The sequence below is a fragment of the Dromaius novaehollandiae genome, chromosome 1 (genome assembly GCF_036370855.1).
Source record: "Dromaius novaehollandiae isolate bDroNov1 chromosome 1, bDroNov1.hap1, whole genome shotgun sequence".
Classification (NCBI taxonomy): Eukaryota; Metazoa; Chordata; class Aves; order Casuariiformes; family Dromaiidae; genus Dromaius; species Dromaius novaehollandiae.
Genome location: NC_088098.1, coordinates 191,472,848 through 191,761,205, shown reverse-complemented (window position 1 = coordinate 191,761,205; position 288,358 = coordinate 191,472,848). Strand labels below are relative to the sequence as shown.

The 288,358-nt window shown below is 38.4% G+C and overlaps 2 protein-coding genes and 1 pseudogene across 13 annotated transcripts; all 3 read right to left on the bottom strand.

Annotated features, from left to right (window-relative positions):
• Nucleotides 1-12,991: 12,991 nt before the first annotated feature.
• POSTN (periostin) lies at nucleotides 12,992-50,947 on the bottom strand. 12 transcript variants are annotated; one of them, XM_026108435.2, is made up of 24 exons: nucleotides 50,752-50,947; nucleotides 49,145-49,243; nucleotides 42,185-42,249; nucleotides 40,971-41,128; nucleotides 40,147-40,311; nucleotides 39,455-39,601; nucleotides 36,671-36,812; nucleotides 33,627-33,839; nucleotides 33,327-33,461; nucleotides 32,282-32,430; nucleotides 31,670-31,806; nucleotides 30,702-30,832; nucleotides 27,718-27,848; nucleotides 27,445-27,547; nucleotides 26,995-27,062; nucleotides 26,372-26,417; nucleotides 24,861-24,908; nucleotides 21,504-21,599; nucleotides 20,801-20,890; nucleotides 19,151-19,228; nucleotides 18,667-18,747; nucleotides 17,021-17,107; nucleotides 14,704-14,803; nucleotides 12,992-14,227 (listed from the first exon to the last, which is right to left on the bottom strand). In XM_026108435.2, exons 1-23 carry the CDS (start codon nucleotides 50,871-50,873, stop codon nucleotides 14,730-14,732), a joined length of 2,565 nt encoding a protein of 854 aa, XP_025964220.2. In that variant the 5' UTR covers nucleotides 50,874-50,947; the 3' UTR covers nucleotides 12,992-14,227; nucleotides 14,704-14,729. The 12 variants fall into 12 exon arrangements, with proteins under 12 accessions (XP_025964220.2, XP_025964219.2, XP_064360980.1 ...); XM_026108434.2 differs by having other exon boundaries at nucleotides 14,762-14,803; XM_064504910.1 differs by lacking the exon at nucleotides 17,021-17,107.
• Nucleotides 50,948-86,742: 35,795 nt separating this feature from the next.
• TRPC4 (transient receptor potential cation channel subfamily C member 4) lies at nucleotides 86,743-230,893 on the bottom strand. Its single transcript, XM_026108354.2, has 11 exons — nucleotides 230,198-230,893; nucleotides 173,040-173,444; nucleotides 158,240-158,758; nucleotides 128,271-128,607; nucleotides 111,902-112,041; nucleotides 104,855-105,168; nucleotides 102,610-102,805; nucleotides 100,389-100,583; nucleotides 92,600-92,641; nucleotides 90,671-90,760; nucleotides 86,743-89,426 (listed from the first exon to the last, which is right to left on the bottom strand). Exons 2-11 carry the CDS (start codon nucleotides 173,415-173,417, stop codon nucleotides 88,710-88,712), a joined length of 2,928 nt encoding a protein of 975 aa, XP_025964139.1. The 5' UTR covers nucleotides 173,418-173,444; nucleotides 230,198-230,893; the 3' UTR covers nucleotides 86,743-88,709.
• Nucleotides 164,527-165,310, bottom strand: LOC135327222 (uncharacterized; annotated as a pseudogene).
• Nucleotides 230,894-288,358: the final 57,465 nt, after the last annotated feature.

The window sequence follows — 288,358 nt, the reverse complement described above, 5'->3', positions numbered from 1 at the left end:
CTTCTGAGGTGCTGGGCATGAGTACGCCATGCAGTCACCCCCATGTTGCGGTGACACTGGGGCATACATTGATTTCCTCCCCCATGCTGTGGTTTCCATGTGTACCCAGGGGTGAGGGAGGAGACAGGTCAGGTTTCTTATAGTGCCTCATCACCCATGAATGAATGAAAAGCATCCAGGAACAGAAGAGAGACAAAAAGTCTGTTTTGTGTCTTCAGCATTTGTCATTCCTTACGTGGTAATTTTCCACTGCAAAAATGTTTTTAATAGTGTTCACACAGAAAATGCAAAGAGATCATAATTTCACAGCTGGATTGGATGGCAGTGTGTCAGCAGTACTAGAGGGAGAGTCATAAATGTCACCAGCTGAGACATGCCACAATCCTTTTTATTTACTTGGAATTCCTGGGTAGGGAGAAAACCAAAGATCCAAAAGAGCTGTTTAGCTCTGGCTCGAGGATCTTAGTAGTGAAGGTGTCATTGTTGTCAGTGTAGTGTTTTAACTTTTGCAACAGAATCTACCCTTCAAAACTAACTTGCACCCTTGATTAAAAAAAAAAAAAAAAAAAAAAAAAAAAAAAAAAAAAAAAGAGGGCTTGTCTGGATTTTCCAGTATTTCTAAACCACAGGCACATAGGTAGCATCTGACTCTGCTTTGATACAATTTAAAGGACTTAGCACTGCAGAGTGTCTGGCTGCTGTCCTAAGCTCATTTAAATCATGCTGTCTAGATATGCTGTAAATTTTGACAATTGCTGTTGAGTACAGTCATAAAATGCATAAAAAAATCCATGTGAAAAATTCACTGTGCATGGTCAGTATGGATAGATAAGGCAGACATGCTCTAAAGATTCCTGATGGATAAACTGTGGATGCATTTATCTGCAGTTATTCTGTGTCAGTGGCACATGCAAGCTATAACACTCTTTGGTGACTGTTAGGTTTTGGTTAGAGAGCATTGGCCCACTCCAGCTGTTTAAGCCCAGATCCCAAAGAGGATTTAGTCCTAACTGAAGTTTCTATCTATGCACTTTCCCCATTCAAAGGCCACTTCTTACTGAAGCATTTTGGACTTCTATGATCGTCCTGAAAAATTTCTGTACATTCTGCATCAATCTAAGAGGAACAATCTCTAATACCCTAGCTAATTAGAAATGCACAGAGAATCTCTGAAACATACTGACAGACCTGGCACCTCAAAAAAGGAACCTTTTCTTTTGGAGTGGGTAGTGACAGAATTACTGACTGTTGATTTAATTGTCTGGTAATTAGAGGTCTTGCCCAGGAAGTGGAAAATGTGAGTTCCAGGCTTCCCATCAGGCTGAGGGATTTCAGCCTCTACTCTGTTATGAGGCTGCCCTTTCTACAGGGATAGATCTGAGCAGTGTCCACTCCTAATGAATAGGGTCACTGCTGTGCCACGTGTTAAAGACACACAGTGTTCAGAGAAAGATGAACAGGAAGGGCTAGGATACTGTAGGTTATGGCTGAGGTAGCCACTTAGAAGGATTTAATTTTGGATTCTGCTGCTGACAAAAAAAGGAACCTTTTCTTTTGGAGTGGGTAGTGACAGAATTACTGACTGTTGATTTAATTGTCTGGTAATTAGAGGTCTTGCCCAGGAAGTGGAAAATGTGAGTTCCAGGCTTCCCATCAGGCTGAGGGATTTCAGCCTCTACTCTGTTATGAGGCTGCCCTTTCTACAGGGATAGATCTGAGCAGTGTCCACTCCTAATGAATAGGGTCACTGCTGTGCCACGTGTTAAAGACACACAGTGTTCAGAGAAAGATGAACAGGAAGGGCTAGGATACTGTAGGTTATGGCTGAGGTAGCCACTTAGAAGGATTTAATTTTGGATTCTGCTGCTGACATTTATCGTAAACAGCACTGGTTTAAAAGAGAAGAAGAAAATCCTTCAGGACAGCTGGACAGCAGGGTCCAAAACAAAAGTTTCACCTCCTGTAATCTTAGCATCGTAGAAGCAGAAGATGCTTCTTGGCAACTACATCCTGACCCCTGCTTTGGAAAGCTCCATTTTTTGGTGATTAAAACCCTTCTAATGTCCCCCACAACAGTATTCTTGCCCAACTCTTCCACCAGGAATACCATTTATTTCCCATAGGTCTTCAGCCTTCTTTGTGTATGAGGAGAGAACGATAATGTTTCTCTTACCCTTCAATTTTACAAGGCTAAACAAACAAAACTGAGCTGGTCCAACTTTCACTGGAGTGATGACAGTTGCATGAAGTGTGCACCATCAGTATCCTTGGCAATGGTGTTAAATACCTTGTTCTATTGGGGAGTAGCTTGCTTGACACATGCTGAGACTGCACATATGGCTCATCATCTATCTATGTTCAGCTAATACATCCAGATTTTCTCTTGTTATTTCAGTCAACTCTGCTCTCCCTTACAGGAAATTGTGGCTTTGAAACCAGGGGGCTAGAGGGTTTCTGAACTTTGATTCTCAGTGCTGTGATGCCAAGAGCCAAATGCCTTTGAAATGGGTTTCTGCTGCCTGCCTCTTGGGGGCTGCCCAGGCATTCCAGCTGCCAGAGGAATAGGACTCTAGGACTTTCAGGCTAATAATTTTTTCTTTTTATGACAAAGATAGGAAGGATGCTGAATTCTATAATCAGCAGTTACCGCACTTCTCCTGCTGTAATTCTTTTTGATTCATCAGGATTGCCGACAACTACATGGTGTCATTCCTTTTTGCATGTGTTTGAAAAATGCACTTTATCTGGGGAGAGTAATGGAAATACACAGGGATCTTTCCAGCTCATAAGACTTTTTTCACCAATGCAACCAAGTCTTGAAGGAATTTTGCATGAACCACAGATCCTGAACTCTTATGGCACCATTCAGAAAAATAAGTGGCAACCTATATGGCTATCCACAAACTAAATCAAAGTCAATAGTCTGTTCAGCACCATGATGGCTCTCCAATTGTAAATGTATTCCTGTACTGAAAGCTGTGTGAAGAAGACCTTTTCCATGTATCATGCTGGAGCCTGGAGTTATGGATGTTACAGGAAAGTATGAGCAAGCCCGTTATTGAGTTATTAGCAGGGATGTTAATCCTTTTTATGACTAAAACAGCTGTCCTTTCTGCTGAAGAAGTGCTTTATAGAATATTTCTGCCTAGTGTGATGGCAGCTAAGCCAGAAAGGGAGAAAACTTTAGGAAAGTGGCTTTGAGGAGACTGTGAGATAATGACTGTGGTAAGTTACCTCTAGCCTGGGTAAAGAATTATTGACTGTAACAGTGGAGAACAATCCTTCCTTGGCAAGGAGATTGACAACATGATCTAATATTTTAATTTCCATCTGTAATGTCTCTGATGTTCTGATCTGCAGCTGCAGAAATAATAAAAAACCATTCCATGTACAGCTGTATTCTTCCAGACTCGCTTCTGTTTGGATTGTGGCATGACATCTGTCTGGCTCATGTTTTCAGAAGTCCTTTCCAAGGAAACCAGGAGACAGTGACACTATGCAGTCGGGTGTCATCCCAAAACAGAGGGCAAGGCTAAAACATACACCAAGACCCAAGATCCTGGAAATGCTCCTGGGGCTTCTGCAGACTTATGCAGGAGATGTATGCCTTGAAGTGGCCCCACACCCTTCTGCAGAGGCCTTGGCAAGACAGAATAAGCCTTCCCAAAGGCAGTGCAACCTCATCCACATCTAATTTCATATGAAAATGCAAAAGAAACAAAAAAATAACAACATACAGATCTTGTTTTCAAATGATCTTAGCCAAGATTCCCATTTAAAAATTATACTAATTGTATTTCCTGTCTCTGACCAGCTGGGATCCAGAAAGGAGATATCCCTCTGCCTGTTCCCTGTAAGGAACAGTTATTTCCAACCAAAATGTAGCCGGTCCCTTCAGAAGTGGAGCAAGGTGGTTGGGAGTCACATTGAAGGTGTAAGATCCCACTGAGGAACTGGACCTCACCACTCCTCCACATCTTCCACTGCTGTATGGGCACTTTGTACCATTAGTCTTTATAAAAGACAGAAGTAAATCCTGCTCAGTCCTTCAGACACATGAATCTAGGTGTCTGTGGACAAATAGATTGCTGCCTGCTATACACAGCTGGGGGTTTTGTATTGCACTATAGATCATGGTGTCAGACTGACAGTGACATGCAGACACCTGAGCTCTGGAAGACTGCAGGGAGCCTGAAGACCTTAGGAGCTCTCAGGCCTCCCCTGCAGCAGAGACAATAGCCTTAAGGGCCTGAGGTAAGTTGCTGCAAACCATACCTCAAGCTATTCCTGTCTGTGCCCCTGAAAATGTTGCTATCTCTTGCCAGTAGTTTTTGCATTATTGTGTTTTTCTGCCTTAATAAACATGCTTTTTTTAATTCATGGCTTCAATGTGATTCAGGGTTAATTTCACTGCTGGAAAAAGAGTTTTTGAAAAAACTATAAAATATTTTAGTGAGAAAAAAATATATAATTAGATTAGCAATTAAAGGGCTAACTGACTGTGATTCAATCCAGAAAAAAAGTAAAATAACTCTAAAAAGAGCCAAAAAGAGTTTTAATGAAATGTATGATTATAAAGTGGATATGCAGTAAACAGTGTTCCTCACAGCTTAAACATCCTATGCCCTGTGACCTGTAGTATCTTCCATTTCATAGCGGTGTCCCTGGGTTATTAGTACCGGAGCCAATACTATCTGACATCTTCATTAATAACATGGACAATGGGACATTGTGCACCCTCAGGAAGTTTGATAGGTGATACAAAATCGGCAGGAATGGTTGATATACGAGGTGGTTGTGCATTCAGAGAGACCCTAACAGGCCGGAGAAATGGGCCAACAAGGATACCCTAAGTTCAACAAAAGAAAATGCCAAGTCCTGCAGCTGGGGAGGAATAACCACATGCACCAGTACAAGCTGTGAGTCAACTAGCTGGAAAGCGGCTTTGCTGAGAGGAGCTTGGAACTCCTGTTGGATGACAAGTTGACCACGGGCCAGCAATGTGCCCTTGTGGCAAAGAAGGCCAATGGTATCCTGGGCTGCATTAGGAAGAGCATTGCCAGCAGGTCAAGGGAGGTGATCCTTCACCTCTGTTGAGCACTGGTGAAGCCACACCTGGAGTGCTGGGTCCAGTACTGGGGTCCCCAATACAAGAGAGACACGGACATACTGGAGCCTTCAGGTCCACTGAAGGGCCACAAAGATGATTAAGGGACTGGAGCATCTGTCTTATGAAGAGAGGCTGAGAGAGCTCAGACTGTTCAGCTTGGAGAAGAGAACGACCTCGGGGGATCTTATCAATGTGTATAAATTTCTGATGGGAAGGTTTACAGAAGATGTAACCAGATTCTTCTCAGTGGTGTCCAGTGACAGGACAAGAGGGTTTTGACCCATGCCAGATCACAATTTCTGAGCCAATCCCATGCATAAAACTGTGAATAACACATTCTAGAAAACATTCCCAAAGAAAATATAGACAAGACTGCGTAGTTTGGTTTTCTTTATTCCTTCAACACTGTTGCAGCAGGCTTTGCACTCTCAGTTACCCCTGTATACTTTACCACAGTGCATATAATACAAAGCTTCAGTATCATGTTAAAACATCACCCTCAAAGCACCATGTTCTATCAGATGCTCTAAAGTAGGGAGGAAAAAAAATCCAGAAAAATAATTAAACCACAAAGGCATCAGCTGTTAAAAGAAGTTGAGGGCAAAATGCTGTGTAGTGTGGGTGCAGACCAGGTGGGCCACAGGGCCTAGAGTGAGAGAGAAGTCTCTAGTTCCTTTTTTATTCAGCAGTACAAATGTAGCAAGTATAATCAAAAGGAAGGAAATCAGGCAAGGTAAGAGATGCATCAGATAAGAATGTAAGACAAGAATACAAAAAATATCTAAAGTTGTGTTGTAAAAGCAGAGAAATTGTGTGCTGCCATAGCACGTGGTGCTACACAGCTGTGAAATACGATGGGCTAGATCTTCATCTGCTCTGTGCCCCTACTGTATGAAGATGAAGAGATGCCAGAACTGGGGGGATGGACCTTAAATTACCTGTTTATTGCTGTGTAAGGGCCAGACAAACTCCACACATAACTGAGAGCATTGTGATGGGCAGTGCTGTGATTCAGCTGATGTGTATCCTCTTTATCCACTAACGTTAGGCTCCTCCTTGAGGGCAACTTCCAAGTTGCCTTGCTTCATGGAAAATAATCGGCATCTAGAGTAAGAATTTGATTCATCTACTAGAAAATAAAATGTCAAAAAACAGTGGCAAACAACCTCAAATATCCATCCTACCTCAGTCACAGCCTTTTTGCAGCACTTACTCTCCCAGTCCAGACTGTGTTACTCCCTCAGTGCTACTGTGATTTCCTCTTGGCCTCCCCTTCCTCCTACCAAGTCTCAGGCACAACATGCTCTTAAAAATCCACTCTGAATGCAGTGGACAGTTCCTGAGGCTGCTATTTTGACCATGGTACCCTTCCCAATATCCTTCCACTGGCTTCTTGTTTTCTAACACATCAAACATAAGTAGTTTCTTCACTTTGTCTATCAGCTCAGGACCCAAACACTGGACCCTGCTCCCCTTTAACCAAAGATGTCATTATTTTTTGCCCATTTGTTTGGCATCTGTGTTCTTTCTCTGTTCTTCGTGATTGAGATGAACATTTGCCAACCCACTCCTTGTTTTCCTTCAGAATTCTCTTTGTATTTATGCTTTACTTTCAGCCAGAGGGGGAAAAAAAAGAAATCCAAAACCTGAGATTTTTTTCATTTGCTGTTGTATTGCCATTGCAACATGAATGTGCTCTTAGGCTCACATATCTACCCAGTCCTTTCACTGTCTCTTGTATCACACTTTTCAAGGGTGTAAGTTACTCCCCTTCAGTGGCATTTCAGTGTGTAGCCAGCTCTTGGCCTTTTGAATAGCAGAGCATTCACTTACATCAACAGGAAGATTAGCTGAAACTTGATCTAAGTAGCCTTCTTTGGTAAAAATGCCATGTTTTACTCTGCAAATGCAGCTGCCTAAGGTCATGCATGCAATTAGTTACCATAGCCTAGATGACGGACAAGATCTTATAGTATCGTAATACCCTTGCTTCAAAATAACTGCCTGTCTCTTTAGATTTTAATCCCCTGAGACCTGGACGATTTTTTGTGCCATATTGGTACACTACAGCAAAGCACAATTCTTGTTCCTTCTAAGAACACTGGTGTTACAAATATAAGATGATAATTACCTATTCATATGTCTTGTTTATGTAAGTGGATGATTCAAATGAAGGCATCCTACTCAAGTTCTCTGTAAACTTTATATCATATTATGTTATAGCACCATTCATGACGCCAGCTGTCAAGATCAGTTTATGCAACACATGAGGATGGGTAGACTTTATGATCTGTAGTGTTAGTGCTGATGTCATTCCTTTGAGTTATTCCATCATTAATGTTACTTTTGTTTAATAATGAACAAATCCATAAAACAAAGCTTGAGCTCTGTGGTATTTAAAGGATGCCAGCTAAAGCAATGAGAAAAGAAACATTTTCATCTAGCATGACATTAGGAATAAATTACAATGTCTCTAAAGGAGACTAGAATAACTAAATAAAAAATACTTTTAGCTTTCAATCATTAATGTGCTGGGTTCTTCATGATATAGTACCATCTGGATGTTCTTTTACTAATTACCTGTGCCATGAGGAATTATTCTCTTTCCCATTTAAAATCTGTACCTAAAATTTCCTTTTCTGTGCTAGCAATTAAACAGAAAACTGTTATATTGCTGAATTTCTCATTAGTACTGGCTAAAAAGAAGGCAAAATACTGCTGTGAACGTTTTTGTGTATGGCAAAAATGGATTCCTCTTGTTACACTGAAGAGACAACCCTTGACAAATATTGGCAAACTTTCAGACTTTCGTACTTCACTTTCTCGAAATGCTATGAAAACATACATTTGGACAAAGGTGACATATAAGAGAAGGCAAGCTTTTGAAATTTTGTAACTTGTGACTTATGCAGAAGAGAAAGGGAGGCAAACTGTCACTTAATAATTTGCAATGAGATACTGGACAAATAGTTTAGGCCAAAGCAAGAATTAGAACCACATGAGCTGAGTCACAACCAGCCTTGACTATTCCAAATGAAGCTCTGTGCCCTAATGAAATTCAAAGAAACTTTCTACAGCACATAAACAACAACAAAGACCAGGCCCTGAGCAGTTGATGCTACCAATGGGAATGCTGACAACATAACGTTCAAAGGAATCAGGTCTTCTTTTATTTGGGATTTGCCTGGACATTGGTGTCCCTACTCATGCCCTGTCTTTGGGATTGGCATTTAGCAAACTCTGAGCTTCAAGCAGTAAAATATCAGTGGTGATACACACATCTCTCAGGACTGCTGTGCACACCAATTATCTTAATAAAATGTTTTGTGGCCCAAAACTGCAATTCATTCATTCAGTGTTACTATTCTATATATTTTGCCAGATGAATGGCATGAAACATAGATACTGGGCTTCCACTGAAGATGTTCACTTGCGTAGTGTGGTTCCATTTGTCAAAGTGGAAATGGTAAAAAAAATCCTTCTTGCTATTATTTAAGATTTCACACCATTGTTTTTATAAAGGAATCAAATAATGTATTTTATTTTACTTTTTAAGGTTGTTTTATATCTATTTCTGTGAGAGAAACAATCTTGCATTTAAGAAACTGGATATGCAGATTTAAAACACATTGGACAGGATTCATCCAACTGAGATTTTCTGCATTGTAGGGGTAGTCTATATCTGAGCTTGTCAGCACCCCCTGAAAAGGGGTGACCTTAACAGCCCTTTTTATGTAATGGATGTCTAGACAGTCTGGGATACAAATCATCTTGTCTTAAAGGAGATGCTTACTCTTGCCCACGTGAACCCAAATTACTAAATTTTTTTGACCTTACTGGAGTGGCCATTGACACTAAAGAGTATTGGTGGTGATTACCTCAAATGCAAAAACGTACCTTGTAGATATCTCAGATGAGGTGAGAAGAACCACACCTAATCTCCATTTTCAGCATGTAGAGGTGAAGAACTTTATTTTTTTGAATATATTATCACTCTTTTCTCAAGACTCAGTCTCAAGACTCAAGACTTCACCTCCATGAAGCAGCAACCCTGCTCAACTCCTGTACTTGGCTGAGGAGAGTGAAGAGCACTTAACATTTCAGGAGAAGGAAACATGAACAGGGTCTTTTTACAGCCTCTCTCTCTCTTTAAGGCAAAAAGGCTAATCGGGTTCCAAATGGATAAAACACTGAAAATAGGAATTTAAGGAGACAAACAGAGAGAGTATAATGGACCTAGGAGAGTGCAAATTCAGGCCAGTTGGCTCAGAATAGGTCACAAGTCTGGTGTTATAGTCACCTTTTATACTAGCCAATAAAACAGGTGATGGCCTGACTGTGAGGAAAAGTGGCACTTTATTGCTCTCCATGGGACTAAATACTTTCCCCCTCAAATCAAAATGGCCTTGTCTGCACCCCTTCTCGGCACTGGTTCCTTTTCGTCAGCATGCTCAGGTGTTGCCTGGGAAAGTCTTGGTTGTCACAACCCAAATTCCAGTCCAAGGAGCATACTATCAACTAAATAGCAGGAATCAGCAAATGTCAGTGCCCCAGCTAGTTTCACCTCTCTGTTTAGGTTACTGGTATAGACATAACCATAAATATTAGCCTGGCACTGCCCCTTTACATGCAGTAGTATTCTGTACCTTTAGCATTCTAACAGTACTGTGGTATCTCCCTTCTCCACTTTATATATATAGCTGCATTCCTCATTCTGAATAGCACATACAGGTATCTATTATTTATCTGACATCCACTGGCAAAAAAAAAAAAAAAAGAAAGAAAAAAGAGGAAATAAAAGTTGCTGGCTGTATTTACTTAAGCAAGTGGGACTCTGCTCTGGACAACCTCAAGACCAAAATACATACATAAGACCAAAATCAGTGGCTTCACACTTTCCAAATGCAGCCTACGGATAGTTACATATGCCATGAGAACAGGGTACTTTGCACAACTGGGCATATCTGATGAAGAAGTGTTAAGCTAAAGGACATACCCTGCTGCCATATACACCAGGACAGGCAATCTACACATTGTCCATGAGCATCCAAAGAGACAAAAGGCAGAAGATCAAGGGGCATGTCAGCACTGTAGATATTCATAGTAGTGTAGTTGTTCTCATAAAACTGCAAAATGTCAATTTTTTAAATTTTCAACTTTCTTCTCCCCTGACTTATTTGTTGCTTATCTATTGGCCTTCACCTTATCTTTCACTTTATCTGAAAAAAAATTGCTTTGGTAAAATCTTCACTCACTACTCTCAGCCCTAGCAATACTTTTTTACTGTTTAGGACTGGCTTCATTCATGCTTTTTGTTTTTGTGGATTAATCATCTCAGTGAAATGAAAGAATGGTCTATTGCTATGACAAGTCTGTGGTCTTTCTACATCAACCCAGTCGCTGTTATTATGATGATATCTATTTTGTGGACTGCCACAATTTGAAGCTGCTCTGTTCTAGTGGCCTATTGATGAACCCTATATTATCAGCCTCAGGGAATTGACTTATTCGTGTTTTCCTGGAACACTATGATTGTTTTTTTTTTCTCATGAGTATCAGTGCAGATATACCTCAACGTATTCTACTCTTCCTCCCCTGCTATATCGTAGCTTACACTGCATAGCTGAAATGAAAGGTGATGGGAGCATTATTATGAATCCGACAAATATAGTCAATGAGGGCCTTGATAACAAAGAACACAGCTGAAGAATTAAGCATATGGTGACATTAGTGTGTGATGTATTATTAGTTCCAGGACAGTTTTGTCATGCACCTGTAATGTCTTGCACCTTTCACTAATCCAACAAATGAAAAGCATTTTCCACATTCTTCTCTGTATGATCTTTGTCAAAGTATGAACGTTCTTAATATTTATTATTTCTATTTATATATTAATATAAACCCAGTTTATATTAACTGGATTGCTGTTAACTACATCAGCATTTGTAACAGGTGAAAGTTTCATTGCAAGGTATTACAGCAAAGGGACTTTAAAAGGTCTTACAGGAACTGTTGTGGGTAAGTTTTAAGGTGAGTATCTGCATAGACCTTCATCTGTCTAGTGTATCTGGTCCAGTATCTGTCTTATAATATTTACTGTTGTTTCTTAAAGCTTCAACTCCTGGATTCATTGGACTGTAGAAACATCCAAGGTTTCATTTTCTAAGGTAAGTTTCTTGCCCTCCTAGGTGACATAGAAAAGCATGTATACATGAATCCTAAAGTTTCAGAAAAAAACACAAGTCAACTATTAAGTGTGTAATTCTAAAATGTCAGCGAACATGAATTTTTAGTGATATTATAGATCATTTTTGTGCACCTATTACTGGCAAAACTGACACACTTGGAAGCACTGCCTATTACTAATTCTTTGGCATAAGTTTTTTATATAGGATACCAAAAGAAGCAGAGAAAGTGCTTTGAGAGTTCCATCACCAACTTGACCAGGCACTTCTGCTTGTAAATCCCCAAGAAACATCAGAGAAAACAGTAGCTATTCTACCTTTACTAATCATTCGGAGTTGGTAGTATGCTAATCCCTTGTTTAGTCAAATTACTTTAGTTTAAATGACTACAAGGTGAGATACAATGGATGGTAGAGGGGTTTTATTTCTTTAGGGAAATTCTCTAAAATTGCTTTTTGGTAAAAGCCTGCCCATGCTGAAGTCATAAATGACTAATGATATGGAAAGCAATTTAGCAAAGATTTAGCAAATCCTTTAGCAAAGGATTTTTTTCTTAGGTGTGTTGTGGGTGGAAGGACTCTTGTTCAGAAAAATGGAAAAAGACGAATGGCATCAAAAGGGATGGCAGTGTACAGTGCAGCTGGGCAGACATCTCCTATGGTCAAGGAAGGACTCAGAAGGATGGAATGTATCAGAGAAACAGATGTTCACAGAAGAGTGCCCTTCACATAATGCAGGTGAAATATATCAACACATTAGTGAATGTTGAAGCACAGACAATATTTTTTAGTGACTATCAGAGGCATCTCTTTAAAATGCATTGAGAGAAATATTTTAAAGGTATAAAAATATAACAAAATTATCATGCTACAATTTTTTTCCCACTTGAAAATTTAGAAATGATAAAGAAAGCTGGCAGTCACACAGCACAGTTTTTGGTCCATTTTCTTGTCTTCCTCTGCCTCCTCCCAAGTTCCATTATATACTTTATTTCTGTTTGTCAGCTCCTGGCCAGTTCCATTTCCTTATCCAACTTCTTCTTCCTTATCCACTCTTCTTTTGGGAGACAAAAGCGCAGACACTTCCCTCCCTCAACATAATTCTTTTCCTTCAGAAATATCACTTCATAGCTCATTGTGACACAGCAGTGAAAAAAAAACAAATTAGATTTCATGATCTAATGACAGTCAAAGACCCTGAGGAATGGTGACAGCTTCAATTCATGCTCTAGGCAGCCCTAAGAGCTCTATTAACTCACTCTCATCTGAAAACTATCTATCTGGCTCTTATTAGGGCTCAAAGCTGTTCTTCAACCAAAGCATTATGACAATACATAGTGAGGTTGCTTTATTGTGGTACTCTCTGAGTCCACTAAGGCCAGGAAATGTATCAGTTTGATGCTCAGGTAGCTTTACCACTCATTATGAAACTGAAATAGTGTTCATGGTGTACATTTATTGAAAGAGTGGAGATTTTTAGTTATCTTCAAGAAGCTGTGGATCTGGCACTTATTGCTTAACAGGGTGATGCAGTTTAGGTTCATTAACTTTAGCACAAGCTTCATGTACTAAGTGAGAAAGGGAAAAATCTGCTTGTTTCTGTGAAAGCATATTTTTATCTAAAAACTACCCTAACAAGTTTAAGAATATTTAGAATTTAATTAAATTTAAAAGGTTTATTTACAAATAAGAGCAAGTACAGTTCAGCCAAATTATTTATTGAGTATTTGTTTCAAAACAGAAGTATAAAAGCACATCAGATAACTCCTCTTAAACTTTGGTCTGCAGAATTAAGGCACTTTGAAAATGTTTTTTTCTTACTCCATGAGTAATTGCTTTCCAACTTTTGTTAATAAAGGCAAATGACTTTTATGAGTATAAAACTAGAGTTATAAAAATAACATAATTTACAAACAACCCACAGAAGTATCAGACATTAGCAAAGCATGTTTTGATATAAAAGCCATCAGACCTAGCTTCATTTTGTAACACCTTTTTCCATGCAGAGTGAACTGTGTGCATGCATTTTATGTATCCCTTACACTTTAAAAATCAAAAGACACATTCAGGGAAATGTAGGAAAATAAGAATCTCAGTATATGTGTTGGTAAAGGATTCCTATCATGAGAATGATTTTTCATATAAATAGATAAAAAGTCAACATGATCCCAAATACATTTCAAGAAGCTCATTTCTAACTTTTTCCTTTTTTCTTTTTAAGGGCTTCCATTAGCCGTGTTACCAGAAGGCATTTGGATATGTGATGTAGAACAAAAAGATATATTTAATATAAGGCATATTTGTTTGTTTAGAAAAGGTAATGTTGTTGGAGTCATCATGACAAACTTTGATGTACAAAAAGCATATAAGACTACTAAACCAAAAATGCTATGTTTACAGCTCATATTTCCTTAGATTACTCATCCTAAAAGTCACTTGAAGTGATTTGTTTTCTAGAAATGCTCTAATTTCACTTATATTTCTGATTTAGTGGAAATAATAATAATAAAAAAATACATTCTGTATTGTTCCCTGCTCTTTTTGAGCCCAATCCTGCAAACACTTACTACCCAGCCTGAGTGGGAATCCTGGTTCTACTGAAGTCAATGGAAGTTTTGCTTGTGCCTTCAGCAGTGCCAGGATCCCACTCAGCATTGTGCTTATTAACAAGAGTAGTTGCACCAGCTCCAATGGACAACTCCTGCTAGTAAGCACTGTGCCAGAAGTGAGCATCTGCATCTTCACCTCTTTTGTGTGGACTCATAGTTCAGTTTATATTATGTTATCAACACTATGCTGTTTTCTTATGTTCTCTTTTTCAAAAGAATTTCTCTTCCTCTTAATGGCCATGCTGTTAATTTGTTATTCTGTAGCTTCTATCTTGGAAAACTTTTAGGGACGAACTAGTCTTGTCCTCCTTCTTGCTGCTCCTCCTGGGAAAAAATCAATTATTAGCTATAATTATAGATAATACAATTATGCTATATACTGTATTTACTATTGAAACAGACATGTGAGAAGGAAAGAATGCAGCCTGATGATGAATATTCCACTGCTGTGTTGACATCAAGGAAATTATAATAATCTCTCAGCTTTTCAACTGATCAAAATTATATGGAATCATAGTGAGTTCCAAATGTGGCATCACATAGCACCTTTTTGACAGTAAGATTCCAGAGTCAGACCTCAGTTCAATGCTCTTATTCTAATCTGAAACAGTGTTTGATCAAAATATATAATCTGAGTGGTTTTCAGATAGCAAAATATAAAATAAATAACCTATTATAATTAACACCCTGTAATAACAATTATTTCGTTAAAGAATCTTTAAAGCATAAATGCAATTCTTTCCTTTGGAATTCTTTTTTCTTAAGACTGTAGGGTTTTTTATTTTTGACGGTCATCATACCTGTGGAAAAAAATTTTTGATGTCTGTTAAAGCGTTTTAATATATGTTCTTCTTTTACCTTGTGTCCTTCTGGTTGCTTGTATTTTCCGTACAGGTGCTTCTACAAAATAGAAATGTTGCAGTCAGAAGTTATTTTTAAGAGCATTTGAGTTAAAACTCATGAGAAATGTTGGAACCCCATAGCTGACTTGAAAAAGTCTGCACTCTTTTTTTTTAAGGTTTTTAGTAAATTAAAGATTTCCTCCTATTACCTTGTTGACTCAATAACCTGAAACATGAACCGTAATAATAAATACAGTCCACAGATATCCATCACGTGCATTCATCAAATCTTGTCATCATTTCAATAATATCTTTACTTTTTAACAGTTCAAATTAACCCATTATTCACACTGGTCTCATGAGATGGTTACATGACACATTGTAAGCAGGCGCCAAGGCATTTTTCCCATGCTCTTCACTCAGCAAAAGTCATCTGATGTGTAAGCCCAGGCTAATGTATTGCCCAGTACTCAATCTTTCAGCTTTTTTAGCTTGATACTGCCCTCATTAGCAAATATATCTGTTTTCCAAAATACCCACTCTGTGAAAAGTAACAGACACTTTTTCCTCTTTCTCTTCAAATTGTTAGACATTTTCTAGATGTGGTATCCCTTAATCAGGAGGAAAAAAAATCCATAAACTTAAGAGAAAATTTTTCTGTCATTGTCAAAGAAATGTGACGCCCATAGAAATAAGACTCAGTATTTTTCATTTTTCATAACCATGGAGCACCCTAGTACTAAGGAGGAACAACGATCACTGTGGGCCCCAAGGTAGAGATGCATTTTTCCAATTCTCCGTTATGAAACTTTGTGAAATAAGAGTTGTGTTTACAAAGACATGCAATTAGACATATTTGTATCTTCACTTAACTAACTGCTCTTAACTGTCTTTTCATCCTGAGGTACAAGGTATGTAAATGCATTGCCCTGAGACATAGGCTGCACCTCATTACAGGTGAGGCTAAGCACTGGTTATTTGCACTGAGGTGAAAGCAAATTTCAAGCTCTGCACCGTCCTGATGAGGGCAGACCATGTCCATCTGAATGTGTTCACTTTCGAAGGGTGCAGCCCTATGGTAGAAGATCACACTTGCTGTTAAACATCTTTCCTTGATATTCAGGCAATATTTGATTTCCCTGCAAACCTTGCACTGTTCAGTGTTGAAGTTATACAAACAGTATGATATAGGTTCAGAATGTAGCGTCAACATCAAAATTTAGTTGGCTCTTTATAGCTTACTCTGTATGTGTATATATATATTTATATTTGCATATGTACATACATATACACACACTTCTACACTGCATTGTTTTATATATACAAATATGTAGCATATTATATCAAATCACCTACATGAAATTATGATTGTAGGAAAAAAAAGTCAACTCATGTATTTTACCAATGACCCTTGTGAATCTTTCATATTTGTAAAGTTTACTTAAACATATGCTAGAAACAGATTCATTTCTGTAACCTAATTTCCCATGAGACATTTCTTTCTGTGAATCTGTAGTTCAAAGGCTGAAGGAATAAATAACTCCTTATTCTGCCTTACTAGAATTAGAACTGAAAATGGAAATACATTCAAATACAGAAGAAATTCAAATCAAACCACTTTTTTAACTTCCAGTGAAAATCATTAAAAAGAAAAATCTTTGAACTTGCAAAACTAATTCCTAGCATATACCTGGGCTGAATTTTACTTGTCTCCTTTAAGAATTTCATTTTGAACCTCAGCACTATTAAACTTTTTTGATCCTAGGAGTTTCCCTCATTTAATAATAGGAGAATGGTAGAAAAAATCCAAGGCCCTGTGAGATATCTACTCAGAGGTTATACTTCCTTCCCCCTTTTTTCCCCAAGTTGAGAACCTCCCACATCAGCAGATCACATTAATACTGACACAAAAAGTACACTCAAGTTGAAAACAACTCACGTGGTCTTCTCCTGGATGTGCTGCTTAAAGAAAAGACAATTCTTACGGTGTGTGTTCCTTCAAACATTTTACCTAAGCTTTGTGGGTAGACATTTCCTCTTGTCTACTACACCTGCCAAACCTTTTATTTACTTTGAAACTCAAGATAAGCCTCAACATTTTTCTCTGCAATATCAGTGAAACAATTCCTTTCCAAAACAATTATAAAACCCTGCTTGCTGAAACTGCAGCTTCAGACCTAAGAAATTTTCATGAACAGATGCTATAAGCCCCACCTGGAATGATCCCTTCAGACAAAGGAGGTCTTGGTGCTATTGGATTTTTAGGCAAACTAACCTTCCAGATGGAATTTCTTGATTTCTCTCTCGAAAATCTGTGGCTCTCCCTCAATTACTTTAGTAACCTTGGTGTACTCAGTTCCAGCTATGATAAGCATTAAAAACAAATGAGTTAAATCTGGGATAGCATTTTTCCGTATGTAAGGAACCTTCAGCGGAAACAATGTAATTTGGGGGTATAGGTGTATGCAGGCCACCATGTTATACGTGCTGTAAAGTCCTGCGGATTTCCTTGGCCTTGACACAAAAGGAATCAGCTTCTCTAGGACTGACAGTCACTCATTGCAAGCTTGGCTTGAAGTTTTGTTTCAGCGAAGACTTCCAATTGTAATAGGTACTGCTGGATATTATATGAGGTGAATTACAGCCCATGTGAAATCATTCTTTTACATTAGACAATGGGAATACATCCATTTGTGACTGGTCTCAGGTTTAAGGGCTTAGGAAATTTTCTGTAAAAAAGAAGTGATTTGATGTAGGCAAGGGGGCCATAAAGCACAACTCTATTATCACCAACAGCCATAAAGCAGCATGTGTATCTGCTTTTTTGGCTAGAAGGATGGTTTTGTCATAAGAGCCAAGGGTAGCCGACTGGATAAATCATGGAAAAGATTAGGGAAGATCAGATAAAACCGAGACAGAAATCTGCCCATTTAGCCCATTCTGTAAAGCAAGATGCTTATACAAACTATCTTAGAATAGCAAGGAGAAGAAAAGAATTCAAGAGACAATGCTGTCTTTTCCAAATTTACTAAAAAGAATCTATTTATCTCTATTCTACACAACTATAGGATGAAGTGAATTCACCTAGTCTAAATCAGGAGGTCTACTGTATGCCAAGAGAAACATCCATACACATTTTCTTGAGTTTCTGACTCAGGTTTATGCTAATCTTCACTAAAAAAAAAAAAAAAAGAAAAAAAAAAAAGAAAAGCAACACTTGAATTCTCTTTTTGATATTCCGTTGCTATTATAGATAGTTGTTCTAATCTATGCATTAAGCAGAAAACATTCCAGATTTATAGATAAAGATTAATTTCAAAAGCACACATTCTTTTACCAGTTTTCTACAACTACTGGTTATTTATTGCCAAAACTGTTAGCATTAAGAGAGCGAGAAGGAAAGAAAACCATTCCTTGGGATGCTAAAAGAGAATTAAAGTTAATGCCTCGATACCCATCACCTGTAGCATTTAAAAAGAGATGCTAAACATGCCTTTCATTATTAACTTGAGGGCAATGAATATTCATTTCTGCAGAACTGAAAAGTAAGTTGAATTTAGCCTATTACAATACTTTCTACTTCATAAGCATTTTCCACAGATTTAAATTTGCTTGGAAAAAAGGGTTCACAGCTAGTGGAATAAATCTTCATTGCTCCCCTGGGTTATAATTAGATAACTTTTTAAAGACTGAAAAAACAAATAAACTTGTATTTATCTTGGTCAATGGATTAATCAGACTTTGACATTTAAATGCATTCCACTGACATCTGGCACTTTATACATGACATTCTAATTTTTTTCCATTAAAATTACACTTCAACTAGATCAGTCTTTAAAATGTTGAGATCAATATATCTGAGAGAGGTTCCGGTTACCATAACCTGTTGCAAAAAAGGTTAGTTGCAATACACTGAATTACCTCCCTGCAGAAGTCTTTTGATTTCTTCATCTTCAAGTAAATGACCATCACCTTCAATGAATTTGGTCACCTTGGTAACCTCTGACAGGATACAGGTTTATGGCAAAAAAATGATTTACAGAAAACATTTGAAAATCCTGTAACAGAATATTACTGAATTAATCCTATCACAGCATTTTGTTGAATTACAAAATCCACCTATTATGATAGTGAGTGCCATGCTAAACACTGAAAACACCATACTGCATGACAAGCATAGCTTAATATATAGTAGATCCAAAAAGTCTCAGCACTAGACACAAAGCTCAGAGGTTCAAAACAGATCCCTGGATCTGAACATTTCTCAGATTCTGAAGTTCAATCTCTGGATCTGATTTTGCAGGATGAGCAACTTGGCTGAAAACAGAGTATCCATTCAGTAATTAAACACCTAAGTAATCTCGAAGAACTTTTATTTTTAAAGGAAGAAAATAATGATACTAACCTTCTTCAAGCAATTTCTTTAACTGTTCTTCATCGTCTGAACCACCTGCAGTAATTCGGGTATATTTTATTTCAGGACCTGGAACAAAGATATTTAAGAAAGAGACCTGAATCAAATACAATGGTATTGTCTTTTGCTTTTTTTTTTCTGATTTAATATTTAGGATGCTTCTATCTTTAACATGCTTTAATCTGCTTTATGATGGTTTTATCTCTTGCTGCGTTCAAAACTGAGCTGTGAGATGACTCCAAATAGTGTTTAGTACTATTTGGCAAAGTATGTAGAAAAAGTTAACATATTTAATGTAAATATCTGCACAAATTCTTAAACTGAGATGCATTCTTAATCACTTTTTTGTATTAGGTCATAGACCAGATATTTCCTCAGTGAAAAAGGGTTTGGATCTACTGTTGTAAATAAATGCTACTGCTCTTATTACTGCTATGAGTCATTTGATAGTTTAGTACACTGATTCTTCACTAGTTTCTATGAGGGGGTAAGAGAAGGAAACATCAGTTCTAGAATCCTAGCATTATGTGGGATGTAAACATTCTACACGATAATGACCATTTAAAAAGGGATATTAATAAAACTTGCATTTCAGCAATGAGAAAACAGTATTTTCCTTTCTCTCACATAAATTTTCTGTGTTGAAGAATAGTCCCTGATTTATTCAGAAATAACCATTCTTTTTCAGCCAGTGATTTTCAGTGGAGTAAATACTTCTATGAGAATAAATTCTCGTTTCTTACTTATTTCTTGCTCGCGCAACTTCTTAAATTGAATTTTAAGATCTTCTAAATAAACTGAATATTAAGACTTTCTGACAAGTCATTATGCTCCTAGAACACTGCCTTTCCCTTGTAACTATTATTGCAGACAGTATTTTAGCTGCAGCATTCAGACTGAGATATGTAACCAAGAGGATCAAAATGTATTAGCAGATAATCTGTTAATGTTCGAATACCCCCCCTCTTCACTTTCTAGGTTTCTTAAACATAAAAATCTCTATCACAGGTCAAACATGATGGAAATTGGCCAAAGAGTTTAAAACTTATGGTTGGAGAAGATGGAGGGACACAAATACACTTTAATTTTATTTAATGTTAGCTCAAATGGATTTCTACCCTGTGGATGTCAGAGCAACCTAGGCCTCTCTTACAGAGAAATAGAGAGAACTTTTCTTCCTGAAAGGAATGTCAAGGGAGCCTGGAAATTACATGTAGAAGTAGGTAGCTGCACACTGAAGGTCTACCTTTGGTGAGATGAAGCCTACCTAGAGATATACAAACAACCCGAAAGTTTGCAAACGTCTTTTTTTTATAGCAAACCAGACTAAAAATGAAATAAAAACAGTCTTATCCTGAAGTGGTACCAAGAACATTGAAAAAGTAGACATTTTTCAAATACAGGGAAAAAAAAGATGAATTCTAATGTTTCCGCATTCTGTTAAAACATTGTTTCCATTTCTGTATATACGTATGTGTCTCACACAGCCAGAATTTGAACCACATATAGGAAGTGGGAAGGATTTGGAGGACAATCCACCTCTCTAAGAAAGGCCAGTTTAGGCATTAAGATGGGACTTGAGTGTCACTTTTGTATATAATGGTGAACTTCACTAAGTATGAGTAACTCCATGTGACATACCTTGAATAATTCTTTCTTCTGTTACTTTTTTCTCTGTCACTTCCACTGGTCGCCCATCAATGATTTTGGTGTATGTTTTAATAATTGGTTCTACAGAGATTTTTAAATCGGAGACATTAATCAAGTGATGAACACTGTTTCAGGTGCTGTTTTGAGACTCCCTTCCACATTGAAATATAAGGAAGCACACAGGAACTACCATAGCATATTTTATGAAAAATGATCAGAGTAGACCAGAAACTAAGTTCTTCCCAAATTTAGGATGGCCAAATTCAATTTTTCCTTTGAAACGACCCTGGATATAAACTCCTCGGTGGTCGTAGCAAAGTAGGAGACAAAGCTTATTTCTTTGGTTGATACTGTTGCCTTTCTGTCACAGCCACCAACTGCATTTCTGATTGCAACAGCCAGCAAATAATTCTTAACTGAAACAGACAGCATGCACAGCATTTCTAACACTGTCTTGAATGTAGCTATGGGATACAGCTAGGCAAAAAAAATAAAAAAATAAAAAAATGTATGTATGAGAAGTGAGAATGAAATGATAAAAATGAAATTACAACACTTCCAGAAGGACCTGTTAAAAACAGATCAGTTATCTAATATATCACACAAATCATCTACATTAAAGTAAAACCTGACTGCGAAGAGTGAATGTTTCAAATTTCAACTAAGAAAATATAGCTGCTGAAAGCATACCAACCTCCATGAATCACTTTAGTTATTGTCTCTCCTTCCCTGACTATTTTGAACTCAGGTTCTCCTTCAATTAATTTAGTCAGCTGTGTAATAGATGGGTCTGCAATATAAGAAAAAACCTGTATGTTACAAATATGCATGAAAATATTCCACGGGGCCAAGGCAAAGCTGGTATTACCCTCCTACCTCAAATAAACCACATTACCACAACAGTGGATTTTTAAAATCTCAGAATCCATCTGCAGTAGGGGGTGTACAACCTTGTACTTCCTCCCATGCTATTTTAAACTTACATCCTGTTGCACACTTACTATTTAAACATTTGTTGACTACTATATATCCAGGTATTTTTGATATCTGTCGTCAAGCTGAGGCAAAAACAGATACCCAGTAGATGAAAGGAAGCCTTCCTGGATATATAATGATAAGATGACTGTTCTGTTGCATTGCTAGAATCTTACAGATATTGCTCTGCTAGTGATCAGCATGCAAAGTACTGTGTGAAAACTTAGAAGAGAGATGGAGAAAGAAATGTTTGTCATACTTTTCCTACTAACTGTACAGATATCCATGATGAAATTAGATCTTTTAACCAGAATTCCCTTCAGATTTCTTTTTAAGCTATGAACACTCAGCCAGTGGTCACTTAGCTTAAAAGAAAAAAAAATAATCCAGATGTCAACAGGATGGTTGTAAGGATATGTGTCAGCATTAATGACAATCATCCTTGTATTTGCATGAGAAAAGCCATCTTGTTTTCCATGGCCAAAACAAATCATTCTGTAACCTCTTAATCTTGTGCACTCCCCACAGACCGCACTGATCCAAAAATATCTCTGGCTGGCAGTTTGTTGCAGCAGATACTGAATAAATTAGGAACATACCATTGATGCAGTTACTTAACAGGAATAACATGACACTCTACTTAAGATGTTTCTGCAAACTTTGCCTTATTCCCTGCTCAGAGTTAGAAACATGACACTATTTCTATTATTTTATTGTCGACCCTTAAAAATCTTTCTTTAAATGACTTCCCATAGAAGTTGCTTCTGAATAAGATTTTATTTAATTACTAACCAGGATTTAACATAAGTGTTTGAACAAATATGCCTGGCATTGAGTTGTTGAAAACTGTACAATTCAGGCTTCCTAGTGTCCTTCAATAGTAACAAATCCAAGCATATGTTTTTGTTTGCTTTTCTGGCAGAAGGCAATTTTATAGGTTAGATCTTAGAGCCAAATAATTCACTTATTTGTTGCAGATGAGATCATATGATGGAATCATAATGGTGCCCAGGATCACAGAGCTCTGTTGATCTACTCAGACTTTGAACGGCTGAACATCCCATTACTATTTTTTTAATTATTTTCTAACAGGTCTGTCTCATAAACTTTCATAAATATTGTAAAGAAGGAATCTAACAAGTTGCACTCACTTACTTCTGTTCTAAATTCAGAGGTATTTTTGTATTTTGAGAGTCTGTTAAATAATATACACTGGTACACCTGATCGATATTAATGAAAAGATATCAAAGGTATTTTTATTAACATTTATATTTGTAAACCCTCTTTTTAGCTTCTAAGTTACTTTATTCTCCTACGTAATCAATACAGCAGATGTATGTGGAGCAGAAGGTAAAACTACAGTTTGCTGTCAAGTCTGGGATCAACCCTTTGAACATGTAATCCATTAAGAGTTCAGTTTCAATCAGATTTAACTCTTCACATGTCTGAACTTGCCTCTGCGTGGACAATGGAAGCACAACTCAGGTAGAAAACATTGAGACAGGAGGGGCAGACATAACCCTCTAAAATCACTTAGAACATTATTTTAATTATTTTTTTACTGAAATCTCTCTTGCATTATGATCTGATGGAACTTCCTGGTATACTTTGCAAAAATTAACATGCAGCTTTCCTAGATTATTATACAGACACTCGTGTGCATGTGTGGTTTTGAAGGGAGCTGCAACTGCTGTTGCTACTAAGAAGCTCAGAAGGGCCTAAATTAGCTTTATTGGGATTGTTTCTGAGTTATCAGCAGGAAGGCTATGCTTGCCAGAGATCATTCCCTGGAGTATGTCCCAAAGCAGAGATACTGTGCTGGCAGTGGGACAGAATGACTATTCAGTGTTCACTAATTTATACAATTATTTTTTCTCTCTTTGGTGAATAGCACTTATTTGTACATTTGATTATAGCAGTAAGCAGACATTTTGGTTTTTCTTTAAAGGAGGTTTTTGTCTCACCTAACTTTCAACTTCTAAATGTTACATAAATAGCCTAAACTATCTACCCTGCCTCTGGACTTAACGGATAAGCATAGATACCTCCAAAGAGTGATTCACTCCTTCACAATGAAATCACAAAGAGTGATTTCATCCCAATGAAAGTTTCCAAAATATCTTGGTTGAATTGCCATATGGAGGAATCTATTCATTTATACTGCTCTGTAGCGCTCTCTATAATTTAATAATGGAAACCAGACACAGGTCCTGGTGTCTAACGCTAGGTGGGATGAAGCACACACAAGCTTCAGGACAAGCAATCTCATGTCACTTCTACTGGGAGGAAGTCCTTCCAGAAACAGTGATTAATAAATCTGGACAAAAACTTTGCAAGACATTTTTAACTCCCTTTCTGTTTAGTTGGTCTCCATCAGATTCCCTTTGAGCATTGTCACTTCCGTGGGAAACAGGAGCTCATTCCAGTGGTACTGGTCTAGCGAAACCAAAGGGTGTTTTACCTAAGCCATTAACTACAAGTACATTTGACAGTCCCAGCCCCACTTTTTCTTCTCTTTAGTCCCACCAACAATCTTACGGTCATAATTTTCCTTGAGAAAATAAAAAAGAATAAAGTTTGTCTAACTGTCCTTTCCAGGCATGTGACAGATATTGGTGTTTAGAACTGGTTGGAAACTATAGAAAAAAGAACTGAAGTTTTTAAATTCAAAGCATAAGGAACAAGCCTACTTCATTTTAAAAAATAATTTACTTAATACAAAATATTGGAAATAGTCAATCTTTCACTTATTGGAATTATACTTGGGGCATTTAGAAGAAATGCTTTGAAAAAGGGTAATTTTTTTTGAAAAAATTGCATTAAAATGCCAATATAAAAAGGAGATCCATTTGGTGAGAACAGCTCTAGGACATTTTTTCATATAAAATCTTTCAGCCAGTTCTAATTGCAATATTTGTATCTTTGCTTTTCAGGCAAAGTGCTGAACATCCTGGAGTTATTATGTAGAAAATGCATCCTGTTACAGAAATAAGTAAAATAGTATCTATTCTGTATATGTATATGTATATATACATAGATACAGAAATATATAGAATTAATAAAGGCCCCATTTACCTTCCTTTCTGACGATGGGCTGGACATTGCTTTCAATTATGTTAATCTCTGAAAGTATAGAAATTGGAATATAAAATACATTCCATTCTTACAGTTTCTTTATAACCAGGCCAAATCTAACTGATCACTACCATAAAGATTTAGATAAAATCACAGTGATTAATGGATGGAAAGTAATTTGAAAGGATTTACAGTATGGATCTCAATTCTAATTATTAAATAATATATAAGGCATTGTATATAAGTCATATGCAGATGACATCTACTTGCATGCTATTTGCCTTTATCTGTGCCTCATGAAACCACTGCTTTTGTGATGATGTAAGATACAGAATAATAAAAGTCTGTACAATTCCCCAGTGTATCTTAAACTAGAATCTTGCCCTATTCTTTTTGTTAGGGAGCTCACCTGGTAAACAGAAAAAACCCTCCGACTTTCAGAATTACTTCTACATTTAACAGAAAATCACAGGACAGCGGCACTATGGTGGCCTTGGGAATCAATTCCAATTATTAGGTTCAATTATTCCAAAAAAATTTCTGACAGATCCTTATCCAACTCTTATCCATTCCTAGAAGCTTAACTGGCAGAGCTTCCAGCCTTTCCTGTTGAAGTGTTTGACTAAATCACATTGCATCAGTCAGACATTAAGATAATTGCTCTCTCTTGCTCCAGTTTACACATTGCTTCTTGTGCTGCCCTCACTGTCTGTGGAAGATAGTTTATCCCCTTCTTTATTCCACAAGTCTTGACTTCAGCAAATCCCTTCTGAATTTTCAAAAGCCTAATGCAATATTCTCCATTTCTGTTGAGAAGTGTGGGTAAAATCCCATAGAAATGTAATCATCTGCCTAATTTCACTTTTTGACCCAGGCCTAAGCCTCAGCAGGATCTGTGCCTTCTAACAATTTGGTTCAACAGACTCTGCTTTGTATTCAGATACTAAATGCAATTCCTAAGAAAGGCCGCAAGAGATCAGAAAAGGTTCTTCTTTTACATCTGCTCCCTATAAGAGGAAATGGTCATAGCAACTGCCGCTCCTACAAGCCTGCACTTGCATGTATGGGAAAGAGGTGGAACAGATAAACTCTCTGTTCCTCTAGAGGGATTTGTGAAGAAGAAAGCTCATCAGGATAGAGTTTGGTCAATGGTACGACTTGGAGAATCTGTGAGGTAGTACAACTCAGCTGTGCACCAAGCACTGAACTGTGGTAAAACCTGAAAAAATATATTTTCCATGTGTATTTTGCCTATCCCAATGGAATCGAACAGCTTACTTCAGGGACACTTCCCTGTCACACATCTGGAAAGGGAAAAAATACATACAGTAACACAACAATCAGAAACATTCTACTTAGCATCTTTCTCTACCCATGCTTCATTGGCCAGTATTTCTGCTCTAGAAATCACTTTTGTTTTAATTGAAAAAAGATTTATAATTCAAAATTTGAATTGGCAACACTTAAAAAGAAATATTAAACCCATTTGGAAATATTCAAAATGAACTTACTGTAAAATGTCAGCGGAATCTCTTTGAAGGTACTGTCACGAACAAACTATAATAAAGAAAAGTCATTTTAAAATTAAAAAAAGAACACTCGCCTTTTAGCTTTCTAAGCAGTGTTGGTACAATTCATAGCTTCATTGATCTAAAAGCTAGACTATGCTATTTGCCCAGGTCCTCTCATTTATCCATTCAGAGACAAAATAATCTCAAGAGGATGTCTGAGATAGATGGGGATACCTATTTTTCTCCACAGGCTATTGAGACTGAAGTGTCTAATGGCTTAACAACTTAGCTACTCGACATTTCTTTCAGAGAGGGATTTCCTCAAGCACTGAGAAGTGACATATGTTGCTGATGTGATAAAGTGTACCTGGAGCAAAGAGCAAGTCCAGGCCAGTTCACACTGGAGTTATCCACATGCAAATATTCTATGATCATTTGCAGTTGAAAACCGTAAATTCTAACTATTCAGCGCAGTGTATCGGTCACCATTACTCTTGGGTAATTAGCAGTTGTTAGCAAGAGTTGCCCACTGAAGAAACATAGGGACCAGAGAATCATTTTTGAATGTGTACATGCCTTTACAGATCCTGATGAAGGACAAACTGTTCATTATTTAAGAGTACCTTAATTTGAATGTACTTAATCAATTTCTTCAGGATTGTGAGCAGCTGATCATTTCCAACAGGCAGATCTGACAAAAGAAATAGGTATGTAAGAGGAAGCACATGCATCTGCAACTGATCATTTTACTTCCATTTACAGTGATCAGGAGAAGTATTCACTCTCACTCACACAATATACTTTCTCCTTTATTAGTGGGAAATATATCCCAAACCATCTTGTCTTCCATATACTGAACTTACATAAAATTTCAAAGAGTTACCATGGTTTTAGGCAAGGGTCTTCCATAAAATGAGTCGTGAAGTAACTTTTCTGTTTCCTACTCCACAAAGGTATTGCCTTTTAAAGGAATTAACCTTCTAAAGTTACTGCACTTATGCAAGGTGTAGAAAGATTCAGAAGTTCTGTGTACAAATTCTATACATTTTCCTCTAAAATTAACTAATACTCACCTGCTGGATACAGGAGTTTATCAATAACATGAATGACACCATTGGTTGCCATGAGATCAGATTCTCTGGATTTCAGTTCATTAACCAGAAGTGTATCATTCACCTGGGAAAGGATGAAAAGAGAACACAAGTTATCAGAGACATTAAAAATGAAACAAACCCTTTAATGTCACTTTCAAAGAAATGTGCTGTATTCTCTAAGGTGGATAGGCAAGGAGTGTCAAACTCCTGTTACAAGGTTGTATCAGGAAGACTTTTTTTTCAACACTTAACTGTTTTCAAGTACAGTTTGCCTCCTTGGATAGTTTTAAGAATGTTTGTCACACCAGGTTCAAAGCCACTTCCAATGAAAACTCCTTGTGTCAGGTGGTAAAGGATAATGTTCCTGAGAGCATTTTTGTCCCCTATTAAAAAAAAAAAGAAAAAGAAAAAGAAAAAAGGAAAAAAATAAATGGTACTGGCTAGTTCCTTTTGGGAAATACTGAGGATTCAAACAGGCTTGAGCTGTACCTAAGCACAGTATGAATGAAACTACCACAAACACTTAATTTTAGCTAGCCTGGTAAAATGATGATAAAGCGATAAAACAATCATATGACTGAAAGGACTCAGAAGACAATCACAAAAATGCTATGAGAACTCCTAAATGGAAGAGCAGAAAAGTGGTCAATATTTTCCTATTATTCTCTATTATTTTCTCTTATTTGCTTACTACTCTGATCAGATTTTTTAATCTCTTCCTAATCAACCTCCAAAAAACATTCACAAACACAGTAAGTTTTCAGGACCACTAAGCATACTGCGCTATGAAATTTCACAAAGCTACTAGATAAACTCTAGCCTTAATTCCCTTGCAATTAAGGAGAACTATAGCTGAGAGAGTTGGTATTTAAATGAATGTAATTATCCTTTTCCAGCAACAGTTTTCTAAAATGGTTGGGGATAATTGACAGCTCTCTAAATGCACACATATTTTCCCATCTAGGGCAGGATAAAGTCACTATTTCATTCAGGGGGAGCAGAAGGAGGCCATCTGGAGTTCTGATTTTGCCTGTTCCTATAAAGAACATAGGTAGTGTAGAGGAAAAATTGAGGAAGGGGAGACAACCTTATTTTGTGGAAGATTTCCACATTTCAAAGTTTGGTTTCATTCCTATCTGGGAAGAAAAAAAAAAAAAAAAAAAGGCCAACATTGTCAAGATTGTCTAAGAAAGGAAATGGATTCTGGAGCCCAGATTAGTGTCCTGGCAGGGCTCCCTGGAGCTCAGGGTCTGCAGAGGTTCAGAGTCACAGGATGGGCTGCTCCAGAGCTGCAGCATTACCCACAACCAGCCCAGGAGACAAGGTACAAGCAGAGCAGTTGCAAAACACATCTGCTTTACATTACATGGAATATTGATCCTTTCTATTACTTCTTGCATATTAACATTACATGCTGATATTTATTGTTCTTACTAGGAGTTTCAACCTTGATAAAACTGTAATGGAAATACTGTCTGCTTATATTTTTTTCCTGGTGTTTCCTTCAGTGAACATTTTTCCTTTTCTGCTTCTTTCTTTGATCACTGATCTTGCAATTGGCTTCACTACTGAAATGCAATTAAATGTTCTTTTCTCTTTGTCAGATTTCCTTTGTTCTATGCAACATTGCTTACTCCATTATAAATAATCACATTTTTTTGTCCTGAAAGACAGAGTATTTTTCTATATTTCTTCAAAAATTATATATTTTAGAGTTAAATTTATTCAAAGAAAACAACATAATGTCTTGAAAGAAAGCCAGGATAGAGTTATAGAAAGTAATCCGACACGAAAAATGGACTTTCAACTGCAAAAATCAATGAGGCAGTTTAAGATCTCAGACAGCTGCCAAGGAAAGTAAGTAGAAACTAGGCTACAGTGATAAGAAAAGCTACATAAAACCCTTGAAAACCAGAATGGGAAATATTTTTGTATTCTCAAGTGTAGAAGTAATCCAAAATGACACAGACCTTGGATACAAAGTCAAGCGGTGAACTGAAGACACAGTATAACAGACATGAAAAATTCAATTTCTTTCGCTTGTTAAGAAAATCTAATCTTAAAGATAAAAACTGAACTGTGGTACATCTATCCAGTTACTTCTGTTCAAAACCTTGAGAAAGCTTCATCTCACTTTACGGCTATCTACTGTTAGTCAGTTAGGCTACCTGTTAATTTACTGTTAGTCAGCAGAGAGACTAGAAGCTAATTTAGACCAGAGATATAACTTTAAATGGCTGAAGAGATGATTTACATTCAGTGTGCCTCATTAGTGAGTTAAAGGCTATAAAGAGCTGGGTTATGCTAGGGCAGCTGCTCATCAGTGCTCTGAGCTGGACCCTTTGAAGTCATTAAGGATTCATGAGATTTGGCCTCATGTCTACGAACTTTGATCTGAAAAGTGCAGGAGTGGAAACTGTGACTGACCTGTGGGATTCAAAGCAACCACTCTTCTCACACTTGCACATAGGCCAGATTCACATTAACCAAACATAATCTAAAATTGTTTGTAGTGCTGTGGCCACAGTCTACCCCTCTAGTCGGAAATACTGCAAGATAGTTTGAAGCAATCACTGTGCATTCCTTCTCTTACTCAGATGAAGCATGACATTAAAGGAGCTGCTTCAAATGCTGTGATAATCTGCATAATTCAGAGTTTAAAGGTGTAAATTGGAAAGAAATATCATAAATTAGGGTCTAGCAATATATATCCATTAAATATCTTTCTTACAGCATGGATGATGTCAGAGATTGCTGGGTAGAGACAGGAGGGAAAGGAAAAGAAATGGGAAAGGCAGGAAAGGCAAAAAAGCCACAATGCATATCCTTTAATGCAATGATCACAGTTAGTAACTATATTAAGAATTGGAATTGGATAGAATAGGTGACTCTACAGCTTAATAAGTCTATAACAAGGCTGAATGATTAAAAGCTGACGCTAAAATGAAATACATATTTTAACTTGGAAGATATTTATGCTTTGGAACAACATATCAAGAAATGAGACTAATGGGCAAATTTAAATTAAAGTTGGATGCTTTTCTTCCAAAAATATATTTTCTCTGCCAGCCAGGGATTACTTTATGTAATTCATATGCCCTGCTGTATGTAAAAGGTAAACTAGGTTATCAGATGTCCTTTGTGTAAAAATTATACTCGACACCTTTCCCATTGATTTTAACAGGCCAGGATTTTACCCTTCTTGGTTACATTTCTAATTTTCTTATGCTACTTACTTATCAATACATCCTTGTCATCGTCAGTCAAACCTTTAAAGGCATCATTAGTTGGAACAAACAGAGTCCATTCTCCAGGCTGTGACAGAACATCATCTAAGTCAGCAGCTTTCACCAGACTGAGGAAAATGCTGTTTAAATCAAACAAACAAATCATAAATGCATTTCGCTGAAGTCTAGTACCTATTCTTTGGTCCAGTTACTTAACCACCTCATTTGTTCTAATACTGCATTGGTCTTCAAACACTCCCACTGTTTTCCAGGCATAAAGACGGAGGAGGAGGAGGAAAATGAGAGGAAATGAAAAAATCTGTCTTAAAAGTAGTAGACTGAAGAAGAAAGGATTTGAGAAAAAAATTATTGGCAACCTTGATCACAGCCAAATTCACTGAATAAAAATCCCACAGGTCACAAAGAGGAAGGGAGGACTCCAAGAGTGATTACTCTCTTGATGAGGATCAAGATACTTACAGTCAGGGGAGGAGAAATATATACTGTGGGGCATAGGCCTGCTATTACTCTGCACTGTTAAGGAATTGTACTTTCGGTTAATTAAACCTTCAGACTCTGCTGCCTTTATAGCTCTGGATGTGTCACCTAATCCTTTCGGCCTCTTGCTCCTCTCTTATCTGTTTAGCAGAGAGGAACAGTATCAGGTGAAAAATCATTGCTAAATTGCTCAGAAAAGCTTTCCTAATAAAGGCAAGTAGGACAAGCTCCTGGTGTCATATTGACACTTGAGTGTCATAAACAACCGTCCTTGTATAAGGCCTAGGAGCTCTTTCAGCATATAGCTGGGGAAAAACATATCTTCTCTTCTTTTTTCTCTCTTTTTGCGGGAAGGAATGCCCCTCTCCTCTCCACCCCAAAAAACCCACAGTCCACAACTATTCCTCAGATCAGCTGTACTATATATATAAATACTAACTATCTAGGAAAACCTCAGAGTTGTCAGACTTGCTACTCACCTAAAGCGCTTATCATTTTTCAGCATTTCATGCAGTGTCTTTTCTGCTGGCTTGATGATCTGTCTGAAGACATGAATAAAACCATTCCTTCCTTCTTTACTTCCTCTTATCATGCATGAATTTTCAATGCATACAGCCTAATTAAGAGAAAGACAAGACACCCAAGTGTAGCCATTTACAGTGTGTTGTGCATTTAAACGTATTTGAGAAAATGAGATGAATGTGTACTCCCCACCAGACTCCTAGGTTTAAAAAGAATACTAATGTGGATTTCTTACAGTCAAATTGTGTGTTCTTTCCAGGAAACATGATCTAACTTGAGAAAGTGAAAGTAAAAAATCTGGAGTAAAGTAGTATGGTATACATATTTCCAAACTTTATTATTTTTTCCTGTTTAGTTTTCCCAGACAGTCTTCCATGCAAAGGTCCCACAGATAAAGATTTGATTTTCATTTTTTCTCACTTCAGAACTTCAGAACAGATTTTTGCTAGATAGTGGTAATGAATGGTACATTAAAGGTTTAATTCAGCTTTGTCTTTTATTCATTCATGCTGCTCCCTTTTCTTAGTTATATTGTCTGTCATAAGATTTAGAGAGTCCCATTCACTTACCGTGCGGTACACAAAGACTCTGAGCAGTTTTCCTCCAATTGTCTCCAATTCCTGTCCATTGTACAGTTCATTGAGCCCAATTTTAAATTTTATAATGTGATTCTGCAGGATTGTTCTTAGAAGACGTTGGTCCATCCTTAAGGTATCATCTACAAAACCATTTAGTTATTAATATAGAGTGATTTATACAGTAAACTTTCATTCAAGTAAGGTTAATTGTGGACGTTGTATTAAAAAACTACATAAATACTGGATCTTTCTTTGAAATGCTTAAGTTAAGACTTGAAAAAAATTGGGTAAATAGAAAATGAATTGTTACATAGCTTTTGCAAATTGTCCTTTCTTACATTTAGAAAGGATCGATTGACACAGTTCTGATTAATTACTAGAAACTATATAGCAGATGATTTATATGTGGGCCAGCTCCATCTTCTAAATTATTCCTGAATTTCTTATTACAACTTCTGTTTTCTGTGTTTGCATCTGAAATCCTTTCCAAATTTGCTTCTGTGGTAGTGAATGGATGCAAATCCTTGGGGGAGAGCAGGATGCCCATGCTGTCACTTCTTCTGCAGATATGCAAACACATATTTTATGTAAACACATATTTTATAGCATATTTGTACCAATCTCTCTCTGTTTCAGTGGGCTGGCAAACATCAATCTCCTTGCACAAAGTTGAAAATAAATAATGCAGTAATGAATCTAATATGTGACAAAAAGATTAACTGAACTGGCAGTTCAAGAATATATTTTTCCCTTCCTCACGACCTGTCAGTCCCTGTTTGGTAGCTTATTTTAGTGATCATATTTCCATTAGCAAAAGATACCACTATAAATATTCTGTGCAAGCTGGTGCTTGGGCTTCTCTTGTCTCTCTGCACAGTGTGCATTTTGAAGGGATAAAGTGTCTCTTATTCTCAGCTGCTTTCTTTCCTTGGGACTTGGAACAAGGACTGGGGATTATTTTAAAAAACTGTCAGGGTGGTATATATTCTTTTTGTTTAATCTGATGTTCAAAGCATAATCTTTTAAGGCTACTAACCTGAAAAAGCACCATTCAGAGGAGCCAGGAGAGTGTATTGGTGTTCTGGTCTCAGAGAAGATGCCAGTCCTAGCTGTGCCATCAAGTCCGTAAAGGTAGTCTGCTGAGCACCCCCAAGCTCAATGACTTGCTTGGCTGCATTAAATTAGGAGATAAGATCTTTTAACATATTGATTTGTTCTCTTGATTTGGATTGTCCATACTCACATGTTCTTTTTCATGACAATACACATGAGGGAATCTACGTAAGATTGTAGAAAACATCTTCAGTGTAAGAAACTTGTCACACACATCACTCACCAGAATCAGGAATTAGCACTTGATCAATGAGATGGATAACACCATTGCTAGTCACAATATCTTTGCGTTTCACCATCCTCACTCCATTCACAGTCAGGCTTTCACCATCACAACCGACTTCAACTGTGTTTCCTTCCAAGGTTTCATACACTGCTCCACCCATGATAGCTTCAGAGCACTGAAGAGTATTTAAAATATGGAACTTCATGAGAGCTGGAAGGAAAAGAGCAGAAAGTCCAGGGGAAGGTGTTTGGATACAAGCAGAAAAAATTAATACATTGTTTAAATAACTTTCACTTAACACTTCAATTTCTAATATCTAATTTCAATTTCTAATAGTTTATTAGATAATTTGACATACCACTTGCTTATTTACTGACATCTTCTTTACTGAAAGTTGCTTGTAAGAAAATTGATAGTATAGACCTTTAAATAGTACCTATGGTTAGAAATCTTTGGCATATCTTATATTATGAAAACTAGGGCTACTGTGTTGAGATATGTGTATATGAGAGAAAATACTCTAGTGGCTGCAGATGATTTGCTTCAAATGGACCTCAGAGTACAAAACTCTATTGGCTATTCAGAGTCAAGCTCAAGATTTATTTCTTGTTATGCGTTATCATATAACATTGAGATTCAATGTACTATCCCCTATGGAGACCAAGAAAATCAGCTGAAATTCCTGAAGGCAAACTGAAGAAAAAAAAACCCAATCTATTTCAGGGTTCCATTTTTGGCCCTTCTTTTACATTAAAATTAGCTCAGATCCCTCTTTCCACTGGTCTCCACTGAGATATTGCACAATGACCTAATCTGGCCATAACAAATTGATGGAAAATTTACTTAGTGCTATGGAACTCATAACTGAGGAAAGAAACTTAACCTCAACAGCTCAATGTAGGAAGCTCCTAGTATAGAGTCATTTCAGGGGTGGACAGCAACACACATATGTGATGCCAGTTTTCAGAGAACATTTGGTTCCAGTGAAGATGATGGGCTCCAGGATTAAACACATTTACCATTGAATTAACCACAGAATTAAGTAGCTAGTTCCAACTTTAAGATTGCCTTTGAAGTTCCAGCTGCTCTCTGTTCTACCTGGAGAATTTATCTGAAGGCAGCACAAATAATACCAAGAAAACATGTTTTTATGAAAGAATCAGTAGCAGCTCTGCTTTTACTTTTCCCTTTCAATATGTAGATGAGAAACAGACTGTTGATTTCAGTCCTTCACCTCTTGGTTTGGGAGGGAGGAACATCTTGGAACTGTTCAGCCTATGTGAAGGAGGACTAAATGGAATAAGCCAAGCAACCATCCCTTGCATATCTAACCCACCTCTAAGAGGATTCTCTAATGGTGTCTCTAAACACCTAAAATAGTTACTACACCATGGTTGTACACTACAATCTCAGACTTCATTCCATTGTTTCCACATAATGTTTCCAGATATCCTGCTTGTATGTGCATCTTGAATCAATTGGTCTCTTTGTGTGTAATTTAAAGCAAGAGGAAAATGTAGTCCTACATGGCACAGTAACTGCCTTTTCCTTAATGAGAGAGACAGATGTTTGGTATAATTCCAACTGTAATGATTCTAATGGGACTTCATTTTTTGTTTTATGGAAAGTAATTTTTTGAGGTACAAATGCAGCTAGTCAATGTTGATTAAATGTAGATGCTTACTTTTCATTGGTTGACTTGGTTATTGTAGTATTCTTAGCTCTAAATGTGACATAATTACAGGTAAATGTATTAAGGAGAACTGTAATTAGTTGTTATTTAGCTTTCTAAAGGAATAAAACTTAGGCCTGAATTTATGTCATCTAACTCTAGGCAGCTAGTTGGGGCACTTCAGTCAGAAACCAAAGCTTGTCATGTAGAAAGAAAGATGTGCTTCCAGAGAGTGATATATCTCAAAGGTCTGAATTATCCCTTGGAGATGCACTTTTTTTGTCTGTTACCTCTAGATGGTCAAGTATGCTACCTTAAATCTGTTTGGTTGAATCTGAACTTTATTGCTCAGTTGTATTTTTTAAGAATATATTCTAATCTTCAGTCTCTCTGCTCACATATGGAGTCAACATCACCTCTTTTCTTGACCTTTTCTGTAAACTTCTTCAGCATGGATAAGAGGAAAACTGCTATCTTCTCTAATGTCAAAACTGCATGATGAAATAAGCTGCTCATCCATCATCACATAGCACTCCATAAGGAATTGCTTCAAATGAGCATGTCTGATGTAGTTAGTGAAGTTCTTGGGATTATCTTGGGATTTCTCTGACATATTCTTATTTGATCCTCAATAAAAGGCTTGATACTGCAGTTCTACTGCAGGCATTGCTTCTGTGGAAGTCAACAAGGACACTGCTCCAGTAACACCATAAGTATCCAAAGTATTCAAGTCTGAAGAACCTGATTCCTGGTAGGAGTAGTTTGGAGTTGTCTGTGTTTTTGTTAAAGAGGTTAAAAATAGATTATCTAAGATTCACTTCACATTAACAGTAACATAGCCTTCCATTTATTAGCGGTTCATTCCATTACTATTCACCTAACAGACTGTTTCAGTTATTATTTATTTGTATTGTAGCTCCCAGAAGGATAGATGAGCTGCCTGTTGTAGTCTGTTAGAATATATAGTATAATGGCACCTCCATTTACATGGCAGAATTTGACGTTTAAAAGAACACATCCTTTTCATATGGAAAAGCAGTTTATGTTTCCCTCAGTCTTATGAGGGAAACTCCAAATTCAGATATCCCTCCATTAGGGAGGTAGGAATCTGTATCTGATCTATGCAGCCAAACTATTTAAAACATCCAAGTGCCTTTATTTCCACATAAAGTTTTTTTAAAAAAGTTCTAGAAACTAAGTTTTCAGTTAATTTGAATCCTTAGGTAACTGGAAAAAACAAGAGACAGAGCAGATGACACCCGACTTATGACAGTTCAGTTGCTTAATTTCAGAGCTACAAGGATAATACAGTTTCTACCTCCTGATCCATTTACCTGTATTTGTCATTTGCAAAAAACTTTCAACATACCTTCAGATGCCACCTTGTCACCCATGATCCTTTCTAAGACTCCCCTTGGAAGTCTCTCAAAAGCTTCATTAGTAGGAGCAAAGAGTGTGTAATGACCAGGCTTTCCAAGGGTATCCAAGACATCTGATGTGATGGCAGCAGCCTAGAAAATAAATTGGGTTATTAAAGTATTGCCCAAATACCTTAGCCTTTTAGGCACAGGAAAACAAAACACAAACAAAAAACCTCACACCCTTTGCGCCCTAATTTAGAATCCTGAAACAGCTGAATCTTGCTCTTCAACACTAATGTTAAATTCATGCTGAAAGCTATGCGAGTTGTCCATAGCAGGACAACTGCTATGAAGGCAGCATTTATCACAGAATTTCTCCTGCGCTTTCATAAAATGCCCACAAGCATTTTAATGCTAGATTGAAATCACTGCTAAGTAGAAAGATGTGTTAAAAAGCAAAATGACAAAAATTAATAGAAAATAGAATTTTGTGGGAAAAATATTTCTTGATATGCTGAGTTACCTCTTTAATTTAGCTAATACTAATCATAACATACTGAAAAAGCTGACAACAGGGCAGAAATTCTTATTATCATTGTCTGAATTTTTATCTGGAAAATGTGAATGTAGGTTTTGCCATATTCAATGGCAATTTCTGCTAAAGATCAAAGCACAGATTTATCAAAGCCACTAATTTGCCCCCGGAATAATGGAAGATTTTTTTATAGAGCTATATACTAATTTCATTAAATACATCTCAAGCTTTGAGGCCAGAAAAAGTTATCTCCAGGATTTTAATCACTAAAATGTTATTCGGATTTGGAAATAAAAACATAAACAATTCTGATAAAAGCCCACCTCTACTTTCTGGTAATAAAGCAGAGGGAAGTGGTCTGAATGAAATAAAACCAAACTAAGTATTTTTCCAAAAATTATAATTTCCCTCTTATTCTTTAAATAACTCTTCTTAATTTGTCTATAAATCTCCTCTGCATAACTTTGCAATTCATGAGTTTCCATCATTGGATAAATCTTAAACCAGAACAGTGGGACAATATTCATTTGCTTGGTGGCTGTAGCCTGTCCTCAGTAGAATCAGAGAGTGAAAAAAGAAAGAAAAATGCAGGAAAAAGTAGTTAAAGATATTGTGAGAATATATGATGGATTAAAATGTAATGTGATAGATTATGCCAGCATAAATTGAGAAGAGATTTTCTAGAAAAAGATCATATGTAAAACTGAATGTATCTGGACTTTAGTAATTTGCTCAGTTCAAAATGAAATTAGCTCAACATAAGATGGAAAGATAAAGTGGGTAAGAAACTGACCAACTATAAGATGGGTCTAATCATCCTAAGAGAAGAAATATGCTGGAGAGAGACTACCACTAGAATTTTTCAAGCAGTCTCAGGGCTGATTTTGTTTAATATTTCCCTTAGCACCCATGCTTTTGGAGCAAAAGTCATTAGTGACATTTGCTGTTGACACATACTTGTTAGCTATAGTGAATGCCCAGAAAGATCTTGGCTACAGTGTAGGAAGAACTGAAGGAAACTGTGAAATGTAGCAGTGTGAAGTGCAGAGGCTTGCACATCAGAATTAGCAGGTGTGTGCGCTATAAACTGGGAGCTCATCTTTCAAAAAGTCAGAAGAGGAGAGTGCAAAGTGATGCACCTGAAAGAAAAACAAGCACGATGCTAGCATGTACCTGAAAAAACAGTAAGTTTTTTCAAGCAGAGTTAGGGAGGTATGTAAGTTAATATAAAAGGAATAGGTAAGACCTTATCTGGGATTATGTGGAAAAGATCCACTTATAGTTCAAGAAAGTTAAACTCAAATGGGGGGGGGGGGGGGGGAAGCAAGAAAAAATGCACAGAAAAGAAAGATTAAATGAATAGAGAGCTTCTTTTTCAAGTGGAAACTAGAAAGGGTTGGCTCGTACCTTCAATTTTATAAAGGGATTAAATGATGTGGTTGTCTGTAAGAGCAAGGGACTGGATTTGGGGAATTCAGAGGGTCTTTTTCAACTCTGTGCCTCTGTATTTGAAATATTGTTTGTATTTATCATGGAGACAAAGGAGGGAAGAGGACAACAACTATTTACAAAACCACGGCATATTTTGCTAAACATGTGCAGTACAAAATCCCATTAGGCTAAGCAGATAGCTGAAACTGCTTAACAGGGATGCTGAAATAAAAAAAAATGAAATTCACATATCAGAAATGCATCTAAAAAGGCCCTCTTAATCTTTCCTCATCACCATCATACAAGAGAAGCTTGCATTTCCTAATTTTTCTCGTGAAGGATAAGGTGATGGAAAAGAAAGATTTACGAAATAATCCTTCACTTCTGGAAGAAGGGGAAATTAATTTCTCTACTACTGTTCTAAGACTTGCTATGAATCAGGTTCTGGAAAAAAATAGCTTACCACTTTATACTGTCCATTTTGAAATAATATTTATCTAGCGCAAGATACTGCAGCTTATGTTCAGGAATTGCATTACCTCAGTACTTTAAGAAAAGGCACAACTTGTTATGAGAAAGGGCACATTCTGTCACATTGATGTGCGGTGCAATCTTCACAAAAGAGCAGAACCAGACTCCTTATGCAAAATATACATTGTCTTTTTACACAGTTGACTTCGCAGTATTACCTGGAGGAGTCCTTAGTTTACTTTATTTCTGTCCTCTATTGAATTAACCCTTGTTACATTTAGGCATCATACACAAATAGAAAAAAAGAAGGAAGAACTACAAGACCAGAGAAGATTTTTTATTTTTGTCCACTTACCCTGAGAGATGAAAGATCATCCTCGGCTTCAATGAAGTCTTGAATGGTAGTTCCAACAGGGGTCAGGACGCGGTCAATCACATGAACAACACCATTGGTAGCAATTTGATTGCCGTGGATGATCCTGGCACAGTTAACAGTAACAACCTATGTTTGAAGAATTGAGCAGTAGAAGATTAAGCATTCATTTGATCATATACTTGGAATCTCATTCTTATGGAATGGCAATGTAGATACTGTGCTTCATGTGTTTACTGTTATTCTTTCAAATTTTATTTTAAAGTTTAAGCAAAACCTTGTCAGACTTGAAAGACTGAGTGAACTCTGAACCTTGTAAGATTTGAAAGGCTGAGTAAACTCTTCTGGAAAACATTCAGCTAGCAATGGATTTTTGTAAGCTGCATTGATTTCATATTCGTGTTTTGTTATTGCAATTCTTCAGATTTGTTTTCTGTATCTGGTTAGCATCGTCACTGTATATATTTTCTGCTTATGTAATCTGTAGTCTAACATAAACATTTCCATGCATTTAAGGCAAAAAAGATGAGTGACTTAACTGGAAAATTTCTAATGTTTCAAAAATAAAATTCAGCCCAGGTAAATAATCAATGTGTATCCGCTACAACCCTAATTGCTTCTACCATGCATTCTAATTCAAAGAAAAGGAAAAAAAATGATGAGAATGGACTTACCCCATTAGGATAATGGTTAATAAACAGTTTCTGGTCATTATACATGGACACCAGTTTCATGCCATTCTTAAGATCTTTTGTCAACATGCGCTTGTTTACCATGTGGTGGTGAAGAGCATTATACAGTTCAATATTTACATTGTCAACCAAATTCCTGTGAATTTCCTAAAGAAGAAAGGAGTTTAATTAATTAGAAGCTTCAAGGACATTCTTCCAGTCAGATAGATGTACATACTGTTTTACCTTAACATCTGCTTTCAATGCGTTTGATAATGGATACTTGCTGTTAGTAGTCACATGGCTTCCAGCACCTGTTGACCTGGCATTACTTACATGGTGCTTTAATCTGATTTTGCTTACAAATGGAAAACAAGAGGTCTCATCACAGACAAGTCACCGAAGGTGCTTTGATTCAGTACTAATTTTAAGTAAAAGCATTAATGAAAGGAGGACCCCGAGTCATTGACAAAGCAAAACAACTGTAATTTACTTCCTGGCATTGCTAGTATTCCTGTTAATTTTCCCAAAACTATGTTAACAGCATTAACAATTTTAATATTTGTCATGCTAGTGCTTAAATAAGAACTGTTTACAGCTGCTTAGTGCTACTGAAGTAAATTCAGACTCTAGCTTTGGTAATGGATCTGCTAAGCATGTACGTTCATTTATTGTAACTTTTGAAATGTCCATTTATATCTAAAATCTCACTGTTGTTTCTAGTCTAATTTATAATAGTCTAGCTGTTGCAGCTAACAGAAGAACATTAGCTGAAAGAGAAATATGCTTACACACACACACACACACACACACACACACACTCTTACTGAATTTAATTGCTCCCAGGCTTCGTTGCTTGGTGCAAAGAACGTGAATGATCCTCGCCCTTCAATCTCTTCTCTCAGCTTTGACATGTCAGAATACTGCTGGGTGGAGGTAGCTCCCACAATACCAAGGGTTCCATATACATGATCGATAGGAGCAACTAAAACAGATACGAGACAAGAATACTGTAAAATCTTCATTCAGTTTCTCACAATCAAATCTAGTTTGACTCTTTTGTTGGACAATAGAATTGGCTTTATGAAACTGTTTAAATCAATATTAAAACACTGCACTTGGATTAAAATCGCATTGTCAATATCCATTCAAACATTTTTATTTGTTTAATGAGCTGAAAAATTAGCTGGATCTAACAAAAACAAATATTGTAATATTTTCCTTAGAAAAATGTTTTGCTTTGTGCCAAATCCAACTTGAAATGGGAGTTTGTCCTTTTGGGACCTTTGGAGAAGGAGCAGAGTAAATGCCATCCATAATCACAAAACCTGCAAAGAAGTGGGTGGCATTTGGGCATGGTAGACTGGAATTCTTCCTCTGAGGACTCTTGCTATTCTTCCAGTGCGTGACTTGTGCATATACTAATTCAGCCATAGAATAAAAATGGCTGTAGTCTCATTGTTGAAACACTGCTACATGAGAATAGGAGTGATGTCTCCTAATTCTAGGCATCTATAAGTAAGACAACTGCATGTGAACTAGTTACCCTTGGCTCTTTTTACGGTCATGGAGAAGAACAGGCAATTTTAGAGTGTAACTAACCTCATCCTAAAGCAAACATCTGAAGTTAGATGAATTCATCTAAACAAGATTAACTCTGCCCTGGATATGCCTAATTCTATTATATATTCTATTATATTGACTATAAAATGATGGTTCAGACATAGGGATCTAAAGTTAGGAAATATATCCTACTTCAGATGACTCTTCCCTGTTGCAATTATGTTTATTTATGCAAAATATAATAGCACCAGTAAGAGAAATTAAAAACTCCTGTCTTCATTTCCACTCCTTCCACCATGATCAAATTCAATGCAGGCTGATTTTTAACTGTGTTGGCTATATGGAAACACAGTTGCATATTCTTAAGCAACTCTTCTTAAAAAGAGGTGCTCATGTCTCAAACTGGCCACCTTTTAAAATCTCCTGTGTTGTAATGCTTCTCATATATTGACTCAACCATATGAAAACAAGCTTGTACCTGCAGGACATCCTCTCATACCATCCATCTTCATATAGCCAGGACAACATTCATATAAGACAGTTCTGTGGAAAACAGATAAAGGCTCAGTTAAATAATATCCAGGAAAAATGTATATCAAATTTGGCTCATATTGCCATTTTTATTTTTTTTATTACTGATCTTGTATTGCTATGTAAACACTCTCCAGATCTTCATTTCTTCTTAACCATTCAACCTTTTTTGATACTGACTACTAATTGGTTGTTGTGTACTGTGTACTAACTGCAGGACTTTTGAATTTACAATATGACTGCAGTCATTAAGTTTAGACTAAATGCTAGGAAGGAGCATGAGAGGTGATGTGGAACTCATGTAGAGTTACTAAAAGTTGATGTGACTACAAGAGCAGCTGAAAAAAATTAATTTGATGAGTCTATTCCAAAAAGATTAGTTGAGATTGAGGAAAGGCAGAAATAAAGATGGTGGGGATAATGAGTGGAAGCCATGGCAGCAGGGCTGTAAAGGGGAAAAAAGGTTTAAATAAACTGAACAGAAATTAAAATGACAGAACTATGTGAGGTCATCTACATACTGGGTATAGGAACAGAACAAGAGAAGGTCCTACAGATAGATGCTGACAGAAAATGGGATGGCAGAGCCTTAGGGTACCAAGGAATACTTTGAAGAAGCTCAAGAATAAGGGAGAGAACTAATTACAAACCAACATAAAGCAGTCCATGAAGAAGGAAGTAGGAAATCAATAAAGACAGGATGCCTGGAGACAAGGGGAAGTTCACTGGTAAATTTAGGTAAATTTCAGGATGAAAACCAGACTGCAACAATTCAAGAAGAGAGTTAGAAGAGTAGGTCATCATAGCATGTATGAGAATTTAGCAATACAGGGGACCAGGAACTGTTATATGATGATATTAACAAGATAGCTCCATTTTTGAGTATGCATAAATTACACATAACAGCAAACTAGGGCTAACAGTCGTAATTTCACAGTGTAACACTCAACTTAACATTGAATGTCCTATAAGGTATAATGTCTTATTAATTAATATGACATAAATAAAAGCTTTAAAATAGACATGGTTGACAAATTCTGCTCTCCTATAAGAAAGCACAACTTCACTAAAGCCCACAGAGTTATTGCAGAGTTGATTTTGGCCTCTTTAGGAGAAAGAATGCCAAAAAATTATACCATCTTACCAAAATTTAAAAGGAAATTTACACCTTCAGACCTTAGACTTCAGTTCTTTCTTTTCAAATTATGGCACACTGTGAATTACAAGGACAACTGGCAATCCTGGTTTTACTTAACAGATTTATTCTTATATGTGTGGCTGATGTTGGCAGTACTAGAGCTCTAAACAGTAACTTCTTGAAGATTTTTGCTGAAGCTTTACTATTACGTTCCAGATTTTAAACTGGAGACTCTCAGTGGCAGCTGTGTAGGGTTCTCTCATTTTTTATAAGCTAAAGCTGGCAAAACATTAGCCGCAAACACATTAAACTGAAAAGCTTACTCAAATGAAAAGCTGGACTTCAACTGCACTATCTAAACTATTTGAAGAGACTAAAAGATGAAAGCAGACTGGAACAGCAAGAGAATTACAAAGTGTGTTTTTAAAATTGAGGATCATAATTCCATAATTTACAGCAAATTGATAGAGCTGGCGAAGAATAAAGTTAAAAAAACCCTCCATTTCTCTGTGCTATGAAAATATGTTGTCTCTTGTCTTTGTTTTCTCATATACACATACACACGACATATTCACCTTTCTGGCATGTGTATCTTTTCAGGCGACAAGACATATACCAAAAGTGTTTGTGTAGCTCTTTTAAAAACATGTCTTTCTGTATGGCCATTTAATGAATGGCTGTCTCATGGGAAGGCAAGATGAGTATACAGCTTGGGCTATAGAGTCTCTAACTAACAAGGAAATTAACCTTGCACCCTTCCTCCTAGTGACATCCCTGCCAGAAGTTAATAAAAAAAGAAGTCTGACTAAAGGAAACTGTACAGCAGAATAGCAGTTAGAATGTTCTCTCAACTGTGTGAACTGCTTTTTCATGAGAAAATATTTTCTTCTTCTGCTCGCCAGGACTCTGCCTCCCACCCTCTGGCAACGATGGAAGATTGCAGTCTTAATTAGCTTTCAGAAAAAGGAAAGAGGAAGCTGAGTTATAAGCAGAGCATAACATATGGCAAGTTTACTCTTTTTACGATATCCAGCAATGACACAAGTAATGAAATGCAGAAAATTGGCTAAAGAACATAGTTAACCAAGATAATGCTCCTCCAGCCAAGCATTACAAGATCAGTGCCTTTTTTATCATATTACTTGTAATGTAAAGTACAGTATTTTTCAATCATCCAAATTTGAATTACTGTAACTTCCTACTTACAGTATTCATGGTCTTTCATGTTTGATTACAATTAAAAAGTTCATGTACAGTTGTGCTCAAAATGTAGTGAGGAGGATGAAATGGGAGAAGGGGGGTCTGTTAGGCAGATCACAAGATAAAGTTAGAACCAGTTAAAATGTGATGCAAGATGCAGTTCCTCAGCACCACTCATGTACAGACACAGTACACAGGGGAAGTACCATCTCACACTATAATTTATCCTCATCTGTATCATCCTGCTCGTTCAGTATAAGATGATGGCCAAGTGAAGAGAGCAGTTACTCAGATAATGCATAATACTGCATTCTTAAGCTTTTTTTTTTTTTTTAAGAACTTAAGCTATTCCCACCTCATCCTCATGTGCAAAGTATATTCTATAGGAAAAGGGGGCAGAGCTAGACTATCTTATGTCCTCTTTGTCCTTCCTTAACAGAGCAGTTGGCAGTTTATTCAGATCAGCTCTGGGACTCATTTGTTTCTTCTCCTTGCTGGCATGGTGATAAAATGTTCTCTACAACACAGTGGACAGCTTTCTGGTCCAACAGACTTCTATTTTAGTAAATCTTTAGATTGTATCCCACTTGGAAATTTACAGCAGTGGATGGGAAATGTAAATGATAAAACAATCTTAAATTAACATTCTATAGATCATATATATAAGTTAGAAAGGAATACTTAACTGATATTAACAATGAGAAGAAACATTGCCCTTTGGATTAGTGTTCTTTTTCTTAAAGTAACCTCTCTAGTAATGCCTGCTGGCTTTTTTTATTTTTTGCATACGCAGATTATAAAAATTTCCATTAACAGCTAAGACTAAGTTATACCAGATGCTCTATTAGAGCAATAAAAATACCAGAAGTTCTATAATTTAATTTAGTCTCATAAACATTGTTTTTCCCCTTTAGCCTCTCTTTTAGAGCTTGTGCAACTATAAGAGTGTTAAAAGAGGAGGGAGAACACAGGTGATATTTTTGTGGAGCCTCACATGTTCAAATTGCACCTGAGCCTCACTGCTCAGTGTCTTCCACTGGTTGGCTAGCAGGTTTCTTCTTTAGGGCCTGATGTGGGCTCTAGAAAATGCTTTTCAGCCTACCTTCCTCTAAATTCTTATCAGTGAGGCAAACAAAATCACCATCTAACAATGGTTCATTGTGTCCAAACTGTCTAGTGCTTCAAACTATTTTTTCTGACACATCAAGGTATCTCTCTTTGCATAACTCATGTTACTGTTGTAGCTCAGTAAAGTAATGGATTCCCTCTCAGCTTCGTGCCAAGAGCAGACTTTTGCTTATGGGAAGACATGACATCTATCTAGGAATAAAACCACAGCAATAAGTTGTTCTCCAAAATCAGCTTTAAGAATATCCAAATTTCAGTCTAAATCATTTTCAGGAAATATCCTTCTTGCTAATGTGTCTGTAGTGGAATGAAATGTAGTGCCAAAGAAGTCAGTGGTATGGCAGGCTTTACTGAAAGGTGAAATATTTTGGACTGTTTACAATATCTGTACCGATGAAAAAGGGAAGTCAGTATTGTAACGGCCCCTGGAGGGGAAGGAAAGATTCTGATAAAGACTATAAAACTGTAGAGCCTGACAAACCGAAGGTAAAGGTGGGACAAATGACCAGACACAGTCTAGTTTCACTGGAAACTGATCTCTAGTATCATCCTCCAATCCCCAAACCTTATGCGCAATTTGTATGAAAAAAAGGTTCTAACCTGGCTGGAATTGCTTATAAAAACATAGTCAAAATCAAAATGGGGGTGACTGACTGGTTAGAATTCTAGATAGCAAACTGCACTCCAAAGACAATTCTGGGGATTTAGAATAACCACTTCACTTGTTTGATTAGGAAGTTCAGTATTACTTACGCTACTGCTGCTCTAGCTTAGCACTGTTGCTTTCTTCCATCTCCTTAAGTAAGTAATGAGTAATCCAATAAAGTTTGTAATAGCAGAAAGCTTAGGCTGAAAATTTGGCCGATGAAAGTCAAGTCTTTTTGGGCTCTGATGGGACCATGATATCATTCCTCATGTCTAGACTGTCTTTAGAGTTTAGACTTCAAAGCCATGGCAGTACTTGAAAGGCCAGGCAGTGTGTTGGGATCTGTGCCTCATTGTATTGGAAATATAGCTCAACTCCATCAACTTCTGGTATGCTGGCAGAGTAGCGAAAACATTTTCTCAGAAAGCAAATAGGAGACAACTTCCTCCTGCTACATATTTCCTCAGTCTTTTCCCTAAGGATCCTTTCCAACACTGTGTCATGATATACAGCGTCCTTCAGGAATCTCAGAAAACACAAAGTCTCTGATACCTGCCAGGAGTAGTAGAAAGTACCACAGTACAAGCCCACTTCAGGTCTTTGCCTGACTGCTATCTGCAAATTCACATGATTGATTTTAGCAGTGCAAAAATCATTACTGCAGGCATCTCTCTCTTGTACATAGTCATGATTTGGAAGCCTTAATCAGTTTTACCTTAATAAGTGTAGGGATCATGCCCAAGAAGAACTATAAAATTGTTTTTTTTTAGCCAGGACAGCTGAATCAAGTGAAAAATGAAATAAAAAGGAAAATTGACTTTGAAGCAAAATGACAATTTTAAATAGGAAATGACATTTTATCATTAAGAAATTGTCATATATGTAGATGCACTGAGGAGAGCAGGAGGAATGTAGTGCACTTCCCATATTAGCACTGCTAGTGAGACGTGCATATTCTGGGTCATATCACATAGTTAGAGTCATACAATTGCATCGTGTTTGTGCCCTCTATCCCCCAGCACAAACCAGATTGTGGCTGCACCTACTTCTTTGTCAAAATAAACTTCTTTAAGTTTCTGAAAAGAACCATTCAATGAATTTCACATAAATTCACAAAATCTTACATTTTCAGTTGACAAGTATTTTGTCTGAAAAAGTCCACCTGGATTCAATGTGAGTTATGTGTAATTTTTAAAAGTCAAATTGATCTATTTTACCTTTTTTCTTCTTCCAGAATCTCTGCCTTTTGGATATACTTAGAAACACTGTTTTAAACTTGAAGGATGGGCTAGAAAATGTGCATCCTATTTATTCTTGATTTTGACAATCGGGATATTAATAACACAAGTCCAATTAACTGTAAAATGTCAGCCACTTCTTGTTCAAGAACATTCAAATTTATTTACCTCCATTCAAATTCATTTAGGAATTCATTGTTGATCAGCAAAACATTTTCAAGAATCTAAGAGCTTGTTTACAAAAGGAGTCATCCTTGACTGGCTTCTGTGATTAATACTTTCAGTGGACACTCCTATTCCAAATTAACTTCCTGTAAGGAAGACTTGAGTATGGAAAGAGAAATCTCTATTCCATGTTACATTAACATCTAAACCAGAAGCTGATATTAACTGAGAATTTTTTTAATTCAAAATTTAATTTAATCTGAACTAATTTCATCATGCATATAATTGGTACCTTGTATCGACATAAATTAACAACTTTATGTCTCAGGGTAGACAAGTCAGGGTGACTTTTTGAATTGTGTATTTAAAAGTTACTTGGGCATGTGGAAGTGTGCAATTAACTTTTACTAAGAGACTACCAATGGACTGAGTCACTGTAGCAAATGAAGCCTGGATTCCCTATTCACTTAAATATTTCTGAAAATGTCACCCTAGATCTATTTGGATGCTGTGAAAGGCTAATGGAAAATGAATGTAAAGATTTCCTGTGACAACTGCTGAAAAAGTTGTCCAAGTAATTGCATAACAACAAGAGAAAAATGTGGTGCACTAGAAAAATATTAGTTTATTCTATTGAGTAAAAAAAATCCCTCTGTGATAAATTACTGAATTATAAGTGAGAGATGTGGGGTGGATTTCTGGTTTGGGTTTTTCTGTGTGTCCATACCCTGAAGCTACTCTATGGGTGAAGTGGAAGTAGTGACTCTAGTGCTATTGACTCTTCATCACAGAGAAAGCAAAGACTTGCACTGAGAGAAGTGGTGACAATTAAAATAGAACTGTACACAGATTTCAACAGAATGCCAAACTCACCCAAACGATGCAGACTGAAGATGCCTATTCTGTGTCCACAAGCATGCTCCGATTTTTGTATTTGTGGAAAGGTATGGTCTGAGCACACAACTCTGCCATGTAGTGCTGAGTTCCTTTGACAGCTTGCCTGTTAGGTCCCTCTGTATTTTTGGGCAGGTCACTTATCCTCGTATCTCATGTTAAAAATAGAACTACTAAATACTTCATTCAGATAAGGATTGCTGCAAATAATGTTTTAAAGGCCTTTGAACTTAGAAAAGCACTTCACATTGTGCTGTCATTTTCAGACTTTCCACTCCTTTTGTAATTATTTTTTGGCAACAGTTATTGAGTCAGCTATCCAGCTGGTTTTAGAGCAGCTAAAGAGAAGCTGAAATGCTGTAAACTTATGAAGCGAATTTTTCCTGCCCCTGTACTTGATACAAAAAGGTAGTTTGCCCCGACAAAAGGAGGGTTTTCTAATAGTACATTATACTATCTCTGTGAGTGGGGAATAGTTTTCAAACAGAGGATACTTACGCTTTCTTACCGCAGATGGCTCCCTGGTACCAGTTTCTGCAGGTGCTAAAATACTTCTTTTTCGTTCCCATAACTTGCTGAAGGGCACAGACATTTGGGCTATGGGGGGAATGGGAAAAATTTTTAAAAAGAGTTTTTTGTACACCTCTGGAAAGTTCACATGTAAAATAGCAGCAAATGCAGCCTCTAATGGGCAAGGGTGAGAAATGGACAAGTGGCTTCTTTCCTCAGGGCAAGTGTGATTTCAGGCAAGCACAGCGCAAGCTGCTGGGACTGCCTAGCTGGGTTCCCAGGTGGGCAGCCCACCTTTCCTGGGGGAGGGGCAATTCCCCTCTGCTCTGGCTTGGCCCTCTGCCTCTGATGGACAGTGACTGCCAGCTGTGTCAAGCTTCAATATGCTTTACATTTCACCCCCTCCCCCCCCAAAAGTGAATTACCAGCTACCAGGGACTCAGCTGGGAATGCCATCAGGCTCTGTTCACTAAAGGTTTCGTTTTGTGCACATCTGTGCTTCTGAGGGTCCTGGCGAACTGGGGTAGAAGGAAACCCTGTCTTCTGTAAGTCAATCCGCTATTTTGATTACCAACCGTTTGGCATACTGCAGGCACCTAACTAAACATTCTGGGAATTACTGGGAACCGAAGGGTAAAATGCCATGTAAATAAAAGGAGTCGGGCATGTGAAATGAGGAGAACTTTTCCTTAGCATGGTAGTGTACAGAAGAGGAATTACTTACGAGCAAATCCAAAGAAGCAAAAGCATTTTGTCTCTAATTAGTACACTTTTACAGTACAAAAGTTCAGCAGTTCAAAAGTTAGAATGTGTGCTTCGCAATGGTGGGAAAACAGTCAACTATTTCAAAAAACGTGTGTGAGTGCGTGAGTGTGCAAGGGTGTGTGGAGGGGGGGCAATGCAACTAAGGAAGACAGGATAGTAAATAATCCTTTTCCACAGCCTCTCTCTTACAATTGAAAGAAAACGTGTTTAGACCCATTTGTTTCCCTGATGCCACTTGTTCAAATTAGTTCCATTTCCCTGGGCAGATTGGCTTGTAAGCATCGCCTTTCGAGCGCCCTGCCAAGAAGTTTACCCCATTGTTCTACCGGGAACTGACGTCTCACAAAGGCGTCCCAATGTATAATCCCATGTCAGAAAGGACTCGAGTAGAGTTCATGGTTTTCATTAGGACAGCATAAAGAGAACAAATGTCGTGGATTAGGTGTCAATTCCATTAAAACATTTGATAATAAATATTAAACATATCTGATGTCCCATTATATTAACTGTGAACTGTAATTAACTTCAGTGATAGTAAAATGCATTTTATTTATTGCTAAGTGTTTTTTTTAGATTTTTCCAGATTTTATGAAGTTCAACAGTATCCTGTCTTTGAAACTCCCCAGAAAGTTTTTTATTTAGGCACTGGTCCTGTGAAATAGTTAATATAATAATTAATTTAAAAAGAAAGCTTTATTTGAATCATACTCAGTAAGAATTCACAGTGCACAAATCAGATTTAATACAATACAGGAATAAGAAAGATTAAGAAGTCCCCTTTAAAAAATATATACATATATATACATAAAAAAGAAAAAACATGTACTTACCCTTGGTCACGTGCCCTTATTCGACTATGGGTTAAAATCTTGTCATAGTGAGCAGAAGCATTTGTTTGTTCAAAAGCAGACAATAAAAAAGTGGAAAACGCGAATAAGGAAAGGATCTTCATCTTTAGTTCTCTATTGCGCCTGCCAACACTAGAAGAGAGAACTGACAAAGGGTCTGGAGAGCTGACAATTTATATACGTGCTGGAAGGTGGTGGGAGGGAACGGCAGGATCAACCTGAAACTTTGTACCACCCTCCTTGGAACAGCAGCGTTAGCTGCCAGCTTCCATGAGCTAAATTAATACCATACATTAACCGTACAAACTATGCTTTTTTTTCCACCCCGTTTTGACTAATTTCTTCCTCATTACAGAAGGCTTAGCATTTTATTCTGCTGACACAACAGCAGAAAACGTTTGAGAAGTTTAGACTTTGACTTATGATTTGGCATTTATAGCACAGAAGCATTCAGAAGTTGGGATCATTTTGTGTGGTTTTGTTTAAACCCAGAGGAAGATGCTGTCTCTTCCCATAAGAATTGTACTGCTATATTTTGCTTTCCCGTGTCTTCGTAGTTATTAACTACAAGTTGTTTATTTAGTGAAGTTGATGAAAGTTCCAAACAGCGCTGTTGTCAATAAACTGGAATAGCATTTGTGTGTTGAGGAAAAAAAACCTTTATGAGCACACATTCTATTTATGAATTAGCAACCTCACCAAATGCAGTATTAGCCTAATATTCATATTAATTCTAAAAATAACACATGCTGTTATAGAATGCTTTTATTCAGAGCTTTATGTAGACATATACAAATCACAGACTACCTGAAAGTTTGAATAATATACTTGGTTATGTACAGAACTTAGTCTTCTTGTGAAGCAGATAGAAAATGTAATTCTGAGCTGTAAATGAGGGAACTGAAGCAGAAAGGTGAAGTTACAGGCACAAGGCTACAGGGACAGTTGGTGTGCGGATTGCAATCCATGAGTTTGTAATTTTCACATCAAGGAAAAATTTCTGCCACTCATAGAAAAATGTTTGTATATGCATACAATATTCTATAATTCATTTCAGATCTTTATGAAAATAGGTCAGTCTGTAATGGCAATACTTTGGCAATACTGTAGTTGCTGTCTCCAAACCAGAAAGAATAATTATGTGAATAACTGGAAATGGATGCAATATTGGACTGACTCATCTAGGATTGACCTTTCTTATTTTAGGGCAGAGACAAATGGGGCAGACAGCACTTCCCAGAGACAGTGGGAATTTCCCAGATACAATTATAGGTAAAGATTACAACTAGACATATTACGTATATGTACATAGGCATTTAGTAATTTACATAACTATAGCACTTCATGGTTGCTAAGGTTAAGAACAGGGACATTTGGTTAAATGGCAGAGGGACCTTTTTCTGCAGCCTGTATTCATCCTACCTGGAAATGACTGGGGAGAGCTTTACACAGCAGTATCAGCATTTCTAGACTGTGTGTGAATTCAGCAAACTCCGTATCTGAAATCACCACTGTCAGATCAGCTCATGGAGGTGATGGGTCAACTAGAATATATGCAAGTCCTAAAGGAATGCCACTGCTATGCTCCTTCTGTTCCTCTCAGAGCTTTTCTCTTTCTCTGATCTTTGCAGCAAGAGAGCCTCTGAAAAATATCACCATTTTGATGTCTATTTATGGCCTTTAGAGCTGCTTGTTAGCCTCAATTAATTGCTCTTATTTTTCTGTTCCCATTTTATGGATGGGAACACTGGAAGATAGTACATTAAAGTAATTTACCAATGAAGTCTCAGAATTTCAAATGTGTTTCAGTACTAAATTTCCAAGTGACTATCTATCTGACAAACAAGAATTAAGATTCAGGACTTCTTGGCTTCTTTATGCCCATTCTGCTTTGTTCAAATCAAACAACCCCCAAGTCTGCTATTTTAGGCTATTTAGGGCTACAGATGATGTTTGTAAATACTGTGGTATAGCTATTTGTCCAGCGGGTACTAAAATAACTGTATCCACTTAGCCGTGGACTGGAAACCCTTTCGGTCAGTGCTCTATTAAATGCACATGAATTTGCTTTTTCACCTGTTGTTCAGTATCTATTCTGCAATGATATGGTAATTTTGAAACTGTAATATATGTTGTCATGACACCACAGTGTATTTTTCCCTTGTCAATTGAACTAAAAGCTAAAACAAGGTGAAAAATCAGTGATAACATACACTTTTTTTTTTAAAGAAACAACGATATGAGAGCCTTCATTCATGAGAAGGTTCATTCATTTCATTCATGTTCTGTCAAAAGAACATCTGGGAATATGTAATGAGATGAAAATAATAATTCTGGGTTAGGCATCCCTCCCATGACATAAGGTGGACAGAAATGCTTTTAGATGCTTGAGGGAGCCATCCTTTAGAGAATATACTGTATTGCAAAAGAAGCACAAAACATTATGGAAGGCTCAAAGTGCAGAAAATATTGGGCAAATCTAGCTCCATCCCAGCAACCTGTCTTCTCAGAGGTGCTTCCTTCCTGATTCTCTCATGTCTCAGTATATAGCTCATGTTCTTCTCTTCCACACTTACCATGCGGCATCCAAAAATGAGTAGAAATTAATGCTGCCCCATGCACTGAGCTCATGTCATGTAAAGATCTAGCCACCACAGTTCCAGAAGGAACAACCTGGACAGAGCAAGTATTCCGATTTTTTTTCAGCTTTCTGATTAAAGACCCAGTCTCTAATTGCAGAGAACTCTAGCTGTTAATGTAAGTCTGTCTGAGGGTTTGGGTTGGGTGAAGAGGTACAGGAGGTCTCAACTCTTAAACTGGTAGCTCTTATTAATACTATTCTCTTCTCCGTGCCACTTGTCTTTGATTCTTATAGGAGCTTTACAGAATGGGAACTAATAAAACTCCCATTTCCAGAGGTATAGAAGAAAAAGTCTAAAGAATTACTGTATATTAAGCTTAATATCCTACATGGTGGCAGATGCGTTAAGACAGTACAGAAAATGCTGATGAAGAAATATCCAAATACTGTGTCATTAATTGATCGAATTAAAAGAAAATCAATGTTAATTTGTAGTATCCTTGGTGACATCATTATATTTAATGAAAAAAATTCAGTAAAAGATGAATCAATTCTGATACAAAAGTCCATTGAAATAAAATAGTTTGAAGAAAAAAATAATAACCATAAGCTTGACTTTCTGTAAACTTTCTAAACCACTGGATGAGTTGCTTTGCTAAGCAGTGTAAAAAAGCACACAGATCCTAACATGGATAAAGATGATTTTTAGCTGGAAATGACTGTTTTGAAACTCATCAACCAAATGGAGATTGTATAACCTTATAATTTAAAAACATAAAGTTAAAAAAAAAAGAAAGCATCAAGAAGAAAAAGCACTCCAGCTACATGAGTTCTATTCCTCATTTATGTTTATGTCAACTCAAATACAAACAATGATATCAGCCTCTGTTTTGCCTGTGATATAATGGTTTGATGAATAGCACATCAGAATAATCATTTTCTAATTTGCAAGCCAAAATACTGTCCTGGTGAACCAATGTTTGATTCATTTGGGATCACTACCACTTTACTTGTTCTAATATGGTCTTTAGTTATTTCACAAGGTGGTTACCCCACCATCTTTTTTTCTTTCTTTGGCTAATTACTTTGTGCAATATTGTACTTCCTAAAGTGAAAATCTCATTATAAAATTCATTAACACTGTGCAAGTATTTTAATGATTATTGTAATGATAGGACTTTTTACTATGCACAGCAGAATAAACATATCCAAGGAAATACCTGAGAGTAGTATAGGACAAGTATGGATTTTTATTTTCAACAAAATCTGAATAGTGTCAATAAGAAAAGGCTAACATATCTGTACTAACTTTTGAGTGGTGCTACTTGTATTTCTCTAGAGACCTCTAGTGGAGAAATTCCTGTAAATCTTGTTTTCTCAAAGCCATGTTAAATGTTTACAGTAAGAATTCATTGTATGATAAAGTAATTTATTACTTCTAACACGTTTTAATTTTATTATATGGTGCAAGAATCCTTGCATTCAAATATTTAGGTGTCTGAATGAGTATATTTTCGTTAGATTGAAGTAACAGGAGTATGTATGCATATATTAACCTGTCTATGGCTAATTCTACTGATGACTGCCACAGAAATTTAGCACGAGAGACAAAAGAAGGTTTGCTTATAGGGATGCCAATGACATGTAGTGAAAGAACCCAAACAATCCTTGCCCTTTTGTCAAAAAAAAACAAAAAACAAAACAAAAAAAAAAAACTTAAGAGGTTGGGTGTAACAGATGCATAAGAAATTAAATGTTGGCAACTGCAAGGTGATATACCTTTTAAATAAAGGGTTTAGAAGAAAGAGAGTTCTGAGCTAGTCACAGCTAGGGTACAGGACTTCTCCACCTCTCTGCCTTAGACGAATGTTGTAAGGGAGGTGCAGTCTGGAAATAATTTATTTAATATCTGGTGGTTTAGTGCAGCACCACGTAAGAACCCAGTCAAGTAAAGCACGAGAAAGCTTATGTTTAAAAAAAAAAAAATCTTCCTGCTTCCTTAACAATTAATATCTAGCAGAGAATCACTAGGGATAAATATGTAGTTGAATCCAGTAAGAATCTGTACCTTCTGGAAGTTCATCAGAGAGTTCAAAAATGAGTGCACAGAGCATGGTGAGCCAGGCTCTAAAAAACAAACTACCAAGGGAAGGGGGATCCCCACGTGTAGTGAAAGGCCCAGCAATGCTTGAACCAGATGCAGCTTGGTTTCCACACAAAGCTTTAGAGTCTGCTGGGCTTCTGAAAATCAAAGAGGGGCTGGGGGAGGGCTGATATTGCATGGAAACACAGCAGCCCAAAGCTATAAAGTAAATATTAAAATAGACTTCAAAGGAAAGTTTGCAAAGGAATAAAGTCAAGCTTGGTTTGACTGAAGCCAAGATTCAGTCCACTATAGGTCAGTATATTATGTGTTTCCAAGGGGATGTATTATCCAAAAACATGCAGGATTTCTGATATAAGTGCCTGGCAAAGGTTTGCTGCTGTCAGTTATCTCTTTCCTTTCCATATGTATTTTAGTCAAGAGGGACACATATATAACTATCACCACAAACACAAAAATGGAAATAAACCTCAAGGGAGTAACTAGGAAAGACTTGATGGTGGGTCCTGTAGCAAGGAAGATCATGAAGGCATGGGTAGATAACCATAGTCAGACTTCCTGGGAAATGAAGTACCAAATGTTCTAAAATAAAACAGATGAGGAAGGCTTCTGATTATTTTCTTCCATTGTCATGAGTATTTAGACACTATTAAACCTGCTTAAATTGCTTGCCTATTTTCTGTCACAGCAGGGTTTTACTTTAAGGTATCCTGACTTATTTCTGAAACATCATGATCCTGCTTAATTGATAATTTTTCATGTGATCACTTTTCAAAGTAATACTGGGTCATATTTTGGGTAAGATTCATACCATATCATCTCAATTTAGTGATTTCAAAGTCAAAGCTAATCATCTCAGCTCCCCTTATATTCTAGATGGAGAGAGGGCAATTCAGATTTTAGGTGTGGATGAGTCGTCTTCTGTAAGCACCTCTCACCTTTAACAGTAGAGGAGATTTGGATGACTAGTTTAGGCTGGATTCCTAATGTTTAGATAGCCCAATGTCATGTCAGAAGAATCCCAACCTTTGCATCCTCTCTTGGTTGGTTTGATTTTCAGGGGTTAGAGACTTAGATATGTACTCTGTTGAATAAGATTACTTTATGCTATCATATGTTTTCTAGTGATGAGCTGGGATATTACCTTTTCTCTCTGCTGTCTATTCCACAACCTAATGACTAGCTCCAAAGGGCCTTTTTTCTGGTATTCTGCCTAAATTTTCCCTTTTATTAAGGTCATCCTTAATCACAGCTACACCACACCGGCAGGAGCTTTATTAATTTCCCTCCTACTATTGGGTTTATTTAGTCAAATAGTTTTAGATTGTTCTCATAGATCTCATCAGGTTTTTCACTGCCAAGCTATACAGTTTGAATTTTCTAATCTTTCCCCATTACCCAATTCTTCCAAACATTTCTGTTGCTCTTGTCTGAACTTAGTCTCCCTCGTCAACATCTTTCAGCCAGTAAGATATACAGAAGTGAAAACAAATTCTCAACATGATTGTACAATGGTTCAAAAGAAACCGGTACTAATTCTGAATCCATTTCTCTCTGTTCACCTACCACAAGAATTAGACAAATGGCTGTGCTCCTAATTATTGAATATTTTTGTTTTTACATTTAAATTCCATTTGGCACATCTCTGCAAATGGCTTTTTTCCCCCATCTTTCTTCTGTTTGCATTAACATTTAAAGCTTATTTTATATATTACTGTCTTCGAGAGCTTTATTAATAAGTAAAGTGTTTAGCAAAGTCATTTCTTATGACATGTCAATGACTGCGTGACATAGCATGCGTACATATACAGGGATTACACTGCAGAAAGCACTGCTTGGTGGAGAAACACGTACACAGCTATGAGCTATCTGAATTTAGAGGGGAAGTGAAGGAGAAAGGAAGACTCAGAGCTGTAGATATTGTGACTCAGAGTTAGAGATGCCAATACCTTGGCTCTTGCAATATCTAAGGAAATACTCTTGGAAGCTATAGGTATCTAATTTCCATGAAGGAGACAGGACTTGCAAAAACAGTCTGATCCTTTAGAAAATGATATTTTATAGTCTTATTTTGATGAAGAAGAGATTTTCCTAAATTTTAAAACATCATGTGCATATTAGAGTTTTTGTTTATTAAAAAAAAATTCTATGATGTTTATGTATGATTATTAAACTTAAAAATACTGTTCTTAGATGTGATTCTAAGCCAAGATTTACAGTATTTCATATGCCAAAAAAACCCCTTTTTCTAAATCATCAGTAATGTTGATTTACAAACCCAAAGAAGGATTAATTCTAGTAAGTAGCTCACAAGTATGGACTGAGACTTCTTCTGTATTTTGGAAAAAAATCTACAGTCCCAAACATCAAAATAGTCAGCTTTCTCTGTGCAAAGATGATACCAGAGATCCCAACATATGTTGTGATAAAGCCATGTGCATATTTCAGTCTTATGTGAGACAGGAAAATGACTATCTTTCTAATGTTTATATGCCAGCATATGGTAATCTTTTATTAAAAAAGAAAAAAAAAACCAGTTCAGAATGAGTTAGCTGATCTTCTTCTCAATCTTGATCTGCACATTCAGCTGAGTTATCCTCAGCTGGCGAAAAATAAAATAAGCATTTAGTAAACTCCTCAGGAAGTGAGAATGTTTATTCCTCATCCAACAGCAGGTGATGCTCTTGCCATAGGCAAATGGTTTTCTTCTTCAAAGAATGAGCACATCATTTGATAATGCAGCTTGAGATAAGATCTACAATATTACCAAGTCTTGTGCTTATAAAGCACATGGTAAGCATCATTGTAACACTGAGATAAGAGCAGAGTGAACCAATTAATAGGAGTTAATAGGCAATTCAGGCAGGCAGCAGTGGAATGTAGTACATGGTCCTCAAGAAGCGGCAAAAGCTTTCATTAAGGATGCTTGTGTTCTCTCCCACTAATATTTCAAGGCTACCCTGGTATTAGACTGTAGGATAGTGAACTACACTGTGTGCCTAGTCTCTATACTTCAATCCCTAAAGGAAAAAAAAAAAACCAAAAACCACAAGTGAGACAGTACCATACAGTTTATTTATTTATTTTGCTAACATATCTCCTTGCAAGTAATTTTTTTTTTAATCGAGGTTCAAATGACAGCAAATTGTCAATAACAGCATTCTAAATGCCCGAATTAAATGCTTATTTACTCTGAGGAAAAGCTTTTACTGATTTCAAAGGTCATTTAATCCACTCCAGTGCAGGTAAGTTACCATGCTTATAGTTAACCAAAAGGCATACAGATTGGAGAATACTGTTCAGCTGAACCTGTGCAATTTAAACCTACTTTATTTTAAAGACAGCTTCCCTTTTTATTTCTTTAAATCTAGTGGTTAGTAATATATAGTATCCCTTTTTGCATTGGACACCCTTCTATTACCATCACTGCTGGTATTATAAGAATTTGTCTTTTCTGTTCTCCCAAGTAGGTTTATTGCTTACTTGGTAATATTGTTATATTTTACTTTATGTCTTTGTTCTTGGGCATCATCTCCCAAAGACTTTATTAATATGTGTCTATATTCTACACTTCCCATTTATTGTAGTGACTCTGTTGTCAGGGACACTAAGGAGGGGTTCCCAGGACATGTATTACGAAAATGGTAGCTGTTCAGTCTGATGTGATGTACATTTCTGATGGTTACTTCCAACAAGTGGAATTCTAAGTTTCTTGTTACTTATGGATTAAATGATCTTGACTGCTCCGAGTTCTTCCTGTTACAGCCTGGTTTTGTGACCCAGAATGTTTAACTTATAGGGAATGAATGAAAACTGTAAGAAAGATATTGGAATTAAAGGGGGGGGGGGAAGGGAAAGAGCGGTCACGGAGAAAGCTTTCCATAAGAAATCAAGAAAAAAAAATAAGCTGAATCAGACCTTTCAAATCAGACTTTCGATCCCATCAATAGGACTGGTATTGCTTTCCAGTGAGAACAATGTAGGGAACTATATGTGGCTCCAAATTAAATGAATACTTGCTTTAAGCTTTTATAAGGTAGTGGTGCTAAGCACAAAGAAAAGTGGTATTGTAGTGGAAATGAAGAAGTGAAAACAAGAATTGACAAAATTGAGGTGGGGTAAGACTTAAAGGTTTAACTTGCTCAAGTTGAGCTGGTGGTGGTGAAATGTATAGAAGGAGAATTGATTTGACATATTAAAATACAGGTTCATTAATGAACGTTCTCCTCAAGTTTCAAGTGCATACGCCAAAGCAAAATAAATGTAGTACTACTGGTAAGTATAGTATGGATGGGGGTCAAATGAATGTGGGAAAAGTGGTCTAGACACATAGATGCATTTTTTGAGAATTACTGGCAGATTTTCAGTCATAGATTTCAAAAAATAGATAATGTTAGCAAGATTTAAAAGCAGCTCTAATTTGGAATATCTTTTTGGATTGGAAGCAATGAGGCTTGGTTTCAGAAGTCACTGCACAAACTGAATACAAGATTGTTCACAGATAATGCATTGATAAATACTAAAAATAGGCTAAAATATTTATGGATACAGAACATACATTGTTCTCAAATTAATGAGATGTATAACTCCATTTCAAACCTGAAAATCAAATATAAAATAGATCAAAACCTCAAATTTCAAGTGTTACTGGATTTCACTGAAACTATGGAGGAAGGGATTGGACCCTGGGTTCTCATGCAGTGTGAAATGTCAGACATCTCTACTTGCTTCACATTCAAGTTCGTGTTCACTGCCCAGAGCTGAAATTAAATTCAGCGGACCAATTCCAGATGTGAAGAGATACATTCCTCCTTCTTTACATTGCCACCTAGACTATTGGGGCCCTATGATTTCGGGAGTCAGGGCAATTTTTTGGTGTTCCTTCCTTACCAGCTACTGTAGGATGTGGCACAGATTTCAGGGATTTCTCAGTGCATGATTAGGCAACCATACTGTAAGCATAGAATAAACAAATTGGGTTCTGAATCTGTGTTTATTCCTACAAACATTCACTTCAAGACGTAGTTTGTTTGAGCCTTGAAGAAGCTTAAGATGTGTAAGTTTTTCTAAGAAACAAACTACCTTTTTCATAATTGCAGTAAGAATTTAGGTTTTCAACTTTTAACAGTCATGGGTTCACCAAATAAACTCAATAAAGATTTCTGCTAGTAAGAACTCAGTACGTAGGCATTGTTTCATACCAGTGAGACCCTTCACTGGGTTCATATTTGTGTCCAAAACAAAGCGCAACCAAAAAGACAGCAAAAATCTATTTCCAGTCTCTCTCTGTGGCCTGACTGTAGTTTCTTTATACAATGTGATAAACTTAGTCAAAGTATAAATACTCTTTTTTACAAAAATCATGAGATTGTTTTCCCTGAAAATATCTTAAATACACAAGGTAGCTTCTGAGGAGCTAAGTTAGCATTAAATGTGAGTACTGACACCCTTCTAAAGCAAATCATATAAACGGGCTTCAAGGAAATCAAACTTCTGCTTTTAATTGGATTCCATATTGGTTCAGTAGAAAGCATTTACAGAAAAAAAAGTTTTGTTCTTGGCAGAATATGTGAGTTTCAGATTTAGATTTCAATTAAGTAAATCATATGAGCACATACATTTATTTTATTTCAGAATTTCTGGAGCATGCACAGTCAGATTTGATCCACACTACATGTGTCCAGATGTAGTTCACCATTCACACATCAATTTTATTTTCGGTCCTCTTGAGAACGTGTGACTTCTCTTAGGTGATATCTACTGTAACTTTTGCTATGTTCTGTTTTCAGATCATGACTTTTAAGGTGAAATTACACAAACAAAACCATACAGAGTATAATCTACCTTGACAAATAAGTAGATACAATGTTGCAAGGTTAAAGAAAACTAATTTTTTCCTTGATGTGGGGAAAGAATGAAGGAAAAGATTAAGTATATCGGTATTGTATTTTGGAGGGAAAATGAAATCTTTATGCATAATGTCAGGCACACAATTACTATTTCAGTGGTTCACTGGGTTACCATAGCAATACAACCCAGTGGCTTCTGAAATTCTTTATTTAGCTTAATCATTGAGGAGAGGGTTTATTGTATTCAGAATCAAGTTTAATGAAAATGACAGAATCATTTCTTCCCATAGCTACAGTAAGCAGCCCATAGATTCTTAAAATATTCTTATTGCTTCTTTACAGATTCATCAAAATTCTAGTTTCATTCTCCCTTATACAATTTAATGAATCGACATATTGGTCCAGAGTAAATTGCTCAAGTGGTCACTGTCTATCAAAAATCTGTCATTTTGTGTGAGTCGCACCTATTTTGTGGTGCTTGCAGAAGACCAAGAGGTACGGTTATGTGACACAGCTCAGTGCTGTGCACTGGCATGGACACTGGTTCAAAACAGTGCCCTCGTGAAAGGCATTTGCAATAGGGGAAGTTGGTGCCTGTCTAATGCATCTTTAGCTGCCACAGCTTAAAGTAGGCAGTATTCTCTGCAAGCAAGCATTTCAATAACCAGATAATTCCTGGTTCCAGGAAAGCTGAATTAATAGGAATTAAACTATAATATTTGGTTTGGGGAGTAAAGGCCATGAAACAAAACAAGCTTCCACATCCATAGAAGATCAAAAGTGTAAGTAACTAAAAATGAGATTCTTGAAAGTTCATGCAAAGATCTTTGTATAAAAGTACAGAATTGTTATGCTGATGAATACAATTGTAGTTTGATTCTTCTGGCTCTGAAAAGGAAAGTTTTATAATTTCTTATGTCAGCTAATGCTACTTTCCAGGATAATGAAGGGCAAGTCCAAAGTAGTATATATCTTAGATGCCAGAAAAGATAACTATTGCAAAAGGAGATGCATTTTTTGAGTGAGGGATAGTTTTTCTTTTTCAACAATGCATAAAAGTTTATACCAGATTGTTTGAGAGATTGTGTACATTTATACATTTTGCAGTACAGCTGATGTATATATAGTGCTAAAAATGTATTACAGATGGCACAGATCTGGCTGATCACTAAATAAATTTAAATTCCACTGAATATGTTGAATTTTAACGAAATGATAGCTAATAAACTATGATTAGACACATGGCAGCCACCTCTTTAAATAACCAGCCTGTGACTTTCTCACTTCAATGCTGCTCCGACTGCTGTGGAGTATTGATATCAGAAAGTTTGTATTATGCGACACACTCAGACTATCCAAGTAAATAATCGGCAGCTGCAGCTCATATAAAATTCAGCAGTCTGATTGATTAGTGTTACCAGTGTGAAAAGGACAAGCTTCTTAGAAGCTACCAACACAAACAGAAATAAGTTGATGAACCCAGTTATAGCTGATAAGACAGAAAGTAAAACTGAGTACTTCCAACTGACGTTCAACGGATGGCAGACTTATAAGTCACTGAATGAGAAACCTTTTACAGTTATTTAGCAACTTAGAAGATGCATGTCCACAAATAAAAACTCCACCTAAAATTTCGTGCAATTTTAAATTCTTTTAAAAGTCTGTCTACAAGACACCTTTGAAAATCTGACCTGTTTCAAAGACAGCATTTGAGCTCCTGACCCTATACATGATGAACTTCTCACCTTCAGAGATCTGAAGAAAACTTTTGGAATGTGGGATACCCCAATATGGGCTTAAACCTTTGTCCCAATAGTACAGGAAGCCAAGCAAACAACACAGAACTAGCTTTTTTAAGAAAGTCTCCTTCAAGAGAAAGTTCTCTTAGATTCAATTTCTGCCTTGTTTTTCTCAGTTCGGGGGAAAAGGCTCTACTGAGATACAGTACCTTGATGTAGCCTGGGTAGTGTACTGACAACTTTTATCCAAGGCAAGATGTGATACATGCCATGCCCCCAATTTGTGGTGGAAGCCCCACCCCTACTGGCTGTCACATGTCCTGCTTGACCCAGAAGTCAACAGGGTCTTGTATTCCACCTCTTTCTGCCCCGGGGATCACTGTTTTGTAAAACACCATACCCCATGTGTTCACAGACTGCCCTATGATTGGCTTGCAGGACCAGCTTCCCTTTTCAATTTATGCAGAAGTACATCAGAACAGGAAGCCCCTTCCCACTATATACATGGGGACTGCCATTTTGGTTCAGCCACTATTTTATGACAGGTAGCTGTCACTTTGTAAAACATCGTTAATCCACATTTTTTTCATATGTTCTCTGGCTGGCTGGCAGAAATTGCCTATTTTTGCTGGAAGGGCATCAGAGCAGGAAGTCCATTCCTCCCAAATACACAGGGGCTGCCATGTTAATTCAGGAAGGCAGAAGGGAAGGCAATATTTGAGGAAAAAAGGGAAGATGAAGGAGAACCTTGACCAGCAACCAATACCCCTCATTCCCTGTTAAGTTTCTGGTGTAGACACTCCTGGGGAGGTGAGAAGCTTTAGGAGTATAAAGCCCCTTTTCGAAGATGCTAAAAAGTGAATCGCTAGTCTGAACAGAAGCCAGGTGGACCTGGCTTGCAAACCAGGACGCTTACAGCTCATGCAAGGTGGCAAAAAAAGCTTCATGGTGTGCCTTCCCACTTTTTCATCCTTTATTATTCACCTTTCATTATCCGTTTTTATCCAAGACAAACAAGAAACAAATTTGCGGGGAAGGGGAAAAAAGTCTGGTCATTGATAGGAGGGATAGAAAGAAATCTGTTGAGTAATGGAAAAAAAAAGTATTCTTTCACTTTTAACTTATGTTCTAAATACCCTTTCTGTGCATTATCATAATGCGCTTTAATTGACTATCCTGCTACATATTAACCAAGGGCTACCTCATTGGCTTGTTAGAACTGTATTAATTAAAATAAAGATGCTACTTGACATCTGACGAGGTTCTATTTGCAACATTTATAGTTGGGAGCAACAGTTGTCTCTCTCCTGAGATAAGCAGCATAGTGATCAATGCCAGATAGTTCACATGAAGTTCAGTTCTACAAATCCCTGTTATGGTGAAGTCAAGATGTTCAGAGGGAAACTTAGCTGTGCAAGAATCAGGCAGACATTTTTAAGTACATACTGTTAAGAAGCAACTTATTTTCTGCACTTGATTCCATCACAGAGCATGTTTCATAAAATGTTAAACATTGAAACAACTTCAAAAAATATACAAGGTTTGCATCTTCAGTTTTATATTCTGTTAGTAACAGCTGGAGAAAAATATTTCATAAAAGGAAAAAAAAGGAAACTATTCAAATACTTTATCATCAGACCATTAAAATAATTGGAAAGTTGTTGCAGAACCAATAGAATGCTCATGAAAATTTGCTGATAAAAGTGAAAGAATGTAAGCCTTCAATGACAGATTAAATCACTGAAGAGCAACCTCTTTAGGCCTTTGTATTGGTGAGGACTGCTGTCTTCTGTAACATCCCTGGCTTAACATCCCGTTCCAGATACTATGATTCACACAAAGGTAAAATAAATAAATAGTTAAAATGTGTTCCATATAATTCTGCATGTCTCTAGTACATCTCTTGTATCCTTTCAGCCTAGAAGAAAGCTTTAGAACAGTTATCTGCTAAAACAATAAAAACAAAATCCATTTTGCAGAATTGTTGCATCTTAATAGAATCTTATGAATCAAGTACACAGATAAAGAAAAACATTGTCCAAAGGCAGACACACCAATGTGACAAAAGTAATTTAAAGTTTCTTATTTCCACCCTTACCTTTTAGGGCCTCCTCACCCTCTTGAGCTCCTCCCCAACCCAGGCAGATTGGGGCTTGTTCTGCAGCCCTGTAAAGGGGGGGGGGGGGGGGGGGGGGGGAGGGGGGGGGGCCTGAACCTGCCTCTTCCTTTCATTTAATTATTTTCTATACACATTTAAACCTTAATTATTCATTTCATTACCTCTTATTAAAGAATGTTTTCTACATTATATACCTACACTTTTAAGCATATATATGTCCTTATATCTGTATAGATATATGTGATATATATGTAAATATAAATAGATATATATATATTATTAAGGTAACTAACTATATAAAATGCATATTTATGCATATTCACACACTTCTCTCTCTCTCTCTAAACATATATATATTTAAAAAGTCTGCTTTTTTATATATGTGAACTTGCCAGTCCAAAGGAAACAGGCAGCCAGTCAGAAGTGGCTGATCATGCAGGTATGATGGTTTCAAAAAATGGCAACCACTCAACGATGGAGCAGTATGAGAACACACTGGATCTGACACCACTGGCAATGGCACCGGAATCAGCATGGCGGCCCCTTGGCACCTAGTGGGAGGGGACTTCCTGCTCCGATGCCCTTCCGCATAGAGCGGAGGGGTGGCCGGTCCTGCCAGCCAATCACAGGGCAGCCTGTGAACACGTGGGGTAGGAGTTTACAAAATGGCAGCCCGAGGGGCAGAAAGAGGTGGAGCACACAGATCCTGGGATGGGGAGTGTGGTGGGACCTCCAGGGAAGAGGGACATGTGGCACCTGCCACCTCTCATCTTAGATAACCATTGCCTCTACATTACTGGCCTGTTGCGAAGGACATCTGGTGTCCAGTCTGCCTCTGACCCGGACACCAAAGTAGGAGTCATTTCCCCTGACTGTAACTGCGCTGAAGTTAGGTGTCTATCTACACGGCTTACCTCATGCCCAGCTAACTCTGGGGGGAAAGGGAGGCCCAAGCTGATCCTATCAGCAATAAATGGAAAATTGAGAGGGAATCACATGTTTCTTGACAAGCATTAACTGAAAGTGGACAGCAAATACTGTTAATAATTACATTATCTAAAGATTATTTTTCATTCTTCCTTTTTGGATGAAACGGTACTGTGTGAAGCAGTTGTATCTGGATTTGAAAAACTTGATTTGAGTAACCATTCTACTTCAAAAGATTTTTTCATGTTAATTATATTGCAAGGCAGAGAGCAAAGAACATGGGTATTTTGCCTTCCTGCAGCTGTTATTTTTCAGTTGATAATCATTTGCTTGTCTGGGCAATTACTAATAATGTCTGATACTCCTATTGGGGCTTTTTCAACTTAGTGAGCTCCTGCACTTCTTTCATTGACTCGGCTGGTAACTTAGATCATAGCTGCCTTAGTATGCAGAGACAGCGAAGGAAAATATTCATTGACAGATTAACTATAAAACGTATAGTAAATTTATAATTTAGATTGTAAAGATAAATGTTTCTTACTACTAACTGATCTTGACTCCTTTGTGTGTGTGTGCATGTTTTATTCTGCTGGTTGATTTTGGCTCTTTTACATGTGTGTGTTTTGATTTTTAGCAGGTTGGGTGTATTAGCAGCAGGGAAAGAGGTCTGGTTTTGAAGATGCCCACAGTTTCTCTGAGAAGATGTGAATAACACTCCAGCAGCAAGGGTACAAACAGTTTAGGTTCTTTTTTGTGGAAATGGTATAGTTAAATAATTATCCTGCACTTAAAGTAGCCTTGGGATTTCTTCTTCAAACAGAAGTAGGAAAATCCAACAAGGATTTTGAAGTCTGTTACTTCTGAATCAACATATAAAAGGTCATAATTTGATTTGATTTTATCTGTCATGAATGTATTCCAAATTTGAGATAGAAAAACACTTTATCAGCAAAGGGATGAAAATGATGAATAGATAAGACAAGAACATAAAATAATTATTATCAGAGCAGTTGATGGACTATTGAAAAAAGTGTGGAGAAATATGTGTGGAACAAGAAAATAAATTTTTTGAAAGCTTGAAACCTTAGACAAATTTGGTGACTTAATGGTCTGATATGAAAAGATGATACTTGGTTATTTTTAGAAAAAAGTGCAGCATTAATCTCATCGAGTTTTAGATATTTAGAAGTTAGATACCTACATTCCCCCCCCCCTTTTTTTTTTCCTTTAATGGAGAGAAACAAATGCCTCCAAAGAGCCTAATCTACCTTGAAAAGGATCCCCCTCTAATATTACCTTTCTTCTTTCCACTAAGTCCAAAAGAAGCCTAAGGCGACATTTAACTTTTAACCACTTAAGTTGGGTCTGATGAGCATATACTTCAAATATTCCACAATAAAATAAACAATGGTGAGAACATTGAATGGAGAATATAGGAAAACTAATATTATAAAGCATGTGGTAATAGGAAATCCAAAACTGAGATTTTGGAATTAAAAATAAAGAAATACCTTGGGAAGAGAACTTGAATATTTTTGACATTTGGGGTTCTTTTTTGAAATAAGAAAGAATAAGTGCTACCATGCTTCTGCTCCTTGTCAGCCAGCTAATGGTTCAATTTACACCCCAATGAAAATTCAGGTCCTTTTGCACTATCAGCCAGCAAAGTTTACCAAGCAAGGTATATAGTGCAAAATGTACTCTGATGATTACTTCATGTCAGCCGTAAAACTGCAGGAAAACACTTTTTTTCTAATTAGCAGAAAATAGGACTTAAGTATTTAACACCTGATCCAGTTCTAACTCAAAATAATGGCAATGCCTGATCTTCCAGCAAATCCTGGATTGCTCTCTTAAACATTGTTAACAATACAGTTTGCCTAGATTTTAAGGTTATAGCAAACACTCTTCCATTGGGCTGAGAGGAAGAGGAAGAGGGAGGACGTGAATGTCTGATGGCTTTCCATCTGCAACTGGTTTTTACAGTTGCCACTTTTCAGAAGTCAGATGTATTTGTTACATAGGTGTGGCTGTCATAAAAAATTAATATAGAAGTATTCATCAAATTCTGCTGCAACGAATGTTGCCACTTATGTGATTCAGACAGCCTATACAAGAAATTACCATAATGATAGATTGAAGAAAGGAGGGAGATGCAAAATTTAAGCCACTAAACCACTGCTTTCACAGTGGCACTATGAGTTACAAAGCACATGCTTCCATCATCCAAGGTATATTATTATTTTCTATGATATGCATCACACAAAAAGTGTACTGCAGCTGGTAGATGTTTATCAAGACAGTTCTTGCCCTGTACAATTTGTATTACAGAAGGCTGACTATGTAAGAATAACATGGTGTTCAGACACTTTAGTAAAAATTTTTCCTGAGCTGAGCACCCAGCGCTCCTGGGAGTGGATCTTGATGCATGTTTCAGGCTCCTGTATTTAATCAGTTTGACACATACTGTGTTTGATGTGAACATACCATCAGTTAAAGTTGTATAGAACAGTACTTGGTCAATATTTTGTCTTATATTACTTCTAACTGAATAATGTTTTCCAATTCTAGTTTGAGAAATACTAAATAATTCCAGCATGAGTAATGATCAGTTGCAAGTTTTTTTTTTTTTTTTTTATATGAGGTTATGTGTCTAAATTAATTTGGAGTTTCGCCCCATATTCTGCTCACACAGGCCTTAATTTGGATATGATAATCCTCCCATCTGTAATTAAAACCTGGAGTCAAATAGGATAGAGAGCAAAACTGGAAGAACAGCAGCCCTGAAGATATTAAGATTGGTTGCTGTTTGTAACAAGCATAGTAATTAATAAAAATGCTCTGCTGTGTCATTTTTAGCAGTACTTCCAAGTGCTTTGTACATCCTACACAACTGCTTAAAAACACTTAAAGTCTCTGCCTAATTCACGCAGCTCTCTCTGGCAGTATAAGGATGGCTAAAGTGTAAATGAAATAAACCTCCACACACTTTAAGCAGGCCCGTAAGACTTCCAGAGTAATTTAAAATGAAAGAAGTGTAAATGAGAATCAGACTGTCAAAATAAATTATGGTCGATCCAAATTGGGTATAAAGTTCACACCATAATTTTAAACACACTGCTGACATTTAATGAGATGTAACTGCGTGTGGGTTTTGTTTCATTACAGAGGAACTGCACATTTTTGCTGACGCCTTACTCAGAATTTCCTTAAAGCTCACGTTGCTACTGGCAAAACTGAAGAAAAAAACCTCCAACTCTTGGACTTTTGAAGTGAGTATAGATATGAGATGTGCAACAATGGGCACTACCCAGCTTCTGAAGCCCTATTATCTGGGAAGCTGGGTACATACAGAGTTTAGTAAACTGCCCTTTACTTACAATACCATAATAAATGGAACTGTATTTTTGGTCTGGTTCTCAGAAGTTCAGAAATAGAAGCTTTTGAAATGTCTAATTTCTGTCTGCAGTTCTCTACTCCACAGTTAAGGACTCAGACGGAGATTTAGGAGAAAGAGAAGATGAGAAACTGGCCTCTGATGCAGTGCATGGCTGCTCTTTATCTCCAGTAGGAAAGCCTTGGAGCATCCTGACCAGATGTTGTTAAATGACAGCATGCAGCCAGACATGTCTCTCTGCATTATCAGGTGCTAGCAGTAGCAAGCTAGAATATTTGGCTGTGTTTTTTAAGGAAATGACAGTGGTCTTGGTCTGTCCAGGAGTCTAGCAGTCAAACAACATGGAGCTGCTGCAGATCTTATGTGAAACTCCATGCAGTTGCACTTACATGGCTATCTGGACGCAAGTTAGCTAGTTCAAAGCCAGGGCAGGAGTACCTACAGAAATGGTGGGATCTGCAGTTTAGATGATCTCTGATACTTAGTTATCTGAGTGCCTCTTTGAGTCACTTCAGTGGAGTGGAGTATTTTACTTTTTCTTTGATACCCCCTTACTTGAAGAACAAAGAGGTCTCAGAGAACATTAGAACCAGGCCATGAGGGGTTTTTTGTTTGTTTTTCGGGTTGCCCAGGACTATGTCCAGTTGGGTCAAATAGCTGGGTTGTCCGGCTGAATATCTCCAAAGATGGAGACTCCACAACTTCTCTGGGAAACCTGTTCCAGTGTTCGACCACACTCATGGTAAAAAAAGTGCTTTCTTACATTTAAATGGAATTTCCTGTGTTTCAGCTTGTGCCCGTTGCCTCTCATCCTGTCATTGAGCACCACTGAGAAGAATCTGGCTTCGTCCTCTTTTCACTCTTCCATCAGATATTTACGCACATTGATAAGTCCCCCCCTCAGCCTTCTGTTCTCCAGGCTGAACAGTCCCAGCTCTCTCGGCCTTTCCTCATACGATAGATGCTCTAGTGCCTTGATCATCTTCACAGCCCTTTACTGGACTCACTGCAGTAAATCCAGCCCATACTTCATCAGCTTGTCTATGAGGGTGTTATGGGAGACAGTGTTGAAAGTCTTGCTGAAGTCAAGATAAATAATCTCCACTGTTGTCCCCTCATCCACTGAGCTTGTCATCTCATTATGGAAAGCTATCAGGTTGGCTAAACATGTACTGGGGAGCCCAGCACTGCACTCCAGATGTGGTCTCACCAGGGCTGAGTAGAGGGGAAAGATCACCTCTCTTGACATGCTAGCAACACTCTGCCTAATGGAGCCCAGGATACTGTTGTACTTTGCCACAAGGGCACATTTCTGCCTCATGGTCCACTTGTTGTCCATGAGGACTCCCAAGTCCTTCTCTGCAAGCTGCTCTCCAGCTGATCAGCCCCCAGACTGTATTGGTGCGTGGGGTTATTCCTCCCCAGGTGCAGGACTTGACACTTCCATTTGTTGAACTCAATGAGATGCCTGTTGGCCCGTTTCTCCAGTCTGTCGAGGTCCCTCTGAGTAGTAGTGCAACTATCTAGTGTATCAGCCCCTCCTCCCAGTTTTGTATCATCTGAAAACTTGCTGAAGGTGCATTTGATCCCATCATCCGCATCATTAATGAGGTTGTTAAACAGTTTTGGCTCCATTACCGACCACGAGGGTACACCGCTGCTGACTTCTTGCCACTGATCACAGCCCTCTGAGCCCATCAGTCCAGCTAGTTTTCAGTCCACCTCACTTTCCACTTATCTATCTAGCCCATACTCCGTGAGCTTGTCTATGAGGATGTTATGGGAGACAGTGTCAAAAGCCTTGCTGAAGTCAAGATAAACAATCTCCATTGTTGTCCCCCCATCCACCGAGTTGGTCATCCCATCATAGAAGGCTATCAGGTTGATTAAACATGGTTTCTCCTTCATAAATCCATTCTGACTACTCTCAGTCACCTTCTTGTTCTTTGTGTGTCTGGAAAGAGTATCCATGATTAGTTGCTCCATCACCTTTCCTTTTTTTGTGTTCTTTCTTAATTCTGTTTAGCATGACCTTCCTTATGAGTGCAAACAGCATTGAAGTTTCTTCATTGATAATGTAAATTTAAACACACCTCCAAATCCTCTAGACTATTCTTAAATTCTGATTTCACATTTCATATAAAAGTTTTAATGTGCCCGACACAAAGCAGTGCAAAATAGAGAAAAACACAGAAAATACATGCAGTACTGTCAGAATATTCCTATATTTAAAAGAAAAGTGCAGCTAAGAAAAGTGCAGCTAATTGCTATTATTATTACTGTTTGTACAATAGCAGCATAGAGAATTTCATAATCTAGAATACCTCAGAGATGTACAGGAATGTGTGACTTTTTATTTTAATTACGTTAAATCCCAGTTTCTGTGATACATTGTGACAATGGGAGGTGTTAATTGTGCTTAACCAAAACAATTTCATTCTAATAGTTGTAATTTTGCTGCCCTCAAGTTTCACTCAACATCCTTTTTTTCTTCTCAGTATTCATGGAGAATTGTCTATTTCTCACATCCAAGACATGTATAGTATTAAAAGATCTGATTCTCCTGATAAGATTTTTAGCCCTTTTTTTTTAATTATTTGTGTTTGAAGCCAAGAATGCATTTGTTTGGATTTAAATTCCAAGATGTCATGAGGGCTTTTCTTCTCCGCAAGACCTTATTTAATACAACTGTCTAAGCACAGAGGTTCTCACTAGGTATCTCTTTTCAGCAGCTACTCTGGAGCTGTATAGTTTATGAAATGAAAAATTAAATTTATGCATATATTTTATCAAAGAAATCAAGCAAGCTATGGCTTATATTTAGTTCCCAAGCATTGCCTTATATATTTTGCCATGCAATTCAAGGCTAATGCTTGCCAATCATTATAGGTCCTGAATATCTATGGACATAAGATTTTGTGCCAGCTTGTAATGGCTATGTGATTATTTCTTCAGGCAAGGTTCCTTGCAGAAACAGATTCTAGAGATGGCTTATACTAACTGGGTGGATTTCAGAGTATGATTATTGAAAGTAAATTGGTACACTTGTGCTGATGAACTTTGTTCTTGTCCTGGGTTGTAATGACATTTTTGGCACTTTTTACAGAGGTGGGATGCATGGATTACTGTGTGTTGTGGGTGTTAGGTTTGTCTGCAGACCACAGAGAAGCTTGCTCCAGCTTCAGTTGCAGAGTGAAACTTTTTAATGCATGCTGCACAATTCAAGCTTCCAGTTTTGGAATTTCTCCTTTCTGTCACCTGTCAGCCATCAAAACAGAAGTTGTGAGGTGGGAAGAGCATGTCTGCATGGATGTCATTGCTGGACTGGTGACCAAACTTGTAAATATGAAGATTTGCATGGCTCTTCATACGTCAAGCCTGTCAATGCCATCCTTAAGGGACTGTTAGACTCTTCAGCTGAGAAAGCCTATGGGTACACTAAATAATCCCTAAAATGTGAAGACATTTGGCAATAAAATAAATAGGAAATTTAAGATTATTTGCAATATTCTTACTATTCATGAGTAACCATAGTTTGTCTGGCACAAAAAGAAAACTAACGAGTTTTTCTATTCAATAAGAAATGTGAGTGTGGTTATAACAGTACATTCATCTCTTTGTGTGATTAAAACCTATTTTTCTTATACTAGACATGGGATTGGATCTGCTAACTGAAGCTCACTGTCTGAGTTCAAAGTCAGTTCTTTCATTAAGGGCAGAGCATTCCTGTCCTATGAAGCATCAAGGGCCTGTGAAGAGCAGCAACCAAGCAGATCTGCTGCCACTGCTCTTGCTGCCCTCAGAGCAAAAGCTGTGGCTGAGGAGGTATGGCTGTAGAGTGCTGCATTCTTGTTATGTTGCTCAGACAGCGGTTGGGATTACTACGAATCATTGGAGCTGCCCTTCCTTGAGTCTGGGCCAGTGCTGTGGCTTGGGATCAGCAAATTATAAATGGAAACTGAATGCAACAGTTCATTTCAATCCAATGTCTTGCATTTACCCTTTCTCTAACTACTGTAGTTCATAAGTGCTTTTAAGTGTCACAGACAAGGGCATAAAAATCTGCAGATTGAATTTACTACACAAACCAAACGGAATTGAGAGGAGTTTCATGTATAGTTAACAAAAGTTAAGTTTAGCAGCAGTTTAATATGAGATAAATGGAAAAGAGGAAACCTCATGGTTAAACATTTTATAGTTGAGTATTTTAAAATTATTTTCAGAGAAACACCCCTAAATTTAGCAGTTTTTTTTTTAAATAAACTAATCCCTTTTGCTCTTCAGCTTTATAGCTGACCTGTAGTTGGTTCAGATTAAAAATAGGTGACCGCACATAAACAACAAGAAAAAGGAATTCAAAGGCACCTACTCTACTAAAGAAGTTTATATTCCAGGACAGAATGTGTACCCTCATTTGTTTTGTACATTATAGCCTTCTCGGGTTACTGATTGGTGAAGTAAACATTTCTCTAAGGACTGAATGCTGGAATAATAGTAATGACTCAAAGAAAAGTTATAGTTATCTTTGGCAGGGGTCCTGTAGGAAGTGACTAAGTATGCTCTGACATAACGAATGGCAAGAGTTTGAAATGAGCCATTACAATCTATCAAGTCAATAATAGTTGCTTTAAAAAAGCCTGCTGTTATATCATTGTCCATAGCAATGATTACAGACTACCTGGTAAATAAAGTCTGCTGCAATAGAAATAGCATGGAGTTCAAAGCATTTATGTGTAGCTTAATCTCTGCAGATGCACAAAACTCTTCTGATGACCACCTATTAATAAAGGGAAAGCACATGTCATTCTAAAAGAGAATTACGCAGGCAGGAGCAATCAGGTTCTCTGCTACCACCCCTCTGATCCCCTGCATGGAGAGCTTGTCTTCCTCATGGAGGGGGAACTGATCGTACTGAATGGAGATCCCTCTCAGGGATGGATGGGTTTCAGCCTGTGGAGAAGCTTGGGACTAGATAGCTTGTTTCCCTGACCTCAGGGCATAACAGAAAGACCTCAAGGGAGTGATCCCGAGGTCATCTACAAGGAAATGAGTGAGAGAAGGACTGTGATGGCAGTCTGAATTTGACAGGACCTTTTGACACTGCTCTTGAGATTAAACTTCCTTCTTGTTCTCCAATCTTGTTAATAAATTGAGGAAAATCCTTAGAGAAAATAAGCATAGCTTTAAGTAGAGGAAAACACATCTGTAAAACAATGCACAAATGAAGAATAAAATGCAATGCAGTACAATCATATTGGCAGTCAGCTGCTTTCCTTCTGTGAAAAGGTGCTATACACCAATTCCACAGACTATACCACTTAACTTTTTTGCTAATCCCACACGGGATTTTCATTGGAAAATGCAAGTAGCGCAACTGTTGCTTTGGTTATCTATATCCAGTCTGAACAGAGCTATCTGTCTGATCCTGATTAGTGGCATTCCTATATAAAAAAGGTAAACCACTAAATGGTTGAGTGGCACAAGGCAGGCTTTGCTCCCTTGTGTTATTTACTGCAAAGTAGCCTGCATTGCCAGGCTCTGCACATTGCTTGTGGCAAGTGGGCAAAGGGAGTGAGAGAACTTAACTCCTGGGCTGCTTATAAGCAAACTTTTCAAATTTTCGATGTTTTCCCTCTTGCAGGCTTCCAGGAACTCAGTGCAAATCTAAAGATTCAACAGTGGAATTGTCAGTAGAGAGCACATGTTCATAGGAGATAAAAAACAATAAGCCTTTACTTAGGATAATTGTTCCATATTGTTTTCCTATAATTGTTTGATTTCAAGTGATATAATTTGGCCTTTCATTATTTCGTACTCCAACTTCTTACATACAATGCTTCTGAATATAATCAATGTGTTGTTTATACCATACTACAAACAGTAGACCAAATTGAAAGTGTGTTTCAAAAAAGTTTAATTTGCCATGGCATATTTTTCTTTTACTTCTACACATTTTTTTCTAAGCCCAAAGAGTAAGCATGAATCTTAAGCTAAAACAAAATACTTTTCAATATATAAGTGCTATAATTCTGTGAATTCTATTAAGAACCCACAAACTTAAAAGACTTTTTTTTTTCCAATGAAATATCTAAAGCATGCTTACTAAAAATACTTTGTGGATATGACCAATCTTTAAAAGCTACCCAGAACATTTAGACTTATACCATAGGTGAAAGCTTAGCAGGATCAGCCACTATGAAACTTGTGTAACTCATCAGAGTTAAGCAAGACCAGATAGCTCAGTTTTTGATACTGAGTACACAAAAGAAAGTGCTTATACACAGTCTGCAGACCAAAGTGTATTCAACAGATTTATTCACCTGGATAATTTTGAATAATGAACCAGTCACAATCAGCCCACAGAAGATGCATGACCTGAGCAATAAGGGAAATAGTCATATAATTATTTGTTACAAATCATAATTACAAAGTAAATTAATACACCCCTGTTTAAAAGCTGCATGTGAAGTGGCAAGAGTTCAGTGCCGTGTAATGTTTTGAAAAAAGACTCAAATCCTTAGGAGTCATCTAAAACTGTCTTTCTTCTCAACTCAGTACATTTAAAGGTTATATATTTAAACTAGGAGTCCGCCTGCTCTAGCTTTCTAGGGCACTGATATCTTGAATACTTTTCTTATATCATTTCAGACAGTGTCTGATGAAAGGAGAATAACATTTTAATTATGTGACTCCTCAAAAGCACTATACACTCTTTTTTCCCCCCCCTTACCTCAGTTATACAGAGGAACTGAGAATTTAGTAAGTTTCTTTAAAAATGCCCTGAATTCATTTTCCTGGCTGTAAAGTGAAAGATTTTTTCCACACCTATGTGATGTAACAAGTGGTATGGAAATATTATGGCAGCAATGTCTTCTTGTTCTTTGGTTAATTGAAACTTAAGTCCTATAAGTAAATTTACATTGTCCCTCTTTGCTCTACTCCCACTGTTAACAGTAGGATCAGGTTGTGGAATGCCCTACATTTGCTACTTATAGCGTTGCACTCTTGTTTTGACTCACAGTGGGAAGCAGATATAATTAAGTTGTTCAGGGGTGATTATCTGGTCTGCATAGTACCATGTGGCTACCTCTGGAATCAATGATGCAAAACTGAATCAGGGACAAGAAGAAACCCTCAAAATGAATGTAGCTGAGAAATTTAACCAACTTGCTTCTCCCACAGGTAACCAAAGCTTTAAATGTTATGACAACATCTGAGAAATAATCAAAAATACTTATCCAGAAGAGGAGGTAGAGGCTGAGCTCAAATCTAGGATCATCCTGAATATTGTCCCAACAATGGTGTCCCAGATAATTCACCCATAAACTGAGAGGGGTGTATAGACAGGGAAGAAAGAGATGGATAAGAGAAGTATTGTTACAAGCTGAAATAGTGCATCTACGTATTGGCAACAGGCAGCAGTACAAGGCATTCACACTGTTGATATTTGGGATATACAACATATTGGATCTAAAGATGGATTCCCAGCAAGGCCTGTGGACAAATTTTGCTAGGCCCTGAAAGAAGGAGGAGAATTCTATGTGGTGCAACATAAATACAAAAATGAGCCCTGATCACTGTCAAGTTAGACTCCTATATGACCCTAGGGATGTAAGACCTAATAATTTTTGCGGGATTTCATTACAAAGGTAGAAATGAGTCTTGCTGGTAGTGTATGCTTACCTCTGAAGGTAGATAATGAACAATGGTCAGGAATTTCTGGAGCCTCTTCTGTGAAGAAGAATTATATCTCACAATTATGGTATTCCTCGGACGCTTGTGGAGCTGTCTGTGCTAAGGGAAAGAAAAATCTCAGAAGCATCAGAACAAACTATTTAGCACAAATCCTCAACAGCCTCCAAGTGTCACAGCAGAAGCCTCTAGCTTTCTATCAAAACTCTAGGCAAATTTTGAGGGGAAATACTTCCTTTGAGTTTGATAAAGCAAAGTATTTTTGAGATTTAAAATATTCTGTATTCAATTACATGAGGCTAAATCATACTGATCTTTTGACATGAGAAACTAATAGTAATTCACTGCCTTTTTCCTGAAGACTCCAGTGTTTATAAATCCAGACAACTGAGTAGTTGATAAGATCCTGCATTAGAGTCCAGAGAGACTTCCGTTGCTTCATTGACCAGTTAGCATCAACTTAGCAATATAAAAATGAAATAAGCGTGGTTGTCTTGCAAGGAGAAGCCGCATGTATACATTCAATCCAGTTCCGTAGTTCAATCCAGTTTCAATTTCACTGGGAGTACTTATGTGTGCAAAGCTAAGCACAGTGGTGCTTGTAGCTAAGAAGCTGTTTGCTCTTGGTGATAATTCCTCCTTTCAAGAGCAGAAGGAAAACTTTTTTACTAAAAGTTTTCTGAAATAAATGAGTCAATAAGATCAGAATTTACAAATTATTAAAATAAATTATTGGAATAAACTGAAGTCATGTTTTTCAGACTAATTTATTCCAAGACTTAGAATAAAAAGTCAAACTGATTTTTCTGTTTCTGTCCTAAAACTGTTTTGCAAATAGGCCTTAGACTTCCAAGTGCCTTTGGGCTCAGACCTATAAAGTTACTCAAATGCCTCATTTATTTTTCTGTTCTGCACCCTGTAGGTGTGTATGAAACACTTATTTTGATCTATAATCTTTTTTATCCTATCAATTTTTAAATGTACTGTTTTGTGAAAGTATTCAAGATTGTTAGATGTTCTGGAATGCTGCTTATTATACATAATGTTACCTGGGGTCTGTGTATAAAGGTATGAAAATTCTATTTGAGGTTTTACAACACTGAAGTGATAAAAATAGGTAAGAAGTCATTCTTGGTGAGCATCAAGACTTTATGAGCTTCCATCAAAAACTAATGAAGAATTTAAAAATGGAGAGGCAGCAAAAACTAATCATCAAATACTCTTCATAAATTCATTTTTTTAAAGTCAAGGTTAAACCAAATAGGTATTTCTGATATAACGCTGCAGACACCATGTCATGTGTTTGGAACACCGTGTCCTGTGTCCAACTCCTTCTGCAGTCATGGGACATTACACATAAACACCCTGAATCTTTGTTCAAAGCAGAAGTAAGGACAGAGGATAGATAACTTTAAGCTTTGTCTTAGTTTTTTTGCTACATGATTTGAATGAATGCTCAGCATCTAATATATTTGTATACCCAGTGATTTAATGGGTGGGACTGGGAGGCTTCAAGAATTACTTTTGTGGTCAAGTTCATAGCGGAGATGCTGCTGACATAGTTACCACAACCGCTCAATGGATGCCTAAGTTAGCTCTTTGCAGGTGAAGAACCCTCCATCAAGTGTTGACTTCATGCCTGGGCTAAGGTGCTGCTTCAGGTCTGTTACACCAGAGGGACAGGATCTCTTGCCCAGCTAGGTATTTCCCCAGCTACGTCTGGGTTATACTTGTGTCTTTCATAGCAGAATAGGTTGATGTTGAGAAAACGCTGGTAATCTGGGGAGAAATAGCTGCTTGCTGATGATGATACCATAAGATCCCATCATGGTCCCTAGTCTGCAAAGTCTTATCTTAATATTACCTGCGAAGAAAGGCAAAGTGACCAGACTATTTGATGTTAATGAACATCTTTCTCAGGTTCTCCTGATAGAGCTTGTCTGCATTGTAAAATGTCTTTTTTTGTATGAGAAGAAATGGAGAAATTGTTGAGGGTGCTTACCTGGGATTTGGGACATCTAGGCTTCTGTTACAGTATATCTGAGAGTGAGAAGCTTACCCCAGAGTAACCGAGGTCAGTTGATACTCAAAGGAGTGCTTGAGATTTAATTTCTTTCTAACTCTCCCTATATGCTGTGAAGGAAGCTTAAGTGCTAAACAGAAAGGTAATGGAGTGTCTACATGTTTTTAATGGAAATGCCTAATTCTGCTTGAAGATACAGTGATGAAATTTTTTATTTTCAATATTTTATTTAGTTAACAGAGTCATAGACAGTGCAGTAAAGCAAGAATTAATTTATCTTTTGTGATCACTTCAAGAAACTACATAAAAAGATGGTATGGGTATTAGGCAGCATCTTTAGATATAGAGAATATATGCTGGTTCACTGCCTTTATTCCAAATCAAAAAGCACATCCTAAACAAGCCCAAGTCATTTACTGGAAAAATACAAAGATCACAAGGTCAAGATCAGCAAACAAAACATGAATAACAGCAGAAAATACACTACCAAAATACAGCATATTTCTGTTCCCATGTATAACCTCTATTCCCAGGGAGTGGAAGGAGAAAGTATTTATGGGAAAGAGCTGAAAAATGAAAACTTTGTTTCATAGCCAATAAACAAAGTACGAAACTAAAAAAAAAAAAAGTGGGCTATTTCAATTTATTTTTAAAGATTCATTTGTATCTAAAAGCGCTAACAAAGAAACAAAGATCAGTTAACAGATTTTCCTAAAAATGATGGGAACACATTACTCATTTTCATGTTCACTTCCTCTTTCCATTAGCTGAAATGGTTCTCAAAGCATCAGTATGAAGCTGAGATAGAAAAGTGTAAAACACAAAACACATCCCAAGCTGTAAATTACAATGATGAAATATAATTCCAAATCATGATTGCTTGTCATCATTAAGAAACAGATGGCCCTATTGTGTAAGTAGGTGTATTAGACTGAAGGTCTTAACCAAACTGCATTCGAGGTAAATTCCAACTGCTGTTTCAGCTGGATATGGTTTTGTTCACTTTCAGCTTAAGATTTTCCAGTACTCTTAATGTTTGTAGTGTCTGTTTAATACATTATCCAAATTCAGTTGACACCAGGGTCACATAATATTATGACCTTCTGACAGAAGGAAAAAAGTAGATTTAAGGTGGAAGAAAGGATTCTTTGCACCAGTTCAAGATGCAGAAAATCCCATTATCTTGTGCTGATTCAAAGAAGGCTGTGGGCATGGGAGATGCAGTGTTTTCCCACCAGCTGCAACTGATTTGTCAGCACTACAAGATAAAAGTGAAGTGGAAAAAGTGCTTTTTGGTGTTCTGCTTTGGGCTTATCAGCAAGGCAACAAGAGGAAATGATTAAAAATTGCCTCTTTTGGACACAGCACATGAGATGAAGAACAGATTAATCAGGTTGAAAGAACTTGCATTTTTGGTGTTACCAAAAGAATGAAGAGGAAATAGACTACTACTGACTACTACTGTGTGGAGGAATGACTTGACTGAATGAACATGGAAGACAGGCAGAAAAGAAAGTATGGAAAGAGACAAGGAGATGTGAGATGAGATACTGAAGGACTGAGTATAGAAGGAGGGAAAGAGTCATTAATGAGTACGTATATGAAACATACGGAAAGTGAAATACCAGAGAGAATCCAAAAAAAGAAATGAACACAGAGGTATGTATGGTGTTCATCTATGTCATTTAATGATTGGATTAATTTCAAAGAACTTTTGCTAAATGATTTCATTTGGTCCACCAAACAGGTGTGGAAGAGATGACTTCGCAACCTAGTATTTTTCACGTAAGTTCTGCTCATTATGATGTATTACCACTCACATGATAGGGGAACTGCTGTATAGCTTTCCTATTCACACGATGCAGTTCAGGCTGCACGCAGCCTTGCATCCAACTGCATTAGCTGAAAACATAAATATTTCCAATAAGCAGCAGTCTCAGCCTGTAGATGTAGCAATAATACATAGTAATAGCATTGTAATTTACTTCCAAAGTTTCCAGCACAGCTATTTAAACAGATATACAGAGACGAGTTACTCTATCTTGCTGTGAAAATGTTCCTACTTCTAGGATGAATTTATCTCATTTTTAATAGACTAGCTAGTTACTCTAGTCTGTAACATTAGGACTTGAAGTCTTTCCTCCAATTGTATTCCTTCTCTGTTTTTCACATTTGGAAAGAAACATGGGCCACGGAGGAAAATAAACCAAAATAAGAGTCATTTTGATATGGTCCAGAAATAACATAAGTCAATGGTACTATGTTTTCTTTGACACTGAGGACTGTCACAGAAAATCAGAAAATCCAAAGTGTGATATCAGTACATGATTTATGAGAATACTTCACATGAGATTTTAATACTGCCTTAATGTGGAAAATCCATTTCCCAGGGAAATTGTAATATATTTTTCCCAGGTTCTTGTAAAAACTTTTGTCTTTTGCAGTATTAATGGCTAGTTTCAAGTTACTAATTTGCCTTCACTCAATCTTCTTTCATCACTTACTTATCCTGACCATGCTGGATAAATCTTGGCTGAGTATCATACATCTGGTTCTCTCTTCATCAGCTTCAGGGTGTGTGTGTGTTGGAATACTTCAGGTTTCAGAGGTTATTTGTGTTAATCAGAAACAGAAAACGAACAAACAAACAAAGCAATAGTTCCCAAAGTGAAAAGCTCATTCCCCATTATACATAGTCCTTAATGAATAAACTTTTTCAATATTCTTTTCCCTATGGAAATTGGGGCCAAATTTGAGTTTGAATGTGACTTTGTAAAAGTCTAGATGTCTGGGCTGATGTTTTGGATTGGTCCATTTGAGGTAGAAATCTATTGCTTCAGTACTGAAACATGGATTTTTTTCCCCCAACTTGTTATGTTTATCTTTTTTTTGCATTGTTGCTATTATTTAGCCACTACTATTAAATGACAACAAGTTATCCTAAATAGGCCTCTCTCCTGAAAGGAAATCATTAGTCTAGACTCTTAAAATGAATACAACACATTTCTCTGGGGCTGAAATCCTGATATCTGCTCCATGTGGATCTGATTTTTGATCTGAGCCAAATAATGCAAGAACTGTAAATGCATTTGGAAAATTGACAAGGAGTTTTTATATCATGCGGGGTTACAATCTTATAAAAATAAAATCAGTAGAACCACTCCTCAGATGAGGTTTCCCCAGATGGTCTCTTGATTTATAGTCTCACAATCAAATTTTTATTAGATATTAAATACAATGTTTCATTGTACCTCAAAGCAAACAAATAAAACAACTGTAAAATTAAAAAAAAGGATGCTGAATAATCAGAAACCTTAATTTTACTCTAGTAAGAATAGAGGGAACTGAGGATACTAATGAACACCAGGTCTGATTTTATAAAGAAAATCTCATTTTTTTTCCTTTCTGCTTACTTCTTTTTCTTGGAGTAGAGCTGCATTCAGTTAAATTAGTCATGAAGGAAGATGATTTCCAGGCTCTGGTATCTGGCTGTGAGTATTCATGTTTATCTTATGGCTGAATGTTATATCTCAATATTACATGTAATTCATCCAAACAAAACTGCTTGAGGTATTTCCTAGTAAACTGCCCTGTAATCATATGGACAGAAGGTCCCAGGTTATACTGCAGATGATGTAACATAAAACATTGCATTATTGGGCCTTATCATCTACTTTTAGAAACATATAGTGGAAAAATGTAAGGTATCTATCTTTACTGGTGTAGGGACAGGTTCTCTGTATAAAAAAATTATCAGGTATGGGAGGAAGAAAAAGGAATGAAAGTTATTGCAGAAGTGAGCATTTGTGTAAGACTTTGTGAATCTGTCTGAATGTGCATGAATACTTGCTGTATTTATTTAAATTCACATTTGACACTTTCAGAGAATGATGCATGCATCTCCCTTGTAAACTGCATTTTGCGTACTAAAACCATTAGTCATTAACTAGAATGAGTTATTTTGCAGTTATTATTCTCACTTGGCCACATTTAAGGAGCAATCTATGCTGTCCATTAAATTCATGAAAGGTTAGCTGAATGTTTTCAGACATGCTAAGGGTATTAATTATACTGAGGAAAAACCCTAAAGCTCTGAAGTCTGCAAACTGTTTTGTTTTGTTTTGTTTTGTTTTGTTTTAATGGTGGCTGGAGCTTTAGGATACAATATTTCAATCTGTAAAGGTTTTCTCTTACAGGTCTGTGAGGAGAAAAAGTCTTTTCACCAAGCTGCTAAAATGGAACATTTGGGTTTCTAGAAGGTTATTTTATCTTCATCAGTAACCGTGGACTTCTATTGCTTGTTTCAACATTCATGAAATAATTTTATTGTAATTCCTATTATTTGTTAAAATTTTAGCGTATGAAACAAATATAGATGGTGCTATTCTTACTTTTTTTCTATTTTATTTAATAAAAAGTATGCAAGCCATTATGAACTAACTCTTGCACTCATTCAGTAATATTCCATGAGTTCTGCTTGTGTGAGGTTATATTACCAATTTCCGGACTGGAGAATGTTAGTAATGGTAACCTCTTCAGAGGCACCGTCTTTCTGGAAGCTGAAATGTTACATCTTGAACACTCCATCTGTTCCTATTTGCAAGCACAGCTCTGATATAAAATACAGTAGTGAATTTATTTCCTTAAAGAAACTGTATTACCAGCAAGCTAGAAAAAAAGAAGAGAGGAGAGAGAAAAGACAGTTAAGAAGCACATTGTGGAACTACTATTCTTTTCATCTAACATCAGCTATTGGAAAGTTAGATGTCTAGAGATAGCCAGCTATCTAAGCTCATTCTAAAATGTGTGGAGGGGGCAAGGATCTTTTCTAAAGACTATCCTAAGGCAGGCGTTTGAAATGGTAAGACGTGTTGGCCTCTGAATGTACCAATCTTTTTGCACAGTGGAAGGATATTAGATAACAAAGGGCTAAAGGCATGATCAGTAGGGCCATAGCAATGCTGAGCACTGCAACACATAATGTTATACAGCACTCGATTGTAACTGAAATGCACAGCTAAAGAGAACTGAAAGTACCAGAGAAAATGAAAATAGCGTATTTTACTTAGACTAAACCCAAAGAAACCCCAGGCTGAGGGAAGAGAGTGCAGTCAGAAGAACAACTTAGTCAGAGAAAAACTATAAATTTAAAAGACAATGGTGGCCCTAAGAGTATGACTTTAAGTAGTAAAAATGATTTATGAATATAAACATTTCATAACTGTATTTAAAAACAGCAGAGGATTGAAATTCCTTCCAAAAGGAGGATTTGATTGATTTAGAAAGAGACTTATGTGATGGAATTGCCAGCGATAAAACTGAAGTATAGTGTGTGACTGAAGTCTCTTACAGTCCTATGCTCATGAAGGTATAAGGCTGCGACTTTTTTTCAGTTGTTTTAATGTGAAGAGGAGCCATCTCTGCTCCATTCTTTCACACTTATCTAAATAAGGTGACTTCTTAAATACTAAATCTAGTGATTAGTGAGCTTGGTTTGATGTTGGAGGCACAGGTTCAATTCCTTTTCATATTTTGAGGATTCAAACTCATCCCCAGCAATTTATTTTGGAGCACGCCTAGCTACTTAACCATAAACTGTCCTGGAAGACTGCTAATCTGCACCTGCTGCAGTGGTTCTAGGTTTCATAAATAAAGTTTCAACTGGTAAAAGAAGTGAAACATGAGGAAGTACATTTTTAATCAAGAGATTAGAGCACTTGTGTGGGAGACAGAAATCCTGAGTTGCAGTTCGTGCCCCAAAGACAGCTTACAGGTGCTATCAAATGACTGATCAACATAGAATACACAGGCAATCTCTGGAGTAGGGATTAGAACTGAGGAGTTCTGCTTCCCAGGCAAATGCCCAAGATTGTTGTTATTATTGTTATTATTACTACTATTATTACTACTGTTATTACTATTATTTATTTGAGGTTGCCCTAGTTACTAAAGCTGTTGGTATCTCTCAAAACACATTAAAATGGAGATAGTTTATGTTTTCATCCAATTTGTATCTCTACATTCCTATTATAAAACTTGATACTATGGAAATGTTTTGAATTGCATGCAAAAATGAATTGCCTCATCACCATCTTTAAACATTCATTGAGACTCAGTTCCTTCCTCTGTCATACTCCTGCCCATGCTACCCTCCCTACATATCCTTTACAGAATCTCATTCAGCTGGGATATAGAGAGGAAATGGGATGTTTTAGCCTGAAATCAAAACATAGCAGAATTTGATGCAGATATATAATGGTTTCTTTGTGTCTTGTGTCTGTATTATATCGATGTGAGGAAACTGAAGAAATTCCCTCCCTGAAAGATCGGTCCAAGGATGCTGTTAAGACTTTTTTTTTTTGGAACATTCTATTTAAGAACTTTGTGGTGTCCAAATATCAGAATTTCTACACTTTTTGCAGCTCTCAACAGTTAAAGCTATCATGAAGATTTACGTTCTCCTAGAACTGCACACTCTTTGCTTGTATATAACCTTAGAATAGGGCAGTTTTCGTGGGATTTCTCATTATATCCTGACATATCCAAAACAAAGAAAATGAAGAGATTCTGTGTGCCATATGCCTCATATGAACAGTATGTGTGAGACATTTGGCACATACCAAATGTATGTCAAAATGTAAAGGCCTCACTTTGTGGACCAAGAAAACAAGATTAAACCCAGCTGCAAAGCCATGGTTCCTATTTGAAAGTCACCTGGCTCTCCTGCTGGTGGTATCGTACCACACAGATTGCACGGTGGCCAGCTGCCTGCTCCCCGAGCCCTGCAATCCAGACTCCACTCACGCACGTACAGGAGCCGCACCGCTGTGGTGTCGCTGAGGACCACCCTGGTGGCGCCGTGAAGCACGTGAAGCGCTTCCCAGGGGGAAGCAGTGTAAGAAGCAGTTCTTGAAGTTTCCTGTTGAAGACATAGCACAGTGCTGGTGTCACTGACCTCTGACTGCAAAACAATGTGTGGCTTCGAGAGAGTAGAAGTCCAACCAGCTTGGGTAAAGATACCTACTTCCATGGATTTTGGCTCAGACCCACTGTGCTTGGGAGGACTGAGGTGCCAGAATTCAAGCCAGCAATGCCAAGGTAGCACAGTCCTTCTGTGCTGTCTACACTCTGTTTGCCTCCCCAGTAGCTGATGAAAATGCAAAGGGCAGTCATTTTTTTCTATACTAGAAAAACAAAAGTTATCATTGTAAAAAATGTTTTTTGAACATTCTGAACAGCCTAATATTGGGATTAAACCACTTGGAATTTGGACAACATTCTAACACCTGCGTAACTGGAAGTGGTATTTCATAAGACTGTCCTTTTTGGGTGGTTTATAAAATGTAATGTGAATGTTTCATGAAATCAGTAATGGGGAAGGACAGTTAATTGGAATATGGAGAGCTTTGTGGCAAAATTTGCATGTGGCACATTGACTTTATGTCATTCTTAGCACAAATGTTACCATATAAAAGTGAATCATCCCCTTTTACTCTTTAAAAGAGCTGACCTAGTAAAAATGATATGAATGTATTCCACCATTATTATTATTATTTATTTCTTATTATGCTTATAATAAGCCAGGTGCTTTCCAAACAGAAAAGCCACAGTCCCTGCCCCAAGGAGCTCACAATCTAAAGATGGACAAGTAGAGAGAAGTGAAGGAGAGGGGATCCACAGAGATGTCAAGAAGTTAAGGTGGAAATCAACCATATCTTAGTAATCAGATGCAGTGTGAACACATTGTTGCAAAGCTATACAAACTGTTTCCCAGTTACCTCTCACACTTTCCATCGTGGTTCAACTAATTCACTCATAGATGCCATGGTACAGGCAGACGTAAAGGAAAGAAGCTCTTGGTATGTAAGCTTAAAAGGAATACAGCATGTGTAAAGTAGAGCAGGAAAACTCATCCAAAAGTATAGAGATAGGAGGGGTTTATTTGTGTTTTCAAAACTCAGTTCAGTACCAGGATAGATTAGATCCAGAATACTATGGCTTCAGATCAGCTCTTACAAGGTGAGAGTTACCTGTCAAGTATTCCACCTGGTTTGTCCTCGTGTCATGCTTGTTTTATAGTGCTAGGGATTTAGGATGTAAGAGTACTCTATGCATCTGGAGGACTTTTACTATAGGCTAATATGAACTATAAGATATATCATAACAAGGCTACAGAAGTTAAGAATGAAATGACCACACTGGTATATATATTCATATATGTGAATATTCATATATTCACGTGTTTTCATGGGAAGAGAAAGAAGCTGAATGGTGGTGGGAGTTGGAGGGTGGCCTTTCTTAGGTCAGTTGTGAACTTACATTTTAATAATGTAGGACACCAGTCACAGATTAAAAAGAAACAGACTGTTTAATTTTAAAAATACTGTTTTTGACTAAGACAATAAGTCACTCATCAGTTATGAAAAATACTATTAGGTTGTCTTTATACATTTAAATGTCTAAGTATTTGTTATAAAAGCTCCAATCAGGTTCCCCCAAACTCTGAAACTATCCAATAAACTCTTTTAAGGTTTGCCTTTAAAAACTTCTCAGCAAATTACCATATTTTTCCAAGTACTCTGGGGGTCATTGTCTATTTATTCCCCAAACCTCTTGCTCTTAGCAAATACAGGTGTATTGTGAAGGCAGAAGCTAATAAGCAGTTGAACATTAAAGTGCATAGGTTGTCCACATTTGGAAAAATAAATGATCGAACAGGCAGTAGTTGTTCTGATTACGGATTCCTGGGGAATAATCCATCATAAATTTTTAGCAAGCCACGAATATTTCTTTTACTATAAGGAAAGAAACATTTTTTTACAATCTTCAAATCCTGCAAATGCATTTCTAACAACAGTATCAGGAAGGTCATAGTCCTATTGCTGCAAGGGGAGGCTGTAATTAAATAGTCAAATAGAGCGATCATTCATAATTTACAGGTATTCATGTTTTTTCAATAAATAAAATAATATACTTTATGTTTTTATTCTTTATAGCTTTTGAAGCAAATCAAGTGTTCTAGCAATTTAAATAAATGATTCTAATAGATTAACATGTATTGTGTTGACAGGAACCGCTTATGATTATTACATTGCCCAGAATCTTTAAGAACCTACAAAGTTAAATAAAGGCTTACAAGTCTCTTAAGCTACTTTTTATTTGCATAGAAAAATATTTATCATAGGAGTCAACTATCATATGAGAGAAATTGCATTTGTTGTAATTGAAAAAGATAGCTAAAAAGTTTCTGTGGGTTATTGCAACAGTACAAGAATACAAGATGCTTCCATTTATTAAAAAATGTAAAACAAATTGTGAAAGCTAAAGCAGGCTACAAAACAGAAGGTCCCCTTGTTATCTTTCTCTTGACTACTATGTTACAAGATCATGTGCCACAGTTGAGTACTATAAAGTGTAACTCTGCATTTGCTAATATAATTCTTAAAACATTTCCCCCCAAAAGCACTATGCAAAATATATATATTTGTAAATGTTTCCTCCTATATGCATCACAACCTTGTTATCACATAGTCACCCTGATCAATTGTTTCATCTTTCTCATCACAGTCAGTGTTAATGTCCATCTCCTTGTCCAGCTGATCCTGTAGTGTTGCTGGTTCTGAGTTTTGTAACTCCATTTTCTCAGTTTCTGAAGTACAAATACTTCCCTCATCCTGTGAATCTGAAGAGTTGCTATTATTTTGTGACTCAGCTAACATGCCCTCTCCATCAGGACTTTGGATGCTTAGTTCACAGTTCATGGTCAATTCTTCTTCTTCCAGTTCAGCAGTTTTCTCACATTGTTCTTCTGCCTGTTGACGGGAAACTTCTTCAGAAACGGTGTATATTTTATTTGTACTCTGCTCCATAGAGTTTGTTTTTGATCGTCTGTGAAATAACCCAAATTTTTTTATGTCTGTTACAAAATTCACCCGCTTTTGTTTCTCCTTAGTGGACTCTGACACCATCATTGCTGAGCCATTGCTTACATTATGTGCTTCAGAAGCAATAGTAGCTGATCTTGGGTGAATCATAGTTGTTATGTCAAAAAGGCTGAAGGTCTTTTTCTTTCCCTTCTTGTTCCCCTCATTCTCACTCTTTTCTTCAGTCTCTGACAAGGAGACAGCTTCTTTGTTTGTCTTTGGATTCTGCAAATTAGATAGCTTGCTTCCTTTTAACAAACCCAGGACTTCAAAACGAAAGCTGGAAATATCTTGTTTTAACTCCTAAAAATTAGGAAGAAGTAGAAAATATTAGACTATGAAATCCAGTCTGACTTTTCTTCTTGTAACTAAAAAAAAAAAAAAAAAGAAAGATGACAAAAGGGTTATACTAGCCATCAGTAATAGACTTCAACATATGGATGATGCCTGACATCTTCAAGGTGCTTTGCAAACTCTGTCTAATGGATCCTCACTATTTTCAGGTGAGGCAGAAAAGTGATCAGCAATTTTATCTGGGCAAAACTTGAGAGGAAATGTGGGTTGCCCTGGACTACTAACAGAAATCAACAACAGTGGTAGAGAAAGGAGTCTGGATTACTTAAAGACTTACGGCCATCTGCTAGATAGTGTTATCCCATTATAAGTACAGCATTTTGACCAGCTGTTAACACCCTCCTACACACAAACACACACTCACATGCATACACACGCATACACATTTCCCTGTGAGTAGCACACAGGAACTGCAGGTAGAACTCATTTCATTTACCCTAGATGTTTGGTAGCTAGACATCTAAGACCTAATTATCCCTTTATACCTTTATGTCAGTAGAACCTGTATCATAAATGTCTGTCTCAGGAGAAGACACATCACCTTCAGGAGATCCCTGTTTCTCTTCATTTTCTGTAAAGGGATAATGGAACAACTAGCTAAGACTCTGACTTTGCCTTCTGAGTGCCTAAGCTGTGGCAGGTGAATATCATTTTAGATGATATTTGGTGTTTGAAGAACCAATAGTAAGAAAACTCTTTGATGCTTGAAATATACAGTAAAGGATGTAAAAGCTGTGGTTTATATAACCCTGATAATTTCATCTGTGTCAACAGATTTTAATATTTGACTGCTTATTTAAGGTTTCCATCTATTAAGCCACAGAAAAAGTGTTCTGTATACAAATGCACAGCAGCACTCTATAGCAGATAATGCATATTTCCTAAGGTGCTGAAACTATTTGCATCTTCCTTTAGCAACTATATTGTTGCACATACTTAGCCCACTTTGGCATCCCTTTACATGGGCACAATTCGAGCTAGCTGATAAAACTGATTGTCTCTCCAGCTAAAGAAATAAGGAGACTTTCTGGAGTCTGTGTACAATAATATCTGTGTGTGGTCCATCAGGTCACATACACTGTTCTAAAAAGAAAGTTTAATGTTACCTGTGCAGCTGGGTAGTGTGAAAAATGGGCTTCACAGTCATCTAATATCTTATTAAAAGGCCAGTTAACATGTAAATAAATATGTACCTTAAAATTTTCTTCCGTCAGTCCCTCTTCAGTTTTGGCATCTCTTATCATTGCTGCAACATATCGCTTAACCAGATTTCTCATAACTTCCTAAAAATATAAAATACTGCGTTAGTTTTCTTTGTAATAGTTACTAAACCTACATTCACTGGCTTCTGCTTGACTTCTTTGCTTTTTTAAAAACATGACAAAAAATTTACAAACCTTTGATCTGGTTAAAAATTTAGCATGCTTTTTGATCAAAAGTGGTGATATTGATTATCCTAAGAAATGCTGTTTTGGGTTAGACTAAAGGTGTATCACAAGCCAGTATCTTGCTCTCTGACGGTGATCAGTTGCTGATGCCTCATGAGGAGTATAAGCCTAGTGCAGTTGTATGATGTTATTTCCAGCTATATTCTCCCAAGCCTCCTGTGATTTGAGATTCAGGGACTTCCTAAATCAAAAATGATAACTCTAGGTTTAATGATCTGTGACAGGTTTTCCCTGTCTATTTTGCACTCATGTAAACTCTCAGCATCCACAAGTCCTCTGCCAATGAATTCCATGTTACAGATGGAAGACTCCTTTTGGGCTTCTGCTTATTTTTAACCTGTTCTCTGATTGTTTCCTTTGATTCCTCCTGCTTTTAAGAATCATCTAATTATTTTGGTTGAAGGGATGTCTGATATAGGTGACCCCCCCACCCCAAGCAGGGCTATCTCTGAAGTTCTGTCAGGTTGCTCCAGGCCGTGTCCAGTCAAGTGCTCACTATCTCTAAGGGTAGAGATGCCACAGGCTCTCCAAGCAAATTTTTCCAGTGCTTAACCACCCTCATTGTGAGGACAATTTTCCTTGCATCTAATTAGAATTTCCCTTACTGCAACTTTTTCTGCTGCCTCTTGTTCTTTTGCTGTGCACCTCCAAGAAAAATCTGGCTCTATTTTCTCTGTAACCACCCACTATGTAACTGAAGACAGTAATTAGATCCCTGCTTAACTTACTCCAGGCTGAACAAACAGAGATCTCAACTTCTCCTTTTATGTCAGACCTCTAACCATCTTGGTGGCCCTCCACTGGACTTGTTCCAATTTGTCAACGTCCTCTTGTAGTGGGGGGCCCAAAACAGGACAGTGTGCTTCAGATACAGTCTAACAGTTGCTGGACAGAGGAGCATAATCACTTCCCTCAAACTGCTGCCTACATTCTTACTAATGCAGCCCACTGCATGGTTGGTATTTGGTTTGAAGAGAGATGCTAAACAGCTGCTCTGTGTTCACCTTCTCCATGACTGTGTAGATCCTTATTATACTCTCCACAGCTGTCTCTTTTTCAGGTTGGAAAGTCTCAGTTTACATAGTCATTTCTCATATGGAATTTATTTACTGCCAAACTTTCAAGCATATGGCCCACATCTTGGTTAGCCTGCACCCTTTTTAACACAACAGTAATAGAACATAAATCTGAAAATAATCCCTAAACTAAATAATCTCCCCCAAAAAACCCAAGAGGCTGAAGCAAGAAGGAATCAGAAGAAGAACAGATGTAAGATGAGAGATTATTAAGGGACAGTAGTCTCTGGGAGACCAGAGCTGGAGAGGAAGAGATCAAGATCAGGCTCTGATGGAGTGGGCCAATTAGCTGAATGTATGGTGCTGCTGAATCTCAGGCAGGGGGGTAGGACTATCTGTTTTTGTAGAGGTAATCTATTTTACAGCAGGAAAAATACTGGTTAGTGTATTATTACTCTAAATAGACAACTCTACCTCCCAAATGCAGTTGTTTCATCACCAAAAGTTTGCACTCTTTTGCTGGGGATGAAATAAGTTTGGGGTTTTTTTGTTTCTTTCTGGTGAAATTCCTTCTTCCTCCCTCCCCTCCCCCCCATCCCAAAGATCTTTTTAGAGGCATAGAAAAATAATTGCCCAAAATATAAACATGGGCCTTTACCTGGTATTGATGATGTCTTCTTAGATTGTCAGCTGCACGCCTCTGCAAAAAAAAAAAAACAACAAAAAGCATGAATTCTTGTCTGGTTACAGTGGTAGTAAAATATATAATGCGTGGTAAAACAGCAGGTCTGGGCAGTCTGTGATATCTAGCAAGCTGAGAAAGATGGTTCAAAGTCTGTTGAAAAGTAGTAGTGTTGGAGCAAAGCCTGTCATTAGATATACAGAAGGAAGACTGTTGTCATTGGAAAGGCAAAGTGGATTTTCTACCTTTTCATCAACGTGCTGCTATTCCAGCATTGACACAGGCTAGTGGGGAGGGCAGGTGTATGCTTGCAGAGCCCAAAGTCACTGATCTGAGATAAAGGGGAATAATGTGATCATGTCACTCATTTGCACAGGTTAAAGGATATTTTACTGAACTGAGAAGAGCTCAACATAAAAATGGTGCATGCAAAACACTGGGAATGTTTCCTAATGTCTCATTTAAGATAGAGCTAGTCAATGCCTGCAGTGTAAAACTATATTAAAGAGAAAATTTCCTACTTAGTTCCCTGCTAGAAAACAACTGCTCACACAGATGGATATGGAAGAGAGAACCTTAGCTGTGCAATGCAGAGTTTAGTGTAATTAAGGAGGGAGAGATAAAGGATAGTAATTCTGATGAAGAACAGCAAAAAGAAGCTTGACAAGATGAAAGCACAGTATAGTCTATGACAAAGTGTCACATGATATTATACTGTGATATCTAAGGGGTCTCCAAAAGAAGACGGAGGAAAAAAGCTCTGAATTACTTAGTTCATGAACTACTGCTGTCCTCAAGAACACATTGAGCCACATCTCTATTTTCTACCTCAGTTATCCCTGATTGGTGAAAGAGAGACTTACTATATTTATTTGGCTTCTTATATCTGCTACTGGCAAGAGAAGTGTGTGTCTGACTATTTGTTGCACTTCCACAAAGCAGAACACTTAAGGCACCTTAAAACAGAATAAATTAAATCTGAGGGACTCAATAAAATTGACCTCAGTTACATAATGAGGCAGACTCAGTAAGGTATTTTGTCATCTTCTTTTGCTTGAAACTCATTGGCAATTTACTTACGATTTAGAGTTTTCCTATACTTGGAATTGGTTTCCACTTTATGGTTGATTTCTTGTTTGTAATTAATTTCAGGAATGAGGTAGCTGTATGGCTGGGCTTGGAAAAAGTGAACAGAAAGAGAAACACCAATATTTCCTAATTGCTCTGAACAGACACTTTGCAAAATGGCTTCATCTGACTAAGCATCTGATTTTCAGTGTTTTTCCAGATCATGCTTCTGCATCTTATGTCACCCACCCAAAAAGACGATGGAAAGTCATCGTGTTTAATAGGGGAAGGGAGTGCCTATCCACCCCCATGTGTCCAGAGAGGGCAAGTTAGCACTGGGAAGATCGAGACCCTCCCTCCACCAGTCGTTAACCAGTTTTAATTTTCTGATGTTTCACATCTGGCCACACGATGGAGATGTTTCATTCCTGCTGAGAGAACAGCAGGAGAGTTTGAGGAATATCAGCGCATGCAGTAACAGATCTGACTCACAGGTAAAGGGAAAACCACTCTAAAATGTAATTGAAACACACTTCAGTTCAGGTAAAGCTAATAATTCCAATAAATAAAATAATGCTGACTCTTATCTTGCAGAATACTTTCTGCAGTAGCTGTCTACTGTGGTTTACTTTACAGTGAAAAGCAAAATAAATGCATAGGTTTAAATTCTGTGCCCATAACAAGAAGCTAAATCTGATTTACCACTTTTTTAAACCAATTGTGAAACTCCCAGGAAAAGAAGCTTTGGCTTTTAGGGTTAAATGTCAAAAACTGAGATTTTGGATGACTATACAAACAAATTTATCTGTGTAGTAGAGTGCCCAGAACACTTGCACTGGACTTACATTTGTTTTCTACTCCCAACGCTGAGAAGATGACATACACACTGCACAGCCAAATATGCATGAACATAACCCATCAAACTTGTTCCTATCATTTGTCTATCTGCTATTTAAATGTTCAGATTCAGTCTCCAGTTCATAATCTCCTTTGGCTTCATTTTCAAAGCAGAATGAAATGTTGCTTAAGCATATATGAAAATTAAGCTACTCACTGTAGAGAAAATGGAATAAACACTCACATCGTCCTTATTTAGCTCTCAATTACACTGTTTTTCTCTACCTGCTCATAGTCTAACTTGTGGATGTTCTCAATTTGTTTCAAGTAACCACTTGTGCTATGTGCATGAAGAAGTGTTGAAAACTGTGGCTGATAAAGGAATAAAATTTAAATCTGCACATGAAATAGTAATGGAAGGAAGACAGTCTCATGGTGACAATACTCTATGAGACCATGAAATTAAAGAGAGGTACTTATCTTTTATCACTTATCAAAAGGGGGCACTAATCTCATTTAGGGAGCTTTAACAATATTTTTACCAGTGGTGATAATTGTTTTAGTCTTCCTGTGTATATCATTGTTAGTGATTTGAACTGTTTGGAAAAAAAAATCTCTTTAGCTTTCAAAAATTAACAGCGTTAAATTCCTTTTCTTGCTATGTTTTATCAAAAATATATCTTTTATAAATCAGGTGTTCAAATTTAATGTCTGTCATTGACCTCAAAGAACTTTGTGATACAGGTCCAGAAAATGTAAAGATTGTCTGAAGTCATGGGATATGTTCCTCAATTTTAATGGAAGCAACCCAGGAAAAAGGTAAGAACTGTGTTATCAGCAAGGTCTTCCCATGGGTCAGTCCTTGCTACACAATAAGCAGGCTCCACATTATTGCTTTCTGCCCCAGGTGGAAGGAGTTATTTTTTCTCTTAATTTTCAATAATGCATACGCATTACAGAGAAATTGTAAAATAATTGTACTGACTTAGGAGTCGCATCATTTTCCACTTGGAGAAAGAAGGCTAAGACAAGAGAAAGGAAGATTTCCTATGACAAATCATAATTGTTATCATGTAGGGTGTTTGGGAAAATGGCATAAAAAAAATGGATAGGTATAAAAGAGGTAATTATTTATTTAAACATCACCCACACAAGATAATATGCAAGATATGCCCAGCAAATCTTTTCCATTGTCTCTTCTGAAATACTTAAAATTATGGGTAAAAGAAAACCGTTTTGTGGTGACTGATCAGGCACAAAATGGAAGGTAATTTGAGAAAAATAGTACAATTTATTCCATTTGGGATTTGGGATTCTTTTCTTATATCTATCTCTTCTTTTTGGAAACAGGAATGGATTTCAGATGGCCAAGGGGAGTAGCCTTGAGACACCAAAGACAGTGGGTAGTGAAGAAAACTTCAGCCAATAGAATTGCATTACTGATCTGGCTTTTGCAAAGGTGAGCTGACAAAGTTAACAGAGCTACTATATATAGCTTAAAGAGCAGCACATGCTGTTATTTCAGAGTTTGAAGTGTAGGAGATACTTTGTGATAATAGCTAAAGAGAATGCTGCATACCTGGGATATGTCAAAATGACAGAAAATAAAAAGGTGCTGAAATCTGAAAAGGTAAAAGATCTCTCTTTGATTAATAACAGAGCTGAAGTGCTAGTAAATTACAGGTGAGCATCCTGGCATTCCTGTACTGTCTGCAACCTGTGGCTAGAGGAGCTCCAATCAGCATGGCTGGGCAGCCTTTTGCTGTAGAGAAAGGTCCCATCGGTTGATAAAGGCACCCTTGATTCCACCACCCAGCTGCTTTGGCTGTCCCAGCACACCAAAGGATGCCAGAAATGGAGAAATGACATGCAAGAAGAATTCAATTAGTCAGCTCTCTTCAGAGGCACCTCACTTCCCTGAAGACACTGTTCTTTCCTCTGACAGCATTGTAGATGGTCCTCCCAAGCAATCTTGTTACAGTTATCTCTACTGACAATTTTCTTTTTTGTATGAGCCACTTAAATCCTTTCAGTGGCATGTCTGCTGTAAATGATCCTGGCCCTGAATCCTTTCTTTACCAGTTCTACATGCAAATAATGCCCTTTCAAGTTTTTTGTTGTTTTCTTTTTTCTTTTTCTTTCTCTTTTTTTTTCTACAGTGAATTGTTGGGTAGTATATTAATACACTCTTGATTCATTTCTAGCTCATGATTTCTGGCTTGTTGGAGCTAATTTTTTTTTACCCAGACATCATGCCTGATCCTTGAAAAATGCTGGCTATAACAAGTGAGATGTATTCTGTCTATCATCTCTTTTCTATCCTTTAGCACTGACTCAACCCTTGGAAAACCACTATTTCTTTTTCTACTGGAAAACACCATAGTACATCATTGCTGATTAGAGTTTCCTCTTTAAGCATGTGGAGTTTTTGGAACAAAATGTTTTGAAATCTGAGTTGTACCTCACAGGCAACATGGTATCCATACATCCATTTAGACAATGTGAGAAAGTGAGCCTGAAATGGAATCTAAAGCTTTTATTCCCAACATGGGGCATAGGGAAGGTATCGGAGTTCATACTGCAGGACTCACTGAAGAGAAGGAGGTCCAAGCCAATCTCATCTTGTAACTGACCAGTGTTATTACTGGTGAGATTCCAGTGACCTGGAGTCAGAGAACTATCAACTAAGATCTTTCGAACAAAAGGCAGAGAAAACTCTTCGTTTCCTTTCAGTTGCAAAGGCATAAAGGTTCTAAATCTAATTTCTGACACAGTTTGTATGGATAATTGACAAAGTTCCAGGAACCTGAGACCTAGCTGTGGGTGATGGAAATAACTTTTTCAAAACCAGAAAACATGATGTTCCCCTGGGACAAACTCCAAGATCACTACAGTGTGCCCACTGTTTCTGCAATGACTTAAGGTGTTCATTGGGGAAAATCCAGTTAGCAGCATCGGGTTTATGTCTATCCAAACTATGCATAGACATGACTGCTGGAGTGAATAATGGCTCTCAACTGGCAGGTATGGACATATTTTTCATATGTGGAAATCAGGGTGCATAGAGCATACTCACATCTTACCCCATTTTGGAGCCTGGGTATAACTGGGCCTAGAAATTGCAAAATGTTCCTAATTTAGGAAGCCATAAGGGGGTTTCTATTATAGATGAGGAGCTAGCTGAAGAACTTACTAGTTTTATGAGATGTATAGATTGAGATGAGATGAGATTTAGTCTATACAGATGTATAAATAATTAAATATTCACTGGAGAATGGAAGTAAACCTGGGTCTCCCATAGCCCAAGCTATTTGCTATTCTTAGCATGTTATTTTCTCTCTGATCACAAATTCTATTCTGAAGCTAAAAAATCTTTTCCAACAAAAGCCTCTTTGAAAGTGGTACACATGTATGAAAAGTTTTGATTTTGAGGAATTTGTATTTTTTTGATTAAAAAAAATGTTATGTGGAAAAATTCCTAACCAGCTCTATATATAGACTCACTGCCTTTTGACCCTTTGTTGCAGCAGTTTTCCAAAACCCAAGCTGCTGATTCCTAGAAGCTGGTATTTATATACCTCAGAAGGAGGTAGCCTCAGGAAAAAGTGGCTGATCATTCTGAACCCCTTGCCTTGTCAAGTAAGTCAGTACAGAGGACCCTGTCTATCTTTCTCCTTCTGCAGAGCTAGGAATGAGTTCACTCCCAGAGCTGCGGTTTGAGAGGGAAACAAAGGAAAAAATCCCTTATCCTGGATAAAGAGTCTGAAAGAGAACATTGTCCTGAAGGTTTTGTTGGGATGTGCAAGGGTGTTTTTGATCTGTCCCAGTCAAACAGGGATATTGTGTTAACCCACTCTAGATCCTCAGCTGCTATGTACTGGCATCACTCCATTAATTTTAATACCATTCTATCAGTTTACACTCACTAATCATCCCTACCAAATGCTTAACAAATGCCTAGAAGCATTGCCTATTCTCCCACACATGCAAGGATATCATTCTCCTGATTTGTTTCTCCTTTTAACAAAATCTCACTATTTTTCCTCTAGTTGCTCTCTGCACTTGCTTTTTTCCCTTCCTAGGTTACACTGTGATATTTTATGCTTGAAGCTTTTCAGCATTTATTCTCGGTTCAGGTCTTTTATTTTTATTTCCATCTGAATGAATATTTTTCTATTTTGATTGCTTTTCTAATATCAATTTTCCTATTTTTCACAGCTTTTCTTTCCTGCATTCTATTGCTAGCTTTTTTCAATGCTCATGCTTTTAAGATTCATTTTCTGTCTTTTTCTTTCTTGTCTACAAGTATGACAGCTAAGTCAATCATATTTTCCTTTCTCAGTGTGGATATTGCCCAACAAGATCAGGATACTGGCATAAGCCTGGTTAGGAGCTTTCCATAAGGAGGACAAAATTCATTCATCAGCTTAGGAGATGTGAATTAGTTGTATATGTCACACTTCCTCTTTTGTCTGTACACCTCTGTGAACTTGTTCCTCTAGGTATATCTTGTGATTAAACTGAAAGAGAGGATATGACAGGAGAAGAAGTAGGGATAGTCTTTGTTTCAGTTCACTTCTCAAGATACTGGGAAGAAAATACAGAGAAGAAAGAAAGATCTATAATGGTCCAGCAAATAATTGTATCTTATCCTCTGGCCTCTTTGAAATGAGTTGCTACCTGGTTAAACTGCATAAGGACCAAACAGCATAAGGACCTTTCTCCTTCTTTTTACCCACACATGAGACTCCTGTACTCTCACTTAATGATTTTCTCTCTGAGCTCTTAACAGACTTTAAAACATTTATTCTTACTAAATCCCTATGCTGTAGGGGAAGTGCCATTATCAACATTTTTTATCCATGATGAGTTTCTTTATGCTGGACTTGCCTAAATGCAGGCTAGTGAGTGGGGAGTGCACTTTATGGGCAATGCAGAAAATGCTCCTAGAGATTTGTCTGTGGGTTAGGTTGTTGCCTGAGTATTTCCACTGGCAGTATAGAAAAACTGTGCTGATAACAGGTATTTCAACTGGATAAAGCTAGGAGGGACAAGTCCAGATCTACTTTACCTGCTCCAGCTAACAGAGAAAGTCTGTTACAGATGTCTGTAACAGACATCTGCTGAATCCAAAATGAAGGACTAATCCTGCTCCTCTTGTGTGCCTTTCTCCACCCCTTTCCTTTCCTAGATATTTCCACTGCTAATCAGTACATTTAGAATAGGGCACTAATGTGATTCTAAGACAAACAGCTAAAGAGGAAAACTCTACCTCCAAATTCAAGTAAGTAAATCTAGGGAAGTGCTGTTAACTTTCAAAATGTTCTTTCTTTAATGGGAATAGCTTTTGTTAAAAATGTTTTTATGGCAAACCCATTTCATTATACAGAGAGAGAGAAAGAGCAAAAGAGAGAGAGGGAAACCCATGGCAAATTATTTATATAAAAAGTTCTGTTAGTTTGTGATATTTCAATGATACTTGACACTTGACCTGGAGATCATCAAAGACCTCTGGGATTTGTAGGCAAGTATAAATATTTGATCTCTGATATTTGTATTGCTTTTAATCTTTCTGGCATTATCTGTAGATGGGGTGCAATCATGTTTTCCTGTTGCCATTGCACTGAAATCTGATGATGCTTTTTCATTAATCAAATACATTGACATGAATATATATATACACATATGTACAAATATATATATATATAAAGTAAAAACTATCATTCCCTGCCCGAATTATTATGTTACTCATATTCACATTATTTGACAGTTCAGAGGCTTCCCAAATCTGTACAGCTGAGAAAAAATTATCCATATTGAAAGGAGGAGGACTACAAGCAGAGTAAAACACAGGACTTACCCCTATTGTTCCAAAACTTTCAGGTTTTCTTCTAATTTTTTTCTTGCACAGATGTCTCCATAACCATTTGATCAGATACCAGAGGGACTTGGGGCTTGGTATGACATTGAAAGGAGTAGGCAGAGTCCCTCCTTCTTCAAAGTAACTCATCCAGAGTTTTGTTCGAGCAAACTTCCACTCAATGTCTGCATGATCCTGCACACAAGACAACAGCTCACATATTGCTGTGATTAAGGCAGTGAAACAAACCCTTATAAAGGTCTGATAACCTAAAACTAGAACTAACCTGAAACACTAATGAATTTTCTTGTTAAAATACCACCATCTTTTCTGTGACAGAAAAATCTTTAACACAAAGCAAAGCTTTAGTTGCTTTACTCTAGCAAAGGGAGTGTTTGGATATTGTATGTGTACAGTATATACCAACTTTCAACCTCTTTTCCTAGCTAAAGACTTTTAAATAATTAAAAGTCTCTCATACAACAAAGGATAATTACAAGCAGAAAAATGCTACATTTCTGATAGAGCTGTTCTGTTATAACACCAGCTCACCATTATTCTACATAGATCAGTCTAATTACTCTGCTGTGCAGCAACTTCAACAAGTCTGTAAGTCTCATATATTATCTCAGTAATTGCTAGCCCCATAAATTCACAGATAGCTTATTCAACAAATCAGAAGGCTATTTAAAAATGATGAGTTGAGTATCTGCATTTTCCTACTTCAGAGTTATGTATTTGGGATAGTTTTTTTTTTTTTTTAATTGAAATTTACTTTCTTTTGGATTCTATATAATATTGTATAATTTTTGACAGGTTGAAAATGAAAACTAAAGACCATGGCTAAAAAAGATTGCTAAATCCTAACAGCTGAACACAAAGTTTAAAGCACTAATGTTAGATTTGGACAACAAACGTAGTAGTCAAGAACTTAAGTTACAGATCTATCGCTAACTTTTAATATTTAGCTAGATATACAGTGATTGGTAATTTAGATGCTCTAGTAGGAAAATTATTCAACCTGCAGTGTGTGTTTTGATGAATACTAGTCTGTCATGATTTAGTGTATCAGACTTTGTCAACTAACATTGTATATACATGTGTAGTTAAATTTCTTTTGTGGAAAATTACAGAATTTCTTTGCAGATTAGAAAAAAAGCACATTTTAAAATCTTAGGAATGTGAGTCTTTCTTTTATTTATTTGTTTTATGCATGGTCATATTTGAGTTATCATATGAAGAATCAGTGTTTAATCTTGTTAATCTCATTAATAGACAGTTGAGAAATAAAAGTAAGGTGATAACTCTGATAAGGATAAAGATAGTTTTCATTAAATAAGAAAACAAGATGGCTGAATGAGAAGTCATGACCCTCTGTTTGGCTTGTGGATAGGTCATCATCAAATCTGAAATCAGTGCTCTTTTGCAAACCCAATTAGCAGGAGATTATATGAAATTCATGCAGCTAGTATTCACAGCAGCTTCAGCAATTGTACTCTCCAACTCAGCAGTTTATCATTTCTAAAAGAAATTGTATTTTAAAAAAAGAGGAGATGGTGGAGAGAGTAATTTAATGCTGTGTAGATGACAGCTAATTTGAGTGTCTCAACCTGTTATCAATATTTCATCAAATTTTCCTTTAAAATTAAAATATATGAAAGATTAAGGAAAGAAGACCCAGTTACATTAGTCTGAAATGGCAAGGAGTTCCAGAACTGCCCAGTTGGGCATCCAATTTCTATTCACTGTATTTTCATGCAATATAAGAATTCCAGCAGAACATTAAACTGATAGATTTAAGGTGTAGTCTGCAAAAATAATAGTCTTTTAAAGGTTAATCAATATAAAGTATTAAAATTAAAGTAGGGACAGGGCCATCTGTGGCAGATTCTGTTTCTCAGGCCTGGCCCTGTACTGTGCAGCGTGGAGAATGCTGCCATCTGTGTCACGTGCCAACAGCTCCAAGACATGCTTCTATACCCAGAAGATGGCTTCTGCATCAGGGCTACCTCTTCATGATTCAGAATTCTGGGAAAATTCACAACTGGACGAATCCAGTTTTGGTCTGGTTTCTTTGTCTTTCCAGAATAATGCAAAAGAATCAGAACACATCAGAGAATTTGTCCCTATGTTCTATACCTAAAAGAGATTTACTACCAGCAAAACAAGGAGTAGGAACAGGTATATACTAAAAATGATTGAAGGATAAGGAACAACTTACAGCAATAAGCTGGTAAGAATTATTCATCATGGCTATTAGCATGTTGAGTAGAACAACCAGAGAGATTACATTATAGGTACCAAACATGGTGGCCCCAACAAATTCAGTAAATTCATGCCTTGCTTTCACGTTGGTCACATACAGGTTGATGAGTCCAAATATAGACCAGAATAATGACTGCAGCGTTTCAAATAACCTGAAAAACAAAACCCAAAAGGACTAGCTGTGTAATAAAAATACATATACTTTCCAGATTGTTCAGTTTTTCCCCATACACAATTGATTGAGATGGATGATATTCATCACAATATAGGCGATATATATGGACATACCTTTCTAGGGAAACTGACTAAATATTTCAAATCTGAGCCTCTGTATTTACAATGACTGAATCTTTATCTAAGCGTGTGAGCACAAAGATGATTCTATTGAAGCTTCTAAGGGATAAATACAGATTTAGATATCTTATTTTGGACACCTCTCCTTGGAGCATATTGACCCTTGCCTGCATTTTAGGGGGGTAGAACAAGGCCCCTAAAGTAGCTCAAACACTGTGTTTCAGCAGGTCGTTAAAATGTTTCAAGCATCCTCCTAAATATTTGGTATTGACAACTTACACAATTTCTACTGTGTGTTGAGAGCCATTGAGATAAAAGGAGTTCTAGAATTACAAGGATATTATTATCATTAGCATATGTTTGGTCTTGTAAAGACTGAAGAAATTAAAAAGATAAATATGCCACTCTCAAATGACACCGTGCTTTCACAAATAAATGATATAATATCCTCTTAGGGAAGTTTGGGACAGCAACTAGGAAGCTAAATAACAATATCCAACTTTAAAATATCCTCTGCTTGACGTATTTTCACTTTTGTGCAGTGTACAGCTGCACTACGATGTGATAAATATGGGCCCTGGTTAGACTCTCTGCTCCTGAGAAGTGTTGCACAAGGTTTTCTGTTTGTCCGATCTCACATTGCACATTTACTGGAAGAGGCTTTCATCATGGCCTCTGTCCTGCTCCTTCATCCTGGACACCAGCAGCAGGCAGGTTAGTCTGAAGAGTGTGTGTGAGCCAGCGTCGTCATCCCCAAGGCACAGGGGACAGCAGCAGAGGAGGGTCCTGGACTGCTGGGACTGGTACCTCTCTGTGCAGTCCAGCACACGGAGAACCCACCACGCAGAATCAGGCAAAACATAACCCTTTGGCCCTTTTCCCACTATGTGATATAATTTGCAAAAAGTAACTATCATGCAACACAGTAGAGTGTCCTCCCTACCCTTCATTTCCCAGGTGAATAATAACGCTTCCCTCCATGATCAGCTCTGAAAGATTCCTGCCCTGTGCTGCTCTGTTCAGATCACATAGCTGTACCTACTCAAAAGTTAGATTTTAGACCTGTGTAAGATGTTGCTAATAAGCAAAATGATAAATATGCTATGCCTGAGCAAAGTTAGTTGACTAAGATGATATGAAAGGTAAGTGTTATTTTTACAGAATTGTTTGCTTTGAGAAGGATGCCATGGATAACAAGTATATTTTAAAAGCAGCCTAGATAGGGTTCACAGAATGTAACAGAAAATAGGTATTTATTTTAAGAGTTCAATTCAGATTGGAAATTGAAAGATCAGTTAGAAAATTAGCATTCATTTGATAGTGTTTTGGTACTAAAATGCATTATAGAACAGACTCAAGGAAGTTTTTTTTTTTTTAAGTGAAAGAAAAAATAAACTTTAAAACAGAAATAAGAATACAGCATTTGAGTATTTGGAAAAGATTCAGGGTCAACAGAAACCTGGACTGATTTGTTTTTCCTGCCTCCATTTGTCAGGTGTGCAAGGAATCTTCATGTTTTAGAACACCAGCCAGATCTAATGTCCGCAAGTAGACATAGAAGAAATATATAACAGCCGCCTGGACAAGGGAGCTTTAAGCTGGTGACTTTTTTTTAGTTCTAAGTATGTATTCTCTAATCTCACATTGTCTCCCCCTTCTCTCCATTTTCTTTTTTATCTTTTGAAATATGTTCAATTGTACAGACTTCACTGAGGTATAGAGTGAACATTATCAAAGACTGTTGCAATATTAATATATATTTTTTGTATTATGGTAACTCTTGGGAGTGCCTGTCAGGATGCCACTGTAATGCCAATAGAGAAAAAAAAGACAGCCTCTTTCCTAAAGACAGCATCTAAGTGAGTAAAATATCAGGGTGGGGGGAAAGAAATAGATCAGCCACTTACGTTGAAAATGCATTATTCTGCTTATCACATCGTATTCCTTTGCAGCTGTCAGGTTCATTTGTCTCGTAGTAGAAGTACAGCTGGTTCAAACCATTTGCAAAAGCTAGCAGCACAAGGCAGTATATGAAGAGAAACTTCAAAATGTCCAGCAACATTCTTCCTAGAGATATTTGCAGAGGTCCCAGGTGAGAATTTGCAGTGAATAATGAGATCAAGCGTAGGGAGCTAAAGATATTTGCGATTGCAAACAGTGCCTCAGCCACCAGTGTTGGATGCCACATGTCCCAGCTCTCTCGTGGAACTAACCCACTATACTGAAAACAAACAGAAGGGAGAACATTACTCCTCTATTTTTATGTACAAACGAGTGTGTCAGTTTCCCTGTGAGCCACTCAATTCATTAGCACAATAAAAATAAACCTCTTTGGGGAAGTAAAATGTCTTCAGGAGAGTTTTTTTATGTTAGGAAAACCAAAAATGGCTGGTATTTTTGACCTTATCCTTCCTTTCTGTCTGCAGGATGTCCTATGCTTTCTCATTTTTTGCCTGTGTTTTGCATTTGATTATGATTTTTACTATAACAGAAGCATGTCTAACCATCCTGACAGATAATAAAAGCAATCAGTTTTGAGCATCTGGATTTTTAGAATTAAAGAAATTTTCAGCTGCAAAATCAGCTAAATTACTTCTTCAGAGAAAAACGTGCAGATAAGCCAATGATGGATAGAAACCTGCAAAAAGTTTTTGCAAGCTGAAATGAAACATTTTATCAAGGAATAAATATATATTTCTTAATTGCAAACACTGGACCAATGATGAAAAAGCTGTTTAATTTATGAACCATGACAGACTGCTTATTCATCTCATTATCAAACAGTCTGATCCTTGGAACTGTGATTCTTTACGGTTCCAGCAATAACAAAAAATTTCTTGAAGACGAAAGATGTTACTTTGAACTAAAGCTTAGCTACAGTTGCAGGCTCATTATTATTTATTGGGTCTCATTGATCTGTTTTACAGAACATATCAGAGGGCAGAGGTATGCTATCGATCTATGTTATGAAGCACTCTAAAACTGTGTGATAATATAATATGATGCACAGTTAAAAGAGTGCATCTTTACTGACTCTGGGCCACCCAGATGCAGCCTTCAGAGCCTTCACACTCTGTGCCCTTAGTAGCAGTAAGCAGAGGGACTCTTCCTTGTCACTGAGGCCAGATGAAACAGCATAGCCAGCCATCACAGTATTTCCATGCCACACTTACCTTCCCAAGAAGGGTGACTGCTTTCAAATTGCTGACTAGGACTGGGGATGGTCTGGGATAGCGGCAGGTGGCACCAGACCACACCATGCCTGGGTTGCTCTAACCATCTGGTGGCATAGGTGAGAGAGCTCCAGTGCCCTGGCACAGCTTTATTTACTTCTACACAAGCAGCCACAACATCTGACAATTTTGTGGATTTTAGGGTAAGAATCGTAAAACCGGAAAATAATAGCCCACTGTAGAGTTAAGAATCACCCTGCCTTGTGTTTCAGGCAGCAGGGGCATTCATTCTCTATAGGGCAGGGAATTAAATGGTCCTGCTGGAGTCATAGGTCAATACTTTGCCTATTAGAGTATCCTTTCTGCTACTGACCATGTTGTAAAAGCATGTCTTATTGCATTTGACATTGTAGCTCCAAGAGAGATGCTATTCTGCCTCATCTGCTGTTACCCTTCATCTCCGTTCTGATTAATCCAAGACTGGTGATGAGCTCATAGCCAGGAGAAAACAAAACTGAGTTTCCAGAGCCAGTTAAGACATAAAAGCAAGAAGAAAATGAAGAAGGAAAAAATTACAAGATCTGTTGAGAAAAGAGAGGTGCGAACTCAGCATCTTTTCTATATCTTTGTTTGGATAATACTATACAGTGTACTACTGTGAATTCTGATAGCACTTCACAACCCTGGTATATAAAAACTTGCATGTAGTAAGTAACTGGGCACAATTGCCAGTGCAAAGAAAGATTAGGTACTGCACAGTGTAACATATGTTCAGATTAGACAAAAGAACACAAGGTATGGGTGAGTAAGGGAAAACATGCTGATGAAACAAGATTTTAAGAAGTCATTTGAAAACAGAAGGAGATGGAGTTTTTGGTAGAGAATCAAAAAGCTTCAAAATGCAGGCATATTTTAGGTGAAGGTGTGTAGTAGCAGATTCCAAGGAAATTAAATGAGCAGAGAGAAAAAAAGAGTAGAAACTAAGAAAAAAAAAACTATGTAAATACTTTCATGGGGAAAGCATGAAACTACAATGAACAAGGATAGCTATGATACAATAAGGGAGCAAGGAAAAGATTTGACTGATCAGGTGTAGACAGCCACATCTGAGCTCTCTGTCAACTCCTTTTAGAGTCAGTGCCCAGAAATGAGCATTTCTAGAGTATCAGGAAAGCAAATATCTAAAACAAGTTATATGAGATGCTCCCTAACATTATCTTCCTTGATTATATAATGAGTTGGGGAAGAGGAGAGGCTATTCAGATATCTAGAAAGTAGTTTGACAAGATGAATCCTATCTAACATTTTCTAAAGAGAAGAAAAAATGACAAGGTTAAGGAGGCCAATGAAGGGGAGAAGAACAGACTATATCTTTGATATTCTGGACTGAAATGCAAGTGAATGTGGATTGGACAGCAAGCTAATTGTGCTGAGGTGATTGGTACAGGGACAATACTCCAGAGGTTAAAAAAACCGACAGATTATTTTGAGATCAAAAAATGATGAATAAGATGGTGAAATCAAGAAATTATAAAAAAAGAATGAAACTGTTACTTGATGAGAAATGAGAATATTAGAGAAAGAAGAAAAATAAGACCCAGGGATTGATTCCCACTACCTTTTCATTGCTCCATGATAGAACAGGGTCTCATACTCTCTCAGGTTCTTAAGGAGTTCTTAATCCATTATAAAGACACTCCAGTTATTGCAAAAGGCCTGAACTTATTTCAACTGAGCTTAAGATGGGAAATTGGCATTCTTTATTAATATTAGAAGAAGAGCTTTTACAAAACCAATCTTTTCTTATCAGTCTTTTATAATTTTAAAACTTGCATCTTCTTTGCCTGATGGTACAGGATGGCCAACAGTTGTTATAACTAAGTGCAAAAGAATTAATCTGCAAAACTTACTTTTTTTCTGTTTTCTTTTGTCTAATTTAATATATTAATTTAGGACAATGTGTAGTTTTATGTCCCATACTACTTTTGATGTTACCGTATATTTATTGAGGTTATATTATCTTCCATGGCTAAAAATCAGTGCGTTTCAATTTAAAGTCCATTTTTAGGGTGATAGTGGCCTTCAAACATTCTCATCAAAATCTTCAGGATCAACACAGCCTTACCTCACAAATCTCCTATTTTAACATGCTGTCAAAACATCTTAACAGCCAACACAACCCACTCTGACTAATTAAAACACCCGCAGTTATTATTGCCTTATTACCTAAACAAGAAAAGATCAAATGCCCTCTTCTCTGTCAAAGGAAAAACAGAGGCATATTTCTGTTATTTCAGCTTAACTGATTCTGCCTCTCCTAGACCTAAGTCCTTTCTATATGCGGATACAGTGCAAAAGGTCTCATGATCATAAGCAGAGGGTGAAGGCTATTTTTTTTAGTTTTGAAGAGATATAATTTAAGAGACTGGAAATAGCAGGATGTAAAGTAGTGAGAAAGGTGAAGATCTGCGAAGTAGATTCAGAAATGATCTGTGAAATATTCTAGTGGAAAGAGTACAGCAAATAATATATCTATTGTCAACTGGTTGGTTGAAGAAAAATGAATGTGGCACATCAACGAAAAATTAAAAAGACCAAAAAATGAATTAAGTGGCATGCAAACAGTAGAGCTTCAAAGCAAATGTGTGATGAATGTGTGATGTCGCCCAGGGAATAAAAGATAACAATTCCTGATCCTTATTCAGAGGAATTCAAATGCAAATCTAATATCTGGGCCATTTGTGCGAAAATACTCAGGTGATCATTGTTGTCTCATTAGGACAAAAGTCATGAATTGTAGATGACCAAGAGAGATCAAACGGAAATGTAAATCAGGCCTCTTGAATGTTTAAGAGACTGTCTGACCTTGGCTAAACGTGAGCCTCTCATTTCTGATAATGAAAAAAGATTGAATAATTTTATCCACTTCAGGAAAATTCCTTTAAATCCTTTTCTGAAAGGTCATATGTGACTGCGAACTCTTGCTATTTTAAAATGTATGCCCCAGTCTTTTCATTATGCTGCATTTCAGAGCAGCAGTAGGAAAAGCAGGGGGGTAGCAAAGACCCTTAAAACAATAATCACACTGAGGAATGGAGTCTAGAATTTTTCTTCTGGGGATTAATCCTCATATGTAAATGAACACTGGATCTGTGAAACTGATAAAACAACAGTCAAAATCATTTTACGTTGCAAAGGGATAAGAAGATGTCAGCTTCTGCAGAACTGGTGGCAGAAGAGAAATTTCATCTTATTTACTACAAGGCAGAGCAGTTATTGTCATTAAGAAAATAAATATGGAGACAGATGATGTATTTTTAGTTATTTTTCAGAGTTGCTGCCTTGAGTAGGAACCTGTTTCCATACTACATGATGGAATGAGACAGCATTTCATGTCAATGGCTGAGACTCACATAATCAGTAAAGTGAACTTGTATGCAATCTAGCAGAGCTGGAAACAAACAGCACTGGGTCCTATGGTCAGGTTTAACAAACAAATAAAGCCAGCAGGGTCTGCATGTAAGTTGACATTACATCTAGCTTGACACATCAGTACAAAATATATTATCCTTCAAAAACATAAAAAGAGCCATTTATTTTAGAGCACAATTATTTATATTTATAACCCTCCAGATAAGATGCTTAAAATCACTTATCTTGTACTCATATAAAACATGGGGCAGGGCACTGTTTATAATCATGTTATTTATCATAGAGAGAGCGTTTTCGGTGGATATACCAGATAATTTTAAAAGACTCTGCATGCTGACATAAAATCAGAGACAAAAAGCATAGCTTTCTGAAATACATGACATGTACTCATCTTATTTGAATACTGGAACTGAGGCAGATAACTTTGAGTTATCTTCATCATTCCCCCATCCTGAAATTACATTCTTTGGTATAATTTATATTGGCCCACCAGCTGCTGTAAATAATATCTATCTGCTTAACAGCTGTCTATCAGAGAGCTTTGAATGAGTAAAAATCAGTTTTTTATCCCGGGAACATCTATCAGGTGGATTGTATGAGGGGACTCTCATCTTTTTATTCAAGGGAGTTGGTTAAAATGGTTTCTTGGATGATGGTTTTAGCTGCTGCACTGATTCACAGCAGGTAGAATGCATCTAACACTCGGGCTTATAAGTCTGATTCAGTAAGTAAAGAAAACTTGTATTTTAGAAAAACCTTTTGTGCAAGGTATAGTAAATGAAGATAAAAGCTATGCATCAAAAGGTACCGATTACATTTGGAATCCCCTCAACATGGGGAGCTCTGTTATAGGTATTTGAAACAAATGTGCCTGGATAATAACTTATGCTTGCATTACTGTCTTCAATATATCTTTCTTTTATATGCTGTATTTCAATTGTTTACTAGAATTGAAGCTATTTTAAAGAAGATCAAAAAGGTTTTTAGGTGCACTATTGCACATGCAGTAAAACAATAATAGCTGCAAAACCAGAGATAGTGCTTTATGAATCATGTTGATTATGATTGTCGTGCAAGCACTAATTTGGAGAGTAATGGAAGCATGTATATCCCAGATACCATCACCTTGGAATCTGATTACTGTAAGCAGAAGCTGTCTGGGTGATGAAAGGATTATAATGCCTTCTAATTAATATTATTCTAAAGTGAATAACCAGCTGTCTCCAATGCTTTAGAAGGATGCATTTTCAGCTGTTTTGTTACATGGCTACATGACTATTTATTTTCCAGCCACTGTACAGTAAGGCATCCTTGTGTGTAAAAAGGTTTCATCAGCTTTAAATGGCAGATCTCCCTATACTTTTGAACTTCTTGCTCTTTCAGGCAAGCAGCTCCAAATTTCTTTGGCTGAGAAAGTTTCCAGAAATATGCAGACCCTTATGGATAGTCACCAAGTGGTGGGATAAATTTGACAGACTCCTATGTTGCTGTAAGCTTATGCTGCAGCCAGAGCAGCTGCGGTTTGAGAACAGGGAGCTGTAACGAGCTACTTGACGGCTGCCTCCTCTTCTCTTCCAAGCCAAAAGGATCTTGGCAGAGAAGAGTCTTGTTCCATGCATGTGGGGTAGCTGGTGGTAGTGATCTTGAAACAGCTGAAATAAAACACTGATAGAAATGGCCAGTAAAAGTGGGCTTGTTATTTTTATGTGGATGTGATGAGACCTCCATGACAGATGCTAAGAAATGCTTTCATTTTCTTTCAGATGTGCTTTCCTTACATTTGAGACCATTTTGTGACACAAATATTTCATTTTTACAAGGGATTTCTGTGATATTATGGATTCATCTCGAATACATACAAAATACAACACATTCTTTGGCTTTGGAAAGAAGGGCTGTTTTGCTGGAAAAAATTTCAAACAGTGGAAATATAAAGCTATTCATAAAAAGTCCATTAGAATGGTGAGAAAATAAACATATCCATATCCTGAAGTTATGCATGAAATTGTCTTATCAGTAATAACTTTTCACTAGAAAATAGGCCAAGACCAACACAAAACAATTTTCTGCAAATGTCCACACTAAATACTAGCAAGAACATGATAATATGATCATTATTCAGGATCAGATAACAAAAGATTGCCTGGACCTAGAAAGAAAAAGATATAACCCCAGTCCATAGCTTATTTTTATCCTGGTTTAGCTTCTCATTGTAGATGCAGAAAATTCAATAACCACATCATATATCTATATATCTGCACTGTTAAGCCTAAGAAACCATCAAATATAGAAGAAAGTGTACAGAAGCATAATCTCAGTTATCTTTAATAATTATTTGAAAAAAATTACCTTTGAAAATGCAACAATTTTCAAAGAGATTGTTGCTAAGTATAAGGAGTTCATTACAAAATCCATGAGGTTCCACCAATCATGAATGTAGTCCTGTAGTCCACCATCCCACATCTGTTTAATTTCACCCCAGATAAAACCTGCAAATAGAACATAATTCATTAAGCATGAATATTAACCAAAAAAGGCTATAACTATCCTAGACACTTATCTCACAATGGATTTAGTTTTCTTACATTAACTATAAAGGGAACACGGATGAGTGGTCTAAATTGCACTTAAGTGAAAATTTATTTTCCAATTAATGTTTCCAGAATCAACTTGTCAGTCAAGACAAAAAATCTTCTGCATGTACAGGGGCAATTTTTTTGATTTCCTTAGATCTGTTTTTCTTCCACATCCTAATAAGTATAAAAAGGGTCTCAAAACTATTCACCAGTGCCAACTCTGCCCTTGGATTTCTGCTGCAATGTAATTCAAGCTGGAATCTTCATGACTGCAGGAACCAAGCCAACCCATCAATTTGTTTCAACTGGAACTAACGCTGTCAGGAAGAGAATTTCTATTGTTGTTGTCAATGTCAAACTAAAGTCTCCCTTTTCATAGGAAAGAGCAGTGTCTTCAGCAAAATATTTTTAGTTGGTTCTTTACTTTGGGACCTGAGGAAATGGAAACTGTTTTCAGGTGTGCAGAGCACACATTGCTCTGGACACAAAGTGGTACAGAAATGTTCAGCCTCAACTGGAAATACTGCAAGTTGTCTGGCATGAGCTCAATTTAACAGCTCCTGAGACAACTGCGTGGAGACTCTTTAATGCTATAAACATTAAAACCTCTCTGAACAGGACATGTCACATTATTGTATAATATGGAACATTAAAACACACAAACCACAATAGAACATTTAGATGCATTTTGTGTGTATGCATACATACATCTACAGAGTTTTTTAGTTAACAATACCAATGGCACTTCTATATTTTTCACAATTCTTTCTTTAAAGGAATTTCTTTCTTTGTACTCAATAAAGATGCAACATTTATGGCAAAAGAGGCCACTCCTCACCTATGGATGCTGAGATACAATTCAACATGGCTTTTTATCACCTGGTTATCACATGTTGCTTTAGAAAATGTTTAACAGATTTCATACAGGGGCATATAGAGTCCTGCATTGCTCTATTCTGGGCTTAGCCTTAAACCATAAGATTTTCACTTAATCATCTTCTAATTGACTGCATAGAAAACTTCTGTGTTATCTCAGACATGGTCCCTAGGAGGAAATTTCTTGTGTATTTTCATTTGTGCCAGACAGTGTTCTGGGGGTGGGGGGTTGGGGGGGTGGGGAAGAGGGATAGGGAAGATGAGAGGAGTACAGTTTCATTTAGTAGTGTTTTGGCTTGAGTCCTGGCTGCTTCACAAAGGAAAGATTCCCTTCCTCACTACCTTGCCCCTGCAGATCTCAGCCATGTTTCCACCTTGCTCCTATGTGTTAGCATCAGTAATCATGAGCCTCAGGAGCATCCGAATCATCCAGCTGCTCCAGCACATTTTTGTCTTAGTAGGGTTCATTTTCAGCCACACCGACATGCAATTTCAGCTGCCTGTAAAGCTGGAGAAGCACATTTTGAAAAAGGAGCATGGTGGGAACACATCGAGCAGAAAGTGGGACAAGCCCATTCTGGTGTTCACATATTAGGCTGATTGCAGCTCTACCTTTAGATGATCAGATACAACTGATGCACAAAATATAGCACTTTTAAGAGAATAACATTTATTTTCAAGCTGCAAACAAGTGTGATGATTCAAAGTTGGGAAAGAGTAGAATATTATTGCATGACAGGAGTCAATATCCAGTAACACAGTATTCACTGTTACTGTTAAACTGCCTGAGTGCCACCATGAAGGGAAGACCCCTTTGCAGGGCCACTTGGCAGGCTGCTAAATCCCTGTCAGTTTTAGCCTTGCATGCAAGGAATTAATCATCTACTCTTCAAAGAGCTGATCATTTCCAACATATAGTATGGAAAAGACTAGAGCAGATCTGGTTCCTCCTTCCCTCCACAGTCCCCTTCAGCCTTCAGTGAGAAGGCCATGGACCTGCAAATATTCCTGCTTGCTCTTTTGCTGCACCATAGACATGGCTCTTCAGTATCAGATCATAAAAACACCCATTTTATGGGCTGCAATATACTCCTCACATTTCAGACACTACCCTGAACCACCCCTACTCAAACCACAGAATGACATATAAAAATAACCATTACACCACAGGACCCTGAGATGTGGCTCAGAAGAGGCCCAGGGCCAAAGGTTGCTTAATGCGGATTATGGCCCCTAAGCCTTAGTGTTAGAGAACAGTTCCTTATCCTGTTTTATTTAATTTTGTAGATTTAGCCCCAGGCTCTTGATACTTGGAAGATGACTTGGACTCAGAAAGCAGAGTTGCACTGATAGAAAAAAATCCCAAATAAGAAAACTTTGCAGAGATCTGTACACACATTAATAGAACTAAATAAACTCTTTTCTTATTCATCACAGTTAAGCATTCCATTGAAAATGTGTTTTAAAAACAGAGCAAAAATAGAGTGGGGTGATTAATGAGACAAATAATCAAGGGAAAACAGTAACTTCAGGAAAGTCTTCTGCTGAGATATTCTCATGATTCACAAACAGTCAAAGACGGGAAATAACACAAACACAGCAGGGCTGTTCTCTGTCAGAGTGTTGCTCAGCATTGTATGCTTTGACAGCACTGACTAAAATATAATAGAATTATGTACAGACTAAAAAATAAATGCTGACTAATGCTTCTGCATTTGATCTTTTTTGTAAGTCAAAAGCCAGACTGTTGTTCCCAGCACTTCCTGGGCTTCAGAAAATGAAAATATAATTGCAAAAGCTGACATTAACAGAGAAATATTGACCTATTACAGCATTCTTGTGGAAGAGAGTATATGGCTGTTGTAAAACTGATAATCATAAATGAGAAACAACTAAACCAAACTATCAGTAATGCCAATGTCACCTGGCAGCTTGAAGTTCTCAGAGCACACTTTGACATCTTAATGTTGGTGGTTCTAATTTTTTTTTCTGGTTCTGTTTTTTCTGGGTTTTTTTTAGGTTCATTCTGTTGCAGAACATTTTCTTTTTAACCAACCAATTACAGAAAACTGGAAATCCTACATTTTTGTTGACCATACTAGAGATATGATAGTTTAGTCTTTCTTGCCAGTCAAATCGTCTAAGTGCAAACTCTGTAGATAAACACAGTTACTGAGATCTTTTGGTACTCCAGATAACCTGAAGCTGGGTTGAATCTGTTCACTGACTGTAGTGGAGAAGATTTTTGTCCATTAAGTCCAGTTTGTTCTTTTCTCTTCAGCAGCTGACACACAGAAATTTCAGTAGATAGGTCATGGAGCAATGCAGTTAGTGATGAGATTTCTCTTACCTACTTTTAGTTGTTTGCAGTGCAAACATCTCCATCTGAGCCAGTCAGCCTAGATTGCCCTTATAGTCAATGGAGAGAGAAAATCAATTCTAGAGGCTAGCTCAGAAGTAGACTCTGCACTACAGATGTCTACATTTGGTCAGATGAATCCCAGCCTCGACATCTGCTCCTCATGCAGGTTAATGAAAGGGTGAATGGAAATGCTTCAGTGAAGCAGAACTTCATTTAAAAAATGTTGGTTCGTGGTACTCCAAATGTTGCATCTCTGATTTAGTGAGCTTTTAATGAATCCAAAGCTTGTGGAAGACTTCTGGAGATTCCCTTGTTTCTAGACAACCCTGTCAAGTGTCCTGCTAAGGTTTGGGAAATCCAAGGCTTCAGCCCTGGGCAGAAAATCCATGGCCACACTGCTTTTGAGCACTTTCACTGCTTTAAAGATGAGAGCCTGGGAGGCTCTAACCTTGGCTTTCAAGGCTCTGAAGGCCCCTGCTACTGAGACAGGATTTGGAGCCAGGAGATTCTGTATCTGCTGATGCTACTGCTTTGGATGTCAGGTGACTAGGTTTGAGACCCATGCTCCAGACAGACAGATGTTAAGTTTGTGACAGACATGCAATTCATGTGTGCATAGTAGAGCTTCCCAGATATGTCAGGTACCTAACACTTTTTTAAAAGGGAAATCTTGGAAAGTAAAAAGTCCCAAGGTGGACTACTAAGATCCACAACTTTGGAAGAAGCCCATGCTGAAAGCTGAGGTCAATCTTAAAGCTGCCAGGTCTCTACTGCTAGGTATCCTGAGTGGTGGTTAACTGGAGCAATGGATGCCACAGAATTGGGATCTCTGGAGCTCTGTAAGTCCTCCCAAGTCTGCCTGGAGTGTTATCCTACAAAAGTGTACTCCGAAATCCCAGAGGCCTTCTGCAAAGTCGAAGACTTCTGGAAGGCCCAATTGATGGAGCTACTCTGAGCAAGGAACCTCAGTGATTCCAAGTTACCCTTTTTGGGATTAATTTCCCATTTTGAAGCTTACAGTTACACAGCCAGAGGTCTTGAAATTCTGTTGTAAATCATAACTATAACAAAGAACTTTTTTACAAGAATGAAGAGTTGGGAGGAAAGAGAGAAATCAGCTCTTCTCTTCACAGATTCTGACACAAAATACCAAGTTTCTCCTGTTACATTCACTGGGAAAATCAGGAAAGGTCAGGAAAATAAAAAGGTGAAGAAAACCCCCACCTCTCCACTGCCTTATCATGCTGCTTTTATGATTTATTCCTTTTTAATATGCAAGAATCAACATTATGTACTCTTCCACCTTATGGAACAGGGACTTAAATAGAAAGTGAGACTTCAAAACATTTGTTGCCATTGTTTATGACTAGATATGGAAGCAGTAAGAGAGAAATAATAACATGGATATTTTGAAACAGTTTGAGATGATAGAAATAAATCTGATTAAACATCTCATAGTTTTAATATAGATAGTTTTAAAACAGATCAAAAGTCAGTGCAGGAATCCCACAGAGTGCATGAGGCCCTGTGAATGACGGGCACCACTGGAAAGTTCTTACAGCACTGTAAGGTACTACATAAGCAAGCTGATCGCTGCAACTGTTTGACTTAAGTCCTGTTTGCCTGGTATGAAAAAGGAACTAAAATAAATCAGATAAAATTATTTTTGAGAAAAAAATGGAACCTATGAGTTAAGCATATTTTCATTTTGCACTAAATGTTTCTGAACTTTGATGAAAAATGTTCCTTCTACTAAAACAAACCCTACATATTGTAAAAATAAGTTTTGCCCAAACCAACAAGATGCGTAAAGTTAAAATGCTGTCTTACTGAAGAAAAAAAGGCATGAAAATAAGAAATTTCTTAGAAAAATGTAATTTTTAAATATCAATTTTTCATTCAAATTAGTTCATACTTTCAAAAAGTCAATTTTAAGAACTGGCTAATATGTATTTTATACTGCAGATGAGCAATGTGTAGATTTGTGTGTATACATATACACATCAATATATACATACTGATAACACTAGCTTTTATTTTATATTTTTATCTATAGCTATATTATCTCTGTGTGTGTGTGTGTGTGTGTGTGTGTGTGTGTGTTTGTATGCACATGTAGGTATTTGTGTTAAAAATGTTTGTTAAGTAAGGCATCAAATGGAGCAGTGCATTTAGCAATGCACTTAGATTTCAAAACTATAATTCCAGTCTTGAAATTTTCACACATTGGACACTGAAATGCCTTTTAAAAAATATGGATGTATTTTTCTGTTCATAAAGTAAGACTCAGCTTGCAAACTCACATCTTGCAACTCTGAGCAGGGCAACAGCTCAATACTGTTAGGAATATTCTCTGCCCTTTTGAATAAAGCCTGGGGTTAGACTACAAAATCTCTTCAGGCAGGCTGGCAGATAACTTTCAGATGGTAAAAAGTCTGGATCTGTCCTGACTGATCTCATAACTGATTCACTGAACTAGCTATGGTTTTATTCTTATGGAACACCTCTCTCATTCCGACACAAAACAAACAACAAACAAACAACCCCCTTCCCAAATCCATTCAAAGGTGGCATTAAGTTGTAAGACAAAAAATCCTAGATATACCTTGGCTAAATATCTGTCCTGTACTAAATCTTCAGCAACTACAAAAATTAAACAGATTTTAAGGCAACTGTAGAAATTCACAAAAATGTTATCCCATCTGCACAACACAAATATTTGGAAAACTGCCTTCTATTGTTTATAAATCTAATGATGGATAATGCCTCTTTGTAAATAATAATGCCAAGATTTGTCAAAGAAAGGAATACCAAAAGCAGTATTTTGAACTATTTTTGTTTTTAAAAAGATTTGTGGATCCCCAGCTAGTTTTGGCTTCACCTTTCCCACAAAAGGTTGGTCACTCTGTGCTATTTTTGTTCCTTGCCAGTAAGTGGTGGGAAGTAAGAGTCTCCTAAGGTTGAATCCCTGCATGCCAAGTTCAAGAACAACCTTTCAGTATGTTTTTTGCAAAAAACATATTTTCACTGGACTGTAAAATCATTTAACTGACAAACTCAGCTTTGCTCTACAATAAGACCTAGAGTTTTTCACAGGTACAACACCCCCAACAACAAAAAGTGAGACAAGCTAATGATCTAAAGCCCTCTGAAGCAAAGGGAAGTCATCCCAGGGAATTCAATGAGCACTGATAAGGCTTGAAACATCTCTTCTGTTTTACATCTGGTCTGATGAACTGATCTTTGCTGAAGGGATATGAAGGTGATAAGAAGAACCTTCAAGAAACATCCTGGTGTAATTCAGGAATTTCTAATCTCCGGGACGTATTTTGTCAACAGAAGACAGCTATTTCAAAGTAACATACCCCAAATCAAAAGCAGACCACCTGCTTTTTCCCTGGGAATAATGAAACAGCTGAACAACAACTCATACACATGGTATCTGTGTCCTCTGTCATGTCAGGCAAAGATAAAGATCTGGGAGTAACACTGCCAGAGGCAAGATATATGCCCCAGCTGTCTGTGCAGGATGATGATACATAAGTGAGCTAAGTCTGGGAATTCGACATTTAAATAATCTGTGCATAGAGCTTAACACTAAGAATACTTAATTCACTCTTTGACTTCACTTTCTTATCTGTAAAATTCAACTTAATCCTTTCCCTCACAGGGACAGTGAAGATGAGTTTTAGTAAAGCCTCTGCAGTATAGTGAAAAGGTAAAGAACAATGAAAAGATTATGGGGCATTTGATTGTTTTAGATGAACTACACTCTATCAGAGCTGAGAATATTCAGTGCTGATTAAGTATCAGCAGTGCGTTTATTCTTTTGTTCAAGGAAAGTCTTATTTTTAAGAAACACTGATCAGGTGCAAATGAGATTATTCTAGACATGGTATTATGAATTACTGCATTAAATATATGTATTGAACCCAATGCAAGTATTGGCAAGTGCAAAAAGTTTGGACAATCAGCATTGAACAGCCCCTCAAATATTTATGGTTCAATTTTACCACACAATCCAAGAGCATCAGATTATTCACATGCCTGATTATTTATGCAGTGAGGTATCTCTATAAGTGGGATAGGTGTTTGCTTAACCACTTGTCAGTATCTTTGGAACGGATGCTTTCCTTCAGTATTTAAATAACAAGAAGTCTGACTTTTGCAGTACTCTTATAAATGCCAAAAGCAAATATATGTAATTAGCATTTTTTAAACAGTCTTTTGAAATTCCTTCACAAAATGTTCTCAAATAAAAAGAACTGTGGTTCATTATCACAGTGGAAGATTAAAGGAGATGAAATCTACTATATATATAAAAATTTTATCAACCCTTTTTCTTCTCATATTTTTATGTTTCTGTAAAACAGGTTTTGGTAAATAATAGACATATAAGCCAAGAAAGAATATCTAAGATGATGTTCCTGGGTTATATCTGGAAATAAATTATAACCCTGGATAAATTTTTATGTTCAATATGACTTGACAGAGGTGTTAGTAAAATTCAAATTAATCCAGGATGATCATCGTACAAGCTGTTCCAGGTTCATGCATCTAAGCTTTCTGTACCAGTGGACTATACATGGTGTTGGTATAGTTGTCATGATTTTGAGAAGACATGAAAGATGCTGTACTTTGGGGATGGATCAGGTGTTTAAGCAGAGGTGTCTAGTGCCATTTTAGACGTTTTAGGATATACAAGCTGGCCATCCCATACATTGCCAAAAATTGTACAAGTTTCCTGTAGGGTTTTTACTATAGCCACAAGCTCTCTGTGAGTACCTCAGATACTCAAAGAGTTCAAAACTGGGACCAGGTTCCTCTTTGTATGCACCTGAATTGCTTTCGTTATGCTTGCTTTGATTTAAGCTTCTAATTTATAAGGACCAAACCTGCTAAGTGTCTGAGTTTGGACTATGGACAGATACATAACTATGGACATACAGTGCACAAATTCTGCACATTTTTGCTTTTGAATTCTGTTCTGCAATAATATCATAGGCAGAAATTTAGCCAGCCAAAAGTATTGGTCCATTCTCTCAGGTACTTTTGCATAGGAGTCTATAAACATCTCTTTAAAGAAAAACTATATCTTCATTTACTGCTTGTATGACTCTATTGAGCTCAGTAGGTTTACATGAGGAATAGCGCATGAATAATTTTACTCATTATCCTTTAATCTCCTTGGCTTCATTGAAGCTGTTCGTGGCAGGCATTTATCAAAATTGATTTGTTTACTATAGAAATTACTTTCTTGCTTTCACAAAATATTTTCAGAGAAGGTGAGGAGCAAGGCATGTATCCTAATTATTACCAGAAAGCCTTAACATATAAATGTGTAGCCTACAAGTACAATCCTGCAGTCTAATGATAATTGTGTTGCATCTCTAAATGTCTGTATATTTCTTATCACTCCCAGCACTTACTGCATTGTCTTACTGTTGCTATAATAATATAATGAAGATATTTTTGTCATATAGTTAGTAGCAAGAAATACAGTTTTCAAGGGTGCATAAGGCTTAGATCCACAAAGGGCTATAAGACCTGCAGGCACAATGAATGAAACATATCTGGTCTGTGAAGCACAAGAAGGCCTTATGGCATTGCTCAAAAGCTATCAGAGCCCTACACAGAGCAACTCTGCATTACTTGTGCTGGTCAGTGTCTGCCTGGGCAGTTAGTCCGCCCTTCCTGCCTCCACAGAGCGACTGCAGGGAGCACACTTACCATGTGACCATCCAGCCCTGGACCTACTGCATGCTGGCTGAGGGTCTCTTTCAGAAAATGAGGGGGCAAGGGGGTTCATACGCTAGGCCCATGCGCTAAGACAGAGCTCAGGTTTGGCTTTCTCAAAGAGGCAGCTCTGTGCAAACCCAGAAGCGACACTGAGGGGTGTAGGAAGCTACGCCCTTCCCCTTCTCCTTTATTAATAGGCACGTAAAGATTTGTAGGTCTTAACCCTGAGGATCTAAACTTTACTCCTGGGAGCCCAGTCCCATGAAGGGGTTTAGCGATTGAAATACTCTGTGGTTCAATGGCTTAAATTAGGTGCATGGTACTGAAAAGAGAATTCGCAGAGCAAGACACTTAATTCCCCACAGATTGCAAAATTTGAGTTTCAAGTGCCTGGTTGAGGTCCACAACCTATGAATGCTGAGTGTGAGGACAGCTTGGCCAAGAGGGTCAGCAGGAACTGGAAAGAGGAATGAGTATCAAACAGTGGGTTTCCCCATCACTTAGGAGCCTATCTCAGGACATCAGTCATCTCTGTGAGACCGAGTTTCAGTGTCTGAAATGCCTTCCTTTCCTGAAGCACTTAAAATATTTTCCACAAGAGAAGTGTCAGCCTTTGGCACAACAGCTTTATGGCTAAAATACTTAGAAAGGAGATAGGACATCTGCATTTGAGTCCTTTCTCAGCCTGAGAAGACTGAACCTCCGTGACTGGAGAGTGCTAGGGAAGGCATAAGGGTGGTGGGGAGAAACATTCCCTACTCCTGCTAAAAACAGGAGAAAGGGAAACTGAAAGAAAGATGATTAAAGAAGTCACAAAACCCATCAAGTATCTGGCAACCATCAAGGTGTCTCCTTGCTGGGGCACCTACTAGGAAGCAAAGGCATCAAAATTAGGCTTTGCAGAATAGACACTGCAGGCCTTTTGTATCCTTTTTATCTGTTAAGCTATATGACTGTAATGTTAAAATGTGAAATATTTCAATACTAGCGGAGCAGGCACAACGGTACTCAATTGTAAACAGGACTGAGATTCAAACAATTTATCAGGATCTTGTCAAAGTCTGATTCCAACAGTAAAATATTCTGGCTACATTAAAACATCTTGTTCAGCTGAGTACTTGCCTATATATGATCTTTTTATATCATATTGTAAAAACAGAGTGCTTGTTTGCAGTTCTAAGACATTGCCTGTGGGAGGGAAGTTTGTCATAGCTAATAAACGTGTTTGAAAAATGAACATTCAAACAGTCATTGTTAAGGAAGGGAATTTCCTTTATTTTCTATACTCTATTTATACACTGTAAAAGGTCAGTAAAGATCAGGCCAGAGCAATGACCCACCTAGCCTAAGCCCTGACTCAGCTGCAGTTGATACTGAATGCTTAGGGAAAGGATTTGAGCACAGAAGAAAAAGTAAAGGCTCTTCCAACTTCCAGGTTTGCTAAGTTTAGGAATTGCCTAAACCAGAGATCACATTTCTGTCACTGTGATTAAGAGCCACTGATTATGGCTGATTATGACACTGTGGATGGCGTTCAGTTGCTGAAGCACAGCCTGCAATTCCATTTTAGATGAAAGACATTTCTAAAGGCTTTTCAAATTTAGGGTAAATTTTTACTGGAATAGCAACAACACATTAAGGCCACCCATATTGAGTTGGAGGTCATGGCACTACTGAAAGTTTTCCCAAAGAAAAATTCTCCTGATCTTTTTGTAATAATCCAAACGAGGTATTTTTCTTTGGCCTCATTTTTGGAAATGGCAAGACCATTCTACATAAATTTTACACATGCAAATATACACATATTAGCCAACAGCAACAACAACAAAGGAATAAAATCATCTACATAGAAAATGCTCATCTCAAATATTTTAAATTTGGTAAAGCTGAAAGCAACTGAGTGAAAATTCCTGTTATGGCAAGCTTCAGGCAGTCCTGACAACAAGTGGCTCTCCCAATGCTTAAATAAACAACACGCGGGTCCAGTTTTGGGACCCCCAATAAAAAAGAGATATTAACCAATGGGAGTGAATTTAGTGGAAGGCCATCAAGCTGATGAGGCGACTGGAGAACATGATGTACAAGAAGAGGGATCTTGACTTGTTCAGCCTAGAGAAGAGAAGACTAATGGGGATCTACTAACTGTTGTCCTCCACTATTAAAATTGCAGGTTATGAGTGGATCAAGCCAGACTTGTCCCAGAAGTGCAGGGTGGAAGGACAAAAGGTAATGGTCATGAATTACAGCATATGAAATTGCAATTTGATACCAGGAAAAACAGTTCACCAGTAGTTAATCACGAGCACAGGCTGCTGAAAGAGGCTCTGCAACCTCCAACCTTGGACATTTTCAAGACTTGACTGGACCAAGGCCTGAGCAATCAGATCTATCTTTGAAATTAGCCTGTGCTGAGCAGTAGGCTGGACTAGGTGGCCTCAAGAGGTCATTATGTGCATTATTCCTCTTTCTGTCTGAAACTGTGTTCAAGCTTTGTCTGGGCTTATTTTCTTCCACAGCACTGTATTTGTCACCACTAGCCAGTGTGTACTATTTCATCATGTTGGCCATATTATCCTTTATCTCTGCTCCCTGGAACAATTCAATTAGTACTAACTGTTCAATTTTTACACACAGCTTTCTTGACCAAATTTAGCTTGTGTTGTGCAGTGTGTTTGCCACATCTATGCACACTTCATTCTGAAGTGTTATGATGTGCTATCATTTTAGATGTACTTATTGCTCAGTACAAACAAGAGTGTACAATTCCACATATTCTGCTTAGAAGTTTTTGACCACAAATGCATGTAGTTTTCACTGTTAGCAGACATCTACATTCTCTATAGATTCATATACTCTAACAATCTGTATGAACCATTCTGACAGAAAGAATGGACAGGAAATACATTGTAAAAAAGATCCAGTAAGGCTGCATTCCTTTCCCAGGCAATATTCTGAACAACATAATTATGATGAACAGTTAAAGATGCCCATAAAAGAACATAAATCTCATCAAAGCAAATTTACCCCAAAATGTGCTTTGCTACAGCCACTCTGAACAACTGGCAAAAGAGCTTTTTAAACACATCTGCTAAGCACCAAATCCATGCAACTGGTTGTCAGCTTTCTCAGCTGACCTGGGTAGCATTCCCTGGTAAGCCGACTGTCCACCGAGAGACATTTTAGTGTGGACACTGCTATGTCTGAGGCTAGGATTTAGAGCAGACTGGAGCAGTTATGGCAAGTCTATAAGGATCAACATGATCCTTATGTGCGCTGCAGTCAAGGCACATGGAGGGTGAGGATGGGCTTTTTTTCACTTCCCCTTCGCATCACTTTTATCATGCTAAAAGGCCACTTGAGAACTGGTTGGTGGAAAATACTGTTTTTCCTCACTCTTTCACCTATGGGTTTGCTCTTTTCACTCCTTTTTTCAAAGGCAATAGGTTCTTCAGTATAAGAAACAGGTCTATGTTTCCATACTGTGAAGCAACTGGTGCACTTGGGAGATCTGAATTAACAGCTAGTAAGAAGAACCAATTTCATTCTCCTTACCAGCAAAATCTTGTTTATTTTTACATTTGTTTAAATGCCAGGACAGCAGATTCCTGCTCTTGCCAGGAGATATCTCCAAAAATGTTTCTTAAAGTTATAGCATTAGCTTTGTTATACTGACTTCTTATTCCACAGATAATCACCACATACTGTAACACCACTTGTGTAATCATCTAATTGTGTACAGGAAAAAAAATAATTCAAAAGTTTCCTTAAGTGACTTTTTAAAATATAAAATTGATAGTCTCCATGGAAATGTAACCCAGTACAGGTTTTTCCTCTGAGCTTCCTACTCTAATGACACTTTTAATATGTGATAATTATGTACATTCACCCTTCTATTACATAGTAGTAGGCAAATGCTAATTACTATTTGATTTTCGGAGAGCTTAGATAGTTATGGACAATTTTGAACCTTCTTAGGTTCTATGAGGTATATGTATGCTGAAATTCATGTTGAAGAGAAGCCTGGAAGCTATAACTCCTCTTTCCCTATTCATATTAAGAGAGGTAGCAATTAAAATGCAAATTACATGCGGAGCTATTTTAATGAAGGAAAGAAAAACAATTCTATTGTTTAATATGTTAATAGCTTTGAGGTGTGGTAGCTGCTCCAAGATAACCTTTGCTTTGGGCAAAGGGTTTACGTGGTTACATTCCCAATTTCTGAGTGAAACTATAACTCTACAGCTGCATTAGCTTTGTCTCACACTTCAACACTTTTCATCTACATCTAGATAATGCAAATATATATCTATGCACCTTTCTGTCCTAGGCTCCCTCGTGTAATTCAAGTGCTACAGTTATTGTTTTTAAGGATACTGCTTAATTGCATAGTACATAGAGATGAGATGACAGGTTAAACTGTGGCCAGGAAACCGCCCTTAGCTTACTGATTATGACTTGATAAAACTATTTAGTTTATTAACAGGTGGCTGGACCATACATATTTGTACACATGTGAAAATGCAAACAGCATTTGGTAGTAGATGTTTTGACTACATTTAGGACCTATTTCTTCTCAGCTCTCTCTGCAGCTAGTGAAGAGAAATGGACACATTCAGGGGCTCATCTGTGATCTGAAGGGTCCTGTGGAGATGCCTGTCTGTCTCCTTCGATCATAGAAGAAGCTCTGGTACCTAATGAATTTCCTGAAATTATAATGGATGAATCCTGGGCCTTATTATTTGTGTGGATAAAGACACTGGAAAGCTGAACCCAACAAGCTTGAAACTGGAAGCAACATGGAACCATTAAAGGCATTACAAAAAAATGCACTCAGTTGTCCATCATTTGTGGTCTTAGTCAGAGATCTCTGGAGTGGACCAGCCGGTCCACAGGCAACATCGTAATTTGCTTTTTCTGCCACCCTTTGTAGGCTATGAGCAAATGTCTTTGACACAACGTTGCCTTTCAGCCAAAGGTTAGGGATCATAAATATATCATTTTAGATGCAAGAGATTTTGGAAAGCACATGTTTCTCTGAGCATCACAGTATAGATTAACCATAAACTGTTTGACTACATATTATCTGAGTCTTGATCTTTATTCATGCTAGTGAATATTTCTGTATGCCAGCTGTTCATTTTACTTGATCTGTACTGCTTGTGGAGAAAAGGCTTATTTAGCACAAGCAGCAGTGACATAATTTGGCCATATGAGGCTACACTGCAGGTATTAATCCTGTTTTGCCTTTCTCAAATACTGCTTTTTTTTCTAGACTTCAATTCCTTTTTTTTTTTTTTTTTTTAAATTAGGTTAATGATACAACCTACTTTGGAGTGTCAACGGTCTGTGTGTCAGCATTTGTTCCTATTATCCTTTAATCCAAAGATACTGTGAAAGGCAGGCAGATATTCACTACCTGGTATTTTGGAATGCCAGACAGCAAAGCTGCTACTTTCACCTCTAGGTGTAGGACAGTGCAGAACAGACCCCTGCTTTGCCCCAGTGTTGGAGCATTTATTTCTAAGGAAGCAATGTATCAAACTAATGGGCTTTGTATTGGTTCCTTATTTCATGATGGTACAAAACTGAGCAAATTTACTGGTGAGATATTTTTGATATTTAAAAGTGAATCTCATGCGCTGAAGTTAGGCTGGCATGTCAGTATGAAATGGTGCTTTGATTAGCCGGCCAGATTAATTCCTTTCCAATAATAACACTAGATATTGTTTTTTAATGTTAGTAGCAATATTTACCTAGCAAAGGACAGCACACCTTATAGTGAAGGCTGGTGGTGGAGACTGTGTTATGCTGTGCTATCATGGGGAAAATCCCAGAAGGCAGTTCATTTATGGAAGCCAAGTCCTTCCGAGAGCTTTCCAACAAGTAGGAGTACAGACATAGGGTTTTAGGTCATGCAGACTTGTTTGCTTAAGTGAAAGACAGATGTAGTCCTACCTCCTGCTTCCCCTCAGTGGGAAAGTGCTCTACTGAGAAACATATAGCAGAAAAGTCACTGACTCACTGTCCTCCGGAATATCGGGCACTGCCAATTAGTGTATTATAAATTCAACGCTATAAATTATATCATCGATGATGCCAAGAGCCTTGTCAGCTTGGTTGCTCTAAAAAAGCCCAGGTGTCTAGGAAAAGTCACGAAAGCGTAGAGAAGAGGAATCTTAATGGGAAGCTAGCAGTGTTAAAAGCCCATTACAATATTTCAAAAAAATGTGTACATGAACTTGTCTATGTGATGACAATTTGAATAAAGTTATCAAATTTAAATTCCTGTGATTAAAACAATCATATCCTTCTTTGTACAATTTCATCTTGGTCCAGACCAGGTATATTTGGCCTAGCTTCGTTAGGGATGAACTTACATTGAATGAAAGGAACAACAGGGAAGCATGCCAAGAGGGATACCATCTACAGGGAGGACAGGCAAGGACAGAGAGGACCTAGGATAGTGCAATCCAGTAGGACAGAGCAAACACACAATCAGACATTCAAGGTTTACATGATCCAAACAAAATAGGATTTCAATAAACCCAAATTGAAATGTTTATTTTAAACTATCAGGACAGACGGATAATCCTTTTCCCCCTTAGAAAAATCCTAGGGGATTCTCTCATTCCTTCTCATGAGAAAATATTGTTTGAAGTTGTTTGACCTGTTCTCATCAACGATTTTGCACAGAAAATGGCTCTGCATGCATATTTTAATGAAAATATGCACTGGATCAACACTATTTGCAATAAGTGGGTCGGTGATATTAGAAATATGCTTTACCTTCATAAGTAACTGAGGTTAGTGATAACACTTTGCACATGGCACTGTCCCTCATGCTATTACATGAAAATAATTGCCAAATACACAGAAGTAAAGAAGCCCTTTTTCAAAGATGGGCCTACAAAAAAAAAAAAAAAAGACACTTAAAAGAATCTGAACAATTTCTGTACTGGAGAGAACAGATATGAAAAAGATTATCAATAGTTACATTTCAGGACACAACTCTACCTGAATAGTCTACTACTCTCCCTAGGTATTGGAGTGTAGGACAATACTATACGGTACAATGCTGTAATGTATCTTCCTGCCTCAGGAATGCTTAGCAGAACTTCAGGGGTCAAAACACTTTTCATTGTATTTTCTTTAGTAATACATTTACCCAGGACCCACGGTAATATCATCCACTCGACGATGGTTGGTGGTGGTCCCTGCATGTTCAAGTCAGACCTGTCAATATGCTGAGAAGCAAGCAACAGCAGGAACAGAAAAGTCAAGTAGGATGCAGTATGGCAGATAAATTTGATAAATGGCTTTCTGATGAACAAGCCTAATGGGCTTTTGGGAGCTATCAGGTAGCACACGGAAAAGACTGGGAAAAGGAGTCCTATCACAACGCATGTCAACATCTTCACAGCCCAGTGTCGCCTCCTCCATCCAGGGAACTCGTCGTACCAGCGGGATGCGAGCAGCTGCTGGCAGTTGGGCTGGGCAACAAACTATGGAGAGAAGAAAGGAAGACAGTTATTTCTATACTACTGCTATTAAATTATTTCCATGCTACATTGGTTGCAGGCCCTTACAATGAGTGGCTTTTGGGTAGATATAAAAAAAAATCCACAGCCTGTGCAAATTCACTCATACTGGTAATACCAGTAAGGCAGGACTGGGTCAGACCACCCTTCCTTCAGTGTGAAAAGCATAGTATGAAGCCCCCAAAATTCACTTTTCACAATAAAGCTTGGCTTTCCCATCACTAAAGAACAGAAGGAGCTAAGGGACTGTAAAACACAGATACCTCAAAATGTTTTTTCAAATTCAAATACATGTCTGCAAAGAATACTTCCATTATTCATCCAGCAACACTTGTACAGAATTTGCAGAACATCAAGTGAAAGTCATTATAAAAATGAAAAGCATGATGTTTGTTACGAAAGCATAATTGAGATCTGCAAACAGTGAAACTCAGTTTCATGGCCAAAAATGAACTATCCTCAGTATGTTCCCTGTTAATTCTCTAAAAAACAGGTTTACATACTTGAATACAAAACAAAACTCTTACAGAATATTACATAATGTTTGCACAATATGAACTAAGCACTAATGTTACCAGTGCTGTTTTGCTTCATTAATCTTTGTCAGGTTACATTTTTATCCTGTACAATCTTTTATGGTCTGTCTGTTCTCCATGATCTACTTCCCATTTTTAAAATGTGATCCTTAAAAATTATTTCAACAAAAATGAAAAGTCAATAAATATTTCATATTTTTCATCTAGCTTTTCGAAGAGCTTTCAGTATATTCCAAGGTTTTTTGTTTTTGTTTTTTTTTTTTTTTGATCACTAGTACCTGTTTTTCCAAACGCTTTCTTTTACAAAGGGGTCATAGAGTAGCACCATGCTAGACTTGAGATAAGAGAGATAAAAAAGAAGCAACATGAAAGACAGACAGACTTTTTTTTTTAGAGAACAGAAGGAAAAGAAACATGTTTCTTCTCACATTACACACATGCATACATTGGATTAAATCAACAGTTGAAGACTTAATACAGCCATGCAGAAACTTGCTTGACTTACTAAATAATAAAATAGTTCATTTGCACTGAAAATTTGATTTGAGTTCTAATCACACACACTTAGTTTTGCATTTGATGCTTTTGATAACATTTACAACCACTGGGACCAAGTTCTTATTTGGGATGAGTGATAGGTAACTTCTGAAACAGTTCCCGAAATGACTGGGACTCTTACCAGGAGAAAATGTTATTTAGTCTGGAACTAAATGAAAGTCAGCATGCATCTTTCTATACATGTCTGGATCTTGTCCGAAAATCTTGACCTAAGCCAAATTCAAACCTGTTGTATCTTAATGAAATGCCAACGTCCTTAACAGAGACATGTTTGCTTACCAGACACCAGCACTAAAGCTGACCTCAACTGTTGTGAAAGAAAAGAAAATCTGCTCATACTGTAAGATCTTGAAAATAACCTTAAAGAAGAGTAACATAATGTTCTCTTCCATTAAGAAAAATGCATTCGTAAGGTTTCAGGATGCTTATTTCAAGATACAAATGTCTAGAATAATACTGCACTCAATTAGAGCAGATGGTTTCTTACTTATCTGTTGCCAACTTTTTAATGGGTGTCTTCCTGAAAAAATTTTTCGCTTCAGTTTGCTTGGGTAGACACAGACTAGTGTCTAGGTTAACTAGTGAACAAGCTTAACTCATACTAGTCCCCAGATGAAATACTTTACTCTTTCTTCCCAGCATCCAACAGATCCATGTTTGTTTCCACTTCTTCATAACACCTTTCTAATACATATCCTCTCACCTTCTAAAAACAGAGTTCCTAAGTCTTGCCTCTGTCCACTTCCTCAACACCTTGGGGCTGCTGTCATAGTTTTGGGGATCCACATGAAGGAACAACTCTTCTAATGGATAGCCTTCTAAAAGGCTAGTGCTATAAGTAGGCAGCCTATTCCTCACCGAGCTTGGCTGAAAAAGAATGAATTCCCCTTGCTGTAACGTGGAGGAAATTATGTAAAAGGAGGATTTCTAGCATCCACCAAGTACTGGGTTGCTCTGGAACTGGGTAGACCAGAACTGATGGAGAGGTAACTTGGGTTGCTGAGATTACAAAGAACACTTTTACTGTTGATGCTCTTTATTCTACCCTCTTGTGCAGTCTGGAGAAAATGCTTGCTGTCAGCTGTCTGGAGGGGAGCTCCACATTAGGTGGGGAGTAGCCACTTAGTTCTAATCTTTAAACAGATAAAAGGTAAAACATTGAACGTCAATACATAAAGGAGGTGTAAACCAAGAATTTCTGAGCAGGCTAGAAATATTATTTTCTGTCTCCCAACACCCAAATTTGACCCTGTCCTGCTCCGACTGTACTGCTATGACATGACATATGTAAAGGACAAGGATGACTTTCAGAATACAGGAAGTTTTTCTGTAAGTTCAGAAAATTGTGAAAGCATAATTACCAAAGAGTAAGTTTTTCATACTAGATTTTTTAAAGAAATTAGTTCTCATACTTTTCCTCAAATTGTGGTTGTTACAGTGCGGCAGGACAGACTTATCACTAGTTGGATCCTCTGACTATAGAGGAAAACTAACTTAGACCATTTTAATTTGTCAGAGATAGGGTGAGGTAATTCTCACCCTAACTCTCAGTATGGAAGCTGTTCTTGTAGGGCAGGGAAGGGTCTATAAAAGAAACTATAAAAAAGTGTCTGCAAATGATATACTGCATTTCTGAGAGATCCAGATATCCAGTTTCAAGCTGTTTTTTTTTTTTTTATCTGATAATACTATTGGCAAGGCTAGTGAACAATTTCCTTAAGCAACAAAATACTGTAGCCTTTTCTTTATGATCCTGAGTTCTATTAGCCATATATATATACACTATGAGCCATCTCTATGGAACCCCATCTAGGACGATCACATGCTAAAGCTAAGTACATATATAAGTCCTCTGGTGAACTGGGGCCTACAAAATATTTTTAAAAAATATTTTACACAAATATTTTATAACTAGCGGAAACAGAAATACGCTGTGACATTATTTTGCCAGTTCTGCTCTGCCTATGCCAAAATATTTTCACTGTGGTATATCTTTTCTTCCTTAACTGCAGATTTTACATTCTGAGGTATTTGAAGTATCTTTTGTACTGTTAGAATTATGTTGTATGTTATTTGACTTTGACATTGCCTCCATATAATTAGCAATCAGCATGTTTTTATTTTCACATTACAATGGCTTCCAGCAGTTTTTAATTATGTGAGGGATTTTTCTGTAATGATTATTCCTGGTTGCACATCTTTAGATCCTTCATAGAGCCTGCCCCTCTGAAAATGTTTTCATATTCATTCTCTTGGCTGTGATCCTGGGAATTGGTTCTTCCCTGAGACTGGTGAAAATCAGAAATTGTTTACTGTATCAACAAACTGATGTAAGTAATAGCAGAGTCTGATTCGAGTGATAATCAAGCATACTCATATCCCAAATTTCATTTTTACTGCTGATTAAATCTGATCTATAATTTTCCATAATACTCTAGCATGTCCTATGGTCAACAGAAATCATGAATAAAAAATGTGAGTGATACTATTAAGTATAGATCGTCTTTTTACAAATAATGTATTTTGCATCAGTCGTAATAATTTCCTTCTTTGTAGCACATTATCATGTTGATGTACTTATTTCATCGTATTATGAACTACACAAAGATATCAAAAAGCATGTATAATAGAGCATTCATTTTTACACTTATGAAGCAGTCTAACAAAATCCAAGATCCAGATTAAATTCTCATTCTGAGCTCAGTAGGTGGTTTAGTGTATATCACATGTAAAAAGAATGTGATGTCTCATCTAGAAATGGAAAGAGCTCAAAGGAAAATGATTTCCTTTTTGACTTCTTTATATATGGTGGGCATAACTGTACAGTACAACACAAAGATCTATCCCTGATATCGTTCTCTAATAGGTGAATGTTAAAGAGGATCTTTTGGGGGACAGAAGGCAAAGTTAATGATTATCATAAAGTTTCTTAGTGATATATTTTATAAAACCACATACCAGATTCTCCACTGTGCTGTTTTGCACTGCAATTCCATCCAAACTGGTAGGAAATGTTAGCACTGAGGTCTTCTACTTTGTCATACACATTTTGCAATGGTTGTACTCCAGTTCAGCATGAATCAAACCCACTGACTTTTTCTCTCTCTAGAACATTTTTATTTTTCATGTTTTCCCAGATATTTTATGAAAACTCAAGGTTTTCTAGTTATTTTAACATCAAACTTAGATGTCAAAATTCTCTGTCTACTAGTAGTGAAAAGTATATTTGCTTGGCACAAATGACAGTTTCAAGTCCAGTCTCATTAAACAGACTCCTGATTTTGGTAGACTGTTTCACGCTCTAGAGAGGTCACTACATCTTCAGTACACTATTTCTCTATATCTTCCACTGATGATTATATTTGTGGACTTAGGCAGTAACTCTAGGAGGACTAGCTCATTAAGGCAAACAACTTATAATTGCAGTTTAAGTAAGTGGTTTAACTTGGTTGACTGGATCAGCATTACATTTTCCTTTCTAAAAGCTAGTGACTATGTTCTGGACTCCTTTGGGTATATTTATACTGTCTGTTTTCTGCCTCAGGCCAGAAGCCCCAATTACTGTGAATCTTCTCATGCCTATCCTGTTCAAGTCTAGTGCCATCTGGAACAGACTAGCATCATGATCATGATTTTAGTAGGAAGCAGACCACCAGGTCATCTTCCTTCTGTTCTGCCTGCAGCTTCATCAGTAGGGGAACTAGCTAGCTCACTGGAGATCAGAGCACTAGAGCAAACCAGCTCATATATTGTTAGGACAATCAGATCCAGATCAGTTCCCTATAACAAAACAAATTCATAACATAGATGCCTTCATCATAAATTCTAGAGTTCACACTGCTGTTGCCAAGATTAGAATACGATGCTAGATTTTTTTATTATAATTATCCTATTGCTTTACATAGAGTATGAGGAGGAAGAAAATAAAGGAAGAGAAAATTTAAAAGTGAAGACTCTAAAATGCTTCCTTGAAAGGATTAATGAACATTATTATACAAAGAGATTGCAGCTTTTAATTTGAACATTTTGAATTTCCTTTTTGTCATATCAACACAAGCATAGGCTCTTCATTTGTTTCACTGCTAGTGCTCAGTAAAATGAATCAACACACAGAAAATTATTAAATATCTATTAAATAAGTTAAGACTTATCTATAATTGCAATGATTCTGATTAATTGCTTAGAAAAGGCAATGGACACTGAAATAGAATGTAGCTCTTAAGAACTAGTTATGCATGAATAGCTTTGATAGACTTCCCTGTGAACCAGTTGGTGGTTTTGGGGATGAGTGTGTAAAACCTCAATGCTGGTAAAGTACATCTAGCTTCAATTCTGTGCAAGTATTAGACTTACCACAATTCAAAATATTTTTGTAGGGAAAAGCAATTAAAGAAGTATCTGCAGAGATAATATGATTTTTTTTTCTGTCCGTTACATTGGATCACTGTTTTGTTACATCTAGCTGATGTATTTCTTTACAAAGCAAATGAGAAAATGAGACTGATATTTATATGTAAAGTCCTGCACATGGGGCAGAATAACTCTTCACAATGGTACAGGCTGGGACTGACTCTCTGGAGAGTGGCTTTGCAGAGGAGACCTGGTGGCACTAGTGAGCAACAAGTCAATGTGAGTGGGCTCATGCAGTGCACACTGGGCAGTGTTAGTAAAGGTGTAGTCAGTAGGTCAAGGAAAGTGATTATTGCCCTGTATCTGGCACTTACAAAACTACATCTGGAGTACTGTGTACAGTTTTGGGTCCCCCCCCCCACTACAAGAGAGACAATGGCAAACTGGAGCAAGTCCAACGGGGCACCTCCAAGGGGCTATGGGGCTAGATCGCATGATATGCAAGGAGACAAAAAGGTGTTGACTGAAAAAGAGAAGAATAATGGGGCGGGGGAGGGAGGGGGGAGGCTAAATGCAGTCTTCCACTGATGAAAAGGAGGTTATAGACAGAAGAATGTTTTTCTCAGGAGTGCACAATGAAAAGAAGAGTATGGTCACAAGCTGCAGCAAGGGAAGTTCTGGTTTGATATATGGAAAATATTCTTCCTGAGGCTGCCCAGAGAGATGCAGAATCTCCAACTTTGGAAATGTTCAAAACTTGACTGGACAAGTTCCTGAGCAACTTGATTTAACTTTGATGTTATCCCTGTTTTGAGCAGGAAGTTGGACCAGGTGATCTTGAGATGTATCTTCCAACCAAATATTTTTATATGATCCTACATATACTAATGCATTAATCTAGGCAGCATCTTTTGTGGAAACAAAATTCTTCATAAGTGCCAGGGTAATTGTATTTATGGCTTTGAATTTATTTATTTAGGGCTGAATCACTTTCCTGGGAATACTAGTTGTTACTTAGACCTTTTTCACAACCGGTTATTCCCTTTGAACACAGGCAGAGCCTGTCTACTTCATATCATTGAGATGTATTATTGCCAAATAAATAAAACTACTTCAGGTATTCCAAGCATTTGTACTGTAATGATCTGTGCATCATGTAGAGGTAAAAAAATGTAACAGTCAAAATATTTGCTTACTTCTCTATCACTTCAATCCTATTATTCCTGAAGAGGTCTTTGGATACCTCTGAGAATAAAAATCTGTTGTCTGCACTAATAGTTTCTACAAAATAAATTAACCAATAAAAGAATAGACATTATTTCTTATTTTCAGTAAGAAAATAGAACGTTTATAATCTCAAATGTACACGTTCCTTTTTATAGACTGAAAGTAGTACACATTCTATGTGACTATATTTTATTAAAACAAGTAGAAATAACATACACTGTTCATAGCATATAGTTCATGTAAATCATGCTATTCCCTAAAACTGCTTTTGGAATAAATAGCCACTTGCAGAAAGAATAGTCTCCTGTGAGCTGGGGACTGTTTAAAGAAACAAACTCTGAACGAATCAGCAATTACCAGTAACGTTTCCTACATCCAAGCTGTTTCTCTGTTTTATATTCGAAAGGCTTCTAAGCATTAACTAGTCAACCAGAATGAGTTAGCATTTGAGTTAATTACAATCTCACTCTATGATGGAGTCAAGGAGTACCCTCATATCCAGCTTGTACCATTTTGTCAACTTTTCATAGCTGCCATATTGCCAGAAAGAAAAACTACAAATCAGTCAACCAACCTCTCAAAGTTCATGAGGGGGGTTGTAAATGTCTGGAAAGCAACTGAAGCACAGAAGGCAGTGTAAGTTTCACGAGAGAAAAAATAACTGGGAATAGCTTTGAGAGAGGAAAGGGTAGGAAAGGACTGAAAAAGTTAGGTTCCTCTTCTGGGTAATACTTGTTCATCTGAAAATTTCTATAGGTATCACTCTTTATTTATGTAGTTTGTTGCAGGGGCTAAAAGCGGATAGGAAGACATCCTTAGCTTCATTTTCCATTTTTGGACATCCTTTCAGATCTGAGCAAAGTAGAGATAATTGTAGGAAACACAACTACAATACTTTCTTATTCTGTGTTTTTTCCTATCTCCTTTACTCCATTCTTAGGCCATTTACCTGTCTGTGCAGGGACACCCTTCTTGAAGGGATATTTTGTCAAGTTATTTGATTTTTAAATCAGCTGTTCTTTTTTTTTTTCCTGAAAAAACAATAGAAATCACCCTCCCTTATCATGATACAAATTTAGCTTTCACTCTGTTAGCTCAGCACATGAGGTACTATCCTGCATCCTGATGTGAAAAATGAATATGAGCACAGATCCTATTATTGACTCCAAGCTTATGCTGTTCTAGCCAAGTGATAAGAGATCCAGCAAACAAGTCATGTTGAACTCCAAGGTTTCCCACTTTCTTTAAAACTGGCTGTTTATTATGTCAAGCTTGTGTGGAACTGAAGATGCCAAAGTTCCCTGAAATCAGTGTGAATCCAGATCTATCTTGGAAAGCATAATATTTATTTGAAGCTGGCTGAATGCAGAATTTAGGCGTCAGGGAAAAATAAAAACACAGACTGATTACAAAGGTATTTTAATTAAAGAAAGCAATAAATTGCATACTTTCTCTTGAAAATCTTCTATTAACATGTTGTAGGGAGGTCTGGCTTTGTAGTTTCATTAATACACATGAACAGACTGTATATAGTCACTCAATCTGCTTTTCTTTCTCTTCAGATACTTTTTATCTTTTACTTGTTCCTCTTGTTTAACTTGGCCATGTGTTTATCTGAGAATGTTAAATGTCGAGAAATCAAATTAATCACGTAGTTACTGCATAAGGACTAAGCTGAAATGATAGGTCTTTGGCAATGACATGCAGGGAGCGTTATTCTGAGACCATTTGCAGGAGAAATGTGTGTTTCATAGTGAGTCTATAGCACATGTATAAATAATATCTGTCAGTATTACAAGTGTTGCCTTCATGAAACCTTCCTTCTGGCCTTCTGAGATGATGGTTTTCAATTAGTTCATTATCTGTGCAATTCAACTTTCTTCCCAGCTTTGCCTTATGTAAGTTCAGAGGAACTGTTCTTGGATGGCCAGCTGACAGCTGCCACGTGTGCAGCTTCTGTGGTTTAAACATAGAATATGAATCTTGGAAAGGATTACAGGGAGTATAATTGCTCAGTCAAAAGCCCTGCTCTCCAAAAGCTTCTTTACACTTGGGACAGGTTGTGGTTCAAGAAAACGTCCTTCTCCTGTGAACAAACCTAAGAAATACTCCTCCCTTTTGCGCTTTCCCATAATGGGAAGATATCTACTATAGCTGGTAATAAAATTCTGTGTACCAGACATCTGCCAGCCTGGAGAAAAAGCAATAGTCCTTGAGTAGTTCTTCTCCCTTGTGAAGCTCTGCTATTTGTGGTTAACAGTAGGAATTGGTACCAACAATGAAATGCTGGAGCTACTTTCAGTGTTCTCAGTACCGAGAGACATCTGAACACTTCTGGTTTCTTTCATGGTGTAAGAGCAGAAAAAATGAAGGAATCAATAAAAAGTCTGCTTTACTTGTGCTTTTGCATATGTATCATTTTTAGGGATGCTCAGGCTATGTCTACACTGAGAAATGAAATAGTGGCTGAGTTTAAGCATGGGGCCCCAATCATCTACACTACCTATTTGCTATTCCATCTCCAGTTTTGACTTCTCCAGCTGGCTCTGTGCAAAACAAATCTGCAGCTCACCCTAGCCAGTTTCAGTCTGCGTCCCTTAATGTCAATTGGTCTCAGGCTATGGGCCTTGGTCTGCTTTTATTTAGCAGTACAAAGTCTCTAAGACCAGTTCCTTGTACAAGGTTTTACTTACTTATGTGATATGTTTCTGTGTTAGACTGGCTTTTCTAAAATTGATTGCAGACCCCCAGACACCTCACAACTCAGAAGGCACAGATACTTTTGTTTGCTGAGCTTCCACAGACATTTCATATGGAGATGACAAAGAACATGTTGGATTATAGTTCCAGGCAAAGAAGTGTATTTTATTTAAAAATGTGGAAGAAACTGACTATTTGCAAAAAGCGATAGAGGTGGAAGAGGCATATTATGTATATGGAATGGCATAAGTAAGTGCTGCGTTTTGGTCCCTGAGGATTTGAGGACACATTCTTCCTTGAGAAATCACAACGGATTGTTCACCAGCAGAGAAATGTATACCCCAGGATGTTGTCACTGCCTGCATGAATGCCCCAGCTTCTGCTCCAGCAAGTCAGAAAGGGCATGCTTCTAAGGAACAGCTGATATTTAACCCTTGTGAATTACAGGTCACTAGTACTCTGAAGGAATATTCGCTTTCATTTCCTTTGCACTTGCCTTTTGTCTTAGAGCAGATGTATCCTGATCACATGCATGAAATCATGGTTCCCTAAACTGAAATTTGCTCTAAACTAAGGCAGTTATTATAATAAATGATAACGGAACTTACTGTATAGTAAAAGATAAGTAAATAGCAGTAGACTAGTAAAATATCCCAAGCAGACCAGCAAAAACACTGAAGTTGCAATATGAAGTGCAATTTAAATTTAGGTTGTACATGTAGCCTTCCCATCCCCTGCACTTGAGCAGAACATAAAGGCTGTAATGAAATAAGGCAGCAGGAGAACTCCTGCCTTGACCCACAGGCAGGCTGGGTGATGCCTCCTGGGTTAGACCAGTGCTCAGTGCCTATCTTTCTCCACAGCATTCAGCCTGCAGCTGTAAGGGCCTAATACTAATCCGATCAAATGCTGTAGTCAGGGAAACGAGATCTCTTCTTTACCAAACACTCCTCTTAAATTTACTCCCTAAATACCACCTTGGTGAGGTAATGATGGTGAAACCTCTGCTCCTCTTATTCCTTATTGCTGCCTACTCCACATCAGTTGGGTTCAATCCTGAAAGAGGCTGCAGCGCTTTTGATTCCAGTCTCCATTGTCATCACAAAACTGATTTATTCAGCATCCAAACACTTCAGTGAAAGGCAGAAAAGATGGCAGCCAAAACAATCTGTGCTTGGGTAACTTAACTATAATATTAACTAAACTATATCATAAATGCACAGGGAAACAGAGACAGCATAACTGTAACTTTTAACTGCAAGCTCCTTTAGTGCTTCATTTTAGTATTTCAATGATAATCTAATGTCAGGGTTTTTGTAAAATCCCCTCATGCATTGAAATGACACAGAACGCTTAATTCTCAAACTATGACCACTTATGACAGCAAAAACTCACATCTTGTTTTCCAAAGAAGACCTGATGACAGATATATCTCATTGCTGTTTGAGGGAAATATTTTTCTTTTTCTGAAGTACTGAATTTTCTGGACTTGTTACAAAACCCAGCTTTTCCAGGGAAATTTGGTGAGGATACAAGCCAAAGGACCTAAGGCTGGGAGAGTAATATTTATATTTATTTTGGCAGAATTACTGTGTTAGGACTATAGTCAATTTGTACAAGTTGCATTTGTGAGGGAAGAAAAGCAGAAAGGAGGTAACTTTTTTGCCTTAATTTTCCACTTGAAACTTACAGGATAATCATTTTTGCCTAACTGTTTTGAGGTGATAGCATGATAATTAGTAACATGTTGGAAGATCAAAAATAATTTACATTTTCTAAATAGTTCATTGTATTAATTATCAGTTATTGTCACTAATATTACTTCTGTTACTAAATATTTGTGTTTCACCCCTGGGAAAAAAATGAAATATTTCATATTCTGTCTTCTGCTGTAATAAATAATTTTATACTGATCCACCCTTTGCACTATGGCTTGGTATAGTTCAAACACATTGAACTAGATGTTAAGTTAAATATTCCTGGAGTGCTAGTGCAATATTAATAGCAACAACAATATTCTTTCTCACCTTTAAGAGGCGACAAGAATTAGGAAGATGCAAAAATGTTCCCCTCTTTACGCTTTCAGCTGGAATACCATGACATATACTGGCAAGCATATGGGACAGACTAACATGGCCAGATTTCTTAATAAGACAAAAAGAGAGGCAAATATCTGAGATCCTCTGTACCACTTGGTGACAAATTCACAGATCCTTCCAAGGACACTGGGTACAATGCATATGAAATGTCAGTTCCTGTCATAGGATCATAGGATAATTAAGGTTGGAAGTGACCTCAGGAGGTCTCTTGTACAACTTCCTGCTCAGAGCATATGTGATCAGATCGGCTTGCTCAGGGCTTTATCCAGTTGAGTCTTGAAATCCTCCACAGATGGAGATGGCACAAGCTCTCTGGACAACCTGTTCCACTGCCAGACTGTCCTCACAGGGAAAAAGGTTTTCTTTATATCCAGCCTGAACTTTTGCTCCTGCAACTCATGACTGGCATGTCTCATCCTCCCACCATACATCCCTGTGAAGAGCCTGATTCCATCTCTTCAGTGATTTCCCCTAGGTGCTGAGGGGTTGCTGTTAGGTCCCCCCAAAGCTGTCTCTTTTCCAGGCTGAACAAGCCAAGCTCCCTCAGCCTCTTCTCACAGGCCAAGTGCTCCAGACCCCAACCAGCTTAGTGGCCCTTCCCTGAACTCCCTCCAGGTTGTCAGTGCCTTTCCTGTACTGGGGGACCCAAAACTGGACATAGTATTCAGATGTGATCTAACAAGTGCTGACTAGAGGGGGATGATTACTTACCTCGATCTACTGGCTGTGCTTCTGTTAATACAGCCTAGGTTACTGTTCTTTCTCATCTGGTCATGTGCAACCAGAGGTGCCAACACTTCCAGCTCCTTTTCCTTAGAGCTGCTCCCTGGCCAGGCAGGACCCAGCCTGTGTCATTGCAGGGTGCTCTTCCTTTCCAGGTGTAGGACGTTGTATTTGCCTGTGTTGAATTTCACAAGATTCCTGTTGGTCCGTTCCTCCAGCCTGTCTTGGTCTCTCTGAATGGCAGCCTTGCCCTTGAGCATGTCACCTGGTCCCTCTAATTTTGTGTCATATGCAAACTCAATGAGAGTGCACTCCTTCACCTCCTCTAAGTCACTGATCAACATATTAAATAGGACAGCTCCCAGTACAGACCCCTGTGGCACTTTAATTTTTACCAGCCTTCAGGTAGAGTATGACACATTAACTATAACCCTCTAAGCCAGGTCATCCAACCAATTTTTTACTCATCTTCTTGTACTTTCATCCAGACTGTAACATCTTTACTTGACTACAATAATATTGCGTGAAATAGTGTTTAAAGTCTTGCTAAAGTTGAGGTAAATGACATCCCTTTGTCCGCAAATCTAGTCAGTGTCAGAGCAGTGTTTTTATGGTTGAGTATGTATATTCTAACTGCAAAAGTTGCAATAGAACATTTAGTTTTAAAAACAGATCTACTTCGATTAAATATAATCTTAAGTATCGACAAGCTCTTATTTAACCATTATTTGCACACAATAATTTGGAGTGATTATACCTGGAAAGATCTGTTACTGAAAACAAAAAGTACTCCTACTCCTAGACCACTTTTGCCAAGGCTCAGTACAGAACAAAGAGCCATTTCCACAGCCAGGTTAGGAAGACCTAAACGTAATTGACTAACAGAAATGATGATTACCTCTCTTCTTTCAAGTGTGATTATGCTACTTATTTTTTATGCCATTTGACTAACATATTTTTATTGAGAATAGGGCCACATGCAATGAAAGAAAAGAATTTTCCGTATATTTAAGAGCTTTTTCCTTTTATTTCAAGATTTTTGCTTTGGTTTTGAATAAGCTTACTGCACGTTCCCAGCTTTGGAAATAATGATGAAGAAAAGGCTAAACATAAGTGGAATGTTGCAAGCTGTCATAGTTCTAACAGTAGTTATCTCCTGTAAAACTTTCCATTTTATCTTGGCCAACTTCCAGTAAAATTGAGGATTTCTCCATCAGACTGAATATACTGCAAATCCTTATTGGATTAACACTGTACATAACGTTGAAGCAGGAAAAATTTCATCCTTGGCTTTTCTCTGAGCTTTCCCTCTGGAATGCAGCTCTGCATGGTCCTTACTTCTATGGATGAACACTGAAATCATCATCTATTCTCTGCATATTGGTAAACAAGTCCTGACATGGCATGATGGTGGCCTCCAAACACTTGGTTTTGCTGAGAAGAGGATGCCTCCTGTGCACACACTACAAGCCCTGTAAAGCTATCTTTCAAGGACCCATTGCCAGCTCCTCTGTAAGATAATTGCACGGGTCATGAGGGTGAAAGGGAAGTTATGTTTCAGGGACCTGTCCAGACTGCATGAATGAGACTTCACACCTAATGCAAGACAGTTAATGCAATAAAATGTTCAGGATTTTCCCCTCCAAAAAACTCTAAAGCTTGGTCTAAGCCCACGTCTGAGTATGTGACTGAATAAACAGTATAGATAAGTCTCTACTGGAAACTCAGTTTTGCTCTGAACTCATCTACTAAGGCAGAGCCCTGCAGAGCAAGTGGTGTATCAAAAGGGAGAGTGTATCTTAAACTGCCAAATAGCTTCCAGTAAACAGGCTCTGGAGACTCATCTGTCTCAGCTTGAGAGGCCTTTCCACTTCTCAGAGCAATAGAATATCCAGACCACCAAAAATTACCTTAAAACCACTGTTACCTACCTTCCAGAAGTGATGTGCTATTCTTCTTAAAGAATTTTACTAATTCTTTGTATAACAAATCTGGGTAACCCATGCCCCCTCTGCAATCAGTAGAATTACTACAGGTGCTACAAAAAATGATTTTATCCTTAGATGGCCTGAATTGCTGTCTGGAGATGTCTGTCTCTTCCTATCAACCATGAAGAGACCATAGGCTACGCTCCTCAGATAGGTACCTTAGTTAAATACTTGAGGCTAGGTGGAATGACTCAGGGCCTCATAGCACAAACATTCTGCAGGAATGGTTATTTCTAGTTTCCTTCTTCATCTTATTAGGACAGAAAAAAGATTCCAAGCCCTGAAATAGTTCTATTAATATTGTGTCAAACCTTTTTTAACTTCTGTTACACTTTCAGCTTGGCTCAATGCCAAATGCTGTGTTACTGAGTCATGTCTTTTTGTGAACCATAACAGAGCTGCTAATGAAGCCCTTAAGGTTACCTATTTAGAACAGTCTCTAATTTAAATGAATACATTACCCTGCTAATTAAATATTATTATCTTTTCTACACAGCAGGCAAAGTAAAAAGTTCCCTCTTCCTCTTCAGCCATGTAAAAAAATAATGAGCCAAATTTTGTACTTGGGCAACAGAGCACAGCCATGTTGCAGCTTCTAGAAATTCAGCAATTTCTACTTGCTGATAGTCTGCATTGGTCATTTCTGTCCTCAGTATGTTAGGGACCTACACATATTTTACAATATCATTCAGGAATGAAACACGGTCAAAGCAAAAAAGTCATGATTTAATGTAATCACAGAATCACAAAACGGCTGAGGTTGGAAAGGACCTCTGGAGATCATCTAGTCCAACATCCCTGCTCAGGCAGGATGACCTAAAGCACAGTGCCCAGGACCCTATAATAAAGAACATGCCAGAGGATGTTCTACTCTGAATTCATTTCTGCTCTTATATATACTCATTCGCCTTTGGCTTTCCCCTGTTCTTCAAAGCTTTCCATAACATCCTTCCTTCCTCATCTCCTTGCTTCTTGTTTGCAAATGCTCACCAAGACTGAGCCTGTCCCTGGCAAAAGACCTTTCACTTTCTTAAAATCCTTCCACAAAACTTTTCTTTAGTGGAGTATCTGAAATTGATAAATTAATACAAAGAGTAAATATCAAATTAGAATGGCAGAACATGAATTAAAGCAAGAAAAAAAGAATAAATCACCCTATGCAAAGACCCTGCAGATTACAGAAATCAAGCCAAAAATGAAAAAAATTAAAAAAAAAAAAAAGCTAGGTAGAAATATTGGTAGATCCATTGTGTCAGAAGAAATGGAGATGAGTCAAAGAAACACATAAGCGTAAGTAGCTGACACTGTTGAGATCCTGTTCAATCATTTGTGTGGAGAATATGGCAATGCATCCCTCCAGAATGGATATATAGCTGCATGGAACTGGTCAAGAATACTGATAAGTGACAAAGCATGACTGGCTAGTCAAGGTCCTTACAGAATCACACAACTGCATGACTTAGTGTTCTCTTAAAAAAATTCTCATGCTGTTGTATATAGTATTGAGGGGCAAGTGACAGTATAAAATGATGGTGTCAAAAGGCATTTTCCTCCATGCTATCACTAGCAGATGACAACATCCCAGAGAAACTCTGAATGCTGCAAAACCAGACATCCAAAAGGGAATTAATTCCATTATAAATTTAGCTATAGAAAAAGTGTTATAACATATTTACCTGGTTTTCTCTTCACTAGTCAATAGGGAGAAAAGGTAGCTCCAAGGTACAAATAATCTCATTTACAACTAGGTGAAGAGAATTATATTCTGGAAGTGGCTGTTCCCCTCCATGCATGACTGCTATGTGCTAGGTATTCTGTTTGAGATTGAAATGTCTAAATTTAGGCATCTATAGGTAAATGTGCCCTACTCCCGTTATCAGTGACTATATAGTTAATACAGTCAGTGGATGCTAGGAACAAATTCAGATTGCCCTGAAGTATACAATTGGAGATACAATTCAGTTACCTGCATACAGACATCTAGTGCCATTTCAGATGCCCTGAAGTGTTCTGGCTTCCAGTTTCTTGTCCAGAAGGGCGTATATCCCCTGTAGGTCTTGTGTCATATCTGCTAGCTCTGTTTATATGTCTCAGATAGGTGTCTAGTATAATTTGAGATGGCCTTAACTATGTTTAAGAAACTAAGTTGATGTCTAGTGACTGTTCAGCTGAATCATGCTCATCCTACTGACTGTATTACTGACTGTTACAGGAGATCACACACCTTCCTTACCTCTAAACAACAACAAGCAGACCCTAAAGGGGTCTCGATTCATACATGTTTTGCACCTTTGAGATGCCCAAGGATATCTGAGACATCTACACAGGAATGCAGGACACAGAAAATATGTGTTATTGTAGAAGGAAAATCTGTTGAAAAAGAATTCTTCTAATGCTAAGTGAAAACCCAAGATGAGTCTACAATCTCAATTCCTTTTCCCAGATTCCCAGATTTGCTGAGCTTTTGCCTATGTAGAAAAAATAAAGCAAACTGAAAGCAGTACCAGATGAGCAGACCTGCTCTTTTGTCACTGCAGAAACCTTGCAGCACACATAACTTGTTAATTGTTCTACTTCCATTATTGCAAGGATGAATTTATTGTATAAAGTAAAACATAATTTTAAAAAAAAGTGTCCAGTGCTCTCCTTTATTCTGTTTCAACATACCTTTGTGTTAGTTTTAAATTGTGTCAGGTCCTATAAAACAAGAGCTATACAACCGCAAGTGAAAATATCAGGAAAGTTAAGCAACACAGAAGCAGAAAAAAAAGGTTCTATTTCATAGCTGTGAGTCATACTAATGAAATAAAACTAATTTCATAAAGCAGCAAAACTACTGAGCTTTTCACAACTCTTCAGTAAAAACAGCATGCTTCTGTTTTATTTTATTTAATCCTTCCTTCAGTACTTAACAGATGTTGATGGTTTGATTTCCAGACAACTGAAGCTGTTTGTAACTAACAACAGCAAAGTTTTCTGGAGTTTTGCCCTCAAAAAGCATAATCCTATTTACACGTTTTGCAAAATTGTAATGGCAAGTTAAGAACTTTTATTCACAGAAATGAAGGAGCACAGAAGCACAGAAGCAGTAGGGGCTGCAGTCAGCATTACAGTGTAGTTATCACTATCATGATGTTGCAACAGCATGTACACGCCCATGCATAACTGTGCCTGATTGTGCTGGACACAGCAGAAAACCTGTAAGTAATAGGCAGTCTTTATCTTGAAGATCTTATAGTCCCAGTAATAAAGGGAAACAAGTGGTTGAAGGTGTGCTGATGCACACAAATCAAAGCACTAGGTTCTTTGGAAAACACAGTGGCCTAAGATCCACCTAGGGAGCTGAAGTGGAAATGGATGCCAGAGCCCTGAAGCTACATACAGACTGTAGGTCAGGTGTGCCCCAAAGTCCACCTTGCAGTCTGATCTGAAGCACGTTTCAGCTTCATCAGAAAGGACTGAGATTATCCCAAGTCAGGATGAATTGGGGCACTCTCAGGGAGCAGCAGCGTTGGTGTCACACTCCCTTAGACAGAGAAGGGTGTTCAGGTTCCCCTTTGGGAATCCTTTTGGGGCTCAGGTATGAACAAGGCACCAAGCAACATTTTCAGATTTTGGTGACTGCATGAATAGCCAGCTGGTGCAGATAGCTACCCAAATGATTATTCACTAAATCCTTAAATGGTTAGGGAGTTTGCATACTTATAGTTTTAGATGGAAGCTGCAGATAGCTAAATTCCATTTGTGAATCTAACATTCAATCATTTTTTCAAAATCATGGAGGACGTTAGCAGCAGAGGGAGGAACGAAACCCACTGCCAAGTCTACTTAGCCATACTGCCTGTCTTGTAACTGAGCCTGGGAAATGAGAGGTTTCCTTTCATGATTGGTGTCTTTACAAAGATTTTTGTGTATAGAGATCCTGTTTCCTCTGCTTTGTCTCCCAAGATGGAGTCACTAAATTAGCGAAAACAAGATGCAGCATTCAATAGAAGTACCTGAGACTGCAGTGGTCTGAGACACTGTATTTCTAGTGGTCAGCATATGGAAAGATTGTCCCTGTCTCAAGCTCTCTCTACCTCCTGCTGCCACAAATCTGTAGCCTTGCCTCTTGGGAGGCAAAAGCAGTGGGAGTGGATGGGGCCCAGGGATATTTGAATATTGGCTTTGTGGATAGGGCAAAGAACACAGAAGCCACTGCAATCCAGTAAGGAGAGGAGAGAGTTTTAGAAAAAAAGGGACAAAGAGTGAAGAAGAAATAGATTTGGATGCTGGGATTCCTGGAGTATGCCCATAAAAAAAGAAGAAAGATGTTTAAATGCATTACAAGGGAGAACTGTTGAGATAGTATCAAAAAAATATAATTAGAGGATCCCGCTTTATTCTATGTGTCCAAATAATCAACGATGGAGTTGCCAATTTTCTCAGATATTTCCATCAATCCAAACTATTAACTGAAAGCTATTTCTAGCATTCAGACTTATCGAGGAAAGCTCAAAGTTCAAATGAGCATTATTAGAGTGCTGGCAATTTCCTCCTCCTTCCCCTCCCTGGCTCATCAGAATTTATTAAGTCTTAGGTTAGAAGGAAGTGGATCAAAGGAGAGTGGTAGACATTGCTGGACCGTGCCAGAGGAGATGGACTGAGGATGATCTAGTGAACACGGATTGGAGTGGGGAGGAATGTCATCCTGCTCTTTGCAGAAGAAAGCCAACTGCCTCTGCAAGAAGGACTTGTTAGTATTTTTGTGTGAACATTTTCTTTTCAGTACAAAAGAGCTTCTAGAAGTTCACATGTCTGTAGGCAAACTTTAAAGCTACATGACTTTCACAAACATAAGCTCCAGATTGCAATATCAGTGCCATGCACACCAGCTCTTTGACATGCTCTACTTTAACTCCTGGAGTTGTCAAGTTTAGAAAGCTTTATTCTCTACTTGCAAGTTTGAATAAAGATCTGAGCTCTTGGGAGGCGTAAGAGTGAGATCATATAACTGGAGTTTGTTCTTCTCATAAATCTTGTATTTGATAATGGATGTACATATTCACAGAAGCAATGGATGAAGAAAGTCTTTACTATTTTATGTTTATATTACTAAGGCCTACAGTAAAAACAAAGGGTAGAGAGGGAAAAGAAGAATGGCCTATGGATATCTGATGGAACAAGGGGGAGGTAAATGAATAAAACAGACAGGCCTAAAACATTTGCTTTGACTGTCTTGTTTTATTTTTTAATCATCAGTTCTCTTAAAGGAGGGAGTTCTGCCAAGTGGGGGAAAATTTCCCACTGAAACTGTGTGCAGAAGTTTCAGCCAGCTAACTATTTAAACATGTCATGGTTAAGCAGTCACTGTATCTTAGGCCAGTAGCTCCCAGTACAGGCATAGAAAGGTTAGATATGGAAAAGGAGGACAAAAGGCAGTTTAGGAGCCTCCAAGATATATGAGAGCAGATGGGTTGCTTAAGAGTGTTCTGGGAAGTAAGAAACAGAAAAAAAGAAGTTGAAAACTCTTCTGTCAGTTAGATGACTGTATGAGCTCTTAATGCTAGAAGCACAGTTACTGAGAGCTGAAATAACAAAAGCTATTTGAAGGTCTTGGGCTTAGCACAAGTGCCTTGCAGTTAGGAGTGGAGCAAAGCACGGCTGGCAGGTGTACGGAGCGAGGTGCTGTGCCGGGAAGACGCAGGAGTCAGCAGCGGCTAACGGAGGCCATGGGGGGCATGGGGCCAGCTAGCCCAAGCAAATCCCACCGCGGCTCTGTGCAGCTCAGTTTGGGCCTTGTCACCCAGCAAAACTAACTGGCCTGAACGACGGGTTAGATGTTCCTGCCAGGGTCAGGGAGGAAGAGCCAGACCCCCAGTAAGCATGTGGTGGGAGGAAAGAGGGATGTAAAGTTCCTGTCATCTTAGTTATACATTTAAAATGAAAGCTTGTGTGTTATTTGTTCACTTTGTTACAGTTTCTTTCCTCTCCAAAATGTTGTTTGTTAAGCCAGTAATTCATGATTGTGTGCAGGAAGAATTATCTCACTGGGCTAAATCTGTCCCAGATTTGTAAGGGAGCTTATAGGTGCATTAGCAGTGACACCTCCAAATTTAAATCCAAATTGTATTGCTGCCAGCACATCCCAACATGAGGGCTGTGCACCGCTGGTCAGGGCTATGCACTACTGGTCATTTCTGCTTGAGGCAGACATCAGAGCAACATTTCTTCTAAGGAAGATAGAGAGAAGGAACTGAAATGGGATACTGCCACTGTACTTTATTAACAGCAGGTCTTATCCTCTTTAAATTACTTACTTCCACCAAGTGTCCAAAACTGAAAAGACATTGGTGTCAGTTCATTAATAGTTTAACTAGAACTGTGATGAGAAGGTTGTAGCTTGTATGTGGCATATAGTATTCAAAGGTTATAGATGCCTTCTGAGACATCACTAAAAAGCTAGTGCTGAGATTCATTACCCCTTACGTGGGCTCTGAGCCCTCAGACTATGAACTCTCTGCTGCCACAGGGTAGAAACTGTGGCTGATGCAATAAGGTGTCTAACTCGAATCTAAATTTTCAATGTTTAGTGAAGTAGTTCTAATTGAAGTGCCCTGTTTCCTTACCCACCCAAGGGAGGAGAGAGAGAGACATCTTTGGAATTAACTTGGATGTCTTATCTCAAGAGACAGGATCTCCCTCTGTGAGTACCTCTCTCTTTCGACCATATAAGGAAGTTGCTTGCATACATAAGGAGGACTGCTCTGCCATGCATTTAAAATTTAGGCATAATTAAATGCCTGTGTTAAGCAGACAGGTTCTCACCGTGTGATTAAAAAATATTTTTTTCTAGTAGCAACAACGGCAGCTTCCACTTGGACACCTAAACTTCATTCAATCCTGAGGTAAACCATTTATAGCAAGACTTTAAGCCTGTGCAGCAGATAAGCTACTTACATAATTTATGCTATTTAACAATCTGTGGAGTCTTTATCTATAAACACAGAGATTTTACATGATTTACAAAGCAAACATATGACCTGTTTTAGAGTACCTTGCTCTTGCCTGGCAAAATGTTTATCAAACTTTTTGAATACTATGCCTGAGAGTCTGCAGAAATGGGCGTTTTGGAGACATGGACCCAAACTTGCATACTTCACTTCTTGCAGTTATGGGATTCATAGACTAAACACGTCTTCCTTTGGTGTTAAAAATGTCCAAATATTATCCAAGTAAGTTTTTTGTATATGGGTTGGTTTTTTTTTTTTTTTTTACATGGAGCCTTCTCACTGCACCTTTCCACTCTTTTGACAAATACCTGCATAGCTATAGTGACTGGCTAACACATGGCTGCTATGTTTCTGTTTATCTTGCAGATCTTTTTCAAATAAAGGATAATCCTTAGATGCTGTTTCCCAAGTCATTCCTCCCTGCATGGTCAATAATTCAGATTTTTGTATATGAAAGAATTTTAATGAGAAATTCATTATAATGGCTACTAAAACTACTCAAAACCAATCTGTGGTGCCAAAGGCAAATTCTAATCTCTGAGACACTCACAAAGCTTGCCTTAAACTTTATCATTACCACAAGAGTTCTGTGGAAATTTCCAGTTTTTCCATATGTATTTTATACACCAAATCAGAATAAAAAGCAATTCCCAACAGAATGACAATTTAAGCATTAAACCACATTATTGAGAACATGCCAACTTTTTATTTCAGTACTTTCAAATTATATTCTCTAGCCATTGTTAGAATATTTAATTTTGATAAGTATTAATGTTTGTTTTTGTTCATATTTATATGGCTTTATAAAATAATACCATATGGATGATATTAATATAAACCCCACACTGTCAAAATATTAAAGTCCAAGTGAAGTAAGAAGAAACTGCAGTCAAACAAAATGCTTCACTTTGTGAAATGCAGTGTTTAGACATCTAAATGAAATGACAAAATTGAAATGATTTGACATGTTTTCATTGAAAATTTCCCTGAATGTGTGACATTGTTGTGAAACATTTCCATTTCACTAACACTGTATTTTTTATGGAAAACTATTGAGGATCTGATGATTTGATTTTTACAAGTGGTCTTCTGAGCAAGAACAAACAGACAAATGTATTTTATAATTAGTGACAAATCTAACTTTCTATTCTGCATCCCCATTTATGTTGATAACAAGAAATGATCTATGAAGTATGAATTTAGTATTATTGTATTTAAGATTTAATTAACCAATTAATAATTCAGTGATTTTGTTTGCATCAGTAATCTTCAGTGTGTCTTTGATGGAAGCATACAAGATTATGTTAAAAGCAGTTGATCCATGAAATATGTTTTATTATTCAGTGGGGGATCTTTTGTGGGGGTTTGTTTCTAGCTCACTTTTTGTTTGCCTGAGAATAAATAAGCAAGTTAGTTGGAAACTTTTTTCCTTGAAATCTCTCTCATTAATACAGCCTGTTCTCTTGTTAAATCTGAATGTCTTTACCTGTTTTTAATTGTTAAAACCCTCTCTCTCTCTCTCTCTCTCTTTGTCTCTATGCCAGTTCAGGATCCGTAGTACTAACAAATGAGAAAAAGAAAAAAAAAAGTGACACGAGGGCCTGCCCTTAACTTTTAGAAGACAGCCAGAGTCATTTTGGAGAGTTTTCTTAGTAGTTAGGCAGCTGAATTTTTGGTAAACATTGACATTTCAGCTCTAGGGAAATCAACTGGAAAGAGATGTGAAAATTTAACATTATTTGACGTTTTAAAACAAACCTTTTCAAAAAAAAAAAAATTTAATTCAGGACCAGCAACAACCTTCATTCTAAATGTAATGTTTAGCAAATTTAGTGATGGCTTCCTTATTTACACCTAAACATGAAACACAGCGATGCACGGGTGCTAAATAATCCATGTGTTTACATTAGTTTTTAAAGATGGCAGAATAAGATTTATTAAATTTTTCAAGAGTATCAAACTGATTTGTACAGATTTTACCATACTTTACATTCTGTTGATATCAAGTGTTTCAACACCACCTTTTAGGTAGAAGCAGTTATCTCAGAATGGTTGCCTGAACTCTCTGAATGAGATGATTGACAGGAAGAAACAGAAATGATTTGTATATATCATAAACATTTATTCTGAATCCAACTCAAATGCTAGTTAGAATAAAACTGTCAGAATTCACCTTTAGTAGATTGGCAAAAAGGATTCTAACTGAAATCCACCGTAAATTCCCCAGCGGTACATACAATTGCATGCTATTCAGTCAAGCAGTAGGTCTGCTCCATCCCCAGCAAGCTTGATGATAAAACTTTGCAAAATAGAGGGCAGTCCTCCAAAACATTACATCATCAAAATAAAATCTGCTTATCAAACTATGATATGCTGTTTTGCCTTCCTTTCTAGGGGTTCTGAAACCTGCTTTTTTCAAAATAAACCCTTTTATATGAGCTGAGTGGGAGGGTGGGACCCCAGGACTTCTGACCTGCTTGTGCCAATAGAGACCTCATTACTCAGCCACTTTGTAAACAGTTTTACTAACATCAGCATATATTAGTGTTTCTCTTGAAATGTTCCCTTGAAAAAAGGATTTTCTGTAAGACATAATATTTACTGTAAAGTCGTCAGGAAAGCTCTGAGGACTTTGTTTAGGATTCTCTCTTTTTATGTTGTTAATGGGCTTGAAAGCCCTCCTTAAAGGCCATTTACTTCTTCTAGCTTTTAAAATATGAACTGTGTTTATCTTCCTAATCTTCAAAAAGTCTGTTGCTGTTTCTTGTTATTGTTTTCTAACCTCCCAGATGCTAGCTCTGCCTTCAGGTTAGGCTGTTGCTTTTGATTTCTCACTTGGTCTTCTACTGGAAAACTGAGGTTTTCTCACTCGTAACGAGTAGTGTAAAACGATTTTTTTTCTCCAAACACTGCTGCTCTATGAGACAACATCAAGGAAAGTAATTTGGTCTTCTACATACCAAGGAAGGGGAAGATGGTTACAGTAAAATAAGAATGGAAAAGAAAAAAAAAAAGAAAAAGAAAAAAGTCTATTCATTTGAAAAGTGAAGGTCCCTAGTTGTATTCAAAATTTCATATTTCTGCAATGCTGATATCAGACTGTCTAATAACAAAGCAAAATAAGATAGTCCTATTGATAATGATACAGGACCATACCCTGCAGTGTACCATACAGTGTATGAAGTCATACCACTATAGCTTAATACTTAGCATGAGGCAAAACATGACAATGATATAAATTAGCAGTGTAAGTATTTAAATAGTACTAACAAAGTTACTGTGAAACAAGACAATATTTATTCACTCTATTAACTCTCTAATTCTTTATTTCACATTTATGGGAAAAGTATAATCACACAGTTTTGCAAGCACTTTTCCCCATGTGTGCAGATGCATGTGCAATCCTTAAATAGAAGCACAGTGGTAAAGCAAATGTACAGCAAAGCTAATTGAAGAGCAAGAAACACTGTGGTTCTGCTACAATTTCTCTTCTACAAGCTCTCAAAGTATGTGAGACTGAACATGCATTTTGCAATCAGTGGCAAAGAAAGATGACTGCCTGCTATTTGTTAAAGACTGCTACCATCATCTGCTACTTCACTGCATCACTATCCCAAGGTTTTCCAATTTACTTGAGCTCAGAATGATGTATGAGGATTAAAATACACAGATTAACTTTTGCTTGTAAATCATATACAGAATTGGGGATTCTCTTCTACATCCCTGAATTAAACTGTACTTGAATCAGATAACACTTTTATTTGATTCAGGAAAACAGAAAACTATTTGTCATTGTCCATTGTGTGCCAAGAATCTAGCACAATGAAAGTGAAAATGACAAACAACCCATAAGACTTTTTAAATGAAATTCTCCCTTAGTTGTGAGAATACAGTACAATAGAGAATTAGACAATGAAATGTTTCTGCACAAAGCAGTGTGCTGTATGGCTTCAGTGAGCCTCTCCTGCCTGCTGCTAATTGTAACCTAGCAACAGTAGGTGTTAGAAACGGGCACCATAAGCATCAGCAATGTGTCTTCAGTTACAATTGAATAGCATTAGTGGTGCAAAACAAATACCAAAAAAAAAAAAAAAAAGTTCCTTGGGTGCTCTAACCCATATGCTCTGCTAAAATAAAGTTGCGGATGAGCACATGATAAATGCACACTGACACATACTCTGGTTCTGTCAGCCAACTCAGAACAGGTATTCTCCATAGTCTTGCCAGACCTCATTCTGCAATGTAGACTTGAAACTGCAAATGTCTCTCAACCTTGTTATTTCTTAATGAAAGAAGAGAGCTGAGTTTCATCAGTAAGGCTGCTCCCTTAGCAATACATGGCAGGTTCCCTCTGACACGACTCCATGAACTGAGAAGTGATACTGCTGAGAGGCCTTTTGACAGCATATGAGTGAGATGATCACAGCCTGGTGCCAGATGTGAAAAGAATGGAAATGCAGAAGACAAGCACCTTTTACTGTGGGGAACCACAAATACAATTTGCATAAACTTTTTATTTCGGGGGAAGAGGGTCCATTTCAGAGGCAATCTGCTCACCAAGAACAATGCAGGCAGCTCTGAGAATGGGTATGCTCCCTTGATTTTCATAGATGATAATACTGGTGGTACCAGTGGCTTGCAGACTACCACCGTGAATGCCACTGAGCAGCTTGCTTTTGAAGGGTCTTTCCTTGTTCAGGACACGGTACTTCTAAGTCTGTATTTGATCAAATACTATGCCATTTTGCAAGCTCCTTGGCATTATTCTTCCTTGCATTTGTCAAGCTTCCCTTCTTTACACTACCAAAATTCTTCGTCATCCCCTTGTCTGCTTTTCCCACAAGTACCCTCAATCTGCCTTTCCTTCCAAACCTTGTGTCTTTGAGATTAAACTCAGTTATATTATCCAAAGTCTACTTCAGTCTTTTACAAGATTTAGTTCTAGTATGTGTTCCATACTCACTTGCTTAGTAATGCCAAGAGGAATTACTGCTAATAATTTTGGGAGTTATTTTCAAATTGAAAAAAAAAAATCTTTAACTCCTGAGTAATTAATTGTGTAAGTAACCTAAGAAACTACATGTTCCTATTATACTTATCCTTACTCTTCATTATATTGTTACTTTGAGTTGTGGCTTCATTACTGCAGTTGTATCACTTTACTCACAGAGTTCTCATCTCAGCCCTAATATAGCATTACAACATCCTTTGGTAATAATGTGACTGAAGGTTGGGATGTTAGGGATGGCTGGTAAGTTAAGAAGGAAAGTGAATGCATTCTCATCTGTTTGGTTCTTTTTCTTCTGCTTTGTGGGACAGCAGGCAAGTTAAGAGAAACAAGGAAAATTTTCAGAACTGATAGTATGAAAAAAATGAAATCTGTGTTTGTTTCTGTCAGAATAGAAAAGTATGTGGTGGAGAACTGACTCCTGGTGCTTGAGACACACTGGACAGAAGAAGCAGGTTTAATACCCAAACCCAGTATTTTTAAGCAGGTTAAATTCAACAGAATATATTAATAGGCTAGTTAAAATCTAGCCCACATTTTTTTTTTTTGCTCTCTTTTTTTTTTTTTAGAGAAAATTTATGTGTTACTTCTGCTGCTTGCCATGAAGCTTACCTTAGATGGTCATAGAGTAAGGGTATATGGAATGTGAGAGCATCTAGTTCATTAAACTATCAGGTTAAGGAATACTCAGCATAAAATAAATAACAAGTAACGAGGGAAGTGATAAACACACAGACACACAAACATTAACGAGCCAGTGATAAGGGAGACAATAACAAAGACCAGAACTCTTCAGGCGCTGACCGATGGGCCACTAAGGGACTGCTCAGGCACAGCCTTGAAGAGGGTCAACCTCAACTGTGTAACTGATGAGGAGGGGGAAAACCACATGATTATCATGAGTACTATGGGATATGTCAGTGGGCTGTGCAAAATTTATTAAGCTGGAGAAAGTGTGTGTGGGGGGGTCATGGTGGATCAGGCAGGAAAAACTGTGTCAAAATGGAGAGGAGGGGAACCAAGGTGGGGTCACATGCGAGCAGGCTGCCAGGCAGCACGCCGGTCTGACTGCGCCCTGCGCTGATCAACACAGTTTATCCTGTCTTCCTATTAAACCCTTTTCTTAACTAATTTTCTGTGTTATCTCACTCTCTATCCCATGTGTGAGTTCTGTAAGGTCTGAGTGCCAGGAACTGGAGAAGGGGCCATGGGTCACAGAGCCTCCAGGTCTAGATGGCAGCAACTGGGTGTGCTGGGGTGTGTGTGCATGTGTAAGAGGTCAAACTGCCAGCAACTGGCTGTGTTTGTACTACCCCAGGGAATGCAATCCTGTGCGTGTGTGTGTGTGTGTGTGTGTGTGTATGTGTAATTCACTTGCAAATGTCAAGCTGGACTAGCCGGTGAGGAGGAGGAGACCCGCATGTGGGAAGACTCTAGGCCTGAGCCAGGGGTGGATGAGGGAGGCTGGGGTTTGGACACGGACAGGAGGCAGGCTGAGAGCCCGTGCAGGTATCTGAGAGATCTGGGGCTGTGGGGGTGCTTGTGCGATGCATGTGCGAGGGCACGCATGCATTTTGCTGTCACCTGATGCAAGTTTCTTGGTCTTCTGAGCTGGACCTACCTGAATACTATTGTAATGATCAGAAATAAATTGGCTGTTCGCTGGAGGTGACTACTGTTTAAGCCAGCATCCAGTAGGCAAATATATTCAGGAACAGAACAAAGGAATCTAATAAAACTTCATTTTACTTCATGGAAACTGAAAAGGGGAGAGGTAGTGGGAAATATTTATAGAAATGAAAAATATATGTAAAATGTAAAAGATCCACTGATCTGGAATTGCTGCACTGAGAATCAGGATTGCTTTAATGTTTGCTATTACAAAGACTCAATAAAGTGTAATCATCTGTATTACTGCAATTTAATTAGGCCTGGGAATCAGATGGCACTATAAATACCATTTCTCCTTACAGATGACTCTCACTGTCTGTGTTGCAAATTAAGAAACTCAAGCTTGGTATCCTGCTTTTCAAAAAATCATGAGAAGTCAGAACTTAATTTCAATGCATGAATATTTTGGAAAACAGAAATTTTCTGAAGAACTCTCCGAAAAAGCAATCATTTGTTAAATGATTGCAGGACTATACATTATAATGCAGGATTTGTGTTTCAAGGTACATAAATAGTAGCTGTTAAGAAGAGTCTGGAACTCCTTCATCTGAAAGTAATTTACAAAAGCACAGAATACATTGCTTAAAATATACTATTCAATACAAAATAATGTAATATATTTCCTCAAGAAAAAAAGCACCTTATGAAATCAGTGACCAGTTCTGATATTTTTCAAGTAGGCTATTAGCAGGTCCTTACCTTAATGATAACTTCTTAGCATTACTGAACTGTATTTCAAATGTACAATACAATTGTTACTCATTTAGTTATTTTTTCTGGCAAACCCTTCTCACATACTTAAGATATTAATATATTAATTATTATTTTTTTGCAGAATAGAGACCTAATAGTGCTAGATAAACTAAAAAACAGAAGCCTCTTAAGCATTTGCTATGTTTTAAAATGAGCAAATAACACTTATTTAATTGTTAAAGGTGTGGGGGTTTTTTGCCCATACACTTCTACATTTCAGCTGATTATGGATGTACAGATCCCAGATGAGATGGTAAAGCACATTCTGATATAATTTCTATCAGGGATGACATGCAGAGGTTTTGGAAATCTCATGAGAACTGTTTTCCTAACACATTTTTCTGTCTAGATTCCTTCACTTCTGCATGCACGTAAGAACTTTAATATTTTCAAAAGATATACAGACATCCTCTGATTCTTTTTGAATATCTCTACCAGTTTAGCAAACTCAACAGACAAGTATCTCCATTTGGAATCTTTATGCAAAATCAACTTGAATGACAAAATTTTGAGAAGTCACACATTGCTATTATTCTTATGTTTCAGTATCTCTTTATAATAATAGCTACTTTCTGAAGAAATAGCTCTATAGAGGTAGCTATACTTTTTTATAGGTGTGTAAACATCTAGCCTCCTTTTCCTGTCAGACACAATTACATATAAAACTGTCTTGAAGTGTGCTTTGTATATTTCTGATCCTATTATTGAAAAGGAGCTCAGTGCAGAACTACTGGAGACAGTGTCTGTTCAGGTGCAAAAGAAAAAAAAAGTCTCTTTGGATCTGTGCTATAATAGAACATTTCAAATTCTGATATTTTTAAACCATAACAGCTTCTCAAATTTGTCTAATTAAAAGTATATAAAAAAGAAGAGACCCTGTAGAACAAAAAAGATAAGCAGCAATTTGTCTCAGTTAAAAGGATGTCTTTCAGGCTATTATCTATCACATTACTACTACTAAATATGCTTAAATATTCTCCAACACACTCACCTCTTTCTGACGGTACTTAATTGCCAGTTTCAATCTTGCAAGATCGTTACCACTTTGTTCTTCTATCAAGCTATTATCATCTCTGTAATTAAGAATAATTTCCAATTCCCTGGAACTCCGTGTCTGATCCAGAAGATCTTTTGCAAATTGCTTGCATTGCCGTGACAGTTCCTCATACTCCGACTTAAATTCATTTTCTACTTTACTCAGTTCCTGCAGCTCCCAGCTCAGCTGAAAAGCGGTGAGGAAAGGATCCTCGCTGGACAAAGCAATCAAGGACGGGCTTGCCAGAGCCTTGTAGATATTGAGCCTGGATCGAGAATGGCGAAGGCTGTCCACATCTGAACTTGAGACACATTCAACGCAGTTGCAGCGGACCTCATGTGGCCGGGGCACAGAGACCCCTTTCTGCACAAGGAGCTTGATGATTTCATAGTTGTTTGTGTGGGCAGCCAGAATAATGGGTGTGATATCTGGTGTAAATTCTGAGAACTGCTTGTCCAGAAGTATTGGTGGCACCTGTAAGACAAGGTAGAAATGCTTACAGGCCTCTTAATTGAACAACAGCTACAGAAAATTAATCTACAAGTCTACCACTTATTACCCTTACAGATAGATCTTTGCTTCTGGCCAGAGCTGATGGAAACACTTTAAAAATAACAGTTTGATTAGTTAATATAGCCTCTTTCCAATTAATAAATTGTTGTAAACAGAGTGAGATTTTTCATAAAACCTGTTTGTATGTAAACAGCCCATGGGCAACAATTTGTTAGAGCAAAGGATTAGCTACGCAAAGAATAGTCAGACACAAATGTTCATATTGGGTCCCTTGAATTGCCAGCTGTAAGCAAGACGGAATTGTTTTCTGTTCTCTGAGAGGTTAATCCAAGTTTTAAAAAGAAGAGAGAACCATGGAGAAATAATCGTGATTCTCTCAAGGAAACAGTGAACGGAGACAGACAAGCTACGGTTGTAAAATAAAATGGCAAAGTAAATGAGAAAGAAAAGATACATGTTCTTAAGGAGATGATCTGGAACATGATTGCATAGAGAAATAAAGTTACCCACTGCAAGGAGCCTACAATCTTAAGGCTCAGTTGTTCATTCACATGTGCACTCATACAAACTCACTTTTTAAGAAAATGGGAGAGTTAGTAGCACAGAGCTCCAAGAGAGGAAAAAGTTGAAGACAATTTTTAAATCCTTTTCTGGTGTGTATTTCTGTATTTTCAGTCTTCTGGTGTGTTTCTGTATTTTATAACAGAGGACTGTAAGTTCTTTCATTTAAAGCTCGTTTCCGTATTTTACAATATCAGAGTCTAAAGTCTTTCCCAGATCAAGATAGCTCATTAGACTAGGACAATGAAGCCATATGAGTGTAAATAGCCAATGTCATTGGCTAATCAGCAAAGTGGTACTGGCAGCACCACTTACAATCACCTTTGAGTCATAGCTTGATAACCTGCAAATTCAGTCTACATCAGCTAGAAAAAGACATCAGTATTTACCCAAGCTAGTGAGTCTGATATATCTCTAGATATACAGTGAAATAATTTATCTCCTCAGTCATCATATACTCATTTGATTGTTCAATCTGTAACAGTTTTCCTTCCTTGTCATCCTATTATATGACCTAAAGCATTTCTCTTTTATTTCTCAGTTTTAGCTTAACTTCAGGACTTGTTTGCTTTTTCAGTCTATTCACTACTGTGTCAAGTAGTTGAGGCAGTAACCCAACAAACACAGCACCTCTGAATTCCATTTCTAGCTTTTTAAATCTGAAAGTCATTATTTTCAACACAATATGCAGAGTTCGCAAAAAACACTTGCTAGCATTACCAGCTGATGCTGAAAATGAAGCGATTTCTTTGTGCATCTCTGCTCACTACCAAGATTCACACATCAGATCATTATCTAGCAGTTCTGTAGTAGAGATTGGTGTAATGACAGGACAGGACTGCTTGGTCTTTACAGACTTTCAGTGCAGTTGGAAAAAGATGTGGTATTTTTATCAGTAAATTCAGCACAACAATTTAAAAAGCACATAGAGAGCAGCTCTTCACGGTACAATCATTCTGATTTTGCAACCCTTTTTGGCTGCACAGTGTGACTTTTTTGTCATGCTACAAGAAACCAGCTAGATGTTTGAGCGATGGTCCTTGAAGAGGAGGAAAGAGAAAGCATTTGGCTAAAACGTTGTCTGAAGTGTAGGGAAATACATGACCACTGGAGGGGCAAAAAGACATATGAAAGAAGTCTTATGGCAACAGAATGGCCTCCTTGCCAGGTGGAGAAAACACAAATAGCAAAGAAGAAAAGTTAATAAGAAACAAGTAAAGGATGTGAGAAGAACAGTGTTAGAATGAGTTGGAATGATGTTTAGAGTCTTGGAGGGAAAGAAGTGGAGGAAAAAATGAAATGCACAGAATAAGGTATAAACTCAGGGGACAAGAAAAACAGAATGAAATTAAGCCGAAAAGAAATGGTAGTTTGTGGATCTAAAAATGGGTATTTTTTCTCCCTCTAATGGAGACACTTTGTGTATTTTGTACATTTTTTAGCTCTTCTACATGTAAAACCACTCATGTTCCTTCAATGGGACTGCTTCCATGTATAAGAGCTGCTATGTGTGTGGGCTGTAAAACAGGGGCCTAGAGCAGTAATTAGCTGAGTGAGAGAATAACTTTGGGAGATGGCACTTATTCGTGCAAAATGTGGTGGAAAGTCAAGACTGCAGAAACAGCCTTCAGGTGTGTAATCACACCTCTCTAGGGAAAAAGTTCTCTGACCAGCTGTAGCACATTGCTGACCTGGAACAGCTATACCAGATTCTGGGAAGGTATGTGGAGTCAACAGGCAACAATTTCTTTCTTCCTTCGCACGCACACAAGCGTGCACACTTCGCTGTGCAGCAATGGTGAAGGCTGGCACAGAGTCTATTTTAGCGTAGGGATGTCTCAGCTAGCCCACCCCCCCTCACAGCCACGTTCAGACGGAGCTACCGGACATTATTAGCCTTCTTCACCATCCTACATATAGACTAATGAGGGATGTTTACAAACAATGGTTTTTACCTAAGCCGCTGCTGAGCAAGTTGTCTTTTGATTTCCTCTTTCTTATTCCGAAATACAAATGAAAAGTAATGCCTTCATGTAGTATGTGCAGGCATACAGAGAAATGTGGATTTAAAGTTACTCAGGAAGTAAAGAACTCAGCTGAAAATACACTGAAGGTACAGTTGGGAAACATTCAGAGAGGGGAACAAGCAGAAGGGCTGTGCACTATGCCTGGTGTTGGGACAATAAACACAACCTTGGCACGTGCCTTCTCAGAAAACTCTCTGGCTATGTCTACGCTGCTCCACTGGGCTTCTTGTAATGCTGGAAGCTTTCAGAGCATCTGTGAGTCATCTGTCACCTCCAGGCTGAATAGTGTGGAGTGCCCCGGGAAATCCCAAGTGTCTAGATTACTTCATTATTCCTGTCCAATATGGACTGGGGCGTAAAATCCATGTCTGCTTTCTAACCTATATGTGACGTCAGTGGGAAAAATGAGACCCACTTCCAACCCTCGAGTCTCACTGGTTATTTTAGATTTATCTTCTCTTTTATTTACATATTATGTAGAAAAGAGAGCGTGCACCCATACACACATGCAGATACATGTCTGCACTTTTCCTGCTGTCTAAACTGCAACTATAGCCAATGCTTCTCAGGCAACGCTGGGAAGAGATGAAAACGCTTGCAGAGGCCAGTACTTTTTGGTAATTAAGCCAACAAATGTCTGAACAAGGGTTTACTGGGAGGAATACTGTTGCGATTTGACAGCATTTGCCGCAACTAGTGAGACTCCCTCTTGGCCCTGAAGTGAGAGTGCCAGAGAGTAGAGAGCCAGAAGGGTAGAAAACTCAACGATGCAAACAAATAACTCCAAATTCACCAACTGCTCAGGGTACTCATGTTTCGCTTGGCATGTTATTATTTTTGTTCTTTCTGACTGTAATAAAGTAATATTTGTTTCCAGCCCTGCCAGAACCTAAGGCTATCTTTAAACATCATTAGCTTCAATCTTTTCTGAAATGTTAGTGGAGACACAGCTTCGAACAACATAGCATTAAAATGACTGACTTGTATATGGGGTCCATTAACTCAAAAGCTGTTTGGATTTCTCACAGCTTCTCAAAATCTTTCATCCTGAAGTAACTCAGCTATAATGCTGATGCACACATTTTGGAATTCATACCATCAGAATTTACCCAAATATAGAAGTGTGTATTGGCTCATTTCAGCCTTAACTTACAGAAACATTTAAACTTAAATGGCAAGCCCTAAGACTGTGACTTTTATTACATCATGACTTTAACCCCTGATCCTCCACCTCCTATTTTAAGATTTTCCACTCATTTTACCTGAAGATATACAGCATGCTGAAGCAATAAGGTCAAATTATTCCCTCAGCTAGAGCATAATGAAGTACTTAACTTCCGAAGTTCTGCCTGCTCTCATAGCACTCAGAACATTTCAGTATTTAACTGTTGACCCAAAGTACTTGCTCTGGAGTCATCAGACTTGCAATGAATTTTACTTTATAACTACTGAAAAACAATTCCCTTTAAAGAAGCCAAAACAAATAACCAGCACTCATTGAATTAGCTACACATTCCAAATCCTTGATAGAACAGTCACAGAAAATATACGAATCTTCTTTAAATCCTGGGAGAAAGAAAGCCAGTAGGTCTTACAGTCACTGACTGTAACTGTGACTCCCGAAGGCTTAGCAGGAGTTTGAATGCATGATACACTTTGGAGTTACTATGTCAAGTGTAAGGCTGCTTAAACTTAGAAAGGTCAAATGATTTTTTTCCTTCTCACACTTTATTGAAGTTTTCCTACCTCAGCATTATCTACAGGGCTAAGCAAAGCAGTCCAGGCACTGCATTTTTGTATGCATGACTGTATGAGCATAAGTAGGCAAAAAACAAAAAAAGAAATACAAAAAAAGAAAGGACACCTCAAAGTCCGTACATTTCAGTGCTCAAGGACAGATATTTTGTTGCATTCCTTTCCCCTGTGCTTACTGTAATGGGAATGAGTCAGCCTGACGTAGACGCCTAACAGTTTTTTAGATACCAAGTGAAACAGCCTCTTAAATATGTGTTTATGTTCCCTGCATAGTCCGTGGAAAGGGAAGTCCCTTTGCTTCCACAGAAGGAGAAATCTGCTCTAAATTAATGTCAGTAAGGGCTGAGACATTTTCTTTCCCTAGTAATATAACATCAAGGTAGAGAGACCCATTGCTGAAGATCTGTTAGATATTCAGGAAATAGAAAAAAGATGACAGTTTGGAAAAGAAGGAACTAAAACCCCAGGTACATCCATGTCTCTATCTAAATTCTCACACAGCCCTCATTATTGCTATATCTTAACAGGAACACCGAAAACTGCAGTGTCTGTTTACCTGGTTTTTATGTGTGAGAGTTCAGATCTAGGTAAAGCAACCAATTTCCCTGTTAGCTTGGTTCCTACTTAGCTTGCCTAATTGTTGTCTTTGTTTATATATTTACAATTAATTGGGGGGGAGGGGGAGGTGCCCTTTTTTTTTTTTTTTTTGGTAAAGGAGATCAAGTCTTGCAATAAATGACCAAGCCATGTCAATCATGTTGTCAAAAAAGGAGGGAAAAAAACCCCACAAAGCAAATAGAAACAGGATATATGACACACAATAAGATGGAGAAATATGTCTTGTCTCATGCATTACCACATTATATTAGGAAATTAATATCATAAAGGTGTGCCATCAAGCTCATCAGTTGCTTCAGCATTATTGTTCTATAGCTGCCATTATCAGCCAAGCACCTTGAAAATGCTGAACTCCATAAATTTCAGCAGAGTACACAACATACAAGTTATCCCTATGCAGACACAGTTTTCTGGTTCTGTTTTTCGCTTTTCTGGGTCCCTTATTTGGTCTCATATTATTATAATATCAGCTAAAATACTCCTTGATTAAAATGATGGGAGTAGTTCTACCTGGCAGGATTCAAAATATCCCCCTGCCCCAATATATCTCACATGCACGAAATCACTGATAAACTCCCAGACTATAACTTGAATTCAGTGGCCAAATAACTGAAAGGGTCTGCACACAGTGCATCCTGAAAGCCATGCTGAACCTATCCTCACAAATCTGTACAAACAGCAGACAGAAGTCACAGTCACAGAGTGGTGGAGGTTGGAAGGGACCTCTGGAGATCATCTCGTCCAACTCCCCTGCTCAAGCAGCGTCACCTACAGCATGTTGCACAGTATCACATCCAGACGAGTTTTGAATATCTCCAGAGAAGGAGACTCCACAACCTCTCTGGGCAACCTGTTCCAGTGCTCACTCACCCTCACAGGAAAGAAGTCTTTCCTCATATTCACATGGAACTTCCTGTGCTTCAGGTTGTGCCTGTTGCCCCTTGTCCTGTCGCAGGGCACCACTGAAAAGAGTCTGGCCCCATCCTCTAGACACCTTCCCTTAAGATATTTGTATACATTGATAAGATCCCCTCTCAATCTTCTCTTCTCCAGGCTAAACAGGCCCAGCTCTCTCAGCCTTTCCTCATGGAGTAGATGCTCCAGTCCCCTAATCATCTTTGTAGCCCTACACTGGACTCTCTCCAGTAGTTCCACATCTCTTGTATTGGGGAGCCCAGAACTGGACACAGTACTCCAGGTGTGGCCTCACCAGGGCTGAGTAGAGTGGGAGGATCATCTCCCTCGAGCTGCTGGCGACTCACTTCCTAATGCACCCCAGGATACCATTGGCCGCCTTGACCACAAGGGCACATTGCTGGCTCATGGTTAACTTGCCCACCAAGACTCCCAGGTCCTTCTCAGCAGGGCTGCTTTCCAGCAGGTCAGTCCCCTGCGGAACAGTCATGAGGTTCCTCTCTGCCCACCTCTCCAGACTGTCAAGGTCCCTCTGAATGGCAGCACTGCCCCCTGGTGTATCAGCCACTCCTCCCAGTTTTGTATCATCAGCAAACTTGCTGAGGGTGCACTCTGTCCCTTCATCCGGGTCATCCATGAATACATTGAACAATACTGGACCAACTAGACTCTGGACCACTGATCACAACCCTCTGAGCTCTGCCTTTCAGCCACTTCTCAAGCCACCTCACTGTCCACTCATCTAACCCACATTTCCTGAGCTTACCTCTGAGGATGTTATGGGAGACAGTGTTGAAAGCTTTCCTGAAGTCAAGGTAGACAACAGCCACTGTTCTCCCCTCATCTCACCAGCCAGTCATTCCATCATAGAATGCTATCAGACTGCTTACGCATGATTCCCCCTTGGTGAATCCATGCTGACTGCTCCTCATCACCTTCTTTTCCTCCACATGCCTAGAGATGACATACAGGATGAGCTGCTCCATCACCTTTCCAAGGATGGAGGTGAGGCTGACTGGCTTGTAGTTTCCTGGGTCGTCCTTCTTGCCCTTTCTGAAGACTGGACTGACATGGGCTTTCTTCCAGTCCTCAGGCACCTCTCTTGTTCTCCATGATCTTTCAAAGATGATGGACAGTGGCCTAGCAATAACATCCACCAGCCCCCTCAGCACTCATGCGGGCATCCCATTGGGGCCCACGGATCTGTGGGTGTCAAGTTTGCCTAAATGATCCCTAACATCATCCTCCAGCACCAAGGGAGTCTTCCTTTCTCCAGACTTTCTCTCGTCTCCAAGGTCTGCAATTCCTGAAGGCTGGCCTTAGCAGTAAAGACTGAAGCAAAGAAGGCATTCAGTAACTCTGCCTTCTCTGTATCCTTCGTCACCAGGGCTCCTGCCCCATTCAGCAGCGGGCCCACATTTCCCCTGGTCTTCCTTTTGTTACTGATGTATTTGAAGAAGCCCTTCTTGTTGTCTTTGACATCCCTTGCCAGATTTAATTCCAAATGGGCCTTGGCCTTCCTCGTCCCATCCCTGCGTACTATGATGATGTTCCTACATTCCTCCCAAGTGGCCTGTCCCTTTTTCTGTGACATTCTGTACACTTCCTTCCTCTGTTTGAGTTTTGCCAGGAGCTCCTTGCTCATCCATGCAGGTCTCCTGCCCCCTTCGCTTGGTGTATTACTCATAGGGATGCACCAACCTTGAGCCTGGAGGAAGTGATGCTTGAATATTAACCAGCTCTCTTGCAACCCCCTTCCTTCTAGGGCCCTAACCCCTGGGATTCCTCCAAGTAGGTCCCTGAGGAGGCCAAAGTGTGCTGTCCTGAAGTCCAGGGCTGTGATCCTACTTATTGCCCTGCTTCCTCCTTGCAGGATCTTGAACTCCACCATCTCATGGTCACTGCAGCCAAGGCTGCCCCCCACCTTTACATCTCCAGTCAGTCCTTCTTTCTCCAGCTCTTTTAATGCCAAGGTGTGGTACCTCCCTGGGTCAGGATACTGCCATCACACACACCTGGGCCAGGAACTCCACAGTTCTCTGGATTTTCTCTTTCACACATAGCTAAAATATCCATGGCACCACCTGACGTGCATTGTGCATGTCACATTCAGCAGCATTAGGATGTATTTGGCTGGGTTAGCTGAATGGATTCACACCTAGTATGTATCTAGTATCAGAGGTACCATCTTCTTCTTATATCCCTCTTTTCATCTAACCCTCATCTGCAAGATGTTGTCTTCCTCATAACATAAAAGCACACAATCACAACTTCCTACCCTTAGCCCCTTTCACCAAACCACCTCTAGTTCTCTCTCAGCCCTTTTCCCTCAAGATAAAGACTAAAACATAGCCTCCTTTTCTCCTCTTCTCAGGAATATTCCAGTCATAAAGCCTACCATGACCAGGGAGGCTGCTGAAGATGTTGAAGGGTTACTTCTCTGTCTATCTGGAGAGAAAACAGCAACTATACCCACTCTCTTTTATCCCATCTCTAGTGCTCATATTCCACGTGCCCTTCACCAGGGAATACACTGCATGTCTTCCAGTCTCTCAGAAATACCTTTCTGCACTTTTTGTTTTGGCAGTTAGGGTTTTGTCTGTTTTCATAAATCCTTGCATTTTTTCCCAATATTTAGCAGATACATTTCAGTTAACACTTCTTGGGCCTTTGAGACAGTGCCAAGGAAAATCAAAGAAAATCAATGAAATAAAACTATATGCTCCATAGACCTGCATTTTTAGACCCCAACAATGTCTGAACTCTACACTGGAGCAGGGTCAGGCCTGATTTCCTAGTTTGACACTGACTGGCAAGGGCCATAACCTAGTCTGTGGGAGTTAGCAAGCAGGAGAAATGGAGATTCAGAATATGAGATACAGAAATCCAACCTGTATAACATTTCATAACACAGCAAGTAGAAGACATGGATTTTGCATTAAGTACTTTATGATGTGACCTTCCTGATTTTTCCAGGAGAGTGGCTACAGAAGGTGCAGAAGGTGCCTATGGCCTCTTTTCCACTTCCTACTCCCAGCCCTCTGCCAGCTACTTCTTTTTTTCTGCATATGGTGTGAGATCACAGCACACAAAAGGAAGCTGAAGATGAGGAGGAAAGAGGAGATCAGGCTAGCTGATCTCAAAGACCTTCTGTCTCTCCTTCAGAAAATGAAATACACATTTCACAACATTCTTGCAGCTGTAGAGTAATGGAAGCAATTTAGACAAAGGTTTCATAAGCCAGAAAGTATGCGCTGACTGCTACGCATTGACTGTTCACATAATGTTGACCAAAGAAGAGCTATGAAAAATTTATATAACATGCACCCTGCCAGACATCCTGGAAATGAAGTAGTGATGCTCAAGGGACTGATGCACAACAGGGGAAAAGATCTTCCTATTAAGAGAGAAACTTGTTTGGACAGCGCGCAGGAGACAGGGATAGAAGTCTCACCGCAGACACCAGCATGCATGGGGAAGATAGTGCAAGCATCATGTCTGATCTGTGTGTCCAGACCTTCCACAGACTGAACACCCTCGATATAGCAGATTTACCTCCCGCACTGCCTTGATGGCTATTAACTTTTCAATTCCAAACCAACTGGAACAGAGCCGCAGGAATCAGAGATTGCCAGCTTCCCTCTTCTTACAGCAGCCCTATCTCAGTGCCCGGCAGCATTTTCATGTTAATTGACTTCCACACCAAGGAAGACATGAGCTAGGGAGATATCACTATGATCACTTTCCTCCCTGTCCCAAAGTTCACCCTCTGCTAGCAATTTCCTTATGTTTGCAAAAGTAGTCAGTAATTAGCATGGTGTTTTTCAGACGTCTGCAGAAAGCTGTCCCCAGGGTGTCCACCCACAAAAATACCCACAGTGCAACAAGATCAACATCTAATAGTGTACAAGGAGGCATAAAAGCACTATCATGTGCTTTTGCTAGCCAGGCAATGCCTGTAAACACTGCAGTCATGTTCCCATGAGCTAAATCTAGACTGTCAGGCAATGCGGTGCTACACAGATTCAAGTTCAATAATTGTGAAATTTCAGCTTCATTTATGTGCTTTGTAGCATCTTTAGGAAACAGCGACCACTCTCCTTTGGTCTTCCTTGAATATATGTGCATATCTAGGCAAACATCCAGCTAGAGATCAACGCCTGGGTCCCTCAAGCAGAAGAATGTGTTGTGGCTTAAAGGTACTGTATTCCATTGAGTTACACTACCTAACTACCTTATTACATGTTTGTGGGTGCTGTGTGCAATTTAACAAGATAGAAAATTCTTCTGCAGACACTAAATTTTAAAGAAGAACAGCTTTTTTTCCTCTTAATTTGGCATTCAGCTATCCATCAGGATAAGCAATAAGTATCTTGGCAGATAATTTGAGACATATGGCTTTGAAAAACTGATAATTTAAAAGTACTTGGACAAGTTTCCCCAACTCATTCACCTTAAATCCTGTTATTCTCTTTTACATGTTCTCTAGCAGCTGATGCAACTAAAAAAGTGTAGAAAATATGCAAGTGACAAAATGACCTTTTCTTGAATTATTTTAATGTATACCACAAAAGCCTCACTCACACAGTAACAGAAGGAGCTGAATACAGTTCAAAGCTGTTAAATATATATGCCTCATCTGTAGTCACCAGATGGCACCAGATATATCCATATTCTGATTATCAGTTTAAAACCACTGTAATACATGTGGTCTTTGAAATACACAGCACATCACATATGGATATTAGCTGAAACCTAGTATCTGAGCAGTCAGTAGACTAGAGAGTTTAAATACAACTTTAGCAAGATCTGAGTAAAATGTCCCAAAAATTTTTCTGAGGGGGAAAGTATTTAAGAGGAAGATTCAGGGGCACCTACTAATTGTAAAGGTATTGGTTGGAAAATATTTACAAAAATACAAAAATAATATATTATTTCAATTAAATGCATTGATTCCTGCTCCAAATTAACATCTTGTTTACACATTTTCCTTATGTTTTTAACTATTCAAATGTTTTTAAAGAATCAAATTTGGGGAAAAAAGAAACAATTTCAAAAGAATACATTTTAGTTCTCCTGAAGAACTGTAGCTTTCTGTTGATATAAGCTGAAGCTGTTTCAAGCTTTCTGACATTGCCAATGAGCTCTCGCCTTATGTTTGAAATTCCATGTTTAAAAAATGTTTTACAAATATAATCACATTATTTTATGAGGCTAAAGCTGAAATTAGCTATGCCTGATACCCAATGTATTATCTGCATGAATATGAAAAACAGTGATAGCTAGCTCATTTAACTGTAAATCATGAGTCATTAGTCTTTTCTTTATTTGAATGCTCATAACTTTCATCACTGATGAAAATATTTGGGAAACCAAACTGTCTCTTGAGCTTGGCAGTGTTTTGCAAATGCATTTTTCTTATTCTTTATTCATCTGTCTTCTCTGTGAATGGCTTTTCATCAAGGTCAAAAAACAGAAAAAGGGTGAAGTCTTGACCTCACTAAAATCAATGGCAAAACTCCCACTAACTTCAAGGGGCCAGGATTTTACCACACATGACCAACTTTACACAAAGAAGATGGAAAACCAAACAGACAAAGCTATCGTTATTAAAAGCACAGAGTCTGAACATGAATCATCTAAACAATATGCCAAATATTTACAAATAACCAAAGTAATGTAAGAAAATCAAGCTGTAGTTTGAAATGGAGAGTTTCAGATGGAACTTCAGTCCAAATACTAAAGATGTAAATTTTAGTATCTAATTTTAAGCATCCATATTTTATATCTTTAGACTATTGTAATGAATTTTCAGCCAGCATGCTACTTTTGATTTTGTTAAATATATACAGTTGTATCTGCTTCACTGCAGCAAAATGCTTACTGCAGAAATGTAATTCACATGTACATTCTCTTCAGAATGACCTGTTCCTAAAAATGAACAAAACCCATAGAAAATTAATGGGTATTTGTGTCCCCAGTGCAAACAATGGCACGTGAGTGCAAATAGCAGTTTGTTTAAAGGTCACTTTGCAAGCACTGTCTTGCATGCAACTATTTGCTTTTGCAATGGGCAGGCCTAGCCCAAATGGAGATGTCTCTCTGTTCAAACGATCCACGATTATTCTGTATGCTTTACACTAATGGGCAGAGCCTCAGCAAGTACAGCTCTGAAATGAGAACATTACTTAGCTTTAGTAAATAGCAATTTAGTAATTAGCAATTTAGTAATTAGTAGCTGTGGCACCTATCAAAAAGTAGTCCTGAAGGTCTAACAAACAGTCTGAAATTTAGGCACCTTATACAAGGTAAATTGCTAGGCTCCCTCTATAGCTGGTCTAGAAAGTGGTTCATGGTCTCCTCTTAAAAGAACTAAATAAGAAAGGCAGCATGAATTGTTCTCAGGGGATCTCCATTTTTCTCCATTGACTGTAAGGGGAGCCTAGACAACCAGAATAGAGGAAACACATAACTTCGGATGGCTACCGTTAAATAAGATAAACTCTACTCTATGATAACAGCTTCCGTTATAGAGGATAGAGAATGGAGACAGATGGTTTAAGTGACTTGGCACAGGGCCTCTCACTGAGCCTTCTGGATCCTAGTGCATTGCATGCTGAAATGTCCTTCCTCCCATGCATTGTATTCCTGTCTGTACTATAGGTTCAGAAATAATGAAATGAGCAAAAATAAAGTGAATCTAGTTTTATTCCTCTTCCTGTGACATGAGTCTGTTGTCCTATAAAGGAGCTCTGCTTTTAGTCTCTAGATGAGATGGCAGGCATGTATATTTGCAAAAGACAGGCTATTTCTTTCTTTCCATAGCAAAAAAGTGTAGTATTCATATTATTTTATCACCAAAAATTATACTCTTTAGCTATCACCTGCAATTCTATCCATAGCAAGTACATGATACTGTAATTAAAGTATATTGTATGCATTATGTATGAAAGGGCTCTAATCATTTCAACATACTATTCATTGAAATGCATTAATACAGTACCTATAATATATGAAATGAGATAGATGAAAATAGAATACAACCTTATAACTATTTATAGGTCTTTTCATTCTGGAGGATTCCTAAGACTATCGGAATTTATGGGCTGTGTTATCCCATCTCGCTAGTTTCTGAAAATGAGAAGGATGTGCAAGAGGCTAGCTACCTCCTAGAGACATCTCAGAGCAGTCCAAGGGGAAGCAGAGTAGCTATCACATTTATTATGAATGAGAGACTTTGTATATAGTGATTTTTCCTTTTAGAGAAGACAAGAAAGAGAAGGGAGTTTTTATCTGTACATGATCGGATGAAAGACTATTGCAGACAGGGCTGAAGTTCTGAGCAATTGGCCATGTCTCATAGTGTCTCTTGCAGAGTAGAGAAATGCTAACCTCCACATGGAGGGGCTGAAATATTCACTGACTTTAATGGAAGTTTCACAATTAATTCAAATGGACCCATATTTTGCCAGTGCTAGTCTCTTCAGACTAAGTTGCATTTCTGAATGAATGAACATTTCCCACTAATATTGGCAGGAGTTATATAACCAGTGAAATGACAGAATGCCTGGACAGGCGAGAAATAAGATATTTCCTGGCAAGACCATCATACTGGCTGGAAGTTAACACTTCTCAACTGTTCACTTCTTTTCCTTCCTCTTTAGCTGAGATGTGGTGAGTGACTGCATGGACACTATTATTTGTCTAATTCAGTGCAAAGTAAAACAAGTTTATCTAAATTTGTTTTATTTGTCTGTAAAAGGAATAAGGAGAGCTTATGTGGCAGTCTCAGCTCAGCCTATGCTGTATTCTGGTGGCAATCAGTGGGTCATTATTTTTTTTTAAACCCTCAAAAATCTCATAAGCAAAAGCCTAACTGTATTATCAACTTCCAGATTTTCCTGAGTGAGTTTATTATGAATGCAAAGCTCTGACTTGCTTACTGTACAGTCTTCCAAAAAGAGGTTTTGTGGGTAATCAGTTAAGTGTGAGCCTGATTCTGGCCTTACAGAGAAGGCAGTTAACACCTCACTCCACTGCACATGGATGACCTCATCATTCAGGCTGAGGAGCAAGAGGGATGCAGGTCAGTTTTATCCTTCTGTGTTGGAAGATAGCTCTCAGGCGACTTAACCATATTAAACCAGTAAGCCTTATGGACCCATACAGATTTGACTGAACGGCAGAGATGTTTAAACACAAATGACTATGATACATACAGCATCAAAAACATTGATTTTTCTGACTTTAAATGCATGTGTTTGAGGATGAGGATTAGTTTTGTTTTTCTTTTGCTTACTCTCTTTGCACAGTTCTTCTCTTTTCATTAGAGCAGACTACAAACCTAGAGGAAATCCTGCACTTACCTGTTTCTCCCCACTGGGCTTCTTGTGGTTTAACAGCAGCTCTACGGCACCAACTACCTCCTTCCTTATGGCATGCAACAGGGCATCTCCCACATATACATTAAAGCTTAGGAGCAGTTCAATGAGCTCAAGGTTCTCATTTTCAATAGCAATCAGGAGTGCAGTTCTTCCCAGTGGATCAATGCAGTTAATATTGATCTTGAAATAAATTTCTGCTTCTTCCAGAGCTTTCTTCACACTGGCATAATCTCCTTTCTCCACGGCATTCAGATAGGCTTTCTCTGAATGGGACAGTTCCGATTCTGCTCGTACAATACGAAGAGGGATGCGATCTCTGTAGGGAGCATTGACACTTCTTTTGTAGTAAAACTGGGCCATATTTTATGCCATTCTAATACTTTATCTCTGCAATATGAAAAGAAATATTGAGTCAATAATGCATTTTTGGAGTACAGTACACCAAATTAATATCTGCAACATATAAGCATTTAAAACTCATTCTAAAACTGCTGTTGAAACATATACAAATGGTCTGTATCTGAAGAACTTGTGAGATCACCAGCAAAAAAAGGATAAGAAAATATAACCATGTTGCTGCAAATTACCAAAGCAAAGCATATCTGTCAGCAGACCTCTCATTGCATGTATTTCTCAAACCTGTGCCAAGCATGAGGTCATATGAAGTAACTTGCACTAAATATGTAGCTCCACTACACTTAATTTCTTCATTAAGTTCTGTTACCTCACATTTGCCACAGTCCAAGAGCATGCTCGTACACAGTTACTGCTGCTCGGTAGATGGCAGAACACTTCTACTTTCTAAGCTCGATTGTGGAGTGGTTATGTCACTTAGAGATTGCTTTAGTTTCCCACTAAAGGTGCCTAGTGCTATCTGAAATGCACTAGGTAACCCCTCTGGACTCCAGCAGGGCAGGGGACTTTCGCAAGAGCTATGCACACCTGGTCTCTCTGAGTGAATATCTCTCATATTCTAGACACTAGATGACACTCGATGCCTGTGTGTGAACAGCTGAATCTTGTTACTTGTTTCCTTTGCTTGGGCAGAAAGAACACGATAGAGTCGGAATAGTTATTAGAATAGTTATTAGACACAGGTCTCCCCATTCCTTCTGAAGTACCCTTTCACCAAAAATTAGTTTCTCCCAACTTCTGAGACAATCCCGGCTTGCACAGTTCAGCGGTGAACTTTCTTACTATGATTTTGATTCAGTCTCATATGCTATTAGAAAAGCACTCATACAAAATGCTTTTCCAGCCAGCACTTACTGACACATAAGTGTCAGTACAGTGTCTGTATTCTACAATTCTACAACGTCTGTAGAATTCAGAGCCTAAAAGGAAAAACAAAATCCATATAAGCTTAAAGTACTTGAAAATCCTGAGGACTGGTAGATAATGACCATGGTTTTGATTCTGAACTATTTAATTCTAAACTAGAATGAATACTGACACAATTCAACTAAAAAAACCCTCTGAAATCTTCCAGATGATAAAGGATTTCATGCCTTTTTTTTTATTCTGCATATTTTATGCAAGGACTTTGAAAAATAATTCTTTAATTCCTTCTAACAGGATGATTTTCTTCTGTCTATTTCTGCTACCGGGGGGGGGGGGGGGGGGGCGGTGGGCAGTGGGGAAGCAAAATGTGACTTAAATGGCCAGGTTACACAAAAAAATAAATTCTCCTGCAGTTCAATTAGAGGTAGTACAGCTTGTTAACCAAAGAACTGTAGTTTCTTGTCATTTTTTCAGCTGACAATGCAAGTTTGTGTAACACTGCCTTTTCCTCCATCATCTCTATACAAATATATATATTATATATATATATATTCTCTACTGAAATCCTAATTTGGAAAATATGATATTTATTTTTGTTATTGTGAGGTTGTGATTCATCAAAAATTTCATTCGACATCGTGCGAAACCTAGAATTCTGTTCAACTCTCCTTATGCAGTGCAGTGAGAGGTAAGTACCAAGGCTATTACTGAATTATTTTCTATGTTTTCCAGAGCAGATCAACAAGGCTTGAGGTACACAAATGACAGAAAAGGAGAAGCATTAGAAAGAATACCCCTCTGAGCTCATATACAACTGAGCGATTGCAATCCTTTGCAAACAAAATGTTTGCCAGTTTCCCCTCCAAGGTGGTATTGGTCTGCATTCTGGGTCACTAGAGCTTGCCCAATAGGTGGACTATGTTCTGTTATGCTCACTCTAAACAAAATAAGGTACATATCTACTGTACCATTATGTGTCCCTGAAGCAAAGATATCACATTCTCATTTTCAATGCACTATATTTTACCAGTTTGCATTTTACTCTCTTGCTTTTTGAAATTACAAGTTCAGTTAAAGAAGAAAAAAAGGAACGTGGATAATCAGAATGTATTCATTTCCATATTAACAATCCTAAACATAGATGTGATTATATGTAAGTATCTAGAAGAAAGGTAGGTTGCTACAACCCCATTGCAATCAGCAAGATTCAGGGCTCCATTCCATTCTCCACCTACAGGCATGTGGTCCCATCTGAGATGCTGAAGGGAATCCCGCCTGGCCTCCAGCTGCTACTTCAAAATGTCTTAGGTCTCTCGTAGGGTCTATTTCATATCTGCCAGTCCCACAGGGATATGTTTTGGACAACCCTGTGGCATGTCCAGCGCTTGTAAGAGGATAATTGAATGTTGTTCTGGTCAATTAAGTCAATGCAGCCTAGGTATCTATTCATACTACCCTAAAACAGATGCCGACATTTGGTCAGCTGAATAGCTCCCTAAATTCTACTGATTATTAACGTACAAACATCGTTCAGTTTCCTATTATCTACAAAGAGTTCCTCAAGACCCCTGGAGGAAATTGAGTGGCTGCAACTGGGAGATTATTGCTAAAAGCTCTGCTCTTGAGAGCACAGTAAAGAATGAATGGATAGATGCCTCCCAATTTCCTGGGAGTTAAACTAGTGTTTAATTTGGATCAGTGAAATTAGGCATAATGAAGATTCTTATGGTAGAAGAAAAGCACAGTGATTTACAGATGAGATCTATTATGACTATGTTTAGGTGATTTTTTTGTTTTGCTTTTTATGATAAGTCAGAGGAAGAGCTCTATTATTGCTTCATAGCAAACCCTAAGGAGAATGCTTGCTGGAATCTCTTGTGTTTACCTTTTTCATGATTCTTGAGTGGGGAAAATTAGATCTAAGCTTAGTTTGTCTGTCTCACACGAGATACATTGGACAGACATGTTCATCCTTCTAAACAGCTGTTCTCTGTTAGTCCTTCTCTCTTGCCCCTCCCACTTCCTCAAAATAATCAGCCTTAAATAAGATTTAATCTTAACTAAAAATATGTTTATATGCAACTAGAATGTAGAGATTGATTACTAATAACGATATACTCCTGGATGATGATACATATGTGAAAGATAATGGTTCACTGGATGTTTACAAAAGTATATAAACACTTATTTTGATTCTGTCTACAGGTAGATAGTGTTGCATTACACAGCATATACCATGCTATCGCATGTAAACATGTGTATGCCAGATTTATAACAGCATTACATGAAAGCTTCAGTAATAGGTAGAAGTAGTGAGCAGAGGTAAGGAATGCTTCTGTTTGCTTTGGAACTCCTCTGCAGGACCAAGAGTTTGAAGAAACAAGTAGTCTGATGCACTAGATCAGTAGGAGGGAGCTGAAAGCAAATTGACAACTTAAGGTGCAAAACTAATCAAAAGTGAAATTATAGTTTCCACAGAATCCATATATCTAATACAAATAAAAATATCTTGGAGAAGGGATAAAAGCAAAATAACTTGCCTTGAAAATAGGAATATAATCACCCATAAGAAGCCAATAAATGCCCAGTGTGACAGATTGTACCTGAGCCATCTGAATATTCAGATTCACGGGGCTCAACTTCAAATCCTGGAGGAATTTCTGTGGTCCTGTGTCTCTTTACAGAACTTGATGAGCGGAATAAGGGACTGGGAAACAAGTTTATGACAAAAATAGAAATATTGATCTTCATTGTTTTTGTAGCCTGCCATCCCCCTAATCCTGAGTATGCAGAGTTAAGACATGTATCACATCTAACAAGATTTATTCAGCATTTAGAGTTGAGGAAGAACAATATAGGTTCCTTTGATCAATTTGGAGAAATATCACAGTATCTTGTTTCTATGAAATCTAGATTTTTTTGAATGAATGGAAAAAAAAAGCTGTCAGAATTGACTTTATGAGAAATTTGGTGATTCCTCCTATCAAATTGATAGCATTTAAAATTAATACTACTTCAAAAATAATAGTATTTTAATCAGTATTTACTCTGCACTAATCAAGATACGTGTTCACATGTTATTTATTGTATCTCTCAGAAATGGTTGCTCCTATGGAAGATTCATCTCTATTTTAGGTGCACAATTCAGTTATTTAAACATCGACATCTGTTGTCATATTTTCATATTGTACAGGATATCTCATTCCATCTTCCCCTGTCTCTCCAAAAGGCACAGGGCTCCCAGAGGTCCTGCGTCACATCTGCCCGCCCTGTGCTGATGTCCTGGGCATCTCAAACAGTCCTAAACACCTAGACTCTGCTTAGGCAACTGAATCCTGCCCTCAGTGTTTACAGCTGAGGGTAAGGCATCTATTGAATGTGATTTTTCTGGCTTGTTTTAGACAGCTACACTAGGATGAGAAGAGTCATACTCTTCTATTAACATGGTTAAAACTAATTTAGCTTTAATTTCCCTTTCAAATGTTTCCTCAGCTTGATTCATGACTACTCTCATGTTATTACACGTTGTGACCTCTAAAACCTACCTTGCTGTGTTGATCAATCCTTTCTGCGTTGTTCATAGATTCCTAGTTATTCTTTATTTCCTTTTTGAGCTGATGATTAAGCCAGTTAGGTTTAGAATGCTTTTCTATACGTCATTTTAAAATCTTTTTTGGAAGCAAAAATTGCAACCACATTTTGAGCTTATATAAAAAGTCCAAGGCATCTTTGTATTGACCTTTATTTCAAACTAAATTTGGTTGAATATTTTAGATGAAAAGAAGCAAACTAATGTCAGAGGGCAAAACGAGTTTCAGAAAGCTTAGAGTTTTGTATACAGTGGTGATTATAAATAGTGAGGAAGCTCACAAATACAGCCACTTTTTCAGCATTTAAGTATTATTTCCAGCAGAAAGTTTTTGATTCATCAGAAAATTTTTAAATACCTGGAATAGGCAGTAGCTTAGGAATTAGAATAGTCCCTTGAAAAGAAAGAAAATCTTATTTAAATATTGTATGAGAAGGGCCTGGTAACTACTGAGCTATTGGCTTTTTTTTAGTGTCTCTCATTCTTTCAGAAATCCAGCATTAAAGGAAAAAAATGACTATGATATTGGAAGAAAACGTATTGACCAAGTTAGTCAGCTGTCATTGGCCTACAGCAGTTGTGCCTACCAAAACATACAAATACAGTATTTATATAGTGTTTCTTGCCTTCTGGAGCTGTCAGGGAAATACCACCATCATCTGAGTAGAAAAAATAAATAAATTAATTAAAAGATAGTACTTTGACTGTGAACTCAGTCTTATGAGAATAGATTTCTTTCACAACAGAAGCAGTTTCATTCACACCAGCTGCAGACCACTATTTCAAATGATATGGGACTGTATTTTTCACACATTGTTATTCAAGGGTTGTAGCAACATTTTGCCTTGTTTGTAAAGCTTTAACTGTTCCACTGTTTATCATTGCCTGTGGTTTAATATTCTTAAGAAAAGCTGATGTTATTCATTTTACTGATGATAAAATAAATCATTGGGAATTACTTTCTGTTGCTATATCATGTACAAATATACACACATATTATAACCAGAGTGAGTCAGAAGTTTCCTGATCAAAGCTAAAGCTCCCAAAAATGCAATCAACATTCCTTGGGTTTTACTCAACTTTTACTTTTGCCTTATATGCTGTCTCTAAGTATGTGATTGTATCCTCACTGTTTTTCCAAGGGAACCTTCACCTGCATTCCCATGCATGCTGTTGCCCACCCTCAAACACCACCATACTGGGATGCACCTGGAGGAAGCAGGGAATCAGTGACTGATGGACAGCACTAAGCACCTCTTTGACAAACCACTTCTGCTGAAGCCTGCAGTAACTGCGCTTACATGTCATAACCCTCTTCAAGAAATGGAAACACAGGCAGGGACAACACTTCTCCTTTGGCAGGCAATCAGCAACATTGCAATAAGGCAGCTGGATGGACACAGATGTGCTCCACAGTATCCGTATGTGCAGCTTTTGGAAACCTCACTGGTGCTACTCTTTGAAAGATACTCTATTTCCAGTACTGCTCACTGAATTAGACTTACTATGACATTATCATACTACAACTTCTTCTGTGATGTCAGCGAAGGTATGCCTCCGATTTTGTTCACAAGTTTGCTTTTCAGACTATTTGTGAGGAAAAGGTAAAACTTCGTAAGAAGTATCCATGGAGGTGCCCTACTCTGGAAACCAGCACATTTGTGATGAGTGAATAACACTATGATTTCTCTGTGATGTTCTCAAATTATTTTATATGTACTTTTTAAGGCAAAGTTTCTGACATTTGTTATATTCATGAAAGTATGAAGTTTTCTTTCTAAAATAGATCTGTGACAGACCAGCTTTAATCTGACACAGGATCCTATCTGATACACAGTAAAAATGATCTTCAAAGGGAATTTTTGAAAGCAAGATTTCTCTTATAAATCCCAGTTCAAGGGAAGCATGGAGTTCCCTCACTTCCAGGCACCAGGACATACTGTTGGATTTGAACAAAAACAGAAGAAATGCAGATAACCTTTGATTTCTGAACCCAGCATCATACTGGTCTAGACTAGTAAATTAAACATGCCTGCAGCTTCCGTAGCACTGAGGTGAATTGCACAGGCCCTGTCCATACTGGTAAAACTCTTTCAGTCCCAAAATAGGATAGCCGAATGAAAAATGTGTACTGGGAATGATTTGTAGTCCCTCCTAATTGCTAAACTGTGCCCGGAAAATGCTAATTGGCCTGAGCCAAAACCATTCCAGGGACTATTCTAACAATTTCAGGCATAGGTAATTAAGTTCCACTGCCCATGGGTGTTTTATATTCTTATTTTACTGTTTTTATAGCTGATAATACAATTTATGAGGTCATCTCCTGAAATTCATTTTTCATTCTTAGCACCATGATCAGGTTCAGACTTGAAAGCTAACAATAGAAAAAGTAGCAATTTGGACTTTAACATGGAGTTGTGCATGCAGGAAATAAACCACATAGGTTATTATGGTGTATGTTCCTTATGAGGTTGTTAATTAATTTGGAATACAGCTTAGATCTGGCTTTAAAAAACCTGCAATCTAAGTTGCAGTAAAGGAAAGAACATGACATAGGATACAGGTGTCAGTGGATGATGGGAGGTAGGCTGTCATGTTGTCTGCGTATATGTATTCTGACTTCAGAATCAGCAAGGCAGGGTATCAGCTAGACCCGACAACTTCCAGAGCCTCAGACACAATGGATATATGACAGATGAAGTTCTGCCAGCTTCTTACATTAACAGCTTAAAAGATTGAGTCCCGGGAGAATGTAAAGCTGACACTGAATGCGATAAACTTTTAACAATGTCATGGATTACTTGCTTAGATGATTTTGTGTCAATTTGAAGACAGGATGCAATTTTATAGTAATATTTTGCTTCTAAAACACAGTGCTTCTTACAGAGTGTAAGCATTTTCTGGAAATTCACATAGACTACACCAAATAAGAGAAAACTTTCATCTCCTAGGGTTGACATGACGTCAGATCTTGGCTGGGAATGACAGGTTCTTCTTAAAACAGTGACCTTTATGGCCAGGATTGTTATCAGCCTGAGGCTTGAGAAATGCCAGAAGATCAGTTTTACTAGCTTATGGGCAAAATATTCCAGAGGGGGATAAGAAATTAGATGTAGAGATCAAGCATCATATAGGAGTAGGACTATTTCATGCCAGGCACTCAGCATTGCAAAACTGAGTAATTGTTAAAATCAGCAGAGCCATTCAAAAACTTGCTTCTTCAAATACAATTAAAGTGAAGCCTAATCTCACTTAACTTAGAATAAAATCAAATGGCTACCTGAATGAAAAAAAATGAGCAACTCAAGCTCATGGAAGTATGAGATGATAATTGCATTCTAGTATGTGTGAAATTAGCTCATCTTCCCACCTTTATTTAAACTAGAAAGAAGCACTCCTTGAAAAAAACAATGTGTATGGTTACCTCTAGCTGATAGGTAGCAGTATGCTAACATCCTCAAGAAAAAGAGTGAATGAGGCTGAAGACTGGAGTATTTGCTCCTGCTCAGAAGGGAAAACTGAAGCATAAGTGTACTACCGGAGCGAAGGGGAGACAGACTGCTTTCCACTGACTGACCTGACTTGGTCTTTGAAAACATGGAGCATGAATGATGTCAGCTCAGCCTACTGCAGCAAGCAGCCAGCTTGGGATGGGAAGGACAGAGAAGGCCATAACACAGATAATGATCTTAACGAGTGAATGCACCATCCAGTTCAGCTGGCCTCCTTGTCTCCTTGGCTGGTGTTATTCTCCTGAGTAAATCCGAGGAGCTCTCCAAAATCATTTCCAAGAGAAAGTCTTTCAATGTCATCTGGCTACACAGAATGCCTTCTTGCATCATTTCCAACAGTAGCACTGCCCTTCTGCTCTGCAGATGTATTCCTGCAGCACTTGCACAGCACAGCAACATTTCCCAAATGAGGCAGAAACATGCTGTCCCCTGCTTAGCGAGAAGGCGAGTGGAGCTCCTCCAAATGAGGAAAGCATGGGAGAAGAAACAAGTACACAATTTCCCCTGAGATATCAAACTGTGGTTGGGCAGATGACAGAAAGGGTATGAATGTAAAGGTTCACTTGAGGAGGAAAGGGAAGGGGAAGCAGAGTGGCTTGGGAAATACAGGACAGGGCTCTTCACAGAATCACAAAGTGGTTGAGGTTGAAAGGGACCTCTGGAGATCATCTAGTCCAACCCCCATGCTCAAGCAGGGGCACCTACAGCACATTGCACAGTATCACATCCAGGCACGTTTTGAATATCTCCAGAGAAGGAGACTCCACAACCTCTCTGGGCAACCTGTTCCAGTGCTCACTCACCCTCACAGGAAAGAAATCTTTCCTCATATTCAGGTGGAACTTTCTGTGTTTCAGTTTGTGCCTGTTGCCTCTTGTCCTGGACCTCTTTCTGAAGTATTGCTTGTGGGAGTTATGCTACAAGTGGCAGTGACTTTTCTACACTTCAGGATGTGTTTATGTGCAGACCCACATGTCCTCCCATGCGTCACATGGTGATGCTCCAGGCAGCATGCAGTTTGGCCAAAAAAGGGAGGTTGTGGGCAGACTGCCCAAACACATTTAGTAAAGATATGCTAAGAAAAACACTCAAATGTGTGTCCGTTTTCAGATGAAGAAGCTAAGCCACCCCAAGGATAAGTTAAAACATTTTCTAGTGTTTACAGCTGACAGAGAGCCATCTGTGAAGATATCTGTGTACAACCACATACGCTCATGTAAACTTTTTATTATTGGCTGCTGCAGTCAGAATGGCATGTGTATCTTGAGGTAGCCCTGAAAGACACTTAGTTATAGAAAAGTAAAAGTTGGTAAGAAATAAAGACTAACTAGAGGGAAATGATTGGTCTTGTACTTATTGGCCTGTATCCACTCAGAGCCTTAGGGGTTCTACCCTCACACTGCTTATTCAGAGAAACATCAGTCAGTGCCTTTCAATATACTTTACTAAAAGGCTGTGTTAAAAAATAAAATCAGGAAAACTTATCATCTAAGCTCAGTTGCTAATAATATCATGCTAACTCTAGTATAAAGAATTATAATGATCAAATCAAAATCAAATTCAAATCAAAGCAAACCAATTAGATTCAATATCAGACAATGTTCCACCATCAGATTAGTTTGATAATACAAAAAAATAGCTATACAATCTCTAAAAGAATGGTTGCCTATTGGTTATAAATCCCAACAAAAGCATATGATTGAAATCAATCAAATCTTTAATTTGGTTAGTTAATTAGCTTAATATCAAAACCAAATTACTATCTGGACCAAAGCCTGAGAAAAATAATGATAAAGTTTGTTCTCTAGAAATTCTATTCATATGTGATGACTAACCCCTTCTTGCCCTTGTAGCAGTAAAGGCTTCAAAGAATAGAATAGAAAACCACAAGTCTGACAACTCCTATTTACCAGAAGTCATAAATGACAGCTTCATGTCACTCAGGACCTTCAAGTGTATAGCACAGAACATGCCCTAATGAATACTTTGATGAGGTATTATATAAGGCTGCTTAAATACATGGGAACATTTCTTTTCAGAAATTTGCCTGTATGGCCTTTGCACTCATATGCACAAATCACAGTTCGGGATTGGAAGACCTTGAAGAGTTTCCTGCTAAATGAACACAAGAATTAAAAATATAAATAGCAAAAAGAAGAGAATTCTCTTTACAAGGAGGTGGTGAAACCAGAAAACTCAGCTCTCCTTTAGTTTCATTGACTTAACACAGGCGTGTCTATGCAGTGCTCTACAGATTCCTGACCTAGCAGTGCGTGAACTGGTATGTATGACCCCCCATCGACGGTCTTGGAAGTAGTATAATTATGACAGAGTTAATTATGCCAGACCAAGCATTTCACTGATCCATCTGTATTGCTTCTTATTCCTCAGGCAGTCTGAATACCTTTCAGAAATTTCACATGTTCTTCCTTGGGTAGAAAGGTTGTAAGATGGTATATCACCATATATATTACAGAAAGTTTTCTATAAAAATCCTTTAAAAACAGATAAACAGAAAATCTTAACAATAAATCTAGCTTCTCAATATTCACTTAGCAGCATATTTCTGATATAAATGCAAATTTGTATTCAGTTTTGTCATTAGACAAGTGTCACAAAGCTTGTATTTTTAATAGACTAGAGGTTGAATGCAGAGTCTTCTGGAATCTGCAATGTAAAATAAGGAACTTATTTTTAAGATTAAAACTGATGAAAAATAAAATTAGAAGGATTATGTAATGTCCTTTATCTTAAATAATGGCTCCTCCCCCAAACACATAAATATTCCAGTGTGGCATTCATAGGGAAACTGTATTTTACAGAGAATGGAAATAGGAAATAAATCATTAATGTAGTAAACTTCTACTATGGAAAATACATCTTGTCTAGATTTTCAATTAACAGATGATTAATTTTGCTCTCACTTATGCCAGGTTTGCACCCCTCTTATTTAAAAAGTAATCATTCAGATTTATCCTTGGAATTAGGGATTAGGCTACTTCGTTTTATAAAAAACAACCAGTAAGTCTGTAAAGACAATATACATTTAGATACTATGTAGTAGTTGCAGCATTTTATATTTTAACTAGTAGATTATTAGATTATTATGTTAATATGACATCAGGTTCAATGCTTTGAAAAAAGCAACACTACTGTTCTAAAACGTCATGGCTCTAAACACTCAGTTAAGCACCTTTTAACATGATTTTTAAAAGCTAACATTCATCAGGTTCCATACGAGCTGATGAAGGTTTCTTGGAAGACTATATTTTCTAAAATCAGAACCCATCAGAAAATGTTTATATGTAGATTTTGGAACATTAGAGGCTCAACATCAAATAACTTGGCTTCAGGTTCCAAGTCAGTGCAAGACAGAAGACAAAAACCCATGCCAAGATGTATCCAAGTTGCCAGGAAAACTTGCTAGAGCAAAAGAGAAAAGCAAAGCAACGGAGAAAATTCTCCACCAAGTTTCTAACAATGGACATATCAGGTCCTGATAAAAGAAAACAGGTATCCCTAGTAGGTGTATAAAGAGAACAGTAAGGGCCCAAATGAAATTGCAAAGAAAATGCTGAAAAATTACTGACAACTCCATTATAAATTCCATCTCCATGGGGTGCATTAACAAAGCAAAGAACAGATTACTCTCACCTGACAGTAATATCTTCCCTGAAAGCACAGCTAGCACATTCAGTCTCAGCAACATGCAGTCCAACCATCACTTCCCTACAACTGAACTGCCACCTGGTGTCCTCGCCAGGGATCTCCATCAGTGACTACTGGGCTAAGTTCCCACATGAGGCTCACATCACTACGAAAACAGCCACAGACAGCTACACTGAACACTACTCACCACTGAAATTGGTTAGTGCACTGATGTTCTGACTAACACCAAGGGTTTCTGTTCCAGGAAATGTAAAATGCTGATGATGCAAAAGATGATACGAAACTGGGAGGAGTGGCTGATACAGCAGAGGGCTGTGCTGCCATTCAGAGGGACCTCCACAGGCTGGAGAGATGGGCGGAGAGGAACCTCATGAAGTTTACAAAGGGAAGTGCAGGGTCCTGCACCTAGGGAGGAATAACCCCATGCACCAGGACAGGCTGGGGGCTGACACGCTGGAAAGCAGCTCTGCAGAGAAGTACACAGGGGTCCTGGTGGACAACAAGCAGAACATGAGCCAGCAACATGCCCTTGTGGGAAAGCAGACCAACTGCATTCAAAGAGCATTGCCAGCAGGTCGAGGGAAGTAATCCTCTCCTTCTACTCAGCCCTGGTGAGGCCACATCCAGAGTGCTGGGCCCAGTGCTGGGCTCCCCAGTACAAGCAAGACATGGAGCTATCTGGAGTGAGTCCAGCGAAGGGCCACAGAGATGATTAGGGGACTGGAGCATCTCTCATATGAGGAAAGACTGAGAGAGCTGGGACTGTTCAGCCTGGAGAAGAGAAGGCTCAGGGGGTATCTTATTAATGTGTATAAATATCTAATGGGATGGGGCCAGACTCTTCTCAGTGGTTCCCTAGTGACAGGACAAGAGGCAGTGGGCACAAACTGAAACACAGGAAATTCCATTTAAACATAAGAAAGCACTTTTTTACTCTGAGGATGACTGAGCATGGGAACAGGTTGCCCAGAGAGCTTGTGGAGTCTCCATCCTTGGAGATATTCAAAACCTGACTGGACAACCTGCTGCAGTTGACCCTGCTTTGAGCAGAGCATTGGACTGGATGATTTCCAAAGTTCACTTCCAACCTCAGCCATTCTGCGATTCTGTGAAAATTACATAATGACATTCTTTCCATTGAGAGCTACAATTCCAGATGTGCTACAATCCTTGCCAATTTATCAGTAACTGTTAATGCATCATCATGCATCATAAAAACAGTTGACAATGTTTTACCAGAGCTGTGAGAGGGGAAGCAGACAAATAACTTTAAATCATCCCATTTAAAATGAATGCTTATGAATGGAAAGAAAATTTCCTTCGGGAAAGACTAAGAATTGGAAAATTGAAAGTGATTTTCTATAGAAGCAAAAATTTAAGGCTATCAGATGCCTGGGATGGCATGTTCATGAAGGGCACATCCCTCACTTCTGTAAACTTACTACCTCAAAAAGGGGGGAGAAGAAAACTGCAGTTTGTAAGTACTCTGGCTGAGTGCCCAATGCAAGGAAAGGCTGGAAGAGGTTTTAATGTCACTCACAGTAACCATTCTCATGAAAAAAAAAAAAATCAACTTTGCCTTTCAGAGGTGGAACTGTTTCTAGACTAATCACATTCAGAGCTGCTTAGATAGCGAGACAAGTGGGACTAATTCAGGTGTAGTATAATTTAGACATTTCCTCCTGTGCTGAGTAGTTTCATTGGTTATTGCACAGTGGCATGTCAGAAAGAATCTAATCAAGGTAATTGTCTGAAAATGTAAGGTCAACTGCAAGGCAGAAAAAAACAGCTGGTAATAAAGTCCTCTCCTTCTCCTCAGAAATAATTATTCTGTTTGACTGAACTAGGGCGGCTTTATACTCCAAAGTGTGGAGATCAGTAAGAATAGACAATGTTCATCATTTCTTAGCAGCAGTTAGCAACTGACAGGACTGGATCACAAATGAAATTGTAACTAAAACAAAAAACAAAAAACAAAAAGGCAGTGGATCATGTAGTAGACCATGTCCATCTGAGTATGTTAGTTACACAGAACCAAGAACCACACCTAGTGCCAGCAGACCCTAAAAGTATACCCATATTTATTTCTGAAAAGCAACCAACTGTTTGCATGAGAGCTGTGTCAAAGTACTGAATACATTTACTGGCAAGTTCTTGGCACTTTGCTTGATACAGTTTGATGTCCTTAGACTACCTCTTTTTGGAGGGTGAAATTTTGGTGGTATTCAGTTGAGGGTTAAGACACCCACATTATATATCTAAATATAGACATTTGAGTTAAGTTCCTAAACTCCCTCTGTATTCAGTGGATATCCAGGATGGGATTCAGCTTCCTAAATAGAGAGTCTAACGACATTTAAGATGTCCCATGTGTCTGAAACATCTCTGGGGACTGGCTGAAAAGAGAATTACATCCTTCCTTGTTAACAGTTAGAAGGCAGGCAGGATGCCATCTCAGATGGCACTAGACATCTATGTTTAGGAAACTTCATCAGTCTCCTAGTCAACAGGAGTACTTACAAAGGTATTCAGCTCACCTTAGGTATCTTCAGGCCGGTCAGATGAAACACTTTCTAGGCTCCATTGATTGCATTGGCTAGAGCATCACCACTAAGTAAAATGGAAGCTTAAGCATCTAGGCTACGTATAGACACCTGCCTATAGACTACCTCAATCTGGAGCTGAATCCCACATGATGAACATGATTCAGTTTCCCTAATATTGGTGTCTGAAGGGCATATGATGGTACACGAGGTTATAAGAGAAATCCACATAGAAGTAACAGTTATGACACAAGCCCAGTGGGAGACCTGTGCCTGTCTGGAGTAACAGGCAAGGTGTATTTCTGCCCTACACATCCACAGTGTGACCCCCTCTGAGAACCAGTGATGGTAGTAAGTAATCCTGTGTCTCAGAGTAGCAGTGCAAACTCCACGTCACAGATTCTCCCTGTGGCCACTCAGAGTCCCCTCAAATCTGTGGTAAGTGGATGTAAAATGTCAGTACGGGAAGAAAAGGTCCCTGAACTGGGTCAAGTGACAATCATGACAAGCAGGACACAGGCTGCCTCAGCAGCAGGTGTCCTCTGCCAGGTTAGTCATTAGGAAGAGCCAAGGAGCATGCTGGGCTTAGATGTCCACTGGAGAAGAAGGACTGCATACAATGTGCAGCAAGGCAGCTGCAGCCCCGGGGGGTGTTACTGTCAAACCGATCCTTGACTGCAGAGTTTTTATAAAAAGCTTCACATAGGGTCAGAGGGCTGGAAAGAAGCACATCTGATCTCCTCCAGAAGGTCAGCAGAGACTGAGACTTCAAAGAAGATGCTGGCACCACACTGGTGTTGGTGGGAGAGGCATGTGCCTCTCCTCACATGAGCTGGAGTGTAGCATGTACTTGTTAATGCTAACAGTAGAGTCAAAAGTGTCCCCAGTTAAATCTATGTCTGATGAGAAAATGAATAGATTATGCATTAGCAGTCATCACTTGGCACATATAAGGCTGTTGCAGGCATTGCTCCACTTTTGGGGCAATGAAAGTTTTTGTTTTGACACAAAGTGCTAGCAGGTGACAGGGTGTCATTATCCCACAGTTTGGTACCTTGTTACTCCTCATTTCAGCAGACGTCAGAGCCCTTCTGGGCTGCCATCTGGCTATTTCTGATCTACAATATTTGGCTCCCTGTTTGCCCCATGTGAGATGAATACTGCTAGGATTAAATCAGGGGCATCAAGATTTCCCAATAATAATCATAGATACATGATTATCATATCACATTAGAAAGGCAAAAATAGTTGTCTCTTGTCCATCTTCCAACAGTATACAGTATAAAACATGAATAAAAATGCAAATATTTGAACACAGGGGAGAAGTTTCACAGTCCAAAACACATTGCTATTCAAAATACTTCCCTGATATTCAGCTGATATTTCCCATGGCTTAATTTCATCCTAGTATTTCTAATTATACCCACAATGACCTACTTAAGCAAGTTTCACTAGCCGCCTGCTTACTGACAGACATGCAGTCTAGCTATTTTCATCTATTACATCTATTAACTGGAAAGATTTGGGAAATACAGGTAACACATGTACCTTTTGCTAGGGAACAAAGAGCAATGCTTTCCACTGCATTCTCAACTTGTTGCTGTCATATTTTCAGTGGCAATAGCATAAGAAGACTTCTGGTTCACGTGCCACCTTTTAAGCAAGAGTCTTTATCCTTACCCTTACCTTCAGACTTCTTCAATTAACTTTTCATCTCAGGCACACCTCTCCTCAAAAAAAAAAAAAAAAAAAAAAAAAGAAAAAAGGCACAGAGGAAATCAAGCCAGTTATCTTGAGAAAACTGTTAGTGGCCTATTTGCCAAACTTCATTTTGTGTCAGGTGAGAAGGCAGAAGTGAGAAATCAAATTGGCTGGTGACCAGCTCTACTTTAGCAAACAAGTCCAGTTTGATTTGATGAGAGCAGCTGAATAACTGCTAAAATAATTAAACACTGCAACATTGCTTTTCACTGTGCAAAGCAAACCTGATCAAGAACAAATACCAAAGAGGAAGTATGTGCAGGTGTACCTGTGCCTTCCAAAAGAGGAGCCCTGCTGTCTAGGCTATATTAAGAAAATCACTTGCCAGGGGAGATCCATGTGTGACAAAACCAAGGCATAAGGATGGCACCAGTTTGCTCACTGAGACCTACTTTGTGCTCCTTTACAAGCACCTGGAAGCAAACTGTCTTTGCCCATTAGGGCTTAAGAAATTTTATTTTTTTCTTGCTCTGAGAACTAGTAGAAGAGATATTTTAAGACTGCATCTGCCTCAGCAAACAATGCAGCACAGTAGGAGTAGACCTCTAGAGTGAAACAGAGCATCCAGAGGTGCTGGGAACCCTGTATTTCAGGCGTTTTACTGCAGATATGCTCTATTCTGGTCCTGTGAGCTGAGTGGTAGCAGCTTGAGTGTGTCAGGCATGCTCTTGGAGAGTGTGATTTGGTTTAGTGTCGTGTGGAAGGGATCTCGTTCAAGTGTTCCCAGGCTCTCTGCAATGTCAGTCTAGGCATGGTAGAAAGAGGAGATTCACTTTGAGGGTACACCTCTTATATGAAACAAAACTCTAATGCAGATGCAGCTACAATAACTATATCTATTATTTGCAGAGTTGAAACTCTAGCACTGATCTAAATTGGTCTGATCATTAAATATAGAAGAAATTTCCCCTTGGCTTACAGGTATTTGAGAGTACTGCAGTCATTTCTATAGATTCTGGGGACAGATGCAAAGAGTTGGGTATGTTTTCAGACGCACCTAGAGAGATCCAGGGAAGGATTCAGTTACCTATCTACAGAATGATCTTGCAGCGCATGAATGTGCATGGAAAAGCCTAAATGCTTCAAGATGGGGTCTCGAGCTGATAGCACTCTAAAAAGAAAAAGACAAGAAGAGCGCATGCCACTTTGTGGGAAGATGGGTGCCTCCCTTCTTCACAGATCTAGATGAAATTACTCATCTTCAGGTAAGATTTAAGCATAAACTTTCTCTTGAAGGTAAGACCTTATAATCTCTTTTTCAGACCAAGGAGCTGGGCTCACTGCTTTCAAACCAGCATGAGATGTGATTCCCGCTTTTCATAAGATGACTCAGTGTGACAGTACTCAGACAAGACGTGAAAGAAACATACTGAGATGGTTTAAACTCATGTCTCTTAATTATAATGCTGTTCTGAAGGACCATATTTTTCAGTGTTCCTTTTGGATTGTGCCACTGAAGAAGAGAATCAAAATTGCCTAGACTAGAGAGAATAGACAAGAGTATGATGCCATAGGCTACTGCTTACAGCACTCAGCTGGAAGAGTGAGGCTTTGGTTCTGCCTTCAGGACCAGCTGGGTCAGTATATAAAATAAATAAAATAGAAATCTTCCTGCAAAAAGAGGATTTCAGGACATGCTTTTTACCACCCACAGTGTTAGAATTACATGAACATTTTAATCTGAATATGTCCATATGTATAACATTGTCTACAAATAGAGAAAATCAACTGATAATTATAAAATAGTATGTTTTGCCCTATAAACTCTTCCATTATAATTAAGCATAACAAAGTCTTTCTCTGACAGTTTGTATTCTTGATTCTGAAAATTCCTTACAAAATTTGAATTTGTGCTTGCTATGCATTGTACAATGCAGATTGAGTAAAAAGGATATCAGTGTTAATCAAGGAAAAATCATTCTATTTTGGAAGGCGATACAGATTTTTTGAATTATAGTTGTTAATCTCTATCCAGGATTTGTACTGACCTCCAGAACAAGTCAAGAGAGGCCCATCTACAGCTAGCTCTTTTTTTCTCCCTTCTTTATTGAAAAGAAACTTATGCATCTGGTTTTTGAATTTTGTTAAACCATGATATAAAACAGACCAACATGGGCAGTTATATACTATGCAGATGTATTGGCCTTTATAACTGCTCCTCTGAAATCCTGCAAATCAAACTTGGTAGTGAAATGTTGCTTCAAATGATAAAACAAGGTAAAACTATTTATGCTCAAAATATCTCCAGAGAAGTCTCTTAAGAACAATAATTGAGCACTATTTCCAATCACTTATATTTATTTGCAAGTCAGAACCACCTCTATCATCTAGAAAACCATAGAAGTTGCTGAACTAATTATCACGTGGCCTTTTAAATCCAGAAGTAAATATCCTTACTTGTTACCACTGCTCTGAGTCTGAATAAAGAGGCCACGTATATTCTCTTCCTTAAGATAATGTTCTCCACATACCACCTACAAATGCCTAAATGGAGCTGCATTGTATTGTGATACTATTCCTGATTATTACTAAAAGAACTCTAAAAATAGCTCCTCACATCATGCAGCCTTGTTCTTTTAACGTTTGCTTCAGCAGACATGGATGTATTCTAAACTACAAGGATCAAATGGATCAAGCACATCCTCAGCATGGATGAAAATACAATCCTCTGAAAATACATTCAAGTGATTTGAATCTTCTACTTCCACAGCTTGCAAAATGCAGTCAGAAGATGACGGCAAAAATGTCAAGCAGTCTAGCATATTGCCATGAAAAAGGGATGGGAGATGTTTCCTGATGCTTAAATAACCTTTAAAGTGGATGCAGTTATGTCTTAAAAAATAGCTAGACATTTCCGGAATAAGGAAACTCCAAGGTCTATTCCATCAAACTTGTAATATAGAAAGGAAGGGGTTGTCTCCTTGGAACAAGATAATGCATTACAAATCAGTAATACTCATGAAAGACTCCACCTCAAACTGGTCAGTTGCCAAGTGCAAAATTCTAAGCTTCTGTTAGCCAACCGGTAGATATTTTTAACTCCTCCATCCTGAGCTCGTAACTGAAGAAGAAACTCAGCTAAAATAAGCTGTTCCGAACTACATCTTCCATAGGGTCTAGCTGGCAAATAAAAAATACCCTATTACTTATGATTTGTGTTATTTTAATACCTAGAAGCTAATAGCTGAAATGCAAAGCTGTCATGCTAATTATTGCAAAAGTTACTCTGCACTGCAATAGATAATGTATGAAAAAGGAAACAGAGCCATACACGACCAGTATCACATACCATGCCAGAATCATACTTACAAAAAAGAACTGAGATTTTTTTTCTGTACTCTTCCCGATCCCAGGTCATTAATTCACACTGCAAGTATATACAGAGCAGTGAAGCTTAAGCTATTTCACCCTGAGCAAGAAGATGCAGGCAAGGAAAAACACCTAATCATGACAGGATGTAATGCTCAGTTTTAAAGTAAATTGCTTGAGAAACATACTGGAGTGATGAATCCCAGCCTCTGGCAGCTGCTCAAAGCAACTGCTGAACAGCGCAATTGTGCAAGCTTCCCTGTGAGGTCCTGATACTCTGTCTTCAGTCTCACTGAGACAAACAGCCAGTTTCATCTTTGCCCATAACAGTGACATCATTTCTAACTGGCATGAAAACTGTTCTGGAGGGATTCCTCCCACCTAAGTTTAGTTGTCTAAATTTAGTTGTCTAAACTAGACCTAGTCAAATTTAGTTGATTAACTAAGCAGTTCTGCTTTCTAGTCAGTGTAGCGAAACAGGCCACTGCAGAGGGAGATTCCTCATACATATCTTAGACACTCGCCTTGGGATTAGATGAATTCCTTCTGAGAATCGTGGTGGCTACAAAACAAGGCTGAAGCCGAATAGCTTAGATTTAGACATGCCTAAGTGAAGTAAGATGGATCCATCCAGAAGATGGATTTAACCCACAAGCTCTTTCCATGTGGGCCATAAGAAGAGTGATGAATGGCAGCAGAAGAAGGCTTATTAATATGTTAAAATGTGGTTTAGATGATGATTATTTAGATCTGTAGTATGCAATTTTATAGATTTAGAGTTGATTAGCTCACTGGAATTGATATTACTATCTATAACAACTTCAACAGTTACATTTATAAAAAGATTGTCGTGACATGCCTAATATTAATAATTTATAAATTATTTTCAGCTTAAACCTTAACATAAAATGACATCCAGTTTTATTCATGTATAAAAGTTTTGCATCCTATTACCAGTTTTGGGAGGTTATACCACAGTATATTCTAGAAAACTTTCTTTCAATTTTCCCTTCTTATGAAATAAATATGCACTGACTACTTTGACCCGAAAACCTGTAGCCCCTTATCTGACCTGGCCTGCAAAGCCTCTGTTCATTTGCAAATGATTGCTTCTCCAAGTTTCTGAGTGAAAACTTTCTCTGTTTGAGATAAGTTATCTAAAAGGAGCAATTAATTGCTATACAAGGGGAATGACGACCACTTAGAAAACATACTTAGATGAACATAATGTCCCTGGAACAGCATGTCACTTAAAATTATTGAGTCACCACACTAAGCAGTTTAACTAAATGACAACCTCGGACACACTGGAGAACTCAGTTCTGAAACTGTAGGATTCTTGGATTTTAAATCTTTCATTCATGCCACTGTGTGAAGGTCAGATGTTGATCTTTCGGTTTGTTAAGGACTGTGGAATGTTTTGGTTCTCAGCTGAGAATATTCTTCCCAAGCGGCTGCAGGGCTCATTCCTGGGCCTAAATTGAGACTCAAAACATTCCATGACCCTTCACCTTGTAAACTGAAATATCAACATCTGCCCACATACCACGAGTACAGAAAGAAGACTCAGAGGCTGAGACGTCATCAGAAGTATTCTTTCATATCATTTAGAAAGAGCAGTCCTCAAGACACAAGACTGATTGCAAATAATTATTTGGAGTTAAAAATATACTTTTGTTACTTAAGATTTTTAACTGACATAATTTTGAAAGAGCAAACTTCAGATCTCATCTTCTGCAGGTTGATGTTTTGTTTTTGTAAACAACATGGTCATATGAGTAGCTAGTAGGAAGGATTATCAGAGTTTGTGCTGTAATGAAGTGTGCATTGAACCTTTCAAAATCTGGTGGAGCGAAACTTTAATTTACTACCTTCAATTTCACTCCTTTCCATAGAGTTTCTCCCGGACCCTGTCTTACTGGAGACATAAACTGTTTCTAGAAATGAATACTTCAGTATCATTTCTACCATCACTTCCTAGTTTTAATAATGATATTCATCATTAGGCTTTGTCCTTCAGACGGTTGCTTATGTACAGAAGTACTCCTCTTCTATTTTTGGATCTGATTCTTCATCACTCAGCCTTTTCATTCCCACACAACAGCCTTAAAGGACAGCTAAGGCCACATGGAAGATTAGAAAAAAACATTTTGTTTAGAAACAGTTCTGCCCTCATAACTTGTACACAAAGTGCAGCCACCATGTAACAAAACCTCAGCATCTCTAATATATCACAGTTTCTTCCTTGTAGTTCCACAAAAAGCTCCTGGTTAACCAGATGACACATGCATCCTGACAGTAAGTTAAAAAAAATCCTTGCTGCTTATTTAATCCACTGCAAATTACCTGCTTGTTTTTAAGCACAGAAGACTTATCCACAAGGACAGTCACTTTGTTGTGAGAATCATCAATCTCTTTTAAATTGGGATGGAACAACAGTGTCATTTTTCTAATGAACTTCTACTCAATCACTAGTTCAAATTAAAACATATTCAGTAATTAACTGGGATCAGGCAATGTTCAGGATGAGTCTGAACTGAGGCAAAGGAAATGAGGTCATGCTGGAAGCTACAACTCCTTCAGGTCTGCAGGGGGTTGGAGAACAATCCAGGAGACCTTCAGAGAGGGGAGCAGGTGATCCAGTACGACGGGTCAGGAAGTTTGGACACCAGCAGCTGGGATAACCAGCTGCAGAATAGTGACAGAAAAGGGTGCAATTCACAGAAGACTGGAGGAAGCATGGAGAAAAAAAATCTTCAGCATCATGCAGGAAGAAGATGATTTTGGAGGATAGCCCCAGAACCATCACTATTTTTCATTAGAAAACTGCATTCTGGATGGACGTATCCTTAGTGAAGACTGGAATGTGGAATTTGTCTCACATTGCAGGCGACTCTTCATCCAAAACAACTCCAGCCCCCCCTCAATGACATAATCTATGCCAACAAAAGCACTCATCTGTTGCCACAGCATTTTTGCAAGTATAGCTGTGTTTACTGCTGGGTATAGCTTTTTTCATCCAGCTCAATGACATAAATATGGGAGCAAAATGCTTTAACAGACATCTCTCCAAGGTTAAGCAAGACATCTGTGAAATGACTGAAGACTTATCTATGTCCTCTGTGTCTATATCCACTTCTAATAATTAAATCTTTTCATCCTTCTTTGTGGATTATGTCAAAATTCAAAACTTCTCATCTGTGTATGTTAGAGAGAGAGAGACTTTGTACTCAATAAACTTCTCCAAAATTGTCATTATTTTTTTTTCAAATTGGATCAGTGACATTTACTCACTGAATGGATACACTATGTCCTCTCAAAATGAACATTACTGAATGCAATCCTGAAAATAGTATCTTAAACTAGAAACTCTGACTTTTGTTGGCACATCTTAATTACTAAATGTAATACGGAACAAGGCTAAAGTAACTCCACCACTACTAAGTGTCTTTATAAATAGCTGCAATATAACACAGAACACCAAGTATGATATTTTTATGTGCAGTCCTTTACATATGGTGTTTGGCACAATTCTTACATTACAAGAAAAATAGATTAATTTTTGCCTCCAATCAATGACTGTAAAATTCTGTCTTTTAACGAGGTGGGAATCAATTGGTATTTCTTCTTTGTTGGAATGTCTTTTAAATAAGATGTGAATGGTGTTGATTCAGGAAGTGATGTGAAAGGGGAACACAGCAAGGTTGGAAATAAGTGCCTTTTCTTTTCAGCTCTAATTTTTAGTCTCAGGTCAGACCTGGGAAAGGATTGCCATAGCTGTTTTTAAGTCCCATTAAAGTTGTCCAAAATAAACAATGTGTATAGTTAAGATTACTTTAGTAAACTGTGGAACCATCTTTTATAGTATTTCTTCCTAGTGGAAGATAAGACAACTTCTACTTGATCAAGGCTGTATGTTAGAAAGTGTAAACCAGATTATACTACTCACACATTTTCTGACCTCAGGAGTTTTTCAGCATGGCCTCTCAGACATGTTTATTCTTCTGGCTTGACCAAATTCAGATTTGAGATCAGTAACTTTACTGGTACTCGAGATATTTCATCAGCTTCCACAGAAGTGGTTTTGTACATCTTTCTGCTTGCTAGAAAAAACTTATGACAAAAAGTTCTTAGCATAGAAATACTTCTGTGCTTATATATATTGTATTCAATTTATACACTTTTCAATCTATACAAAATATTTCAATTTAAAGAAAATCTAAATTTTGTTCACATAGATTTAAGGCTATAAATTACTAGTAGCAAGTACTACTAGCTTAGGTAAGATTTTCTTTTTTTTTTTTAGCATCGTTGTAGTAGTTCTTGCACACTATATCTATTTCACCAGATGAACAATAGAAGTTGAGAAAGTTACCGGGGAAAAACCACCTGAAAGTTGGAGGGTGTGGAAATATATAATTAAAGTTCCAGTAACAACTTCAGCTTAGCTGCTTTCCTTTGTATGGGAGAAGAGAAACCCAGCAATTATCATCTACATTAAATTACACTCCTTGTTGCCTTTCTCAGTGAAAACAGTATGCTGTGTTAATATATGTAAAAAATATAACCTACTCCTCTTCTTTGGACCTGCTCAAAAGGTGTGTCTCTGCAAGCGATGCTGAGGTACTTGGGGAGGGTGAGTCCTTCCTTAATGCCAGGTAGGATCTAGTTCTTGTGTTGAACAGTGTGAATGCCGGCACATGGCCATACAGCCCCTTCCCTGCACTCATCCAATGCCTGTGTGGTATTTTTCCATGTCATATGACCACACAGTTTCTTCCCTCCTCCATATTTTGATCAGAGCTATATTTTCTCCTGGATTTATTTGCTGTCAGCGTATTAAAAATGGACCCCCAGCCTGTGATGTGAGTATGTAGCTCCTTATGGAGTGGTGCAGAAACCTGTTGAGCTTGAACAGAAATGGCAAAAAGAACAGTGTGGTTATGAATGTAGCTCCAGCTTGTGGCACCATGTTGCCAAATCTGCCAAGAAAAATAAGCTTTCTTCCTGGCTCCATGGTATTTCTTCCTCTCCTTCTTCATTGTATTCAAAAGCTAAATTTTCATTAGACATTTTGTTCTTAAATTTTCCAGTGTAGCCACTTCTTACACCTTGGTGTAGCTCCAAACAGGGAATATTGCTGCAAACAGAGCTCCAAGCACCATTTAATTTAACCCTGCTCAGAGCAGAGGGAAAGGATATAACAGTTAAATAATACTAGTTAATCTTTGCTCTCTTTCCCCAGGGCAGAAATAACCCAAGGAGACATTCAGGAAAATAATGCTAATACAAACAAGCTGTCTCTGTACTTACTTTTGCCTCTCCTTTGCTCTCTCAGTAGAGAAAACCTTCAACTCAGAGCCACAGAGCCTTTGGCATTGCAATTCTTATTAAACATATGCTAATTTAGATGAATGTACATCCAGTTTATCCCTCATTACTCTGTTTATCTGTTTTCTATTACTTAGCACAAAGTAATTTTGCAGAAAAATGTAATAACATGCAAAATCCATGCCAGAGGTGGTAGCTCCACCCCCTCTGCCCAGAAAGCCTGCTTGAAATGCACAATACTTGTAATAGTAAGTCAGTGCAAGTGCATTATTTGGGCCTTCTTTTCTCTGCAGGCTTCCTGACAATGTTTTATGTCAATAATTCATAATTCAAATTACACTAAAACCTTGTCATTAATGTATCAATATTCCAAACAGCTAATGAATGTGCTAATCAACTCTTGCAATTTGCAGACTATTCTACAATGTGCTGCCAAAAAGTAAGATGAAATCTGCAAGCTTTAAATACTGACAAGGTCTGTTAATTTAGGGTCATTACTTAATGACAGACTAAGACTCTGCTATTGAAATGCCATTTTCAAAGGACTGAAATGCCATTTTGCAGTGGATTTCAAAATTTCAAAACTGGGCTTGGTTCCAAATGAGATTATTTAATATTCCCCAAGAAGATGAAAGGCTGGGAGGCAGAAGTCTGGAGAGAGAGAACATGTTGATTAATCAAGGGGGAAAAAAAGATGTTACAATTCTGGCTTTAATGGTGTACTTAAATAATTTTAAAGTAATTTTTAAAATATTGTTCAAAAAATACCAAACCTGATTATTTAAACTCTGTGAAAGTATTAGCCTCCCCCTGCAGTTTTCTCCAAAATACCCTTCTGATACAATTCTGATATAGACCATTCCATTAAATGTTGGAAACAATTCTCATCTGACTTCTCATTTTTAATGTATTTAAATTTTACTCACTTTGATTTACATTGAAGAGAAATTCATGAGTCTCATCAGCAGAATGAATTATTTATTACTTTTTGTTTCACAATTTATTTCGTATGCAATGATATATTTTTTTTAACTTTTTATTTGTTAAGTACACATTACCACAATGTTTGGACGCAGAACAAAATGTAATATGAACAATCTGAAAAAGAGATTCTCTTACCATATAACAGGTCTACATTCCTAGTAGGAGATAAATATATATATATATAGTAATAGAAGTGATGACCAATCCATTATAGATTACAGATTTAAGAGAAAAATCTATCTAAATTATATTATAAAAGGCTGAGATAAATCTCTGTGACACTAAAAAGACTTGTGAATCAAAATGTAAGACTTTAGTCTTATATATGTCTTTAAGTCTTATATATGACTTTAGTCTTCTTTATGGTGTATATAACATTTTATTTAAGTTCTTCAAGAGAATATATTAAGCCACATGCATACAATATTATATTAAAAGAAATTTCTGTCTTTTATGTAACAGGAGTGTAACCTGGGTACCTCTTACTGTGGAAATATTCTATTATAAATGACAATTAATTAATAAAAGTCCCTGCTTGTGTGTGCACGTGTGTGTTTGCATGGAGGGGATTTGCTAGTTCTTGCAAGGAATTTGATGCCTTTCTCTCATAATCTCCATATTTCTCAGATCAATGAAGTTGGAGGAACTCCAGATTCTCATTAAGGGTTTTTCATATAAAATATGTAAATAGCAGATATAAAAGATTCAGGTGATCTGCATAAAATGCCCTCAGGCAAGGTTCATTACACCTTATGGAACTAGAAATTCAAAAAAGAAAATCCCATGCGGTCATGTTTAACTGTCTGAAATAAACCAAGAGCCAAGCTGTGCAATGGTGATTCATTTCCTCAGTAGGTGTTTTGCTCAGGTAAAGACCCTCCTAAAGAAGACAGACTTAACAAAAGCCTGGGATACACTGCAGAAGGCACCACAGCAGTATCATTAAAGAATCTCTATAAGGCCAGAAATATATAATTCAAGCTTTATTTGGGAATTCACTGATCCTTCCTGTGCCTTACTTATGCTGGCCTGCCATGGTCCCTGCTGTCTGTGAAGATCTTTTATTGATCCTTTGTTGATTACTGCTAAATGCTTTCACAGATTATGGACTGCACTGTTAAAGACAGCAGTCACCTCTGAATTGTTGAGGCTAGAAGGGAGAATACCCTCTAGTTTTGGGGGAATAGCCTTCTGTCTGGCTTTGCTTATTGGTGGGGCTTAGCTGCAACATCAACTTCTGCCTGATTGTCGCACTCACATGGGAACACAATTGCGACCTTCCCTCTGAGCTCTGAGGACAGGAACAGAAAGACAAAGACTCTGCTGAGGACCTCACTTCACTCCTTGGGCCAGGCACCACTTGAGTCACACTGAATTTCTGCCTGCCAGGCAGCTCTATGCAGAGGAATGCCATGGATTTTCCTCCTTAGGCCTATAATCGCTGCAATTAATACAAATTAGTCCTTGATTTCTTGGTGTTTTGTACCTTGTCTACAGAGGTGTATAAATGAATATACAGAATCACAGAATGGTTGAGGTTGAAGGAGACCTTTGGAGATTATCTAGGCCCACCCATCTGCTCAAGAACAGTCACCTAGAGCAGGTAGCCCAGGACTGTCTGGTCAGACTTTGAATTTTTCCAAGAATGGAGACTCCACAACCTCTCTGGGCAACCTGTTCCAGTGCTCAGTCACCCTCACAGTAAAAAAGTTCTTTCTTAGATTCAGATGGAACTTCCTGTGTTTCAGTTTGTGCCCGTTGCCTCACCTCCTGTCTCTGGGCACCCCTGAAAATAGTCTGGCCCCATCCTCTCTACACCCTCCCTTTAGATATTTGTATACATTGATAGGCTCCCCTCTGTCTTCTCTTCTCCAAGCTAAACAGGCCCAGCTCTCTCAGCCTTTTCTCATAGGAGAGATGCTCCAGTCCATTAATCATCTCTGTGGCCCTTTGTTGGACTTGCTCCAGTAGCGGCATGTCTCTCTTGTACTCCACGTCTCTCTTGCCCAGCACTGGACCCAGTGCTCTGGATGCAGCCTCACCAGGGCTGAGTAGAGGGGGAGGAACACCTCCCTCAACCTGCTAGCAATGCTCTTCTGAATGCAGTCCAAGATACCGTTAGCCTCCTTTCCCACCATGGCACATTGCTGGCTCATGGTCAACTTGTTGTCAATCAGGACTCCCAGGTCCTTCTCTGCAGAGCTGCTTTCCAGCAGGTCAGCCCCCAGTCTGTACCAGTGCATGGGGTTATTCCTCCCCAGGTGCAGGACTTCCCTTTATAGAATTTCATGAGGCTCCTCACTGCTCATTTCTCCAGCCTCAGCACTGGTTAAAAATGTTTTAGAACAGATCTGAGATCCTGGCAAAGTTGCCAGGAACTTCAGCTAACAGACATTTTCATGTTTTTCTAACAACTTAAAGCCTATGACAAATAACTAAGCAGTTCTGATTACGAGGCATAGAGCCCCATTGCTCAGGCTAACCTGCTCTTCACAAAAGCCATTCTTCATCAGAAGTGAAATGTGCTCTGCTGCTCTGCGAGAGACTTTTCTTTGTAAGGCGAAGGAATGCTCAGGTGCCACATGCTGGAAATTAATTTACAAATTAGTTTTCCTATCTGCAAAGCACTGAACAGCTTGAGCTGAGGATAGTGTCTAATACTTCACACTGTGTTTGCTGACAACCTGGCTGTGAAGATTACTTCCAAAAATGGGAATTTTGTTTGTTTTTTGGTTTGCTTGATTAAAATTTACCTCAGTTGTGCCTTGGTTTTCATTGCCTGAAGAATACATAAAGCTGCATGATGATGTGAATTGCAAATGAACTAAACATAAGTAGCAATAATAAATAGTCTCAGTCCAGTCAAAAGTATTTTGACAAGGAAAATGCCAGTGGAAGACAAAGGTCTTTTCTACTACTTATTGTAAATAATGTAAAAATTAAGCACAGTATTTAACTGTAAAAGCTAATTAGAAATGACATTTTGAGGAACAATCATAGAGAAAACAAATAAATGTTCAACGAAAACTGCTGCATTCTCCTTAACTTACTGTAGTGTGGAGTGATATTGCAGCTCAAATAAAGGTAAGATGCTGTACTATTTTGAACCTCCTGATACAAGTTATTGGAACACTTTGCTTTAATTGAAGGTATTAGAAGCAGCACAAGTTAGATCCTTGAGAGGGAAAGCTTGTAGCATTCATTTTCATTTCCTTTCCATTCTTTTAATTATTTTTAAAGGAAATTACCTTTCCTATTTGTGATATATGGCACAGACATTCACATTACACAACACACGGAAATAACATGACAGTGATGTCTTCAAAGTAAAGTCACTACAAAATGTACATTTAGGGACCTTCTGCAGTTTGTGCTGTTATTACTCAGGAAAACATAATAAACAATAAAGGAATTATACCACTTTGTTGTCTAGAAGGTATGATTCCAGGCCTCACAGTCTCTACGAGAAGTCTAACTTTAAAAATAGTTGGAAATACAAGCAACAAAAATGCACCTCATTTCAGCTCTGTCTAAGCGCTTGCTAACTTCAGGGTATCTCTGCCTATAGCAGTGCTGATAAAAGATCCTTCCCCTCAAAGGGATATGATGTTGATGTTCTTATTTCTAGCTAATAGTTTTGTTGTATTCTGGTATCCACAAACCAACAAATCCCAGATGAAATTCTTCCTTGAAGAAGGGATTATCTCTGTTTTACAGATGGAGTCTGCGGCCGAATCGGTGTTAACTTGCCCAGGGGCACAAAGGCAGCCGAGGACTCAGTGGGAGGTGAACTTCTCTCTCTAGTTTTAATCCAAATGTGAAAGACAAGACTATCTTTCATTTGACTTAAATTGTTTACTGCCATTTGGATGAAGAGTCAATCATGGATTTACTGCATGGAGAAAGGAAGGGCAGGGAGAGTTGTGAGAGTCCTGGAGCCTCCCATTAAGAACACTGTCTGTGCCATGTGCTTCTTGCTACACCATGCAAGAGAAGCCCTGTCCTCTTCTTTCCTTCCTCCCACACCCGTCCTGAACCTTAGCATCTGCATGCCCCCAGGGAGGTACGGTCCTTTCAGCTTATTTCACACTCAAAGCCTACAAGATATTTATGCAGGTATTTTGTTGTATTTGGTTGAATTGAAAATAGCGAGACACATTTGAGCATGCAGTGCTGAGAAAAAAATAATCTAGTAGTAGCAGCAGCAAAGGAAAATAGCTGTTACCCAAGCAGATCTGTTTCTCCAATTGTAAATTAGCCCAGAAAACAAAATTACATTTTATTATGAGAGTGGACCAGCCACACTAGATGAAATTTTCCAAGCACATCATCATCTTACAAGAGCCAGCAACTCAATCGCTATCACTAAACAATGCAATGCAGTCTAGACAAAGCTAAAGAAGCCTCAGAAGGGAGGAAGGGAGAACATAAAAGTGTAGAATGCTAGCTCTCCAGATGTGCCAGTTTCTGGAAGAATTTAGAACTGCATATTTAACAGCTTTGCTTGAAATAAAATTCTGACTCTGATATTTTAGATTGAACATGATTTTAAGAATCTTTACTGTGTCTGTGGTGGCCTGTCACTTGGGAACTGCTCCAGCGAAGGAACCCCAAGCTTGACTCCCCTCAGAGGAGAAGGTGACCTCAACTGGATCTAACCTCTTTGCCGGTCACTCAGCCTTCTCCACTGCTCCCCTAGATCTTATCTACGTCTGCAGTTGGTGTCACTCAAGGCAGGGAGACATCACTTTACCAGTTGGGTTTGTTCACCTGAATGCCTGCATGAACAGGATACTGCCTCCTGGAAGGGTATGTGGAATGTGACAGCATCTGGCTAAGGACTATTCAGTATAAAAGAAATAAAAAATAACAAGGAAAGGTATAAATTAAACACACGGATACACAAACCTGACCAGCAGGCAATAACAGAGGCAGTAATGAAGACCAGAGCTCTTCAGCCACTGACTGATGGACCATTAAGAAATTATGCAGGCACACCTTGAAGATGGTCAACCTCAACTTTGTAACTGATAAGGAGGAAACAAGACTAACACAAAAATTATGGAATATGGGGGGGCGGGGGCACTGTGGAACTGTACGGAACTTACTACGAGATGTTTAGGGGAAAAGCCAAAGGTGAGGAAAAGGGACATTAGGGGGGATCAGGGAGAAACAAATATGGAAAAATATAGAGCAGGAGTAAATCAAGGGGCCGGTCACATTTAGGCAGACTGTGGGACAGTACGCTTGTCCGACTGAGCCCTGCACCTAATCACCACAATCTATCCTGTCTTCTCATTAAATCCTTTCTTAACCATCTTTCTGTGTAACTTACTTTCTATCCCATGTGTGAATGCTGCAAGGTCTGAGTGCCAGCAACGAGAGACTGGAGTGAATAAATCAAGTGCCAGTCACCGGAGCTGGACCATGAGTCATAGTGTCCCATGTGTCCGTGGTGCCAGCAACCGGAATAAGTGAGGGTCTGAGTGCCAGCAACCGGAGTGAGACCAGGGGCTGCAGAGCCTGTGTGTCCGGAGCGCCAGCAGCTGGAGGGATGGCAGTGCAAGACCAGCACGGATGTGCATACGTGAGGGGCTGAAGGGCCAGTGATTGGAGGGACCTCTGTGTGTTTATGTTTTCTCCAGTGTGTTTATACTATAGCAAATTCAACCCCATTTCCCTGGGTGTATGTATGTAATTCACTAGCAAACTTCAAGGTGGACTAGGTGAGGAGTAGGAGAAAAGCCTACACACAGAAAGGCTCAAGGCCTGAGCTGGAAGTGGCTAAAGGAGTCTGGGGTCTGGGCATGGATCTGAGGCAGGCTGAGGGCCCATGATGATATTCAAAGGATCCGTGATCGTGGGGGTGCTTATGAGAAAAAACATGTAAGTGCATGCATATGTTTTGCTAGCAAAATCAAGCTGGGCTAGCTGCTGAGTAGGAAGAGCCCCACATAAGGGTAAGGTAGCCAAGCGTCCTGGCACGGATATTAGATGGGCTGAGAGCCCATGCTGATATTCAAGAGATCCGTGATTGTGGGTGTGTTTGTGAATCTCGGAGTGGGGGAGCATGCGTTTCACCAGTGAACTTCAATCCTGATCAGTGGGTGAGGGGCAACAGGCCTGGGCTATGTGTACGTATGTTTATGCGAGTGCTGTTAAAGGCAGTGCTCCGACTGTGGCAGTCTGTGCGTCCAGCCGTGTTAGCGTCCTCGGTGTGTGTGCATGTGAGTGTCTCTGGCACATACACTCTGCCTCGCTACCGCCCGACCCTGCACGCACAAACAGCAGGAGTGTGTGACTTTAATGGGATTTAAACATACTCTCAGGGATTCACCCTACACATTACGAATAATGTTGTGAATGCACAGGGTAGTAATATAAAAAAATGAATGTGCTTGGCTTATTAAAGAGAGATCATCTTCCGTTGAGTTGCACCACTTTACATGAAGCGATGCTCTAAAGAGCTCTAAGGAGACACTTTTTTACTGCGAGGGCAGTTGAACACTGGAACAGGTAGTCCAGAGAGGCTGTGCTGTCTCCATCCTTGGAGTTACGCAGAACCAGACTGGACATGCTCCTGACAACCTTCTGTAGCTTGAGCAGGGAGGTTGGACCAGATGATCTCCAGAGGTCCCTTCCAACTCCAACCTCAGCCATTCTGTGATTCTGTGACTGTTATTTCAAGACATTTTGTTGCCTAAATTTACTTATCTGTTTTACTGGTTTGCTTTTACACTACTCCTTGTTCACCACATCTTGAAAAGAAAAAAAAAAAAAAAAGACGGAAAGGGAACTGAGTAATACATGCCAGAATTTAGCCACAAAATTATGTACTGGATGTCAAGAAAAGTGTGTCACATTTTCAGATCCTTAAATGCCAAGAGCAGCATCTTAAATGTAAAGTAATCCAAGAAGAATTTCCTCCTGCATATGCTGAGGTTTCTTTTATTACAGGGCCATAGTATAAGGTAACTTTTAATGTAACTGAAAAGCAAATTCCATTTGAAATGCAAACAATGTAGCCTATTAAAAGGAATTAAATCTGTATTCAGTGCATCTAACTTTTACCTCTCTAATAATATTTTTTAGGGAATTTTTAACTTACAGATTGCATTAATATTTTTTTCACTTATTTCTTCCTGTGTTATTAAAAGTGAACGAACCTTTGAGTTCACCATGCACGTGAATGAACTCCAAGCTCTTGTTTCAGAAAGACAAATATGCAGTTCCAGAGGAATGGTTCATCCCTCCCTCGTGTCCATTCAAAAGGACAAAATGATCTAGATATTTATAGATATTGTAAGATTGATTGAGACAACTCATGAATGCAGACCCACATTACAGAACTATATATACACATATGTATAGTCACAATTCTTATTGCATCAGTATGAAGTCTGATCGTGATTATGTAATATGTGCTTAAGAGAGGCTTTTAAGAAGGGGAACAAAAGACATCAGAATAGCTATAACTCTGTTCAGTTACCTGGTGAGCAAAGTACTGGGCTGGAATTCAAGATACAGTTTGGCGAGATTGGGTGAGTCACCTCACCCAGTGACTCATTTGGAGAATAAGGATTGTGAAATTGATTTACCAGGGAAAAGTGCTGCATACAGAAAAGGTATTATTCTCATTCCTTTTTGGGGAATAATGTCCAATATTGCCCTTACGTAATTTAAGGAAGAAATTGTGAAGTGACCTGATTCAAAACTCAAAGTGAAGTCAATATTTATAGGTTAGAATAGGTTTAGGATGAAGCCATTGGACCTGCTTGTACATATGTCGCCACTGCACATAGGCATACTGAACTAGTACAACAGCTCTGCTTTTATCCAATTTAAAAATATTTTAAAGGCTCAAGAAATAATATCTACTAAAATTGATATATTTTAAAATTCCTTTTAGACTCACATATAGAATGCTTCCACAATGAGAGACACAGTATTACCATTACAGCACAGTAGAAAGTTTCTAAGAGTCTCCACTGACCTCTCAGCCTGTCTGCAGAAAATCTATGTATATGGTAGTAATTATCTTAAATGTATCAATTTTTGAACATGTACACTCACACATTTTGTTCACTATTTATTCTCTTCTTTGAATTATTCATTTCAACTTCTGAGAGTAAAGAAAAAGTTTCTAATTGTAAGTATAATGAAGGAAAGGGTGAAGAGTCACCCTCATTGAATGTATTTTAAGAATGGTTTAGCTAAACATCTGTCATTAGCAACACAGACAGAGTTGCAGGCATGCTTTTTGTAAATATACTTCTTGTGGTCAGAGGGTATTGTCTCTCTTCCTTGATAAAACGAACATAGCTCCTAGTCAGGAATGTCTGTGGAGAACTGGTTTTATGTCTACTGTCTTTGAGAATTCAGGACAATAAGGCTCAGTCACACAAGACTTTCACAGAAATTGAACTGAATTGAGGTCATAATATAAGCTCAAAGAAAATTCAAATTAACTTTTGAACAAATAATAATGAAGAAACACCCACTTGTGAAAAAATGATTTCTCACCAGATTACGACAATTTCCTTTTATTTAATGCAACCAAAACAGAGTGAGCAGTCTTGCTAGATTTTAGGTCAGATGAGAAATAGGAAAGTGGGAAATTAAACTTATACATTTTTTTTCTTTCCTTTGCATCATAGACTACTTTCCAAGTGTTCACATTTGGAGCCATTGATTTTCTGCTGGATAATTGCAGCACCAAAGAAATTCCACGTGACTCATAGACTCCAAGTAATAGTAAAGAAGAAGGAATCTTTGGATAAATTCAATGGGAAGAATTTTTGGAGGCTATCTGGCACTCACTGCGCCATAATCAGATGCTCGAAATGCCTAAGTAGATGTCCATACAATTGCAGATATTTAAATGTTTGTTTGTTCATTTGTTCTGTTCCCTACAATGCTGGTAGTTACTTTTTCCCCATCCCTGTTGTATAGCAGCTGATGTTCTCTATCACTTTACCAGCAAAGACCAATTTTAATTGAAGTCATCAAAGTCTGAAACTTGTGTGGACAGTTTGATATGACTGTTCATGCCCATATGAGAACACTCACTGCGACTGAGAAAAGAATGAGCGGGGAACCCATTTTAAAGAACGATATTTTACTCTTAAGTGACTAAAGTGCTGTACTACTGTGGACATGTATGTATATTTCATTGTATTTGTACATGCTGCAGTACGTTGAGGTAATTAAACAAAAAGTTTTAAAATGTTATGTGGTTACTTCATCTTTGCCCTGCCCAGCGCACAGAGCTTTTCAAAATTACAGACCAACTGCTTTTGTCTTATGAAACATCTAAACAGCTTCTAAAGATTAAGTTAAAATGTCCAGAGATAGACTCAAAGTCAGTTACTGAAAGCTGCATCTGTTGATGCAAGAAAAATGCCTTTTTTCTATAACAATTGTTAATAAAAGGAAGCTCTGCACAAAATGAATCTCTTCTCTAAAGCTATTTGGGTGTTATCAAATGCAGAGGACAGCATCTTTCTTAAGCAATTATTTAGGAAAATTTTCAATGGCATTTGCAGGTGTGTGCAGGGACTTACTATTACTCATCTGAACAGTATGGATGTTATTATTTTCAAATAAAGCCATGTATCTTTTTAAGCTTGTTATCACCACTTGCTATTTTTTCTGCACATTTAAATTGGTCTTGGGTTGAAAGGTCTAGCAATTCTGTCTCTAAATAATCTTTTAATGTTAGTTTCTCTGGCTATTAATAATAAGCAATATAGCACCATTTCTAAAAGCTCACCCCTTGGTTACACAGTAACATTTATTTTGCCACTGAAAGTATCCTTCTTTCTTAAACAAAAGTGGAATAGAATTTACTGGATATGAATTGCACAGCTGATGCCACCTACATACTACCATGTTTTATCACACAGTTCACTGCTATAAGTCTAGTACAGTCTCTGGTTTGGAATGAATTTTTGGCAATATTTTTGATCTATATTGTCTCTTAGTTCTTAACTCTTTCTACTATACACTAAAAGCATTATGACAAAACCATAGCATTACTCTTCTTTTAGGTATTTTTCTTGTTATAATCAGGTAAGTGAAATGTGAAATTCAACCATGCTCATTTGCAATTTGTATGTCCCTTTATAAAGTATGATCATTTTTCTCCAAGACAATAATTATTAGCTACAACTCGTAAGTGCAAAGCGTGGTGATGAGAATGAAGTACGGCCTCATCTCCCTTAACGTAAGCACTCCATTTCAGAAGGCTGAATCACTACCATGTTCTCCCATTGCTATGAATTCTATTGTTCTGTCCTGCCGTTTTCCCTTCTAGTGAGAGAGTTAACATTTATGATGAGTATAAACAGGCAATATTTGGCAGCTGCAACATCCAGATGCCATGCTTGGGAATATATTTCCAATAGTGCTGCCTGTCTTCGGGGTTTGTTCTTCCATTAGCTGCGCTTCTGGCTCCACTGATGGAGCACAAAAGTGTATCTGGGCCAGCTGATGGGATTGCTATCTTCTCCTGGATGCTGCTAGTTTATGATTCACTCTCAGTTCTCAAGATAATACATTTATGTTAACTCTCATATACAAGATAATCACTTCTGTTGGCAATTACTTCTAAAATGTATGTATAAATACTTTTCATGATGATCATACTTCAAATGGCAATATGCTTAGTATTTTACTCTAATGAATAATTAAAAATCTGGATGTCTATTTTGTTCTTCATCTTTGTAGAACTAAATAAAATCTAGCCAGTGTGTGACTGATCACTGTCATATTGTCATTACTGTTAATAATAACCATGCCATTACGAAATGTGATTCTTCAAGGTAAATAACATCTGCTTTGGACCATGGCAGAGAAATACAATGACATCAAGGAGAAAAAGGAGAAACTGGTTAATCAGAAATAAGAGCTCTTGACTGTAGAAACACTAAGAGCTAATGTGAGGAAAGCTATTTACGAACTAATATCCTGAGTTCAGTGGGTCAAGCATTAGATTAGCCTGAGGCTCAGCAGAGCCCTAGCCGGAGTCTGTAGCTGTCACCACAACAGGAATGATGAATTTTAATAAATGATCACAAGGATTTTAAACGATGAAGTAGCAAATGCCTTTCCAAGGAACCTGGATTCAGCAAAAGAGAAAGCAAAGAACCAGGGATTAAGACTTATCCAGGAAAACCAAGACTTTATAAAATAACCTTGGATGCATCAGCTGCACAGAGACACTTCGAATTACTTGACTGGATCAGGGAAGACATCACATTAAGTTACAAGAATCCAGGGTATGAACGGCCCACATGTTCTCTTCTGCCCAGGAAGCTGAAGAGCACAGTATTAGCTCTTACTGTAATGTACACTAAAAGCAAACAGTGACACTGGATTTCTTACATACTGAGCCACAGTGCAGAACTACTTATTTGCCTACCTCCCAAAACTGCCAAGAAAAGGCAAGGTATGTCCTATTGTCACTTTGGCATCCTGGCACAGCGAAGAAAACAATGACAAAGGCATCAGCATGAAGGAGAAAGGACAAAATCTAGCAACTTTGTTCTGCTTTGCACTCTTTTAGTTTGTCTTTCCTCCATGATGATTTGCTGTCAGGTTGTCCAGTTTTAGTGAGCCAATTTTATTCAAATATGGTATGAAGCATAATGGGATTTCAAGAGTTCTGATAGTGATAACTAAAAGGCTGAAATTACCCACTGTGATGACTGGTAAGAAATAGGCTCATTAAATAGTTTAACCATGAAGATAGTTAAGTGTTAGGTTATCTGATTAAAGGGTAATCACAGTAAACACAGAGACCCATGAGGATCAGAGAAACTGCATCAGGTGGAGGAACCCCAGTAACCTCCAGGTGAGAAGGGAGCACCCTGACTCGGCTGCTCCGGGGGACCATCAAAGGGAAATGACTCAACCATTGTTTAAGAGAGTTTCACACCTTCATACAAGGAGCTGAGGAAGGAAACTGTCTCCCTAGAAAGCCATGCAAACTAGAGGTGGTTAATGCCTACAGGGGTATAGGACTTCTTATAGGATGCAGGGGGAAGAGAATGCTGGGATTGTGTAAAACTTATTATGGGATGTTCCAAGAGGATTTGAGGATGTACAAAGCATTATGGGATGTTTAGGGGAAGGGTGAAAGGCAGGGAAAGGGAGGGATCATGGTGGACTGAGAGGAACAAGCATAAGAAAGTAAAGGGAGAAAGGGATAAAAGGAGCTCGTCAAGTATAAACAAGTTGCTGGTCATTACATTTGTCCGACTGAGCCCTGTGCTCGATCACCACAGTCTGCCCTACCTTCTCATTAAATCCTATTTCTAACTATCTCCTGTGTGGGTGTACTCGCTGTGCTGAGGGTGGGTGTGAATGCTAGCAAACTTCAGTCTGGACTAGCAAGTGAGCATCATGAGAGGCTTGAGTACCAGCTATTGGAGTGGGACCATGAGCTCCAGGGTCTCACACGTCCATGTGACAGCAACTGGTGACCAGGTGATCCAGTCCAGCTACTGGATACTCTGAGCGCCTAAGGCAAGCTGCTAGTGGGACCCATGTATAGAGGAGGAACAGGGTTAAGCCTTCAGGACTGTTCATGGTCGTGTGGGTGCTGGGTGTTTTTGCGAGGCTGGTAAAAGCACTATGTTCTGCCTCGGTGGATCTGTGCGGTCAACCATGTTCGCAGTTTGTATGAGTGCGTGTGTGTGTGTGTGTGTGTGTTCACGAGTGTCTCTCAGGAAGACATGCTCAGCGTGGCTATGGGCTGGACCTGGGAACATGTTAACTGTACCCTCTCATCCATTGGGTTGGAAGTAGAGGGACCCCCTGGGTCCTGTAACCAGAGTTGGCCACTTGTAACAGTAAGCTTTATCCATCACTGATACCCAATAGAGAAAACTAAGGGACCTCAAAGATGCTGCATTTGTATGTGTTGCCTTTTCTTTTTTATTTTCATCATCTTTTTCTACAAATGAAGCACGACTAAAACTTATCCGTGGCATCTTGTGTCACTGTCAAGATTTTTAGCAGAAGTAAGACTGTTCCATTGCAGGCAGCACTTTTTTCTTTCTGAAAGAGCAACACAAATGTGTGATGTTCCTAGCTCTTTGCATGGAGATGTGTTGTCAAACAGCATGGCCTATATCAACAAAGAACAAGACACTGGGCACTACTGGGATCAAGTGAGTATTTAAATCTTGGATCAAAACACATCAAAACCAGAATAAGTTTTGCAGTCAAGGGATAAGAAAAGAACTCTGCAACACAACACAAAATGAAAACCACAAAGGCTATTTTCAAATCATATAGCAGTTATTGGAGTTACTGATCATGGAATATAAGGTTATAAGATTATCATCTCTAACATTATGCCACAGATATCCATAACAGAATCATAGAATTTTTGTATTGTTTGTAATTAAAAACTGTATTATAAAGCTGGGTGGTAAAGGTAGACAGCAAAACATTTCCAAGGTTAATAGTATTCCTGAAAGTTTGAAAATAGTTCCGTGTGTGGCTTTGGCCCTCCTAGCCTTCCCTGTACTTTGGCTGTTCACATGTAATAACAAAGATGGTGTTACTGAACTTTTGCATGTGCAAAGTTGTCAAATACTAGTCTGATGAAAATCAGAACCTCTCTGGCACGTGGCTGGATTATGTTTTGGTCAATGCCAACAGAGGAGGAGTAAGTAATACATTTTCCTTGGATTACTTGAAGGGAAAAATGTATACTGAAATTACACTTCAAGTTTGAGGAAGAAGAGGGATTGTAACTTTGTGATACACGTAATTAGAGTGTAAAACACAGAAAAGAACTGTGGATTCTGAATGGCTCAGTGGGTAGTCTCCTTGTTCTTATTCTCAGTATTAAATGAGTCAGTGAATTCCTATTCTCTTAAACTCTGTAATTGCTCAGGCCTGACTGAGATGTGTTTTTAACAAATTCAAAATGACAAGTTCAGCTGGGTAGAGAATCATTAGAGTGAAAAAAACAGTGAAAGCTCAAGTGAATAATGAAAGTCCTTCTACAATTTACCTTAGATGCATATGCTGCAGTGAGTAATAAGCAGAATTTTAATACATGTATAGGAATTAAAACAACTGATTACTAGTATTAGCAAGCACTTCCAGAAGATAATGATTCAGGTTTTACAGAGCTGTTTGATCTTCATTCCAAACAGAAGAACGAAAGTTATGTTCCCAGCATTGACATAGTCTTCCATAAACAAAATAAGTTATTTGATAAATCTTTCTTTCTTGTCTAAGCTTAAATGAGTCATGACCAGTTACATTCCCACATGTCTCAGCTACCAAGTTGGCTACAGGAAAAAGAAAAATATAATGTTCTGTAACTCTTGCTTTATTATTGAAGGAGTTATAAAACAGGGGGCAAAGCAAAGAATTTGGAGTGAGAGTTTCCAAAAGATAAGAAGACTTTTCTCCATCTAATATGTCCATTTTCTGTCAAACAGAATTTGCTTCACTCATACTAATGGGAATGTATGTGTGTCTTTGGGTTCAGAGTGACAAAGGATTGAACACACATTTCTGGTCTCCTCATCTCAAAAGGGAGCTAGTAGTACTGGAAAACATTCAGAGAACAGCAACGGGATGCTTAAACTTACAGAAAAGCTTCCAAAATTGGAATGACTAAGTTAGAACTGTTCAGTCTGTAAAAGAGTGATGAATGGAAGATGTAATATAGATCTGTGTAATTATGGGTGGTAAGAACAGGACAGATTAGAATTGACTGTTCACTGTCTCTTCAGGTACTAGCTCTAGGAGCTATCAAATGAAGGCAGCAGGAGCCAGGTTCAAGACAAACAGGAGCTGGTGAGTCTTCATTCGGTGACTTCTGGAATTCACTGCTGAAGGATTTGGTAGATGCTAAAAGTGCAGATGGGTTACACAGAAGACTGGATGAGTTCATGAAAGAAAAATCCACTGAGGATTACCAAACACATAGAAACCATGTCTGGTCAAGAAAGATCCTGAGCTTGAAGCAGTCAGAATCTGGGAGAGTACTATGAGAAAAGATTGTATATACTTCCTCTATTACTGTACTCCAACCTAGAAATATGCTTTTAGCCACTTTCAAACACAAACTACTAGGCTTGAAGGGATTTGATCAGATGCAGTAAGGCTGTGACTACAGTAAAGTTAGTTGAAAAACTTATATTACCTTCAACACGGGCAATTCTCTTCATTTCAGGAAATTAGTTATTATCTCCCAAGTTTTAACCCACCATAGCTTATTGTTCACTGTGTGAGTTTGTTCTATTGCCAAAGTATTGAGATTTACATACCATTAACCTGAAAAATCAACACTTCCCTACAAAGAAGTAGCAGCAACATTTTGCAGCAGTTTGAAAAATGCAAAATATCAAGAACAGTTGACACGTGAAATAGGACACTTTGATTTTGAAAGTGAAAGCAAAAGGAAGGCTAGGGGAGCTGTGGACCCACTGTGAAATGGGGCAGTAGCCCTAGTGATGAAGGATACAGGGAAGGCAGGGATACTGAATGCCTTCTTTGCTTCAGTCTTTACTGGTAAGACTGTCCTTCAGAAATCCAAGGCCTCAGAGACCAGAGAGAAATTCGGATAAAGGAAGACTTTCCTTGGGTAGAGGAGGATTGGGTTAGGGATCACTTAAGCAAACTGGACATCCACAACTCCATGAGCCCTGATGGGATGCACCCACGAGTGCTGAGGAAGCTGATCGATGTCATTGCTAGGCCACTCTTAATCATCTTTGAAAGGTCATGGAGATCAGGAGACGTGCTTGAGGACTGGAAAAAGCAAATGTAATTCCTGTTTTCAGAAAGGGCAAGAAGGAGGACCCATGGAACTACAGGCCAGTCAGCCTCATTTTGATCCCTGGAAAAGTGATGGAGCAGCTCATTTTGGACATCATTTCCAGGCACAGGAAGGATAAAAAGGTCATCAGGAGTAGTCAGCATGGATTCACAAAGGGGAAATCACACTTAACCAAGCTGATACCTTCTATGATGGAATGACTGGCTGGGTAAATGAGCAGAGAGCAGTGGATGTTGCCTACCTTGACTTCAGTAAGGCTTTTGATACTATCTCCCATAACTTGCTCATAGGAAGCTCAGATGAGGGCTAGATGAGCAGACAGTGTGGTGGCTTGAGAAGCGGCTGAAAGGCAGAGCTCAGAGGGCTGTGATCAGTGGCACAAAGTCTAGTTGGAGGCCTGTAGCTGTAGCAGTGTACTGCAACGGTTAATACGGGGTCTATCAATACTGGGTGAGCCTCAGCAGTTTTGCTGATTATACAGAACTGGGAGGAATGGCTGATACACCAGAGGGCTGTGCTGCCATTCAGAGGGACCTCCACAGGCTGGAGAGATGGGCAGAGAGGAACCTCATGAAGTTTAACAAAGGGAAGTGCAGGGTCCTGCACCTAGGGAGGAATAATCCTATGCACCAGTACAGGCTGGGGGCTGACCTGCTGGAAAGCAGTTCTGCAAAGTAGGACCTGGGAGTCCTGGTGGACAAGTTGACCATGAGCCAGCAATATGCCCTTGTGGACCAGAAGGCCAATGGTATCCTGAGCTGCATTAGGCAGAACATTGCCAGCGGGTCGAGGGAGATGATCCTTGCCCTCTACTCAGCCCTGGTGAGGCTACACCCAGAGCACTGGGTCCAGTGCTGAACTCCCCAGTACAAGAGAGATGTCACTGAGATGATTAAGGGACTGGAGCATCTCTCCTATGAGAAAAGGCTGAGAGAGCTGGGACTGTTCAGCCTGGAGAAAGGGAAACTGAGGGGGATTTTAGTGATGTGTTTCAATATCTGAAGGGAGGGAGTAAAGAAGACAGAGACAGACTCTTCTCAGTGGTTCCCTAGTGACAGGACAAAAGGAAACAGGCACAAACTGAATCATAGGAAGCTCCATCTAAGTCTAAGAGAGAACTTTTTTACTCTGAGGGTGACTGAGCACTGGAACAGGTTGCCCAGAGAGGTTGTGGAGATTCCACCCTTGAAAATATTCAAAAGTCACCTGGACAAGGTCCTAGGCTACCTGCTTTAGGTGACCCTTCTTGAGCAGATGGGTGGGCCTAGCTAACCTCTAAAGGTCCCTCCCAACTTCAAACATTCTATGATTCTGTGAATTGATTTTATTTGAAAAATACTTATTTCCTTTGCCCAGCTTCATCTATCTGTTAAAGAGGAACCCGTTCATTTTAAAAGATTTCTAACTCCTTTTCTGTTTGGAGTTGCTCATGCTTGACTGCCAAGACTCAGGGCAGATCTTAGTCTGTGTTGCTTCTTATTCAACAACTAGAAACTATTTTGAGAATTAAAGACCATTTGGATTTTTGTATCACTCAGATGTATAATTCATTTGGTTCTCAACAACTGCCAAGACTGCTGCCTTTCAGCAATTATATCCATGATACTATATAGCTGACTTTTGGAAACTGGTGTCACTCAGATAATGTTATTTAAGGCTCCAGTGATATCATCACAATTTGTTTTTCTCTCTGCTTTCCCAGGCAACTTTAAGTACATTCTCATGTACCCTTTGATTTTTTTCCATACAAAATCTTCAGGATGATCTATGGTAAAATGTTCCATCCTCAATTGCCAACGCTCCGATAAGGCAGCCTGTCCCACCATTTGTAGTCTCTTTCAATCTTGACTCCTCCTAAAATACTGAAGGCCTTAGGACTATTCAGTGGAAGAGGTAATGTCACAGCTGAAGTCAGTGGCAAAACAAATTTTGACTTAGCTGGGTAGGAGGTCACTCACAGTGCATGGAATGAATCTTTGCAGGACGGGGGTTAAAGGAACTATAAATTAGTTCATAAACCTAGGATTTCTGTTTAAATATGCCAAATACCGTAGTTCAGAGAGCTATGAAGGCACGCATGTGTGTATGTGATGCAACATTACTATATTACAAATGCAGTTCAGTAGCTCAGGTTACTGTACATCCTGAAAAGTATTTCTCAAATTACTACTACTCATTGCACTGTCATCTGCATTAGTGATGAGAGATGAGAGAGAGAGTCCTTTTGTTAGTTTTTTGGCTCACTGTGCTCTGCCTCTACTGCACTATTCAATCTTTTAATCCTCTACTTCAAGCCACCTCTTCCCTCCTCAGCAAATCATGGTTTTATCTGCTCTCAAAACCTCTTCAAAATCTCTTCTGTACTTGTCTTTTCCCTGGTGTGCTTCCTCCTATACTGTGGTTTGTATTTAAACAATCTCTTAATCTTTTGGAATTGTACAGTTAAACCATCTTTTAAATCAATCTTAATTACTACTGCTTTCTGTTCTCTTCTCTAATCCATTTTACACCTTTAATTCTGTAGCGACTCCCTTTCATTTTTCTTTTTTGTATTTACTAAAAAGTTATAAAAGTATTTTGGAAATGTCCTCTTCTGTTTTTATGGTAGCATACGGCACTTGAGGGTGCTTGTATCTATTTCTTTTAGTTCAGTCATGTTTGTTACAGATACTGAATCCCAGAAAGGCAAAGGAGAGAAATGGGAGAGATGAGGATTGCACTTGTCACTCTTTCTTGCAACTCTAGCCCTCTGATTAGGAGCAGAATTCACCATCAGCAGTCTAGAGATATTAAGCTAGGGTTACTTAGGTTTTTTGACACACCACAGGCCTTTCAGAGGTTGTTTCAGCCTCTGGGATATGATTTGCCCGTGAAGAGGGCTGTTCTGCTCCTTCCCATTGGTAGTAAAGGTTTAGAGAGCTGAAGGACAGTGACTGAGTCCCATTCCCCCGCCCAGTCTGTTTGTGTTCCAGCACTGGAACAGAGCTCACGTCTCTTCTTCAATATGACACAGTAAAATAATCTTAATGGTTAAAATGGAATATATAATTATAAGTAATAAGGAGATAAGCTGTAGAATAATAAAAGAGAAAAATACACCAAGAAGACATGTCTGTGAACACCAACTACCCAATGAAGAAAAGAGCCCGCTTTACGGACCTCATGAAAAATAGGTCTGCATTTTATCTCTCTTATTCAGAAAAGCTGCTTTTGAATTCACTTGAACTAGCAGTTCTATTTTATCTATAGCTTTTGGCTATCAACTCTGTTTATAACCTGGCAGCCCAAGAAATATCCTTGAATTTTATTCATTTTTTCTTGGTATTAGCATTTACCCTTTTTGATTTGGAAAGTTACCAGTTCCACTGCATGAGTTATTAGCTAGCACTCAAAGGAATATGATAGGTTATCTATTAATGCTAGAAACTAATGATTAATGAATTACAGTCATCTAATTTTCCTGTGCAGCAGTTTCCAAAACTTTGAAATTTTTTTTTAAGCACATAAACTCAAGATCTGAAAAGTAATTGCTAAGTATCAGTTTGTGATGAACTCAAATATGGTTATAGGGAGTCAAAGGGATTAGCTGTCTTTGTCTCCTCTGGCCCCTTATACAGTCAATCTGTGCAACTACATTATAGGCCCAGACAAAAAACAGGCCTCATATTCAGTGTTTTATAGGCAGGTGAGTAAGGAAAAGATCAAGAGGTTTAAGAAAAGATGATGGAATATTCGTTATGCATTTCCTGTCCAAGCCAACAAGGGTGATTTATCAGATAATTCAAGTAACTGTTTTTCTGAACCAATGGACAAGGACCATATTCACGTACCATGTCATAAAAGGCCTGAAACTGGGAGATCAGACTGCTTTTCCTAGATTAGCTTAGACAATATACACCGCTTACTCTAAAATCCCCTTTTTCATTGTCTGTATTGTCTTCCTGTGTTGTCTTAATGCTTCTTACACCTGAGTTCAGGAGATTAGAAAATACGGTTGGCTCCAAGGCTTCGGCCATTGTAATACCTCTTTGTGAAACAGCCAGCAGGATCCTGCAGGGGCAGCCACCTTTTGTTTTCCTATGATGCACGTTATGGTGTCTAATGTCAGAAGCAGGTTTCTGGAGGAATTTTTGAAGCCGCATAGCAGCAGGGTGTCTTGCCTCCTTTCAGAAGCTTTCCCTGACAGCTGCCATGTACAGTTCATCTGAGGATCAAACACTTAAAGATGTTATTGTTAGACTTAGATGAATGTGATTAATAGTCTGCTGTTCTTTTAAACCGATGAGCTAATTTTTCTACATTAAAGTCTAAAAAAAAAAAATCTTTCTGGATAACAAATTAAGTAAAAGATACTGTCTCAGTCCGAGGCAAAGTGTATTTGCTACCAGACAGGGGAAAAAAATCCTTGGTAGGAGCTGTGGCTAAGTGAGCACAGCTCAGCACCCCAAGGTCGCCAGCTTTTAATTAATCCTCCATCTGCTGGGAGTTTCTAAACTTGTGCAGAAAGGAACAGTCTCTGGACCTCTACAAATGTCCACTGTCCCAATAGGCTTCCTTTGAAGTTAAATTTATAACCCTTATTAGTTTAGGGTGGGAAATAAGCCCTACCTGGTCAAGAAGCAGACTCAAACCCTTACAGTTTTTATCATATAAGCAAGTACACAGAGTGTTAAATGTTCCCAGCTAATGAGATGCAGATAAATCTCTGTGTGTACACACATAAGATGAACATTTTAATGGGCTATAGTCCTGTTCTTCTCTTTCACTCGCAAGGGCATAGATTTACCTTTAATGTGTCTCAGCACAAGGGATGTGCATAGACAGATATACTCATATGTGCCTATAAATATATATATATGCATGTGAATGTGTCCCCTTTTTCATATGTGCCCTCTTTTTGTGTGTGAATATATAGATATATGTGTGTGTACACATACATATGCATGCAGAAATACAAATATGTATAAACTTATTTTGTTACAAAGTATAATTCGGGTATCCATAAATCTGTAAATCTCTCAGATTATGGATATAGATGATACTATTTCCTTTAAAATTATAAAAATATAGTATTTTTTACATTTCCTATAAAACTTGGTAATGGAATCGCCACATCGGAAATCATCTCTATTACAGCATTTTGTGGTATTACTCTGGAGCATTATTGCAATGTCATAAAGTGTTATGCAAGGTTGAGGAAACTGTACAAAAATCTTGATGATTTCTTCATAATTCAGCTTTTAGTTGCATACTTAACAAAATGATAAAACATTAAAACAAAACTGTGTTACCTTACATACAATTAAATAAGTATATGTGATTTAATGGAAATGCGAATAAGGGCTTGAATATATTGAAGAAACCCAAACTTCTGATTACAATCACTATCCAAATAGTGACTTTGAAGACTGACTTTTTTCTCTGATGAGCTATAGTCATGAACTGGTGATCAGTTTTGTGGCAATGCTATCAAAAACTGTTGAGAATGGTTCCTGAATGTTTTAATTAAAAAAAAAAAAAAAAAAAAAAAAAGGAGAGAGAGAGAGATTTGGTTTAAAATACCAGGTATGGTAGCCTGCCTAATTTTCATTCTTGCAATTCATTTCCCAGCAACAAAAGGATACAGGAATTCTTATTCGCAGATGCAGTGAGATTTTAGCCCTTGTCAACTGTATTGATACACTTAAAGCAGTCAAAGATTCTTTGCTTCTCTCCATCCAAAGATTCAATATAATGAAGTCTACGAAGAGCAACAGAAAAGTGATCTTCTGACAGGGTAGGTGTGGGTAGTAACCATGGACAGTAACAATGGTGGCAAACAGACTAATGTCTTAGGCCTACATATTTTTCTAAAATAGTAAATAATAACAAGATTTTGGACTGAATTTTCCACAATTTGTAATTGGATTGGCTGCATTGGAGTGGAGAATGAAACCCAATATGTTTTTCATAAACTTTTAAATTATTGAAAAGAAACAAGAAGCTTCCAAAGCATTATAATTCTCTTGCATCCAAGGGAGCAAATTTTAAAAAGGACATCTTCCATCTGAACAAATGCATTTGTGACTGACATATGACAAGAGAAGAAGCAATTGTTTCGTTTTGAATTTATGAAATTTCACATTAGGGTACTGGAATTTCAAAAGACTTCCACTATTCATCATCATCATTTTTAATTCACCTGTGATTTCCACATTTCTCTAAACCTTTAGTTGCATACCAAAAATAAATAAATAGTCAAATAAATTAAACAGCAGATAGCCTGTGGGATTTTAGGACCCTTCGTTGCTCAAAGTGTGTGTGAATACAGCATATTTGGCTATAAAAATGGGCTTGTTAAATGACAGCTAACTGTATAATAAAAGCAGAAAGTAAAAGGATTTTTCTTAGACTTCTATAATAAAGGAATGGAGAAAAATCAAATATGGAGCCATATCTCTGTTAATCAAGGTAACACTCCCAAAGAAAAATGCAAATATGCATAGTGGAAACATCTTTAACATAACATAAAGCAATGTTGGATTCTGTATATGTGTTTGTGTAGTTTGTTATCACATATAAAATTTTCATGTGAACTTCCCAATGATAACCCTTAAATCTGGATTCAGGCAAATGTTCATACTGAGGAAAGCAATAAGGAGAATGTCCTAGCAGCACACATCATATGAAGCACTGCTTTCATTAGAACACCAAGACTCACTTAAGTTTAAATACTTTCCTGAATCAAGGCTTTAATTACAAAGTATAGGTAGTGTTTTTCTCTGTAAAATGAAGTGCGTTGTGTTGACTATAAGGCTTTGCTACTATAGGCTGTTGATTGTTTTAAGCAACTTTTAATTTTAGCATTTGTTTATGAACAAAGGATTTGAGGAAAGCTTAAAAAAAAAGAGTAAGCATGCAGTTGGGCAAGAAAACACTAATGGAATGATTAAAATGACAAAAGTGTTAATTTTGCCCCAGTTCACTGTCTACCAAACTGTTTCCAGAGGAAATGAAGCCATCGAGGATGTCTGTTAGCTAATTGTCTATAGGGACATCATAGAGAATGTAAGCACAAGCTGACCTATTTCAATGAGCAAGTGTTTCTCACCAAAGTCACAGTCTTTGCTGTCCTTCATTTATATGACTTCCTTGAAATTAAAATGCTACTATTTTGTCCATTTTTTTGGAAATGTTATGGATTTCTCACTTCCTTGGAGTCTCATTCATGCCGTTTCTACCTTCTGACCAGTCAGCAAAACCTTGGTTTTAAGAGAAGCATGGTGATATATTAAACCACTGAGGAGAATTCTTACTCAGGAAATCCAGCTCAGCACTGCCAAGAACTCACAATTTCTGGACTTAACATAGCAAGCAAGTGGGTGGGAAATCTGACATTAACAAGGGGCAAAAGCACAAAGGCACATCAGGAAGAAGACACTGGTAAAACGATGTGGTGCTTCTTTGGAGGGCTGAGCAAGGAAATAAATGGCCCCTTATGAGAGTAAGGTCCCTTTAACAAAATACAATGACAGAATGTACTGAAGGCATACATCCAGATTCTATTGCCAATTTTTTGAGTTATAAAGATTGAAGAAGCCAGATCCTGTCTGCAGTTAACCCAAAGGAATTCTTCAAATGGAAGAACGCTCCCGACTGGCCTAAAGCGAGCAGAGTCAGTTCCTAAACGATGGTAGTTTTGAAGAAGTGGGTGAAGAGGAAGCACTCTGGCGATGGGTGAGAAATCCTCTTATCCTAACCATTCCCCACAAATGCCTGTGTGTGCTGTCAGTTAGTTCAGTGAGTCACTGTGAGCCCTAGGGTTGGACTAGTGCCTGACCGCTGAAATGTAACCCAGCTCACTGAACGTCCCCTGCCTCTCTCCCCGAACAAAGTTGAACAGAGAAAGATGGGAGATTTGAACCCTTGGTCAGCTTCCTTGTATTGAGCATTGTGGAAGAAGTACATCCTTAAAAAAAACCCCAAAAAACAAAAAAAACCCAGAGTTATACGGAAGTTTAGTTATACATTAAGATACCACAGCAATAAACACACTTTATCATCTCAAATCATTTCAATATTTTGTACAACTGGCTTCAGTGCATAAACAAATATGCTCAAAGTTAAGATCGCTATGTTAAACAACCATGAATAAAACATTTTTATGTAAGTGGATAGACCAAAATATGATTTTGCAATTACTCTGTACTAAGCCTTAGGTCTTTTGCAAGAAAAATCATTGAGCAGCTAGAGCACAGGACTTAGTACACATACCTATCTATGCCACCAATTTGCAACATGTGACCTCAGTGGCATGGGATCTGGCTTCCTAATCAGATGAAAAACAATGGTCATAATATATTCTTCATATCAGCGTTATGAAGCTTTATTAATCATTCTGTGGTACCAATAGTACTTTGTTTAAGGACATTTTAAAAATAAAAGGTGATATTCATCTTTACTAACCTAGGAATACAAAAAATGGTCATCAGAGGCTGGTTTGACATCCAAATCTTCCTTTATTGCAAATGGGAAGAAATGCACACCCTGCAAAGGGCATTAACCTAATTTAAGATAGGCCAAGTGAGTCAACCTATAAAGTCACCAGGTTCTTTCTACTGACTATAAAGACTAGCTTCAACGCAGACATCTAATTAAAGTATCTAAATGAATGAAAAGATTAGCAATTATTGGTTGGCTTTTGAATGGCAATGTTGTAGCTAAGATGCATAATGCAAATTAGAAAAACTATTCCACAAGCACTTTGGTTTTGTTTTATGCATAGCCAAAGAATTCCTCTGTATGGTATCTGCTGGATAGTTAAGCCTACCATAAGGAAAATGTATGTTTTTAAAACTGACAGTAGTAGTTTGCAGGTGCAAGTGTACTATAAAACAAATCAAATTTGAAAAACAAACTCACTATGCCAGCATGAACAAGTTAAAGGTATTGACTTTTGTTAGCTGATTGCAGCTCTAATCACTTTAAGTGATTACCATTAAAAACAAAAGGTAGATGTCTCTCCCAATTTAAAATAAAGTAATGTCAGTATAAGCAAAATGCAAATGGCATATTTTAGTTCTTTTCCAGTGGAAGATAGGCAGGATGTATGCAGCAGTCAACACTGAAGCTTAGCAGGAGGATTTATTTTGAAGTGTTTTGATAATAACAAACATTTCTGCATGAACAGAGATTAAAGCAATGATATCATCTCTGAAAGATAATTTCCTTTGTAATTATGTATTCAGCAGAAAAAGGTAAACTGTAGTAATGGCAAGGTCGAGACCATTTGTGCTCCATTGCTCTTGCTCCCGAGAAGCAGAACGTGCACACGGGAGGAGAGACGTCTTTCACCGACATGGGGCAGGACGTGCGTGCCCAGATCAGTGGGTCCTTTTTCTATAAAGGGGCCAGTCGACACTCCCATTTACCTTAGCACTGTTACAAGGTATATTTCAGCTACCCAGTCCAACTACAAACTTAAAAAAATCTGAGAACAGGCAACAGGTTATTTGAATTAATTTGTCATGCTGTTCTCATCTAGTCATGATTATAATGCCTTCATTGGTACCATGAAGGTCAATAGGACCTTGCGATAATTTGGAAGAAAACAGACCTCTGTTTTCTGTTCTCTCTGAATGTGGCTTTTCTTTTCTTTTGACATAGTTAGGATAAGATTAATCTCGCCTAATTTTAGTGTGTGAAACTTAGGCACCTGGTCCAACAGCAGTCAGCAACAATGAACACCTGCAGAAAGTGATTCCTCCCACTCTGTGTTGGGTGTATCAATTAGATGGACTAATTTGCCCACTGGGGGTGTCTGTATCTCTGCAGTGACTACACAAGGAACACAGGGGGCTGGTTTAGGATAGACAATCACATTTGTGGCGGTTAGGTAAAACGGATCTGACCTTTGGTGTAAAAATCTGGTTTTAAATCTTTTCAGGATTTGTCATCACAAATGTTTTGGACAGAAATCACTGTATGCACATTTTCTGGGAAGAATATTCAATCGGACTCAGCATAGTCCTATATCTTCTGCTGCCATCCTACTGTCAGTTCTTGTACTCAAAAAGTACAATGGCATGTTCCGTTTTTTAAATGAAAATGCTAGTAGCAAATCAATGCACCAAATACAATATTTATTAACAACTAGAAACTAAATTTAAAGCATTTCTATTTTTAGAAAAGTTTTAATGCTTAAATACAGATTATAATGATTTGGCACCATCTCTTTTAGTCCAGTACACTCAGGTTTGCCACCAACATGGTAATCTGCAAAAGACAATCTGTATGCTAGAGAACATTTCAGCTTTTGTCTTCAAAAGACATGCTGTAGCATGCTTCTCCTGATTTAAAGCAACACAGAAGTGAGACAGACAAAAGCCTGTTGATTAATCTGATGAACAGAGGATTGCATTGCTTTTCCAAGGTTTCCTAATGTCCTGTGATGTGAGTGAACACCTTGATTAAATGATGGTTAAAATGAGAAATTGGAATTCCCAGTCCATCTAGTACAGAATCTACTGTCAGAAAAGTCCTTACTGACCAAATGCCTGTGTCTCATAAGGAATGATAAAACTCCTGGGCCAGGCCGACTTCCCACAGTACCTTATGGGTGGATGCAGAATTGTGCTGCTGCTCCTCGCACGCTTTATGGCCCAGGTTATTAAGCATCCCTGCTACCTCTGTGGCACAGAGGAAGCTGTTGGGCTTCTGGCAGCTGCTCCCAGTCTATGATGGACATCGGCCTGGACAACTGAGCTGGAAAGTGACAAACATTTTAGGTAGTTATTGCCACTCTGCATAAGACTGTGTGTTTTGAAGAATCCTGTGTAAGGAAACCAGATTGCAGAGGTGGTTGCTGGCAACCTCTCAGAAGTGTGTATCAGACAGGCAATTGGAAGTTTATGTTATTTATGGATTGTTTCAAAGCTGGCACAGTGGCTTAGTGCACGTGCATTATTTGTGTGTGCTTTTTTTTTTAATCTGCATTTTAGCCTGATTATAGCAACCATTTGTCTTCGATCTTACTACTGACCTTTCTGCCTATTTAACTTTTATGCTGTACTACCACAGCCCGCTCTGCACAGCTGGGATTCAGCTAACCTAGATTACATTAGGTTTCTCATCTCAGATGACCTAGTCTTGCTGCATAGTTAGCAGAAAGAGACCAGCATCTCTAGAGGATGTGCGTTCTGCTCTACAAAATGCGGAGGATGCTCCACTCTCTGCTTGTGCTTTTCTCTCTTCAGCAAGAGATGGACAGACTACAGGCTCCACTCAGTAGCCAACACACAGGTATTTAATGTCAATTCAGGCACCAGTTCAGGGTATCAGACGTACCAGAAGGCTGGCCTATACGAAACAAGATCTACAGGAGACTGGTGCCATACTGTAGTTGCAGTTAGCAATCAGGCAAGATGCCTGAAGTCTAAAATGGCATGACATACTTTTGTATGGACAACTCAATTGCACCTTGCATGACTGGCCGGCACTAGGGTCCCTTGGTACTGGTTTTCCCAGCCTGTATGTGCTGAAGCAGGATTCAAAGAGTGCAGAGGGAGCACTACCACAGGGCATGGCCATCCATCGACCACCCAAGCACCCACTGTAGGATAGGGCCTTTGCCTTCTGGGGAATGGCTGCTTGATCCTCAGACACTGGAGGCCCAGCTTTCCACAATATGTGCAAATTATCCCTTAGGTAATCTTAGAATCTCTGGCCTAGGAAAACCTAATGAAAAAAAATCTTTCTCCATCTATTGTTCCCCTCTACCCATTACATAACATTTCAGATTTAGTATTATCATAGTATCCAAGTTCTTCATCTGACATTCACAGGCTTGTGAGAAGCTTTTCTGGTGAGTGTATCCTGCACAGGTTCAATGTCCAAGAAATTGCAGAGGCTGCCATAGACTTTAGAGGTTAAATTTGACTGGATCAAACTCTTAGACATTTGTAAAATTCACCAAAATTTAAGGAGCTTTTCCTGTCTCCCCTTCCACCCACAATCCACTGAAAATAGCTTAGCTGAAAAAAAGATAAATTTTATCCAATGTTCTTTGCAGTTCTTGTCTCACACCAGTCACTACCTAAATTAGGAATAAACGTCTGTAAAAAGTCAAAGAAGCACTTTCAGAATTCAAACCCAGACAGAAGTTCAAAAAAACCAGCTCTAAGACAAATGAAAATGGTTTAGTATAGCAGGTTTATTTGTTACCTTCTGTGCAGCATACTGAAAACCTTTAAATGCCTTCTAAACATCACTGTGCAAAGCAATTGCCTCTTATTTCCAGGTGTTTGTATTTTACTAGTTTCAAACGACAATCTGACAGAAAGCTAATGTACTTATCAATGATTCTGCCTGGATATCTGTTACAAAAAGAAGCTTAAATTTGCTGATTCTTTCTCTGTTTTTATTATATAAAACCATAATAAATAAAATGTATTTAAGCAGGACAATTTATTCCGCAACAAATCACAGTGGACATGAGGATCCTGGCACCATTGATCCTGGTGTTATACAAATGCTACACTATACTTGAAATCAGAGTAAGGGCAAGTCTCTGTCTTTTATCTGCCTCAGTGGATTCAGGGCTTCTAAACCAGATTATTTCTGGAATATTGTTTGCTGACATAAAACATGGTTACAGTAAGTTGATTTATAGACAAAGTTTTACCTTCAACCTGCTTTCGGTAATTTAAAAAATTATGCTTGAAAAAGTAACCAGCCTACAAACCAACACAACTTAGATCTGAACAGAAAAGGTAAGGGTAAGTAAATCTGACGCTCATGAAGTCACTAAATGTTTGAGTCTGAATAGAACAAGGCAGTGACTGCTTCCTCTGTTCGTGTCTGCTTTTTGTTGAAATAGATTGTAACAGAGACTTTTATTCCTGTTCTATGTTGCTTTCCATGTCTTCAACAACTCATGCTGACTTGGTCACCATTTTCAAAAGGAATTCAGTCCTTTATAGCACTGATTACCAGAATAGCCAATATAGCAGAGCAGAGATGCTGCACAGGATTTTCCGTGTTCGTTTTGCCACCTCACACCAGTGAATCATGTCCCAGAAAGAAGCTGATGGAATACACAATGTCCTAGAATGGAAACAGATCTCAGGTGCTGGGAGGAACAGTTGTGCTTATTTTTAATTGTCACCTACGTGAGGCACTACACACATGTATCCAAAGGTGAGAAGCTAATCCCTTGATAGCTTTCTCTACATTCATCTTCCAGTAAATAGTTGGTGGGTTGTTCATAGTGAAGTAATGCAAATTCGCTTTCATGAGGAGTGGAACCATATTGCCCAGGACATAACATTTTCAGCAGGCATATTCCAGAAGATAAGCAGAATCGTACCAGATTTGGAGTGACCTCAACTGACTTTAATTTCAGCTAGCAGTATTTGGCTCTAAATAAGATGAGATAAGAAGAAATGGAATTTCTTTCTGGAGCTATTTTAAGGGCAATGCCTACTATATATAGTATCAGAATAAGTGACTGAAGTTAAATTTAAAAGACAGACATATTTATGTTTTGCTTTTTCCAAAGACTCTCTCATCTGTTCTGAAGTCTGAACAGTAGAAAAAAACACGAAAAACTATAGTAAGGAACATAATCCTTCTGCAAGCAGAAAGAAGCTTTTTCAGTGCAGAAAGGAAAAACAAACTCTGCTATGAGAGTTTCGGCTGTTTTGTACTGAAAGGAGAAAGTCTAATCCTGAGCCTTGCCTAAAGAAGAGCTGTAAACTCAGGTCTTCTGTAAATGCAGAGACTGCTGTTCTAAGACAGTTCTAAAGCAGTCCCACCCTGGTGTTTGGCTTCTCTATCTGTACATAAAACTCTTCCTAATTTGAATGAGGTTAATTTATGGAAAATCTGGCTATTTTGCATGGATAACTTTGTTAGTCTATCCAGGTCTGGGCTTTGGTGAAATTAATACAAACAACTGAAATGCCCTATGTCACTGCAGTATGATTAAATTTAAAACTTGAAGTAGACTGGATTTAAATGTGCTCTGCAGACAGTTAGTTTAGTACATAGGACTTACAATAAACTATTTCCCATTCTGTATTTCTTTCCCTGGTGAAAACATTGTGTAGTCTCTATTTCATCATCTTTTCATTCATTTTTGAGGCGTACCCAGTCTCTGGAAGGAAGGCAGAAAATGGAAAAGTGGTTTTATTTACTTCCACCTAAAAGGTGTTTTAGTATTGAGAGAATCATCTCGTTTATGGCGCATGCTTAGAGAGCTATAAATTTTGGTTGCCATGCTAACAGGGAATCACTCAGTTGATTCCAGTAAAACAAAAGTATATAAATTACATTTCCTTGTAAGAAAAGGGGAAATACTAAGTTAACAAAGCTGCAGGTCTTGTCAGTTGCAGGAAATTTTATTACAATTCTGCCCTTTTGCAATGTATAATTTTCCCTCAGCGTTTAAGGCTCCTGAACATCAGCTGCTTCTTTTTAACAAGATCGCGGCAACTGTCCCGTCACCAAAACACTCCGGATCTTGCAAATGCAAATCCCACGCACAGGTGAAATCCCTCCAGCCGGTTTGCTTGCCCCTAGCAGTCATTCTACCCACAGCTCTTTCCATCGCGCTTTTCTCGAACCGGCCTCGCATTCCTCCTGCCTCCCGGTCCCCTCGGCAGCCCCAAGGTCTCCGGGCAGGATCTGAGCGCGCACGGGGCCGAGCCGCGGCCGGGCGCGCAAAGCTGCGACCGCCGCGGTGTCCCGCGCAAGTCGCGCCCCCGGCACGGCAGCGACCGCCGGCAGCGGGCTGGCGCCGCGCTGGCGAAGCGCGGGCTCCCGCGGGTGCGGGTCCCCCGCCTCCGTGCGCCTGAAACGCACACTCCCGCTACCGCAGCGCCGCGGAGGGGGCCCGAGCCTGCCGCGGCGTCGCAGAGACGGCGGTCACAGGGCGGCCCCTCACCACGGCCCGGGGCGAATCCCCCTTTGCCCCGGGGGCAAACCTCCAGCAGGGAACTTGCCCGGCCCCCGCGGAGCGGCGGCCCCCGCGGAGCGCTCCCCTGCGCCGTGCGCGCACCCCCCGCCCGCGGCCGCGGCGCGCCGCTCTCCTGCAGGTGTCACGCTTCGCCCGCAGGCACCGAGGGATGCTGCTTCCCACGGTAGCCGCGGAGAGAGGAAAAAACAAAAACACATTTAGTATGCCAAAGGGAAAGAACGGGATCTTAATGTTCCCCTGGGTTATAACCAAGGAGGTACCCAATGTCTTAGTCGCTCCGTGCTTGTGGCGGCGCAAAAGTTAGCTCATACCGTCCTAGGGACTTCTTTGTAGAGGGACGAGAAGGGAATCAGAGAGTCAGAAGGAAAATATATCAGAGTGGACGAGAACTTACTTGGTTTAGGTGCATGCGTTGACAGCCGGCATCTTCCTTCCGCGGTAGTAACAGGTCACATTCTCCCTCGGAAGTACCCCCTTTCAATTCCTTTTGTAAATCAAATCCCTTTAAAAGATGTTTGCTTTATTTCACTGGCGGCCGTCCATCTCAGCCACTTTTTCCCCTTTTTTTACTTTATTTTCTTCATCTTTGCCACACGCGCGGAGACGCTGTCGGACACACACCCGAGTCAGAGGGTCTCCATCGCCCCCGCCCAAGGGAGCCGCGCCGCCCGCCTCGCCCCGGTGCAACAGACGAGAGGCAAATCCTCCGCCGGCGGCTCAGAGTGGCACCTCCTCGCTCCCTCGGGGAATCTCATGCCGGCTGCAAAAAGTAACAGCTCCTTCCGACGCGATGCTTCCCGCTGGCGCGCAGGCTGCAGGGCACGGACACGAGAGAAACGACCCGGTAACCACGGCAAAAAGCGTCGCAACGGGCAAAAATCGGGGGGTTCCCACGCAGGCGACCCGCTGCCCCTCGGGCCAGCGAGGATGTCTGCCCCGGGGAGCCGCCTCCCGCCGCGGGTGCTCGGCGCTGCGCGGCCGCGCCGTCCCCGCCGCAGCGCCCTGCCCTCGCCGCCCCGCCGCTGCGCGTCCGCGCCGCTCCCGCGCAGGACGCCGCCTGCCCGCCGCGGCGGCGCTGCCCGGCGGCGCCCCCTGCGGCCGCGCCGCGCACCACCGCCCCTCCGCGCAGGGCTCCGCGCCCCGCGGGCGCCTTCCCCGCCGCGCTGCCCCGGCGGCCGGCGCGGCCTCCGCCTGCGCCCGCTCCGCGCTTAGCGGTGCGCCCGGCGTTAGGCGTTCGCCGGAATAGCGCCGCGGGGGGGGAGGGCGCGGGGCGAGCGAACGACCGTCTGAGGACGGAGCGAGGCTCCCTCTCCGAGGGACCCGTTAAATATCAATACACAACGATCGACTCCAAAGAAACTTTGCCAGGACACCCATGCACCCGGCAAAGCTGCGGAGCGCCCCGTGCAAGCCGCTCGGCTCCAGGCGTGCGCGCTGCGCGCAGGGCTCGGACGCAGCTTGGCGCCCCGCAGCCTGGCCGCGCTCCTCTGCGCGCAGCGGCGGCTCAGAGCCCCCCGCCCAGGCCGCCCCCGCGGCGGGGTCGGTGCTAAGGGAAGGTTGCGCGGTGCCCGGCGGGGTCGGGATTTGGGAGAGCGGACCGGGGGAAACGAGGCTAGACGCCATCTCCCCGCTTTATTTGTCCTTTCCTTAAAATTTGGACAGCACTTACAAGCACGGGCCGGAAAACGGTGGGAAAACAGAGGCAACGTGCAGGGGCCGGCGGCCGCCTGCCGTGCCCGAGCCGCTGCTCCGCGCCGGGGCGCGCAGAGGGGCGCGGCGCGGCAGCCCGAGGGCGGCGGAGGGGGGAGGATGGTGCGAAAAAATGCAAAATGCAGGAGTATCCCTCGTGCTGAGCCTCACTGTATCTCTAGAAGCGACTTCAGCGCGCTGAGGAGTGAAACGCTTCAAAAACCAGGCAAGCGCACAAACCTGAAAATGCCACTGCAGCCCGTGCTAAGGGATGGCCAGTCACACCAGTCTCACAGGCAGCTGGCTGTTTGTACAAGCACCAGACCTCGACCGGCAGCAGAGGAAAAGGGAGGGGTGATGCAGCTATTCTGCATCATGTGCAGTGGGAGCTGGGCAGTGAAAATGCCGGCTGGGCTCTCTTCTGGGACTTCCACTATTGCCAGCGTTAGGCTTCTGCATTAGGCTACTTCTGTGTGAATATCTCGAATTCGTATTTTAGATGTGGCCAAAATTAGTTACCATTAAGATCTGGGCAAAAACATAGTGCCTTTGGGGAGCTGTTCAGAAAACAGCCTATTGGCACTGCGCAGTGGCACTACAGAAGCGCAGTAACAAGTCTTTGCCTGGCCCTCCCGGAGAGATGCAGCTGAACTCATGAGATCAGCACATGTTGATTCAAAGGCAGACCAAATGCTGGATGAAAACAGCTGTTTTGGAAAGCTGATCCACACCTTAGTGCACACACACACATTTATACATAAACAGATACCCATATATACACATCTGCACAAAGGTGAGGAGAGAGGTAAGTAGGGGTACCTTGCTGCAAAGACAGCCTGTCATGAAGTATGGGGCAGGTTGCCCCGTTACCTTGCACTGGTATTGCTAAGGAGAGCAGATCTGGGCATTACTGTAGTATTTGCACCCATTGTGCATCCAGCTGTCAGCACTACTGAGACTACAGATTGCAAGTGTACTTTCAGAGGTAGTGGCTGTTCACTTGCAGGGCAGAAAGTGCTACTATTCCCTGTGCCTTTCCCTGGTAAATCTTGAGCAGCTGAGATCTATTTCAAGTGTACCGTGTGTAATTTACCACAGGCAAACACCTCTATAATTAACAGTATTCTTACGTCTTATGTGTATCACAGTGAGATTTCTTTTCTTTCAGGGGCAAATGGAACATGGTACTATTGCACATTGGTACAATGGTACTATGGCACATTGGTACAATGTGCTTTACACTTTCTGACATCTTACATATGATAACCCATTAGCAGTCTCCCGTGGGTCTTGCCAATGATGGTAATTCCCAGTTAAAATCTCTGTGGTCTTACTCAGATGGGGATGAAGTAAATAGAATTTTGTCTCTGATTCAGGACAGTGAGGTCTGTACCTTTGTAATATTCTGAATGTATGCTAGCATTCCTAGCACGTAGCTAGATGCCAAATGTTTCTCAGGAATAAATACTGTGGCAGGGAGAGAGAGGTATAGGGGAAAAATTAAAGTCTGTGAATCCTGTATCACATTCTGAGGTTTTAGAGGTTGTATGACAACAGCATGACTGGGCCTTCATTTAATCTGCTTGCAGTGTCACACCAAATTAGGTTCCCCTTGGGACTCTCTCCATTTCCACCCCCATGTCGCACCGCTCTCCTCAGAACATAAACTGATGCCTGCTCACTGCCAGGCCATTTGTAGTTCAGCTTAATTTTATAAATGTGAAATATCAAACATACTGTATTATTCTTTTTTCCTTCTCTCTGCAGTTTGTGCAAATATCATTAGGGTGTATCACTTGTTTTATTTCATGAACCACTAAACAGAGAAAAAGATTAAAGGCAGATTGACAAATGTGAAAATGCCGAAGCATTTAGCAAATACTAATTGATTTAGCCTTTTAATACCTCTGTGATACAGGTAAGAACATCTGCAGCATGTGCAAACCAGCATGACTTTATGAAAATCAATGGAGCTGAATCAGTTTAGCTGAAAAGATGGGTCATTATCTTTATTTTAGAGGTGGAAGAAAAAGCAATGCAGGAATGTTAACCAGCTTTGCACAGTGTCAGGTAATTGGTGCCTTAGTACCTCAGCACCTTTTCTTTTTGTATTAAGGAAAGCTTTTTTCTACTAGTAGCATGGAAGTTTAAAAGATTGTGAAATTTTCACTAAAATGGAGATTTACATGTATTAGAAAGGAATTTAGGGCAATTACTTGACATAAGCAATTTAATCATTTCATTAAAATTAGTATTTTTCTTCTTGTTGTTGTTAATAAAGGATAATGGAGGAAGATTTCCTTAGGTACATATTGTTTCCATGTAATTTAAAGTCAACTTTTATTGATTTTTATGATTATTAATAAAAATAATATAAAATGTGAAATCACATGGTACAATAGTATCTCTCACTGCACTTCAGATTTTTTTTTGTACATTTATTTCTACTACATCGTTACAAAGAGTAAAGATTATCATTTTTTTCTCTTTATTACTCTAATTTGTGAAATCTCGAACAAGTTAATCCGAATAATTCTATTGTTACAGGCCATGCACTTCCCTCTGCCAGAAATTTTTGCAAGGGGTAAATTGTTCTTGCCAGCCCACAACAGGCATTCCATAATATTAAGGCTTTCCTTCCACACAAGTTGGTGTATTGCCATTTATGTATTTAAATACCATTAGTCAAAACCAAAGTTTCCAAGCCTACAGACCTGAGAAAAAAAAAGCATTTTTTTAAATGAGGAACATGTAGAGTTTATGGAAGAGGGGGAAAAAGCAGAAATGTTTCATTTTTAACAAAACATGTATTATGAAGTTTTTGGGGGAAAAGTTGTTCTTTTGAAGGTTTAGCAGGGGGAAGAGGGTAGTGAGAGAAGAGAGAAAGAGACAGGAACATGTGAAAGAAGGGAGAAGTAGAGGGAGAGAGAGATACCCAGTGACAGAAATAACTAGTCGCTCTGTCCTTAAAGCAGGCAAGTACTGACCTCAGCTGTGGGACCCTTAGCCTCCGGCTCTCATTCTAAGCCGAGTGATCAGAATCTTGAACCGTTTCCTGTTTCTCTTTTGGTTTGTTTTCGTTAAAAGAAAAAAAAGTGGATAGGGCCAAACACAAGTGCATTATTGACAAAAATTTCCAATACTGAATTTTGGTATTTGGTCAACCTTAGTTTCAGGTCACGGCAAGCATAATCCAGGTCCCCACCTGATTTTCTCAAGACTTGCAAGATACTCAGTTGAGAGGACATTTCTTTTTTATATTTTAGTGAAGTGAAGTGGGTCCCTTAGCTTTAAACTTTGCAGTTAAACTTCTTCTTCTTCTTCTCTCTCTCTTTTTTTTTTTTACAGATTACAGGAGGGATATGCAGAATTTTAGATAGATATCCTATTTTATTACTGTTTAAATCCCAACAATTTATATTTTTAATGGAAAGCAACCAATTAAATTTCCTTTCCCTACCTACATTCGTCAGTTCTTCAGAATTTACATCTGTTAGTTTTACTGAAGTGCTGCAAACTCCTCCTTTCTGTCCCTTCCCAGAGTTTTGGAATGATTTAAGATTATTATTCTGCCATCAGAGGGTGCCTATTTGTTCACTGCTTTCTTTTGCAATTTTTTAATAAATAGTAGAATGGCATCCTTTAAACTTCTAGTGTTTTTCAAAGCCATTTATTTTTAATCCTCCATGATTACTCTCAGACGTCTGTGCTTCCCAGCGAGCACTTAAATCCTTTCAGAAAACCCAACTGTTACATTTTTGAGATTTTTCTGGCACAGCCTCTCAGTGTAGTAAAGCACAGGTTTAACGAATCAGACCCAAAGCTAGAGTCACGGAGAGTGGGATTCAGCTCCCGACTGTAGATGTCTAAATTTAGGTGCCCACATTTGAGCTGCTAAGTGTCTAAGCTCCCTTTAGAGTCGACGGAAATCTATTCAATACAATCTCACAGGACCTTAGAGAAAAGTTCAGCAGATTGAGTGTGGGTTTTGACTTCAGGATGAGCTAGTCCTTAAGCACTGTACTGAGAAGGGGTAAAATATCTATAGAGATGTGCCTCGTGCCTTTGAAGGTACCCAAAGTTATCCAAGATGCCTGCAAAAGGCTGGCAGATAGGATTTGTCTTGGCTTGCCTTGACAAAGACTTGTCCTACAGGTGACCTGTGCCCTTCTGGAAGTTAGGTCAGACACTCTGTAGCATCTCACATGGCGTTGGAGGACACCTATGCATGGGCACTGGAATCCACCCTAGATCCCTGTTCCCTCTAATGGGAGGTCAGACCCCTAGCTCGCATATAAGCGTTGGCATTGTAGATGCATGAAATTAGGTATTTGAATCCTTGCAATTACACGACAAAGGCATTAAAGCAGCGATGGCAAAGCAAAGCTTGTTGAAGAAGAAGAGAACATAAACCTAAATGATGATCCATTTCTCCTATTCTGAAAGAGTAGAAACCTTTACCTGTGTTTGTAAGAAAGGTAACTGGATAAAGGATTTGAAATCAAGGAAATGAATGGGATATTTCAGTTAGGAGGTAAAGGGAAACAGGAGGCAGAATTTCAGGGCAGCTAGCCAAACATTTTAGCTATCTCTAAGAGTGTGTGGAATAAACAGAAAGAACTAGATGTCTTGCTACACAAACAAAGCTACAACTTAATTGGCAAGACAGAGATTTTGTAAGATAAATCAAAGGATTGGAGTGTTGATATAGAAGGGTACAGGATGTTCAGGAAAGAAAGGCCATGAAAAAAAAGAAGGCAGCATTACATTGCCAAGCGTGTGTTTATGACCACCTAAAAGAGGTGACAGACATGTTGAAAGTCCCTAGGAGGACATAAAGCAGGGTTGCAAAAGAGAGGTCTACCTCAAACCATCAGTCTGGGAGAAGAGGTGGTTGATCATTTTAAACAAGTACATAAAAAAAAAAAAAAAAAAAAAAAAGGAACCTACCCTTGTATCTTGTTGGAGATGTTGTTTTACATCCCCAACGGGTAGCACATGCAAATAGATTTGACTCTGCCTCAGTGGGGAGGAACAGCTGAAAATGTGAAGAGGGAGACCTCTCAGATAAATCTTCTAAAAATTACTTTGAAATAACAGATGAGGACAGCAGAGTAATTGCAAAGCACCTCAAAAAAGAATATAGCTACAAAGTCAGACAACTATGTAGGAAAAAGTTGGAGATTACAATGGAACACACACTCAGAGAGAGTAAGACATGCAAAGCTGTTGCAAAAAAAAGCCATGGTTCAAAAAGAGGGCATAGTCTTTCCACAACATATTGGCAGGAGTGTAACTTATAAGAAAGCTCTAGCTAAGTTTTGCTCTAGTTAAGTGGTGTAAACAAACTGGAGGGAGTCTAGAGGCCAGCATCATGGATAACAAGGTAATGTGACTTTTCAGAAATATTTGGTTGTATTTGGCTTGTTCTGAGTAAAAAAGAGGCATTTGAGTTGTAGTCCTGTAGTTCCATATTTTGTAGTTATATAAAAGGTAATTGTAAAGAGGCAGCTAACATTTATTCATCAGAAGTTGGGGAAGTAATCAACTTTTGTATTAGCAAGGAATATCTAAGCTATACATTAGTAGGATATTTCTTACTATAAAAGAGTTAAATACTGTAAGATTTCACATTAGAAAGTTGTGGAATCCATTTCTGTGAAACACATGAACATTTTTCTAGGAGTAGCCTTTTTCCTATTTAAAATTGGTCATAAAAGTGGTCATAGTAAGACATTTTTCTGCAACACTGCTTTTATAGGGGTGTTGCAGACTGTTACTCTACCCCTTTTTTTATACATGATATTTTGGGAAACTGAGTTTTTGTGCTTTCAAGAAACACATGCAGCCAGTCTGTTTCCTCTCTTGATGCCCATTTGAACAGGGTAATTCAACTTTGGAGGCATATGTAACCTAGGAGATCGAATAAAATTTCTGTCCTTGTCTTTATGGCTGGATATGGTGAATTCCTCCCTTTGGGTAGAGTCCCATAAAAGCCACCAGTGCACTGCGTGAGCACAGGAATTCAGCTTGTAGCCAATCTGTTTTAGGACAAGAACTTTAAATGAGGAATTCAATAGCCTAACCATCAGCACCACTTCAGATTCACTAGGGTCATGCAGACCATGCTACCAGGTGTGACCAGGTCTTACATCTGCGTCAGTCTGAAGCGGCTGAGTGAAATACATCTCAGGCCAGGCACTACACAGCGCCTAACACAGTTCTAGGCAACTGAATACCTTCCTAAAGGCAGTTTTATCACTTCCATACTTTTTCAGTTAATGTATGGATAAAACAGACACATTTTTTTCATGATCTATGTTTGGAACATGTATTGATACTAAAGTGATTTAAATGCAAATCACGGATGAATTTCCCAAGCCTTTAAAACAAAAATCTCTCTTCTCACCTCTTTCCTCTCCTCCAGAAGAACAAATTAATCAGTAATGCTTTTAATATGTGGGGAAAGAGGTGATGCATTTTAAAATGTATGGCTTTTACAGTACAGTAGTGATCTGTTTCCTATAGTCTGCAAAACAGCAACATTTCAGCTTGGTGGTGGGATGTGTTAAAGGTGTGTAAACCTTAGACAGTGTATAAAATCCACTCATTTGAAGGACATTAGACCAAGTAGAGTATGGCAGATATTCAGGCCTGAGATACCAGTTCTGTCCCTACCTTGTATGTCCTTTCTTTGTGACGTTTCTGAGATTCAGTTTTCTTACTTGTGATGTGGAAATCCTGTTTCTTTATCATACCATTATGAATGTGCACTCAGTACCTAGGAAGAAGCCATAGATGTCTGGAAAACCTTTAAACCTCCAGAAAATAAAATAACATAACAACAACAACATTTGCCTAGAATGTGTACGACACTGATCCTGCATTTTAGACAACAACAGTTAATCCTTATTTTAGATTTCTTCATGAACATAAACCACTGAAAGCTGAGTATTTCTCTGTGTAAAGGGTTGCAAATAGTCAGTCTTGCTCTGCATACTGAGACTTACTAACATTTAAGCTTAATGATTATATATATATATTTTTATAGTAATTTATAATGATGACATTAGGAGAGGAGGAGGGTATCAGGAAGAAATTAAAGCATATTTAAAGATTAAAGTTGCTTTCATTTCATGCTGGAAACAATTTTCTTTTCCAGGAACTTTATGCTTGTATATAACTAAGCAAAAACAAAGCAAAACAGAATTGGTTCATGCTTTTATTATTATTTTAGAGTGTCACAGTAGCTGTCTGATTTTCTTTTTTTTTGGTGGCAGAACAATATCAAATGGGCTTACTCAATTTTAAATTATTTAATGAAGTATTCAGCTACATTTTTGGTATTGTATTTTTCAAGTGATGTTAATCTTGGAAACAAATTTACATAGCATTTGATTATGTGCAACAGAAAGGCAAAATAATTTGTAGCGTAGATTTTCAGACCATTGCTTAATGAGAAATTCTGGCAGAAATAACTTCTATTTATCTGAAGATAAATGCATCCCATTATGTTCCCCTGTCACTTCGCTCTGTTGTGCACATAAGTATTAACTTGTATTACCTGAAGAGAAATTATAGCAACTGGGCTGGGGGAAGGTGAAAGTGTACAGAAAATGGATATATAGCCTCAGCTCTGAGGTATATAGTTTCTCGGTATGTGTTTTCCATAGTATGATTTATAGTCAATGAAAGACCGATAGATGGTGCTGTGGAGACAATTTGCAGTCATTGCACAGATGTGTAAGGTGCACATCATTCTACTCCTGCACATCTGCATGAGGCATGAAATAGGCTCATAGGAAGAATTCATTTTTCCTTTCTCTTTCTTTTATTTCCTCTCTCAAACATGCACTTTGTGGAGTCTCAGACTCAATGCTAAGTAAAAGAATATAAATCATGTACAATTTTTCTGAAAAAATGTGTGTCATATATATATAGGTATGTATATGTGTGTGTCTGTAAAACAGTATTTTTTGTTGATTAAAAATGTTTATCAATATTTTATTTCTGTTTGGTGCCTTCTCTGGCACTGTACTGGCCATAAAATAGTTATATAGTTGTTAGTTTGATAGGTTTGGTGAAAGTCTGTTGTAAAGGATGTCGTCTTTCTGGGTATTTTGTGCTGGGTGTGTTTTATTTAGTACGCAGGGCTTTAGCCTCTTGACACTCCATCACTGATGGCACAACAGCAAGAAGTTTTTCTTTGCTGTTCATTCCCTGCCCCTGGTCACTGCTGCTCATGCTGGGGGCAAGGCTGATCGATTTAGGCAAGAATAGTTTACACATTCATAATGTGTGATTGCCAGAAGCCACTGAGAAAGAGCAGCAAGTGGATTAGATTTGTGAGGGACCAGGGCTAGTATGCAAGGTGTGAGGAGCTTGATGGCAAATACATAAAGCTGACTGGTTGATGGATGTCTGGAGGTAGCTCAGAGATCAATGTGGGACTTCTTAATTTGTTCAATGAATCAGAGAAAGTGTCATTTTGAACACTGCGAAGTCCCACCACCCAACAAAGGTAGACCACATAGCATATGTGCCTTGTTCTTTTGTTAGAAGGAGGTTGGATCTTTTCCTCTACTTATAGTGCACAGATGAATACCATGGAAAACAATATTATGGTGAAATCATTAGTCAGGATCAAGGAAGTAGAGGTCTATCACAGTCAAACTGCCATCTCCTTGTGACCCTGAAGTCTCTGTATCTCTGGATAGTTTGGCCCTTATTATGGTGCTTAGATCCTATTTTCACAGGTGCCCAGCTTCCATTCAGTTCCTAAGACCTGTGGTGAGATTTGTCTCACCAGATGTTAAACATCTACAGTATAGATGTCTACATATGAGGTACTTCCTTCAATATAAGCTACACTGCAAACAATGTAGAGAAAATGTTTAGACTATATTTTTGTAAATGAAATGCGTCTTGCCATAGGACTGCAGGTTTTTCTTCAATGACTGTAAAGATAAAGCATGGATCCCATCCTTGTAGCTAAAAGCGGGCAAAACTAGAGGTGGCCTTCGCAGAATTCAATCCAATTTGTGCCCGTTGCCTCTTGTCCTGTCACTAGGCAACACTGAAAAGAGTCTGGCCCCATCCTCTCTACATCCTCCCTTAAGATATTTGTATACATTGATAAGCTCGCCCCTCAGTCTTCTCTTCTCCAGGCTGAACAGGCCCAGCTCTCTCAGCCTTCCCTCATATGATAGGTGCTCCAGTGCCTTAATCATCTCTGTGACCCTCTGCTGGGCTCATTCCAGTAGCTCCATGACTCTCTTGTGTTGGGGAGCCCAGAACTGGGTGCAGCACTCTGGATGTGACCTCACCAGGGCTGAGTAGAGGGGAAGGATCACCTCCCTCGACTTGCTGGCAGTGCTCTTCCTAATGCACCTCAGAATGCCATTGGCCTTCTTGGCCACAAGGGCTCACTGCTGGCTCATGGTCAACTTGTTGTCCACCAGGACCCCTGTCTACTTCTCCTCAGAGCTGTATTCTAGCAGGTCAACCTCCAGCCTGTCCTGGTGCATTGGCTTATTCCTCCCTAGATGAAAGACTGAGGGTGAACTCTGTCCCTTCATCCAGGTCATTGATGAGTAAGTTGAACAATACTGGACCCAGTATTGACTGTTGGAGTACACTGCTACAGCTACAGGGCTCCAACTAGACTTTGTGCCACTGATCACAACCCTCTGAGCTCTGCCTTTCAGCCACTTCTCAAGCCACCTCACTGCTCATCTACCCAGCACTTCCTGAGCTTACCTATGAGAATGTTATGGGAGACAGTATCAAAAGCCTTACTGAAGTCAGGGTAGGCAATCTCTGCTCTCCCCTCATCTACCCAGCCAGTCATCCAAACATAGAAGGCTGTCAGGTTGGTTAAGGGTGATTTCCCCTTTGTGAATCCATCCTGACTACTCCTGATTACCTTCTTATCCTTCACATGCTTAGAGATGGCGTCCAGGATGAGCTGTTCCATCACTTTTCCAGGGATCAAGGTTAGGCTGGCTGGCCTGCAGTTCCCTGCAATAAAAGGAAATGTAAGCTATGTTGCAACTTGGAAGGAGGAATTTACAAACATCATGTCCCTATACTAGCTGGAGTTACGTTATCTCTGCTGCATCCTTTAAGTCAACATCCAGCTTGTTTTGCAAGCAATGAATCCTTTCATTTAGTAGGAGGCATACAGTCTATGGAGTGGGGAGGGGGAGGGAGGGGCTCAGTCCATTCTACATTCACCCACAAAACTGCCATGACTGGGAACAGGTACATGTGTGGATTTGGACAGGCAGCTATGGTTTGTGTCTCCTGGAACCATAACCTGAACATAGTCTGATGATGAAGAGGGATCACATCTTCCAGTAAGAAAAGTTAGACCTGTCAGACTTTGAGACAGGATCAGCAATTAAGAGAGCTACAGTAAGGGAGTAACTGCATTTCGTGGCATCATTTTTCAACTGAGGATTTCTGTGAAGCAGGAGAATATGCTGTGAATATAATTTGTGTGTGTACCATCTTATTCCATACACCTGTGGATTCCAGTGGACTTACTGGATTGTCTTTCTGAGGGACTGTAAATACACTATAATCAATATTAATCAGACATCAGAGCTAGAACTGAGAAAATGTCTCATGGTGAATAATCTACCTGACTATTCCATCTCTCTGAAATTAATTCTTTGTTCAAAATCAGTTATTTAATGCATTTCTAGAATAACTCTAGTTCATTCCAGATCGGTCCTTGAGTATGTTTTGTAAATCCTCTGTTTTATTCTTTTAAAATATTCTAAATTTCTGAAAATTCCTGACTATGAATATGATAACTAGAATAATCTAGTAGATAAACACACAAAAGGAGGAGATGCAGTTAATGTAAATACATTTTTAATATCAGAATGAGAGATAAGGAGAATATATTTATAATAATTATCCAACTTCACTCATGATGCTTCTCTAAGGCAGAGAAATATTTTTACCAGCTGTTCAAATAATTTGAAGTAGAGACTAAAGAAAATATCTGGAAGGCTACTAAAGTTATACATGTTTTTGTTGTAGAAGAACAGTAATAAATAAGTTCACTCATTACACAAAGGACTATTCAGTGCATTAGAATAGCCTCTGCTTGTGTAAACCAGTGCAGCACTGGTGATATTAATTATGACCTGTAACAGCTAACCCTTGATTTTGTCTACTAGGATTTCATGGAAAAAGGACTTGGAAATACAGCAAAAAAAGATGCGAATATGGAGATCCAAAAGCAGCATCAATGACTGCATTCTGGAGCTTTGTAGACACCATATCCGTAAAGTATAATGCTGGCATTTGCGCTGAGATAATATACTTTTCACCACTGCCATGCAAAGACTTTATCTTAAATGCATAATGTAGCATTTCGTGAAATGCTAGGTTTTTTTTTTTTTTTCGTTTTCCTCTTAGATAGTTTTGTGGGTGGAAATACTTCTCTATGTAATTGTATCATTTATGCAAGTGATTGCCATGAATTTCAGGAATTTTCAGGTTTTATTATTCATGTTAAAAATTATGAATAGTTTTCCAAAACTTGAGAGATCGCTTGAAATATGGAAAATAAAATTTTCTAATTACTAAGATACTGTGACTGTTAGATCATTTTATTTCTTTGTAGTGACCTTTATAACAACTTTATGACTATAGAGACCTTTTCCTCTGGTAAAATATTTGTATTTGTCATCATTTAGTTTTCGTGTTGAATCACTTTAGAATGTAAGAACTGTATCTTCTGCCACAGTAGAAAAATTCCCATTCACAAGCTGCTTTCAGATGCCACACATGAATAAAGAAAGATGTTTCCTTCTTTCTCTCCTAAGCAATGGTTTCCAAAACAATCAATAGCAAAAACATAAATTGGTAAATTAGAAAGCCATTTTTGAAAAAATATATATATATGATGATCTCATGTCCTATTTGTATCTTGGAAGACTATTGAGGTCTGATTAGTTATGAAATTCATATATTTAATATAGAGGCAATAAATCTTTCAAAACTAAACCTCTCCTAGATTACTTTTAATAGGCTGCTGTCAGTGGAAAGAAATGGCCCTTGCAGAGAAAAAAGAAAAACATAACAGTTTCTTGCAATAAACAAAGAAGATGTTGCAAAGAAGGTATAGTTAGACTACATTTTCCCACAGATGGAGGTTCTTTATTCTGGCTGGCTGGCTGACCCATGAGAAATGGTGCCAGATAGCGCTTGGTTTTGATTTGTGCTATTAGACAGAAAACAGGACTACAGTCATTGTGAAAAAGTGTCCTTAATTATTTTCCTGCCATGGGCGACATTACTCACTTTGGCACTGGTTTATCAGCCACCAAAGAAGGCTGCTGGAGCCAGAAGGAGAGCAGAGCAGCAGCCCAGAGAGGCACAGTGACGCAGGAGGGGCACAGAGCTGCACTCAGGTCTGTTTTCAGATTTGGGGAGGGACTGGTTGGTTACCAGCAAGGACAAAACAAATGGCATGATCTGTTTTTCTCTTATGGCATTTATACAAGTCTTGTTTATTGCTTATGGGATTAAGCTGAATCCTTGGAGAAATTAAGACCCAGAGAGGTCATTTATTGTGTCCTCCTGAACCCATAGCATCCTAAAGCAGAAATGGCCATCCCCGAACCATTCGTGGAAGATTTTTATGAAACTCTAAACTGTTTTTAAGCTGAAAATACCTACTAGCTAAATATTCTAGTGCTCAATTATCATTATTAGTAGAAAGCTTTTCCTCAAATCTAAACAAATTCATCCTCTTGGAATCTAAACCACTTCATTCAGGTCCTGTGGAAACAGCTAATTTTATTAATTTCTGCAGACCTCATATGCATATTTAAAACTTGTTTTCATATTTCTTCTAAGTTTTATCTTCTGTAAATTACCCAGTACCGATTCCTTCAGTTATGTATCTATATTGTTGAACATTTATATGCAAATAAATATTCTTCTCACCTATCTGAACAAGCTGTAAACATCTGTATTAATATTCTTGTCAGAGAATTATGCCATCAAGTGTCTGATAAGCTAATTGAAGTACTGAGACTTGTATCTTCTGCTTTTTTTTTCCCCTCTGTGCTTCTTGTATTGATGTAGAGGCATCTGAGATGTTCAAGAGACTCCTCCTTTATCTCTTTTCGCACCTTGTTCAGAGTGACTATCTGCTCAGTGACACAGATAGTATCTCTACTGTCTTCCTAATCTTGCTAAAACATTTAATGACCATTCAGACAAGCATCAGGCAGTAGCAGTCAGAAGGCTGGATGGATCCGAAACATTTTGCCTAACCTGTTGGATTCCTGTAAGACAGCACATGCACAGACATCATGCCAGCAAAATGGGATGGGCTTCTCCATCCACAACCAGCAGATAATTGCTGACTGCAACTGTTTTTCCTCCTGGGAACTGTGATGTCAAGCACAAGCATTTGGGTCTGTAGCTCTGGTTGCTGCCTCCCTCCTGATCACCCACAACCAGCTGCTGACTGCCTGTGCAGCATGTGGCTCCCGCATAGACCACATCCCCAATTACACTCTCCTACAATCTATGATAAGGCAAATCTTTTCTTTGTGTGGATTTCATCCAAGTTTCCTCATTTGTCTTTCTTCTTATTCCAAAAAAACATTCACTGTGGATAGTACATACTGTACTGTAGTTGGTTCTTTGTCACAGGAAGATAGAGAATAATATGGCATTTTAAAGCCCAAATGCATTATTAATAGCCCTACAAGGCAATATAAATCACACACATGTGCATGAACTTTCCTGGCTCTTTAAGTCTGGGATCAAACATTATATAGAGAATGATTTTATTTTAAGGAAACAGAAAAGTTCCCTCCCAATGGTATTCTCTCTCACAGTTTAACTTGTCTTGTACTAAATGATCAAATGCTATTTAGAGGAGAAATTTTTTTCACCAAGAACAGATAAGTAATTTTGAAAGTCAAACTCAGTTGACCTTAGTAGGTGTACTCCAAAAATATGCTTTAATTTTGCTATTTTGTTTGACATATTGCTTTGAAGTATTATTTTCAGATATATTTTCAGAAACATTTTTCAAAGCTACTAAAGCTCACAGGACAGTTTGGAGGAAGCTAGCTTAATCCAGAATTGCCTTACATAGAAGGTTAGTCCTATATTGTCCATGGATTTATAATTTTTCAGCAACAAATGGTCTCAATCACCATCTGCTGCACCTTGCCAGTCTAAGCTGAGAAATAAATCTGTGATAGCAGGATATGATCCAGATTCTGAGAGTTGGCCATTTTCTGTCACCTGTAAAAGCATGCCAGTAATGAAAAATAAATCCATCTTGGAAAACGACAGAGGAGCTGAAGGAAAAAAAAAATAGTCTTCCTTCCTGGGATTAGTGTCTCTTCACATAATAAAAAGACAGTGTTTCAGTTCTTGCATTCTCTCTGATGCCTGGCTGTCTCACCTGAAATATTCTAGGTAAGGATACAAATGAAAATGTTTGTTGCTTTATTCCTTTCTACTTTTCTTCATTAATCTTCCTTAGTCATCTTCCAACCCGTGATCTAGGAGGAGCCAGAACATTAATGAATGTGGTTCCCAGACTGCTTCTCAATCTGTGCAAAGGTATGGGTGGCAACAAACTATTTAGAACTCCCTTCTTCAAAAATTAACCCTGTATTTATAAAGGGTTTTTTGTAAGGTTTCATCATATGTCATTAATGATGCACAGAAGCACACAGGGTACATCTAAATGTTTAAACAAAGGATATAACCACAGAAGCTATGCTTTTACTAATAAAGGAATCTTCCTCAGGGTGCAAGACTGGATGACACAGTCCATGTCCTTGTCCATGTCCACAATCATGTCTGAGTTTTGTTGTGAGAGGAACTCTTTGGTTCACTCAAAAAAGAAACTCCATCACCAATTAACACTTATGCTACATGGACAATCTGCCAACCAAGGCCTGGGAGCACAATGAAGAGCTGACCTTTTTCCACACTCAAAACAAATGCAGAGCACTGCAGATAACAACTACCATGTGTTTTCCTTTCTTGTTTTTAAGAGAGTCCTATATACTGGCACGTGAATATAACTATGGTAGAAAATGTGCTAAATAAAAGAAGGTCAGGGAGTGAGCTTGAATGCTGGAGTCTGATTGTCCATGTGGTTTAGCTTCCAGCTCATTCTCTGGCTGTTTTGGACAACTCTAGCTCTGTCAGACAAACTAGGCAAAACTCCACCAAGTATTTACCTGCCCTCTCTCTCTGCCCTGTCTCTCACCCATTTTAATTTTGTCATCTATTCGCGCAGAAATGCCTACTGTGAGGATGTTGTATATATGTTGGTCTATTACATCAATCTGTGGTGAACAGCTGAACTTACCGGGCATGAATGATCATAGTTTCATTATAATAATAATGCTTCTGTGCTCTACAGCTTGTATGTGGTGATACTCATTTTCTCAAATGCATTTCCACTGTTCACTCCTGGACCTGCATCGTGCTGAGATTCTTTGAAACAGGGTATATCTCAGGTGTTTGTCAAGCTCATTAATTGCAATTCAGAACAACAATATTGGTTGCTTATTTCTTCATAGATGTTTTTTATTTCAGAAGGGATAATTCTGTTACTCACTTAGCAAATACTCTGATAAATAAAGCCATGGAAATGCCTCATTATCCTATGAATGTTACAATATGTTAGAGATCCAATGGCTCATTTTGTTTCTTTCATGTTGAAGACACCAATACCCATTGGGAGATATTGGTGTGGATTTATTTCTGCATAAGTAGCCTTTATTTGCATGAAGTAATTAAAAATATTAAAGAGCACATTTTGGTCTAATTGCTTCTATTTCCTATTTTGTGTAGCTTAGTGTTCACTTCAAATTTTATACATTTAAAATCTTTGATTTAATTTTAAAATATTTTAACATAAAAGTGTTTCAGAGTCAGAATATTTATGACTTGTTCATACATTATTAAGTGGGTGATTGCATGTGTTTACACAGAATTATGGTAAATCACTAATGCATCATAAAACTACCAAAATTTTAGCTTTGTAAGAGAGTAAAATACTTATTTTTTAATTCTTTTCCATTGTTACATACCTTTTTTTCACTCTTTTTGTATTCTTACTTTCTCCCTTAGACATTTCTGGTTTGAGAGGCAATAAGCGCACACACTTACACAGGCACACACACACACACACGCACACACAATACCAATCATTGCATTGCTGTATTTAGATAGAAATTACCTCAGTGTTCCAATTTAAAAGAGAAGAATTCTTCTCTCTCTGTCTCTGTGAAAAATCATAAACTATTTTTTAACCAAGCATGAGTAAGTTCACTGTGTAAGTATAAGTGAACAGAGAGTGTGTGTGTGTGTGTGTGTGCGCGCGTGTGAAGTGTCAGAACGGATGGAGAAATAAGTGTTGTATGCCTGCACTTCCCAGAAATATAGAGCTATGGAGCATATGCTTTGTAATAAAAAAATCCAGCTGAGTATAGCTGGCATCCACTGGTGACCAGGTGCCATTTGTTAGTTATAATGATGGCCCTATGCCCACCTCTGCCTTTCGTGAACAGGATGAATATTTACCAAAGGATGCTTAAGCCTTTAAACATGATACCTAAGGACTTGTGTTTCTAGCAATTATTGTCCATCTGTTCAGGTGCAGAGCTGTTCGGAAGTCTTTTGTTACTGGAAGTATTGTTATTGGAAGTTGCTTAGTCATTAAAACACTGATGTTTACTGCAGCTTTCAAGGAACTTGTGATGAAAACTGGGGGGTTGGTCTGCCCGGTTTTCCTACAGATTGCCTAGTGAGTTATGTCGACTGCCTCCGCCGTGGGGAAAGCGGGCAGCCCCTGAAACTGCGGGTCGGGTGCTGGCTGCCCAGGGAGCCTGGGAAGCCGGGGACTCAGCCAGGCACCGCCGTGTGTCTCCCAGGGGTTTAGGGCTCCAGCTTTGGAGCCGCAGCCCTGGATCTGGCGACTCTCCGTGCTTTAAGGCTCCAGGCAGGAGAACCTGAGGGGGCAGCTGAGGGCATTGGCACTGTGGCGAAGTCATTTTTAAACATCCACCACAGAACACTTACATTATTTTACAGTGGCATAACTCATTCTTTTTGTCTTTTCTGGGAAATTCGGAAATGTCTAGTCTTCATTCACAAACTCCGTTTTCAAACACTTATTCCATTAGGTTAAGAATTGAAATTATTTTTTTATAGATATTCTCTAGATTAGAAATGATTTAGCTGAGGTGAGATGATTATGAAAACCCCTTTTGGCCTCATAATCTGTGAATTTGGGGAAGCAACGGCAGTTTAAAAATAGCAATGAAAGACAGGAGAGCAAAACAAAACAAAAAGACCGTGTAGGGAATGCATTGTGTCAGCAGTTGGGTAATACTAACCTTACTGTGGCCAGTGAGAAAGTTTAAGGAAGATATATTTAATTATGAAAAGCACACTTCATAAACATTTGCAATACCTCCTATTGTAAAGCCAGCTAACACCATATATTTATATATGTTACTGAGAAAATTTAATTATCTGACGTATCCTTTGCCCTGTATAGAGGTAAGTGAAGCCCTTTCGCTCAGATGCTGTAAAGAACATAATTGAATAGCTCTTAATAATTCATCTAGTCCAGCACAATCAGAAGACAAACTTTATGACAGAAACTTGGAAAGAATCAGTGATCATCAGCTGGCCCCAAGCAAAATGTATGGAACAAAATAGGGCTGCCTGGCAGGCAGTATCAGTCCCTAAACAGTCTCAGGGAAGTGGTATAAAATGCAGCAAATAACATACTGAGAAAGAAAAAGAATAGCTTATAACAGTGATAGCATGCAAAAATAAGACCTTATAAAAACTTACCGGTTTACCTAGTCAATATTTGGTTAAATAAGATTTTAAACAAAAATATTGAAACATTTTATCTTTTTTTTTTAAGAAATATATTTTCCTATGAAATGAAAGCAAATCTGTTTCAGCTGGAGATCCACACAGCCTGCTCAAGAAAAAAATAGCTAGCAAGCACTATGAGAAAGACACACTAAATGACACCTCTGATGATAACAGAAATTAAATTAACTTTTTTCAATTATTTTTTGTATTTAGTTAATTTATTTCTAATTTTGTAGAACTACAAAGGATAGCTCTGTTTCCTTCTAAAATTCAAATTTTCAAATTTTCAAAAGATAAAAATGATGACTAGTGGGGTAATGGTAGCAAATGGAAAGAGAAGTCTAGATCTAAAACCGTTGAGTACCAGAGCTGTGATAAATTTATGGTAGTGACTTTTAGAGCCCTATTCACAGGCAGGGACTGTCTTGTTCAAGGAGGATTTGTACATGCAAATGGTTATCCAAAAATATGAACGATGAACTTGCAGATGTGAGACAGCATCCTATATTATCATATCACACTGGGATACAAAATATTGAGGATGACACCCTCACCCCCGATATACATGTTTCTAATCATATAAAAAAACATATACATGTTTATAATCAAACTTTTGAAGGCAATGAACCAAACTTGAAGGGAGCATCAGAATTAATATGGCTTTTCTCTAGATAACTTGTGCCCAAATTTTTACTATTCTTCCACAGTCCTTTGTGCAACACTAAATATTTGACTGATCTGTTCTTTGGGGATTGGGTTATTTTCTAATGGATGTGTTTGTGACATTGACACAAGGCATGGGTTACACCAGCATGTTAACTCTGTTTCTAGGCTATTCATTGTTTGATGAAACAAAATGCTTTTCATTTTGCTACAATTCAGGGACTGTCCCACTGAGATATAGTATAACTTCAAATACTGTTGATGAAGATCACTTTTAAACAGTCTCCATAGCCATTTTACTAAAGAATTTTCGAAATGCATTGTATCTTGCAAAATACTAGGACTACATGTTTTGGTATTGCCGATGGCAAGACTCTGTAGAAATTGCTTTCTGGTTCAGTACATCTCTGAAGGAAGAAAAGTAAAAGATCTTCTTACTACACCTGTGACTGTAGATCTTTTTTGGACTTCTGTCCCTTTATGCCTGAAAGAAATATGGAATAATAGGCTAAGGAAAACACATCAATTTCTTAAATTTTATTTGCATCTTTCCTTTTGAAAGAAGTTGCTTATCTGATTTCTCTTTACTTATTTAAGCTGTAAATGTTACTGGACTCAGACATTCACTGTTTTATTTTATATTTGGTGAAAAAATCCTGATCAGAATAAGACAGTTATAATTAATGAATAAGAACTTCTTCATTTACAAGAAAAAGAAAATAAACATATTCTATTTCACCTTTCATAAATAATTTACTGCTTTCACATATTAAGGAAAGTCATGCTTCTTGAAAAGAATCCACAGAGAGATGACTTTTCTCATCAACAAAATACAGATGTCTGTAATAAAAACAGAAGACAGAGACGGCCAATAAAAATAACAAAACAACTGTACACAACTGAGTAAGGCAGGAGGAATCTTGCATTCAACTGAATCTCAAAGATATTTGTGACATGTAAAACACAATTATCCAACAGAATTTCCCACCAAGGATCAGGTCTATCATCCCATTGCTAAGAAAATTCCACTGATGAGTATTTTTACAACACTGCCTCAAGAATATTAGTTTGGTGCATATGTGCAAAGGCAAGCCTGTCTCTTGAAGCTCTCACTATAACTTATTTGGCTATCTAGTGAATGGACATTTTTATGCTTGCCTTTGTTTAAGGCAAACAATTTTCAAAATATTTTTGATCAATTGCAGGAAAAGTTCTAGGCAATAGTGGATAGAGAAATTGTAGACATCAGTGGATAGATTCTGTCAAAAATCCAAAATCCAGAAAAGCCCAATTTTTATTAAAATCACCATTTAATCAGCCAGAGTATGTAGGGTGGCAGATACCTCACAGGAAAAGTGGGGAGGGGAGCAAATCCACTTGGAGAATAAGACTGTAGCAACAATATAAGGTGAGGAATTAGAATGATCAGGGGAATAAAACTAGTCACTTCTTTCCTCTGGGAGCATCCCTTAACCAAAGGAGGAGCAACCAAACAACACGTACCCCCAAACCTGGCTAGACCTACTTCTGAATTGTACTCATTCAGCATGCTTTGACACCTCTGCAATGTATATGACATACATATACAGTAATTTAAAATTGTCCTTCTCCTGTTTCCATGTTTTCCATGGTCACTTCCTTCCATGCAATAGTAGGAATCAGTCTTCACATGACTGGGTGATCAGTTATGGATGTGAGGGTTCTTCCTCTTTCTCTGATATTGTCAAGCAGATGAGTGAGTTTTTGGAGGGGACTGTTGCGAGATGGAAGATAATTGTTTGGTCATAGTAAAAAAAAGTAAATCTGAAATTTTGAAGGCAATAGGAACAATTTGTGGATTGTTCAGAAAGGCTGTCATGGCCCGGGGACTATTGATGATGCTGCTCAGCCAGGATGATGGGGAAGGCAGAGACTGCTTTATCAACCACAGTGTAAAGTTTTCCTGAGTTTCACTATAGTCCCACAGTCCTAAAGATAAAAAGGACACATACAATGGTTGGAGGTGAGGATATGCAAATCTTACACAATATATGTTCTTTGACAGTGGGGGAAACACAAAAGTTGATGAATCAAGACAACAAATAAAAAACGTTTCCAGCTTGCTTGGGTGAGTTTCTGAAAGTAAAACAGGACAAGTCCAAGGGGAAAAACACAGACAACACGTGCAACCAAAATATGCTAACAAGAATTCCACCCTCCTCTTTCCAGCACTGATGAAGCCAATGGAAAATACATGCAGATTGGCAGAAATTAGTTCTGACTTAGGGTTTTAAAAACTTCACTAGTCATTATCAGAGCTGTGTGACAATCAGGCTTGCTGAATTCCATGTAAGTTTTTCCTTTTGTTCCTCAGACTAACTCTGGGAGTTCTGGCTACATAAATCTCTTAACACTCAAAGCAAAAAATTAGGCTAATGTGTTATGTTCCCGTGCAAAACTACAGAGCTTTGTATAGTTTCCAATGGAAACCACAATGCCTCCCAGCATATCCTCCCCTGGCATCAGCAGGTGTCATGTTTTGTGAGTTATTTGAAGCACAGTAGAAGGTTATAGTTAGAAGCCAGCATGAGGATGGAGAAAGGGAACAGAAGCGTTTCAGTAACTTACTCAAAACTACTATTTCAACTTATAGACAGAAAAAACCCAAAGTGTCTCAATAACTATATGAGATGTATACTACAGACAAGTCAATGAGATTAATATAGATCAACAAAGCACACGTCATTATATCCTGTCACTTAACAGAAACATTCTTTCTATGCTGGTAATAATTATGATGACTTCATCTTACTGATTGTGTTGGAAAACATATATTAAATATTCTATTTCTAACTTTACAGTGAAATGATAGAAACATGTCTTAGAGTTGGTGACAAAGGTATATTCTGATATTACAAGTAATGCCTTAGAAATCTAATACTTTTCTAAATATTATTGTTTTACAAAAGAATTTAATTTAGGACTTTTCTACGGAGAAGTCTGTGATACTGAAGAAACTGTCAGTCAATTGGAAATACTAACTGCAAATCAGAGCCCTCAGAGAGTTAAAAAATATTCATTTATAAGGGTTATACAAAAGACAGGGGCTTCATGCGTAGACTCCTGCTGCTATATACCTATTAATAACCTATTATCCCATGAAAATGGCACTTGCAGGTTCCACTAACCACACAGAGGAGAAAGACCCATTTAGGAAAGAATTTACAGAGAATACAAGAAGAGTATCAGCCTGCTGGCACATAATGTCCAGAAAAAACTGGATAGGAAACTTCTGGCTCTGAGGAGGGACATGATGATATTGGTAGGCATCAGACACCTTAGAATATGTTAAGAAAAAGAGAGGTGATTATAGTAAGTGTGACCTTGATGCATTTGTTTCGAGCAGCAGGCCAGCCCAGGAGGTATTGTTTCTAGAGGGTGCTTGAAACTAATGCACTGTCTATTACCTGATTATGACTTACTTCTATTCAGAGCCTGGGTTGTTCAGAGTGGAAAGGGATATATTAAAAACAATCAGATGCAAATTACTTGACATATCAACAAAAGATTGTCATTCAGTCTTGATTTATTTATTTTTTTTCACTGTGGAGGAGTTGAAGGTAGGAGAGATGAGAGTGTCAAACTCCTCACTACTCCTGTGTTCCTCTGCACTGTTGGCCACACAGCTTTTGTGAATGGCTTTGCCAAATTCCTTACTGTTCACTAGAATGGAAAGTCCAGGTACTTCTTACAAGCCAACATTTAACTGAAGTCCTTCCTATTTTATCACTAAAAGCTATCACGTAATAGGTTGGATCTTACACATAGGAAACAAAGAAAGGATATTTCATATTTCAAAAACAAGAATAAGATTATGTGATCCAGTATTATATAGTAAATATTTGTGGGTTAATGCAGGGGGGAAGGAGGAAGCCAACAACAACAAAAAAAGCCTGAAATATTGTAATAGTTATTTTATTTCTTATCAGGAAATCAGGTATGGTCCTCTTTTCATTCTGGATATTGTGAATAAGAAATAAAAATATTTCTCAGGTCTCCATAAAACTGAATGATTACTTAGAAGGAGAGTCAGAATAAATAGTCTTATCAGGAGCAATACCAGTTACCAAACTGATTACATTAGCATAAATCAGTGTAAGGAATTTGACACTTAGGTCATTGTTTCCTGCTCTGTGAAAACAATTTGATGTTGAAGCTCATTATAAGTAGAATCGTAAAAATGTAGAGCTAGAGAGAACTGCAAGAAGCCCCGAAGTTCATCCCCTATTCTCAGATAGGGTCAAGTATACCCTGTAGATGAGATCCTTGACATGTTAGCTTAATTAGTTTTTGAAAATCCTTTTTGGTAGGTATTTGATGATCTCCTGATGCAGTTTGCTGTAGTGCTTTAACTAACCTTAAGTTAGAAAGATTTTTATGAATTTTACTAACATTTCTCCTAAATCAGATTTTCTGCAAAATAGGTTAAGTGCGGTTCATCCTGCCCTTTAGGAACAAAGAGATGGAATAAGAGTGACTTCTTTTCAGTGACATGGTCAGGTCACTTCTTCTGGTTGTTTTTCTAGGTCACACAAAAACTGAACCCTCCATGCTGTGCTCAGACATCTTGTTTTCTCACCATTTTATTTTTCTCTTTTTCGTGCTCCTTCTACCTTGTCTACAGTTTCTTAAGGTGTGGGTCCAAAACCTGGGCATAAGTTCTCCCATGAAAGTATAACTTGTTCTGAGTATTTTTCATGTCTTACATGCAATGCGCTTGCTAAAATACCCCAGGCTGACAGCTGTTTTCTAATGACAGCAGCATGATTCCAAATAACTGCATGATAACTTAATTGATAACTTTAATGATCATTTCATAGTCCTCTCTTTTGCTTTCAAGCATATAATTTGAGAAAGATTAAAGCCTTTCTCAAGTCAACACCTGTTGCATCATCTACTTGTCTCTCATCCAGCAGTCTGAAAGTTGTGTGAAAAAAGAAAATTGTATATAACTGGCATAATAAATTATTGTGAATTCACATTCTCACTCATTTTCATCTTCACTTATCACGAAGTATGTGTGAATACTTACACAATTATCATTGCATGATTTGCTGCAGTATCCATTTGGATATGAAAGCTAGTCTGCAGGATCAGTAAATCCTTAGATCCTCCATTTTACTCCCTTCTAAAAATAGCTACTGTTCTTAAAAATGTTTTTAAACATTATTTTTCTGTTTTGACCCATGTTCCTGTTGTTAATTTTAACTGTGTTGAATGTATCATTATCATTATTTTTTACAGGGGTTTTAAACAACAAAAACAATCAAAAAGACAAAAAAGCACATTCATCCTTCTCCATGTCAACAGTTTATTGTTTGTCTTCCTTACAAAGTCAAACACCTATACTTCTGTGACTTTTCTAATCCATTTATTGCACTCTTTATTTTTTGCACTTCTTTATATATTTCATTATGCACCTCTGTTTTCCTGATTTTGTTGCAGCAAGCTTGTACTATGCTTTTATATACATCCTTAGTACTGTGTCTTTTGAGCCCATTTTTATACAGCTGTTAGTTAATATCTTTTGATACCTCAACAGTAGCATGTAACAAAAAGGGCAATTTTCCACTGAACACTGAATATCGCCTCTCTTTAACAACCACTTGCTCATCTGAACTGTGCTATCCCTTGGAATGCCATCCCAGCAGCTCTCACCCCGCTCCCAAGTATTTGGAAAGCTGCCTTTCTAAAGCTGCTGCCTCCTTTTTTACAGTCAGGAGTCCTTGTGTTGAAACTGCTGTCATCCAGATTGCTTTCCATCTCCACATTCTCAATCACTTCCGCAGAGTCAGATCTAAAACAGCAAAAGCCTGCTTCCTTCTTCCAACTACTGGAGCCTTTCCTGAAGGTTTGGGTTCGTTCTGTCACAGGAAGGGTGATCATGAGTATTTCAGCTTCCTTATCATTCCGTACATAATAAACTGGTGAGAAAGTGATAGCTGAAATCATGTAAAGATAGCATGGAACACTTCTTGAACACTAATATTTTAAATCTAAATGTTAATATGTAGGGGGATATACCAAACACTGTACAGCAGTCTGCCTAACTAAAAATGGATTAAAACAGGCAGTTCCAGATGTCGAGAAAAATGTTTTGAAATCTGTAGGCTTCACAAAGCTTGCAAAAGGCATTTGAAAACATATGTGTAAAAACCGCTTTTTTGCAAGATGATTAAAAAAAGATAGACATGTCCGACAGATTGGGTAGGAGAGATTTTACAGAGATCCAAGACTGGAAAGTTTTGGAAGTAATATTGATTTTAAAAAATATATTCAATGGAGCTACAAAAACAGCCACAGAAAAAATAGGGGAAAATTTTGAAATCTTTGGGCTTCCAATATACAGAGGAAAATATTTTTGAAAGATATTACACTTTCAGATATTGTCAACAACCACCATATCCTGAAATATAAGTAATAAAATATTTACAGAGGTTTTGATGACAGGAATTTTATTAAGTAATCTATTATATGTTACTTACATGCTAAAGAAGTTTACAATACCACACTTTATGTAGAGCCTGGTACAAAGGCCACTGAGATTAATCAACTTTCCTCCTGACTCCTGTGGATTTGGATTAGATTCAGGAATACATTATGGGTCAGTTTTTGCACTACTCTGCAAAAACACTATATTTTAATAACTTCTGACACCTAGGAGAAGAGAATGGGTGAACTCAAGATGCTGATATCCAGAGATATAAGCAACGAAGTGGTAAGAACTGGCATTAGAAGAGCAGGGGAATAGATTTTTTGTTTGTTTTTTTTCAGTCATCAGTTAAATAAGTGTGAATGCCATGTCACATTACAATTAGTGACTGTTTAAAGCAATTACTTCAAAAAATAAATCTCTTTTACAAGTTGAAAATCTGATAATTTCAAATTCTATCAAAGTGATTAACAAAACAGTTTGAAAATGTCCTTAATAGTTCTCATACCTACAAGTCAATAGAACAATGAGAATTGCTCAGTATGGTTTTAAAAATACCTTAAGTTAAATTGACTTAATAATTCTTTAAAAAACATCTTAAAAATTTCTTAAAAATGAAACTGTTGTTATGAACAGTCTTTTCTAATCCTTTTAATAGAGTTTTTTGTTATTGTAAGTCCTATTACATAAAAAGAGATCTATGACCAGGTAGAACTACAATGTCCTTTCCCTCTCAGAATAGTGAAGCTAAAGAAGGCATGATGTCCTTTAGGATTTGTTGCAGCGTGGCTAAAAATGCAGAAGAAGTTGGGAATAAGTCACCATTAAAGTTGGATTCAGAGAAGTGTGAGAAGGAGCAGTTTATGCTGGTTCTGCCATTGTAAAAATAGCCCATAGAACTGCATCTTCCAAAGAAATTCTCCCATGTTTTCCCCCAGAGTACTGCATCTACGCTTTGTAGTGAAAAACAACAACAACATTTTCATAGTGGAAATTGGGTTTTTAATTAAACACATTTTTCTTCAAAACAGACCTGCTTACTGGAAATTTTGAAGTGAAAAATAGAAGGAATGCACATCTAAATCTCATGTCATTAACTGAAAACTTAAATATTTCAGTTTAGGAATGTTTCTGTCACAGAAGTTGTAGTGTGGTTTTCTGATGTCCCTGCTTCCCTCTTCTGGTCATGTTCCCCAGTCCAACTCAGCTTTCAATGAGTCACTAAAGACAGAGGTCCCAGAAAAGGCAGGCAATACTGCGTGACAGCAAAACGCATACTAGTCAGTGAATCTGTCATATTGAGGATGGCAATAACAGAAAACATGTGAACTACTTTTACTATTGAGGTAAAAGTTGCCATAGATTTTCCATATGAAAATGTTTATTTTCAAATATTTCAAATATTTTCAGCACTTGATTTTCCAGTCAAAGATAAACAGTTGTTATGAGGAAAAAAAAGCTGTCAGCCATATCTATTTAAACAAACTATCTATGATCGAATGTCTCATTCATACAGGAATGAATGAAGCCTGCTCATATACCACCTATTCTAAGCCAACAATAATAATACTTTTTAGAAAGCATGTTATTGTCATCTAAGTTGAAATCTAGCCGTTGCAGTGTCAGAGGAGGTGCACAGTTTCATAGGTAGCTGTGATAGCTGATTTTATGATTTTAATTAGCTCTTCATATTGATAATTATGAGATTCAGAAATCAGGAGCAGAAAAATAGCGTTTAACTTGCCAGACTATACGATGGTTCTCATAAACCAAAATTACAGTCACAGAGTCAATGAGAAGAGCTTCTGAATGACCCTAAGAGTGCCAGTGTTTGGCTATTTACAACAACACCAGGAAATTTGAGCCTAATTTTAAGTCTGCCTAAAATGATATCTATGCATGGTAAAACTCACTCAAAGGAGCTCTGCAGATGCCCTCTAGCTGAAAGCCTGGCTCTGAGCCTGAATTTATGGACCTGATGAAAGACAGATAATGGTAAAATTTCTGATTGGGAAAAGCCAGCTAAATACAAAGAGTCTCTTGGACTCCGAACGTGAAACAGGAGTTTTGTGAATGTATACAATGTTCCAGCCTTCTCTACTTTGATGGGAAATACCTTGAATTTTTGCTACACTAAGTATCATTTCAACACTTCAATTATAAACCAATTAATTGTTTTCTCTGCTGAACTCCACAAAAGAGGATAATAATGAAGGGGAACAGTGAATATGACTTCCAGAAAATGGAAGAGCCTTATAATTTAAAATTTATGAAACAGAGTCATTAGCTGTATGTGTCTCTGCAGAGTTTAAGTAGCAAACAGGCAGAAAAGGGCAGACATGCCTGTATTTACTTTGCTTTTTTGTGAGTCTGAATACTATATAATTAGCATGCTATCAAGGCTATTAGTTAGAATAACGGGAAAACAAATAACATATTTTATTTCCAACACTGCTTAAACAGATGCTATCCAGCAACTTGCCTGTCAGAGACAACCCCAGGGGTTTCTGAAACTGCTGGCAGAAGCCTATGACCTAGCCAATAAAATGAACAGCTGTACTGATAATTTCCATCTATTTTGATAGTGGTGCCTCTGTGCCCCTATAGTGGGATTACATTTTCTAAAGTTGTGTCCTTCTTAGATTGTGTTTCTGGGATTTAAAACAACTTCATCCTGTACATCTTAGCAGCAATTGAAGACATATGCTAATCCCTAGAGGTTAAAGCTAGATGCTCTATCCATATCTAATAAAGAGATTATCTCTGTATTGAAGTCTCTGGGGTTTTATTCACAGTGCAGTAAGACGTATGATTATATTGCATTTTCTGCAATGCCAGCTTTAATATAACTAATATGGAAAACAATAGCAATAATGACATTCACCGTTGATTTCAGCATACACCAGTAACCTTGGCACATATCCAGGATCCTTGCTATGCTTCTGGAGATTTCACTGGAGCCTGCGCCATCCATTCTGTATTAAAGTTATCTGGGGTATGCCTACCTCTCTACAAGTGGATAAATGAAATGGATAGGGAAAATACAAGGATAAATATTAACTCATCAGCATGACGAATGTGATCATAGAAAACCTGTTATCTAGATTTTTTTATTTTGGTGGACATCTTGGCAGAAGAATATTCATGGGAGGGACTTAGGAAAGATAATGAAGCAGTGTGATTGCTTGCAGTTGGATTTGTTATTCAGACAAATTCTGTGTTTGGACTGTGACCCTCCATAGATGGGCTATATAAAACTACATATACAAAAGAAAGATTTTTAAAAAGCTTCAGTAAGTGAGTGTGGAAAATATAATATTCATAACAGTGACATTTCAAATCATATTTAAAGAAGAATACTTTTCTGTGCCTATTAATGACATATTATGGGGAGTCATTTCTCTCAGCATGACGTTCTCTATTGCACGGAGAACCAGAAGAAAACATAACATCACTTTAAAATCTTATTCTGGACATACAATAGAACTAAATGTACATTTCATTGCCAGTAGAGAAATGTCATAATTCACTGGCCCTCTGAGAAATACAAATATAAATCTGATCTCATCAACTACATCTCTGAATCAAACATATTGCTAAAGCCTCTGATTTTTTTCTTCCCTGTAGATGTATTCCATTTCTTCTAAAACTGATTCAGGCAGCTCACTTCCACATTTTAAACAGTCTGGGTATAAAGAAATTCCATGTCAAAATGCCCAGGGTCTTAGACTATCACTTAACCATAATCCATTGAAAGAATTACTCTGACCACATTGTGAGTATTTCCCTCTACTAGCACTATTGCATTATGTGTACTTTCCCCTAGGAACTGTAGAGCAGCCTATCATAGATTCACCATACCTCCTTGATGCACTGAAAAACAAATCTGGAATATAAGTTCGGCCTATCTTTTATTCCTAGCAAGTGTTGGCTTGCTGGCACTTCTAAACTCAGTCCCTCCTGACAGTGAGAACAAAATGTTTCAAACTGGCCCGGTTTTGGTTTTAAAGACACTGTTTACAGCTGAGATGGGATCAAGGGATTTCATAACCTTAAAGTAAAATCAAATGCCTTAAAAGGTTTCAGGATGATATCTTCTGAAACAATACTCATATGTCAATGGCACAGTGATGGGCAAAGTATTGAGCACAGACAGAGTCATATTTCTTATCCCATTACAATTTTCAAGATTTCAAAAATATTCCTACTTCTCATCTAGCTAAAAAAAAAAAAAAAAAAAAAAAAAAAAAGGCAGAGGAAGTGTTGTAACCTTGCATGGCTTTTCCACGGGGGTAGACTCTTACACCTACGGCAGTGAATTTAGGTCACAGAATTTGCCCTACCTTTTTCACAGTGTACAGGCTCATCTTTTGAAGTATCAACCTAACTTAAAAGGTAATGAATTGTGTCAGTGTGACCAAATGGGAAGATTTCAGTTTTGCTCAGTTTCCTGGTTGTCTACCTCTCTGTTAACATCAAATACAAAGAAATATGATTTGGAGAAGAAAGGCTTAGTGATTCTCTGGCCCGCTGCGTGAGTATTGATATCTACCTATCTCAAGGAGGACACATTAAGAGAATTTTCTCTCATATGAGGCAATTGAGACCTGTGAGTATGGTAGTAAAGTGATGTCTCATTTCACTGCCAGGACAGAAGGAAGCCTTTGGTTTGAAAACTCTGGAAGGTGATTTGAGGATGAAATGGGTGTAATACCAGATATAGCCATTACTGATGGTTTCCAAGAATGGGTTAAAGGTGGGCCTTGCTCTTCCTTTGTCTGTCCACCCCCCCCCACCCACCCCCTGCAACTTTTCCTCATTTCTGTCATCATCTTGTAGGGCAAGGAGGTTGCTCTCTACAGGAGCAGGAGGAAGAGTGTGGTTAGATCTCAGAAGAGCAAAAGCTGAGCTCAACAGCTGGTCTGTAGGCTGGAAAGGTGCCTGTAAAGGAAGAGCTGTGATGTGGGCTAAAAAGTTTCACATTTTCTTTGGTTCTTTAGAAGACACGAACTTTCTGTCACAGGTGGAAGGCTGTGTCATCATCAGCATCAGTGGTGGGCAAAACTAAGATGTTAGTAGTGAAAGCCAAACAGTGTGCAAGAGAAATTTTTTGTAAGGGGAGAAAAAGCTGTGTGTGAGGCAATGTGAGGCACAACTCACCTGTGTGCAAAAAGTGTGTGCTTTTATCTTTTATCTCAGGGAGAAAAGGCAATGGTTTGGATTTTTTTCAGTGACTGAAAGGAGTTGAAAGTCTTAGATCCACTCTCCAAATGCTGTAGAATATTATTATACTATACTACAGTATAATAATACTGTGATACTATGTTATGTACTATAAATGATAATATGTACTATGATAGTATATATTGTAGCTCTGAATTCACTGTATTCAGCAGTCTTCACTTTAAATGTCATGTCATTCAGTGAATTCAATACCCTTCACTTCAAATGTCATGGATTCGTATTTCCCTCCATAGGCTTTGTTATGATCTGTGGGAAATTAATGTGATCTAGATTTCATGCTGAATTTGTCTTGAAAGTTGGTTTTATATTTGAACGTTACACTTATGTTAGCTTCCAGTAGTCATAAAGGTTGCATTTAGACTTACTGACCAATGCATACCATGACACGCCCTGGAATGAGTCCTCAATTATAGTAAAAAATATGATGGCTCCTCCTTGGAGGGTGAGATGCGGGATGTTATCAGGGCATGCCTACAGACACTGAAATTATGAAAGGTTCTCAGTTCTGTAATACTGACGTGATTTTAAAACCCAGTATTTGCAAACTCCTTCATAGCTTCAACCTAGTTTCTTACTTGATTTATCTGCATTTACCTTTGCTTTTCAGATGGATATAATGTTCTTATTTTAAATGCTAAAATAAGGTGCTAAAATGCTGAATAAAAATGCAATATAGAGTTGAAAATGTCAAAAATGAAAATGCAAAGAGAAAAATGTATTGTTTTCATATTAAATAGCAAGTACGGAAACATATCACAATTAGATAATTATGTTCTTCTACATGAGGACTAATATGAATGCTTTTAGTCAGGCTGAGAGGTTTAGTCTTGGAAGAGTCCCTTATAATAAATGGTTTAACATGCAAAAGACTAGCAGAATGGAGCCCATGATCAAATTAGACAACACTAGACTTCATAATGTTTGAAAAACCTTTTGAACATGTGTGCCTTCTTCTTCCTCGTGTACATTTGAAGGAAGTCAGTACTTTAAACTATAATTACAGCAAGTCACTATTTTGTTTCAAATGTAATTATTAAAACACAAAACTGATTTTCATATATCTATAACTTCATAGAATCTAATTTTAGAGGTTGACCTATTTTTGTACCACAGTTACATTTCAGTCTAATTAAAATATGATTGCTCTTACATTTTCTGATACAGTAACTTCAGAAATACTTTTTCTGTCAAAATGAGTCTTGCTGATAAGTTTTTAGAGATGTTTTTAACTGTAAATTCCTATAGACTAGAATAAAGATGAGTCGTACTTTTCGAAGGAATACAAATGCAGGTTTCTTTGAATCGTGAAAATAAATCAATTTCTCCAAGTTTAATAGTCTTTCCAAAAATGGAAATAATGCAAGTTATTCATGGTTATATCAGATTTATTTTTCACATCCTGGCAGAGCAGACTAAGAGCAAGAACAGTGATTTATCATTGTGAATAAAATTTAGCATCAGAAGATTTAGTATCAGATTGTTGGAGCTTCAGTTATACACAGAGGATTAAAAATGAGTGATTAAGAACACAGTTTATTGTTAAACATCAGCATAAAATCAAAGACCATAATTTAAATATATAACAATTGTCTTCATGTCTGATAAAGAGGGATATGACAACAATTATTTCTTAAAAATGATTATTGATGATTATTGATATCAGACATTGTTAATAATTAATATTTTGAATGTAATGTAGCACTGAATATCTAAAATTATAAGTAAAAGTTTGAAAGATAATACTGCATCAGCTTAGCTCAGTCAGTGTATTATTGGTCATTGACTTGTATAAACTTAGTTGTGGTGCATGTATCAACAGTCTTCAGTACTTATATCCAGTGAAGCAGGGCTCAGTAGGGAGATTTTTTTTTTATTAGCTCCACTGATACAGTTGGAAAATCAGACAAGTTTTTGGCACAGAACCCCTTCTTGGGGTTTGAAATGGAAGAAACAAAATTCAAAGCTAAGTGCAGGTTGAAAACCATTGTCTGATTCCAACCTAAATATGTTACTCAATTAAAACAACTTAAGACAAAGGGTGACTGATAACTTGCTGGAGCAACAGCAGCAAGCTCAGAACTGGGAAGATTTTTAGCTCCTTTGGGACAATGGGGAAGAAATATGATTAACAATTTTGATAAGTGACATATTCACAAAGTGGGGGGTATAAAACTAGATTGTTGATTACAAACAGCTACAAATTTTTCACAATGTTAAACAATTTCCCACCACATGTTTTCAAAAGCAAAAGCACTTATACCAATATACTAAGACTTCGGTCCAGTCCTTGCTCTTCCTTCTCTGTCAGTCATGTAATATTATTTCTGAAAGAGAAAAGAGGAAAATTAGAAGTTACTCACATTTGATTAAAAAAAAAATCATGACTCCACAGATAACTCAAATGCATTTTAATCTCTGATTCTACCCCCTTTTCAGCCCCTTCCTGAACATTCTACTAGTTAAGAGAATGAATTTGCATGAAAGCTAACTCACTACATTTAGAAAAGCATTCTACTTTTTTATAACAAAAAAACTCTCTCTGACATTTTAGTGAATTTAATCAGCTCATGAAGGAGTCTAGTAGCCAGAGTTATTGCCAGGTAAAGAATGGAAATGTTCATGTGGGAGCATGGGTGTGGGAAGACCAGAGGGAGGGCAGCATCCTGTGCAACTGCAAGCAAAGCCAGTGCTATAATGAGCATTGAGATCAGTCACCTAGGCTAATGGTCATTAAACAGCTTAGCCATACTGTGAGTCTGAGAGCAAAACATCATGGGAACAACGGTGGAAGTGATAAAAAACAGATTAGCTATTTAAGCAAAACAGAATGAAAATGAAAATCTGATTTTTATTAGGGGAAAAAAAAAAAAAAAGATTGACCAGGACTAAGGTTTGTTTTGGGAAACCACAGCAGTTGTAACATTCTCCCTACTGCCAAATACTAATGGTTTCCGTCTTGTAGAGGAGGCTCCCTCACCGCTTTGTTCAGAGGGCCTTTCCTCCCTAACACGGCTAGTAGAATATAGAAAGCAGAACAAATGATTACCTTCACTTACACACCTTTACATAACTTGTCTTCTAATAATGGTTTCTCATCTTCTTCACTCTAGAATCCACTAGATCAAAGACAAAGATCTTTTTTATATGTTTGCTAACACACTTTTACACCTTACTCCTTCTTCATTGGTCTGCAGCTCTGAAGTGCATCCAAATTTACTAGGTATGTTGCCTTTTATGTATGTTAGATACTATTTCTTTGTTCTCTTTGTTACCTCCAAAACCAGTTTTGTCCAGCTCCAAGCCTACATTTCTTTAACTGACCGTCGGTGGGTTGTCTACAGCTGCGGGGTCTCCAATGCCAAACTGTGCCCCGTCTCTTATCTTAAGTCTGTACTCCTCTATGCCACATCCTGTGTCTCCACTTCTCAAGGACTCTACTATCACACCAGGCCTGTATTTCTCTATACTACATCATTATGTTAAGAGTCCTCAAACTGTGGTGGCACCACATACAAATATAAGCAAAAGTAAAAAAAATTGGCCATAGGCACCTAATCAATTAGAAAAATTGCTGTTACAGCTAAAGCAAGTTAAAACAAAGCTGTGGGCAGGTGAAGTAAAGTTCAAACAGAGCAAGCCTCACAAGCCTCAGCACTGAGGCCTTGCAAACTCAATACAAAGCTCATGGTCTGTTACTGGCAGTGGCAATACCATATTACAGAGCTACATAGCTATACTGATGATTTACAATCCATGCCTCTATGGATGCAATAGAGCAGATTGCCACTGAGAGTTGCATTACCTTTCCATGTCTGCCTGGCATGAGTCCAGTAACTGGTTTCTGATCTTCGGTATGTAGTAATATTTCACAAAGTAATAACTTTGGAACATGTATTAGCTGGCAAATTAGTATCATTTATTAATTTGTTTAAAACAAAATGGGTATACTTGCTTGCAAAGCACCATTTGAGGTTAATTTGACACATCTAATAAACAGCTGCTCTTTGAAGTCGTAGAAGAGAATTATCCTCACATAGCTCTATTAGAGCTCTATTGGCTATAGTCATGAAAAGACGCAGGATTAGCTCTTGGCAAGTGCAACAGACATCGTCATGGAAACACTTAAGAAATCTCCCTCCTCCAGTTCCTGCTTTCCTCAGAGATCCGGATCCCTGAAGATTCTCAGGAGATAGCTCAGGAGAGTGTCAGCAGGTGGCTTTCTAAGGGCTAGTTAATTGCTGCAAGAACATTGCAAACCCAGTGCATGCTCTAGCACTGGAAATTTGTGGTGGGTGCTAGGATAGCCAGGAATTTATCCAGTCGATAAGTGGCCCCTCTCTATTCTCATGTAAGGTTGTCAAGCGAGAATCGTATCTGTCCCTCTTCTGCTCTCCAGGCACTGAGATTGAATGGATAGGTAGATGAAAGCCCTGGTCTGCAGAAGATGTGGGAAAACCCCAAATGTCTGTCACTTCTGACACATTGCAGGGTTCTCATCCTTTCAGTAAAACATCCACCTTTGAACAACTCTGAAATGATGCTCGTGTGTGGCGACAAGAGGAGGCAGCAGTAGGTCCCCAAAACTTCTGCGTCCACAATGGTTCCCTTGTGTTAAAAGAAAGGGATAGGGAGGAGTTCAGATCCTAAATATTTCTGCATCAACCTTCCGCTTCTCTTTGCTTTCCCGATCAGTCTGCCTGCAGACGTTCCCTCCTTGACACAAAGGGATCCTTGAAAAATCCCAGCTTGTCCTTATCCCCCCACCTCCCCAGCCCCTACAATTTGCAAAGATTCCTGCTTAGTCTGAGCAGCTGCCATCTCCCCTCTGAACACAGGCTATGGGGATGCTGTCAGTGGAAATCAAAATTATAGGGAGTGACTCCTGCATCTTCTTCAACAGCATGAACTGATATCCTGAGCTAGGTGATACCCAGGTGGATGGTGATAACCACAGAATGGAGCTGAGGACTGGACATAATCAACTGGGAGAGCAGTAACCACAAAATAGTCCTGCATAGAAACTGTATGGTGTCTTGGAGCTAGATTTTACTGTTTCCGCACCCTGGAATTCAGCAGAAAACACAGACAGTAAAGAACTGACCAAAATTCTAAAGACTCTTGTTTTACATATCTCTATTCCTTTGAGATGACAACAGAGATGAAAGAAGATACCACAGAGTGCTAAGATGTAAAAAGCTGTAAATTTTTTTTCTGAAAAAAAATCACAATGCAAGTCATTTAAATGTAGAGGATACAATGTACTGTAAGTGGCTGATAAGCTTGTGAACCTGATTTTTGTCATGAAGCACTTTTATTTCAAAGAATAAAAATCAGAACACAGCATCACACAAATATTCGGTGTACTTAGGCAAAGAAACACTCTGTTAAGGTGTGTTAAAGGCAATTAAGCAGTAGTGACAGATTGCCAGGAAAAGCATCAGTTTGATGTTGGGAGTTTGTTGTGAATCAGTATACTCTGGGATTTTTAAAACGCCTTTTTCTTGGTTTCAGATCATTCATAAACCAAAGCGGCTTCAAGAAGAGCAAAAAACTTTGATTTGCACTAGCTATAGCAGCAAAAATATGTGCTGGGTATAGCTGGCTTTTGAGAAAGAGCTTCTAGAAAATTCCATCTGTTGTTCATCCTTTCCTTTTGTTCTTCTTTTCTCTGTTTTCTTTTCCCTCCTTGACTCCCAAAGGATCTTTCTTCTGTGTCAGCAATTTAATGAAGGTAACATTTACCTTGAATCACTGGATGACAGGAGATAAGTACTGTGAAAGACCCACACTGGGATCAAGTTTTTAAAAGTTTATATGAGAAAAAAAAAATAATGCCAATCAGCCTAGAGTGAGAACTTTTTCTTTTCCTTCAGAATTTTGATTAATAAGAAACTATGCCTTCTTTGGTCTTGTTCCAGTTCAGAACAGAAAAAAAGAAATCCAACTGAAGAATTTCTCACAAAACCAGGAATCCAGTTCTCTCCAATTTCTCCCTTAGGTTCAATTTATGTTGGTCGAAACAACAAAAAATCATCAGAACTTTAAAGAAGCAGGCTTTTTGTTCAAGAAGTATCTTTATTTTTCAACACACTAAGAAATATGGTAGCTATTTTTTTTCTGACACTCTCACTCCTTATTTCAGTACTTTTATGGTGGTACATTCATGGGTTTTTTTCAGTTTGAACCATCTAAAGGCAACCAAGAAGAACAATTATGAAAGGGCTGTATTCTGGCCTAAACAGATTTTTGAGTCCACAGGAATGTGTTTTTTATTTAATAAGTTTATTTGAAATTCCATTATAAATAGTTCCGATTCCCACACCTTCTCAACTCTGAACACAAAATTATGTAGCCTTTCAAAGTTTACATTCTTCAAGTTTAATTTAAAACTGGTATCTTGAAAGTTACAAGCCAGGCTGTTTCTGGGAAGTATAACATAACTTCACACAATATGTGGATTTCATTTTCAAAAATTCAGATTCCTCATATTTTTCCTTTATTTAGGTTGTCTGGTACTCTTTAACAGCTGAGTGGGGAAGATTCAAGCAGAGCATATTTTTCATTATGATCTGTATGGACACTGACTTCTAAAATGGGCTAAAATTTGGGGAGCGGGTTTGAACTTTTTTACCAATAGATAACAAATTTGAATTGGTATGAAAGTCGTGTAAAAAAATGTGTTAGTTTTTCAAATTGTTTTAGGCAAGATAATTTTTATTTTTTATAGTCAAAAACTTTCAGATTCTCATTTCAAAATGGCACATTATTTTGGAAATTTACCTATATGTACTTAGAAAATGCAATGGGAAACAGCCTGAAACTAGCTTGGACATGACAGTTTTTTTTCTTACTGGAAAAAAAAAAAAAACTGTTTCTAGGGCATAAAGAAAATGCAGCCAACAAGCTGAAACACTGGTTATTTGAGGAGGTCTCCTGTAGTGTGTGTTTGTTCTTCCCTGCTTGCCAGTGAATGCAGAGCGGCTCCGCAGTGCATCACAGACCTTGCAAGGGCAGCAGTGAATGAGGCTTCGCTCTTAGGCCTCACAATAAAGGCTTCGAAGCCTCTACAGCAGTTCCCAGATGAGGAAAAGACTTGAAAACGTATGCCCAGATTTGATCACCACCACATGTATTATTATGTCTGGAGGATCAGTCTTCATTGGCATGGCAAATGTTGGCAAAATGAAGTTTGCTTTATGGGATGATAAGCTGCCAAATGATACTGTCACAACTTCTCTACTGCCCACCATGGCAGAATAGCTGTAAAATGGAAGAGGGGCATCCAGGTCTTGGAGAGGAGCCACTGAGAGGACCCAGCACCAACCCAGTGCCCAGAGCACAGGATCCTTCCAGGCTGGTGGGCCAGCTGCCTGCCTTGACTGTCAGACTTGGGCAGGCAACTGGTACACTCATCTGGAAGCCCGAGGGTCGCCCAGGCTCAGTGGCATCAGCCAAGGAGCTAAGCAAAAAACTTGGCAGCCAACCAAAGAATATTTATCAAAAAGCACATGTTCCCGGAAGCATTTCTCTTTTGACAAATCAGCAATTTCTGGAGGAAAAAGAGCTCTTTCTTTGCAAAAATTTACACTCCTTTGTAATGAGAAATACTTTTTTGGTGGTCCTTGGCATGGCATGTCAGAAGTGGCAGCATTCCTTGAAATGTTTGCTTCCATTTGCATTTACTTTTGCATTCATCAGTAGAGTTCAGCTGTCATCTGGTGCAACAGGAATTACACAATTCAAACTTTAAAGTCGTCCTAGACAAAATTTTAAATAATCAAAGCCCTTACAAACTCTTGGTGAATGATCTTTTAATGCTCAATTAATATACCTTAAAGGATAAAAAAATTAAATCCTAGAAAATAAAACTCTGAGTGCAGCAATCAGGCATTTAAAAGGATTAAATGCACAGTTGAACCCCAGTGGGGTACCAAGATGAAGATGCAAACATCAAAATAAGATCTTTTCTATATCATTTGTCTTCATTATTTCTGGTATTGCAGTCAACATGACCTATTATTGTGAAAATGTACATGAGTGTGCTAATGTTTAAAAAAGTAGCTAGGAAAAGAAAAACACGTAGATGTTAAAACTAGGTTTTAGGGAATGGTTCACTATCATCATTATTATCTGCTGGACTTTTCTTTGTCTGTAAATGTGTGTTAAGTTTCTACCCCTTTTTTTTTGCTTTTTTACTCCCAGGTAACTTCTTTTGTACTCCCAAGTACAAAAACTTTCCCTGAAGACTACTTTATGCACCAATATTCTGCCAAAGTGATGACTTTTAAGAAGAAGACATATTTTGTAGATGAGCGAACACTAATAGCAATTCTTAGCATTGGAGAAACTTCAGGTTACTTTCAACATTTGGGCCTGCTCTGAGACTTGAATGTATAAACTTCAGGCATCTAACCATCTGCACGTTCCACTTTTCCAGATTTATTCCTGAAACTGTTGAATTTTTGTATGAGCTTGAGTTAGTCATTTAGGCAGTGTGTCAGGTGTGCTAGTTAACAAATGTAACTGGTAAATCTCTTCTGGGTATACCATTTCAAGAACAAATAAAAGTTGCAAATGCTGGCATAAAAAAGGTCACTGAGATGTGGGAGGCTGTGAGTCATGGTGGAAAGCAGACTATTGATAGGCAGAGGCTTCATCAGTTTAAAATAAAAAGAAGCAAGAGTCAAGTGCTGATTCCCTTACCTTAGTATTAAAGTATGTGTATTAAAGCACGTGGGATTTCCAGCACATACTGTAGATCTTCACATAATCTGGGAACAAAATCGTCCTCTCTAACAATACAAAGCAAGGGTAGCAAAAAATACTATTGAAATCCAAGTCTGATATGACATTTTCCTAGTTTGAATATCCTAGTAGAGAAATGCTGTGATCTTGCTAAGGCCACTCAAGCTCTGACTCTTGAAGAGCCAAACAGCAGGACAGCTGAAGAAGTCCAGCCCTCAGATGCCCTTTCTGCAACAGTGCAGGTAGCTGAGCCACATGAGAAACGGCTCCTTGATTGCCACAGTTAAAAGGGTGGTGTTACAAAATATGTGCTGTTGAACCCTAAAAAATGGACCGTAAAATGCAACAGCAACAGAACGGTTTCACTAACAATTCGATTGTCTTTGCTGTGGAGGCAGACGGTCAGGTTAGAAACCCAAGGTCAGTCTTCCTTGCTGCAGTGTCATAACTACTCTTATGTACCTTCTCAGTTAGGAACTTGACATTTTGCACAGCTATTTTTATACGTAACATATTATATAGCTGACTTTCTTCTAATTTTCAAAATCTGCATGCAGTCTTTGGGCTCATGTACAGTATACAGTAAGAAGAAAAATTGTGTTCATTGGGAGATTTGGCACAGATTAAGGCTTCTTTGAAGTCTGATTCTGTAACAAATCTTACATAAACTCTCTTGTTTGGATGTTGATTACTTATTAATGGTTCTTTCCCTTTAATAGAAGTGTACAGTATTCCAGTTTGGATGATGTTTTACTGTAAAGAAGATACTGAAACAACAAATACTGTTAGTTGCATATCACAGACATTGCAGACATAGTAGAAAAAAATCATTTCAAGGGAAAATGAGCACATTTATCAAAAGTTAAGAATGTAAAAAAAAAAACCACTCTATAGAGAAAATAAAACCTAGTGATATGTTGTCTTATTTATTAAAATCTCCTTATTCCAGATATCTAGATACAAGATATCTGTTGTCCACTGGGACATACATTCCAAAAAATTGGTTGCCCCTCAGAAATGCCCCTACCTCACCATATCAATGTGGTGAATTTATTGGATGCTTACGCCATACCAGGTTAGAGATAGGTAGAAAATTTACAAATAAATCTCTTTGGGCAGAAAACACTAGTTCCTTGAGCCTGAAATGTTTGCTTTCTAACATGTTAGGTTGGAAATATTTTTGTCTGGATGCCTGATAAACTACCCTATTGATGTAAAGACCCTGGAAGAACTGTGTTCCTAATCCCTTGACCCTGGCAAGAGAATGCCAGGCTTTGTGACACTGCGATAGCAAGGTTTGGTCCAGGACTGACAATATTGGATATTAAGGCATGCAGTTGCTGCGCTGAAAAACATGCCTAAGTGGAGGTCTGAGCTCCTGGCTTACCGGAGGTCAGAGCCTTGAGGTCTTAATGCTAGGGATGCCGAAATTGCTTCAGCCTTGAAAATGAGGTTTTCTTCTTTTTTTCAGTTTTGCTATTGCTGTCGTCAATTGGTAAAGGTATGTAGTGGACATAGAGTCTGTTACAAGTGGACGTAGAGTCTGTTACAAGTTGTGTGTTAGGAATGAACATAAATGCATACAATATACTTCTGTTGTTCTTGTTTCTTACCTGGAAAAATAAGCCATGTATTGTCTTCCATGATGGCGGTCTTTGACCTCCTTATCCAGTGAGTTTTTTTAGGAAGCATAAAACAGCTATTACTTGACATAGCATGCAGTGCTCCCTAGGGTCTCATTACAAACAGGCCCATTCCATGGATGAGGGGCTGACACACCCTCAGACTAATATGAATTTCAGAATGTTAACGGTGATGGTTCCGTATGTAAAGCCTTGAGCCCTGGCTGAACTAAGTATTTTTGGATCATTTGAAAACACTCTCTTGACTAACACAGTTAAGAAGAAACATCCCTAACAAGCGATATGAACTGATAGGAACTCTGCTACAAGATGGTCATTATCTGTCTCTTGTAGTGTAAATAAGGCTCCCAGATTCAAAAACTTTCTGTATTTTCTGTATTTTCTGTAAAGCTTTTTTAATATTATAACAGATTAGATCAAAGATAAAATAAATTTAAAAAAAAAGGCAATATACTATGTTAAACTGAAATACCAAAGAACTAAACTATGAAAGCCCTCCTGACCACAATTAAAAATTGCTGAGTGGATAGGATATGGGACAGAGAAAAACAAGGAATGGCATTTGCATATTACCCAACCTGACCAGCCAGAGTTGGTTTGCAGGCTGGCTGACATGAATTCTCCTGTCTCCAGCTTCCTTGTCAGGAAGCATGTGGGTGAATGGTTCTGATTTGAGCCCACTTTTATGGAGGAGGAAACACCCACGCTAACAAATATTTGGGATGTTTTGAGGTAATGTTTTAATGTAGTGATCCAGTTATCTTGGCACCACATGAAGACAGAAATTGAGTAACTCTTTCTTTGTAGGTTACCACATACCTAACAGCTTTCAGCCACCTACACCTTTATCGATGCACGGGATGAGAATTTTTAATGTGCCTGTAAAATATATTGCTGTTCCACTTTTCTCTTGCTCCACTGTCTTTTCTTGTTTAACTACATCTTGCTAGGAAGTTAGAAAAGAAACAAATGTGCCACAAATATCTAGAATAGGCCACTGAAATTATCTTTATAGTTTTCGTGCATGTTAAATTAGGGAAAATGGTTCATATTTTAACAAACAAAAAAGAATAAAGTTGATGTAAAACAAATGTGCCACAAACATCCTGGGAAATGCATGGTTATATTTGGATAGATAGATAATTAAGTTGCATGGGGCCTTCTTTTTTGAACATCTGAAGTGTGGGTGGACTTATGGAAACAAAACATTAAAACTCAGTATTACTTATATTATCTTGTCTTTGCACACTCGTCAGTGTTTCCTGTGGGCCAGACATCTGTCCCACTCCATGTGCTTGATAGGACATATCATGGTATACCACAAAGATTTGGTATGCCATTATGTCTATTCCCAGTCTCAAACACTGAGTTCAAATCCTCAGTGATGCCTGATGATCAAGAACTTTCTTTATATCGGATGCAGGTTTTAGTGGCTAAGGAAGCAAACTGTGAAGAGTGACTGTAAAAGAGTGTTTTCCTCATGGTAAATTAATTATCTGTTTGTATTTAGCATGAAGATTTCTGCTGACAAGGTGTATATATCACTACAAGAAGATAAGACAGTAACTGACCATGTCAAAGGGTTATTAGTATTTCTAGTTAAGTTAAAATTCTTTGTAACAGCAGAAGATTTCCATCTCAACTGAGTAACAATTCACAGAAACCATGGTCAAAGTAAAAGGTATAAATCTGAAACGGACCAAAAAGAATGTTTGCATGTATACAGATATACATATTTCCAAATCAATATACTTTTCAACAAAGGTGAGATCTTTTACTTAATGACAAGCTCCTTTGGCCACAAGCCCATCTAAGCATCCTGATATCTTTTTAGTCAGGAGCTACAAAAGAGCAGACTCTGGGATTTGACCTGAAATTAGGCATATACAAGCATATTTTCCTTTTTTTACACATAGGTATTTCCAAATTGTATAGTGTGATGTTCCAGACTTCTGCATGCAATTCTGCTTTAACTTTGTATCTGTCTTATGCTTAGGTGTGAGTTCAAGTCAAATAGAAAGCATCAAGGCATTCTATTCCTAAAGGAATAGCGATCCTTTCAATTGAAGAAATAGGCAATATCATGGTGCCGAGCATCCAGCTAAAGCAAACAGTTGTGTGTAAAAGGAAGAGAGCGTTTCTCCATGAAGTTTCATGGGCCTGTTTGGAGACTGAGATGTAGGCTATTGGTATGACAAAGAATTATTTGCATGACAAGCATTAGGTAAATGATCCACTGCGTGAAACGGGATAGCCTGAATGGCATAATGTCTTAGCAGGTCTGTACAAAGATCAGAGCATAGGATCCTAAACAGATTTTGAATTTAGTTATAAGCAATTCATTCAAAATAATAAAAAACCCTCAGAGTGAATTAACCATATCATGGCAACCTGTGTGGACTGAATATATTTTTATCTGCTTAAAATTGATTCCAAAATGTATCAGAAACAATGTTTTTTAAACACATTTTTAATACAATTGCTTACTTTCAACACTCATCATGTTCAGAATATGGATATTGCTGGATCAGAATGATACTCAAATGGAGAGAACAGTATATTCAGAACACTGGAGGCCACAATTTAGTTTTTGATTCTGTTGCACACTTACTGTTTGACCTTTGACAAGTGAATAAATTCTAAGAGCTTTTTTTAAAAAAAACAGTTTCAGAAGTAAATGTCTTTGCATTGGTCAACTTTGTTGATTCACTGTTGTTTAAAAACCTCATTTGAGAGGTCTTTCCCAGAAGAAATCAGGGTGAGTGTCTAGTCTGACTATGTGTATAAGATCAGCCATGAGATTTCACAGATATTTATTTGAATGATGTTTTTAAAAATAAGTATCTAACCCTAGTTTTAAACTTTCAGTGGCAGGAGAGTGCACCAGAATCCAATGTAAACTGTCTCAGTGAGTAATTAGGCAGAAAGCTGAAAAATCACACCTTTGTTTTAGCCCCGATGTGTCTAGGTTCAGCTTCCAGTACGGATCAGATCTTACTATAACTTTGTCAGCTCAATTGAAGAGCCCGTTATCAAAGTTTTGTTCTCTGTCTAGGTACATAAGGGAAGACTTTATCACAGAATATAATCTTTGATAAACGAAATAGCTTGAGCTCCCAGGATGCCATTACATGGCAAAATTTCTAATTACTCAGTCTCCAGGCTATCAGCACCCCTCATAAATTGTGATCAGCCTGTGTGGACACAGTGACAGCCACACCTCTGTCAATATGGAAGAAACGTGAGCATGCCAGTCCTACTTGGGACTGTATATTAACTTACAAATGTTATCCTCTCTGCACAAAGAACTGGAGTGCGAGCAGAAAGTTTCACCTGTGTCTCCTCCGTCACTACAGAACCCTCTCCAGGAGCACTGCCAACCAGCAGAAGGTGTCCTGTTCTGTCAGCAATGCCTACCACACAACCACACAATCACAGAATCACAGAATGGTTGAGGCTGGAAGGGATCTCTGGAGATCATCTAGTCCAACCCCCCTGCTCAAGCAGCGGCACCTAGAGCAGTGTGGCCAGCATTGTGTCCAGACAGCTTTTGAGTATCTCCAGAGAAAGGGACTCCACAACCTCTCTGGGCAACCTGTTCCAGTGCTCTGTCACCCTCACAGTAAAGAAGTTTTTCCTCATATGCAGATGGAACTTCCTGTGCTTCAGTTTGTGCCTGTTGCCTCTCGTCCTATAGCTGGGCACCACTGAAAAGAGTCTGGCCCCATCCTCTCTGCACTCTCCGATACTTATACACATCGATAAGCTTCCGCCTCAGTCTTCTCTTCTGCAGGCTGAACAGGCCCAGCTCTCTCAGCCTTTCCTCATGGAGTAGATGCTCCAGTCCTGTCATCATCTTTGTAGCCCTTCTTGGGGCTTGCTGCAGTAGCTCTGTGTCTCTCTTGTATTGGGGAGCCCAGAATAGACACAGTATTCAAGGTGTGGCCTCACCAGGGCTGAGTAAAGGGGGAGGATCACCTCCCTCTAACTGCTGGCAACACTCTTCCTAAAGCACCCCAGGGTACCGCTGGCCTTCTGGGCCACAAGGGCATATTGCTGGCTCATGGACAACTTATTGTTCACCAGGACACCCAGGTCCTTCTCTGCAGAGCTGCTTTGCAGCAGGTCAGCCCCCAGTCTGTCCTAGTGCATGGGGTTATTCCTCCCCAGGTGCTGGACCCTGCACTTCCCTTTATTGAACTTCATGAGGTTCCTCTCCGCCCATCTCTCCAGCCTGTCCAGGTCTCTCTGAATGGCAGCACTGCCTTCTGGTGTATCAGTCACTCCTCCCAGTTTTGTGTCAGCAGCCAACTTGTTGAGGATGCACTCTGTCCCTTCATCCAGGTCATTCATGAACAAGTTGAACAAGATTGCACCCAGTATTGACCGCTGGGGCACACACTGCTAGCTACAGGCCTTCAGCTAGACTTTGCACTGCAGATCACAACACTCTGAGCTTTGCCTTTCTGCCACTTCTCAAGTCACTTCACTGTCTGCTCATCTATCCAGCACTTCCTGAGCTTGCCAAGGAGGATGTTATGGGAGACAGTGTTGAAAGCCTTGCTGAAGTCAACATCCACTGCTTTCCTCTCCTCTACCCAGCCAGTCATTCCATCATAGGAGGCTATCAGATCAGTTAAGCATGATTCTCCCTTGGTGAATGACTGCTGACTACACCTCATCACCTTCTTTTCCTCCACATGCTTAGAGATGACAACCAGGATAAGCTGCTCCATCACCTTTCCAGGGATGAAGTGAAGCTGACTGGCCTGTAGTTTCCTGGGTCCTCCTTGCCCTTTTTGAAGACTGGAGCAATGCTGGCTTTCTTCCAGTCCTCAGGCACCTCTCCTGTTCTCTATGACCTGTCAAAGATGATGGAGAGTGGCCTAGCAATAACATCTGCCAGCTCCCAATTTTCTAGATCTTTAACTTCACACGGATAGAGTAAAAAAGCATGCTCTTTGCATCCATTCAGCAGACAAAGCAACCCTATCCTTTTCCCTCTTGTTTATTACACTCCAAAAATGTGTGCAATAGCAAACTTTATCAGTGATTTTGCTTTATTTTAGATTATTGAAAAGAACTGTGTGTTTCATAAAGCTAAGAACCAGCCCCTACAGACCCTTCTGCTCTCTCTGAAATACACTAGCTGATTCTCTAACTATCATTGAGATCTGCCATGGCTATTTTTAATGCATGCACTTGGTGCATCATACTAGTTTCAGATCATTTTAGTTCTTAATCAAAATATTATATTGAATCAAGAGCCTTAGAAAAGTGGAAGTTTTTTACATCAGTATCCTTTACTAAACTGGATCATTAAAAGAGCAAACTAGTCGAACAAGATCTAGTGGTTTTCCATAAAATAATTAATCATTCCCTTAATTGCTCATTAACACAGTATTGGCTATTCCCATATTTACTGATGCCAGTCAGGTCAGTCTATTTTTACTTACTTTGTTGTAGAAACATTCTACATACAACATTAGCCTTTTTCAGTCTTTAGGAACTTCTCTGATATTCCAAGAATTATCAAAAATTGCTATTCACTAACCGGAGGACGACGCCTTCCCCTTTTGAAATTCTAAAGTGGAAGTTTAAAATGTTTCTACCAGTTGATGTCTAACATTGTATTGAAGCACAGCTGGAAGTTCTAGAAAAATTTTGGAAATTTAGAATTTGAAAAAAATGGAAATTGCTGAAAAAGTTATTCCTCCTTTTTCAGCTTAAGGAAGGGTCGGAGAGAATGAACAAGGCACAAAAGAAGTGGAAGCAAATTTTCCTCTAGGGAATAGAGGCCAATGAATTATGCTTTCTTAATGTATGAACAATCCAACCGATGTCAACAGAACTGTTCTGGAAGTAAACATGTATTATAGTCAAAATATAATTAGAACTTGTGGATTGAAGTTAAAGCTCTAGCATGAATCTAATGAGGAAATTGCACTAATATGAAGAACTGAGTCATGCTGAGACAAAGAATGGGGTTCATGTAGCATAGATTTAGCTATGTACAATTTAGGCATTATTATTAACCAGTCATTTAGGGTTTCTTTATCATAAGTGGAAAGAAGCAAGAACATTCAGAGAACAATTCCTCCCATAGCTGCTGCACAGCTGAGGGTGGCTCAGCTGTCTTTTGTGGGTGACCATCTGTTTCCAGGCAATCCTGGGAAATTAGATTAAACTAGATGACTAACATTTATTTGCCTAAAGACAGGTAAGATGAATTCCATCCAACATGACTGATCCAAGGATACCTGTAATAGAAAAACTCCACACTGCTTCTCCCAAGTCTTGTACAAAAATATAATCATTATGCAGTTCTTTCCAACTGAGATCAGAAGTTACTGAAATAGACTATGTGTCAGTTTATATTCAATTTGCATTTTAGACTTTGGGTTTTTTATTGCTTTTTCATAGAAGACAACCCCTAGACAAATGCCAGTTATTGTACAGTACCTTGCTCTAACTGGAACGGATCATCTCTCCTAAATAAAATATGAATACATTTATAATCATTGTATGACTGATTGTATGACTGTATGTCAGCCCTTTTATTAAAGCAAAGCAGGATTTTTTTGAAAATATTAATTGAATATATTAGCTATATGTAACTTGTGTCTTGTGCCTTGTTCATATGGAATACAAAAATTATGAATATTATCATCATACAATAAAATACATTGTGTGGCCTAAAAATGTTTTCCCCCACCAAATTACAATGAAATTGTGAGAACTTAACTGATATGGGAGAAGATCTTTGCTTAGAAGCCTCACTCTAGCCTCAGCATCATGAAGTCCTCAATAGCTGACCTTCACATTCTCACATGATTAAAGTCTTGCTTTGATATTTGCCCAGAAGCAAACTTATTTTGGTGATGTTCAGCACCTAACCCATGATTCAGCCCACCTGAGATCCAGAAATTGGGCTGAGATTCAGTTCCAGATTTACAGACAGTTTTGCCAATGAAGCTTACAGAGCTACCTCTCTCATCCTAAAGTGGACAACTCCATCTGGTCCACTGAATCTCCCTAGCTTCCATTGAATGAGGCAAGATTCAGTTGCCTAAACACAAGCATCTAATGTCTTTTAAAGCACTGTAGGATGTTCTGCCTGGCTTCCAGCTATACTAAGTAAAGTGCAAACTTTTGAGAGCCCTCTGTCATATACATCGATGCCCTATAGATGCCTTGGATAATATAGAGCATCTCAAATGTCACCAGGAACCTATATTTATGGCATCTGGATTGAACTCTCCACTGATTATACTGGGAGCTCAGACGCCTTGCTTTCATGTAGACACCCTTGTACAGACCAACATTCATGTGTCCCATTTTGGAGCTGAATCCCATCCAAAGTAATTTCCCACTGAAAACTCCTACGTAGCTCTGTCTCCTTTTTCTTCTCAGAGCATTGCTGACAAATATTTACAAACCAGGACTTTACAAATATGCATAAGCAAATAGGCTTATTTAAGCTTCTTTCAGTGTGACTTTCTCCTGGAAAGCTAGAGATATGATTGCTACCTTAAAAATGTGTGGTGGTGATTTTTCCAACAAACATACTATTTTTTCAAAGAGAAGCATTTTGTGCAGAGCCTTCCCCTGCCTGTGTGCAATAGGCATGCTCTGAGAGTCCTTACACAAAGGTGTGCTTTGGGGAACTTCTGTGCCAAGATGCTCATGAACAGGGAGGTGCGCACACAAACAAAACTTCTGAAAAAAGATCCAAGATGGTGAAGTACTTAGAAAGTTAAGGCATCTCTAAGATTAGATAACAGTTGTGCAATTCACATTATTGCTGTTCACACTGCAGTTTTGGATTTCAGTTCTAAATCTAGTCTGTAGATCCTTAGCCAGAGAGATTTTCTCCCCAGAAAAAGCCCCAATATTTGAAAAGTAGAATTTTGATTCTGTTTCATTTTTGTTCCATGGCTAAATGGATAGTGTGATTCCCCTTCCCTGGATATCTTGCTTACTCCCTTCTCTCTCTTATTGAAATAAGCATGTTATGTGCACTCTGCAAAATGAGAAAAGAGCAAGAATCTGTCCATTTAACACCTAGTAAAGAGGAGAAGGGAAGTGATATGCTTGGTTAATCATTATCATCTCCATACTGCTACCAACAATAAAGAAAACCTGTGGAGAGGTGTTAAATCCCCCTTTATGTCTCTTATTTGTACAGCAGTACAATCTAGATCTAACTTTGAAGGCTAAGTAAAGAGGAATGAATTTCTCCTTGACCAAGTGTTATCCGTTGACAGAAAAATGCCTTCCTGGCAGAGGATAAATTGTGGATCTTTAAATACCTCAGCGTTATTAAAAATCTTAGACCTTAGCAAATGATTGACATTATTTCAACAACAGGGAAGTGGTGACTGAGACCTCATCTGCTAAAACAGATGGTGCTTGACACTTCTCTGGAGGAACTCGTCAGCCCCATTAGAAGAGCAGGTCATGTAGATCAGAGAGAAAACAGAGAATGTGCTTATACTAAAATTATGACTACATAATAAAAAAAAAAGAAAACAAAAACCAAGGAGCAGGTAACATTATTCATTATTTGCCTGGGAAAGACAGGAGCACCAGGTAAGGCAACATGGAGAACATGGCAGTTATGGCAGCCTATGTAAGATATAGGTGGTATGACAGTCTGGAGAAAGCCTTTTTCTGGAATCAGCAGACACTTTCCAGGGTGCAGAGAATTATTATGCTTATGTAAATGAAAAATACATACACTTACAGATACTCATACATAGATATGATCCTCAGCTGGGATCTCCTTTGACTTCTGTGGATGACATACATGCATGCATATATATTTACATGTTTATATACATACATAAACACACCAAAATGTATACACACCAGCAAGCAGGTCTTTACTGAGTTGTCCCATAGACAGGCATTTAGTACTATTTGAAATGTCTTATTTTACCTAAGATACCCACTTGAAGAGGAAACTTACAGCCTTCTGGAGCTTCTCACAGCCTTCTGGAGCTTCAGCTGGAAGCTGGCAGGATACCACCAAAGTCCCTAAAATGACAGTAGAAAGATTTAGGTGTCTGAATCCCACCCTAAATACTGCAGTAAGGAACATAGACTAACACATGTAATCACCTTGTGACATATGTCATGATGACCAAATAACAGAAAACAGAGTTTTCCTGTACCCAGCATTTTCATTTCATTATTGAGATTAAGCTCTCTATCACTAATTTCATCTGGTAAAAGTGTGTCACAATTTGGTACTTTCAGATATGCTTCACTCCATATCCACTGTAGTTTGCTCACTCAGTAGAAGGGTATGTAGAGACATGGCATGCATTCATAAAACAGGAATGCTGTTGGAGGCTGTATATGGAAGAACCCAAAATTTATTTTAATTAATCAAAGATAAGTGAATTACAAATTATTAATTTACAAAACACACATACTGTCTGTAGGAAAAAGACCTGGAGAGCCCCTTGCACACCCACCGTGGTGATATCAGACCAGAAACCCCAAAGCCCCAAGCTGTTGGCTGCAGGAGAGGTCAGGGGGAGGATGTTGTGGTCCAACAGCTGGAAGGAGCCCTGCCGGGTTGCCATGATTGGATTCTCTCCCCAGAACTGGATTGCTGCTCTCCTGCTGCCATGGGGTCTTCTCCCTACTCCTGTTGCTGCACCTGAAGGGCTGTGGCAGTAGGGAGCAGGGCATCCTGTACTTGCTGGCCCTGGCTGCAGCTTTGGCTCTCTTCTCCTTCCCTCCGTCACAGGGTTGCAGCATGGAGCTGTGTGTGTGCTGCTAGTGCCATTTTGCTGGCCTCACTGTGGTCTTGGGCCTCCCCCTGCATTGTCCCGGTCATGGCCACCCAGTGTGTTTCACCTCCATGGCCCCAGGGCAGGACTTCCCTGCCCACTTGGGCCGAAGGGCAGGGAAGAGAAGGGGCCTGCCCACAGGTTTTGGAGCCATTTCTGCAGCTCAGAAAGAGTTTTCATAGTGAGGGAGGACATGCCATCCATGCTGCTCCTCTGGAGAAGACTGGACTTGCAAAAGGAGCTGAGTTCCTATTGCCAGCAAGATGTAAATGGAGGGAGGCCTGCAGATCCTACAGGCACCAAGAGCATAAGCTCATGGTGATGCCCCATTGCACATTCTAGGAGAAAGAGAATCATGAAGAGGTGAAAGCGAATTGCTTGAGAGAGCCCTTGCAGGAGACAACGCTGGCCTCTGCTTCCTTATAGGAGGAGCAGGTAGCGACAGAGGAGCACCGAGAAGCGCCATAGACATCCCCTAAAAGAGAGATGCCTAGCCCAGTGGCTCACCTGAGTCGAGTGTTGAAAAGAGTCATCAAACCCTAAAACTTGGCTGTCTGTGGTGTGCATTTAAAAAACATGACTGTGTGCATGTGGGGGGGTAGATAGTGAAAGAACGCACAGCACACATGGAGCACTTCATTGGGCTGTAAGGTTTATTTATTTGTTTATTGCTCTGGCTTATCAGTCGGTCCCCCAGCATAACATCCAGCTGGCTGAAGACAGTGGCCAGAGGGTCATTCATGAAGCCTGCAGCCACACTGCCACCAAGGCTGGGCTGCTCAGCTTTTACAGTCTTGCAGCAAAGGTACTGCAGAGTGCTGTTCAGATCTATGTCCCCTTCCCCATTCCCAGCTATGAAAAAGTCCCAAGGTGCAGATGCTGCAAGAGCAGAAAGGGGAGGCACCTCACTAAACAGGCTTTTCTCCATGCTGGCCTGTGCTGGGGCCACTTGGAACACATCCAGGTCCAATTTGGTACCTCCTCCTGAGAAGCCATGAATGAAAGTTGTTCCTTTCACTATAGGTTTCCTTTTTGAGTGGTAGAAAGGGCCCTCTTGGGGTTTTCTGTTCCCTTTTGCATTCTTGGGCCTTGTTGTTGCTCTTCTGCTGCTTCCTTAGGCGTGGTCACACTGTTGCCCAGTGCCCTCCATCCTTTTTCTTTTCAGGGCTGGGCTGGGCCTTCCCTCTGGAAGGGATGGTGTGGCTCTCTTGCGCTTCAGGCTTTTTCTTGGGATAGAAACAAGCTCTGAGCCCTCCTGTTTTGCCAGTGTTGCGAACATGTGCAGGACAACCTTGGAAACAGGTCCAAACACATTCTTGGCAATCTCCTGAGCAATGCTTTTAATGTGTAGCTTAATGATTTCCAAGCCCCTTTTCAAAAGCGGGACGGTCCTTCTGAACTAGCTAGGGAATAGACCTCCAAGGCCAGCACCAAACACCCCAGGAGTGCCCTGAAAACCAGGGAGGTCATTGCCAGCCTGGGTGCTGTAAGAACTGACGTGCAAGGACAGCGCCCCATAATTCTTTACCACAGCCATTTTGCTGGGGTGTCTTCAAATATCGGAGACTTCCAGCGGCGAAGAAGCAGCTTCACGATCACCTTCCCAAGATGAAAGGAGACGTGTGTGTCTCTGTCAGCCTTTATTTCCAAGCTGAGCACGTCGATGTGCTGGCTCTTTCCCGGCATGTAGTACGGCTGATCCTAGGTCACCGTGATGATTTCATTGTCATTACCGCCGGTGGGAACACAGTGCAAAGTCCCCGACAAGATGGTGCCCACCAAGGTCCGTGCAGAGGTAGAACGAGTTTCAGCCTCCAGTGATGTCCACCTCGAAGGGAAATTCCTTAGCAGCAATGCCTGGAGAAGCCCCCACAATAAGCGCTGTATCGCCAGTTGTGGAAGAATGGTCAGGGTTTTCCTCCATTTGAAGCTTTGTTTTCCTTATGACGGGGCTGTAGACCAGGCTTACTGCTTTCAGCAACTCATCTTAACAGATTTCTTCTGATCAAATAGTTTGAAGTAGTCTTCTGTTTTTATTAACACAGTCAGAATCTCATATGCTATGAAGGTTATTTTACCTCAGTTGAGAATGCAACTGTACAAATAACTCCAGACTAAGATCTTTTTTTTTAAAAAAATATATATATATTCTGGACAGCAGAGAAAAAAATAAAGTAAAAAAGAAAGAACATATCCCCCTTTCTCTCCTGTCCAGCCCTCCAATATTGGAGATACTTTGAAAAGCTGTATCTCAGGGCTTTAATATTTGAAGCTGACTCCATTATGTCAGGACTTTCTAAATCTGGATTTGTTATTCTTTCTGTTCACAGGAAAAGCAAATAAATTACAAACAATCTTTTTTTAGAAAGAAAAGTAGATACAAGAACAAGAAAAAAAATGGCTTATTCAATGATCAGTCATTGTTAAAGTTCAGTGCATGATGTCTTTTCTTTCTTTTGTTTTTTATGAGCAATTTTGTCTGAAACTTCATATATTCCAAGTATTCCAGCTGTGCTCTGATTCAGAGTTTCAGCAAAGTTAGTTTCTTTCAAAGGCTATGAGACTTGAGCAGCTTATCAAGGAAGATCCTTAGAACCCAAATATTTTCTTAGTGTCCTTCTTGCCTGGGTTTATGCAACATATTTTTATTCCAAGGAAAAAGAACAACATTTCTGTGCTGAGAATCACAGGAGAAGAGGCTAGAGACACAGGAGAGCGCCAGATGACTTTGTGAAGCCATCTTGCCTCTCACAGAATTACTTTTTTAGCTTAAAAGCTATACCAAACTTTCAGCAATCTTAGGAATTCTCTCCTCAGGTTGCCAGTTCATCCAAGCCTTCATCCAAGCCTCTGTCTTTATATCCACTGATATGCAATGGAGATGAACACCAGGATTAGCAGGATCCTTCCAGGACTCACAAGTAAAAACTAAATTAAGTGTCAACCTACATAAGAGTAATGCTGCTCTTCTGTTTACAAGGTGCATATCTGTAATGTGCTTCAAATGCCTTCAGAATTGTCTGCTTTCTTGAAGTCAGAGCTAAATTGTTAATTTAAAAAGTAATTTAATTGCCAGTATTAAAGAGAGCAAGACTTTCCTTGAAAAATAATTAGACTTCAGCAGCCTGGAAAAGGCATACTGTGCTGTATTCTGACTCCCTACTATAAGATGTCACTTATATCTTATGGTTATTTGTCTCCATTGCTGCATAGGAGCAAAGCTCTAGTAGTTATAGATGGACTGATTTAGACACCATAAGAATTATTATGTATAAGGCAAATACCAAAAGAATCTATATATCTATATAAAAGATAAGATGCATCCAAAATATTTTTCTTAAAAATACAAAAACCTAGTAGGATGCAATGAGTTTTGTACATCAAGGAGCTCTGAATTGGGATCTCTGGGAAATTCACTTGCAATCATTTCAGAAATTCCTTCTCCAAGATGTCCTCTATGTTCTTCTTCTAGATGTTATCATACCTAGAAAATCAAAGAGAGAAGTGAACATGTGCTGGCTCATGACCCAAAAGAAAATTACATTAGGTTTCAACGTCCTCTTTATTAATATAATCAGTTAATGAAATGGGAGTAAGCAGCATCCTGTCACCTCAAATGCATCATGGAAAAAAAATGCTTCCTCTTCAGTAATACATATAAACACATACTTGGAAGTTTCATTTCTCCTTGTTAAGAACTGTCTAAACTGCAGCATGTGAGGCTGAGTGGATGATGGATAGCAAACCCTTCCTAGGTACATCAGCTTCCCTTGTGAACACTGAAATAATGTGATTCTGGAATTTAATTAAAATGCGTATTATGAAGGTATCTATAAATATCTTGTCTTCAGTATGACAGATATTAACTTATTTCAAAACCTTACTGTTTTCGATGTGCTGACTAAAGCTTTCTTCTTTCTGAGGATAAATCAAATAAGAGTGAAATCCTCTTTCATTTCTGAGTGAAAGTATACTGCTGCTAATGCTTTTAACTTGTGTTTTTTTCTTTAGCTTATTCCTCTCTGGAGATATAAAAGCACATAGATTCCAAAGAATTTCCTGAGTCATCGAGTTCAGCCCTCTGGCACAGACAAACTGCACAAACCCTCTCATAAATGTATTAAACTCTGTTTAAAACAAGCTGTATTGAGTGCTTTGCATCACTCGTGGGGAAAAGCAGGTCTAGAGCCTCACTTTTTGACTTGTAGAAGACTCTTTTTTCTAATCTTACTTGTAAAATTATTCAGGATCCACCAATACCTGTTACATGTCATGTCAGCATTATTCCTTACTTTTAATAGATGGTCTATTTGTCATTTATTTACTTTGCCAGTGGATTTACCTCAAGAGCTTACATCTTCATTGTGTTTATACCAAACTACGGTCTTTTAAGGAAGAATGATTTCATCTAACTATAACTAATTGAAGGTAGTGGGCATCCAGTGGGATGCTGACACTCCCTTGCCAGCCAAGGAAGAAAGTTAGGGACTTCCAAAGCATCATTCTGTCTTAAACACCTGCCTTTTTTTAGGCACTCAATTTTCTTCACCCAGCAGTCCTTTTGTTCCAATTCCTTTACGCTTTTGCTTACTTCTGTGACCCTTTTTGAGATACCAGCTCATCTGAGATCTGGAGTCCTTTTCTGCAAAATATTTCCGTCATTTCTCAAGAATCGTATTCAAATGGTAGCAGAATTATAAAAGCTATATTTAAAAACAGGATGTATGCATATTATCTTCTTCTTATAAATAAATACTTGATTTCGTACCTTAAATATCAGTTATAGATCCATAAGTATCCACAAAGATAATCTTTGTTATTAATAACATTTCTTCTCTGTTGAAACAGTTTTCAGGTTCTGACTGTGAAAAGATAAACTTTTGTAGTAAAAGTGCATTTATTCAAAAAATAGGTCAATTCATCAGCTTCTGATCAGCCCTAATTAATGATCATTTCAAAAATCTAGCTCTACTAGATATATCAGGCAGGATCCTCTTCTTTGAACACTTCCTTTCTTTCCTATGATGAACCTTTGAACAGCATCCTGTTAAATCAGCTTAGCATCTTTCCTTTTTTAGATCATTAGCCAGGTCTGTCCATCTGTTGAATGACTGTAGATTTATCATTAATATCAGAGGCTGCTTGCCATTTTAAATATTTTTTCTTCCATAAAAGCTGAAGTTTACACCACTAATATCACTTGAAAATAGATCCATTATTTCTCTAGTACACCTTTCTTTCTCATATGAATTAGTAGTTAATTTTAGGAACAACTGAAAAACAGAGTACATTAAGAAAATTCAATCCACAGGTACCATTTAGATGTACATTCCCAAGACAAGAAAGATCAAGCAAAGGTCTCTTCAACGACTCATAGATCCTAAATAAATAAATAAAACAGACCCCAAGATGGATAAAAATACCCAGCAGATCTCTAAATTATTATCCATGACAGGCCATAAGCATAAGCACAGTAAGTAACATTTTTCCCCCATTGCTCTTTCTTTAAAAAAATATATAGATACTAAAGACTTTCAGATGCTGTGTGGAATCCTGACCACACAGAAAACCTACTGGAACCATTTTCTTACTGGTGCCTTAAGTGATGCTGCTCTATTTTTCAGTTTTCCTTTTGGGCAGTAGCTATTTATTCATCATTTTTTTCTCATGTTTCACTGATATTTTATCTTTCTTCTCAGTTTGGTCTCAATGCTCCAATTGTATCTGCAATTTCAGTACTTTATTGCTATGCAGAACTGTTGTTCAATTACTGGAGTCCTGCAAAGAAACAAAGGCTTGTCCCTGTGAATCCATTTACAAAACTAAGTCTTAGTGTATTAGTAAATTAAATGGTGACAGGAAACATTTACACAGGACTGTGCAAATCTAGATTGTTAGAATAGTCCATGCCATAATTTTCATCTGCCAACCAGCAAACTCTCTCAAACAATTCCTGGGAATGATTTGAGAGAGAGAGAGCAGACCAGGGACCATTTCTAAAAGGCCGTAGCTTATTTTTTGGAGATTCTGACTGTGTTTAATTTACTGTACAGTCATAGCCTTAGTGTCTCATGGAATAGTGAGCATTCGTGAAGTGCTTAGAAGTGCCTTACCACCAATAGCAATCCAATGGCCTGTATGTCATCCAGGGATGACAAACTTCTCATGCTAGCATTAGTCCAAAACTGAACAAGGTTGCAGGTGGGAGCTGTGCTAATTGTCTACTATTGGTCTTATCACAGCTGATTACTCTCTGCAGTGTATTGCAACTGCTGGTTACAGGTGCTTTATCTTACTGTGATGTTCATGCCACGGTACCCTAGATACACAGCGTATAAATGGTTCAACACTGCCATCTCAGCAAGCTCCTTTGGTGCATGAGATAAACAGAC

Coding starts and splice junctions, on each gene's coding strand:
- POSTN (XM_026108434.2), bottom strand. CDS start 50,873: ATGAAGATCCTTTCCTTATTCGCGTTTTCCACTTTTTTATTGTCTGCT. Junction 40,312..40,970: donor CCTGGGAGCAATTAAATTCA/GTAAGAGTGTGT, acceptor TTTCTTCTTTAG/GAAATTCACAGGAATTTGGT. Junction 26,418..26,994: donor TTAAGTACATTCAAATTAAG/GTACTCTTAAAT, acceptor TCTTTATTATAG/TTTGTTCGTGACAGTACCTT.
- TRPC4 (XM_026108354.2), bottom strand. CDS start 173,417: ATGGCCCAGTTTTACTACAAAAGAAGTGTCAATGCTCCCTACAGAGAT. Junction 90,761..92,599: donor GAAGACATCATCAATACCAG/GTAAAGGCCCAT, acceptor TTATATTTTTAG/GAAGTTATGAGAAATCTGGT. Junction 89,427..90,670: donor TGACGGAAGAAAATTTTAAG/GTACATATTTAT, acceptor CCTAATTTTTAG/GAGTTAAAACAAGATATTTC.